This window comes from Oncorhynchus gorbuscha, linkage group LG18, assembly GCF_021184085.1.
Source record: "Oncorhynchus gorbuscha isolate QuinsamMale2020 ecotype Even-year linkage group LG18, OgorEven_v1.0, whole genome shotgun sequence".
Lineage (NCBI taxonomy): Eukaryota > Metazoa > Chordata > Actinopteri > Salmoniformes > Salmonidae > Oncorhynchus > Oncorhynchus gorbuscha.
Window position 1 is genome coordinate 39896301 of NC_060190.1, and position 288358 is coordinate 40184658.

Here is a 288358-nt window from a genome sequence, read left to right on the forward strand (position 1 = left end):
TGCCCTATAAGCTCATTATAAAGCTCACAGCGCTGGGTCTGAACTCCTCCGTATGCAACTAGGTCCTGGACATCCTGACGGGCCGCCCCCAGGTGGTGATAGTATGCAGCATTGCCTCCTTGACACTGATCCTCAATACAGGGCCCCCACAAGGGTGCGTCCTCAGTCCCCTCCTGTATTCTCTGTATACTCACGACTGCGTGGCCTCACACAGTTCCAACTCCATCATCAAGTTCGCTGACTACATGACAGTACTAGGCCTGATAACCAAAAATGACGAGACAGCCTACAGGGAGGAGATAGGCACTCCGACGGTGTGGTGCCAGGTCAACAACCTCTCCCTCAATGTTAGCAAAACAAAGGAGCTGATTGTGGACTTCAGGAGCAAACAGGTTGGACATGCCCCCATCCTCATCAACGGGGCCACCGTGGAGATGGTTAATAACTTCACATTCTGAAATGGTCTAACCACACGGACACCGTAGTGAAGAAGGCACGACAGTGACTCTTCAACCTCAGGATGCTGAAGAAAGCTGGCCTGTCCCCGAGGGCCCTCACAGTGTTCTACAGGAGCGGCATCGAGAGCATACGAACGCACCATTGGTTGCACACTGCCTGCCCTACAGGACACCTAGAATATCATATGTCACAGGAAGGCCAATAAGATAATCAGGGACACCAGCCACCCAAGCCATGCCCTGTTTTCCCTGCTTCAATCACTCAGACGCAGGAAGTACAGGACTGGCGAATAGTTTCAACCTCAACTCGCTTACCTTACCTGCTACTCCCCCTATGGACATTCTTTCTCCTGTTGCTCCCCCTTCTGCTCCCCCCTTCTACTCCCAACATTGACATTCTTCCTCCTGCTGCTCCCTCCTTCTACTCCCCCCATGGACATTCTTCATCCTGCTGCTCCCTCCTTCTACTCCCCCTATGGACATTCTTCCTCCTGCTGCTCCCTCCTACTCCCCCATGGACATTCTTCCTCCTGCTGCTCCCTCCTTCTACTCCCCCTATGGACATTATTTATCCTGCTGCTCCCCCCTTCTGCTCCCTCCTTCTACTCCCCCTATGGACATTCTTCCTCCTGCTGCTTCCTCCTTCTACTCCCCCTATGGACATTCTTTCTCCTTCTGCTCCCCCTTCTACTCCCCCCATGGACATTCTTCCTCCTGCTGCTCCCTCCTCCTACTCCCCCATGGACATTCTTCCTCCTGCTGCTCCCTCCTTCTACTCCCCCTATGGACATTCTTCCTCCTGCTGCTCCCCCCAAACTGCTCCCTCCTTCTACTCCCCCTATGGACATTCTTCCTCCTGCTGCTCCCTCCTTCTACTCCCCCTATGGACATTCTTCCTCCTGCTGCTCCCTCCTTCTACTCCCCCTATGGACATTCTTTCTCCTGCTGCTCCCCCTTCTGCTCCCTCCTTCTACTCACCCTATGGACATTCTTTCTCCTGCTGCTCCCCCCTTCTGCTCCCTCCTTCTACTCCCCCTATGGACATTCTTTCTCCTGCTGCTCCCTCCTTCTACTCCCCCTATGGACATTCTTTCTCCTGCTGCTCCCTCCTTCTACTCCCCCTATGGACATTCTTTCTCCTGCTGCTCCCTCCTTCTACTCCCCCTATGGACATTCTTCCTCCTGCTGCTCCCTCCTTCTACTCCCCCTATGGACATTCTTTCTCCTGCTGCTCCCTCCTTCTACTCCCCCTATGGACATTCTTTCTCCTGCTGCTCCCTCCTTCTACTCCCCCTATGGACATTCTTTCTCCTGCTTCTCCCTCCTTCTACTCCCCCTATGGACATTCTTTCTCCTGCTGCCCTCCCCCTTCTACTCCCTCTATGTGTATTCCACCCCCACACCCCCCACCACAATGACATGCATCACTGTAGAAGTTGTTAATATGTCTAGTATTACTTTCTTGTTTTTGTTTCATTCAATGATCATGCTGCTTCTCCCCTTATGTTCATCCCCCCCACCCCCTCAACAGTCTTTACATTGCCTCTACCCCAATCGGCATTTACTCATTCCTCACTGCCACAGTTACTATTATGTATATAGTGCTATATTTATATTGTTTTTATTACCATTTTCATTGTTTTATTTCACTGCATGTTGGAGCTCGAAGCCTAAGATTTTCACTGTCCCCTGCAATCACGCCTGCAACCCTGCAATCCTGTACAGGTGACTATTAAACAATCTGAATATGAATCTGAAATGGTGCGATTGTTCCTGGTTCTGAAATGTTCTGGTCATTATGGTTGTTGCTCCGTGATTTTACACACTGTATCAGCTGGTTATCAGATAATCACCGGTTATAAAACAAAAAGGCCACCAATGTAGAACCTGCTGAAAAGTCCTGTATAGATTGTATTTCCAGCCAGCGACAATCGTGGAATTACGACGATGATCACACGTCCACACTTTTAGTGTTAGTTTAATCAGCTAATGTACAAAAAGGATATAAAACACAGGAAAAACGGACTTGATTTAACTGCATAGTTCCTTTGATGTGGCTCATTGTTTTAAACAATCTGTTTTTGGATTCCAACTCTGTCCCCCACCATTGGATCCAAACAGGCTATTTACTGTATAGGCTACTCTGGAGACCACATGACAGATCTAAGACTCTACTCCCACACATAGGGATTAAATGACACACAGGGTTTATACGCTAGATAGATAGGAGATCCTGACACTTGACATGCGACACAGATGGCACTCCTTGTCTTCACACGTAGCTAAGATCATAGATTGTTCTCCGTGGAATCCTCAAAGATGGATTAGATCAGCTGTTGTGAACATTTTTATGTTGAGATAAAGGTAAACATTTGTAAACACATGTTTAAACATGTTAAAACACAAGTCAACTTGGGATTCTTTGCAACCGGTGATTACTCAGACAAACAGCACGATATTCCATTCAGAAACAGATCAAGATGTGTCACACTGTAAGAAGTGTTACACTTGTATTGACTATGATCCAAACACATCACATGAAACCCTGTGATTCTAGTGGAGAGAGACTGGAATATGATAAGACTTGCATGCTAAGACCAGTGAAAGATGATAGAGGTTTCCAAACTCACTATTGCCACACGTACTGTGCAGCTAGCTTGTCCTTTTCTGCAGTCAACAATGCACTCATCATTGTCCTGTAAAACAATACAACATATTGGTTAAAACAGACTGGCACCCAGGCTCCTGGGACAGAAGAGCGGACTGTATTAACAATAAGCAATGTCTTGCTTTTTGAGATCTTTTGGCCTACTTCACCTTGTCAGACAGGTTCTGTTTAAGTGATTTCTTGATTCAACAGGTCTGGCAGTAATCGGGCCTGGGTGTGGCTAATGAAATTGAACTCAGCTTTCCAAAAAATGTGATTAACCACAGTAAATTCATGATTTAACAAGGGGGGCCACATAGGGCCATGAAGGTTCGGAGAGATTTTTTCCCATAATAAATAAAATGATCACTTCAAAACTGCATTTTGTGTTCACTTGGGTTATCTTTGTGTAATATAAACATTTGTTTGATGATCTGAAACATTTAAGTGTGACAAATTTGCAAAAAAATAACAAATCAGGAAGGGGGCAAATACTTTTTCACAGCATAGTATTTCATCTCTCTCCCCCTCTCTCGCTCCCCCCTTTCTCTCTTTCTCTCACCCCACCTGCTCTCTAGCTCACAATCCTTTGGACCAACAAATATGTACTTCACATTGCAGGGAAGATCAGCTGTTTACGTTCACTGTCAAGTTGGAACAGAGCTATTAAAGTTTAAAAAAAATGTCTGACAGTTAATATTTTGCTGTCATTCTATTACAAAAACATTTTATTACAACTATATTTCAGTGAAAGAACTGTTGTTTTAGCATTGGTGTTTTACTTAGCATGTCAAACTGCTTAAACAGCTCCTGGAAGATATAGTTACTGTTCAAAAAACAAAATTACCAGGAGAAACAACAATTCACATATTCCCAAGCCTAAATGTGCAGCCATCACTGAGTTTGAGCCTAGGGTGTTCTACAGCTGGATAGAGAAAGGTACCTCACACTTACGTTACAGTGAGGCTCAATGTATTAGGCAATCCCAATCGTGGGGAAGCATGAAAGAGCAAGATGCTCGACTTCTCCTAATAAGAACATAAAGTGAAACTTTTATTATTGTGACTTTATGCTATGTGGGATGAGTGCACAATACTTTTTTCTACACATGATCCTATTTTGGAAAAAGCTAAAGTGCAACAGTATTATACATCTTAGCTTAAATTCCCATGAGTTAAGCAGTATCTAAGTGTGTGGAAAAAATTCAGGCCTTGGTAATTCAAATCAAATCAAATCAAATTTTATTTATATAGCCCTTCGTACATCAGCTGATATCTCAAAGTGCTGTACAGAAACCCAGCCTAAAACCCCAAACAGCAAGCAATGCAGGTGTAGAAGCACAGTGGCTAGGAAAAACTCCCTAGAAAGGCCAAAACCTAGGAAGAAACCTAGAGAGGAACCAGGCTATGTGGGGTGGCCAGTCCTCTTCTGGCTGTGCCGGGTGGAGATTATAACAGAACATGGCCAAGATGTTCAAATGTTCATAAATGACCAGCATGGTCAAATAATAATAAGGCAGAACAGTTGAGACTGGAGCAGCAGCACAGTCAGGTGAACAGCAAGGAGTCATCATGTCAGGTAGTCCTGGGGCACGGTCCTAGGGCTCAGGTCCTCCGAGAGAGAGAAAGAAAGAGAGAATTAGAGAGAGCATATGTGGGGTGGCCAGTCCTCTTCTGGCTGTGCCGGGTGGAGATTATAACAGAACATGGCCAAGATGTTTAAATGTTCATAAATGACCAGCATGGTTGAATAATAGTAAGACAGAACAGTTGAAACTGGAGCAGCAGCATGGCCAGGTGGACTGGGGACAGCAAGGAGTCATCATGTCAGGTAGTCCTGGGGCATTGTCCTAGGGCTCAGGTCAGTTGAAACTGGAGCAGCAGCATGGCCAGGTGGACTGGGGACAGCAAGGAGTCATCATGTTAGGTGTCCTGGGGCATGGTCCTAAGGCTCAGGTCCTCCGAGAGAGAGAAAGAAAGAAAGAAGGAGAGAATTAGAGACCGCACACTTAGATTCACACAGGACACCGAATAGGACAGGGGGAAAACATGGGGAAATAGATTGAGATAATATTGTGTCAATATTCCAGGTGCATTAGCTTGAGAGTGACATATCCCAGGAGGAGCAGGCCAACACTCTCCTGTCCAGGAACAGGAAGGTGCCACATGAGCTGCAAGAAGCTTGGGAGCATGCCGACATAGCTTTGTCTCAAGCCGAGGGTAAAGAGCCGTAATATTGGAAAGGAGAAGTGTTACGGTTCTGTATTTATTTTCTTAGTCAACCTTGTGTTCTGTTTCGTTGTGTTCTTGAATGTAGCCCTGTTTCTTTGTGTTCTTGAATGTAGCCCTGTTTTCATTTTTGTTCATTGATTTCACCTGTGTTAGTTACTCACCTGGTCTCCTCAGCTCCTTATTTAGTTCAGTTCATTCTGTTTGTGCCTTTGTGAGGTATTGTTCGTTTTGACTCTACTAAGCCTTTTCCTAGCTCCTTTGTTGAGAACCAGTTATAGCCTTCAGTCCTAGTAATTACTCGCCTGCCTGTTTGCCTACCTGCGTATGGGGCGGGCGTCAAAACATATTGCTATAACTGATTCACTCAATAGAACTAGAATGTAATTTATATTCTTTGATACATTTATATTCATATTTTATTCTAACAGATGAATCCCATTGATATGAATACTGTATTTATACCTTTAATTGAAATCATTATAGACAAATCACATGTTAGAAGCAAGCCAAAATGTATTAGTACATAGATGTGATATTTTATATTATTTTTTCAGGGCAAGGAAGCAGCTGAATGGGAGATGTGCCACAGATGAGATCCACTTCTAGGCAGTCATATAATATGATCTTCTTGTGAAATGTCAACATTGATCTCTTAAAGTCTGCTTTCAGAAAGTATTCAGACCCCTTGGCCTTTTCCACATTTTGTTACGTTACAGCCTTATTCTAAAATTGATTAAATTGTTTTTCCCCTCATCAGTCTACACACAATACCCCATAAAGACAAAGCAAAAATAGCTTTTCAGAATAAAAAACATTTTATTACAAATAAACTGAAATATCACATGTACATAAGTATTCAGACCGATTACTCAGTACTTTGTTGAAGCACCTCTGGCAGTGATTACAGCCTCGAGTCTTCTTGGGTATGACGCTACAAGCTTGGCACACCTGTATTTGGGGAGTTTCTCCCATTCTTCTCTGCAGATCCTCTCAAACTCTGTCAGGTTGCATGGGGAGCATCAAGGCACAGCTATTTTCAGGTCTCTCCAGTGTCATGATGTTGGCCTGGGAGGTAGGTTTATGACAGTCATAAATACCTCTTCCCCCCGTTTTCCTCTCTCTACCCTACTGAGGTTACATTTGCAAAACCCTTGGTTAACATAGAGATTCTGGGAACATCAGTAGGTGGGGGAAAATGAACTATATTCTGGAAATCCGAACAATTCAACATATGCGGTGGTACTTAATGAATATGATGTCAGTTCGGTTGTCATCTGAGACATTCTCATCAATGATAAGATGACATAAACTCTACAGTGGAAAGTCTACACATCAGAGTTATCGGATTCACATGGAATTGTTGTTCAATGTAAATGTTTGAATATGAAATTATTTGTGATGGGATGAAATGTGATTTTAGCTTCTAAAAATGTGAGATTTGAGTTTTCATAAGATAGGGCTGCTCAATCAGTGGCCCGCTCTGTGAACGGACATGGGCTATAAAGCTTTTCAAACACACCCTCCTCTCCCTTCCTATATAAGCCCTTGACGACAATAGAACTATCGTTCCGGGGATGTAGGAAGACAGTCCTATTTCAGAATGGTTCAGATAATAACTACAGAACGAAGCCAACATTAGCGTGAGCTTTGGTTGCGAATGGTATGAACTTTGAACTCTTATTCACTACAGAAGTGATACCTCCTAGCCGTTGAGTTAGCAACCGCAGCTGCAAACACAGGTTAGGAAGGAACAGACAGAGTATCCCGTCTACCACATAACGACGTTACTACAACGTATCCATATGACCACCAGAGACATTCTTCAAACGACTCGGTTGGGCAACACGGCCTTCCATCTACCACCAACCTACCAAAGCGCAGCTCGGAGTAAATATTTATTGCATTTTCCTTTTCCAAATAGGCAGTAATTTAGAATGCATAAGATACTGTATTTACGATAGCACAGCTTCTTCCCTTTGTTCCTCAGTCTTCCCGCTCTTTCACTCAAACCCAGCCCCTTCATTTTCCTTTATGACGTAATTTGTAATCAAGTTCTGATTAATTGTGTGTGTGTAATTATGTGTGATTAGTTAGGTATTTAGTAAATAAATAATTAAACCCAATTTTGTATTGCTGATTCAACTTGTTAGCCAGGGTTCGTGCAGATAAAATAATTTACAACTTTCAGATGAGACTGAATTAAGGTGACGATTGATATTGACTGCTATTGATGTAAAATATTACTAGGTCTTTAAGAGTTTATTCGGAAGATAACAGCTCTATAAATATTATTTTGTGGTGCCCGACTCTCTAGTTAATTACATTTACAAGATTAGCTCAATCAGGTGATATTTATTACAGAGAAATTATTTTATAGAATAGCATGTCATATCACGTAATCCGGCATAGCCAAAGACACGACACAGATATTTTCTATCTGGGCTCTAGCTGGGCCACTCAAGGACATTCAGAGACTTGTCCCGAAGCCACTCATGCGTTGGCTGTGTGTCTTGGCTGTGCACTTAAGGTCGTTGTCCTGTTGGAAGGTGAACCTTCGCCCCAGTCTGAGGTCCTGAGCACTCTGGAGCAGGTTTTCATCAAGGATCTCTCTGTACTTTACTCGGTTCATCTTTCCCACGATCCTGACTAGTCTCCCAGTCCCTGCTGCTGAAAAACATCCCCACAGCATGATGCTGTCACCACCATGCTTCACTGTAGGGATGGTGCCAGGTTTCCCCCAGACGTGGTGCTTGGGATTCAGGCCAAAGAGTTCAATCTTGGTTTCATTGGAGCAGAGAGTCTTGTTTCTCATGGTCTGAGAGTCTTTAGGTGCCTTTTTGCAAACTCCAAGTAGGCTGTCATGTGCCTTTTACTGAGGAGTGACTTCCGTCTGGTCACTCTACCATAAAGGTCTGATTGGTGGAGTGCTGCAGAGTTGGTTGTCCTTCTAGAAGTTTCTCCCACAGAGGAACTCTAGAGCTCTTTCAGAGTAACCATTGGGTTCTTGGTCACCTCCCTGACCAAGGCCCTTTCCCCCGATTGCTCAGTTTGGCCAGGCAGCCAGCTCTAGGAAGAGCCTTGGTGGTTCCAAACTTCTTCCATTTAAGAATGATGGAGGCCACTGTGTTCTTGGGGACCTTCAATGCTGCAAAAATGTTTTGGTACTCCTCTCCACGTCTGTGTCTCGACACAAACCTGTCTCAGAGCTCTACGGACAATTCCTTCGGCCTCATGGCTTTGTATTGGCTCTGACATGCACTTTCAACTGTAGGACCTTATATAGACAGGTGTGTGCTTTCCATATCATGTCCAATCAATTGAATTTACCACAGATGGACTCCAATTAAATTGTAGAAACATCTCAAGGATGATAAATCGAAACAGTATGCACCTGAGCTCAATTTCGAGTCTCATGGCAAAGGGTCTGAATACTTATGTAAATAAGGTATTTCTGTTTATTAATTTTAATACATTTACTAAATTGTCAAAAACAACTGTTTTCACTTTGTCATTATAAGGTATTATGTACAGATTGCTGAGGATTTGTATTTATTTATTACATCCATTATAGAATAAGGCTGTAACGTACAAAATGTGGAACAAGTCAAGGGGTCTGAATACTTTTTGAAAGCACTGTATCACAAGGTGTAAGGTGACAGGTTCTAGGTCTGGGTTGAGCAGGCAGAGTGAAGCAGAGGCAGACAACGAAGGGAATGTTTCTTACATTTATTTTAAGGCATCATTTTCCATTTCAAACACATTCCAGTTTCTAATTTCCATTCAATTGCTTTGTTTTACATATAGTAAATATAATTTATTTTACGTTTACTCTAAAACCATGCTAGTTAAAATCATCATACAAACCAAAACAAGGAAAACAAAGTGTCACGGGAACTGGTGCAGCCTGGAAGGTCCATTTTGTTAAGACTTCAATTTAATCTTAAATAACCTCCATTAGCCATGTACTCACCAAAACAAAGCCCTACAAGCCCTAGAAAAACCTGGGCTCCACCACACCTCCGGACTGCATTCACCTACCGTGAGCGGCCACCTAGAACACAAAAACAATTCAAATCACATGACTCAATTCTTCTTCTAGATTGCATGCAAACACGTGACAGCTGTGATAAGCCTTGGTCAGCATATTGTTACTATACTATATTGTTGACTTGAACAATATAACATTTTGAAAAGAGAGGTGTCTTGAATGACCAATGACCACTGAAGCAACACCTTAACTATTATGTTTTGTACATCTCACGCCACGAAACACTATAATTGCATATGAAGTATTTTAAATGGCTAAATAAAAATAGCACTCCTTGGGGCTCGCACGGATCTATGAAATCTTCTGAACATTAAGTCTTAATCATAATGCCACACCTAATATTACTCAGAAGACAAATTTAGCCCGCCATGAGTCCATGTGATTCCCTGTTGGCCACATATGAAATGATTACAAAGTAGCTAATGTGCAAAGAAAACATGGTTCACCACTTGCTCAAAATAGGTCTTTGACCTGCTAACAGTCCTTGATCTAAATCCACAGAAGTGTCTAAGGCTTATATTGCTGTAATAAACTATTCAAGTCGAATTTGTAAACCCCAATCGAGAATTTACAACGCCCCATGTTCACTCCTGAGAATCGTTTTATTTCATCTGGCTTGATATCTACACTGTTGACCAATATGGTTATGTTTGATTCATTCACTCACCAGGTCTTAATGTCTTCAGCACCAAAAACCTTTCTCCCCACATGTTAGCATTTACCTGCAGAAAGAAGAGCAAATAGCATAAACTACCCAACCTTGGAGTCTGTACCGTGCTTTCTCTCTCACTGCCACAACTCCCCCACACGCGCACACACACACACACACACACACACACACACACTGGCGACTGCAGCTGTGGGCTAAGGCTGCTTTGAGCTGACAGATTTCATAATGTAAGAAATATCAGCTGCTGGCTTTAGCTGCCATATGACCTCTGGCATGTTTGAATAGCTTTGTCATAAGGTCAATATAACAATGGACACACTGTAAACACAGTGTTAGCTAATACTTTTTCTTCTTATTCTGGACAGGTATGTGTTTGTAGTAGAAAATGCGAATACTATATTATGTTTGACATGTTAATAATACCTCATGTATTTGAATCATGTTAGGCCTGTATTAATAAGCTAATAAATAATCAATATGTTTTATTATCAAATAATTAAGACGTTACATTTTTATCATAATCATTGCTATGTATTAGCAGTATGTAAACTCTGCCCTTTAAAAACTCTTTTCAAAAGGCATGCACTTTGATTAATGTGCTTACAGTGCAAATAACATTCCAATGAAATATATAATAGATATGTGTTCTATAATCACAAATACAGGTTCATCTGCACACCGCTATGAACATAAATCAATCAATCAAAAACAATAATTGAAATAAGTGCCTCCTTCCAAGTGTCAAGGTAAATAAATGAATCATACAAAACATTAAGAACACCTGTTCTTTCCATGACAGAGACTGACCAGCTGAATCCAGGTGAAAGCAATTATACCTTATTGATGTCACCTGTTAAATCCACTTCAATCAGTGTAGATGAAGGGGAGGAGACAGGTTAAACAAGGCTTTTTAAGCCTTGAGACAATTGAGACATGGATTGTGTATGTGTGCCATTCAGAGGGTGAATGGGCAAGACAAAAGATTGAAGTGCCTTTGAACGGAGTATGGTAGTAGGTGTTCCTAATGTTTGGTATACTCAGTGTATATTCACATTTTACAAAAGTGAATTGTTTGAATGACAATATCTATAAAAACAAAAATGTATATTTTTCTGAACCTGAAGTGGCTACAGAGTAATCTGAGCGTATCAAATTCCATTTCATTTGTTACGTGCGCCGAATACAACAGGTGTAGGTAGACCTTACAGTGAAATGCTTACTTACAAGGCCTAACCAACAATGCAGTTTTTAAAAAAAATATTAAAAAATACCTAAAAAAATATATGAATAAGAAATAAAAGTAAAAAATAATTGAAGAGTGTGAGCCTACATTAGGGTTCTCTAGAGTTAAATTGTCAACAATCTCAAAAGTGTCTGCATGAATGAGCTAGAGGCTATATTTATTTTAAGTCCTAATAAGAACCTAAGGGGAAGCCAAAGATATTGTGTATCACATTTCTATTGCAACTTTATCGCATGTGGGACCACTAAAGAATACTTAAGACACTGTCCCCATTTGGACATAGCGTATCGTATGAGAGCATAACTGGCATCAGATGATCTCAGGAGACCTTTGGAACAATGTCTTCCGTAAAGGTCAGTGTGTGATGATCCTTTGGGCATTCCGTTTATACCCAGTGAAAACTACTACTTATTGGAGACGCGTATTTGATTCAAGGTACTTTATACACAATGAACTGGAAAAACAAATCAAGATTCTTATTTTGTTATCAGATATGCACAATCCCATCTTTTCAAATACCGTCAACTATTCAATTTAAGTGAACAAACCTCCGGCTGTTACGGCACTTAACTTGTGGCACCACTCTTACTGTCGGCGAGAGACAAAACAACCACAGCTGAGATGACAGACCTTTTGGCATCTCTCCTTCTCCTATCCACTGTGATGTTTCGTAAAACATTTTAACATGATTACAATTCAACACTGTCGTGTCACTAAAGACGAGGGTGAGACAAATGACAGTCTGCACCAATTTGACCAGTTTTGACACATGCAAAGACCTTCAGATATCCTCCACAACACCCTCTTAGCAAATCCCATTCATCATACCATGCATCGTTAGAGGACAGGCTTACAATTGTAACCAAAATGATTTATGAATATAATTAGCTTATGTTGCACAGGTTCTAGACAACGCTGTTAATACTATTAGTTCCCATATAAACAGTGACACAACAAGTAAGGATGCTGAAGTGAGAAGGGGCAGACGTACATGACCAAATAAAGAAAAAGTACACGTCCCAAAAGGGTGGGCTGCTTCTGCTCAGTGAACACAAATCTCTCTATAAAAGAAGCCATCTATGACCACCCTTGGACTGACTGAAGGCCACCCAGCAAAGGTGAGTAAGTGCCACAGCTTTCACAACGATTTACTAGTGACCAGAGAGATGCTTATTTGCTCCTTTAGAGATACATTCTTGTCTGGTTTACTTATGGAAAAAACTCTTGCAATCACAGATGACTCATTTTGTACTAGCTTCAGTTGTGTATATTTACATTTTACACGTTTGTCATTTAGCAGACGCTCTTTTGCAGAGTGACTTACAGTTAGTGCATTCATCTAAAGATAGCTAGGTGAGACAACAACACATCACAATCATATCAGGTACATTTTCCGTCCACAAAGTACTTATCAGCAAAGTCAGTGCTCGTAGGGAAAGACAAGTGCTTTAAATTACATATATAATAACGTTATGGAAACTGACAAAACTCTTTCTTTTCAAGTATCGACATCTTACCAACCTGGTCCCAGCAACATCCTACGAACTTGGGCAAAAAAAAGAGGTACATTGTGTTCACTGTATCTGGCATGTACAATGTTAGTATGGGGAAACACTGACTGGGGAGCACTTCAATTGTTTAATACAAAATATAGCCTTTACCAAGATAAGTCAAAGGAAGATGCTTAACTCGATATTATTGATACAATTGTATAAAGAGTTAATTACATTTAGTAAAGGTTTTCAGAGAAATAAGTGTAAGTAAGAACATGGGACATTATCACCAAGATCTAAAAAATCATTCAGATTCTTGTTTGTGGAAGATAATGATTAGCATTGGTATTTGTCATTGTAGATAAAGCAACTCTGTCTTTTCTTGGCAGAGGGTAATCATGAGCACGGACGCAGAGATGGCGGCATTTGGCCCGGCGGCCATCTACCTCCGAAAGCCGGAAAGAGAGAGGATTGCAGCCCAGGCCGCTCCCTTTGATGCCAAATCAGCTTTCTTTGTGGTTGAGCCCAAAGAGATGTACCTCAAAGGGGTTCTCCAGAGTAGAGAGGGTGGAAAAGCCACTGTCAAAACACTGTGTAACAAAGTAAGTAGACGTCAACAACAGTGAGAATTCTGTAGGACGGAAAATAGGACAGTGAAAAATATTTTATTGACATATTCTAATGCGGTGATGGCTATGCTGTTTTCGAAGCTCTAAACTGTGATATGAGTTCATTAAAACCATCATCTAATTGTTTGAGTAACCAGTCATTTACAAAATGTTATTCCTGTCATAGGTTCTCACTGTGAAGGAGGATGATATCCACCCCATGAACCCTCCAAAGTACGATAAAATTGAGGACATGGCCATGATGACCCACCTCAATGAGGCCACGGTGTTGTATAACCTCAAAGAGCGTTACGCAGCATGGATGATCTACGTGAGCTTAAATGAAAGATAATCTAGCGGTCAAGACATGAATCAATGGAGAGTTGAAATGCTAACAAACATTATTCCCTTCTATTACAGACCTACTCTGGGCTGTTCTGCGTCACTGTGAACCCCTACAAGTGGCTCCCAGTGTACGACTCTGTAGTTGTGAATGCTTACAGAGGCAAAAAGAGAATTGAAGCCCCACCCCACATCTTCTCCATCTCTGATAATGCCTATCAGTTCATGCTCACTGGTACACAAATACCCATGCTACTAAAATGACTTAATGTACAGAATTGCACAATATGTTTGTAACTTATTCACACATGCCTTTCCGTTTTCAGACCATGAGAACCAGTCAATTCTGATCACGTAAGTCCAAATCAATGAGAAAATGAGGGTAAGATTATGGTTAAAAAACACAATCAACTTGCTCACTGATGGATGTTCAGTAAGGAATATTGCGGTTTAGTAAAAAAAAAGAAAGTATGTGAGATTATTGAAAAGAAGAATGATAGGAGTTTAACTAATCTCTGTCTACCCACAGTGGAGAATCTGGTGCAGGAAAGACTGTGAACACCAAACGTGTCATCCAGTACTTTGCGACAATCGCATCGCAGTGGCTGGGGGAAAGAAGGAACAAACAGGGGCTGCTACTTCTGGGAAAATAAAGGTCAGAAACATTACTGTAGCCTAACATATCTAGTATAAAGGGGTTGTATGCATCAAAGATCCAGTATGTATGCATCATCAAAACATGACTAAATGTGATGACATCTCTAGGGGTCGCTAGAGGATCAAATCATTGCAGCCAACCCCCTACTGGAGGCTTATGGTAATGCCAAGACTGTGAGAAATGACAACTCCTCACGCTTTGTAAGTATAAAAGAAATGCATTTTTGAATTTGTGAGCTTTCTTGGTTTCGAAGGGTTGTATACTGATGGATATCTGATGAACCTTTTAGGGTAAGTTCATCAGAATCCATTTTGGAACAACTGGAAAGTTGGCCTCTGCTGATATTGAAACATGTAAGTGCTTCATGATCAGTGTATCTTTATCCAGTTGTGATTGACAAGTGTAAAAGACTCCTGCTCATACAAACACATATGCTACAGATCTGCTGGAGAAGTCTAGAGTGACATTCCAGCTGTCCGCTGAGAGAAGCTACCACATCTTCTATCAGCTCATGACTGGACACCAGCCACAATTGCTGGGTGAGAGACAAATACAGAAATATGACATGGAATAAATAAGGTCAACAGTAAATACATTATACATTCGTAATAGTAACTGTGCAAAATAGTTTTTTCTAATTATTGTATTCATTATTGTATTCCAGAGGCACTTCTGATCACCACCAACCCCTATGACTATCCCATAATCAGTCACGGTGAAATCGCTGTCAAGAGTATTGATGATACAGAAGAGTTCATCGCCACCGATGTAAGTTTTTTTTTAAACTACAAATGTAGGAAAAACATCATTGCATGATGTAACAGAATATTAGAAGCCAACGTTTCTCTAAAAAACATGAACATGTCTAAAAAGTAGATAAAAAGCAACTTGTATAATGACTGTATGCCTTCGAAAACACATGTTAACTGATATCGTAGCTTATATTTTAATAAAGCATGACAGTCAGTTACATTGCATTCCATCAAGATTCCCTAAAACTTTTCCAGAGAACATTTTAACAATCTGTATCATTGTGTTACTGAAAACATGAATCAAACATTTCTTAAAATCTCCATAGACGGCCATTGACATTTTAGGCTTCACTGCTGAGGAGAAGATTGGCATCTACAAGCTGACTGGTTCTGTGATGCATCATGGGGCAATGAAGTTCAAGCAGAAGCAGCGTGAGGAGCAGGCCGAGCCTGATGGCACTGAGGGTAAATATCAGAATAAAATTAGAAAATTCAATGGACAACTAACCTACCTTATCTCTTGCCATATCAACTGTACTCAACTGTTGGAAGCCTTTGAAATGGTCACGGTTCATTTTCTAGGTTCTTCCAGCCCAATTTAAATAGCCTAATTTACAGGTTTAAGCAATGTATCTAAAAAAGAATGTTTAAAGAGCATAACATTTTCTCTCCTAACCAGAGGCTGATAAAATCTCCTACCTCATGGGCCTGAACTCCGCTGACTTGCTCAAAGCTCTGTGCTACCCCAGAGTGAAGGTCGGGAATGAGATGGTGACCAAGGGGCAGACTGTACCACAGGTAGAATCTTTTAGACTCTTCTCAATTATTGTTCACAAGGGAGATTTGCAAAAAGTAAAAAGAACGTGAATTTTATGCAGGATAAAAACAAACATGTTTTTTTCTGTAGGTGAACAATTCAACTATGGCCCTCTGTAAATCAGTCTATGAGAAAATGTTCTTGTGGATGGTCGTCCGTATCAATGAGATGTTAGACACAAAGCAGGCCAGACAATTCTTCATTGGTGTGCTGGACATCGCTGGATTTGAAATCTTTGATGTGAGTATTTGTATACCGTAAATTCAGCATGTTGCTGTTCAGCTTATCCTGCTGCTTGAAAACAATTTAACCAAGAGTAGACATTATGCCTGTACAATATCTACTGATCAAAATATGAACTAGCAGTCATGTTGGGTAACTCTTGACTTTCAACGTTTCTGTATTTAAACATTAGTACAACAGCTTGGAGCAACTTTGCATCAACTTCACCAATGAGAAACTGCAACAGTTCTTCAACCACCACATGTTTGTACTGGAGCAAGAGGAGTACAAGAAAGAGGGAATTGAATGGGAGTTCATTGACTTTGGGATGGACTTGGCTGCCTGCATTGAGCTTATTGAGAAGGTAGGTGAAATCTTAAGAAAGCAGACAATACAATGAAAGGCATGTCTGCTTAACAGTTTAATATTTCACATCTTGTCACCCACAGCCAATGGGCATCTTCTCCATCCTTGAAGAGGAGTGCATGTTCCCCAAGGCTTCAGACACTACCTTCAAGAGCAAGCTGTATGACCAGCATATTGGTAAAACCAAAGCGTTTGAGAAGCCTAAACCTGGGAAGGGCAAGGCGGAGGCCCACTTTGCCCTGGTGCACTATGCCGGTACTGTGGACTACAATGTCACAGGTTGGCTGGACAAGAACAAGGACCCCCTGAATGACTCCGTTGTGCAACTGTACCAGAAGTCCTCAGTCAAACTGTTGGCTATGCTGTATGTAGGAGCAGCAGCTTCACAAGCAGACGGTACATCCCATATTATCTAGAATTGCTCATACTACAAGATGAGACTATATCTACCCCTTCCCTTGTTATATAGTTTATGATTATAAAAGCATTGCGGTTGAAGTGGTCATTTGAGTTAAACTGATGGCATTGGTATTACTGGAAATCTCAGTACACTGGATTTATTTATGATTATATATACAGTATTATTTAATGACCCACTGTATATAATGTACATTTGTGAGTCAATATTAGTGTTCAGTCAGTGAAATCATGTAAAAGTCTAATTGTAATATAACTGGCCTAACACATTTGTAAACAGATGCAGCACGAGGAGGAGGAGGCAAGAAGAAGAAGGGTGGTTCCTTCCAGACTGTGTCTGCTCTGTTCAGGGTATCTAAATGTATATTATCCTTTATTATGATGATGCACTACAGTGCAATACTTTGTCAAATGAACATTTTGGGGGCTAGTTGGTCATTATCATCTTGTATTTCATTTGTTTGGTTATGATAAGGTAAAACAGGTGTACTGTATAACATCTCTTTAAGTTGTTCATAGTTGATATTCTTTAAACTCCATAGGTATATTTCATTAATTGAAATGACTGGACATCTTACAGAATGTGGCTTGAAATGTAAAAGTGTCAAACACAACTTTGTTTATTATAGAATCTCACAACTCACACATTCTCCAATCCCACAGGAGAATTTGGGCAAGCTGATGACCAACTTGAGGAGTACCCATCCTCACTTTGTGCGCTGTTTGATTCCCAATGAATCAAAGACACCAGGTCTGGGCTCATTGTCAAGTATTTTAATACACATTTATAAAGATTCTGAGAAAATAAGGCTCCTTTGTTGTACTGGTTAACTTAGGACAGTCGTAGAACATGCTACTTTCTTGCCGTTAGGTCTGATGGAGAACTTCCTGGTCATCCACCAGCTGAGGTGTAATGGTGTACTGGAAGGCATCAGAATCTGCAGAAAGGGCTTCCCCAGCAGAATCCAATATGGTGACTTCAAGCAGAGGTAATTCATGTTCATTAAGGGAAAATGCCAACAAGATTTTCAAGTACTTCTTTCATAGACATGATCACATCAAATACACATTTATTTGGTGATGTATTTTTTTACATCTCCTTTAATCATCATTTCAGATACAAAGTATTGAATGCAAGTGTCATCCCTGATGGACAATTTATTGACAACAAGAAGGCTTCAGAGAAGCTCCTGGGATCAATAGATGTGGACAAGAGTCAGTACAAGTTTGGGCACACCAAGGTAGCGCAATAGACAGCACCATCACTTTTCCCACCAAAAAAAAAAAAAAAAAAAACGTTGAGCTCCATCAAAAAAAAACAACAACTAGTTCTTTATTTTCTATAAATATAATCAAGATACATATTCCTATAGGTGTTCTTCAAAGCTGGTCTGTTGGGTACTCTGGAGGAGATGCGAGATGAGAAACTGGTTACTCTGGTGACCATGACTCAGGCCCTGTGCAGAGGTTACGTCATGAGGAAAGAGTTTGTCAAGATGATGGCGAGACGGTAGCTACACTACACATTTTAAAGAGTACATGTTATTGAGCCAGTGAAGAGAATCCCCCCCCCCAAAAAAAACTATTTATTTTATGATTATTATTTACAGAGAAGCAATTTACTCCATCCAATACAACATCCGCTCATTTATGAACGTGAAACACTGGCCATGGATGAAGCTGTACTTCAAGATCAAGCCTCTTTTAAAATCAGCAGAAACTGAAAAAGAGATGGCTGCAATGAAGGAAAACTTTGAGAAAATGAAGGAGGATCTGGCCAAGGCGTTGGCCAAGATAAAAGGGCTTGAGGAGAAGATAGTTTCTCTGTTGCAGGAAAATAATGATCTGCAGCTACAGATAGCAGCGGTAAGTTAATAAATTGCCTGTTTAATACAATTCTTGTTCACATCATTTTATTGGCCTTTGACTTCCAGTGTTGTTGCCTCATTTATGTTGTGCCTGTTGTAGGAAGAAAATACTCTCTGTGATACTGAGGAAAGATGTGAGGGACTCATCAAGAGTAAGATCCAGATGGAAGCCAAACTCAAAGAGACATTTGAGCGGCTGGAGGATGAGGAGGAGCTCAATGCTGAACTGACTGCCAAGAAAAGGAAACTGGAGGACGAGTGCTCTGAACTAAAGAAAGACATTGATGACTTGGAGCTCACCTTGGCCAAAGTGGAAAAGGAGAAACATGCCACTGAAAATAAGGTTTACCATTTATTATAAGCCATGAATTTTTGCATTCATTTTAAATGTAAAAGACAGAGCATTGATGATTTGAGATTCAATGATTCAATTTAGGTTAAAAACCTGACAGAGGAGATGTCTTCTCAAGATGAGAGCCTTATCAAGTTGACGAAGGAGAAGAAAGCCCTCCAAGAGGCGCACCAGCAAGTCCTTGATGATCTCCAGGCTGAGGAAGACAAAGTCAACAATCTGACCAAAGCCAAGACCAAGCTTGAACAGCAAGTTGATGATGTAAGAGATGTGACAACCGTAAAACAGCTTAATATGACCATCACAGGAAATACAATAAATGAACAGTTAACCAAATATTGTGAAACTGTTCTTGTGTGGTCTAGTTGGAGGGTTCCCTTGAGCAAGAAAAGAAGGTCCGCATGGACCTTGAGAGAGCCAAGAGGAAGCTTGAAGGAGATCTGAAACTGGCCCTGGAGTCCTTGATGGACCTGGAGAATGACAAGCAGCAGTCTGATGAGAAGATCAAGAAGTACATTTAAAATATAAACAGTTGTTGAACCATTCTCTCAGAACTGATCACCTGAAACATCTTTTAATATATATGTTTTATTTCAAACAGGAAGGACTTTGAGACAAGCCAACTTCTCAGCACAATTGAAGATGAACAGGCATTGGGTGCTCAGCTTCAGAAGAAAATCAAAGAACTCCAGGTGAACTGTCGGTTCAACATACCACACTGAATAAGATTCATGGGATAGATTCACTATCTTCCGAATGGCATGTTTTAAGCAAATAAACATTTAAATACATTATATATTTCAGGCCCGTATTGAAGAGCTGGAAGAGGAGATTGAGGCTGAACGTGCTGCACGGGCCAAGGTTGAGAAGCAGAGGTCTGATCTCTCCAGGGAACTTGAGGAGATCAGTGAGAGGCTTGAAGAAGCTGGAGGTGCAACATCTGTCCAGATTGAGATGAGCAAGAAGCGTGAGGCTGAGTTCCAGAAGCTGCGTCGTGATCTTGAAGAGTCCACCCTGCAGCATGAGGCCACGGCTGCTGCACTCCGTAGGAAGCAGGCCGACACTGTGGCAGAACTGGGAGAACAAATAGACAACCTCCAGCGTGTCAAGCAGAAGCTGGAGAAGGAGAAGAGTGAATTCAAAATGGAGAGTGATGACCTCTCCAGCAACATGGAAGCTATCGCCAAGGCAAAGGTGGGAGATGATGTAGTTGCCAGAATATATATATAAAAAATACATAAATACACTTGTCAAAAAGCATGAAAAATTGCTCGATAACCTGTTGAACATTGTTTATAGGGTAATCTAGAGAAAATGTGCCGAAGCCTTGAGGATCAACTGAGTGAATTGAAGACAAAGAATGATGGGCATGTCCGCCAACTTAATGACATAAATGTTCAGAGAGCAAGGCTTCTGACTGAGAATGGTGAGTTTAAAATGAAAAGATTGTATTTCTGTTTGTTTTCCATAATACCAAAAAAGCTAACTTCCAACTTTCTCTGTCTCGATCAGGTGAACTTGGTCGTCAGATGGAGGAGAAAGAATCTCTTGTTTCCCAGTTGACCAGGGCCAAGCAGACTTTCACACAGCAGATTGAGGATGTCAAAAGGCAGATTGAAGAGGAAGTGAAGGTTCAATGCCATCTTCTACTATACTGCATTTTTGTGATTCATATAAATGTTATATTTGGCTTAAGTGCTCAATTTGACTCCCCCCCCCCCCCGTACTGTTGACCATTAGGCCAAAAATGCCCTAGCCCATGGTCTGCAGTCAGCCCGCCATGACTGTGATCTGCTTCGGGAGCAGTATGAGGAGGAGCAGGAGGCCAAGGCTGAACTGCAGCGGGCATTGTCCAAGGCCAACAGTGAGGTGGCTCAGTGGAGATCCAGATATGAAATTGATGCCATTCAGCGCACTGAGGAGCTTGAGGATGCCAAGTAATTGAAAAACATTCTACCACTCTTCATACTCACCAAAGTACCTACAATAGCTAAAATCTGAGTTTTTTTCTTTTGACAGGAAAAAGCTTACCCAGCGTCTGCAAGATGCACAGGAGGCTGTTGAAGCAACAAACGCCAAGTGTGCTTCTCTGGAGAAGACCAAGCAGAGACTCCTGGGTGAAGTGGAGGATCTCATGATTGATGTGGAGCGAGCTAATGCTTCAGCTGCCCAGCTTGACAAGAAGCAGAGGAACTTTGACAAGGTAATGTTTTGACAAAGATGTGAATGAAATACAGTAAAATCTATGCATTTAATCTTGTGTATTAATTTACTTAACTGTTTTCCCAGGTTCTGACCGAGTGGAAGCAGAAGTATGAGGAGGGCCAAGCAGAGCTAGAGGGGTCTCTGAAAGAGGCCCGCTCTCTCAGCACCGAGCTGTTCAAGATGAAGAACTCCTATGAAGAATGTTTGGACCACCTGGAGACACTGAAGAGGGAGAACAAGAACCTGCAACGTATGGGGAAATAAAAATAACGACAACAAAACATGTCAGTGCACCGTTCATGCTGTGTGGATACAAATCTACAATGTTGTTAATTTACCTCCCCTTTTCATTTCAATAGATGAGATCTCTGACCTGACGGAACTGGTCAGTGAGTCTGGAAAGAGCATCCATGAGCTGGATAAGGCAAAGAAGACAGTGGAGAATGAGAAGGCAGAAATCCAGGCTGCGCTAGAGGAAGCAGAGGTAGACCCCACAAGAGTTGTTATGTCAACAAAGTCATCATGATGATATACATGTCATACCTAGATCCCTACATTACTTTGGTCATTGTTCAATTCTATTATTTAGGGCACACTGGAACATGAAGAATCCAAGATTCTTCGTATACAGCTGGAGCTCAACCAGATCAAAGGTGAAGTTGACAGGAGGCTGGCAGAGAAGGATGAGGAGACAGAGCAAATCAAGAGGAACAGCCAGAGGATGATGGACTCCATGCAGAGCACTCTGGACTCTGAGATCAGAAGCAGGAATGATGCCATGAGAGTCAAGAAGAAGATGGAGGGAGACCTCAATGAGATGGAGATTCAGCTGAGCCATGCCAACCGCCAGGCTGCTGAAGCCCAGAAACAGCTGAGGAACGTCCAGGGAGCACTCAAGGTATATATACTTTATTTTTGTATGGAGTCCCAAATGAATTGTTCTTTCTCTTTTAGATTATGTTAGAATACATTTTCCTCTAAACCTCAGGATGCCCAACTGCAACTTGATGACGCCATCCGCGTCGCAGATGACATGAAGGAACAAGTAGCCATGGTGGAGCGCAGGAATAACCTGATGATGGCTGAGATTGAGGAACTGAGGGCTGCCCTGGAGCAGACAGAGAGAGGCCGCAAAGTGGCCGAACAGGAGCTGGTTGATGCCAGTGAGCGTGTTGGACTGCTGCACTCTCAGGTACATATAAAATATGAACTTTCTCTCAGTTACAAATCGGGAGAGGTACAATCAAGTTTTGGCATGTGATTAAATGCCCCCCATTCATTCAGAATACCAGCCTCATCAATACTAAGAAGAAGCTGGAGGTTGACCTTAATCAGGTCCAAGGTGAAATGGAAGACACTGTCCAGGAGGCAAGAAACGCAGAAGAGAAGGCCAAGAAGGCTATTACTGATGTGAGTTTCATTTTCTTCCTTCTGTATCTATTTTGTTCAGATCCATTAGAATTGTCTTGAGTAATAATTTCAATATCTCAGAATGAAATCAAAATGAGTTTGGACATTTAAATTTACATACACAATCAGCAAGTATTACATACTTGACCCTTTACAAGTACTGCAGAAGTGTTCATATAATCAATGTACACAACATGTTATTCCAGGCTGCCATGATGGCTGAGGAGCTGAAGAAGGAGCAGGACACCAGCTCTCACCTGGAGAGGATGAAGAAGAACCTGGAGGTCACAGTGAAGGACCTGCAGCACCGTCTGGATGAGGCTGAGAATCTGGCCATGAAGGGCGGAAAGAAGCAACTCCAGAAACTGGAGGCTAGGGTATGTACTATACATTACAGCATATACGGATCTAGAGCAAGTTACATTATATATGAAACCTTAACTGATAAAAAAATGGAACTCCTATATGTAAGGTCCGTGACCTGGAGAGTGAAGTTGATGCTGAACAGAAACGTGGAGCTGAAGCTATTAAAGGTGTTCGTAAATATGAGAGGAGAGTCAAGGAGCTCACCTACCAGGTACAACCATGAATCTTGATAATAAAAAAACAAGATATTGTATACTGCACTGGACCATTTGAAATCGAAATGTCAATCTCTTGTAAACTGTGCAGACCGAAGAGGACAATAAAAATGTGAGCAGGCTGCAAGATCTGGTGGACAGGCTTCAGTTAAAAATGAAGGCCTACAAGAGAGCGGCTGAGGATGCTGTGAGTATGATACTCAATGACAGATATTTAAAGTAAAGGTGACATAATAAAAAACAGAATTTTGCTACTTATTTCAAAATGTTCAAACAAATGAATAACTAACTATATGTTACGTACTTATACGTACTTGTTTCAAGGAATCCTTAATCAATCAAGTTTGGTATTAGGTAATAATAATGTAACAGAGGAAGTTGTTACTAATTAAAGCAGACTGTAGATAAAGTAAAGTAGTGATCCTGTGCGGCTCAGTCGGTAGACCATGTCACTCGCAATGCGAAGGGTCGTGGGTTTGAATCTTCTGGGGCCACATTTTACATATGGGTGGCCCCAGAAGATTCAAACCTACGACCCTTCGCGTTGCGAGCGACATGGTCTATTACCTAATAGCAAACTTAATTTATAGATTGACTGTTAATTGCTTTGGATTAAAGCATCTGCGCAAAGGCATATATTATAATATTATAAATAGGCCGAGTAAATAATGATGGAAAAAGAGATGGAGATGGAAAAGATCCAAAAGATGGAAATCTATTTTGTACATATAAAATCGTATCTAAGGTACAGCTTGCAGTAAAAACAGAAGCACAATATAAAATGGGATATGTAAAAGAATCAAGTTTACTGAGACCTTTTACCGTGTAGTTGGTTTCTGTTGTACTTTTGGTACGATCATTACTTCTTTATTTATAAGATTTTGATGATGATGATGATAAGGTAAACAATTCATAAGAAGTTTGAACTTTGCATGTTTTGCCAAATAAAATGCAGCATCATTGTTCAAATGTGTATTTGCGAATCCTACAGGAGGAGCAGTCCAACATTCACCTGTCCAGGTACAGGAAGGTGCAGCATGAGCTGGAGGAAGCTCAGGAGCGTGCCGACATCTCTGAGTCCCAGGTCAACAAGTTGAGAGCCAAGAGCCGTGAAATTGGTAGCAAGGTACGAATACATTTAACGACAGTTTGTTAACAAAGAATTTGTGGAGTGGTTGAAAAACGAGTTTTAATGACTCCAACCTAAGTGTATGTTACTTCCGACTTCAACTGTATACTGTAATACATTGCAATGCAGCAAATGGTTAATATATAAGCTATAGAAATCCCATTATGGTAAAGTATAAGCAAGATGTTTTTTAAAATTCTTTTCACATTCTTTTCCAGGGGAATGTGGCTGAAGAGTGAGGGACGAAGTCCAGATGAGACACATTATCAACAGGTCATACAATATGATTTTTGGGTCAAATGTTCTCATGAATCAAAAATAAATCTGCAAACCATATCCATACCGTGTCAATTGTTTTCATAATTTCTCATTGAAATGAATTGTGTCACACAAACACCTTCTTCCTCGGATATCACTGATTGAACCACTAATGCATGCCTGATGATGTCGTATTCCTCCTAAACATCGTCACACAGTTACATTAGTCAGTGCATTATCACCGCTCCTGCTGCTGTATTGACATTTGATGAATAAAACTGTAGCTATTATTGTTTTGACTTCTTGTAATTTAGCTCCACATGTATAAATTCAGCATTTGTCTTTTCATATACAGTATAACAGCCTGTGAACAACAGACCACCTGGTGTCCCTTTCAGCGTATAGCTGAGCTATGCCAATATGGGGTCCTTATCAGTGCTTTGACAAAACGGGTATTCCTTTGTTTTCCCACAAATATTCTGTCAAAATATCAGACATCTGTAGGTCTGGGGGGGGGGGGAGTCATTTCTCCTCTAAAACCTCAAGATAATTCGGATGTATTTTACTGCCCCCTTATTTTAACGGCACAACCTATCATTCAGGAAAATATGCTCACATGAGGTTGGTTGAAGTGGCTATTGCACCTATCTGATGGTGAAAACTACGAGGAGGTAAGACACTGAAGAAAGGCACTGGGAGATCCTCATCATACCACAACTTGCACTACAGTCTCATCGTCCACACCACATTCTTAGTGTTATACAGTATGCATGCCTGTGTGAGGCCAAGTGCAGATGCTGCAACAAATAACTGTTTCTGAAAGGAACTAACTTTGCCAACTTCATCCCATTGTTCTACTAAGTGTCATGTCAATTCCTTGGCCATGTTAAAAAAAATAGTTTGATAAGGTGTTTTACCAATTAATCATGCAGGCATTTTACCAAATGTTAGTCATACTGTACTCAGCGATCAAGGACATGCACTGTTTTTCTAATTTATCATGTAATTAATTAACTGGGAAGAAATGGTGCAACACATAAATCTATTTACTTACCACAAAGCATTGCAAAAATGTTTAGGCTACCTGCAAAACTTAAACAGATAGTTTTAATACGTATCTACTTGACACAAAATAAATCAAATCAAATCAAATCGAATTGTATTTGTCACATACACATGGTTAGCAGATGTTAATGCGAGTGTAGCGAAATGCTTGTGCTTCTAGTTCCGGCAATGCAGTGATAACCAACAAGTAATCTAACTAACAATTCCAAAACTACTGTCTTATACACAGTGTAAGGCGATAAGGAATATGTACATAAGGATATATGAATGAGTGATGGTACAGAGCAGCATACAGTAGATGGTATCGAGTACAGTATATACATATGAGATGAGTGTGTAGACAAAGTAAACAAAGTGGCATAGTTAAAGTGGCTAGTGATACATGTATTACATAAGGATGCAGTCGATGATGTAGAGTACAGTATATACATATGCATATGAGATGAATAATGTAGGGTAGGTAACATTATATAAGGTAGCATTGTTTAAAGTGGCTAGTGATATATTTACATCATTTCCCATCAATTCCCATTATTAAAGTGGCTGGAGTTGGGTCAGTGTCAATGACAGTGTGTTGGCAGCAGCCACTCAATGTTAGTGGTGGCTGTTTAACAGTCTGATGGCCTTGAGATAGAAGCTGTTTTTCAGTCTCTCGGTCCCAAATATACAAATGAAAGAGGTACAACATAAAAATGAACGTGTTTGCTCAAATTTGGACTCACAGTACCGTTGCCAAGGAGGGGCGAAATCACCACTGAAGAGAGTGAGCGAGACAGTTTTATACAAAAGGTTGTAGCGAAATAAGGCTTAAAACACTTGGTGACAAATATCTAGGCTGTGAGAGCATTGCTGAGCAGGCAGCTATGTTTGTATTCCATCCTAATCAGAACACAGTGGAGGGGAGGAGATCAATTATCACATTTTGATTGAATTTATTACCTATTTTATACTGTGCAAAGTCCTCAGAAGTGTTCCTCTTGACGCCATCTCTGAGTCTTTGCCTGTTTAATATCACCTTTCCACAAGGAAAGAATGACACCATATCATCTTATCCAACCCTTACTTCATATGGGGAACAAACACTTAAGGAAAGGTCAGCCGGCAAGGTTAGCCTTGTCCCCAGTTCATGTATCAGGTAAAAGTCGAGCAAAAGGGGGGTCATTAACTCCCTACAGTGCCTTCAGAAAGTATTCAGACCCCTTGACTTTGTCTACATTTCATTGTGTCACAGTCTGAATTGAAAATGGATTAAATTGAGATTGTTTGTCACTTGCCTACACACAATACCCCTTAATGTCAAACTGGAACGATGTTTTTGAAATGTTTACAAAACAAAACAAAAAAATATATATAGCTGAAATGTCAATTGAGTCAATAAGAGTCAATAAGTATTCAACCCCTTTATTAAGTTAATGAGTAAAATGTGTTTAACAAGTCACATGATAAGTTGCATGGACTCTCTGTATGCAATAATAGTGTTTAACATGATTGTTGAATGACTACCTCATCTTTATGCCACACGCATGCAATTATATGTAAGGTCCCTCAGTCGAGCAGTGAATTTACAGATTCAACTACAAAGACCAGGGAGGTTTTCCAATGCCTCACAAAGAAGGGCACCTATATGGGTAAAAAAAGAAGCAGATATTGAATATCCCTTTAAGGATGGTGAAGTTAATAATTACACTTTGGATGGTGTATCAATACACCCAGTCACTACAAAGACACAAGTGTCCTTCCTAATTCAGTTTCCAGAGAGGAAGGAAACCGCTCAGGGATGTCAGCATGAGGCCAATGGGGGCTTTAAAACAGTTACAAAGTTTAATGTCTGTGATAGGTGAAAACTGAGGATGGATCAACAACATTTGAGTTACTCCACAATACTAACCTAACTGTGTGAAAAGAAGAAAGCCTGTACAGAATAAAACTTTTCCAAAACATGTATCCTGTTTGCAACAATGTACTAAAGTAATACTGCAAAAATGTGGTAAAGCAATAAATATTTGTCCTGAGTACGAAGTGTTATGTTTGGGGCAAATTCAATACAATGCATTACTGAGTAACACTCAACATATTTTCAAGCATAGTGGTGCCTGCATCATGTTATGGGTATGCTTGTAATTGTTAAGTACTGGGGAGTTTTTCAGGATAAAAAAAGAAGCAGAATGGAGCCATGCACAGGTGAAATTATAGAGGAAAACCTGGTTCAGCAGTCCTGGTTCAGCAGACACTGGGAGATAAATTCACCTAACCTAAAACACAAGGCAAAATCTACACTGAGTTGATTACCAAGAAGACAGTAAATGTTCCTGAGTGGCCAAGTTACAGTTTTGACTTAACATTTTACTGCAGCTGGCTAAATCATTATCACACAGAGTGTTTCTTGGTAGTCTTAAACAAATCTACTTTGAAACAAAAATATACACCTCACACACATCTGCTTGAAAATTTATGGCAAGACCTGAAAATGACAGAGCTTGAATAAATTCTAAAAGAATAATGGGCAAATATTGCACAATTTAGGTTTGGAAATCTCTTAGAGACATACCCAGAAATACTCACAGCTGTAATTGCTGCCAAAGGTGATTCTAACATGTACTTATCTAATCAAGATATATTGGTGTTGTATTTTTCATAAATGTTTTACAAATGAACAAAAATCTTCCACTTTGATATTACAGCGTATTTTGTGTAGATTGTTGACAAAATATTACAATTAAATCAGTTTTAATCCCACTTTGTAACATGTGGAAAAAGTCAAGGGTTTGTAAAAACATTCTGAAGGCACTGTAAATATGTACTTCTTTTAATGCTGGTTTATTACCAGGAAACATCTTGCCAAGTATTATATAGATGGAGAACACAAGGCCAAATCTGTGGAGTGATTGATTGACTTACAGATGCATAAATCAGCTGCATTGTTATGCATTATCAGAGTTTTTTTTTTAAACAGTTACCTCAGAAAGTGTCACTCAAACATACAGTGTGTAGTAGTCTTTCATTCAGTCTGGCACACTGCCTACATACAGTCTTACAAAAAAGGTTTCCGAAAGGGTTGTCCAGCTGTCCCCATAGCATAACCCTTTTTTGTACCAGGCATAACCCTTTTGGGTTCCATGTAGAACCCTCTGTGGAAAGGGTTCTACATGGAACCAAAAAGTGTTCTACCTGGAACCAAAAGGGTTCTACCTAGTACCAAAAAGGGTTCTACAAAGGGTCCTCCTATGGGGACAGCCAAATAACCCTTTTAAGTTCTAGATAGCACCTTTTTCTCTAAGTGTATGAACACTGATCACCTTAATCCGTGTCACATTAACTGAAGTATGGGCCTTTCTCCATCCTAGATGGTTTTAGGAAGTTAATTGAGGATCCTCAAGTTCAAGTACATTTTTTTATTATAGTGGTATGTACCAGATACCCCGATGTACAATGTCCAACGAAATGCGTACTTGGAGGTCCCTTCTCGACAATGCAACAACAATGAGAAATGATAAGAAATGAATATGAACATTAAGTAAATGGCTCAGTAGAATAAAATAAACATGTTAGTATAATACAGGAAGGCACAATTTATATATGATTGTTTTGGGGATTTGGGGCAAGTGTTTAAATTGTGCAGCATTTAGCAATCATAATAAGAGTCTGGTAGCACAAGTGGTGATGTGTGTGTACCATGAATATATGTGTGTGTGTGTGTGTGTCCTAGCTGGTATTATCACTATTCAGAATGGTGCAAAAAATAATAAGAGACTGGTAGCAGAAGTTGTGATGTGTGTGTATCAGTTGTGTGTATGTATGTGTGTGTGTGTGTGCATACAGTGGGGAGAACAAGTATTTAATACACTGCCGATTTTCCTACTTACAAAGCATGTAGAGGTCTGTAAGTTTTATCATACGTACACTTCACCTGTGAGAGATGGAATCTAAAACAAAAATCCAGAAAATCACATTGTATGATTTTTATTAATTCATTTGCATTTTATTGCATGACATAAGTATTTGATACATCAGAAAAGCAGAACTTAATATTTGGTACAGAAACCTGTGTTTGCAATTACAGAGATCATACGTGTTTAAATTACGGGGGGCTGAGTCACTGGCTTGCTGGGGCTCTCTCGTGCCGTCCCTGGGGGGGGTGCGTCACCTGGGTGGGTTGATTCACTGTTGTGGTCGGCCTGTCTGGGTTTCCCCCCCCCCCCCCCCTTGGGTTGTACCGTGTCGGAGATCTTTGTGGGCTATACTCGGCCTTGTCTCAGGATGGTAAGTTGGTGGTTGAAGATTTCCCTCTAGTGGTGTGGGGGCTGTGCTTTGGCAAAGTGGGTGGGGTTATATCCTTCCTGTTTGGCCCTGTCCGGGGGTGTCCTCGGATGGGGCCACAGTGTCTCCTGACCCCTCCTGTCTCAGCCTCCAGTATTTATGCTGCAGTAGTTTATGTGTCGGGGGGCTAGGGTCAGTTTGTTTATCTGGAGTACTTCTCCTGTCCTATTCGGTGTCCTGTGTAAATCTAAGTGTGCGTTCTCTAATTCTCTCCTTCTCTCTTTCTTTCTCTCTCTCGGAGGACCTGAGCCCTAGGACCATGCCCCAGGACTACCTGACATGATGACTCCTTGCTGTCCCCAGTCCACCTGGACATGCTGCTGCTCCAGTTTCAACTGGCCTGGGCCCTAGGACCATGTCCCAGGACTACCTGACATGAGGACTCCTTGCTGTCCCCAGTCCACCTGGCCATGCTCCTGCTCCAGTTTCAACTGTTCTGCCTTACTATTATTCAACCATGCTGGTCATTTATGAACATTTGAACATCTTGGCCACGTTCTGTTATAATCTCCACCCGGCACAGCCAGAAGAGGACTGGCCACCCCACATATGCTCTCTCTAATTCTCTCTTTCTTTCTCTCTCTCGGAGGACCTGAGCCCTAGGACCGTGCCCCAGGACTACCTGACATGATGGCTCCTTGCTGTCCCCAGTCCACCTGACTGTGCTGCTGCTCCAGTTTCAACTGTTCTGCCTTATTATTATTTGACCATGCTGGTCATTTATGAACATTTGAACATCTTGGTCATGTTCTGTTATAATCTCTACCCGGCACAGCCAGAAGAGGACTGGCCACCCCACATAGCCCGGTTCCTCTCTAGGTTTCTTCCTAGGTTTTGGCCTTTCTAGGGAGTTTTTCCTAGCCACCGTGCTTTTACACCTGCATTGTTTGCTGTTTGGGGTTTTAGGCTGGGTTTCTGTACAGCACTTTGAGATATCAGCTGATGTACGAAGGGCTATATAAATAAATTTGATTTGATTTGATTTGATTTTATACGTTTCCTGTAGTTCTTGACCAGGTTCGCACACACTACAGCAGGGATTTTGGCCCACTCCTCCAAACAGACCTTCTCCAGATCCTTCAGGTTTCAGGGCTGTCGCTGGGCAATACGGACTTTCAGCTCCCTCCAAAGATTTTCTAGTGGGTTCAGGTCTGGAGACTGGCTAGGCCACTCCAGGACCTTGAGATGCTTCTTACGGAGCCACTCCTTAGTGGCCCTGGCTGTGTCTTTCGGGTCATTGTCATGCTGGAAGACCCAGATCTTCAATGCTCTTACTGAGGGAAGGAGGTTGTTGGCCAAGGTCTCGCAATACATGGCCCCATCTATCCTCCCCCCAATACGGTGCAGTCGTCCAGTCCCCTTTGCAGAAAAGCATCCCCAAAGAATGATGTTTCCACCTCCATGCTTCACGGGATGATGTTCTTGGGGTTGTACTCATCCTTCTTCCTCCAAACACGGCGAGTGGAGTTCAGACCAAAAAGCTCTATTTTTGTCTCATCAGACCACATGACCTTCTCTCATTCCTCCTCTGGATCATCCAGATGGTCATTGGCAAACTTCAGATGGGCCTGGACATGCGCTGGCTTGAGCAGGGGGACCTTGCGTGCGCTGCAGGATTTTAATCCATGACGGCATAGTGTGTTACTAATGGTTTTCTTTGAGACTGTGGTCCCAGCTCTCTTCAGGTCATTGACCAGGTCCTACCGTGTAGTTCTGGGCTGATCCCTCACCTTCCTCATGATCATTGATGCCCCACGAGGTGAGATCTTGCATGGAGCCTCAGACCGAGGGTGATTGACCGTCATCTTGAACTTCTTCCATTTTCTAATAATTGTGCCAACAGTTGTTGCCTTCTCACCAAGCTGCTTGCCTATTGTCCTGTAGCCCATCCCAGCCTTGTGCAGGTCTACAATTTTATCCTTGATGTCCTTACACCCTCTCTGGTCTTGGCCATTGTGGAGAGGTTGGAGTCTGTTTGATTGAGTGTGTGGACAGGTGTCTTTTATACAGGTAATGAGTTCAAACAGGTGCAGTTAATACAGGTAATGAGTGGAGAACAGAAGGGTTTCTTAAAGAAAAACTAACAGGTCTGTGAGAGCCGGAATTCTCACTGGTTGGAAGGTGATCAAATACTTATGTCATGCAATGAAATGCAAATTAATTACTTAAAAATCATACAATGTGATTTTCTGGATTTTTGTTTTAGATTCCGTCTCTCACAGTTGAAGTGTACCCATGATAAAAATGACAGACCTCTACATGCTTTGTAAGTAGGAAAACCAGCAAAATCGGCAGTGTATCAAATACTTGTTCTCCCCACTGTATATACCTTTGTGGCTGTTTCCTAGCTGGTACTTTCACTATTCAAAATGGTGTACAAATGCAAGAAGCTTTTACATTGACTGTGCAGTGTCATTCAATTTGCCTGCAGTAGCCTATAAATACATTAAAGGCAAAATACATTTTACATATGTTCAAGATATTTTGTGGAAATATGAAAAGAAACTCAACAATTAAAACACCACAATGTACCAATTATGTGTATCACTTGTGTTGGCAACTTTGAAAAGGGATGAAAGCCCAGAAGATAATCACAATAATGCAAGTTGGGGTGACACGTAGCCTAGTGGTTAGAGTGTTGGATTAGTAACTGAAAGGTTGCAAGATCAAATCCCTGAGCTGACAAGGTAAAAGTCTGTCGTTCTGCCCCTGAACAAGGCAGTTAACCAACTGTTCCTCGGCCGTCATTGAAATAAGAATTTGTTCATAACTGACTTGCCTAGTTAAATAAAGGTAGAATAAAACTTTCACAATGAAGATGAAAGCTTCTTAAGGAAAATACAAAGCTTCTATATTTATCATTAACCTAAATAAGAATAAAACTTTCTAACACGGCTTAGGAGAAGACCCAGATGCAGACAGTTTGAAGTAACACAAGTTTATTACAAAAACAGGGGGCAGGCAAACGACAGGTCAAGGGCAGGCAGAGGTCAGTAATCCAGAGCAGAGTCCGAAAGGTACAGAATGGCAGGCAGGCTCAGGGTCAGGGGAGGCAGAAAGGTCAAATCTGTGAGAACTAGAAAACAGGGACTAGAGAAAAAACAGGAGTACGTGACAAACGGTGGTAATGACACCTAGACTCCTATCTGAAAGTTTGGCATTTCTCTTGCAATTCAAAGATGATTTAACAAACAAAAAGAATATGCATGTTTTTCTTGTTTGTATTACCTTTTACCAGATCTAGTGTGTTATATTACTCTACATTAACTTCACATTTCCACAAACTTCTAAGTTTTCCCTTTCAAATGGTATTAGGAAAATGCATATCCTTGCTTCAGGGCCTGAGCTACAGTCAGTTAGATTTGGGTATGTCATTTTAGGTGAAAATGTTTTTTAAAAAGGTACAATCCTTAGGTCAAAGCTACATCACTTCCTATTAGGTTATATAATCTTGCCCCTGAAAAAAACACCTATTGATAAGAGGCTATTTAGAAGCAAACTTCAATTTGAGTTTTTGGTCAATTAAGTTTGGTTTCCCAACGAAATAATATTTCATTTCTTAGAATGATAGACATTTTACAAAGGAAAAGCTAGTTACAGAACATTAGATTTTAAACTAGAGTATGCTACACTATTTTGCTAAATACATGTATTACAAAGAGTACTGCCTGCACAAACTATAGCTTTAAACTATATACTGTATATACACTGTATATATCATATATACAAAACAATTATGCAGTCCTTTATATTTCCTTTTCAAGGAGATAAGCCGTTTTCCACTGTCATGAGTTATCATCCTTCTCAGAAGCCCAGCTTTGCTACTTTGTCACATCAAAGACTTGTCACATCAAAGGATTCAGGAACAGTATGCTAGTGACATTTGAGAGCTTCTCCACAGCTAAACTGCAGTGCCAAGGTGAATTAGGGGAGACTAGTGTCAACATAAGACCAAAACAATGTCTAAACTTCAGTAACTGATATCCTTCGCAGATCAACATTTACACAACGTTAAGAAATGGTCAATCACAAGTGACCCAATTCTATAAATACATAATGAAATTCAACCCACAATTTTGGGAGGCTTTAATATCCAATGTGACCAGGCCGCCATTCAATCTTCCAATACTGCATTCTGTTAGAGAACAGAGGTCTTCATCTAGAATGACATATTATTGTCAGGAATAACTTCATGGTTTACATAGTTACATTTATTCGATCATCCTTTTTATGTTCAACAACGCTCACAATAGCTTTACTAAATTTATAAGTATTAAAACAATGTAACTGATCTCTGTGAAACCACAGAAATACCAGTGGCATGTTGAGTATCGATACGTGTTAATAACGACAGACAAAAGATACCAGATCAGTGGTAAAAATACATAACCAAACAGTCCAAATAGAACGAGCCATTACTGACTGGACATGTATCGCTCTATATAAGATGCCTTGCAGAACTCCTCCAAGGGCTGATAGGGAACCAGTCAAGGTGAGTTCTCATAATATGGGAGTCATACTCATATAGCCTTGGAAGAGCCGACAGCTCAATCAGTGATGTTAGGTATTTGTATAGGTACCTTGTAGTGGCATTTTAATGTGTCTCTTTCTGCTTTTTCAGTGTCTCACGCTTATCATGCATGTTTGACCTGTTGCGTACTTAGAAATGTGCCTGTTGTAGACAGACAAGGTGTCTGAGGTTTGCTCTCACGAGGTCGGGTCATCAGGAGTGGAAATATTGTCTGAACGCCCAGACTGTGGTTGCCAGGTGTTCTCCTCCTCTGCAGCCGGTCTCTGGGTATCTTTCTGTAACCCGTAGCGATAGTAGAAATATGCTGAGGGGGAAATACCTCGTCAGAGATACTGACTAAACTCCACTTTAAATCCTGTTTATCTGTAATCTCCTCACTGGAGTGAATAAACATACATTCACTTAAGATTGACTTTGTGGTCCTTAGTGGTCATTTCCACAACAATCTGGCGTCACGACCAAGGATGTGTGATTCTGTCTGAGGAAGGCATCGGTGAGGGTCTGCGAAGGAGACACCGGTGACACTCTTCATGGGAAAGTGAAGGAAATTCCTGCCCGACCAAAGACGACTAGGACCCACCCTGACTAGACCACCACTGGAGACTACCTGGGGGGAAACACCACATTCACGAATCAGAACAGGACAACCCAATGAATTTCAGTAAGTCATTTAAATGAAGTAGTGAAAATAGCATCAGGATAAATGCCTATGTTTAAAAATACATTTTTTTATTTTTAACCTTTATTTAGCTTGTTGGGGATAGGGGGCAGTATTTTCACTTTGGATTAATTGCGTGCCCATAGTGAACTGCATCCTACTCTGTCCGAGATTGCTAACATATGCATATTATTATTACAATTGGATAGAAAACACTCTGAAGTTTCTAAAACTGTTTGAGTTATGTCTGTGAGTATAACAGAACTCATAGGGTAGGCAATCTTCCAAACAGGAAGTGAAATTCTAAATGTGGGTCAAATTTGACGTCATCGCCCCTTATCTTCCAAATAAGATATGGATATGTTAGCACTTGCTACTCATTCCACTAGATGTCCTCATTCAGTAGAACGTGGAATGGAGCCTCTGGTGTGAACTTTGACTGAATGGGAGGGGAAATAGTCACTGTCTTAGCAGAATGCAATTTCCCTGTTGATGTCACCGTCGTTCCATTTGGCTGCAGATGAAAACGTATGATCCGGTTGGAATGTTATTGGATATATATGAAAATAACATCCTGAAGATTGATTCTCTACTTATTTTGACCAGTTTATTCGACCTGGAATATATCTTTTTGAAATTTTCGTCCGAGTTCTCCTGGACCAGCGTCAGCTTTTCAGAGACAATCCCCTGACATTTTCTACAAAGAATCTACCTCAAGAAAAAAGCTTCGCCCAGGTGGGTGTGACACCTACTCCCATTTCCAGCTGCACTGCTGCTTTGATTCCACCCAAGGCGATCTGTTCACCGTCTGCTCTGGCCTGTCTTTCCCTGGTACAGGTACCCCCACCACACTCCCACCTCTCTCCCAAACTTTCACTTGACTCCAGCAAACAATCATTGTTTGTGCGTGACTCTGAACTTACAATGGCAAGCCCCGAGTCGTTATATTTTTTTCTTGTTCTTTATGCTATTTGCCTCATGACTCCTGCATGCTTTGTTGACTATGAACTTGCTTGTTGATCCAACCGTGGGACAGACTATGTTTGTTCCCACACTCGGGACTCTGACTCTCTTTTGGTTACAAGGACTCTTGGCCTCCCATCCTATTCCCACCACCTCTCGCCGACTTTGTATTCATGTTACCTAATGAAATTGCTGTACAATATGATCTTTTTACCATCTAATGCACATTCAAATGTCATAGATCAACACTGCAGAGCTCTCCCTGTCCTCTGCTGTGCCCTGATTGTGTTACTGCTGATAATATCTGGAAATGTGCATGTACACCCTGGCCCATCTACTGTTGCTAGCCCCAATTCTGACTTGTGCTCTGATATCTGCTTCACTGATTTCGCTCTCGTAAAAGCCTGGATTTTCTGCACGTTAACACTAGAAGCTCAATGGATCAATTGAAAGTGTGGGCTCACAGCTCCAATCCAGATGTGTTGGTCATTACTGAGACGTGGTTAAGGAAGAATGTTTTCAACACTGATGTTAACCTGTCTGGTTATAACCTTTTTTGGCAAGACAGATCCTCCAAAGGCGGTGGAGTGGCAATCTTTACCAAGGAACACCTTCAGCGCTCGGTTGTCTCCACCAAGTCTGTCCCCAAACAATTCGATTCGCTGGTTTTAACAAATAAACTTTCAAATAGCTCTTTGTTGACTGTTGCTGCGTGTATCGTCCTCCATCAGCACCGGCCTGTACCCTACCTGCCCTGAGCTCTCTCCTGGCTCCTTATGCTAAATCTGAAATTTTCCTGCTTGGTGACCCAAACTGGGACATGCTTAAACCACCTGACCAAGTCCTTAAGCAATGGGACTCCCTAAATCTTTCTCAGATTATTACCAATCCCACAAGGTATGACTACAATTAAAAAAATACAATAGTAAGTGCCTATTAAGTGCTGAATAAAGTGACAGGGTTGATCAGGGTTGATCGTAAAACGGTTGACAATTTTATCTTAAATCAGTGATAAATCCCCTTCTGCTTGTTGTGTGCAACAGGCAGTGGTGTAAAGTACTTACGTAAAAATACTTTAGAGTACTACTTAAGTAGTTTTTCATTTTATTTAGCATCTTGAGATGGGAAAACTTTTGTTTTTTTATGAAGATGAACATGTGCTCTTTATGACAGAATGTTAAAAGTTGGTGAAATCCAAAGTTTTTTTATGACCAAGTTACACATCTCACAAGGCACCGAATTGGTGAAACGACCCACCTAATTAGCACTCACCAATTTTGCTGTGGGTGATGAATTCTGATGATGATGGTGATGATGATGAGGTTGATGATGACGATGATGATGAGGGTGTCATGCAGGTGAAAGAGGACCCAAAAGCGACTTGGCGAAAACAGAGTCTTTAATCCAGTAAAGTAATTACAAACAAAAAAACACAACTTTCACTCGAAATGACGAGGACAAACTGGAGACTCGATCTTGAACAGCAGGTGAACAGCAGGTTGCCTCGGGAAGGCACTTGAACCAGACAGACTCAGACACCTGCTCACCACGCAGCATCTGAGGAAAACACGACACGACAGGGCGATACACAAACACAGCACGGTGAATTCTAGACAAGGAACCGACAGGACAGGAACGGAACACAAAGGAAGAAATAGGGACTCTAATCAGGGGAAAGGATCGGGAACAGGTGTGGGAAGACTAAATGATTGATTAGGGGAATAGGAACAGCTGGGAGCAGGAACGGAACGATAGAGAGAAGAGAGAGCGAGAGAGTGAGAGAGGGAGGGGGAGAGAGAGGGATAGAAAGAGGGAAAGAACCTAATAAGACCAGCAGAGGGAAACGAATAGAATGGGAAGCACAGGGACAAGACAAGATAATAAATGACAAAACATGACAGTACCCCCCACTCACCGAGCGCCTCCTGGCGCACTCGAGGAGGAATCCTGGCGGCAACGGAGGAAATCATCAATGAGTGAACGGTCCAGCACGTCCCGAGACGGAACCCAACTCCTCTCCTCAGGACCGTAACCCTCCCAATCCACTAAGTATTGGTGACCCCGTCCCCGAGAACGCATGTCCATGATCTTATGTACCTTGTAAATAGGTGCGCTCTCGACAAGGACGGGAGGGGGGAGGGAAGACGAACGGGGGTGCGAAGAAAGGGCTTGACACAGGAGACATGGAAGACAGGATGGACGCGACGAAGATGTCGCGGAAGAAGCAGTCGCACAGCGACAGGATTGACGACCTGGGAGACACGGAACGGACCAATGAACCGCGGAGTCAACTTACGAGAAGCTGTCGTAAGAGGAAGGTTGCGAGTGGAAAGCCACACTCTCTGGCCGCAACAATACCTTGGACTCTTAATCCTGCGTTTATTGGCGGCTCTCACAGTCTGTGCCCTGTAACGGCAAAGTGCAGACCTCACCCTCCTCCAGGTGCGCTCACAACGTTGGACAAACGCTTGAGCGGAGGGACCGCTGGACTCGGCAAGCTGGGATGAGAACAGAGGAGGCTGGTAACCCAGACTACTCTGAAACGGAGATAACCCGGTAGCAGACGAAGGAAGCGAATTGTGAGCGTATTCTGCCCAGGGAGCTGTTCTGCCCAAGACGCAGGGTTTCTGAAAGAAAGGCTGCGTAGTATGCGACCAATCGTCTGATTGGCCCTCTCTGCTTGACCGTTAGACTGGGGATGAAACCCGGAAGAGAGACTGACGGACGCACCAATCAAACGACAGAACTCCCTCCAAAACTGTGACGTGAATTGCGGACCTCTGTCTGAAACGGCGTCTAACGGGAGGCCATGAATTCTGAATACATTCTCGATAATGATTTGTGCCGTCTCCTTAGCGGAAGGAAGTTTAGCGAGGGGAATGAAATGTGCCGCCTTAGAGAACCTATCGACAACCGTAAGAATCACAGTCTTCCCCGCAGACAAAGGCAGACCGGTAATGAAGTCTAGGGCGATGTGAGACCATGGTCGAGAAGGAATGGGGAGCGGTCTGAGACGACCGGCAGGAGGAGAGTTACCCGACTTAGTCTGCGCGCAGTCCGAACAAGCAGCCACGAAACGGCGCGTGTCACGCTCCTGAGTCGGCCACCAAAAGCGCTGGCGAATAGACGCAAGAGTGCCTCGAACACCGGGATGACCAGCTAACTTGGCAGAGTGAGCCCACTGAAGAACAGCCAGACGAGTGGAAACAGGAACGAAAAGGAGGTTACTAGGACAAGCGCGCGGCGACGCAGTGTGCGTGAGTGCTTGCTTAACCTGTCTTTCAATTCCCCAGACTGTTAACCCGACAACACGCCCATAAGGAAGAATCCCCTCGGGATCAGTAGAAGCCACAGAAGAACTAAACAGACGGGATAAGGCATCAGGCTTGGTGTTCTTGCTACCCGGACGGTAAGAAATCACAAACTCGAAACGAGCGAAAAACAACGCCCAACGAGCTTGACGGGCATTAAGTCGTTTGGCAGAACGGATGTACTCAAGGTTCTTATGGTCTGTCCAAACGACAAAAGGAACGGTCGCCCCCTCCAACCACTGTCGCCATTCGCCTAGGGCTAAGCGGATGGCGAGCAGTTCACGGTTACCCACATCATAGTTGCGCTCAGATGGCGACAGGCGATGAGAAAAATAAGCGCAAGGATGAACCTTATCGTCAGACTGGAAGCGCTGGGATAGAATGGCTCCCACGCCTACCTCTGAAGCGTCAACCTCGACAATGAATTGTCTAGTGACGTCAGGAGTAACGAGGATAGGAGCGGACGTAAAACGTTCTTTTAGAAGATCAAAAGCTCCCTGGGCGGAACCGGACCACTTAAAACACGTCTTGACAGAAGTAAGAGCTGTGAGAGGGGCAGCAACTTGACCGAAATTACGAATGAAACGCCGATAGAAATTAGCGAAACCTAAAAAGCGCTGCAACTCGACACGTGACCTTGGAACGGGCCAATCACTGACAGCTTGGACCTTAGCGGAATCCATCTGAATGCCTTCAGCGGAAATAACGGAACCGAGAAAAGTAACGGAGGAGACATGAAAAGAGCACTTCTCAGCCTTTACGTAGAGACAATTCTCTAAAAGGCGCTGTAGAACACGTCGAACGTGCTGAACATGAATCTCGAGTGACGGAGAAAAAATCAGGATATCGTCAAGATAGACAAAAACAAAGATGTTCAGCATGTCTCTCAGAACATCATTAACTAATGCCTGAAAAACAGCTGGCGCATTGGCGAGACCCGAACGGCAGAACCCGGTACTCAAAATGCCCTAACGGAGTGTTAAACGCCGTTTTCCACTCGTCCCCCTCTCTGATGCGCACGAGATGGTAAGCGTTACGAAGGTCCAACTTAGTAAAGCACCTGGCTCCCTGCAGAATCTCGAAGGCTGATGACATAAGGGGAAGCGGATAACGATTCTTAACCGTTATGTCATTCAGCCCTCGATAATCCACGCAGGGCGCAGAGTACCGTCCTTCTTCTTAACAAAAAGAACCCCGCCCCGGCCGGAGAGGAAGAAGGCACTATGGTACCGGCGTCAAGAGACACAGACAAATAATCCTCGAGAGCCTTACGTTCGGGAGCCGACAGAGAGTATAGTCTACCCCGAGGAGGAGTGGTCCCCGGAAGGAGATCAATACTACAATCATACGACCGGTGAGGAGGAAGGGAGTTGGCTCGGGACCGACTGAAGACCGTGCGCAGATCATGATATTCCTCCGGCACTCCTGTCAAATCGCCAGGTTCCTCCTGAGAAGTAGGGACAGAAGAAACGGGAGGGATGGCAGACATTAAACACTTCACATGACAAGAAACGTTCCAGGATAGGATAGAATTACTAGACCAATTAATAGAAGGATTATGACATACTAGCCAGGGATGACCCAAAACAACAGGTGTAAACGGTGAACGGAAAATCAAAAAAGAAATAGTCTCACTGTGGTTACCAGATACTGTGAGGGTTAAAGGTAGTGTCTCAAATCTGATACTGGGAAGATGACTACCATCTAAGGCGAACATGGGCGTAGGCTTCTCTAACTCTCTGAAAGGAATGTCATGTTTCCGAACCCATGCTTCGTCCATGAAACAACCCTCAGCCCCAGAGTCTATCAAGGCACTACATGTAGCACCCGAACCGGTCCAGCGTAGATGGACCGACAAAGTAGTGCAGGATTTTGATGGAGAGACTTGAGTAGTTGCGCTCACCTGTAGCCCTCCGCTTACAGATGAGCTCTGGCTTTTACTGGACATGAATTAACAAAATGTCCAGCAACTCCGCAATAGAGACACAGGCGGTTGGTGATCCTCCGTTCCCTCTCTTTAGTCGAGATGCGAATCCCTCCCAGCTGCATGGGCTCAGTCTCTGAGCCAGAGGAGGGAGATGGTTGCGATGCGGAGCAGGGAAACACCGTTGATGCGAGCTCTCTTCCACGAGCCCGGTGACGAAGATCTACCCGTCGTTCTATGCGGATGGCGAGAGCAATCAAAGAGTCCACATCTGAAGGAACCTCCCGGGAGAGAATCTCATCCTTAACCACTGCGTGGAGTCCCTCCAGAAAACGAGCGAGCAGCGCCGGCTCGTTCCACTCACTAGAGGCAGCAAGAGTGCGAAACTCAATAGAATAATCCGTTATGGACCGTTCACCTTGGCATAAGGAAGCCAGGGCCCTAGAAGCCTCCCTACCAAAAACTGAACGGTCAAAAACCCGAATCATCTCCTCTTTAAAGTTCTGGAACTTGTTAGAGCAATCAGCCCTTGCCTCCCAGATAGCTGTGCCCCATTCTCGAGCCCGGCCAGTAAGGAGTGAAATGACGTAAGCAACCCGAGCTCTCTCTCTAGAGTATGTGTTGGGTTGGAGAGAGAACACAATCTCACACTGCGTGAGAAAGGAGCGGCACTCAGTGGGCTGCCCGGAGTAGCAAGGTGGGTTATTAACCCTAGGTTCTGGAGGCTCGGCAGGCCAGGAAGTAACAGGTGGCACGAGACGTAGACTCTGGAACTGTCCAGAGAGGTCGGAGACCTGAGCGGCCAGGTTCTCCACGGCATGGCGAGCAGCAGACAATTCCTGCTCGTGTCTGCCGAGCATGGCTCCTTGGATCTTGACGGCAGTGTAACGAGCGTCTGAAGTCGCTGGGTCCATTCCTTGGTCGGTTCCTTCTGTCATGCAGGTGAAAGAGGACCCAAAAGCGACTTGGCGAAAACAGAGTCTTTAATCCAGTAAAGTAATTACAAACAAAAAAACACAACTTTCACTCGAAATGACGAGGACAAACTGGAGACTCGATCTTGAACAGCAGGTGAACAGCAGGTTGCCTCGGGAAGGCACTTGAACCAGACAGACTCAGACACCTGCTCACCACGCAGCATCTGAGGAAAACACGACACGACAGGGCGATACACAAACACAGCACGGTGAATTCTAGACAAGGAACCGACAGGACAGGAACGGAACACAAAGGAAGAAATAGGGACTCTAATCAGGGGAAAGGATCGGGAACAGGTGTGGGAAGACTAAATGATTGATTAGGGGAATAGGAACAGCTGGGAGCAGGAACGGAACGATAGAGAGAAGAGAGAGCGAGAGAGTGAGAGAGGGAGGGGGAGAGAGAGGGATAGAAAGAGGGAAAGAACCTAATAAGACCAGCAGAGGGAAACGAATAGAATGGGAAGCACAGGGACAAGACAAGATAATAAATGACAAAACATGACAGAGGGTGATGAGGTTGATGATGACGATTATGATGGTGATGATTATGATGATCGTCATGATGATGATTATGATAATGATTGTCATAATGATGAGGGTGACGATGATCATGATAGTGATGATGATTGTGATGATTATGATGATGATGCGTGTCATGATAATGATTATGATAATGGCGATGATGATTGTCGTAATGATGATTATGATGATGGATGATGATGATTAGGATGGTGATGATGATGGTCATGATGATGATGGTGATGATGATTATGATGGTGATAATGATTATGATGATGATGATGCTTGTCGTGATAATGATTATGATGATGGTGATGATGATTGTCGTAATGATGATTGTGATGATGGATGATGATGATTAGGATGGTGATGATGATGATGGTGATGATGATGGTGATGATGAGAATTGTCATGATGATTATGATGGTGATAATGATTATGATGATGATGGTTGCTGCTGCCCCTCTGGTCAGACGTCTGACCTGGTCTCAAGCATCAATTTTGCCTGTTCATTTATGAAAAGGTTATATCTACACACACACTGTTGTCCTTGAAGATGGCATAACAGAATGAATAATAATGAATCAAGCTTTGTTCAATTTTATATTTGTGATGATACAATATAGAATGTACCACATAATAATAAGGTTGATTTACATTTATTTCCCCATCCCAGAGTAAGGTGCCATCATGACAACTGACACAGAGATTGTGGTCTTTAGCCCAACGACCATTTGCCACTGGAAGCCAGAAAGGGAAAGAGTTTTGGCCCAGGCTGCTCTCTTTGATGCCAAAATAGCTTTCTTTGTGGTTGAGCCCAAAGAAATGCACCTCAAAAGAGTTCACCAGGGTGAAGAGGGTGGCAAAGCCACTGTCAAAACTATTTGTGGGCAAGTAAGTATGGCCACCTTATGTGTTTTAATAACTAGCAAGCATTAATGTTGTAAAAATGAAGCACTGACTCTGTGATCATACTATAGAAAGAATACCTAATAAACTGTATACATGATAGTAACATAATAAATGTTCATTTTCTTTCTGTCACAGACCATCACTGTAAAGGAGCATGATATACACCCCATGAACCCTCCAATGCATGATATAAATGAGGACATGGCCATGATTACCCACCTCAGTGAGCCCACTGTGCTGTATAACCTCAAAGAGCGTTATGTTAAATGTGAGTTTAAGGCCAGGCACCACAGGCTAATAGGGATTTTTTTCTTTACTCTCATCAGACTGAAACTTTACCAGTGGAAAGTATAGATAAATACAAGATATTAATGTATTCCAACTTTTATTTATAAAAAATATATATATATGCAATGAGGCAAACCATCTTTAAATATGCGCTAATTTGCATATTACAAGAATCTGTTTTAACACATTGCTTCAAGGCAGAATGTTTTTGTTTTGTTTTATTGCAATACGACACTCAATGGACAGACTTTTACAGATCAGTTCATCAAAATATTGTCATGTCATGGAATTATTTAAAAAACACTATTCACATGTATGATGGATGCATATTTGCATATATTTACACATAAAATGACACTTCAAATCAAAACGACACAAGTTATAAAAAAAAACCTCTGTAAAAATCTGACTATAAGACCTAAGAACCCGTTTGTGGAATAATGGGAATGAACATCCTTTGAAGGCTGAGAAAAATGAATTGGCGCCCTGGGATCATGTCATTTTGAGAAAATGGCCGATAAAGATAGGCTAATGCAATGAAAATGTACTTTCCATAAATATGACCATTTATGTCACATTAAACTTCTATTCATATATCACTTCTAAACTGACAAATAAACATGAATTATATATAATTACAAATACATTAGCACGTTTAACACATTTGTTTCAAACAATAGAGCATATGCTTTGAATACTGGTCTGATAGGCAAATATGCAGTTTTGGGCAAATTCGCATATCACTTTGCTCAATTTGTTACATACAAGGATTTTCTATGGCTGTTGAAACGTGCAGAACAGCTATGCCTGTCCCATATGTAAGGCCCCTTTGAGTTGTTACTGTTGACGCTTCACTCTCTTGACTGTGTATTAGGACCTGCGCCTACGCTTGGCACACTCCATTGAAGCAGCATCAGCTCTCACAACTCCTCTCTGATTGCTCCAGTGTCACCAAAGTTCGGTCAAGCCACAATTTGTTCATCACATTCGTTATAGCAGTGGCTCCCTCATTGAACGTGGCTACTGCCATACTGGCTGCTCCGTCAATGCGGCTTTTGGGGCATCGCGACCATATTACCGAGTTCAGACATTCATTTGCATTCTGGGTTCCTCCGTGCTACATTCTTTTGAGGGCATTATAATTTGGCATCCTAGGATATACAGGTACCATTTTCTGTGCAGCCTCTCTATTAAAGAATGTATGGCCTCCAAGGTTTTTGTGACAGGGTGGATCTTCACCATTTTCTATGGCTCGCTGGTACCAGCACCAATAGACACACCTGTCCCGTAGTTGGAAGTGAATCCTCTCTTGTGCCAAGCACCATCAAAGGATACATGGATGTCTATGATGACATCCTCATCGTCCTTCAGCAACTCTGCTCTGTCTGGGTCTATATCTGCGTATGCTCTTCTAATTATCTTTGCAGCGCTTTCCATTGACTGTAGCCCTCTGAATCTCTGCAACTAAAGTGAAGTGTGTGGGGGGTACTTATTATGTCTGTCGACATTACTGTCACGCCTTGGTTAATATGTTTTGCGTTTTCGTTATATATTTTGGTCAGGCAAGGGTGTGACATGGGTTTATGTGTTGGGTTCGTATTGGGGTTTTATTAGCATTGGGATTGTGTATGATTAGTGGTGTGTCTAGTTAGGCTTGGCTGCCTGAGGCGGTTCTCAATTGGAGTCAGGTGATTCTCGTTGTCTCGGATTGGGAACCGTATTTAGGTAGCCTGAGTTCGCTTTGTATTTCGTGGGTGTTTGTTCCTGTCTCTGTGTTGTAGTCACCAGATAGGCTGTAATTAGTTTCACGTTCCGTTCTGTTGTTTTTTGTATTTAGTATTGAGTTATTTCATGTACCGCGATTCTTTCATTAAAGTCATGAGTAACCTACACGCTGCATTTCGGTCCGACTCTCTTCTTTCAACAGACGAACGCCGTTACAATTACAGACAAAACTGCAGGACTAAATATCAGCATGTTACACGATGTAAATATTAGCATATCAGCATTGTATTTACTTTATGTAAAGCTAATTTCTCGCTAATCACATTAGGCTACAGCCCTATGACACTGTAGGCCTATGTGACAGTCTCATGGTATAGTTATGGTTTCCTATCACTCTGTTTTGTTAACATTGAATACATTTCATGGAGCAAGGAAATACATATTATTTTACACAGCAAGTCACCTGACAATAATGGGCTACTCTCCATTTTTATTTACCGGTCATTCTCCTGTCATGTCTCTGATATGAGCTGAGAAGCAAGGCAGGAATCCCTAGGATTTTGCTTATTCTCTTTAGGGCTGCATAACCAAGTCCAAGTTTGTGGGCTAGAACTTGGACTTCAATGAGATGGAGATTCAGTTGAGTCATGCCAACCGCCAGGAAGCTGCACGCCAGAAACAGATGAAGAACTTTCAGTGAGCGTTCAAGGTATACTTTAGTTTATCATGGAGTAGGAATAACCTGATGATGGCTGAGATTGAAGAACTGAGGGCTGCACTGGAGCAGACAGAGAGAGGCCGCAAAGTGGCCGAACAGGAGCTGGTTGATGCCAGTGAGCGCGTGGGACTGCTGCACTCCAAGGTAAAGTCTACAAAATGCCCAATTAAAGATGTGCTTCCCATGTATTACTTTTAACATAAGCACGTTATCATAACTTGTTTCGAACATAAGCCTCATAAACACCAAAAAGAAGCTGGAGGTTGACCTTACTCAGGTCCAAGGTGAAATGGAAGACACTGTCCAGGAAGCAAGAAATGCAGAGGAGAAGGCCAAGAAGGCTATTACTGATGTGAGTCTACATACATTACATAACTATAAGTAGACTAGGATAGTCGTCTTGGCCATTAATGTCTCATTATTTGTCAGCACAATCAAGTTTCCCCAACAAGTGTGTGTAACAATGCCATCTTCGTTTGGAGCCAAACATTGCCAGTGCTATAATTATGTGCACATTAAGGACATTACTTTCATTTCGCAGTAATCGAGCCTGAAGAAGAAGGAGCAGGACACCAGCTCTCACCTGGAGAGGATGAAGAAGAACCTGGAGGTCACAGTGAAGGACCTGCAGCACCGTCTGGATGAGGCTGAGAATCTGGCCATGAAGGGCGGAAAGAAGCAACTCCAGAAACTGCAGGCTAGGGTAAACTCCTTAACTATGTATAGTTCATTAATTTGAAAGAAAGTCGACTCCATAATTGAAAAAGGCAACACTTTAGTTATAATTGAGTATTACCATCCCATCTGAGAACAAAACACACAAGTCTTCTATTTCAGGTTTGTGAGCTGGAAGGTGAAGTTGACGCTGAACAGAGACATGGATGCTATCACAGGGGTCTGCAAATATGAGGGAAGAGTCAAGGAGCTCACATACCAGGTTAAGATTTTTTTCTTAGTAATTAAAATAATAGTCTATTTATAAAGCTACACATGATACAATACCTACAGTATATTATTTTACAACCTACAGACTGAAGAGGACAAGAAAAATGTGAACTGGCTCCAGGATCTGGTTGACATGCTGAGGATGCCGTAAGTACACTACTTGGTTGACTTGACATCTTGCTTTATTGAGATTTATTTATGTAGTGTTACAAGGTGCAGAAACTTTGGCATTAGTGTATTAGTCTTTGTTTTAGCTGTATCGTATAAGGGACAATCACTATAAGTAGTTTCAATATATATCAGTGATGTTTCTGCAATTGAAATTATTGGGATTATTTGAATTATGTATTATTTCAAAATACAATCCTTGAGAACTAACAATCACCTAAATAAAAGCTAGGCAGTCAGAGAATATAGAAAATTCCTAAAATATTGAATTTAGCAGTATTGCTTTTGTTATTATGTTTGACCAAAGGAACACATCATTAGCCATGGCAAAATTCACAGATTTGAAGTAAATTAGCTTTAAACTGCAACATTCTCTCTGAGCTCCATAGCAAAATGTTTAGAATTACAGGAAATTGGATTAAAAATGCTAAAATCTCTCTTCACCACCGCTTAGGTGCTTTTAGCAATGCTAGTATGTACACACTAACATCGTGGGAATTAGCTTGCAAAAAAACGGAATTGTCCGCTGGAAGTTAAATAAAATTGCATTTCCACTTACTATTGATTGTCAATAGTAGGGGGGAATGTGAAGAAAAAAATAACATTAACAGAATGTACAATTAAACAGAATTTCTAAGGGTGGGTCTGTTGTCGACCTATGCAGTATACAACAGCGAGCTCAGTTCCTCTCTACCTCATGTCAAAATAAGTCCCCCACAAGTTATTGCTTTATTGTGCAGGCATGGAGCACGTGCAGGGCTTATTTTGACATGAGGTAAGCAGAGAGGAAGTGGTTCTACAACAGACCCAAGTTTGGAAAGTCTGTTTAATTTATGTTCTATTCAATGATTTTTCTCAATTGTTCTCAATTTCCCCCCTGCATAAGGACCAAGCCTACAGACAATCAACAGAGTAAGTTCAAATGTTATTTTATTTCTGTTTTTTTAGCAAGCTAATTCCCAGCACCACTAGTTTTTTAAATACGAGCGGTACTAAAAGCAGAATAGGGGCTGCTAAATTTTTTTTTTTTTAAATTCAGTCACACTAACCGGCTGACCGCGCCCATTGTCATGACCCCTGCCATGGCCTTTTATATTCCGGAAGAAAAAAAACCTGTATAAAATATAAACTCCTTCCTTTCATTGTAATGCATGCATGAGTCTCAATAAATAAATAACAAAATAGTGTAGTTATGGTACCAGATCTGTCAATCAATCACACACACTCATTACTTTGAGTCTATCATTCAGTTATTCTACATGACTTTAAATGTTTTATTTTAATTTTAATGTTATTTTATTTACATTATATGAATATTAAATAGTGTTTTGACACCCCTACAGGAAGAGCAGGCCAACACTCACCTGTCCAGGTACAGGAAGGTGCAGCATGAGCTGGAGGAAGCTCAGGAGCGTGCCGACAGTCACAGGTCAACAAAATGAGAGCAAAGAGTTGTGAAGTTGGCAAGGTATAATCAAATATTTTGTTCTCCGATTTCCTTAGATATGTCGACTTTAATGAACCCAGATTACAGATGAATGATGTGCAACTACATATAAAATAAACAAAAAATACATTATCCTTTTTCTTGTTAATCCATTTAGGGAAAAGAAGCTGAAAAATTAAGTGCAGCCCTGAAGAGAGACATCAACAAGGAGTCATACAATATGAGTTCCCGATGAAATGTTCTCGTATAAAATAGTCATTCAATAAAGTGAGCTGACAAAGCCTGTAAATCTCCTTGTTTTTGTGATTTCTTCTTATCATTATGCTGCAATAACTTATCGTATTGATAGTTCATGTTTTGTTTTAGCTAATGGGTTGTGTACTTGTATGCAATCTTCCCTTATACTTTCTATAATGTTTATAAGTTGTGAAAAAAAACATGGTTTTAAGGGTTTAAGGATAGGCAACACACCCCATAAAAATTCTCAGTGGGAGAATCTCAAATGGTTTTCCTCACCTCACCTCCTTCCTCTCTCTGGAAACAAATGCCTTTGCATGAAATGAGACTCCTCCTCTGCTCACGAGTCATCAGGTAAATTATGTTTACAGGGGTGGAATCCCAAAATAAATGTGTAAAGTGATAAAAACAAATGTAGCTAGTTGTGCAAGATATGTTATAGATAAAATGATAAGTAGAGAATAATTTTAAAAAATGTGGATTATAAAACCATTCCACGCTACCTGCCCCAAGGATTATTTTGTGCATTCATCTGTCAAAGAATTCATTCATTCTCCTCGATCCTCAGTTTCCAGGTCATGGAGGAGAGGAGAACGGAGGAGTCTGGGAGAGCACAGACATTTTACAATTGGGAATGTCCCATAATGTACGGAAATGCTTAGACTTTCCTTGGCTAATGACAAAACCAAAAATGGAGCACAATGCCTGAAAGACGGGTTTGCTCGATCAACTATTACATCAGACTTCTCAAAGCCATATGTGAGATGTTCTGGGCTCTATTTTGTAGATTTCGATTACACTGAAGTAATATAGAAAATTCCTATCAAATATATTGGCTTATAATTTGTTATATATTTCACTGCATTCAATACCAAATGACTATTGATACTCACACACAATTCAATAGTTAAAACTTATCCATTGATCTAGGCCTGAAGAGAACGTTTTGATTTAACCAACCGCTCCCAATGATGGATTCGATGTACATAACTTTATAGATAACGACAATGTCTATTACTAAAAGATAAACTTCACCTCTTTACTAAAGGTGAGAGACAAGCATGAAATTCTATGTGCTTTTTGTTTTACTTAAACTTGTCGCCTGCCTTCGCGCCTCGCCTTTGGGAAAACGACTCAGATAGTTTGGACGCAGATATGAGCATCAAGTCTCATCTACAGATGTCTGTTTACAGACACGCAATCACAAGGGTGTGGTACTGTTGATGTCAACGTCAGCGATCTTCAGGTCGGAAAGTCGGAGCTCTAGAAATAGTTGGAATACCGAGTTGGATAACCGTTCAAATAGATTTTTCCCAGTCGGAGCAGTTTTTACCCCCCGAGAACCCAGTTGTTTGGAACGCACTTGAGTCGGGAAGTAGGAGCTTTTTGATTACCCAGTTGTTCTGAACGCAACATCAGTCCACTTTCCTCTCACCCCCCAACAAGTGTGTTTTTCATCCTAACAAGAGCCAGTTTCTACGCAACTTGGCCATACTTGGCATCCTGGGAGTGGCGGTTATTTCAATATGGCGGCAGCAAAGGATGGAAATAACAACTCAGGATTTTGGGGGACTAATGACAGTATCCTTTTACATGGTGTCCAGAGAAGACATCCCCCCGTATAGGAAACGTTTTGAAGTCGAAATTGTCAGTATGCTTTCGATGACGGTAGGATACGTTTTTATTAACAAGTCTGTGGAGTTGGTATGAAGCTAACGTTAGCTAGCTGTTATGCATACACATCGCTAACTAGATGTAATTAGCTTGCTTACTAGTTGTGGAGCCTTTCTAGCTAACGTTAACTAGCTAGCTAGGGGTTCCTCACCTGGCTGGAAAACTATCATAGCTAGCTAGTTTGTTTGCTATGGCCGGGGATGTTAAATACCATGTTAGCAAGCTAACTGTAACTAGTTAACGGTAGCCGGATTCTCATGGGAAGTTAGCTATTCCTTAACGTACCATGTTCAAATCAAGCCTTACCAGCTAGCTGGCTATAAAGTTATCAACACACGCCAGGAATTTGATGAACCCACTTCAGTAGCTTGCAACATCAACATGGTGCTTTTTTTTATTGAAGTGAGGGTCTTGTTAGAGACCAAATATATTTTCATAATTAAATTCACACAGCATCAGATGAAGACCAACCTGTGGTGTTAATTCCGGGTGAGGACATTATTAGACTTTTCAAAGCCATATGTGAGATGTTCTGACCTTTTCCTATTGCTGACTGCTAACGCTACTTTATTTATCACCATGTCTCTCGCTCTCTCAGGAGTCAGCAGAGAGGGACACTTGCGGACAGCCTTTAAGTCAGAATCAGGCACCAGCAGCAGTGAGAGAAAGGTGAAGATGAGGGCCAATTATAGTAGTGAGATCCGAAGACAGGCTCCAATGAGCCGGGGCAATAAGAAGCAAGGCCAGCGTCTTTCCCTGTCCTCGATGGGTAGAGGGCAGCTCCAGGCCACCCCTGCACCTACAGTCCCACCCCCCAACCCAGCCACCCAGCAGCATCTCCTCACCACTCCACAGGTAGGTCTGCCAAGAAGGGCCACTCCATCAACACCAACTAGTTATTAGCTATTATAAACTGGGTGGTTCGAGCCATGAATGCTGATTGGCTGACAACCGTGGTATATCAAAACACATATTTTTACTGCTCTAATTAAATTAGTAAACTGTTTATAATAGAAATAAGGCACCCTAGGAATTTGTGATATATGGCCGGTATACCACGGCTAAGGTCTGTGTCCAGGCACTCTGCGTTGTGTGTAAGAACAGACCTTAGCTGTGGTATATTGCTTAAATAACCTCTCCAGTCTGACAGGGGCACATGCAAACACAAAGCCTGGGTACTACACAGCTATTTCTGATTGACTCCAGCCATTTATACATAATTGAAATGTACTTAGGCCTACTCCCAAGCCCACCCTCTTTTCTCAGATTTGCAATGTTTTTCTGATGCTGATCACAATCCTGATTCATTAGTGCTAACTAATTTGTGAAATAGGCTGACATAGACTGAAATACAACAGGCTAGTAACACATAGAATGTCAATATACCGTACTGTTGTGCAATGCTTGCCAAAAAAATGGTCTCTCTTTTGTTCTGATTTAAGGCTTTCTATTTTGTGATAAATTAAATATCCTACATTACATGGTCAAAAGTATGTGGACACCTGCTTGTCAAACATCACATTCCAAAATCATGGCCAATAATATGGAGTTGGTCCCCCCTTTGCTGCTGTAACAGCTTCCACTCTTCTGGGAAAGCTTTCCACTAGATGTTGAACTTTGCTGCAGGGATTTGCTTCCATTCAGCCACAAAAGCACATTAGTAAGGTCAGGCACTGATGTTGGGCGATTAGGCCTGGCTCACAGAAGGCATTCCAATTCATCCTAAAGGTGTTTGATGGGGTTGAGGTCAGGGCTCTGTGCAGGCCAGTAAAGTTCTTCCACACCGATCTTGTCAAACCATTTCTGTATGGACCTCGCTTTGTGCACAGGAGCATTGTCCTGCTGAAACAGGAAAGGGCCTTCCCCAAACTGTTGCCAAAAAGTTGAAAGCACAGAATTGTCTAAAACAGTGTTTCCCAACGCTGGTCCTTGATTACCCCCAACAGTACAGTTTCGTTATAGCGCTTGACAAACGCACCTCATTCAACTCATTGAGGGCTTGATGATTATTTGACCAATTGAATCAGGTGTGCTTGTCCAAGGTTACAATAAAACATCTGTACTGTTGGGAGTAATCGAGGACCAGGGTTGGGAACACTAGTCTAGAATGTCATTGTATGCTGTAGCGTTAAGATTTTCCTTCTCTGGAACTAAGGGGTCTAGCCTGAGCCATGAAAAACAGCCCAAGACCATTATTCCTCCTCCACCAAACTTTACAGTTGGCACTATGCATTCGGGAAGGTAGCATTCTCCTGGCATCATCCAAACCAAGATTTGTCTGTCGGACTGCCAGATGGTGAAGCATTAGTCATCACTTCAGAGAATGCATTTCCACTGCTCCAGAGTCCAATGAAGGCGAGCTTTACACCACTCCAGCCGGCGCTTCGCATCGCGCATGGTCATTTTAGGCTTGTGTGTGTGGCTGCTTGGTCATGGAAACTCATTTAAGAAGCTCCCGACGAACAGTTCTTGTGCTGATGTTGCTTCCAGAGGCAGTTTGGAACTTGCTAGTGTGTTGCAACCAAGGACAGACAGGAGACTCAGAAATCTTGGCGGTCACTTTCTATGAGCTTGTGAGGTCTACCACTTCGCTACTGAGCCGTTGTTGCTCCTAGATGTTTCCACTTCACAGTAACAGCACTTACAGTTAACCGGGGCAGCTCTAGCAGGGCAGAAATGGGACAAACTGACTGAATCCAATGACGGTGCCACGTTGAAAGTCACTGAGCTCTTCCGTATGTGCCATTCTACTGCCAATGTTCGTCTATGGAGATTGCATGGCTGTCTGATCGATTTTATACACCTGTCAGCAATGGGTGGGACTGAAATAGCTGAATCCACTAATTTGAATGTGTGTCCACATACTTCTGCATATTTTGTATTTTGTTCAGGCGATCTCTGAAGTGACCCAGGCTACGAACAGGACCTCTCTGAAGGACCTCTGTCCCCAGGATAAGCGGCGCATCGCCAACCTCATCCAGGAGCTGGCCAGGTAACTGCTCATCCAACATAAGTGTCTGTATTTGGCAGGGATTTGGGATTTTTAGGTGTGTGGATTTTCTCAAGAATTAAGTTAATGTACACAGTCTGCTATAATCCCTGACCCTCCATCTCTTCTTACCTAGAGTGAGTGAAGAGAAGGAGTCGTCGGTACAGAGGCTGAGGGACGAACAGGAGACCTTTGAGCGCAAAATCCTACAGCTTGAGCAGCAGAACCAGCTCATTGTACAGGAGAGAGAGAGTATCCTTTTCCCCATGGACGCACACGGATATACACACACACACACATCAAGGTCGTCTCTTAATGACATTGTCAGCCCTGTGGTGTCATTGTCTGTCTGAGGTATCCTCAACCCCCGTCCTTGAGGCCTGCCGTGCCTGCTGATGTTTTCTTGCTTTCCCGGACTTGTATCAGTCAATGATTTATAAGACAGCCATGAGTGGGCAGCAGGTAGGCTAGTGGTTAGAGAGTTGGACTAGTAACCGAAAGGTTGCAAGATCGAATCCCCGAGGTGACAAGGTAAAAATCTGTCGTTCTACCCATGAACAAGGCACTGTACCTCGGCCGTCATTGAAAATAATAATGTTCTTAACTGACTTGCCTAATTAAATAAAGGTAAAAAAAGAGGACCCTCAGACACTGCAGCCCTACTATGCCACTGAAGAATTTAAGGCTCTTCCTGTATTCTGGCAGCAGGGGGCAGCATTGCCTAGGGCTTGATATCACCACTGCCAACCTCAGTGTCTGCCAGATACTCCATGAGCGTTATAACATTCACACGTACCTTCATTCCCCCCTGCTTTTTCACGATTTTGCTTCTTGGCCACATCTTGACATTTAATATGACATTTGCACTCTGTCTGAGATCACTGTGGATTACGTTGTTTGAAACCATTACCGTCTATGACGTTTTACCTTGTGGGACTGTGGCATTTGCTCTTGTCTCATGTTTTAGTAATCATGCACTGAATTTTGTCATATCTTACCTTTTTCCTGACGTGTCAAAGGCTTTCAGATGCAACACTACCAGTTAATTCTAAACAAGCTAACTGTCGCTTGGCATGACCTGGCAGCATTCCTGTAATTCCAGCAGCATCCCAGAATTACTCTGTTTCCTCCCCTTTTGCATCCCACCCCTCCTGTCGTCCTCCTTAACGATTCCGCTCAGGTCAAACCGACGTGGGGAGAGCCGTCAATTTAGGGGGGGGAAACACAGCGAAATATGAAGAGTAATCGTTGGCTGGTAAATTGCACAATTGGCAGCGGAGCTGGGAAATTAGGAAAGCACAACTCAATTAAAGGCACTTAGGCTGCGAGACCTGGCATTTATACTAAACTTCCAAACTCCATTAAAACGGAATTTGAGCTGGAAAAACTCTGATTAAAGCACCTCGATGGGATAACCAGTCTTTTAAAGCGCACACACAGTTGTCAAGAGACTTCTGAGACGTAGGGTTCTGGACTGATATTTTTAAGGTTAAGGAGACACCAAAGGCAAACGGGCTAAAGGGAGACTTGTAAAGTCTAATTCCATTACACCCTCTGCCTCACCTTCAGTCTTATCTACCAAGAGCCAGGTTATCAAGGGGAGGATGTATATCTCTCTGTCTAAAGACTTGAGATGAGAGAAAAGCAATTCTTGTTGAAATGTTTTCTGTCAGGATGATTTTGAAGCTCAAGTGCTGAATGAAATCTAGGATTTGAATAAGGTTGTGTTTGGTTGTTTCCCCTTGGCATGTTGTTTTGGGGAGGTTAAAAGCTAAATGTCATTTCTGAGTCTGCTCCACATATCACATCATTTTTTTTCATCACCCTTGGAAGTTAATTCGGCGACTTTTATACCACTGCTGTGGTTGAAATATTAAGTGACACTACCCTCCTCCCTTAGGCAATGGATAAAGGGCTAAACTTTGAGTTTACTTTGTTCTTATTGTATTTATGTTAGACCTTTAATACCATCAAAAGACAGTCAACTTTGGGCTATAGCGCTTGATGCAGCTATTTATTTGGTTGGTTGCTTGTAAACCGATTTGTCCTCGCCAGGAACATAAAGTTATGCTAACTGTCCCCTTCCATCAATTCTTCATCACCAGGCCCTACACACACACACACACACACACACTGAAAGAGAGAGACTGCATACACACTCATTCACACACCCAGTCGATTTGGCACAGAGCTCATAAGGCAGGTTTTAAAATATTCCTTTCCTGTGCAAATTTGTTTCACCTTAAGGTGGATTTCATTATTTTATTTGTGCACGGCCTGACAGGGTGAGTGAATCATTTTGACAGGCATTGTCTGAAGCCTCGATTGCAAACTCTTGATTTTGTATATTTTTGGTTTAAGGAGCGTAGAAATTGAAGCTTTGATTGGCTCATGGCCAAGACTCAGAGAAGCGGTTTTACTGTTTTCGGTGTGTGAAGAGATCCTTATCAATTGCACTTCAGTCGCCCCTATAGATTACCAGGCATTGAGCGTCAGGGCTGCTTTGACCCATCAACCTTTTTAATGTAAGTGTGTTTAAGCTCCCACACTCTAGTTAGGTGGTTGTGATGACTTTTGGTTGGAGCATGATGCTTGCAATACTAGATTTGTGTGGGTTACTTCGACTCCTTTTGAATAAAAGGAATCTGATGATAACCCAGAGGATATTATACTACCAACATTAAAGGGATAGTTCACCCAAATTACGCTTTATTTTTTTTAGCAGTCTATGGACAAGGTATGACAGCAATCCATGCTTTGGTTTAGTTTCCAAATGCTAATGTTTTAGTATTTATGGCACGAATCCCGTTCAAGTCATGGGACCGATATTAGTATTTTTCGCGCTTCATGTTCAAATCGTCTATACGTGACTTGAGCTTCACGGGTAAACTTTCGAATGATTTGGACATGATGAAAATCTAATATCGGTCTCATGACTTGATTCGGATTTGTGCCACAAATGCTCAAACATTTGGAAACAGTGCCAGGGAAACTAAACTAAAACATTGATTACTGTCATACTTTTTCCATAGACTGCTTGCATGTTTAAGGAAACCAATATGGCATTTTTTATTTATTTTCTGATCTATCCCCATAATCCATTGACATGGAAATTGCCCCTGAAGTGTTTGGTCGATTCTGTCAAATTTTGTCATGACTGAATTCCGTCATCACATTATATTTGTCACATGCGCCTAATACAACAGGTGTAGATCTGAAATGCTTACTTACAAGCCCTTAACCAACAATGCAGTTTTATGAAAAATAAGAGTCAAGAATTTTAACTAAATAAACTAAAGTTAAAAATAAGAGCAACATCGGTACAGAGTCAATGTGCGGGGGTACCCGTTAGCCGTGCCCGAGCGAACAGTCAGACTATGGTGGCTGGAGTCTATGGCAATTTTAAGGGCCTTTGACACCACCTGGTATAGAGGTCCTGGATGGCTGGAAGCTTGACCCGAGTGATATACTGGGCCGTACACACTACCCTCTGTAGCGCCTTGCAGTCCGTAGAGTGTTTATGAAAGAAGCCTTTCTCTTCCCATGCTCTGTTTCATTTCCCAGGCTTGGTTGAACTCATCCGACACCAAAGTGTTTTCTCTTAGCGTATCTTCATTATGGCTTCACTTTGAAAACTTTTAATTTGCTCCCAAATCGAGGACTTTTAAAAGGTGATGTGTTGAGAAAGTCATCAGCCTGGGGCTATTGCCCATCCATAAAAGGATATGGCCTGCAGCAGGGAGGTTTATGGGTATTGGTTGGTAGGAGTGTGTTTGGGACTGTGTGTACCCATCTTGAGGAGTGACTAGAGGTGGTAATGTGTTATTGTTGGTGCAATGCAAATTATCTGTGGGTCTACCTACAGTGCATTCGGAAAGTATTCAGACCCCTTGACTTTTCCCACATTTTGTTACGTTACAGCCTTATTCTAAAATTGATTTTGTTATTTTTTTATCCTCATCAATCTACACACTACCCCATAATGACAAAGCAAAAACAGGTTTTCTGAAATGTTTGCACATTTATAACAGAATAGAAATACCTTTATTAACTTAAGTATTCAGACCCTTTGCTAAGAGATTTGAGTTTGAGCTCTGGCGCATCCTGTTTCCATGGATCATCCTTGATGTTTCTAGAACTTCATTGGAGTCCACCTTCTGCAAATTAAATTTTGAATGGACATGATTTCGAAAGGCACACACCTGTCTATATAAGTTCCCACAGTTGACAGTGCAAAAACCCAGCCATGAGGTAAAAGGAATTGTCCGTAGAGCTCCAAGACAGGATTGTGTCGGGGCACAGATCTGGGGAAGGGTACCCAAAAATGTCTGCAGCATTGAAGGTCCCCAAGAACACAGTGGCCTCCATCATTCTTAAATGGAAGAAGTTTGGTACCACGAAGACTCTTCCTAGAGCTGGCACCTGGCCAAACTAAGCAATCTGGGGAGAAGGGCCTTGGTCAGGGAGGTGACCAAGAACCCAATGGTCACTCTGATAGAGCTCCAGAGTTTGTCTGTGGGGATGTGAGAGAATTCCAGAAGGACAACCATCTCTGCAGCACTCCACCAATCAGGCCTTTATGGTAGAGTGGCCAGAAGGAAGCCACTCCTCGGTAAAATTCACATGACCGCCCGCTTGGCATTTGCCAAAAGGCACCTAAAGGACTCTGACCATGAGAAACAAGATTCTCTGGTCTGATGAGACCAAGATTGAACTCTTTGGCCTGAATGCCAAGTCTGGAGGAAACCTTGAACCATCCCTACTGTGAAGCATGGTGTTGGCAGCATCATGCAGTGGGGATGTTTTTCCGTAGCACGGACTGTGACACTAGTCAGGATAGATGAACTGAGCAATGTAAAGAGAGATCCTTGATGAAAACCTGCTCCAGAGTGCTCAGGACCTCAGACTGGGGTGAAGGTTCACCTTCCAACAGGACAACGACCCTCTGCACACAGCCGAGACAAGGCACGAGTGGCTTCGGCGCAAGTCTCTGAATGTGCTTGAATGGACCAGCAAAACATTTTCGACCTGGTTTTTGCTTTGTCATTATAGGGTATTGTGTGTAGATTGAGGGAAGAAAACGATTTAATCAATTGTGGAATAAGGTTGTAACGTATTTGAAAAGTCAAGGCGTCTGAATGCTTTCCAATGCACTGTGTATGTGATCTGATGCTTTGTTAATAAGGTAGGGGTTGCAATGGAAGTATGCATCTACCTCACTCAGAGGCCTGTTGTGTGTACGAGCGTTGCTGTCATTAGCAGGCCCCTCATGCTCAGCAGTGGTTTTGCTCCAGATGAGCTCTCTTGTCTGGCATTCAGCCTGGCACCCAGATCTGGCATCACTGCCCAGCTCTGCTCAGCCTGGCCCGACCCAGATGGAGAAATCTGGAAAGCTCTACCCGTCCAACATTTTTATCATGCTCTTTCTTTTCAGTTTTTCTTTTTCAACATCTTGAGTTGAAACTCACTGTTGTCTTTAACTTTGCTGGCTTAATGATGGGGTGGTGGGTGGGATGTTCATTTGGGCTTATGTTATGTGACATGTCTGCAAAATGTAAATAAAAACGTATTACAAGAAAGGAAGAAAAATGGAAACTAATATGACCCTTAACCCCAGCCTCCTGTGGCCCAGGCCTACAGCAGCAGTATCGGGAGTGTCAGGAGCTGCTTGGGCTCTACCAGCAGTACCTCTCTCAACAGCAGGAGAAACTCAACCAGTCCATTGCCCAGCTCAGCCACATCCGCAGCTCCCACTATAACTCCCAAAGCAAGGTACTCACTGTGTGTATGTGAACGCCTGCAACATGCGTAATAAAAGATTGTGATACAGATGCGCATCTGAGATATGGCGAAAGTGTGAATGTGTGTGAAAGAGCATATTTGTGTGTGTGTGTGCGCCCGTCATCTTCCCTAGTGAGCCATCTCCAAACAACAGCGCTGTTCACCATCAAACGCAATACCCCCAACTGGGAGAGATGCACATACACACTCACATTTTATTTTCGAGGGACCTGTCCTAAGACTTAGACAGCACATCAAATGTCATGACAGCTAAGGAAAAGTCCACTATGACCGCGTACAGTAGCACAAACCATTTCTCAAGGTAATCATTTAGACAACTTCGTCATCCTCCGTGGCCTACGGTGGGGCTGAGTAATGCGTGTTTGCGTGCTCTGTGACCGCACACTGGATTAGTCAGTCGCTCTCTTGTCTTGCTGAAGGTGGGCACTTTTCTCTTCTCTCCTCTAAGGGTTTCTTTTTCGCTTCAGAGACCTTGGTTTCCCTGTGCTCAGCACTTTTTTTTTTCCAGAATCTCTTGCCCAAACCAAATTGAAGTGAAATATTCCATACCTCTTACTTCTGCGTTGTCGAGTATATCTTGGCTTAACCATTGCTCTCTCACAGAAAAGTTAATACAGGTAAAGGAAGGAGTGACCCCTTACTCTTAAACACTTGTAGAGATTGGAGATGAATACATGACATGTTTCAGATTTTATTCATGCCTACTTACTGTAGCAGTTAATACAGGCTGAAATCCAGGTGCATAAGATTAAATGGTAACATTGAATAATATATTGACAATAGATACCAATAGAAAGGTATATTTGACTGGGTGGCTCTCTTGTCTCCACAGGCCCCCAGCAGTGAGGGAGCCTTCACCAAGCTTAGCAGGGGAGAGAGGACCACCGCCTTGGACGGCTCCTACCTAGACCTGCCCACTCTTGGAGGAACGGGGACAAACAGAGGAGGAAGAGAGCGAAATGGTGGAGGAAGAGGAGCGGGAGGAAGAGTCCCATCCCTGAGTCCTGCCTCTCTCTCGGACGACCTTCACTCAGACACCCCCCCTCCCTATTCCTCCAGCGACCAATCCCAGGGACCAATGAAACCACTGGGCTGCCGAGGAGGGGCCCATAGCGAGCTTCGTCTAGCGTCTCAGCGCAGCAGACAGGAAAGTCTGGTCAACGGGAGGTTCCCCCATAGGGGGGCCACAGAAGCCCCTCTACTGGGCAACACCAGCCCGCTGCTCCACAACGGCCCTGGTGAACTACTCAAAGACAGCAGAGGTCTACTTGGACCTGGAGGGTTACTACCCGGAGAAGATCCATCGGGGGAGCGAGTAGAGGCAGAGGGGGCCCTCACAGCACCCCTCCTGGGCCCGGAGGACTGGGAGGAGAGGAGGCACCAGCTGTTCCTGCAGAAGCTGCAGCTGGAGGTGGAGAGAGAGCGGCTGCAGGCACGGCTGGCCCAGCAGGAGGAGCGTCTGATCAGACAGAACCAGCATCTCCGACACACACGCCTAGACTACAGCAGGTATTAAATTGAATTACATTTTATATTGAACAAAAATATTAATTCAACATGCAACAATTTCAAAGATTTTACCAAGTTACAGTTCGTATAAGGAAATTCGTCAATTAAGGCCCTAATCAATGGATTTCACATGACTGGGAATACAGATATGTGTCTGCAACAATCTCAGAAAATAAAAAATAAGTAGGTGTGGATCAGAAAACCAGTCTGTATCTGGTGTGACCACCATTTGCCCCATGCAGTGCGACACATCTCCTTCGCATACAGTTGATCAGGCTGTTGATTGTGGAATGTTGTCCCACTCCTCTTTAATAGCTGTGCGAAATTGTTGGATATTAGTGGGAACTGGAGCACGCTGTCGTATGCGTCGATCCAGAGCATCCCAAACAATGCTCAATGGGTGACATGTCTGAGAATGCAGGCCATGGAAGAACTGGGACATTTTCAGCTTCCAGGAATTGTGTATGGGGCCATGCACTATCATGCTGAAACATGAGGTGATGGTGGTGGATGAATGGCACTACGATGGGCCTCAGGATCTCGTCACGGCATGTCTGTGCATTCAAATTGTCATCGATAAAATGCAATGGTGTTGGTTGTCCGTAGCTTATGCTTGCCCATACAATAACCTCACCGCCACCATGGGGCACTGTGTTCACAACGGCATCTACAAACTGCTCGACCCACACGACTTCATGCAGATGATTTGTGGTTGTGAGGCCGGTTTGACCTACTGCCAAATTTTCTAAAATGACGTTGGTAGAGAAATTAACATTTTATATTATCTTGGAACAGCTCTGGTGGACATTCCTGCAGTCACCGTGCCAATTACACGTTCCCACCCTTGTGTTGTGACAAAACTGCACATTTCCGAATGGTCTTTTATTGTCCCCAGCACAAGTCGCACCTGTGTAATGATAAATTCTACAGTATTTCAATAAAATATTTCCAGGACAAAATTACATGTATTCTTTTGTTCTAGTTGGGACAGTAACATTAGCGCTACCTATTGTCACCCGGAGTGTGTTTGTGTGTATATACAGTGCATTCAGACCCCTTGACATTTTCACATTTTGATAAATTACAACTTTATTCTAAAATGGATGAAATAAAAACAGGTTTTTAGAAATGTTTGCAAATGAAAAGATACCTTTATTTACATAAGTATTCAGACCCTTTGCTACGAGACTCGAAATTGAGCTCGGGTGCATCCTGTTTCCATTGATGCTTATGTAAATGTAATATTTCACTTTTAGTTTTATTAATTTGCAAAAAATGTCTCAACCTGTTTTTGCTTTGTCATTATGGGGTATTGTGTGTAGATTGGTGAGGGGGACAACTATTTAATCCATTGTAGAATAAGGCTGTAATTGAACAAAATGTGGAAAAAGTCAAGGGGTCTGAATACTTTTCCGAATGCACTGTAGATCATTGATATAGGACCTGCACGTACTGCACACAGCAGGGATCGACTTTCAGGTGAATTTGCCAGTGGCACACCGGGCCAGTGCCAACTCAAAGGTACTGGCCGGAATGGGAAGAAAAAATGTATTTACATGCATACTTGCACAAGATCTGACAGGAATTGAATGATGCATGCATAATTTCAGGTGATTTTTATCTTTCGTTTGCGGGCTGAGCAAGAAGCCTATACAGGGTTCATACAGACATTGGCAAGTCAAATAAAGGGCTTTTTCAAGCATTTATTTGTAATTATTAAGGCCCTACAATGTATATTTAATTGTTGTAATATCTATAGAACCCCCCCCCCACACTTCAAGAATGTTTTTTTAAAGTCCTACCAAATGGCATTATGCATTGACATTCACATTATTTTTACATTCTAAAATATGTCAGAATAACGTGGGCATTGCCTGACTAAATAGACATGCTCTCGACACAAACACACTAATGGAGTCTGTGCATTTTGTAAATAGTCAGTCTTGCCATTCAAGATGTTGAAGAGTTACTGAGAGGTTATTATATCATATTTTAAAACGATAAAGCGACCAAAAATCGGGTTCCCTTTGTAATGTAACGCTTTGAATGGAAAACCAAGTTGAAGCCAAACATTGGAAGTTGTTTTGCCAATAATAACCGGGACATGGTTATCAACATAATGAACAGCTTCGAGAATCCTTCCGTTTTTAAATTATATCAAATTAAAATAAAAAATCAGTTGTTGCCTAGCGTTATTAAAATCTTTTTGATGGTGGTGATCGACTGGGCCAGAAGATTTCCAAAACCTCCCCAGTATGCCGAGACAGACGGGGGCATTCCCGTGCTGTACTTGCCTCTTTAGAAAGTTGGTTTTGTTTTTGGTCAATTGCACATTATGTTAATAAATCATAATGACATTTAACATTATTAACAAAAAGCGAAATTGTGAACCGAAAACGAACGTGATCAGGTGAAAACGTTTCACTGCCACAAGTCAAACGGTGCAGTATTGAAGCCTGGTCAAACATGATGTGAACAATATTTGGGGCCTGTACTTAATGTTGTCTCTTACAGGTTCCAGCAAGCCACTTTAGACCAACTCAGCCACTCAATGTCCAGAAATGGGACCGATCCTTTACCCAACAGCCGTGCACTACTCCGGTAAAGCCTTGGAACCACCTCACTCATTCTCTCAAACAATCTTTCCTCACCATCTCTCGCTCTCTGAGTAACTGGCATTTTTGTATCTAGTAATCCAACCTTTAGCTTACAAAGCTTGACTCTGTGTCTCTGCAGTGAGATGTGTGACGATGCAGAGGACTTGGCAGCGGAGCAAGAAGTACCTCCACACAAAGACAATACTGCACACATCCCCCTGCAAAACTCCATACACTCCCCTGGTAGGTTGTGTGCATTTGTGTGTGACAGCTCTGTATCCATTGGCTGCCAGTTAGCCATCCCTGCTTCATAGTCTCCTTCATTAGGGTTCTGAAGTCCATTTTCTTATTTTTTTGTCCTCCATATGCAGAGCCCTGTCATAACAAGTCCAGGAGGGATATAGCCACCTCTCCTGTGATGCCCCAGAGCATTCTCAAAGCCACCCCAGCACCGGTGATGTCCCCCACTCTACCTAGGACCCCCCACACTAGGTAAGCCACAGAATTTGGTGTCCCAATCACAACCCTATCCCTTACACCATTGCTGTTTCCCAATTGACTGTACTGCACCGCAACACCGCATCTTAGCCTTGATCCAAGGATAGCTTAGCCTAGGTCATCATTATCAGCACTTTTTCAAGGTCAAAATAAAGTGTGTTGTCAATTTTCTTTGGGCTGTGATGACATGAATACGCTATTGTCCAACTTAGTGTACGCATGTCCAGGAAGTTGCAGGTGCTGGGTACACAAAGTAAACCAAAAATAGAGAATAGATCCCTGTCCACTGAGTGCTCCTGCTGGGTTGAAATGATGCACAAAAAACATCGGGAGCATTCATCAGTGTGTGGATATTTTTATTTTATTAATGATCCCCGTTATCTGTATCGATTTATTTCATATGGCTAAATTTAGTCTTAATTAAGCATTGAGCACTGAATAAACAAAGCGTTGTTAAAAGCTGTGCTGTATTTTCATCAAATAACATTTTGTGGGTGTGGCGAAATGCTTGTGGTGTGTTTTCTACCATATCTAGAAACATTTAGATTAGAAAAATACTATTTTCATGAACAGGTCAGGCAGGGTGGAAGTGCAATGCAACATGTCGTCGAACGGGTGTGGAAAGAAAATAAAAAGAGGGAGGAAAGAAGGGAATGGGGAGCATGAGGCTGAGGTGGGCCTGGTCGGCACTGGGACTTGGCTTGGCGTTTGATGGGCTAAATGAAGCTTTCTCCCGGGCTAGCGGCAAGGCTGACAGGAGTCAAGCTGTGTTCCATTAGTTGTCCTAGCAGGGACCCAGCAGCAGGTGTAATTGAACAGACTTCTGTGGGGATGCACAGTCTCTGTCTCTGAGAGGAGAGAGAGAGAGAGAGAGGGGGGGGGGGGTGAGAGAGGGAGGGGAGCCTTGAGAGAGAGAGAGGGGAGCCTTGAGAGAGAGAGAGGGGAGCCTTGAGAGAGAGAGAGGGGAGCCTTGAGAGAGAGAGAGGGGAGCCTTGAGAGAGAGAGAGGGGAGCCTTGAGAGAGAGAGAGGGGAGCCTTGAGAGAGAGAGAGGGGAGCCTTGAGAGAGAGAGAGGGGAGCCTTGAGAGGGAAAGAGGGCTAGAGAGAGGGAAAGAGGGCTAGAGAGAGGGAAAGAGGGCTAGAGAGAGGGAAAGAGGGCTAGAGAGAGGGAAAGAGGGCTAGAGAGAGGGAAAGAGGGCTAGAGAGAGGGAAAGAGGGCTAGAGAGAGGGAAAGAGGGCTAGAGAGGAATAAAGGGAGGGGGAGGCGATTAGGGGGAAGGAGGATATGGGGGAGAAATGGAGGAATAGCGAGAGTGAGTTAGAGAGGGAGAGACTGAGGAGGAGGGAGAGACTGAGGAGGAGGGAGAGACTGAGGAGGAGGGGGAGGGAGAGACTGAGGAGGAGGGGGAGACTGAGGAGGAGGGGAGACTGAGGAGGAGGGGGAGACTGAGGAGGAGGAGGGGGAGACTGAGGAGGAGGAGGGGAGACTGAGGAGGAGGAGGGGGAGACTGAGGAGGAGGAGGGGGAGACTGAGGAGGAGGAGGGGGAGACTGAGGAGGAGGAGGGGGAGACTGAGGAGGAGGAGGGGGAGACTGAGGAGGAGGAGGGGGAGACTGAGGAGGAGGAGGAGGGGGAGACTGAGGAGGAGGAGGAGGGGGAGACTGAGGAGGAGGAGGAGGGGGAGACTGAGGAGGAGGAGGAGGGGGAGACTGAGGAGGAGGAGGAGGGGGAGACTGAGGAGGAGGAGGAGGGGGAGACTGAGGAGGAGGAGGAGGGGGAGACTGAGGAGGAGGAGGAGGGGGAGACTGAGGAGGAGACTGAGGAGGAGGAGGAGGGGGAGACTGAGGAGGAGGAGGAGGGGGAGACTGAGGAGGAGGAGGAGGGGGAGACTGAGGAGGAGGAGGAGGGGAGACTGAGGAGGAGGAGGAGGGGGAGACTGAGGAGGAGGAGGAGGAGGGGGAGACTGAGGAGGAGGAGGAGGAGGGGGAGACTGAGGAGGAGGAGGAGGAGGGGGAGGGAGGGAGAAGGAAGGAAGGGGAAGGGGAGGGAGAAGGAAGGAGGGAGGGAAGGGGAAGGAGAGAGGGAAGGAGAGAGGGAAGGAGAGAAGGGAGGAGAGAAGGAAGGAGAGAAGGAAGGAGAGAAGGGAGGAGAGAAGGGAGGAGAGAAGGAAGGAGAGAAGGAAGGAGAGAAGGGAGGAGAGAAGGGAGGAGAGAAGGAAGGAGAGAAGGGAGGAGAGAAGGAAGGAGGGAGAAGGGAGAGAGAGGGAGGGAGGGAGAGAGGGAGGGAGGAAGAGGTTGGAATAGGGAGAGAGCATGGAATAGGTTGAGAGGGAGAGGAGTGAGGAAGAGGGAAAGGAGTAGGGGGAGAGACAGAATTCGTTACGAATGCCTCCCCATTGCTTGTGTGGAAAGGTAATTAATGTGACAGTGGTGTCTTCCCGTGTGTGTGTGTGTGTGTGTGTTGCTTAGCTTGTATGAAATAGTGTGATTTCATTTTTTTAAGGGAACACGTTTCCTCCTTTTTTTCCATTTTATTTCTGTTGTGTGTCTTTCTGTCTGTGCATATGAATATTACACATTTCTTCAAGTGTGAACTTAAAATGTCCTACTGGGAACATGGTCGTCCATAGCCTAGCAACATGAAGCATCAAGACAGCTTGTCTCTGACTCAGCCAGAAGGAAAACTCTTCACAATGTTCTGACAAATTGTTTGTACATCTTAAACAATGCAATATGGTCAAAGTAACCACCACCATGCCAATCGAACCAACTCTAGCAGATGGCCATTAAAACCACTAGGGAAATCATGGATACAGGTAATTAGTAATATGGAGTGGCTGCGGTTTTGGATTTTCTGGAATCAAACATGCTGTTGCTTAAATAAATAAAAAAACGTAGATTTCTGCTCATGCGGGGTCCACGAGCATCCCTCCTGCTTAGTGCTCACTTACTCGTGATGCTACCACTTGTACACAAACCAGCAGTCAATAGCGATGTAATGCTATTTTCCATCATTAACCATGTTTATGTGAGTAAATTCACAGCGTATTTAGAAAAAAAGATTAGCACAGCTGGGATGGAAACAGGTCGTTTCGGTACAATTTTATAAATGCAGACAGATCATTTGTGCTTTCGATATAGTGGGATCCTTTTGTGTCTGTAAAATGTATAAGGCGAGATGGGGTGTGTGTGTGTGTGTGTGTGTGTGTGTGGTCCTCCTACTATGACTCGGGAAACCATGCAGTTTATTAGGCTACAGGTGAAATACGTTATGATGAACTTCACAGGGTGTGGAAAGTGCACGGTGATCTTGATGCTCCTTTCCAATAAATATCGAGCCTCTTATTCTGATGACGTGATTGATGCTTGACATACTACAAATATTATGGATAAAACGTATCCATACTAATCTCAGCATGTAGACTAGCCTACCCGCACTGTATCTGCCAGCTGTTGGCTAAATTGCAGAGAGGCACATTTGCTATTTAACGCAACATTTTGTGACCGTGGAGATCGGTAGAGTTGAAAATGCGATGGAAACACATTGACCTTTAGATGCATTTATTTGACCTCCTTTTTCTCCCCAATTTTGTGTGATCCAATTACGATCTTGTCTCATCGTTGCAACCTCCCAATGGGCTCAAGAAAGGTGACGGTTGAGTCATGCGTCCTCTGAAACATGAACCCAGGTCTGTAGTAAAGCCTAAAGCAGGGCCTTAGACCACTGCTCCACTCAGGAGGACCCGAACTTTAGATTTATATTAGATACATTAAAACTTAGTGTATAAAATGTACTTTTATTGTTTTTTTTCATATTTGCATGAAAATCTGTCAATTGGATGAACCTACAGTGGCAAGAAAAAGTATGTGAACCCTTTGGAAATACCTTGATTTCTGCATAAATTGGTCATCAAATTTGATCTGATCTTTCACAACAATAGACGAACACAGTCTGCTTAAAACTAATAACACAAACAATTATACATTTTCATGTCTTTTTTGAACACACTGTAAACATTCACAGTTCAGGGTGGGGAAAGTATGTGAACCCTTGGATTTAATAACTGGTTGACCCTCCTTTGGCAGCAATAACCTCAACCAAATGTTTTCTGTAGTTGCGGATCAGACCTGCACAACGGTCAGGAGGAATTTTGGACCTTTCCTCTTTACAAAACTGTTTCATTTCAGCTATATTCTTGGGATATCTGGTGTGAACTGCTCTCTTGAGGTCATGCCACAGCATCTCAATCTGGTTGAGGTCAGGACTCTGACTGGGCCAGTCCAGAAGGTGTATTTTCTTCTGTTGAAGCCATTCTGTTGTTCAAATCAAATCAAATCAAATTTATTTATATAGCCCTTCGTACATCAGCTGATATCTCAAAGTGCTGTACAGAAACCCAGCCTAAAACCCCAAACAGCAAACAATGCAGGTGTAAAAGCACGGTGGCTAGGAAAAACTCCCTAGAAAGGCCAAAACCTAGGAAGAAACCTAGAGAGGAACCGGGCTATGTGGGGTGGCCAGTCCTCTTCTGGCTGTGCCGGGTAGAGATTATAACAGAAAATGACCAAGATGTTCAAATGTTCATAAATGACCAGCATGGTCAAATAATAATAAGGCAGAACAGTTGAAACTGGAGCAGCAGCACAGTCAGGTGGACTGGGGACAGCAAGGAGCCATCATGTCAGGTAGTCCTGGGGCACGGTCCTAGGGCTCAGGTCCTCCGAGAGAGAAAAGAAAGAGAGAATTAGAGAGAGCATATGTGGGGTGGCCAGTCCTCTTCTGGCTGTGCCGGGTGGAGATTATAACAGAACGTGGCCAAGATGTTCAAATGTTCATAAATGACCAGCATGGTTGAATAATAGTAAGGCAGAACAGTTGAAACTGGAGCAGGAGCATGGCCAGGTGGACTGGGGACAGCAAGGAGTCCTCATGTCAGGTAGTCCTGGGACATGGTCCTAGGGCCCAGGCCAGTTGAAACTGGAGCAGCAGCATGGCCAGGTGGACTGGGGACAGCAAGGAGTCATCATGTCAGGTAGTCCTGGGGCATGGTTCTAGGGCTCAGGTCCTCCGAGAGAGAGAAAGAAGGAGAGAAGGAGAGAATTAGAGAACGCACACTTAGATTTACACAGGACACCGAATAGGACAGGAGAAGTACTCCAGATAAACAAACTGACCCTAGCCCCCCCGACACATAAACTACTGCAGCATAAATACTGGAGGCTGAGACAGGAGGGGTCAGGAGACATTGTTGATTTTACTTCTGTGTTTTGGGTCGTTGTCCTGTTGCTTCACCCAATTTCTGTTGAGCTTTAATTGGCGGACAGATAGCCTTACATTCTCCTATAAAATGTCACGATAATCTTGGGAATTAATTTTTCCGTCTATGATAGCAAGCTGTCCAGGCCCTGAGGCAGCAAAGCAGCCCCAAACCATGATGCTCCTTCCACCATTCTTTACAGTTGGGATGAGGTTTTGATGTTGGTGTGCTGTGCCTTTTTTTTTCTCCACACATAGTGTTGTGTGTTCCTTATAAACAACTCAACTGTAGTTTCATCTGTCAACAGAATATTTTGCCAGTAGCGCTTTGCCAGTAGCGCTTCAGATGTGCAGAAATGTTTAGTTTTTTTGGACAGCAGTGGCTTCTTCCGTGGTGTTCTCCCATAAACACCATTCTTGTTTAGTGTTTTACGTATCGTAGACTCGTCAACCGAGATGTTAGTATGTTCCAGAGATTTCTGTAAGTCTTAAGTTGACACTCCAGGATTCTTCTTAACCTCATTGATCATTCTGCATTGTGCTCTTGCAGTCGTCTTTGCAGGATGGCCACTCCTAGGAAGAGTAGCAACAGTGCTGAACTTTCTCCATTTATAAACAATTTGTCTTACCGTGGACTGATAAACACAAGGCTTTTAGAGATAATTTTGTCGACTGAGATTTAGTTTATTCGAGTCATGGTTCACATCAGGCGAATGCTTCTTATGAATAGCAAACTCAACTCACATTTTTTTTTTATAGAGCAATGCAGCTCTAACCAACATCTCCGATCTTGTCTCACTGATTGGATTCCAGGTTAGCCTATGGGTTTACATACTTTTTCCAACCTAATGAGGTATTCAATATAGACAAGAAAAATAAAATTTGTATTAGTCATTTATATATTTGTCTATTGTTGAGACCTAGATGAAGATCAGATCAAATTTGATCAATTTATTCAGACATCCAGGTAATTCCAAAGGGTTCACATGCTTTTTCTTGCCACTGTCGCTACTGCAAACACTGGCTAAACAGGAGGCTGACAGCTGGCTGTATGGGGGCATAACTATAAAGATTACATCACACAAAACCCAAATTGTTTTTCCCCAATACAATGTGTAGTTTGTATCTTGCTTGTGCTACCGCAATATCTGTTACAACAGATGAGAAGGTTGTATCCTTCATATATATCTTTGGAACGTTTGCCAACACAAAGCTGCGACTTGAACGATGTAAATTATTGCAATAAAAATGCATGTTCGCTAACTGGACAGGCAAACTCGGCTAAGTACTAAACTGTAAACCGATGAAAACGTGTACTGTCTCTGCTGATCATTGTCTGCAATCACATTCTCCATATCTAAGTACTAAACGCAGCTGGTGACCGCTCAAAGCAAATGTATTTATATAGCCCTTCTGACATCAGCTCATATCTCAAAGTGCTGTACAGAAACTCTGCCTAAAACCCCAAACAGCAAGCAATGCAGGTGTAGAAGCTCGAGATCTCCATCCGACAAACTGCTTTCAGGTAAAGTTTTGCATTTATTTGTATTCAACTATTTATTTAGTTATAGAAACGTGATACCGTCGATGCAAGCTGTAAAATGACTCCCAACATAGAATGCAGCAACCTTAGCTAACTAGCAAGCTAGCTACATTACTAACTAGTTACAACAAGTAGATCTGTTTGCTAGCTAGCAGGAGCAGATGGCTTTAATCACTAGCTTGCATGTCATTCCTGGACCAGGAATTCAATGTATACTGAACAAAAATATAAATGCAACAATTTCAACGAGCTTAGTTCAAATAAGGAAATCGGTCAATTAAAAAAAAATAATAATAAGTCATTAGGACTGACTATGGATTTCACATGAATGGACAGGGGCACAGCCATGGGTGAACCTGGGAGGACATAGGCCCACCAACTTGGGAGCCAGGCCAATCAGAATACGTTTTTCCACACAAAAGGGCTTTCTTACAGTCAGAAATACTCCTCAGTTTCATAAGCTGTCTGGGTGGCTAGTCTCAGACAATCTAGCAGGTGGAGGTCCTGGGCTGGTGTGGTTACATGAGGTCTGCGGTTATGAGGCCTGTTGGATGTACTACCAAATTCTCTAAATTGGCGGTGGCTTGTGGTAGAGAAATTAACATACATTTCTCTGGCAACACCTCTGGTGGACATTCCTGCAGTTGGCCAATTGCACACTCCCTCAACTTGACAGATCTGTGCCATTGTGTTGTAACCAAACTGCACATTTTAGAGTGGCCTTTTGTCCCCAGCACAAGGTGCACCTGTCTAATGATCATGCTGTTTAATCAGCTTCTTGATATGCCACACCTGTGGGGAGAAATGCTCACAGCTGCATATGGAAAATATTTGTGTTTTATTTAATGTTTGCGTATGTATTTTTGTTCAGTATAGAATAAATTTAACAGGTGACAGATTATTATACTATTGGAACCAATAGCTTGGTTCTGTTCAGAACTATTATTTTTTTCATTCCGTTCCACTGTTCTGACCAGCAAAGTAAAGTTCTGAACCTTTTAAACCGCCCAAAAGTACCGCTTTATATCGTTCCTTTCTGTTCCTTTTTAAACCTCAAATCTTCTTTTTTTAAACATTAAATTACTTAACCAACCAGAAAGCTATGGAGTGGATAAGCAATTTAATCTGTATAGGAAAGTCATTAAGACCAAATTGTATTTTGCCTTAACTGCATGGTTTAATCATAATGAAAGACACACTGTGCTGCCAGTCACTATGGACAGACCAGTGTAGGAGCTTGAGATGCAACGGTCATTTTGCGGGTGTAGAGAGAGACAGAGTGTGACGGAAGCTTGCCTTGAAGCGCTGGATATCGTATGACATGGATCATCAAAATAAGGCCCACCGAATTATACAGTTAATTTGGAAAGTAATCAGACCCCTTGACTAAACACTTTGTTACGTTACAGCCTTAAAATGTATTAAATAAAATAATCCTCAAGCTACACACAATACCCCATAATGACACAGTGAAAACAGTTTTTTTTCTTTTCTTTTTTTGCACATTTTTATAAAGAATTCAACATTATTTTCATAAGTTTTCAGACCCTTTGCTATGAGACTTGAAATTGAGCTCCGGTGCATCCTGTTTCCATTGATCAACCTTGATGTTTGATCAACCTTGATTGGAGTCCTCCTGTGGCAATTCAATTAATTGGAAATTATTTGGAAAGGCACACCTGTCTATATAAGGTCCCACAGTTTACAGTGCATGTCAGAGCAAAAACCAAGCCATGAGGTTGAAGGAATTGCCCGTAGAGCTCTGAAACAGGATTGTGTTGGGGCACAGATCTGGGGAAGTGTACCAAAAAATGTCTGCAGCATTGAAGGTCCCCAAGAACGCAGTGGCCTCCATCATTCTTAAATGGAAGAAGTTTGAAACCACAAAGACTCTTCTTAGAGCTGGCACCCGGCCAAACTAATCAATCGGGGGAGAAGGGCATTGGTCAGGGAGGTGACCAAAAACCCGATGGTCACTCTGTCAGAGATCCTCTGTGGAGATGGTTGAGCCTTCCAGAAGGACAACCATCTCTGCAGCACCACCAATCAGGCCTTTATGGTAGAGTGGCCAGACGGAAGCCACTCTTCAGTAAAAGTCAGATGACAGGCACCTAAAGGACTCTGGTCTGATGAAACCAAGATTGAACTTTTGGCCTGAATGCCAATCGTCACGTCTGGAGAAAACCTGGCACCATCCCTACGGTGAAGCATGGTGGTGGCAGCATCATGGTATGGGGAAGTTTTTCAGGGACTGGGAGACTAGTCCGGCTTGAAGGAAAGATGAACGGAGCTAAGTGCAGAGAGATCCTTGATTGAAAACCTGCTCCAGAGTGCTCAGGACCTTCGACTGGGGAGAAGCACACAGCCAAGACAACGCAGGAGTGGCTTCGGGTCAAGTCTTTGAATGACCTTGTGTCCCAGCCAGAGGCCAGACTTGAACCCAATTGAACATCTCTGGAGAGACCTGAAAATAGCTGTGCAGTGACCCCCCCCCCCCCATCCAACCTGACAGAGCTTGAGAGGATCTGCAGAGAAGGATGTGAGAAACTCCCCAAATACAGGTGTGCCAAGCTTGTAGCGTCATACCTACCCAATAAGACTCGAGGCTGTATTCACTGCCAAAGGTGTTTAGAAAATTGCACTGAGTAAATGTTCTGAATACTTACATAAATGTAATATGTCCTTTTTTAAATTCAAATAATGTGCAAAAATGTCTTTTTTTTTTTGTCATGGGATAGTGTGTGGAGATTGAGGGGAAACAAAACATGTCATATTTAGATCAAGGCTGTAACGCAAAGTGAAGGGGTTTGAATACTTTCCAAATTAACTGTGTGTGTGATGGGATGTATAGACATTTTAACAGACAGTGTGGATAGAATAAATTAAATTAATAACATAGGCTCTGTCATGAGTGTCCTGTGAGGGTCACAATGGGTCAGATAAGCTTGGCAATGGCTGACAATAACCAGACCCTCTCCCGCCCGCAAAGGGGGAGGAGAGAACTGCCGGGTTGACGGCTCACACTCGGTTGTAAATTAAGCCGGAGAGGGCTCTCTCTTGCTTTTTAGTATCAATTTACAGACACTTTTGCCCGCCCAATACACTTTAACGTCCACAAGTGGATAATGGAACAGTAATTATAACATGGGGAATGTGGCTAATGGTCAGTGTTGAGATGTAGAAAACAAATGTCATATTGTTTTTCATTTTGTGATGCTATTAAAAAACTGTACCAAATACTTTGACTTGTAAAGGATACCCCCTTTTATCTGTTAAGTTTCCATCCAATACAAATTATATGGAAAATGATGGAAGTATCATATTCTTCGCACATTAACTTCTTACGGCTAGGGCACCCATCGACAAAATTCCGCTGAAAAGGCAGCGTGCGAAATTCTAAAATATTTTTCCCGAAATATGTAACTTTCACACATTAACAAGTGCAATACACCAAATGAAAAATTTCTTGTTAATCTACCCATCGTGTCCGATTTCAAAAAGGCTTTACAGCGAAAGCACAACATATGCTTATGTTAGGTCAGAGCCAAGTCACAAAAACACACACAGCCTTTTTTCCAGCCAAAGAGAGGAGTCACAAAAAGCAGAAATATAGATACAATTAATCACTAACCTTTGATCTTCATCAGATGACACTCATAGGACATCCCAGGAATCCCAGTTCCACAAAAAATCCAAATTCATGACGTACGAGCAGACAGTAAAAAAGTTCCGTTAGTCCATAGAAACATGTCAAACGAAGTATAGAACCAATCTTTAGGATGATTTGAATGTAAAACTTCAATAATGTTCCAACCGGAGAATTCCTTTGTCTTCAGAAATGCAATGGAACTCCAGCTAACTCTCACGTGAACGAGCGTCACAAGCTCGTGGCACTCTGCCAGACCACTGACTCCGAGCCCTTATGAGCCCCCACTTTACAGTAGAAACATCAAACAAGGTTCTAAAGACTGTTGACATCTAGTGGAAGCCTTAGAATGTGCAATTTGACCCCATAGACACTTATCGATAGGGCAAGAGTTGAAAAACTACACACCTCAGATTTCCCACTTCCTGGTTGGATTTTTCTCAGGTTTTCCCCTGCCATATGAGTTATTTTATACTCAGACATCATTCAAACAGTTTTTTTAGAAACTTCAGTGTTTTCTATCCAAATATACTAATAACATGCATATATTAGCAACTGGGACTGAGTAGCAGGCAGTTAACTCTGGGCATGCATTTCATCCAAATGTGAAAATGCTGCCCCCTATCCCAAACAGGTTAACCACACCCGAGGGAGGTCAGAGAGCTCCTTTTTACCAAGAGTGCATAAAGGCATGGAAGAGGAATCAACCTTTAGACCAGTAAATGTGAGGTGGAGCTACGTATTTTAAATTGTTGAAACTCTGAACCTCAACACGAGGTGAAGAAGTATTCATCCCCCTTGGCATTTTTCTTATTTTGTTGCCTTACAACCTGGAATTAAAATATTTTTTTTTTTTGGGGGGTTGTAATCATTTGATTTACACAACATGCCTAGCACTTTGAAAATTCTAAATATTTTTTATTGTGAAACAATCAAATAAGATAAATAGAACTTGAGTGCCCATAACTATTCACCTCACCCCCCAAAGTCAATACTTTGTCCATTCTTCAAGGCAGAACTGCTCCAGCTCCATCAAGTTTGTTAGGTTCCACTTGTGTACAGCAATCTCTATGTCATACCACAGATTCTCAATTGGCCCGTCAGAAAGTCCAGGACTGGGTCGAGACCCAGGGTCTCGAGCTTATTGACGAGTTTGGAGGGTACTATGATAAATGCTGAGCTGTAGCCAATGAACAGCATTCTTACATAGGTATTCCTCTTGTCCAGATGGGATTGTGTAGTGTGATGACGATTGTGTCATCTGTGGACCTATTGGGGCGGTAAGTAAATTGGAGTGGGTCTAGGGTAGTGTGGAGGTGATATGGTCCTTGACTAGTCTCTCAAAACACTTCATGATGACAGGGAGTGCTACGGGGCGATGGTGTTTTAGTTCAGTTACCTTAGCTTTCTTGGGAACAGCAACCGTGGCCCTCTTGAAGCATGTGGGCACAGCAGACTGGGATAAGGATTGATTATGTCCGTAAACACACCAGCCAGCTGGTCTGCGCATGCTCTGAGGACGCGGCTTGGGATGCCGTCTGAGCCGGCAGCCTTACGAGGGTTAACACGTTTAAATGTTTTACTCACGTTGGCAATGGTGAAGGAGAGCCCACAGTCTTGGATAGCGGTCCATGTCAGTGGCACTCCTCAAAGCAAGCAAAAAGTTGTTTTAATTGGTCTGGGAGAAAGACGTCGATGTCCGCGACGAGGCTGATTTTAAAACCTTTTTTAAAATTATTTTTTTATTTTATTTTTAAATCTGTGTTTTACTCTAGGCCCTGCCACATGCATCTTGTTTGAGCCGTTGAATTGCGACTCTAATTTTGTCTCTATTACTGACGTGTTAACCACCTGAGCCACGGCCTGTTCACCCCTGCTATCATCCAGAAGGCGAGGTCAGTACAGGTGCATCAAATCTCAAGGCTATCAGACTGAATTTCTGAATCACTCTTGTAATGTCGTCAGTAGGCTACAGTAACCTCTGCTTCAGAGGGGAGGGGCAGGTAGCCTACATGCATGCACACCCACCTGGCAAAGATTTCCAGCTGGCAGGCAGAAGCCGGAATACGTTTCTGTGTGACAGTGAGGGCTTTGCATAGGCGTTTTGTTGCAATTTGTTTTTTTTTGTGGGACTGGGAAAAAATGCCCAAAACGTAATTAACCGGTTCCCGTGCTTTTTAAAATAATGGTTCTGTTCTGGGACAGCATAGATCGCTTCAGTTTCTGATTCAGGTTATCGGTTGTTCGCTGAACCAGTTCCAACCCCTGATTGTAACATACAGTGGTGAGACTTCTATTGTCCCTGTCATGAGCCCAGGCTTTTGCCATAGAATGTACAGTTCTTGTATCTGGAGCTATAGACTACTCAAGCTATAGATTGCATTCTGCTAAGGCACTTAGCACATTGGTGACCGTTTCGATGCACCTATGGGGGGGGGCACACAAAATGCTCTTAGAGAGAAGGGGAAATACTGAAGCATGCATTGATAACAGTTCTAGTTTAGAGGCCCAAGCGTTTGTCGTAGATGGTACTGCTCTCTTTTCTGGACTGTAAGATTGTGCCCTCTATGGCACTTGATGTAGATTGATTGGTAGGCTACACTATATTTAGATACTTCCAATACGGCCTGAGACACTTGTAGAAAAATTTAGACTGCCTGAGAAACCTTTGCTATTTGTTGCCGTTCTCAAATTGTTAAACACTATTTGTGGTGATCTTGTTTAAATGTATTTGCAGGAAACATGCTTTATGGAAAATATGTCTCACACTCAGTGTGTAGAATAATGAATGGATTGGCAAGATTTTTCCACTGTCAACTTTTAGAAAGTTAGTAGGAAAGTTAATAATCTAAACCACCAAAATATACTCGCATTCACTGAACTTTTAGTGTTTAAAACTCAAACATTTATTTCCCAACTGCTTTTTCTATAATCTTACAGGCTCTTTATCATTCTCCATACTTTATATTCCAACACATCCAACATGATGCATATTAACCAACTCAGTGGCCCTGTGGTTAGTGTCCGCCCCCGAGATTGGAAGGTTGTGAGTTCCATCCCTGGCCAAGTCATACCAAAGACTGTAAAAATGAGACCTGGTGCGTCTCCGCTTGGCACTTAACATTGAGGAGCTAGATTGGGGGTAAGGCCCTCCGGTCTGTCCTGTCTCGGGGGTGTACTTGTACATCAAGCTGTCTCACGCTACAGAATCAGGAGTTTGGCTCCTGCTTATGAACTGTTCCGGCTCGCGCCAGGCTACTGACTTTCTGTACACCATGGTATTGGGCAGCTCCATATGGCAAACTCTGTACAACTGTTTTTAGAGAAGATTGTATTGCAAGGTTTGCCATATGTGTTGGCTAATATGTATATGCAGCTGTCATACACACCTGACACACATGACACACTACATGCTTTTATTTGGGTTTCTATGCAAATTTTATTATGATTGAATGTTTCTTTAAACCTGCTGCTAGTTACTTGAAATGAGAGATCCATGCCAAAACATGATTCAAAATTTAAATTTGAGAGAGTGCGAATGAAACACTAGCTTCTTGAGCAGTCACATTGATGTTTACATTATTAGCTGGTTATGCTAGTCAACTGTGACGTTGGCTAGCTTTCAATACATTGGCTAAATGGTCAGGCGATTTGCATCTTCATATGATAAAGACTATTCGTATTGCATTCTACATTTTAAGTGCACTCACAGATATTTATCTTATTTCAGTCTTTCAGAGCTAGCGTTAGTTCCTCTTAATAAACTGACAGCGGATCTGAGGCTGTGTTTACATCATAGAAGCATACAGCGTTGAAGAAAAAAATTTTCAGAAAAGATTTGCAAGAATTTAAGCTGCCACCAGATTTTACAATAATCTGAAGAATTTTTCATTGCCGTATACAGAAAATCAACTTCTCGACGTAGATCGATCAACTTGACTGTTTTCGGCGTCGGCCCACCACCTATGACTGAACTTTGAAAGCATTTCATTAGGGCCTTTCTGAGAGGTTTGCTCTTAACAGCGACAAACGTGATCATTGTGATAAAGTGTTGTCTTCACCGTTCAATTTGTCTTATTATTATGAGCTTCTAGCATGTTAAAGTTTCAGTCAGACGATGTAAAACGTTATACTGTCAACTTTAGATTTTTTATAAAAAATTTGAACTGTCAACTGACCTCAGTTTTGGCCTCCTAAACCACTCTCCAACCAGCATAGTAGCCAAGAGTTGATTTTGTAGTCAATATTCACTGGATTTAGGAGTCCCCTTTGTTCAGAAGCAGAAGGTCGTTTGGACAAGCTTAGTAGCCAATATTTACCTCAAAACCCTGGTCAGAACTTCTTCTTTAATGAGGAAATGTGGAGTAAAAACACCCTCTCCTCTCTTTTCCCTTCCAACAGACAGACCGTAATCAGCCCCTCTTGCCTGCTCTGCTCTCACCTGCCCTTTAATCCAGACAATGCCAAACCCCAGCGACGCAGGGCTGCTTAGGCTAACAAGCACCGGCGAATGCTAGCTTATGTATGGACAGAAATATTTTATCGTAGTCTGCTGTTCGAGATCAGCTTCCTGCATTATTCAGACACCCAATCTGATTTTGTGTGTGTGGAGGGAATCAAAGAAGCATGTCATTTTAAGGGTTTTTGTTTTGCTGGGAGGTTGGTGAGGGTCGTCCTGGCCCTTTGTAGACTTTTTGCAGATGTTATGAGAGTGAGGGGTAAGCCCTACCATACCCATGCATCCCCCCCTTAATGTATGCCTGCCACCAACCACGGCCACTCAGGAATTCCACACTAACATTGGATGAGTGCCACGGTATAGCAAAATCTGACACGCACTGTACTGTGGTCCTTACCCTAATGGTAAACCACCTCTTTTCATTCAGCAGCAAACCCCAACAACTAACATTTAACCAATTTAATCTTAGTTGAAAATTGCAAAATAGGGCCGGGTTAAACATGAAACGAGAAGTTAATCCCTGGCCTCCTGCGCTAGTTAGTAATGAGAGTTCCATTGCATCCTCCTGCCTCCCTCTTTCCCTCCCCCTCCTCACCTTGCCCGCCTGCTATTGATTGGCTGGGAATTGACATGTGCGATGTACACGCCTGCCATTTTATAGGATTTTTATCATGCTGTTTGGACTGCAAATGAAAGTGGGCGCTAGGGCGAGACGGACATCTTTAATGAGAGAAGAGCGGAACAACCTGAGGAAGTTGTGAGAAAAGGGGAGGGAGCAAAGAGTGGATAGACTAACTGCAGATCTTGGAGAGTAGAACCCAGGAATGTATAGGCTCGATATGTCTGTAGAATGTAGTGACGAGTCTGATATGGAGGGTAGCAACTTTGAGTAGCATGTTTTTCTAATGTGAAATGTATTAATTTATTTCTGTGTGACTTATCTGTGTGAACATGTAGTCAAGCAGATTCATAAAGAGCCCCCTTGAGTGATATTAATACCTGCAGGCCATTTGCAACTGAACCTTGCATAAAACAACGAAGGCCTTTGGTATACATGGCCCCTCCAAACCATTAGCATTCTCCCCACCCGGCCTGTTCTCTACCCATCTCCCTCTCTCACTTCCCCCTCACAACCTTTGAATTCCCCCTTTCTCAAACTGTACCCCCACCCCATCACCCCCTGTATCTTGTTATAGATTGTGACCGCCGGTAAGTGATGCATTATTCATTACGGAAATGTCGTCCGTTGATGGATGGCTGTTTGAGAGGCCTGTCCGTTAAATAAATCCACAAATGAAAATGCAAATTCTCACATTTCAAGAGGGAGCCCTGCCAAAGTTTCACCCTGACACTCCCTCCCTGCACTCTGTATTTCTCTCACTCACTCTCACACATTCTCTCAAACACTGTCACTCTTCTCCCCACTAACTGCTATTGACAGTCAAAAGGAGACCAAATGAAGAAGACGGATTTACTTAAGCTTCAATCTTGTTTCCCCCTCCCAGCGGGTGTTATCCCCTATAGGTGTCCCCTTTTTGTTTTCCTGCACACACACTTTTGTACAGATTAATTCAAAGTCCATAGATTTTAAGAAATGGATGGAAAACTACAATGATTGTTATTTCTTAAACAGCATCGCTTCCAAGGTTCTGAGAACCAATGGTTGGCTTACGGCGCTCGTTGGCATGTGCGTGGGTGGTCAGCGACGCTGGCTGCTTGATACCCATCTGAGTCTTTTTCTGTGTAACAAAATATTTATAGGGATACATTTTCTGTGTTTTAACTTTGTTGCTTTAAAACGAGCAGCGAATTATGTTAGCAACATCGATGGAGCGTGCTTTAAGAATTGATGTTTTGTATCTGGAATGCACTCGTCCAACTGTGTGTACACACTGAATAATTTATCAAGCAGCCAGACTGAAGGATTGAATCTCTATTAGCTTAATCTCTCGCTTTGGTTTATTTATTCCCTCATTCTTATTCTGGAAGAGAAGGCCCCTGTGCGCTCTCGATCTCTTTCTGTTGCACCTGTAACATCTCATGCCCTTCTGCTTGTCCACCCCAGGGCTTTATACATTTTACACTGGTTGTGTTACGCTTCAATGGACACTACAGAACAAAAACATTGAGTTAACAATTCATCCGTATATGGATATCCTTTCATATCTTCTGTTGAACAAATACGAGGTGCGCTACACATTTGCACTACAAGCTTTGTGCCACAGTCATGCTTTGGCCTCGTGCCTTGTCAAGTTCCTGTTAAGCAATAGGATGGCACGAGTGCTGGAGAGATTCAAGAAAGGACAATATTACATAGGTAATATTGTGATTTATGTTGGCAAGTAGACGTATCGTGCAGTAATCAAATGGGTTTTCATTCATTGACTCCTCTTCATCTGTGTTTTTGCTCTAGGCTGGACTCCTCATTGATTGAGTTGTTGGAGGTCTTCAGTCCCATCTCTCTGCCCGAGCGAAACGGCCCCTCCGCCTATCGAGGCAACCCTATCCGATGCCAGCCCCCCCTCAGTGTCCCCAAACCAGCCCGCCAAGCTCTCCTCTCCCACCCTGGCCCTTACCGGACCCCCCAACAGGACCTGGATGAGAGCCAGATACTTGAAGAGATTTTCTTCATCTGCTGATTCGGGGGTCCGGAGGTAGTTACCCTGAGTGGGGCAAAATTACAATTCTTAATAATTTACTTGATATTTACCATTGGCTCCTAAATTGAGTTCAGTGCCTTCTGATTGTTTTGGTTTGAAATGTCCAAATAGACAATCATGATTTGGGTAATTGTACGATTGTATTTTTATAATGCAATTGTTTTTATATTGATTGTTTTTTATATTAAATGTAAATAAATGTAAAGCATTTTGTGTAGTGGTCTCCACATTTTGTGACATGGTCACCGACAATGTAGCTAAATGCACTTTAATTCTTCTCATATGTGGATTTCTTATCACTTCAATGTAAATAGTACAATTCTTGTGAATCTTCTTAGTTTGTGACCACCTTGGTCACATTATCTCAGAACTGAAGGATTACAAGAACTGGGTCATATTCATTATTTTTAATAAGAAATGCAATACATTTTATAACGTTTGCTGCCTAATGAATACGACCCTGGTCGAGGCGCTGTTAGAATATGCAGTAAGTTTGAGTCACAACACGGGTGTATTCTAGACTGTGCTTTATTATTGGGCTAAGCTGAGACGCATCATTCATTAAAATTACAAAATAGTCCAGGGATCAGAGAATGGTGCAGTCTGGAGAGACGAGGGCGGGAGCCTAAAGCGCACTAACCAATGAGAAGCCTACCTCATCAGACAAGGTAAAGCGCTACACGCAACATTCAATTCCCCATCCCCTTCGTGTGCTGAAGTCTTCAGAATACTTTTGAATCCATTGAAGGAAATAGAATGTAGGAATAAACCCATGATAACAGCATTGAAGGTAGACCACATGATCGGAAATTGAGTAACTGAATATTTGATGAAATAGTGCAGTTTTTGATAGGTATTTTACCCTTGATAGAACTGAACACTTGTACAACATCAGAGCTCTATAGGATGTTACAAAATACAGATATGATAGAGACAAAATAAACAACATTTCTCTGATTAATACAGAACTCTTAACACTTCAGAATAAGGGACACTTCAGAATAAGGGACACATTGTATGTGGGATTTCTAAGCAGTAATTATCACTAATCAGCTAATTATGGTTTCAAGTCCTACATTAGCAGCAATGTTTAGCAAGAGAGGGAATTCCTCTCATGGATAGACATATTTTAGCAACCTTGTCCTAAGGAGAAGTGGTAAATATTAACCTAATGTTTATCCCATATTTCCAAGAGCTTAGATGGTCAACAACAGAGCAGTTATGAAACAGAATGACAAAACAGCGAAGGTGCATTCAAATTGTTGAACACAATCACAGCTAACAATTTTTTATTTTATTCTGGCAAGGTTTCATTTGTATTTTAATTTTGAAACATGAAATTACCATGTCATTGCAACCTTATACGCTGCCACATTTAGCTGAATTTGGAACTTGTATGTAAGAAGTTCACAAAAAATACTGCAATTTGAATGCACTTTGTAGCTTTAATCATCTAGGTAGATTGAACAGTTGAGGTGCATTGAAATATTAAGAGCGGGGAAGTGAAATGTAAAACAGTTCAGAAAACAGCAGCATAACGCTTTAAAAGAACAGTAGAGCTCTGATATTGAATAAAACCATCACAAATGGAAAAAAGAAAAGATAAACCTCTGAGAAAACGTAACAAAACAAACTTGGCAAATATGAGCATAATCTCCATTTCTCAAAGAACTGTTGCAAGTTGTGATCCTGTAGACAATAAGTGGTCAACAATGTACCACAATGTAGGCCTATACATGAATATAAAAAACTATTTGGTCACATACCAACTCATAGAAAAATAATGCCATGAAATCATGCATATCATTTGTAAACAGAATAAATAAATAAATACATAAATAAATTAAAGAAACGCAAAACACTTGTATAAAAAGGCCAATGCATGTCTATGCTCTAATTGAGTTCAATGCTCTCCCTGACTGTTTTCTGGTTAAATGCCTAGGTCAGGTCATACAGTTGTACCATATTCCTATGGACTTTTTTTTATTTATTTTTATTTTTTTAAACCTGGTTTCATTGATTATTATGATGTTTTCGTTCATCTTTTTGAAGTAATTAAAGTTTCGTTTTATTCAGTCCTTGTAGATAGAAGTAAAAGTCCTATAAAATATGCAAACCTATGTACAGAGGAAAACAGAGCAACAAAAACATTTACAGTATATTCATTGGTTTATGTATATATTTATATATATTTATATTCAAACTTCTGCTCTGTTTCTCATTGTTTTTGAACTACTATGTTTTTTTTCTTAATTTATATGTAAACAGTTGCAGCTGAAAGTTATAGCATGTGAAATAGATGCTCAATTCCAGTCATTCCTCTCCCTCTGCCTTCATTCACTCAATTGGAAAGCATTGGGAAAGGTGTAAGAAATGCACTATATAGCTCTATAGCCTATTTGAAAGGCTAAGGGAGTTTCCACCAAATTGCTGACACCAATCCAGTACTCTCAGGCCTTGGAATGCGGGTTAAAGTAGGCAGAGAGAGGGGCGCAAGCAGGGAAATAAACCTAAACACAGAACAAAATGGAGAGTGAGGGATGAATTTCATTGGGAAAGTGTGACTGAGAGCGTGAGCTGAGTGAAAGGTGGCATTCGCAGAAGTTAAGGGGACTTTGAGCAGTTCTGAACCAGTTCCAACCGCCATTTTTGTATACAGAGAGCCTTGTGGATGGCGCAACATCAAATGCTGTGCACTCCGTGAAAGCTCTGGTTGTCCCGCTTCACATACTGCTCTCTGCTCTCATTGAGATGCAGTATGTAAAATCTGACACCTGATTTGCATAGGGAGTGGCACGTCACATTTTCTGGCCTATCCAAACAAAGGGTTGATTTCCTCTGGCTGTGAAACTCTCAGCTCCACTTACAATATGGTATATGAAACAGGGGAGCCTCGCGATTTGCAGCAAAAGCATAATCATCTCGCTGTGGTATTCTCGGATTTAAGAGCTCTCTACATGAACAAATACAAAATTATTTTGTAGAATTGAAACAAGACCACTTTGTCTTGGGTCACAGCACGTTGTGCGTCTTTGTGCTTAAAGCTGAAGTTGTAACGAGTTAACAGGCATTTCAATGGAGTCTCTGAGTCGTTCAGAGGACACTGGGCAGAAAATTGTTGTAGTTATTTGAAATGGTGCCAGTTTTGTAGTCACTAAGTATGATCAGCTATAAGACAGGTGAATTATTATATTAAGTTGTTTATTATTTGATTGCTACCATATTTAGAAAGTATGGCATGCCCTATTCTCCCACTTTTATTGAATAGGACACATTCTGTATGATTTTTAAAAATATACCCGGAAAGGTTAAAAGAATAAGCATTACTATGTATTGTTCATGGCCCTCTCTTGATAAGTAATTACTTTTGGATATGTCTATTTAGGCAGAAATCTAGATTTTTACATTACATTTAACTGGTTTGGGGAGACACATTGACGTGACTTAGAAGCCGAATCCGAACTTACGCATAACTTTGCATTTCAAGTAAATCATAAATTGGTTGATGTCAATGGGAAATTTGTGCAACAAGAAACCGATCTCAAGATAGGGTGGACCTTTGATAAATAATGGGGAGAGTCATTTCAGAACTTTCCTTGACAAACCCAGGGAAATAAGGGGGTGTAAAGGAGTGCTAATGACATCTTTAGGCCTGTTTGCATTGCGGTAGACTGGGTGAGACACAGACCTTGTAGCAGGGATGCAATTGAGGCTAAATCCAGGTAAACACAGTTTTGATATGATGCATAGCACATAGAAATAGATTGAATAGAACGGTCTCGGAACCTCTAACCCTAGCAATTTGACTGGTAAACTCATGGGTACATTCACAATGGCTGGCTGGTATTGGGATGCAATCATTTCCATAGTAATGTAGAATGTTAATTCAAATGATGTTAACTGATGTGGCTCATGCAATGGAATGTAATTTCAGTTGAGTTAAATCAACAAATCACACATATTTTAACACATATTTGACTTCCGGCTTTGCTCCTACGTCTAAAATATACAGGTTAAGACCACGATGTCACATCTGGGACCAGCGCTGTTGCTAACTACCAGTGCCATTGCTAACTGGTATAGCTGATCCCATTGTTGCAAAGAGTTATGTTTTTTTTAGAATCCCATAGATGTTAACATTTGTCATCTTCAACCTGGCTTTGCACCTATGGGTATACTCGCCATAGCCGCCAGTCCACCCATTATGCAAACATTGACTTGAATGGGGATGTATGTTCTAGTCATTCTATTTCTATAGCATAGCAGTTATGCACCTAGTTCGCTAAATTAGCACTGTTAGCATTGCCGTTGGGAACAGCCTGGCGCTCTCGACCAGCGTTCAGTGTTTACCCACCTTTTATTTAAAGGTTGGACGCAGGCACTAGGGGAATGGTCTGGTGAGGAACAGTTAGAGAGAGCTCCATACAACAATAGCTGAATTGGCGCTGGCTGTATACATTACAAAACACTTCCTGGTTCCTTTGTGTTTAGTAGACAAACCACTTCCTAGGTCTGCAATGTGTTAACATGAAATTTCACCTATAAGTTATAACCATACAATACGCAATGTCAGACCAAACCCAGTGGAACCAAGCCTCAAGGGTTCTTATACTCGCACAGCATTTCCAAGTGCTCCCTTTAGTTCGTACCTGTATTAGCAGAATATATAATACCCACTTTGATTTAAAATGTAATGACAAATACACATCACAATGAGTCTGTGACTGTCAGAGTACTTGATGCTAATTTCCATGTGTGAGAGGACCACGGTGAATCATCTGAACGATTCGTTAGCTTTGACATGCTTTACTGCTAAAGCTCTATGGAGATGTGAAACGACATGATGGAATGCGACTGCAGTTTTGACATCATCGTAGCGCGTTGGCTGCTTGCAGTAATGTTTTGAAAGCACAGTGCTTGATGGCAGATTCTGCAGGTGACAAGGCACACCTTGTGTTGACAGCCCATACGCTACATGCACTTACTTACTGAATGCAATTAAGAGAGAGAAAAGGTCACGGTATTCATCCATTTTGGTTCAAATGTCAAAGAGAATGTTGTTTTTACTTGTTAAGTTTGTGTAGAGTGTACTTTGAAGCTGAAAAGTTATGTTTGGAATCAAGTCAAAGATCTTTGTCCTACCTCTAAAATTAATTTAGCCTGATTCTCTTTAAGCCTGCTACTGAGAAGTGGCTTTTTTTTGCATTTTTTAAATGGTATGTACACGTACATACAGTGTATGTGAATCTTCACACATATATTCAGGAATATGTGTGTATCAGCATATATAGTTTATTAGAGAGAGGAATGCCTGCAGTTCTGGGAGCTGCCAGATTTGCGCCTCTTCCCAAGCAGAGCAGTTTTTCAAACTCCAGCTAAAATCTACAAAAAAATGACAGCTCATCATAGTCGATAGCTGTTCTATATACAGACACACATAAAATATGTGCATATACTGTAAATACATATATTGGTTTGATTAATATCTATTTATCCATATATACTGTATATATGTATATATATGAATACATTAGCTTGAATGCGTGTTATACATATACATATATATGTACTGCAAATATAAACAAGTTCATGTATTTCAAACATTTTTGATCTTTTAACTATGAGGTTAGGATGTCAAGTTAGAAAAGGTAAGGCTGCAGTATGGAACAACCCTTCCCATGCACACTCCATCCCATCCCCAAGAGAAAATGAGAAGAGGGGAAAAAAAAATAAACATTTTGAATAGTTAATTGTAAACTAGCGAAGTGAGCGACCCCATTGGTCATCTGAAATAGTGTTGCCTGTATTCAAAAAGCATAACAGCAATATATATGTATATATACATATATTGTATATATATTCTAAATGTACACATCTTTTAAATGCAACTCTTTAATCGATTAACAAAGATTAAAAGAGATGCAGTGGTCCGAGTATATTAATAGAGCTACAAGTCCTCAGCAATAAAAATGTTTGGTCTTTTGGTCCCTAAAACAACTAAGGAATGACAGGTAAGACTCCCTGGAGACCGTTGCTATGGCTCTCCTTGGCAACGGTATCCCCTGGAAACCGACAGGCACTCCAAGCTAAAGATGGCCATCCCGAATCAAAGTGAGTTTGGGTCATGAAATATCGCATTCCCTACAAAGTTCTCTCCTCCTAGTCCTGTAAAAGTGTTCTTTAAAAAGTTATTTCCCCATACCCAACAACTTTACATAGATATCTCCTATGGCATTCCCCCATAAAGTATTTTTTAAAAGTTTGTTTAGTTCTTGGAACTCTTGGCATCCATACTTCCTCCATCTCTGTTCCGTGTTTTTTTTTTCTTCTTTTTTTTCTTCTTCTTTTATAATACTTCCCTTGTGGTCCTGTAAGGTAGCTGTCATTCAGGCAGGTTTAGGGAGAGAGAAAGAGAGGAGGGGAGGCGATAAAGAGAGTAAGCGTCCTGGAGCTACCCAGGCTTGCATGAGTTCTCTCTGAGGTCCAAAAGGTACATCCAACAGAGGTGTCCATTACTTGGTCATTTAATTTGTTCATGTTCAGCCCAGTATATGATCCAGTTTCATACCAGCCTCAAATAATTCCTGTGGTCTTTCAGTTCAATGACGTTGTTCATTTAATCAACATGTGTTCCAGCTCAATAAAAACCTGGAAAGTAAGAATATGGTCCTTCATCCATTGCTTACAATAAAATCACATTGATCTATTTGCCCTAGCAAAACATATTTTCACGTAGTCAAATACAATATATTCTTATGTATGTATGTATGTATGTATGTATGTATGTATGTATGTATGTATGTATGTATGTATGTATGTATGTATGTATGTATGTATGTATGTATGTATGTATGTATGTATGTATGTATGTATGTACACTGCTCAAAAAAATAAAGGGAACACTAAAATAACACATCCTAGATCTGAATGAATGAAATATTCTTATTAAATACTTTTTTCTTTACATAGTTGAATGTGCTGACAACAAAATCACACAAATTGTCAATGGAAATCAAATTTATCAACCCATGGAGGTCGGGATTTGGAGTCACACTATAAATTAAAGTGGAAAACCACACTAGGCTGATCCAAATTTGATGTAATGTCCTTAAAACAAGTCCAATTGAGGCTCAGTAGTGTGTGTGGCCTCCACGTGCCTGTATGACCTCCCTACAACACCTGGGCATGCTCCTGATGAGGTGGAGTATGGTCTCCTGAGGGATCTCCTCCCAGACCTGGACTAAAGCATCCGCCAACTCCTGCACAGTCTGTGGTGCAACATGGCGTTGGTGGATGGAGCGAGACATGATGTCCCAGATGTGCTCAATTGGATTCAGGTCTGGGGAACGGGCGGGCCAGTCCATAGCATCAATGCCTTCCTCTTGCAGGAACTGCTGACACACTCCAGCCACATGAGTTCTAGCATTGTCTTGCGCATGAGGAACCCAGGGCCAACCGCACCAGCATATGGTCTCACAAGGGTTCTGAGGATCTCATCTCGGTACCTAATGGCAGTAAGGCTATCTCTGGCGAGCACATGGAGGGCCATGACTGACGCACCGCCAAACCGGTCATGCTGGAGGATGTAGCAGGTAGCAGAACGTTCTCCACAGCGTCTCCAGACTGTCACGTGCTCAGTGTGAACCTGCTTTCATCTGTGAAGAGCACAGGGCGCCAGTGGCGAATTTGCCAATCTTGGTGTTCTCTGGCAAATGCCAAATGTTCTGCACGGTGTTGGGCTGTAAGTACAACCCCCACCTGTGGACATTGGGCCGTCATACCACCCTCATGGAGTCTGTTTCTGGCCGTTTGAGCAGACACATGCACATTTGTGGCCTGCTGGAGGTCATTTTGCAGGCAGTGCTCCTCCTTGCACAAAGGCGGAGGTAGCGGTCCTGCTGCTGGGTTGTTGCCCTCCTACGGCCTCCTCCACGTCTCCTGATGTACTGGCCTGTCTCCTGGTAGCGCCTCCATGCTCTGGACACTACGCTGACAGACACAGTAAATCTTCTTGCCACAGCTCGCATTGATGTCCCATCCTGGATGAGCTTCACTACCTGAGCCACTTGTGTGGGTTGTAGACTCCGTCTCATGCTACCACTAGAGTGAAAGCACCGCCACCATTCAAAAGAGACCAAAACATTAACCAGGAAGCATAGGAACTGAGAAGTGGTCTGTGGTCCCCACCTGCAGAACCACTCCTTTATTGGGATGTGTATTGCTAATTGCCTATCATTTCCACCTGTTGTCTATACCATTTGCACAACAGCATGTGAAATGTATTGTCAATCAGTGTTGCTTCCTAAGTGGACAGTTTGATTTCACAGAAGTGTGATTGACTTGGAGTTACATTGTGTTGTTTAAGTGTTCCCTTTATTTTTTTGAGCAGTGTATATTTATGCATACATCAACAAATATAAATATATACACAAATGTAAATAAATACATTAAACTATATATATACAGAATATAAATGTGTGTTAAACATATTTTCTATAATTTAGGGGTCTAATTGCAGGCGACTCCTCTCACCTGTGTTGCCCTGTGTGCAGTGACTGCCATATCCCTCAGGGCAGGGGTGGCTGATAGGGGGAGGGGCTAGTAGGGGCGGTTGGCATCCTTCGGCCTCTTGAGCTGCACCTTGAGTCTCTTCATGCCGATCTGAAAGCCGTTCATTGACTGGATGGCAGCATGGGCACTACCTGGGTTATCGAAGCTCACAAACCCTGGGGGATGGGCCGCACAAAGAGCGAGAGAGAAAGGGAGACGGAGAGAGAGAAAAATGGAAAGAGAGGAAGATCGAAATATCGTGGAAGAGAGAGAGAGAGGGGACGAGGTTAGGTAAGTGCAAGACCAAAGAGAGGACAGTATGAGTGATCGTTGAAGTTTTATGAAAGGAAAGAGTGAGATGGAAGGAAAACAAGATACAGGCAAGGGTAGGGATGAGGGGAGGGATATGAGAAAAGTTACTTCAGATTTCAAGTCGGTGACAGACAGTTCAACATGATTCTTACATTTTCCCACATTTGCAACACACAAAGAATACACTGACTTAAATTAATACTTAATCATACTGTTATCTCTAATGCACATTTTCTGCCATAGCCATTCAGTTTATAACGCTTTAAAAACACATGCCTTAACACTTCACTTCAATTGCAGTTCTCTTATAATATTATCGTGGTGGACATCTTAACATATAATGCATGTCAAAGTTGCTATACATTAGACACAGTTTGACACATCAAATGCCCACATCAATAACAAGCCTAACGACATGCAATAGAAACACAACACCAGGTCACTCAAATCGAGGGTAGAAACCATAGAATTAGAACAGACAGAACAGACACCACTCGTCAAAACGACACTTAAATATTTGTCGGACTCTCAATAACCCAGAATAACATCACCTAGAGGGTGCAAGAATAAATACCAATTGAATTCTGCCTCTGTTAAAAGGCCCATGAAAGTTATTCATGAATATTACTGTGTTATACCCACTTATACTATTTTGATTCCGGATATTGTAAATCTATGTTAAAGACTACTTCTCAATGAAAGATATGAACTAGTCCTATCATGATTATCACCATAGAGGGAGTGTTTATGGGTTAACACTTTACTAGTGCTCTGCATCATATATATGTCATACGCCTGTCATTAGCATATGACATCTGTTATAAGCAGTCATTATACGTCCTTTTATGCTGCAATACATTCCTGGTAGCTTTCAGTGGTATGCCAATTAACCATGGCAGTTACACTTCCTATGGATACCTTCTTCATAATGCATTATAAAGCATTTAGCATATCTCTTAAGGCTTTATATATATATTTACATTTACATTTAAGTCATTTAGCAGACGCTCTTATCCAGAGTGACTTACAAATTGGTGCATTCACCTTATGTATATATATATATATATATATATATATATATATATATATATATATATATATATATATATATATATATATATATATGCCTATAAAGCATTATGAAGAGGGTATTCATAGGAAGTGTTACGACCATGCTTATTTTTCAGCTAGCTGATGTACTAGTCTAAATTATTAGTGTCATGTATCATATTGTAGCAACCATTTGGCAACTTATTGTCAGATATCTTCGAAACTACCCACAAGCACTATTTCTCAACATCATATGGAGAATCTACTCTGCGTTAGCAAGCTCGAGGTGGCTAACGTTAGCTACTAGCTATGCAGACTGAGTGTTGGCAGTGGTGAGCTACAATCCACCAATCACGAAGAGGTGTGGTTTAAACAACCAATCAGATTCCCCACATGAGGGGGATGCCTGTTTTCTGTGAAATATGCTACTAGAGTTTTTCAACCTTGGTTTAGTACTAGTGTGCTACAATAGCTGACTGACTGCTGTTGTGATCATTTCAATCTGCCTGGAGCCTTCCTCAAATCTCCGTCTTAATCTTGACTCTTCCCTCGTCTCCTGTGCCCATTCCTGCCTCTGGATTATAGCCTCTGGAATCAATCTATTTTGGATTTACCTCAATATTCCCCATTGGATTAGCTGACTCTCCCTCGGCCGGTGAAACGGCCTCTCCTTCTGAACCTCCTCTCTCCTTGACTCTTCTTTGGTAGCTAACTCAGCCATCAATCTGTAAGTCTCCGCTCTCTCTACTTTATATCTGCTGTCTTTTTTGATGTTGTGTTCTGTGGGTTTCCTGCCTGTTCTCGACTAGTTGGTGTTGTTATCTGTCTTACTACTCAGCTTTGTCGACCGTGGAGGTTGGCTAGCCAGTTGTGTTAGCTGGCTAGACGAGCTGGCTAGCCAGGCTAGTTAGCTGGCTAGGCTAGCTAGCTGGCTAAAATAACAACCTTTATCTGGCTGGTTTGCTGGCTAAAATAACTGCATTTACCGGTAACATTATTTGATAACTGGTTAGATGGGGTTACAGTGCCTTGCGAAAGTATTCGGCCCCCTTGAACTTTGCAACCTTTTGCCACATTTCAGGCTTCAAACATAAAGATATAAAACTGTATTTTTTTGTGAAGAATCAACAACAAGTGGGACACAATCATGAAGTGGAACGACATTTATTGGATATTTCAAACTTTTTTAACAAATCAAAAACTGAAAAATTGGGCGTGCAAAATTATTCAGCCCCTTTACTTTCAGTGCAGCAAACTCTCTCCAGAAGTTCAGTGAGGATCTCTGAATGATCCAATGTTGACCTAAATGACTAATGATGATAAATACAATCCACCTGTGTGTAATCAAGTCTCTGTATAAATGCACCTGCACTGTGATAGTCTCAGATGTCCGTTAAAAGCGCAGAGAGCATCATGAAGAACAAGGAACACACCAGGCAGGTCCGAGATACTATTGTGAAGAAGTTTAAAGCCGGATTTGGATACAAAAAGATTTCCCAAGCTTTAAACATCCCAAGGAGCACTGTGCAAGTGATAATATTGAAATGGAAGGAGTATCAGACCACTGCAAATCTACCAAGACCTGGCCGTCCCTCTAAACTTTCAGCTCATACAAGGAGAAGACTGATCAGAGATGCAGCCAAGAGGCCCATGATCACTCTGGATGAACTGCAGAGATCTACAGCTGAGGTGGGAGACTCTGTCCATAGGACAACAATCAGTCGTATATTGCACAAATCTGGCCTTTATGGAAGAGTGGCAAGAAGAAAGCCATTTCTTAAAAATAACCATAAAAAGTGGCATTTAAAGTTTGCCACAAGCCACCTGGGAGACACACCAAACATGTGGAAGAAGGTGCTCTGGTCAGATGAAACCAAAATTGAACTTTTTGGCAATGCAAAACGTTATGTTTGGCATAAAAGCAACACAGCTCATCACCCTGAACACACCATCCCCACTGTCAAACATGGTGGTGGTGGCAGCATCATGGTTTGGGCCTGCTTTACTTCAGCAGGGACAGGGAAGATGGTTAGAATTGATGGGTAGATGGATGGAGCCAAATACAGGACCATTCTGGAAGAAAACCTGATGGAGTCTGCAAAAGACCTGAGACTGGGACAGAGATTTGTCTTCCAACAAGACAATGATACAAAACATAAAGCAAAATCTACAATGGAATGGTTCAAAAATAAACATATCCAGGTGTTAGAATGGCCAAGTCAAAGTCCAGACCTGAATCCAGTCGAGAATCTGTGGAAAGAACTGAAAACTGCTGTTCACAAATGCTCTCCATTCAACCTCACTGAGCTCGAGCTGTTTTGCAAGGAGGAATGGGAAAAAATTTCAGTCTCTCGATGTGCAAAACCGATAGAGACATACCCCAAGCGACTTACAGCTGTAATCGCAGCAAAAGGTGGCGCTACAAAGTATTAACTTAAGGGGGCTGAATAATTTTGCACGCCCAATTTTTCAGTTTTTGATTTGTTAAAAAAGTTTGAAATATCCAATAAATGTCGTTCCACTTCATGATTGTGTCCCACTTATTGTTGATTCTTCACAAAAAAATACAGTTTTATATCTTTATGTTTGAAGCCTGAAATGTGGCAAAAGGTCGCAAGGTTCAAGGGGGCCGAATACTTTCGCAAGGCACTGTATGTTGTCATAACCTGACATAAAACATAATGACAACTTATAACATTGGATCTGTCATACTATTGAGAGTGAGGACCTCTTCATGATGCAGTTACAGGTGTTACCCACCGCGACATGCATTACATTTATCTGTAACAGAAGACCCACAAGGCACATTCACCCCCCATCCCACCCGCCAGGGCCCCCAATTTTCAAGCAACTCCGGAATTTACAATTTCTCTTTTCAATGTTTTCAAAAAAGGTTGCGTCTGCGGTAAAGAAAGTAATTAGTGAAAGAAGAATAATAAGGATAATAATGAAGAATAAATCATCTTTACAGGTGTTTTATCATTTTTACCCACCAAAGCATTTACTTTGGTTTGTCGCCCGATCCACAAACACTTTGGAGGAGATGACATTACCGAAAGGCAGGAACATCTGCATCAGCTCGCCATCCCCAAACTCCTGAGGGAGGTGGTAGATGAACAGGTTACAGCCCTCCGGCCCTGCACAGAGAGAGAGGAGAGGGGGTGGAGAGAGGAGGGGAGGGGAAGGGTGGGATGGGGGAAGAGAAATGAGTGGGAGAGAGGGAGGGGTGGGAGGGTATGGGGAGAGATTGAGAGAGGGGTAGGAGGAGAGGGAAGGGGTAGAGAGGGAGAGAATGAGAGATGAAAGGGGTCGGAACGAGGTGGAAGAACGGGACAGGGTGGGACAGGGAGAGTGGGGGAGAGAGAGTGTGTGTGGTGTGAAAGCAAAGGAGTGAAAAAGTGGTGGTATAGAGGGGGAAGGCAAGAGAGAAACAAAAGGAAGGAAGAGTTTTCGGACCAACCAACATGATGAAGGAACTGAACTGATACACAACATCTGAGATCAGAAAGAATATGTAGAACAATTTCTGATCTCAGATGATGGCTGTGTCTCAAATGGCAACCCATTCCCTATACAGTGCACTACTTTTGACCAGGGCACTACTTTGTCCCATAGGGCTCTGGTCAAAAGTTGTGCACTGTGAAGGGAATAGTGTGACATTTGGGATGCATTTATAATGCCCATACATTTCATCTACACTCCACAGGGGGGAGCCAGAGTCCCAAGCCTGAGTCATCAAGCACACAGGTCAATGAGTTCTCCCTCCACGGGCTGATTCTAGCCAGTCTACCGGTGTGCTTCTCTGTCTCACTTGTTTTCTCTGGCTTTCTTCCAGGGCAAAAATGAACTGTTAAATGCAGTGGGTGGCTGTCCCATTGCCTCTGAATATAGAACACTGTCTATTTCCCAACGAATCTACATGTTGAATCACCACCAGCAGGTGATCTACTGCAGACGTCCGACATTCGAGTTATGGTATGTCCTTTCCTAGGTGATGACTGCTCTTCACATCAGTGTGGATGAAGGAAAGAACACAAGGAAAGGAAGCTATTGAGGTGCACACCTCATATAAAATTGAGGCAGATTGGCATGGAAATGCAGGTATGTCAGGCAATGCTTATTAACACACTATGAAAGACTGGTCATTTGCTAGCAATGTACGAGCCTGGAGACAAGCAAAACATACCATCCACTTTAACACAGAATTCTATACGATTGGTATAGGCCAGGGCTGGCGTATGTGTGTGTACGCCTCACCTTCTCTCTGTTGTTGTGGGATGATGGGAGGAGGCTGGGGAAAGGCCTGGCTGATCTGGCCATATGCAGCAGGGTAGGCTGCTAAGACACACACACAAGCAGATCAGATAACACTCAAAGGCTGGAGAGCGCGTGCACACACACCTACACCCACTCTCACTCTATGCACAGAAATATGTACACACACACACCAATTGATTAAATAACAGGCTCAGACACCTACATATCACATTATGTATGTACGCACGCACGCACACACACATACCATGTGAAACTGACAGACCTGCATACTGCTGGACTCCTGTGTAAGCCTGCTGTAAGTGGTCTGCTGCAGTGGGACTCTGAGCTGTTGAGTCAGAGAGAGAGAGAGGAAGAGAGAGAGAGGCGGTGAAGAAAGTGAGAAATAGAGAGAGAGGACGAGAAGAGCAGGAAAAAAACAGTAAGGATGGGAAGAGGCAATAAAAAAGGAGGGAAATAGACAGGGGGAGAGATATAAAGTGGTTAGAGAGAGACTAAGAATACTAGTAAAACGAGGAATTTGAACTCCTCCCGTCTCTCACCATGTCCCCTCGAACGACTGAGCAAAAAGGACGGCGTCTGAGACTGACTACATTTCTACACACACACACGCACGCACGCACGCACTCACACACACACACACACACACACACACACACACACACACACACACACACACACACACACACACACACACACACACACACACACACACACACACACACACACACACACACACACACACACACACACACACACACACACACACACACACACACACACACACACACCAGTTTGAATGGGCAGATTGAGCACTGAAGCACACCAAGGATAATGTAGATCCACCACCTCCACACAAAACTCCTGGCTTTCCTCTCCCAAAACCACAGGCATTACAGCACATCCCTGTGTGGTGCACATTTTTGGACCAAACAACATTACAGATACAGTACACAGAGACTTGGAAACATTACAGCTAAATAATAACCAACACCAATACCATGCTACTACACACACCACACACTCGTCACAACCAAGCTGTCACACACATGCATGGAAACACACACCCACATTTCCATCATGAAGCACCACACATATAAACACACACACACACACACAATCATTATACAGCACACATGCGCAAACACACTCTCACACACATACCACACTACCATCACCACCAAAACCATATGACCACACCGACCAATTAACACTAAGACTTAACAGGATCGTTCTGATTGAAAGAATTGGGGGAAGGGCAGGCAGAATGGGTACCATTCTGATAGAAAGAAAGGGGAGAGGACGGGGGTAATGGGTACCTTCAGAGAGAGAAGAGAGGAAGCAGCCACCCTGAACCCCAAAACAACTCCGATGAGCCAAGCTGTTTTTCTCAGAGTCCTCTCTAAAAACCACCTCCTGCAACACTGGAAAGAGATTGGAGAAAGAAGCATTTCCTCCCCTCTTCACAAACCCAAGGAAGTCGACACACGTACTGGCTAACATTGGAATATGACACAAGTGCATACTATACATAAGCAACCTTTTATAGTTTATAACCTTTTCTAAACACCTTTCTTACCATTCATAACACAGCTGTTTGTTTAATTGTCATTTTTCAAGACCCGTCGACTACACAGACAAGTTTTTCTACAGAGCCAGCCCTCCTGACAAGAATCCATCGTCAAGCCCATCTGAAAGGATGGGGAGTAATTGGAGCAAAATGGACCTCCTGCACAAATTACCCTCAGTCTCAGATTTGCTCCAAAGTCACATCTTCTTTACACGTTACAATGGCCTTTGGGGACTCAGGTCTATTAGAACTTACCTGGTGTTCTACCCAGACTCATATTTATCAATGTTACATTAAATGAGTAAAATTGGGGAATATATTATGAAACATATATGATATACTGTCGTCTCTGGATCTACCAGCATACTATCCTGCATCCTACTGCTGGCTTGCCTTTGAAGCTAAGCAGGGTTGGCCCCTGGATGGTAGACCAGATGCTGCTGGAAGTGGTGTTGGAGGGCCAATAGGAGGCACTCTTTCCTCTGATCTAAAATAATAATATAATATACAGTGGGGAGAACAAGTATTTGATACGCTGCTGATTTTTTGCAGGTTTTCCTACTTACAAAGCATGTAGAGGTCTGTAATTTTTTATCATAGGTACACTTCAACTGTGAGATACGGAATCTAAAACAAAAGTCCAGAAAATCACATTGTATGATTTTTAAGTAATTAATTTGCATTTTATTGCATGACATAAGTATTTGATCACCTACCAACCAGCAAGAATTTTGGTTCTCACAGACCTGTTAGTTTTTCTTTAAGAAGCCCTCCTGTTCTCCACTCATTACCTGTATTAGCTGCACCTGTTTGAACTTGTTACCTGTATAAAAGACACCTGTCCACACACTCAATCAAACGGACTCCAACCTCTCCACAATGGCCAAGCCCAGAGAGCTGTGTAAGGACATCAGGGATAAAATTGTAGATCTGCAGAAGGCTGGGATGGGCTACAGGACAATAGGCAAGCAGCTTGGTGAGAAGGCAACAACTGTTGGCACAATTATTAGAAAATTGAAGTTCAAGGTGATGGTCAATCACCCTCGGTCTGAGGCTCCATGCAAGATCTCACCTCGTGGGGCATCAATGATCATGAGGAAGGTGAGGGATCAGCCCAGAACTACACGGCAGGACCTGGTCAATGACCTGAAGAGAGCTGGGACCACAGTCTCAAAGAAAACCATTAGTAACACACTACGCCGTCATGGATTAAAATCCTGCAGGTCCCCCTGCTCAAGCCAGCGCATGTCCAGGCCCGTCTGAAGTTTGCCAATGACCATCTGGATGATCCAGAGGAGGAATGGGAGAAGGTCATGTGGTCTGATGAGACAAAAATAGAGCTTTTTGGTCAAAACTCCACTCGCAGTGTTTGGAGGAAGAAGAAGGATGAGTACAACCCCAAGAACACCATCCCAACCGTGAAGCATGGAGGTGGAAACATCATTCTTTGGGGATGCTTTTCTGCAAAGGGGACAGGATGACTGCACCGTATTGAGGGGAGGATGGATGGGGCCATGTATCGTGAGATCTTGGCCAACAACCTCCTTCCCTCAGTAAGATCATTGATGCATGACAACAACCTGAAACACACAGCTGGGGCAACTAAGGAGTGGCTCCGTAAGAAGCATCTCAAGGTCCTGGAGTGGCCTAGCCAGTCTCCAGACCTGAACCCAATAGAAAATCTTTGGAGGGAGTTGAAAGTGCGTATTGCCCAGCGACAGCCCTGAAACCTGAAGGATCTGGAGAAGGTCTGTTTGGAGGAGTGGGCCAAAATCCCTGCTGCAGTGTGTGCAAACCTGGTCAAGAAGTACAGGAAACGTATGATCTCTGTAATTGCAAACAAAGGTTTCTGTACCAAATATTAAGTTATGCTTTTCTGATGTATCAAATACTTATGTCATGCAATAAAATGCAAATGAATTACTTATCACATATAATGTGATTTTCTGGATTTTTGTTTTAGATTCCATCTCTCACAGTTGAAGTGTACCTATGATAACAATTACAGACCTCTATATGCTTTGTAAGTAGGAAAACTTGCAAAATCGGCAGTGTATCAAATACTTGTTCTCCCCACTGTATATCCCAATGCACCAGGGCAGTAAATTAGGGACATTGCCCTCTGTAGGGTGCCATCTTTCATCTGAGATGTTAAACTGGTGTCCTGACTCTCTGTGGTCACTAACGATTCCATGGCACTTATAGTAAGAGTAGGAGTGTTAACCCTGGTGTCCTGGCTAAATTCCCAATCTGGCCCTCATACCATCATGGCCACCTAATCATCCCTAGTTTTAGCTAATTCATCTCCTCTCCCCTGTAACTATTCCCCAGGTTGTTGCTATAAATGAGAATGTGTTGTCAGTCAGCTTAACTGGTAAAAAGGAACATGAAAACAATTCCATCCATCTACTGTATGTAGATCATTGGGTGTACTCTGTGTGCCTTATGGCGAGTGTGTTTCACGCAGGTAGTGAGTGTGTGTTATATTGTCTCTATATATCCTTAAGCAAGTGTATGTTGTGCTGAATCCAGAGCAGACTAGGTGAACAGTCTGCTGATGTACCCTTGTGCAAGGCACTTAACCCTAATTGCTCCTGTAAAGTTGCTTTGGATAAGAGCGTCTTCTAAATGACTAATATGTGTGGTTGTGGGAGGCTCACCAGGATAGGGGTGTATCCCGTTGGTGTACACAGCTTCGGCAGGGGGCTGCCCGTTAGCCTGAGGGGGTGGCATTCCATTGAAACCATTCACACTGATGGGCGAGGGGATACTGGTCACCGTGGGGCCGCTGATACCAGGGGGGGTACTGCCACCTGGCAGATAGCGATGTCGAAAGAGAGAGAGAGATGAGCAGGTGACATTGCTCGTTGTCAGGCCAGTTAACTGGCAGAGTTTGGTCTGACAACTGAGGGTGTTTTATACTGACAACTGAGGGAGATTTATCTTACAACTAAGTCCAGGACCCCACCCAAGCTGATAATGTCCTAACATGGTTGCCTTACATGTGGAGAAGTTGAACCCTTGAATGCTGCCCTCACCTGAGGTGGGGGTCATGTGCCCTCCTGGGAGTCCGTTGATGGTGGCCATGTGCTGCATCTGTGCGGCGGCGAAGGCTGCCATAGGGCTGAGGTAGCCCCCCTGCCCTACTGACGCCATCAACGCTGCCTGCTGCTGCTGCACCTGCATGGGGGGAGAGGGAGCCAGGGGAAAGGGGAGAGTGAGAAAGAGAGTGTAACTTTATTTTGTCAAGTTTTGTCTGCACTGTTTTTGTGCTTCAGCTCATACCCTACTTTGTATGTGTGTGTGTGTGTGTGTGTGTGTGTGTGTGTGTGTGTGTGTGTGTGTGTGTGTGTGTGTGTGTGTGTGTGTGTGTGTGTGTGTGTGTGTGTGTGTGTGTGTGTGTGTGTGTGTGTGTGTGTGTGTGTGTGTTCTACCTGTGCGTAGGCCCCGTAGGCCCCAAACTGCAGGGCCATGGGGTTGAAGATGCCCATCTGACCAGCCATCTGCTGCATGCGCCGGATGGTGCGCTCCTTATCCGTGTCGGCAAACTTCACCACCAGACTTGAGGACGCACCCTGCCACACACACACACACACACACACACACACACACACACACACACACACACACACACACACACACACACACACACACACACACACACACACACACACACACACACACACACACACACACACACACACACACACACACACACACACACACACACACACACACACACACACACACACACAGAGCGAGAGAGACGAGGAGTACATGTGTTAACACATACAAACATACACTACCAAGGACACACACTAGCTGATACACTCACCATATTGAATACTGAACTCACAGGCATTGTCTGGCTGCCGTGTAGCGCACTGATAGCTGCCTGAGCTTCAGCGTGAGAGGAATACTTTACGAACGCACAACCTGAGAGAGAGAGAGAAGCAGAGAGAGACAGGGCAGAGAGGGAGAGAGAAACACACAGAGAGAGATAAACAGAGGAAAACAGAGAGAGTGAGGAGAGAGAGAGAAAAGGCAATCAGTCAGACAGTCTGTCACTATCCACATAATTTAAACCCTCTTCCATAAGGAGTTGACTGATGAAGCCCAACGATAATTATTTCACTTACAGTACTATCGATAAAACTCAGTGATGAATCTGAATGATCAAGCTCAGTGATTATTGGGCGTCCCCATCGTTCCCATTCAACTCAGACAGAGTTCCCTGATGAGGCTTATTGATGAATGTGAATGATAAAGCGTACAGTATTCATTGGGCTTAGTTGCAATGAAGCATATTGATTAGTGTAAGACCGCTGATGAACAACATGAAGTAAAGCAATGAAGCGGCACTGACCAACCTAATGAGGTTTACCACTAAAGCCTGCCAATGAAGAGCACTGATGAAGGGTGTAAGGTGAAGTTACCCCTAGACGCTGATCTTGGTTCAGTTTAGTATTGGTGCATTGGTACCTTGGTGCATTGGTACCGCTTGCCGTGTGGTAACAGAGAGAACTGTCTATGACTTGGGTGGCTAGAGTCTTTGACATTTTTAGTGCCTTCATCTAACACCGCCTGGTATAGAGGTCCTGGATGGCAGGGACCTCGGCCCCAGTGATGTACTGGGCCATACGTAGTAACATCTGTAGCGTCTTGCGGTTGGATGCCAAGCATGTGCAATACCAGGTGGTGATGCAGCCAGTGAAAATGCTCTCAATGGTGCAGCTGTAAACCTATTTGAGGATTTGAGGGCCTATGCAAAAATCTTTTCAGCCTCCTGAGGGGGAAGAGGTGTTGTCGTGCCCTCTTCACGACTGCGTTGGCGTGTGTGGACCATGATATATCCTTAGTGTCACAAGTTACGGATTAAATTGAATATAAGAAACAACTGCAGCTATCACAAACAGTGTTGTTGACCAGAGTCTTAAAAACAGGCAAGGACACTAACTCCCCTAACTTTAATATCTTTTGAATGGGAAAAATATTGTTTCCCCATCTCAGTTCTAGCCTTAGGTACAGACAAGGACAGCAGCGACTGTGAACGAAGACTGTATTGAGTGACTGATCTGGTCAGTAAGGAACAGAGATACAAAAGGAGTTGTCCCATCAGTGCTTTGTACACAAAACGTGTACCAGTGCTTTAGCCTCCTGTTGGAGAGAGAAGTCCATTGCACAGTGATGTGTAAGTGATCTAGCATTTGTAATAAATCTTAAAACACCATGTTTCCGGAGTTTGTAAGGTATTTGCTGAGGCCTGCATAGACAATATCACCATAATCCAGCACTGATTAAAAAAACTCTGGTGATTTGAACAAGATCCTTTCTGACTTACATTGAAAAGTGAGATTTGTTCCAAAAATATAATCCCAATTTCAAATTCAGTTTCTGAGTAAAATTATTATTGTGCTGTTTAGAATTCAGCTTTTCATCTAACCAAATCACAAGATGTTGTAGGTGGTGACCCTATCAATTTGCTGGCCTTTTATAGTTCAAATCTGCAAGTGACTCCATCTGTTTACTTTCAGGGAAGAGAAAGCCATACATTTTGTTTTCCTTGCATTAAGCACAAGTTTCAATTCGAATAGCTGCCTTTTTTCGTGTTATCCAATTGTTAGTAGTTAATATATTGTCTCATCGCTACAACTCCTGCGATGCAGTGCCTTAGACCACTGCGCCTCCCGGAATGCTGAATAGCTGCCTTTTGAATAACATCAAAAGCCAACTGTATGTCTTGAAAAGTCTTCTCAATTTTACATTTACATTTACATTTAAGTCATTTAGCAGACGCTCTTAGATGCTCTAGAATAAATAATTTTGTCATCGGCATACAGATGGGGATTTGCAGGGTCAACAGACTTCCCTATGTCATGTATATACAGTGTAAAAAGGATCGCACCTAAAATTGAGCCCTGGGGAACTCCTTTTGTAAGCCTTCGAAACTCAGATTTCATACCCATCTGTGCTACATACTGTGTTCTGTTAGAAAGGTCGTTTTGGAACCAATCCACTGCATCAACACTTAAACCAACCTGTTCTGGCACCACACTGTCAGGTCTCTGATCTCCACCCTATAGGCTGTCTCATCATCATCTGCGATCAGTTCTGCCACCGTCATGTCGTCAGCAAACTTAATGATGCTTCTGCAGTCATGCGTGGCAATGCAGTCATGGGTGAACAGGGAGTACAGGAAGGGACTAAGCATGCACCCCTGAAGGGCCCCCGTGTTGAAGGTCAGTGTGGCAGATGTGTTGATGCCTCCCCTCACAAACTGGGGGCGGCCCGTCAGGAAGTCCAGGATCCATTTATAGAGGGAGGTGTTCAGTCTCAGGGTCCTTAGCTTAGTAATGAGCTTGGAGGACACAATGGTGTTGAACGCTGAGCTCCAGTCAATGAACACCATTCTCACATAGGTATTCATCTTGTCCAGCTGAGAGATGGCAGTGTGGAGTGCAATAGAGATGGCATCATCTGTGGATCTGTTGGGTCTGTATGCAAATTGGAGTGGGTCCAGGATGTCTGGGATGATGGTGTTGATGTGAGCCATGACCAGCCTTTCAAAGTATTTCCTGGCTACAGATGTGACTGCTACGGGTAATAGTTGTTTACACAGGTTACCTATGGTGGTCTGCTCGAAACATGTAGATATTGAACATTTCAGTGAAGACACTTGCCAGCTGGTCAGCATATGCTTTGAGTACGCGTCTGGCCCTGCAGCCTTGTGAATGTTAACCTGTTTAAAGGTCTTACTCACGGTTCAGTGTTACTTGCCTTGAAGCAAGCATAGAAGGCGTTTAGCTCATCTGGAAGGCTCGCGTCACTGGGCAGCTCATGGCTTTGTTTCCCTTTGTAATCTAAGATAGTTTGCAAATCCTGCCACGTCCGACGAGCGTCAGAGCCGGCTTAGTAGGTTTCGATCTCAATCCTGCATTGATGCTTTGCCTGTTTCATGGCTCATCAGAGGTCGTAGCGAGATTTCTTATAAGCGTCCAGATTGGCGCCTCACTCCTTGAAAGTGGCAACTCTGGTTGGGATATGTATGTACGGTCACTGTGGGGACGATGTCGTCAATGCACTTATAAATGAAGCCGGTGACTGATGTGGTAAACTGCTCAATGCAATGTGGTAAACTGCTCAATGCAATCGGATGAGTCCCAGAACATATTCCATTCCTTGCCAGCAAAACGGTCCTGTAGTTTAGCATCTGCTTCATCGGACCACTTCCGTATTGAGCGCGTCACTGGTACTTCCTGCTTGAGTTTTTGCTTGTAAGCATGAATCAGCAGGATAGAGTAATGATCAGATTTGCCAAAAGTAGGGCGAGGGAGAGCTTTGTATGCATTTCTGTGTGTGGGGTAAAGGTAATCTAGAGTTTTGTCTCCTCTAGTTGCACAGGTGATATGCTGGTAGAAATGGCGTAAGACGGATATCAGTTTCCCTGCATCAAAATCACTGGCAACACCTCTGGATGACCATTTTCTTGTTTGCTTATGACCCTATACAGCTCGATAAGTGCAGTCTTAGTGGCAACATTGGTTTGTGGTGGTAAATAGACAGCGACGCAAAATATAGATGAAAATGTCCTTGGTAAATAGTATGGTCTACATGAGGTATTCTAACTCAGGCGAGCAGAACCTCAAGATTTCCTTAATATTAGAGATTGGTCACCATCTGTTGTAAAAAAAAAATACAAATAAAAAAGAGACACACACATCTCCCTCCTTGAGCATACCCGAGGCTGTCGTTTGATTCTGCCCATGCATAGAAAAGCCAGCTGAGTGTACTAAACATTAGGAACACCTGCTATTTCCATGTCATAGACTGACCAGACAGATGAATCCAGGTGAAAGCTATGCTCTCTCATTAATGTCACCTGTTAAATCCACTTCAATCAGTGTAGATGAAGGGGAGGAGACAGGTTATATAAGGTTTTTTAAGCCTTGAGACAATTGAGACATGGATTGTGTATGTGTACCAGTCAGCCATTGAATGAGCAAGACAAAACATTTAAGTGCCTTTGAACAGGGTATGGTAGTACCGGTTTATGTGTGTCAAAAACTGCAATGCTGCAGGGTTTTTCACACTTAACAGTTTCCTGTGTGTATCAAGAATGTTCCACCACCAGAGGACATCCAGCCAACTTGACACAAACGTGGGAAGCATTGGAGTCAACATGGGCCAGCATCCCTGTGGAACGCTTTTGACACCTTGTAGAGTCCATGCCCTGACGAATTGAGGCTGTTCTGGGGGAAAAGGGGGGGTTTGTGCAACTCAATATTAGGAAGGTGTTCCTCATTTTTACCGACACTCAGTGCATATTATCCATGTCCTTGCTCAGCCATGACTCCAAGAAAAATAGGATATTACAGTTCTTCATGTCCTGTTGATAGGATCGTCTCGAACGGAGCTTGCGCAAGTTTGTTTTCCAGGAGGGTAGACACGGTTTATTTACTCGCCAACGCAGTTTCGTCAGGGTGCCTGAACGTCGGCCTCTCTTACGCCGTCTCTTCCTTTTCCGAATCTCTGGGATTAGGGCCTTGTCCGGGGTGAGCGGTATGTCCTGGGTTGCCGAATCACTAAGGTAGAAATCTTCATCCAAATCGAGGTTAGTGATTGCTGTTCTGATGTCCAGAAGCTCTCTTCGGTCATAGGAAACGATGACAGATCAGACCACTAAATAGCAGAATTGGTCAGCGCCATTCTTGAGGGAGGGGAATCTGATCCTAGATCTGTACCTAGGGGAAACTTCACCCCGGATCCCGATGAAGAGTATGGTGACGCTTCCTAAAAGGTCACTGTTAGCCAGGCATAGGCTAAATGCCAAATAACATAAATCCCGGAAATGAAAGCACGCTAAAGTGTGATGATAGAATACAATGCATCTGGCTATTGTTAGGTCAAGGTGACAATGATTTAATTGCTTAAATCCCAACTCAAATAAATACAAATAAATAAAGACATGTTTGAAATGTCCTTAATGCTATGGTGTGATGATGAACATTACATAGCTGTGGTGGTGGTGGAACCACACACACTGACCTTTGCTGTTTCCATCAGGACCTCTAAGGATGGTGCACTCTTCAATGCTGCCAAACGACTCAAAGAGACGTCGCACATCATCTTCGGACTGCTGCTTGTTGAGCATTCCCACAAATAGTTTTCTGTCTTCTGAAACAAAGAGGAACTGGTCATGAACAGGTATGTGTGCGCACACGTGGGTGTGCACTTGTGACGAGTGTTTGTGTGTGTGTGTGTGTGTCTGTGAATGTTTTCAAGTGTATCGAGTTTTCAGTGTGCAAGGCTGAGAGCGTGTGTGTTTGTGTGTGTGTTTAGGGTCTGCTTCACCCTCTGCCTTTGCCTGACAGGCTGTCCTTGTAGAGTCAACAAGACTAATCTCAGCTCTGGCCTTGCACAAGGGGGAATGTTTACAAGTGTGGCTCGGAGATCAGGGATGGAGGACACACACATTGACTGCCAAAGTCTTCACAGTTCCCATGGGATGGCACCAGTAATCGTTCCATCTCTCAGAGGGAAACAATGCTTAACACAACACACTAACATATTCATTTTGAGATGAAATCAATAGGAACCAATACATCTTTGACTCTCTAGGGCGGGGATGTTTGAAGTGATGCAATGTTTACAGACTATAGGACCATAAAGAGGTATTTGACTAGAGAATGTCCATCGAAGCAACTATATGGTGAGGCCGTTCTGGGGAGAGTTTCACTGTTTCCCTGACACTCCTGGATTAAAAACTATGCTCATTGGAGAATCTCCATTTAAATCCTGTTTTAGTCCAGGACTAGATTTCGGGCGATTTCACACCAAATTGGTTTGGAGCGGTTTTTCCCAACTTTGGCACGTTTTCTCTCTTTAGTTCGGTTAGTTTGGACTGGTGTGCACACTCTAAACAATGCACCGTGGTTCACTCAAAAAGGGTGGTCTCAGTCTGATTCCATTTGTGTGGTTGTGCGGTTCGCTGCAGATGAGAATGCAGTCCAGACCAAACACAGGAAAATAACAAGAGGTATTATTGGTTGTTTGACTATGAACATTTGATCCACACAGTACCATAACTTGATCTGTTTGAAAATTGTAAATCGCAGCGCATTTATGAGCGCATCCGATGGATGCAGTCTAGGGGAGACGGGCCACTGAAAGTAGCCCATTTAAGATGCAGTTAGAGAGGCGCTGTTTCCTCCCGCGTGTTGTTGGAAGACCCAGAAAAGGAAGTAACATGAAGTTTGGGACATACATTTTTATTTTTTGATAATCATAGATGGATTGAACGTGAAGATTTCTCTCCAATAAACAAATGACTTGCATTTAACATGTGGTTTTGTTCAGGCATTTTAGTTCGTTTGACATTTGGCAATGTGAAACCGGCCGGACCAAATGAAAAAAAAAAATACAAATGTAACAAATAATCAAACTCTGATTTGAACTATTGCTCAGGACTATGTGTGAAAACGCCCTTAACCTGTGTCCAGGAAACTAGTCACGATACCTCCATTTCAAATAAGCTAAAATGCCTGAATGTGTTTTCAGGGCAGAATCAGTCCCTGGTTTGAGGGGAAGAATGAAAACCAGCAGTGGTGCGAGGCCCGGATTTGAGGAAGAGGGATTTAGAGAAAGAGGGGATGATAGAGAAAGAGAAAAATAAGGTGGAGAAGAGAGAGGGAGAGAGAGACGTGGGAAATTGGGGATTGAGAGAGGTAAAGGAAGAGAGAGGGTGAGGGAGAAAAGTAAGAATCCTTCTCCAGCCCTCCCACCAATTGTTTCTCTCTTCACTCCACAGCTCCATCAATCACAGTTAGAGAGGACCGGAATAAACAGGGAGGAAGTCATGCAATCCCTCAGTAACTCTCTCTCTCTACCTCTTCTTCTCTCCTCTATTTCTGTCCTTCTTCCCCTCACATGCTCTCTACTTGTCTCTCTCTTTCTTTCTTTCCTGCTCCCTCTCCTGCCTCCTCCCCCATTCTCCACCTTTATCTCTCTCACACGATATGATTTTTTCCTCATTGCATGCTCTGCTTCTTTTCCTCCTCTCTCTCTCTCTCTCTCTCTCTCTCTCTGATGCTATTCAAAACTTGCTCATGCTTAATTCCCAACTAAATTGGTGTTGGACGGATAGCGTTTATTTGAAGAGAGTTGAGCAATACAAAGAGAGAGTGTGACCAATGTTTATGTAACACATTACAAATGTTTGAGAACCCTGTGGGGGCTGGCTGGGATTCTGTCAGTTCCCGTCGAGGTAGGGCCATTAAGCGTGACACGTTGGGAGTGTGTGTGTGTGTGTGTGTGTGTGTGTGTGTGTGTGTGTGTGTGTGTGTGTGTGTGTGTGTGTGTGTGTGTGTGTGTGTGTGTGTGTGTGTGTGTGTGTGTGTGTGTGTGTGTGTGTGTGTGTGTGTGTGTGTGTGTGTAAGAGAGGGGAGAGGGGTAATGGTGACACTGATGTGGGACGGCAGCCAAGTTTAAAGAAGTGGAGCACTACCTCCTCGACTCTCGCTGTCCGCAGGCTTCACCTGGATAGGCCTGTTCATCTGGAGAGAGAGAGAAGAGAGATAGGGAAAGATGTTAGGTTTGCTTGCTCCACATCAAGTAGTTACACACCATTTACTAAATGTTGATGACCGCTTTGGCAAATAAGTAACACGTCTTGTAAATGTGTTTTGTATAATGTAATTGCGTAGGGTGGGAGAGAAGGACTTGAGATTTGATAGTACAGGTGCAGTAATTTAGAGAGGGAGATGAAAAAGGATGGCGAGAAAAGGGAGAGGCTGCGTTCTTACATGTTTGGCAGTGTGATGTTGTTGTGCAGGCTCTGTTTAAGAACATTGCAGTTCACCAGCCCCTATATACTGTAGATACATCATTTTGAATTGGTCTGGCTATGTCCGTCTGTCCATATATCTGTCCGTCTGTCTGTTTAAATGCTCTAGACACCCAGTTTTTCTATAAGGCCTTGTCACCCTGCATGTGAGCCTTCTTTAGCTCTCGCTGGCCAGCCTAGACACTCCTCCTTCCATTCCCCCTCGTTCCTTTACACTCCTCCTTCCATTCTTCCACTGCCTTTCTGTCAACCCTGGCTGCTTTCCCAATGCTCTCAGTCTCAGTAATACACGCCGCAAAACGCTCGCTGCCAATCAATGTTTTAATATGGGAAGGGAGAGGGGGGTGAGCAGGAACGACGTGCCACAGAGGGGAAAGAGAGAGAGCGAAGGGTGTACGTGTGTGGATGCGCGCATGTTGGTGCGCTTGTTTGTGTCTGTGTGTGTGTTGTCGGGTAGTGTACGAAAGGGTGTATGCTTCATGGTTCTTACATTCTCCCAATTTGTTGCAATTACAATGCACAGACTAACCAAAACAAAAACACTGTTGATACACCGTAATGAATTACATTCATGGTTAGTAGACTGGCCAACACTCTGGATTAGATGGAGCTCAATAAAGCCATGTTTGGCTCTAACGTTAACGACCTGTAAACACAGTAAACAACAAGAGGTTGACAATATTAGGGGAACAATTTCGTATATTACTGTTTTTTTTACCATCTCTTCCTCAGTGTAAAAAGTCCAGGCCTGCTAAATCTCTCCGTGCACAATAACACTCCTTCGTCTAAGACCCAGTCACCCTTTCCCCTTCTCTCTCTCCTTTCCTCCCTCTTTCATCGCCTTGCTAATGTTTTTAATGTACTTTGATGCATTATTTATATCACCCTGGCTGTTGATATCGAAAGAGAGAGAGAGGGAAAGCGAGAAGGAGGTGCGGAGAGAACAATAGAGGGAAAGAGTGGTGGAGAGAGAGAGAGAGAGAGAGAGAGAGAGAGAGAGAGAGAGAGAGAGAGAGAGAGAGAGAGAGATAAAAAAAACATGGGACTAAAAGAAGACAGCTGGATGGAAGCATTGAGCAACATTAAACATCATTTAGAACAGCCTACAACTATCTAGCCCACATTCTCCATTATACACTTCCCTCAGAGAGAAAATACCATCTCCAGCTCAATTTCACAAAAAGGAGCACCATTAAAACGCACACACGCACACACTCGCATGCATGCACACACACACAGGCACACACACACACCCTTTGCACATCCACCCACGGTGTCTTAGTGAGAAACAGACGTTGTGCGGTTTGCATGTGAGTTGAGAATTCTCTGCTTCATTCACACACACACACACACACACACACACACACACACACACACACACACACACACACACACACACACACACACACACACACACACACACACACACACACACACACACACACACACACACACACACACACACACACACACACACACACACACACACACACACACACACACACACACACACACATCAAAAAACACCTTTCTGGGAGCATGCTTCTTCTCCTACTAGCAGAGGCATTCACACACACAGAGCTCAGCCCATTGTTGCTCCAGTGATGACAGTCTACTCCTGCAGCTCTTTTTGTGTGGCCTTTGAGAACATGATATACAGTCACCTTCAAAATTATTGGCACCCTTGATAAAGATGAGCAAAAAAAGACTGCATAAAATAAAGAATACAGATACTGAGCCATATTGTATGCAATTGAATGATTTTTTATATTTTTTTATATACAAATACAATTTCTCAAAGAAAGAGATGTTGTTTAAAGGTCCAATGCAGCTGTTTTTATCTCAATATCAAATATTTTCTGGATGGCAATTAAGTACCTTACTGTGATTGTTTTCAAATAAAATGGTCAAAAATAAACAAAAATAACTCCTTAGCAAAGAGCAATTTCTCAAGTGAATTTTTGCTAGGACTGTGTGGGAGTGGCCTGAGTGAGTTTACCACTGTTCCCGTGGTTTTAACCGTCTTAATTATTGCCCTAATAGTGGTAAGTGGAATAGATTATTATTAGTATTATATATTTTTTTACCCATTGTTGAATTTATGAAGGTCAACCACCATTCATCTTTTTTCGTTTGTGAGTTCTTTGCCTTTCGTCAAGGTGATGGATGTTTTGAATTGTGTGTTACCTCATTTGTTATATATCCCAGTGAAACAGGACACCTTGAATAGCCACAATACAGTTCCTTAGGCTGAATGAACATAAAAAAGTTGAATGTTAATGCAGATTTGACTTTGTTTGATTTTATTTATAAGAATCTTTAGGGGTGCCAATAATTTCGACATCTAACCTTTTGAGATTTTTTTTGTGACTCTTTCTTTGAATAATTGTATTAGTGTAACATAATGTCATGTTCAGTATTTGTATTAGTCATTTAATAAAAGATTAGTCTTTTTTGCTCATCTTTATTAAGGGTGCCAATCATTTTGGAGGTTAACTCCAAACACCTGAACACACAAGCAAACCGCATGCACACACACACACACGGCAGGTAGCCTGGCGCTAAGAGAATTGGGCTAGTAACCGAAAAGTCGCTGGTTAGAATAGCTGAGCTTACAAGGTTCAAATCTGTCCATTTTTTAAAATATATTTTTTTTAATGAACCTTTATTCAACCAGGCAGGCCAGTTGAGAACAAGTTCTCATTTACAACTGTGACCTGGCCAAGCAAAGCAGTGCGACACAAACAACGCAGAGTTACACATGGAATAAACAAACGTACAGTCGATAACACAATAGAAAAGTCTATATACAGTGTGTGCAAATAAAGTAAGAATAGGGAAGTAAGGCAATAAATTGGCCATAGTGGCAAAATAATTACAATTTAGGAATTAAACACTGGAGTGAAAGATGTGCAGAAGATTAATGTGCAAGAAGAGATACTGGGGTGCAAAGGAGCAAAATAAAAAATAAAAAAAACAATATGGGGATGAGGTAGTTGGGTGTGCTATTTACAGATTGGATGTGTACAGGTAAAGTAAGCTGCTCTGACAGCTGATGCTTAAAGGTAGTAAGGGAGATATGAGTCTCCAGCTTCAGTGATTTTTGCAATTCGTTCCAGTCATTGGCAGCAGAGAACTGGAAGAAAAGGCGACCAAATGAGGAGTTGGCTTTGGGGGTGACCAGTGAAATATACCCGCTGGAACGCGTGCTACAGGTGGGTGCTGCTATGGTGACCAGTGATCTGAGATAAGGCGGGGTTTTACCTAGCAAAGACTTATAGATGAACTGGAGCCAGTGGGTTTGACGACGAATATGAAGCGAGGGCCAGCCAACGAGAGCATACAGGTCGCAGTGTTGGGTAGTATATGGGGCTTTGGTGACAAAACGGATGGCGCTGTGATAGACTGCATCACATTTTTTGATAGAGTGTTGGAGGCTATTTTGTAAATGACATTGCCCGAAGTCAAGGATAGGTAGGATAGTCAGTTTTACGAGGGTATGTTTGGCAGCATGAGTGAAGGATGCTTTTTTTGCGAAATAGGAAGCCAATTCTAGATTTAATTTTGGATTGGAGATACGTAATGTGAGTCTGGAAGGAGAGTTTACAGTCTAACCAGGATACCCGGGCCAGGTCGATTAGAAAGGCCTGCTCAAGTGTTTTAGGGAGCGTTTGACCGCAGACCCATTACGCACGCAGGCATTGAGGCAGTGATCACTGAGATCCTGTTTGAAGACAGCAGTTTGAAGACAGCAGAGGTGTATTTAGAGGGCATGTTGATCAGGATGATATCTATGAGGGTGCCCGTGTTTACGGATTTGGGGTTGTACCTGGTAGGTTCCATGATAATTTGTGTGAGATCGAGGGCATCTAGCTTAGATTGTAGGAAGGCTGGGGTGTTAAGCATATCCCAGTTTAGGTCACCTAACAGTACAAACCGAAGATAAATGGGGGGCAATTAATTCACATATGGTGTCCAGGGCACAGATGGGGGCTGATGGGGGTCTATAACAAGCAGCAACAGTGAGGGACTTATTTCCGGAAAGGTGAATTTTTAAAAGTAGAAGCTGTTTAGGCACAGATCTTGATAGCATGACAGAACTCTGCAGGCTGTCTCTGCAGTAGATTGCAACTCCACCCCCATTGGCAGTTCTATCTTGGCGGAAAATGTTGTAGTTGGGAATGGAAATGTCAGACTTTTTGGTGGCCTTTGGTGGCCTAAGCCAGGATTCAGACACGGCTATGACATGGGGATTGGCAGAGTGTGCTAAAGCAGTGAAAAAAACTAACTTAGAGAGGAGGCTTCTGATGTTAACATATATGAAACCAAGGCATTTACGGTTTCAGAAGTCAAGAAATGATAGCGCCTGGGGAATAGGAGTGGAACTGGGGGTTACAGGGCCTGGGTTAACCTCTACATCACCAGATGAACAGACAAGGAGTAGGATAAGGGTACGGCTAAAGGCTATTAGAACTGGTTGTATAGTGTGTTGGGGACAAAGAATAAAAGGAGCAGATTTCTGGGCGTGGTAGAATAGATTCAAGGCATAATGTACAGACAAAGATATGGTAGGATGTGAGTACAGTGGAGGTAAACCTATGCGTTGAGCGTTGATGGGAGAGGTTTAGTCTCTGGAGGCATCAGTTAACCTAGGACAAAAGAGCTATCTAAGGCATTTTGAGTGGGACTGAGGGCTCTACAGTGAAAGAAAACAATACAAACTAGCTAAGACAGCATAAAGCAATCACGGGTGTTGATCAGGAGAGCTAAGACAACAACGGGTAAATGGTGATGAATGGGCAGAGTGGGTCAGTTAGGTACATACAGGACCTGAGTTCGAGGCTGGGGCCGACAGGTTGACAAAACGAGGTACCGTGTTATTGAAACAGTCCAGGGGGCATCAGCTGTGTAGCCGAGTGATCATAGGGTCAAAAGAGCAGCAATAGGTGAGTCAGGGTGCTATTTGGTATTCATTACTACGCTAGGCGGGCAGGGGACACAGCGTTCAGAAAATCTAGCGGGCCGGGGCTAGTAGATGGTTCTTCGGCAATATCGTAACAGAATAGCCTGTTGAGACCACATCGGGCGATCACATCGGCAGTCCAGTCGTGATGGATCGGCGGGGCTCCGTGTCGATAATAAAGGGTCCAGGCCTGTTTGGCGAAGGAGGTATTGTAGCCCTAGAATTAGCTGGTTTATGGGCCTAGCTTGAGGCTAGCTCAAGGCTAGCTGGTGCTTGCTTCGAGGCAGAGGTGCTAGCTAACAGTAGCCACTCGTTTGCAGCTAGCTGTCTGTGATGATCCAGAGTAATGATCCGGTGTAATGATCCAGAGCGGCAGGAATTCGGTGATATGGTGGAGAGAAGCAGTCCGATATGCTCTTGGTTGATATCACGCTGTGCAGACTGGCAGGTGATTGTCCGAGCTAAGGCTGGCTGATGCCGGGGGGGGGGGGAAAGGACGAGGACTGCTAGCTGTGGCTAACAAAGACTAGTAGCTAGTTAGTTGGCTAGCTCCTGATGGAAGTTCCAGTTATAAGAAATAAAAATAGCAGATCCATACCACATTGGGTGAGGCGGGTTGCAGGAAAGTATATTTACTTTGTAGATAGAAAGTGAGATTAAGATATATACGAAAAATACCTGCTATTTACAAGTCCTACTGCGTTGCCATCTTGGTTAAGATGTGCCATTGAGCAAGGTACGTAACCGAAATGTGCTCCATACTACTATGGCTGACCCTGTAAAACAACACATTTCCCTGCACCTATCCGGTGTATTTGACAATAAAACATTTAAACATACAGTGCCCTGCAAAAGTATTTATCCCCCTTGGCGTTTCTCCTATTTTTTTGCATTACAACCTGTCATTTTGTTGCATTACAACCTGATTTTTATTTGGATTTCATGTAATGGGCATGCAGGGTTGAAATATGGTTTCTCTCTTTGTTTACGGAGGCTGCTATCCTCAGAAAATAGCATTGTTTGCTTTCGCCGAAAAGCCTTTTTGAAATCTGACATGTTGGCTGGATTCACAACACGTATAGCTTTAATTTGCTGTTTTACATGTGTGATTTAATGCAAGTTTGATTTTTATAGTAATTGTTTTGAATATGGCGCTCTGCATTTCCCCTGGCTTTTGGCCAGGTGGGACGCTAGCGAGGTTAATCAGAGAGGCAACAAAGAGACCAAAGATAACCCTGAAGGAGCTGCAAAGCTCCACAGCGGAGATTAGAGTATCTGTCCATCGGACCACTTTAAGCCATACACTCTACAGAGTCGGGGTTTACGGAAGAGTGGCCAGAAAAAAGCCATTGCTTAAATAAGCACTGACATTTGGTATTTGCCAAAAGGCATGTGGGAGACTCGCCAAACATATGTACGAAGATACGCTTGTCAGATGAGACTAAAATTGAGCTTTTTGGCCATCAAGGAAAAAGCTATGTCTGGTGCAAACCCAACACCTATCATCACCCTGAGAACACCATCCCCACAGTGAAGCATGGTGGCGGCAGCATCAAGCTGTGGGGATGTTTTTCATCGGCAGGGACTGAAAACTGTTCAGAATTGAAGTAATGATGTTGGATGGCACTAAATACAGGGAAATTCTTGAGGGAAACCTATTTCAGTCTTCCAGAGATTTGAGACTGGGATGGAGGTTCACCTCCTAGCTGGACAATGACCCTAAGCATACTGCTAAAGCAACACTCGAGTGGTTTAAGGGGACACATTTCAATTTCTTGGAATGGCCTAGTCAAAGCCCAGACCTCAATCCAATTGAGAATCTGTGGTATGATTTAAAGATTGCTGTACACAAGTGGAACCCAACAAAGTTGATGGAGCTTGATGCACGCTCAAGTTTTCAGATGTTTTTCTTATTTCTTGTTTGTTTCACAATAAATAATAGTTTGCATCTTCAAAGTGGTAGGCATGTTGTGTAAATCAAATGATTACAGCCCCCCCCCCAAAAAAGATATTTTTATTCCAGGTTGTAAGGCAACAAAATAGTAAAAATGCCAAGGGGGCTGAATACTGTATATATAAAACACACACATACACACACTGTCTGCTGCTGCCCTCCATTATGTAATCCAATTACACCACTCTGCCTTATTCACTGCTGCCATAGATTCACTGCTAAATAGAAACGCAGGGGTTAGTCATTTCTACATTGACTTGGATTTTTATGGGAACACACACACACACACACACACACACACACACACACACACACACACACACACACACACACACACACACACACACACACACACACACACACACACACACACACACACACACACACACACACACACACACACACACACACACACACACACACCTACTTTTTCATCATAGCAGTAAGAAAAAAGTGAATCACATTTATGAGAAAGTCTGACACCGGAGGGGAGGTCATTTCATTATTAAAACGCGAGAGCACTGCTGGAAATTCTTACAGTGAGAAAGAGACTTACTTACTTTCATAGTCCTTCTTCAGATTGTAGCAGTAGTCTTTTGCTACCGTATTCAATTTGCCTGGTGTTTACGTAGACATTGCATAATGTTATGACATTACTATTACTAATAGCTTACTTTTGGTTTCTTCTGTATTCATTGAAAGAAGTATCACTAAGTACCTTTTGATGCTTTAACATAACATACAATTGTATTGGCCATCAAACGAAACATGTATTTTTGTTGTCTGTTGTTTAATCCCCACAGATACCACACACACTGTGGTGGCAATAGTTAATTTGATTTATCCATTTTAAAACTCTACCAGAAAGTATTAATTATTACTGTTGTTTTCTAACTACCATCTGTGATGGGACTGTAAAGTAAATTGTTACCAATCCTTGCTTCCTCTCCCACCCCTCCTCACGGTGGTCAGACAGGGCCAGTCATATTCTTTCACATCTTGTAAATATGGGGGAGGAGAGACAAATTCTCCAAGAATGTAATGGCTTGGCCTACTTGTTTGGCCATGGATTGTGTAGCGAGCCAGTCATGGGGGAGGAAGCAAAACAAATACTACATAAAAAAAAAACATCTTGATAAATGATGAATTTGCACAGTCAGTCTATGCTTCTCTGGTCGTTTCCTTGCAGCCAGCCAACTACTCAAACTCTGATATGGTCGTACACTGCTTCACTAATGAGGAGTCATGCATTTCAGGTTACCTGTCCACACACACACACACACACACACACACACACACACACACACACACACACACACACACACACACACACACACACACACACACACACACACACACACACACACACACACACACACACACACACACACACACACACACACACACACCTACCTACCTACCTACCTACCTACCTACCTACCTACCTACCTACCTACCTACCTACCTACCTACCTACCTACCTACCTACCTACCTACCTACCTACCTACCTACCTACCTACCTACCTACCTACCTACCTACCTACCTACCTACCTACCTACCTACCTACCTACCTACCTACCTACCTACCTACCTACCTACCTACCTACCATACCTACCTACATACATACCTACCTACCTACCTACATACATACCTACATACATACATACATACCTACCTACCATACATACAATGGAGCAAAAAAGTATTTAGTCAGCCACCAACAGTGCAAGTTCTCCCAATTAAAAAGATGAGGCCTGTAATTTTCATCATAGGTACACTTCAACTATGACAGACAAAATGAGAGAAAAAAAATCCAGAAAATCACATTGTAGGATTTTTAATGAATTAATTTGCAAATTATGGTTGAAAATAAGTATTTGGTCCATAACAAAAGTTTATCTCAATACTTTGTTATATACCCTTTGTTGGCAATGACAGAGGTCAAATGTTTTCTGTAAGTCTTCACAAGGTTTTCACACACTGTTGCTGGTATTTCGGCCCATTCCTCCATGCAGATCTCCTCTAGAGCAGTGATGTTTTGGGGCTGTTGCTGGGCAACACAGACTTTCAACTCCCCCCAAAGCTTTTCTATGGGGTTGAGATCTGGAGACTGGCTAGGCCACTCCAGGACCTTGAAATGCTCCTTACTAAGCCACTCCTTCGTTGCCCGGGTGGTGTGTTTGGGATCATTGTCGTGCTGAAAGACCCAGCCACGTTTCATCTACAATGCCCTTGCTGATGGAAGGAGGTTTTCACTAAAAATCTCACGATACATAGCCCCATTCATTCTTTCCTTTACACCGATCAGTCGTGCTTGTCCCTTTGCAGAAAAACAGCCCCAAAGTATGATTTCCACCCCCATGCTTCACAGTAGGTATGGTGTTCTTTGGATGCAACTCGACGAGTTGAGTTTTTACCAAAAAGTTATATTTTGGTTTCATCTGACCATATGACATTCTCCCAATCTTCTTCTGGATCATCCAAATGATCTTGCATGGAGCCCCAGATCGAGGGAGATTATCAGTGGTCTTGTATGTCTTCCATTTCCTAATAATTGCTCCCACAGTTGATTTCTTCAAACCAAGCTGCTTACCTATTGCAGATTCAGTCTTCCCAGCCTGGTGCAGGTCTACAATTTTGTTTCTGGTGTCCTTTGACACCTCTTTGGTCTTGGCCATAGTGGAGTTTGGAGTGTGACTGTTTGAGGTTGTGGACAGGTGTCTTTTATACTGATAACAAGTTCAAACAGATGCCATTAATTACAGGTAACGCGTGGAGGACAGAGGAGCCTCTGAAAGAAGAAGTTACAGGTCTGTGAGAGCCAGAAATCTTGCTTGTTTGTAGGTGACCAAATACTTATTTTCCACCATATCTCTCATCCTGTTAATATGTCTGCTCCCTTTCTCTTCAAGTTGCAGTTTGTTGAAAGTTTAAGCATCTATAAACAATTTACAGGGGACTATTCAAATAACGTGTGGCTGAACAAAAACATGCAGTCAACAGTTTGGACACACCTAGTCATTCCAGGGTTTTTCAACATTTTTACTATTTTATATATTGAAGAATAATAGTGAAGATAACAAAACTGAAATAACACAGATGGAATAATGTAGCAACGAAAAAAGTGTTACATATATTTTAGTTTCTTCAAAGTAGCCACCCTTTGCCTTGATGACAGCTTAGCAAACTCTTGGCATTCTCTCAACCAGCTTCGTGAGAAATGCTTTTCCAACAGTTTTGAAGGAGTTCCCACATATACTGAGTACTTGTTGACTGCTTTTCCTTCATTCTGCGGTCCAACTACCCCATGAGGCTGGTTGAGAAAATGCCAAGAGTGTGCAAAGCTGTCATCAAGGCAAAGGGTGGCTACGTTGAAAAATCTCAAATCTCAAATATATTTAGATTTGTTTAACACTTTGTTTTGGTTGCTACATGATTCCACGCATGTTATTTCATAGTACTGATGTCTTCACTATTATTCTACAATCTATATAATAAAAATTAAAATGAAGAAAAACCCTTGAATGAGTAGGCGTGTCCAAACTTTTGACTGGTACTGTATATATATATTAAAAATATATACATTTGCCTTATTTTAGTCTGTCTGCAAATATTCCATCAGCGATTGTGACAATGAAACTTCATTTAGCCTTCAAACACATTTGAAATGCAACCAGCATCATATTACAGCTAGATAATAATAGAATGTGTAGATGTGTCGTTTGGATGAGAATAACTCTACAACGCACACACATACACACAGGCGCGCGCACACTCACGCACACCCCCCCCCCCCCCCATGCACACACACAGATTGCTATAAAATTAGACATACAGTATGCCGGCAATCAACAGCCTCTGTAACATTTTCATGGGGATTCTAATAATATATGCTATTTAGCTGACGCTTTTATCCAAAGTGACTTACAGTCATCCTTGCAGACGGATGTTTTGTAATGTTACAAGGTAAAACGATTATTTTTGTAATTGTAATTTTTTTATCAACGATCTACACAAAATACAATGTAATGTCAAAGTGTAATAGAACTATTAACATTTGTCAAACATTGATGAAAAATGAAACACTAATATATCTTGATTGCATATGTATTCAACCCCCTGAGTCAATGTGTGTTAGAATCAACCTTGGTAGAGATTACAGCTGTGAGGTTTTCTGGGTAAGTCTCAAAGAGCTTTGCATACCTGGTTTGTACAATGTTTGCACATTATAAAAAAACAAATTATTCTTCAAGCTCTGTCAAGTTGGTTGTTGATCATTGCTAGATTTTCAAGCCAATTTACACTACCATTCAAAAGTTTGGGGTCACTTAGAAATGTCATTGTTTTTGAAAGAAAAGCTCATTTTTTAAACATTAAAATAACATCAAAAGTGTCTAGTTTGAGAAACAGACGCCGCACAAGTCCTCAACTGGCAGCTTCATTAAATAGTACTTGCAAAACACCAGTCTCAACATCAACAGTGATGAGGCGACTCCGGGATACTGGCCTTCTAGAAAGAGTTCCTCTGTCCATCTTAATCTTTTTCTTTTTTGGCCAGTTCGAGATATGGCTTTTTCTTTGCAACTCTGCCTAGAAGGCCAACTCTGCCTCTCGTTTTAACAGTACAAACAGATGCTTGCTCCCTTCGGTCTCAATGTAGACCTCTCCTAGGCAATCAGTAATTACTACAATTACTACAGGGAGGTGTGCTTTTCCTCCACCCTTTGACCCCACCCTTTCCCAATCCCCTCCAACTCACAAGCAGGTAATACGCTTGACCTCATCTTTACTAGAGGCTGCTCACCTACTAATCTCACTGCAACCCCCTCTAGGTCTCTGATCACTACATTGTTTCCTTTTCCTCCAACCCTAACAACTCAGCCCCTACCCAGATGGTCATGCGCCGTTGCAATCTTCTCTCTCTCTCTCTCTCTCTCTCTCTCTCTCTCTCTCTCTCTCTCTCTCTCTCTCTCTCTCTCTCTCTCTCTCTCTCTCTCTCTCTCTACTCTCTCCTCTTCTATCCTATCCTGCCTTCTCTTCCTCAGTATCCTGCCTTCTCTTCCTCAGTATCCGCTGCTAAAGCCATTTTCTACCACTAAATTTCAAGCTTCAGCCTCTAACCCTAGGACATTTTTCACCTTCTCCTCCCTCCTTAATCCTCCCTCCACCCACTCTGTGGACGACTTTGTCAACCACTTTAAAAAAAGGTTGCTGACATCCGCTACTCATTCACTCAGCCTATTGGTTCCACTGGTCTCACTCACATAGAACTACCATATGACCTTGACCTCTTTCTCCCCTCTCTCTTCTGATGACATCCTGCGACTAGTGAGTTCTGGCCGCCGATAACCTGCCCGCTCGACCCCATCCCGTCCTCCCTTCTCCAGAACATCTCTGGAGACCTACTCCTATTTTATCAGCATATCGATTGCGCAACCAGGGGTGGTAAAACCTTGGATCATTGTTACTCTAACTTCCGCGACGCATATAAGGCCCTGCCCCGCCCCCCTTTCGGGAAAGCTGACCACGACTCCATTTTGCTGATCCCTGCCTACAGGCAGAAATTAAAACAAGAGGCTCCCACGCTGAGGTCTGTCCAACGCTGGTCAGACCAAGCTGACTCTACACTCCAAGACTGCTTCCATCACGTGGACTGGGACATGTTTCGTATTGCGTCAGATGGGAATATTGACGAATACGCTGATTCGGTGTGCGAGTTCATTAGAACGTGCGTCGAATATGTCGTTCCCATAGCAACGATAAAAACATTCCCTAACCAGAAACCGTGGATTGATGGCAGCATTCGCGTGAAACTGAAAGCGCGAACCACTGCTTTTAATCAGTGCAAGGTGTCTGGCAACATGACTGAATACAAACAGTGCAGCTATTCCCTCCGTAAGGCTATCAAACAAGCTAAGCGTCAGTACAGAGACAAAGTGGAATCTCAATTCAATGGTTCAGACACAAGAGGCATGTGGCAGGGTCTACAGTCAATCACGGACTACAAGATGAAATCCAGCCCAGTCACGGACCAGGATGTCTTGCTCCCAGGCAGACTAAATAACTTTTTTGCCCGCTTTGAGGACAATACAGTGTCACTGACACGGCCTGCAACGGAAACATGCGGTCTCTCCTTCACTGCAGCCGAGGTGAGTAAGACATTTAAACGTGTTAACCCTCGCAAGGCTGCAGGCCCAGACGGCATCCCCAGCCGCGCCCTCAGAGCATGCGCAGACCAGCTGGCCGGTGTGTTTACGGACATATTCAATCAATCCCTATACCAGTCTGCTGTTCCCACATGCTTCAAGAGGGCCACCATTGTTCCTGTTCCCAAGAAAGCTAAGGTAACTGAGCTAAACGACTACCGCCCGTAGCACTCACTTCCGTCATCATGAAGTGCTTTGAGAGACTAGTCAAGGACCATATCACCTCCACCCTACCTGACACCCTAGACCCACTCCAATTTGCTTACCGCCCAAATAGGTCCACAGACGATGCAATCTCAACCACACTGCACACTGCCCTAACCCACCTGGACAAGAGGAATACCTATGTGAGAATGCTGTTCATCGACTACAGCTCGGCATTCAACACCATAGTACCCTCCAAGCTCGTCATCAAGCTCGAGACCCTGGGTCTCGACCCCGCCCTGTGCAACTGGGTACTGGACTTCCTGACGGGCCGCCCCCAGGTGGTGAGGGTAGGCAACAACATCTCCTCCCCGCTGATCCTCAACACGGGGGCCCCACAAGGGTGCGTTCTGAGCCCTCTCCTGTACTCCCTGTTCACCCACGACTGCGTGGCCACGCACGCCTCCAACTCAATCATCAAGTTTGCGGACGACACAACAGTGGTAGGCTTGATTACCAACAACGACGAGACGGCCTACAGGGAGGAGGTGAGGGCCCTCGGAGTGTGGTGTCAGGAAAATAACCTCACACTCAACGTCAACAAAACTAAGGAGATGATTGTGGACTTCAGGAAACAGCAGAGGGAACACCCCCTATCCACATCGATGGAACAGTAGTGGAGAGGGTAGCTAGTTTTAAGTTCCTCGGCATACACATCACAGACAAACTGAATTGGTCCACTCACACTGACAGCGTCGTGAAGAAGGCGCAGCAGCGCCTATTCAACCTCAGGAGGCTGAAGAAATTCGGCTTGTCACCAAAAGCACTCACAAACTTCTACAGATGCACAATCGAGAGCATCCTGGCGGGCTGTATCACCGCCTGGTACGGCAACTGCTCCGCCCTCAACCGTAAGGCTCTCCAGAGGGTAGTGAGGACTGCACAACGCATCACCGGGGGCAAACTACCTGCCCTCCAGGACACCTACACCACCCGTTGTTACAGGAAGGCCATAAAGATCATCAAGGACATCAACCACCCGAACCACTGCCTGTTCACCCCGCTATCATCCAGAAGGCGAGGTCAGTACAGGTGCATCAAAGCTGGGACCGAGAGACTGAAAAACAGCTTCTATCTCAAGGCCATCAGACTGTTAAACAGCCACCACTAACACTGAGTGGCTGCTGCCAACACACTGTCATTGACACTGACCTAACTCCAGCCATTTTAATAATGGGAATTGATGGGAAATGATGTAAATATATCACTAGCCACTTTAAACAATGCTACCTTATATAATGTTACTTACCCTACATTATTAATCTCATATGCATATGTATATACTGTACTCTACATCATCGACTGCATCCTTATGTAACACATGTATCACTAGCCACTTTAACTATGCCACTTTGTTTACTTTGACTACACACTCATCTCATATGTATATACTGTACTCGATACCATCTACTGTATGCTGCTCTGTACCATCACTCATTCATATATCCTTATGTACATGTTCCTTATCCCCTTACACTGTGTATAAGACAGTAGTTTTGGAATTGTTAGTTAGATTACTTGTTGGTTATCACTGCATTGTCGGAACTAGAAGCACAAGCATTTCGCTACACTCGCATTAACATCTGCTAACCATGTGTATGTGACAAATACAATTTGATTTGATTTGATTTATTCCTTACTTCCCTCATCAACTCATCCCTGACCACTGGCTGTGCCCCCTCGACTTCAAAATGGCCCGAGTTGCTCCCTTCCTCAAGAAACCAACACTCGACTCATCTGACGTCAAAACCTATAGTCCTGTATCCCTTCTTTATTTTCTTTCCAAAAGACTTGAGCGTGCTGTCTCTGATCAACTTTCTTGTTGTCTCTCAGAACGATTTTCTTGACCCTAATCATTCAGACTTCAAAACAGGTCACTCAGCCAAGACTGCTCTTCTCTGTGTCATGGAGGATCTCCGCACTGCCAAAGCTGACTTTCTCTCCTCTGTTCTCATCCTGCTAGATCTATCTGCTGCCTTTGACACCGAAAACCATCAGATCCTCCTCTCCACCCTCTCAGGGCCGGGCGTCTCAGGCTCTGCACACTCTTGGATTACATCCTACCTGACAGGCTGCTCCTACCAGGTGACGTGGAGAGGATCTGTGTCTCCTACCAGGTGACGTGGAGAGGATCTGTGTCTCCTACCAGGTGACGTGGAGAGGATCTGTGTCTCCTACCAGGTGACGTGGAGAGGATCTGTGTCTCCTACCAGGTGACGTGGAGAGGATCTGTGTCTCCTACCAGGTGACGTGGAGAGGATCTGTGTCTCCTACCAGGTGACGTGGAGAGGATCTGTGTCTCCTACCAGGTGACGTGGAGAGGATCTGTGTCTCCTACCAGGTGACGTGGAGAGGATCTGTGTCTCCTACCAGGTAACGTGGAGAGGATCTTGTTCCACATTTTGTTACGTTACAGCCTTTTTTCCCGTCATCAATCTACACACAATACCCCATAATAACAAACCAAAAACAGGTTTTTAGAAATGTTTGCTAATTTATGAAAAAAGTATATTAAAAAAAATATTCAAACTCTTTAGTCAGTACTTTGTTGAAGCAACTTTGGCATCGATTACAGCATTGTTTCTTCTTGGGTATGATGCTACAAGCTTGGAACACTTGTATTTGGGGAGTTTCTCCCATTCCTCTCTGCAAATCCTCTCAAGCTCTGTCAGGTTGGGTGGGGAAGCATGGGCTCTGGCTGGGCCACTCAAGGACATTCAGACTTGTTCCAAAACCACTCCTGCATTATCTTGGCTATGTGCTTAGGGTCGTTGTCCTGTTGGAAGGTGAACCTTCGCCCCCCCCCATTCTAAGGTCCTGGGCGCTCTGGAGCAGGTTTTCATCAAGAATCTCTCTGAGAGTCTTAGAGTCTTTAGGTGCCTTTTGGCAAACTTCAAGCAGGCTGTCATGTGGCTTTTACTGAAGAGTGGTATCCATATGGCCAATCGACCATAAAGGCCTGATTGGTGGAGTGCTGCAGAGATGGTTGTCCTTCTAGAAGGTTCTCCCATCTCCAAAGAGGAACTCTAGAGCGCTGTCAGAGTGGTCATCGGGTTCTTGGTCACCTCCTTGGTCACCTCCCTTCTCCCCCAATTGCTCAGTTTGGCCGGGTGGCCAGCTCTAGTTAAAGTCTTGTTGGTTCCAAAATTCTTTCATTTAAGAATGATGGAGGCCACTGTGTTCTTGGGAACCTTCAATGCTGCACAAATGTTTTTGTACCCTCTCCCAGATCTGTGCCTCGACACAATCCTGTCTCCGTCCTCTACGGACAATTCCTTTCGACCTCATGGCTTGGTTTCTGCTCTGACGTGCACTGTCAACTGTGGGACCTTATATAGACAGGTGTGCCTTTCCAAATAATGTCCAATCAATTGAATTTACCACAGGTGGTCTCCAATCAAGTTGTAGAAACATCTCAAGGATGATCAATGGAAACAGGATGCACCTGAGCTCAACTTCCAGTCTCATAGCAAAGGGTCTGAATACTTATGTAAATAACGTATTGCTGAGGGGGGAAAAATATTTAATCCATTTTTTAATAAGGCTGTAATGTAACAAAATGTGGAAAAAGTCAAGGGGTCTGAATACCTTCCGAAGGCACTGTAGGCCTTCTTTTATTCTCGCTACACACCAAGTTACCTGGCTCTGTCATATACTCACATGGTCTCACCTATCATTGCTATGTGGATGACACTCTAGTACTTTTCTCCTTCACCCTTCTGACACCCAGGTTGCGACACGCATCTCTGTATGCCTGGCAGATATCTCAACTTCGATGTCGGCCCACCACTTCAAGCTCAACCTCGACAAGATGGAACCGCTCTTCCTCCTGGGGAAGGCATGCCCGCTCAAAGACCTCTCCATCATGGTTGACAACTCTACAGTGTCACCCTCCCAGAGTGCAAAGAACCTTGGCGTGACCCTGGACACCACCCTGTCATTCTCTGCAAACATCAAAGCAGTGACTCACTCCTGCAGGTTCATGCTCTACAACATCTGCAGGTCCTAATCCAGGCACTCCTATCCCATCTGGACTACTGCAACTCACTGTTGGCTGGGCTCCCCGCTTGTGTCATCAAACCCCTGCAACTTATCCAGAACGCAGCAACCCGCTTGGTTTTCAACCTTCCCAAGTTGTCTCATGTCACACAGCTCCTCCGCACACTCCACTGGCTTCCAGTTGAAGCTCACAGTCACTACAAGACCATGGTGCTTACCTACACCATAGCAAGAGGAACTGCCCCTCCCTGTTTTCAAGCTATACTCAAACCCTACACCCCAACCCGAGCACTCCTTTCTGCCACCTCAGGTCTCTTGGCCCTCCCACCCCTATTCTTTGTCCTGGGACCAGAGTCCCTGCCCATCTTCTGAAAACATGTCTCCATTATAAGGTGCACCTGTGTAATGATCATCCTGTTTAATCAGCTTCTTGATATGCCACACCTGTCAGGTGGATGGATTATCTTGGCAAAGGACAAAATGCTCACGAACAGGGATGAAACATGGGACCAACACTTAACATGTTGCATTTATATTTCTGTTCAAGATATACATAAGCTTTGTATAAGAAAGGCAGAAGGTGTTGGAGATGGAAGTTGAGCATGAGAGGAGGGAGAGAGAAGAGAAGGAGAGAGCAGAAAGAGAATATGACCGTGTTAGAAAGTAAATTGGTGTGAGAAAAGTGTAGATAAGGCCAAAGAGAGGTGTTTATTGAGATGTGTGTGTGTGTGTGTGTGTGTGTGTGTGTGTGTGTGTGTGTGTGTGTGTGTGTGTGTGTGTGTGTGTGTGTGTGTGTGTGTGTGTGTGTGTGTGTGTGTGTGTGTGTGTGTGTGTGTGTGTGTGTGTGTGTGTGTGTGTGAGAGAGAGAGAGCAAGAGAGGGTGTTGAGTATTTGCAGGGCCTCTTTCTAAACCCATTGACACAGAATGCATAGGCTTTGCAGTGTCGATTGGATGGCAAGAGAAAGCTATAAATTATATTTTCTCTCCCCAGAAGTGGACATAAATCAAACAGTGTGTCATCACTTGATTTTACTTATCTAATGAAAAAAAAGCATTCCAATTTGGAACTGGGAAAAGTCTTTCTCTTCCTCCCTCCCTCTCTTTGTCCCTTGACTAGCCATCACTGAGGTAGAGAGAGTGGGAGGAGTGGTCTTTTGGTAATTGCTCCAAGGGTATTTATTTAGAGTTTTGTGTCATAATCCAGGGCATCCCCTGCATACATGCGCAGGTCACCGGTGATACAAGTCAGTATTTGATGTTGATCCATGTCTGAGGAAGTCAGGAGAAGACTTGGAAACCAGCCACTAGGGGCAACAGTGAGCACTGTTACCTTCATGTAGGTTTCAGTTTCACTTATTTAACTAGGCAAGTCAGTTAACTTTTTAGGGATAGGGGGCAGCATTTTCACTTTGGATGAATTGCGTGCCCATAGTGAACTGCCTCCTACTCTGTCCCAGATGCTAATATATGCATATTATTATTACTATTGGATAGAAAACACTCTGAAGTTTCTAAAACTTTTTGAATTATGTATGTGAGTATAACATAACTCATATGGCAGGCAAGCTTCCAAACAGGAAGTGGAAATTCTGGGGCTGGTTGATTTTCAACTTTATCGCCTATTCACATCCCAGTAAGATATGGATCTGTTCGCACTTCCTACGCATTCCACTAGATGTCAATAGTCAGTAGAACGTGGAATGAAGCCTCTAGTGTGATGTGGGACCGGATGGCAGCTATCTGAGTCAGTGGTCTGGCAGAATGCCAGTTCCTGGTCAGGCACATTTGTCATGATATTGCCATGCGTTCCATTACTCTGTAGACAAAAATGAATGCTCCGGTTGGAACGTTATTGGATATATATGATAATAACATCCTAAAGATTGATTCTCTACTTAGTTTGACCAGTTTATTCGACCTGGAATATAACATTTTGAAGATTTCGTCCGAGTTCACCTGGACCGGTGCCAGCTTTTGGACATGTGAACTAAACGTGCTAGCAAAAGTAGCTAATTGGAGACTAGTAATAGACACTATCGAACAAAACAATGATTTATTGCTGTACTAGGATTCCTGGCACTGCATTCTGATGAAAGATCATCAAAGGTAAGGGAATATTTAGGATGTCGTATTTCTGTTGACTCCAACATGGCGGAGAAATGTTGTGTATTTCTGAGCGCATCTCAGATTATTGCATGGTATGCTTTTTTCGTAAAGTTTAAAAAAAATCTGACACAGCGGTTGCAATAAGAACATTTGTATCTTTAATTATATGTAAAACGTGTATAATTATATGTAAAACATGTATCTTTCATCAAAGTTTATGATGAGTATTTCTGTTATATGACGTGGCTCTCTGTAATTACTCCGGATATTTTGGAGGCATTTCTGATCATGGCGCCAATGTAAACCGAGATTTGTGGATATAAATATGCATATTATCGAACAAAACATAAATGTATTGTGTGACATGATGTCCTATGAGTGTCATCTGATGAAGATTATCAAAGGTTAGTGATTCATTTTATCTCTATTTCTGCTTTTGTGACTCTATCTTTGGCTGGGGAAATGGCTGTGTATTTTTTTTGGACTTCGTGGGGATCTAACATAAATATATGTTGTGTTTTCGCTGTAAAACATTTAAAAAATCGGACACGATGGGTAGATTAACAAGATGTGTATCGTTCATTTGCTGTATTGGACTTGTTAACGAGTGAAAGTGAAATATTTCCCAAAATGTCCCGCGCTGCCTTTTCAACGGAATGTTGGGGGGGGGGGGGGGGGGGGGTCCGATAGCGAACCTGTGTCCTAGACAGGTTAAGAACACATTCTTATTTATAATGGCAGCCTACTGGGGAACAGTGGGTTAAGTGCCTTGTTCAGGGGCAGAACAACAGATTTTTACATTGTCAGCTCAGGGATTTGTCCCAGCAACATTTCAGTTACTGGCCCAACGCTCTAACCACTAGGCTACCTGCCACGTAGTAGTTAGCCTAGTTGTCTGTTGTGGACGGGGATGCAAGTTCAAATCCAGCGTTAGAAAGTTGTTTTTGAGATTTTTGTTAATCTGCCTCTGATTCCAAAGGTTACAAATTCGAATCCAGCGATGGAAAGTTGTTTTTGACATTTTTGTTTTAATCCTTATCTTAACCATTCGGAGTTAAATGCCTAACCTTAAGATTTTGGATTTAATGCCTAAACTTAACCTGAAACACTTAGAAATTTGACATTTGCAACAATTTAGAAATTTGACATTTGAGACACATGGATGAATGTCTAATTCTGATGTAAGACTGAGAGCTACTTTCTGTCTTGGGATGTTAGAGTGAGTAAGGGAAGGGTGTGGTAATGACCTGTCAGTCAGTCACCATGCCCTTGTACTGCTCCTCACACTACCACAAAGAGGAGAAAGACAGAGGGAAGAGAGAGGAGAGCGAGAGAGTGAGGGATAACTACCAGTGAGGTGCAATTCATGTCATTAATGGCCGAGTAATGCCCACTGGAGTTATGTAATGTTCAACCTCCATCTTTCTCCAAACTCCCTGCCCCAAGTCGCTCAGCACCTCAAGAGAGTGGGGGGATGAATAGTCCAATACTGTAGATTGACAGCTCTCTTTTCCTCCCCATTTTTCTCTTTCTCCAAATCTCTCTCTCTCCCCTCTCCTCTCCCTCCAGTCCTGGAGACAGAATGCTCAAGTGTCACTTTCAGAAAGGGAGGGCAGATCTGAGGCCTATGACCGTAGTGACAATTTACTGCTGTAAGTAATTACTATAGCAGGGAACTGCCTACTCTCTGGCTGGAGTACACACACACACACTCACACTCACACTCACACTCACACTCACACTCACACATATGCTCATACACTTCTCAAACTTCTCACTAAAACCGAACATCCTGAGACATTCGACAAACACAGACAGCCCAGAAACACCCTCTTCCCTCCTGACCTCATCTCATCCTCCTCTCCGATCACATAATCACCCTTCCCTCTCTCCCTGGCTGATTAAATATAGAACATGGAAGAGAGGAGGGGGAAAAGGGAGGGGAAAGGGAGGGGAAGAGAGGAGGAGGGGTTGTGATACTGCCAAATCTGTTTTTGGCTAAGAAACAACATTGATGCTTTCAGTAAGCCATCTCCATCTGCCCAAATTTTTGATGAGAAATATAGGTGAGAAATCTCCCTCTCCGTCTCCCACACATCAAACACTTTCATCATCATAATGCCTTTGCAAAATGATCACTGATCACTGTAACTTAGTCTGTGTGGAAAGCAACTCACAGACACACTTCTTAAAAGAGTGTACACATTTTCAGGGAACCTTTTTGTTTCCATAAAAAATGCACTCTCTCTCTCTCTCTCTCTCTCTCTCTCTCTCTCTCTCTCTCTCTCTCTCTCTCTCTCTCTCTCTCTCTCTCTCTCTCTCTCTCTTCTTCCAGGAACAATTCTCCACCCTTGCAAAGTGTCAAGGACAGGCAAGTGCATCTGTCAATCATACTCCTCTATCCCTCCTCTTTTTCTACGTTTCCACGTTCTTGCCTTTATTCCGTTCTACCGCTTCAGCTATTTACCCCTCTAACAACAGGGCCCCTTAATGAGCAGCTCGCCACCATCTTCTCAGTCCCACAAAAGAATGAATAGAATCATTTAAAAACTTCCATCATTCCAAATGCAATTCCCGAGACAGAGAACGAGAAAGAAAGGAGACAGATGAGGGCGGTTGCGCCGCTGAAATTAAACCGGTGGCTCCTAATTTGCTCTTTGAACAAAGCTGAAATATGTCCGTCCCCCCTGAGGTGGGATGTAACATTAGCAAGCCCACCACCGCTTTCCTCCCTGCACCTTCATTTACTCAATTTACTAGGGCTTCATTTGTGGACACCTTGGAGGACGTGGTGAGGGCAGCCTAACAAAAAGAAAGGAAAGCAAAGCTGCAGCAATAACCCTCCATCTTAGAGCGTGAATCATCTTCAGTATTAATGGAGAGAAAATGATCTGAGGGTGTGTCCCAAATAACACCCTATTCCCTATACTTTTTTATTTTATCAAGGACCCATAGTACCCTTTAATTGCTCCCGGAAATATCTCTCCCATGTCTAGCATGGATACAGAGGGAAGGAACTTTATCAGAAATCAAAGCTCCAGGGTGACGACTTTTTTTATACTAACAGATTCCTAGAAAATGTAGATAATAGACATAATTTTCAACTACAGGTGATAATAATGTAAGAATTTATGAGGAAAGATTACACAACCATCTCCTCCATTGTTTGGTGCCCCGTGTGAGGATTATGTCCATAGTTGGTGCCCCGTGCGAGGAATGTCTATCTAAAGGTGCTTTAGGAGGACATAGTATAACTTGTCCTTCAGTAACAATCTCATTGTCTGCATCCCAAATGGCACACCTTTCCCTATTTAGTGCACTACTTTGTCAAAAGGATGCCATTTGGGACACAGTCATAATCCTTATGTGGCATTACCATGTATAAAATGATAGTTTTGCTGAGCTACTGTTAATATGTTATACGTTGAATAAGTTACATAAGTTACAAAGGGAGTAGGGTTTATTTTCATCCACCATTATTAGCTATTGTAATATTTTATGACTAACAGTAGGTAAGAAGTCAGGTTCTTTAAATTGAGTGCATCCATCTTTGTTGCTATATACGGTATCTAACATAAACATGTAACTGTGTTACGGCCAGCTTAACATTTTGTATGGGTTTCTATCTCTACCAGACCAAGGCTGTGTCCCAAATGGCCCATAGGGCTCTGGTCATAAGTAGTTCACTACATAAGGAATAGGGTGCCATTGGGGACACATCCCCAGTCTCTTCCTCCTGGTAGAGAAGAGGCCTTTGTTGGCCTATGGGACTGGCCTGTCAGACTCAGAGAATGTCCTGCTGGGGCTCCTTCTCTGCTGGGTTTTTACAGCTCTCTCCTTGGGGTCTCGCGCACCACTTACCCGGTGAAGCAAAAATCAATAGCTTAATGATCCAAAACGGGTAATAGAATGAAAAAAATAAACCCTAAAACAACAAAATGTATTTTGGCATGGGCCACACTTTTCCGGGCCACAGTGTGTGGGTGGTGGGTGAGTGGGACTGTGTTAGGTGTGTTTATGTGTGTGAGAGTGAGAGGGAGAGAGAGTGAGCGAGAGAGGCTTAGTGGCGTAAAACATATTGATTTATTGATTGCCTGTTTCACCCACTCGCCTCCTCTCTTTCTCTGTCTATCTCTTTTCTCGCTCTCTCTTCATGCCCACTGTGGTGGCTCATGGGACTTGAAAGCAGAGGGGTCTGGGAAGGCAAGGCAAGGGAAGGGAAGGGAGGGGGGAACGAAATGGTCCATTCTTACAGGTGATCCACAATCCTTTTAACCAAGGCTCCTACATCATCGAAATTTATGAACTTGGGTCATGACCACATCAAAAACTTGACCTATCTGCAAGGCAGGATTTATAAGCACCTTGTAGGAGTTTGCACACGGTGCCTTGGCAGGGGATAGCTTTCATATTATAAGCCCTTGCTCCCCTGCAGAGAGCCTCCCGTACTGACATGGATAAGGGGTGGGGGCAGCAGTAATTTGTGATTAGCAGACAGGTTGTAGTTTATGATACACTCCCATGCGGCTCCCAGTGCAAGATCAAAACAGTATCATCATATCCTTCAATACAAATCATTGTCTTGTAAGAGTACTGCAGTGCAAAAAAACTCAGTGCAAACACAAAGGGGAGGCAGCTTTTTAGGATCCAATTAAAAAAAAAAAAAACTAGGCAAGTCAGTTAAGAACAAATTCTTATTTACAATGACGGCCTAGGAACAGTGGGTTAACTGCCTTGTTCAGGGGCAAAACGACAGATTTTTACCTTGTCAGCCTGGGGACTTGATATTGAGCATTCTTTCGGTTACTGGCCCAAAGATCTAACCACTAGGCTACCTGCCGCCTCAACATAGAAGTTTAGTAACACAAGGAAGTGCTGACTAGTCCCTGGAACATTACGACAAATTGTAAATGATCCCCAACAACCCGAGACATGTTCATCTGCGACCCTTAAGATACTGTGACAACAACAAACCCACAATGAGGATCTGCTCTTGACGCAGCCAAAACATATTGTCACCATCGATTTGTCTCCTAGATTGCTTATAATTCATACTAGTGCATCCCATGTTACCACATTGTCCTATCCTCAGCCCAGTGCCTCCATAAATTATAAAGGAAGTGAAATACGAGCCCCATTTCAAAGCACTTCATCTCGACCTCCCCTGGCGACTCAACACATGTAACATTTGGTTCAGCTTTGTCCCTTTTAGAGGGGGAGGTGCACATGCACAACAAACAAAACAAAATTGCAGGACAGAAACTGCAAAGTCAGTGAGAGGCGGAGTGACCCTTCCATGCAACCCCGGTTGTCATGACGACTTGTTATCCTGAGTGCTCTCCCTGAGGCAGCTGGGAAATCAGGAGGGGAGGGTGGCGAGGACCGAAGGCTATTCTTAAACACACAGCAATTGGCAAATGCAATTACAGACCCAGGGAGACCCAGGCCTAATCAAATAAAGCAGGGGGCCTGTCGGAAGCCTGTCACTCGCCTGAAACAGCACACCTAGGAACAGAGCTCTGTTCAACCCTCATGGGGCACTGAACGACCCCTAACCCTGGGGAAGGGGGTCAAGGGAGGTGGGAAAACGCTAACAATTGTAATGAAAATGTTTATAATTGTCTATTTCACATCAGTCATAGCATTTATAGTCACGTGTCACGTGTAAACGGCGATAATCTGTCAAGACTCACAAATAATTATGAGTACATTTGTAGCTAGCTACGGTGAAATCAACTCAGACTGATGGTGGATTTATAACATTTTCTCAACTTCCTCAATCAGATGGATAGCAAACAAATATATTTGTTTTCCCTCAGATCTAAAGCACCCTAATACAGATGGAGAGTTGATAGTAAAGTAGGATGAATGATACAGCTAGCTTAGCTGCAACGGCAATGCCAATGGCTAGCCAGGAGTTCATCTGAAATGTAGACTTAACGGTGAACAACGGTGTGCTCTTAGTCCACTGCCAGTCCTATCAACTGCTTGCTGAACACAGTTGCTTGAAAGACATTTCTCCACACATCTCTAGATGTATTAACCTTTTGCCATAGCCAGCAAGTATGTTAAAATGTCTCCTTTGCCAATCAACAGTTTTAAGCACAACTGTTCCAGTGGCTTAAACAACAGAATGGAATGGTCACTGCTAAGATTCGAAATAGCTGCATTGAAAACATAATCACTCACTCCTTCCGTGTTTGCTGCTTCACGCATGTTCACATGGATCATAAACATGGGTGAAATTAGCAGAAGCGAGGGATTTGGCTGAGAGTTTCATTTTGCGAGGAAGAAGACTTTGCTTCCTCCTTCAAACAAAGGAAATCGCAATTGTCAATGGCATTCCTCCCAGAAGTTCAACGGGAAGTGACAACTTTCGCAAGGATTTGAATTCTGCGTAACTGAGATTACATTTATATAAACATACAAATGCAGTTCTACAATGAGGAGGGGGGTATCCAGTCATGAAAAGCAGTGGTGTAAAGTACTTAATTAAACATACTTTAAAGTTGTATTTTGGGGTATCTGTCCTTTACTTTACTGTTCATGATTTTGATTACTTTTACTTCACTACATTCCTAAAGCAAATGATGTACTTTTACTCCATAACTTTTCCCTGACACCCAAAAGTACTCTTTACAATTTGAATGCTTAGCAGGACAGGAAAATGGTCTAATTCACGTACTTATCAAGAGAACGTCCCTGGTCAACTCTCTTGCCTCTGATCTGGCGGACTCAAAGCACACATGCTTTGTTTGTCAATTATGGCTGAGTGTTGGTGTGCCACTGGCTATCTGTAAATAAATAATAAACAAGAAAATGGTGCTGTCTGGTTTGCTTAATATAAGGAATTTGAAATGATTTATACTTTTACTTTTGATACTTAAGTATATTTAAAATCAAATACTTTTTGACTCTATTCAAGTAGAACTTTGCTGGGTGACTTTCACTTTTACTTGAGTCATTTTCTTTTAAGGTATCTTTACTTTTACTCAAGTATGACGATTGGTTACTTTTTCCACCAGTGGTGAAAAGTAAGCCAGTCTAAGCGACTGATTTGAGACTTGAGTTGACTTGAGTGCACTATATTATGGTGCCTTTTGTGACGTGTCCAGTGTAGTGGAGGTGTTCCAGTGTAATGGAGGTGTTCGGCTTGCTTAGCGACTAACTGCAAATCAGTTTGTTCACAGTGTAGTGGATGTATTCCAGCTATGCGACTGACTTCAATTAATTCTCTTCATCTCCTCTGGGGGTTAAGGAGGCTGTCTGATTGGTCTGGTTGTGTCTTGGCATGGTGCATCACTAATGCCAGCCAACTCTCTTACAAATTAGAGGACCTCTGATTATGTTGACAACTGCCAATTTTCACTAATTAAAATCACAATGCTCTAAAATGCTGCGACACTAGCATGGTTCCACCCGAGGACATCCTCTTCAAATCCCCCCAAAAGCAAAGACTGTAAAAATTACTGTAGCTAATGCAACAGTATTACTATAGCACAACTATACAAACTATACAATTTACAACTTAACATAACTTAAAAGTATGCTATGTAAAAACAATGGTAACTTGCTTAAACCCTCACTCATGATGTAAGATATCTTATTGACTGTGATGATATCTGAGGTTAAACGCTATAGCCTAACCCTATCATGTTGCATGCAAGCAGAATGCAGGCTAGTCCTGTCTAGCTTGTTAGCCAGCTATACTGCTGCATCTGTCATGACTGTCAGATAAGCTGACATAGTGAGATATCCTTTAAAATGACTGCTTATGACAACTTGCGCTAGGTCGTGTCAACCTCAAAACAGCTTCATGACAAAGGGTTCAAGTGAACTGTAGCTTATGAGAGAACACGTTTTAAGCCAGCTAGCACAAGGTACACTTTTTTTCTTGTTAGCTTGTGAGAAAATCAAAGGTCTAGCTAGATAATGGAAGAACACAGTGAACTGCACTCTGTGTTGCCTCTTTAGAGAGTTAGTTTCCTGATCTGAGTAAGGAAGGAAGGGGGTTTAATTATATTATTTAACCTGGCATTCTGAGGCTCATTTCATGGAGGAACTGTAATCAAGACTCGTGTGGAATGGCACCATATTCCCTTTAAAGTGCACTAATTTTGACCAGGGCTGATAGGATGGGCCTGGTCAAAAGTAGTGTGCTACATGTATAAAAGGAATAGGGTGCAATTTAGGAGGCACCAAATTATTACAAAGGGTTGTGGGCTTATAGAGATGAAGAGAAGAGCACAGCAGAGCAAAACTCAGAGGAGAGATAGCAAAACTCAGAGGAGAGATAGCAAAACTCAGAGGAGAGATAGCAAAAAGGAGAGGAGAGAGAGCAAAATGGAGAGGAGAGATAGCAAAAAGCAGAGGAGAGATAGCAAAATGGAGAGGAGAGATAGCGAAAAGCAGAGGAGAGATAGCAAAAAGGAGAGGAGAGATAGCAAAAAGGAGAGGAGAGATAGCAAAAAGGAGAGGAGAGATAGCAAAAAGGAGAGGAGAGATAGCAAAAAGGAGAGGAGAGATAGCAAAAAGGAGAGGAGAGATAGCAAAAAGCAGAGGAGAGATAGCAAAAAGCAGAGGGAACAGAGACCGCAGTTCACACCGAAGTAAGGATGACACCAGATTATATATGCATCTTAATAATGGAGAGAGAGAACAAATGGAGAGAGTGAAGAACGGTCTTCATTTTATTTAATTTCTGAGATAATAGAGAAACACTGTCACAAGCTTTAAAAATGGGTAACAATGAACTGACTTGAATACTATTTCACATGGTTTGATAAGCAGCCCATATGACAGAGTGATAAAGTTTGATTTTTATGGCTCTGTTGCAGGTAACAGCGGGTACTGTACTTCCTGTGAGCTACTTACTCCTCATTGTTCAATAGTTCATTAAAAATCCCCAGTGTTGATTGACGCATCCGTGTGTCAATCTAATTAACACAATACAAAAATCTCCGTCATATCCATCTGTTAAAGCTAGAGATATTTTCTGCATGGGCTACATCTCAATCCACCGCATCCGCCTATGTCGGCCTTCCGCATCTGCGGTGGAAGGTGGCAGAGCTACAACGCTGTTTGTCAGACCAGGAGACATACCGAAAACCTGAATTCTCACGAAAACATCTGTGGCGTCCGAACTGTTTGGCCTACAAACTAATATGACCGCACTATGGAAAGGGGAGACTCTAATTAACATAATGGTTCTCCGTTTTGTTCTACAACCACCACAAGTGTCACGGAACTCGTCTGAAGGTAACTCGGTACTGGTTAAAAAAATGAATGGAAATAGTTTTGTGCCCCCCAAACAAGGGATTAAATATGCACAGACGCTATTATTTTTTGACTATGTTTTGCCATTTATGAATGTGTTATTCAATGCTTTTTTATGGGCTATAGCAGTAAAGGCCAAATTTAGTATTTTATCAAATACTTTTAAATATTTTGTTATATACCTAGAGGTCCTAAAATAAAACATCTAATAGCTAAATCATATGACCCCCCCTCCATTTTATGAATGGAAATGCTTCATTTTGCAGTCCTAATCAGCTTAATAGAAGCCTATAATAACGCATACAAGTGTTTTATATCAGGCATGGGATGCTTATATTCTTGCAACAGCCTCAAATGTTGTCTGCATCCTAAATGACACCCTATACCCTATATAGGGCAATACTTTTAACCAGGGTCAAAAGTAGTGCCCTATATAGATTAGGGAGCAATTTGGGATGCAGATATTGTTGACTGGATGTGAAGAGAAAAGCCAATGGCTACAATGGAAGCCAAGCTGCCAAAGAGCTCTCATAACATTTCAGCCAGACGAGATGAGCAGGTTCACTTGGAAACCTGCCTGGACAGATCGAGTGTAAGCATGTAAGGTTTGTCAGCCAACCAATAAAGAGACCAGAGAGACTGAACTCCTGTCCTTGATGATGACCATTATGTATACAGGAGTACATGCAGTAAGCTAAGCTCTGTGGTCTCTCCCCTCTCTAAAAGTCCGTTTCTGGGGCCCTGGCCCTGTGTGGCTCCCCCTCTCCTCCCTCTTTGTAAATATTGTCAAAGCAACAATGAGAGAGAGAGAAGTCAGAGATAGCGTTATAGAATAAGAGACAGAGAGAGGGAGTGGTATAGGATTACTATAGTACCATGTATGAAAATAAAAGCAATGTAGTACCCACGAGACTGCATAGTTTCCATACTGAGAAACCCCCAAAATAGTGGGCAGCAATATGGAAGTGGGCAGCAATATCTCCTTGCTCGCTACACAACATTATGTGATCCAAAATGTCTATTGATATTCACGCACTTAGCTACCGGCCACCCTGAAAACACCTGTAAACTGTGACCCATGACTCATTGTCTATAGTAAATGTTGATTAAAATATTAAAATAAAACCCACCTTGTCTCCCCTTACCGAAGTTATTGTTGTTGTATATTGACACAACCGATTACAACGGGTGCTTAAATATAATGTGCATGAGATATCCAGCCAAAAAAGCTCAATAGAAGGTGCTTCTTTATCACCAGACAGACACAAATAGACACATTTTCAGCATTACAACATTCCGAGAGCTTTGCCCCAACATGTAAATAAAGAGCTTAGTTGGAGCCGCATTACAATTGACAAAGAACAGAAATCTTGTAACATTGGCCTGGGGTGGTCTAGCGCAGGGGTTTCTTGGCCAGGGCCCCCCGCCCTGGCAAACCGGCAACCCAGGGACTCCAACCATATGTCATACAAAAAAAATATGTATATATATTGTCTTATCTTCAGGTGAAAAATAATGGCAAGTAGAAGTAATCGACAATTTAAAAATGAATAGATTTTGTAGACAGTTTCATTATTTTGACCTCCCCACAGTTCATTAGAAGAGGAAGTGTAAACTCTAAATAGTCTATTAGCTTGAAAGGTAACTTGACCACGTAGCGAAAATGTTATTGTTGTAAAATCTAATTTTCTGCAAGTCTACACATTTTTCCATTGAGCTGTTTTTTTTTGTTTTGTTGTTGTTGCAGTTTTAAGCTAATTTACAGAAATTATATGCCTCTTGACATTGCTAATGCTGTGTTCCTCAAACATTATAAGATTATCTATGGGCATGTGACCTGAATGCCCGTTTTTCGATTCTCCCTGACTGTCTAGCTTTTATTTGATTGTTAGTTCTCAAAGATTGTGTTATTTTAAAATATATATAGTTCAATATATTTTCTGCATGCTTTCTATTTGGTTTTGGTAATTTAATTTCGCACTGAAACAGTTTTTCCGTCCTGAAAATGCGCATTTAGACGATCCACCTAAGAATTTTCTATACATACAAAACCTTGTAATTAGCTCCAATTACTGTAATTTTCTCTATATTAAAGGGATAGTTCTGTATTATCACAATAAAGCCATTCATCTACTTCCCCAGAATAGGATGAACAAGGAACAGCTAGCATGCTAACTGTTCCTGTAGACTTCCAGTCATTGCACTAATGCTAGTTAGCATTGGCTCAAGAAACTACCTCTATCTTCTCTCATACTAGCCCCTGCAGTACCTCACAGCATTGGCCTCGAACCACAGTTTGAAAACTCCTGGTCTAACCATTAGGGCCACTGCCGTGTTGGCATGGGTTCAAATCTGAACCATGCCCATCTAACATAAACCGTCTTCCGACTTTCCTGTCTCTCTCACAGTATATCCAATGAAGTAAAGCCTTGCGTAACTTACCATGATGAGTATGACTGAACACTGCCACCAACATACAGCAGCCCAATGGAGAAGAGCTAGCTACGGAGGTCTAATTAGCAGGATTTAGTGTTGTGCATAATAAAGCTAAGCTAATAACTACACAATTATGAATCTGTAATAGCATTATGGAGACTTGAAGACTGTGGTAATGACATGCAATTAGAGCATAACAGTTATCACCAGGATCATAGCATCAATAATTCAGCATGGCCACATCTCAGCCCAGTTGCAGAGTGAGGATGACATCTAGCCAGTAATAAGAGAGACTAGAGGAGATGGCTGGCTCTATCCGGAGCCCACATGGTAAAGGCTGATGCCATATAGTTGAGCTCCCCGGCAAATATATGATTCAATATATTATTCAGGGTGCTAAGGATGTTCCAAGAACAAATGCAAAAATTCCAGCCAAATATTTTTTATAGAAATGAATTGGTTCTCGTTTCCAAACAGTTGTTCGTTCTGCTTTTGAAATCCCATGCCATTTTTTCATTTCCATAACAGACCATGAGCCATGAGTTCTGAGATGCTGTTGTTTCGTACTGGTGTGATTACAGTTTTGCCTTCTAAAATTTTTTTTCAAACAAAGTTTCAGAAACAGTCATGTCACGTAACAAAAATGGTAAGGAAATGTGTCGTCTAGTAAAAGGTATAAGCTGATGCACACCCCACAATTCTTTGTAGGGGTGCTGACTAACGGAGAGTAAACTATAAAAAGAAAGAAAGTTGTACACTCATTATGCTCCCAAACATTTCATGGGTCTAGCAACCAACATTTTTTTGCATGCAGTGCCTGGTGGCAGCATAGCCAGCGACTCCCTCAAAGAGATTTGTTTATCCACATTTTTTTTTTTACCTCACTCCCAGGGCAATGTTATGTAAGTCTAACAACCAAAGGCTACTGGAGTCGACGTGACAGCTTTAGTCATTTGAAGATAAAAATATGACTGTTGGTTAAAATTGTGTTATTGTGCAAAAAAATAAACTAAACAGCCAAACTGAATACACTGACCCATAAAAACTGTTTAAATATCAATCGACTTAGTGAAAGATGAAAACAACTTTTCCAAAGTTTCATTAAGGCATTGGAACATCTTCATAGAAGTCAACTGCGATTCTCAACATCTGGGCTCCTTTGAAACCCCCGACAGCTTGCCTGCTGATCAGAGAGCTGCCAGATAGCTCAATGGTCCGCCCTGTTGGTGGGAGACAGGCAGAACAAATAAATGAAAAACATACTTCCAGGACCTAAGCATGGTAGAGAGAGAAAAGGGAGAGAGAAAATGAAATAGAGAGAGCGAGAAAGAGATTGGAAGATTGAGAGAGGTGAAGAGAGAGAAACTGAGAGAGACAGGGAGAGAGAGAGAGAGATATGCTGTGGCCAACTGTGTTTTTACTGTGGGCACAGCACTCAATAACCACATGTGCACACACGGACACAAATGCATGCATGGATGCAACTGGCCGATGTTTGACACTCTCATGCCAACTATTACTGGTGTAGCAACAAAACTGTCCCTGGACCAGCACTTAAGGGCCTAATGCACTGACACCACTAACTCCCAGCTGTTGATGACCTCTGATGGATGTTGGGTATGTAAAGTTAAATACAATGTGTCTAAGAAAAACTTAGTCCCTAGCTCAATCACTTCTGTTTGCCTTATAGCTTAGCAGGCACCTTCAACCAGGGCCACATGAAGCTCATATGTTTGGGGATGATCTATCTGCTCTATCTAATCCCCTGCATAGTTTATAAGGAAGGTTAAGCACATCCTTTCCCAGGAGTGTGTTAACAGGACCTCACTGTTTTGTGCTAGCTACACAATAGTGATGAATGAGATGAGATACCCTCATGGAATGTAAAGAACTTGACACAGTGAAATTAGCTTCATACCGTAAATGCAATCAATCCACTTTGGTGTAAAACACCCCAACTGTCCTTTTACTGATTTGCGTGATATCTGGAACAGTAGCAACACAGTAAACAGTGCCCACATTGCTGAGTCTACCTTTAACAATAAATACTGAAAACTAACTCTAACTTGCCTTCCTCCAATGTCTTTAATTCAAAATGAGCCTTGAACAACTACAGCTAACACATACTAACATAGCCACTGTTCAAAAACTGTAATATTCTATTATGCAGCCGGTGCAAATTCATTTGTCGGTCTAATTTTGCAGGTGCCCTTAACGCGTCGATCAACAACAGGCGGCTCGCCGTGAACAAGCGGCGCCATCTGTGTGTTCTGGAGCGCCCGTCACCATGGAGTCATCCCTCTATGCCACGGCAACACTAAGGCTGTGTCCCAAATATCATCCTAATCGCTAAATATTGTAGTGCACTACTTTCAACCAGGGCCCACAGTGCTCTGGTCAAAAGTAGTGCACTACGTAGGGAACAGGGTGCCATCTGGGGCGTAGCCTGAGACTCCATTAAGAACCGCGGGTCCATGCATCTTCGGCCATCATTTATTAGGCAAAAGGCAATTAGGAAGCCCCCAAAGACACCATGTGTGGTAAGGACCAAGTCTCCCCTCTTAATCACTTGTAGTAATTAGTTTCTCAGAGATGTATCATTAGGTATCAGAGCCTTTGCAATCTTCCCAGCCAACACGTCAGAGATGACAAAAGGAAGGAAGAAGAAGAATAAAAGGTGGAATCGTCACAATAACTGAGGTTCTGGGAGAGTTGGGGGAATGTCCAAAAACGTTACAAGGTTGTCCTACAAGGAGTGTAATCCATCAAAGTGATTTTTCTTTCCCCCCCCCTCCTGTTCCAACGGCCTGTCTCCTTTGCAACGTAATAATTTTCCTCTCACAGTGTGACATTCATAAAGGATGCTGTGGCTGGGCTGGTACTGCGTCTCGCCAAACTTCGGGAAGCTAATAAATGCGTCTCTGACGTGTGCCTACTGCTGAGGCCAGGGGTGTCTTCCCTTCGCTCCCCATGAGAGCCTGTTCCAAAACTCTCATGATGCTGCCTTCCTCCATTCTCTTCCTCAAGAAGGCTTTTATCTATACAGTCTTCTCAGATCAAAGCTCTATTCATTGACTATAGGAAGGAAGAAGCTGTTTGAAGAACGTGGTGAGAACATGCCAATGTGTGAGTCAAAGGTTAGTTCAAAAGTCAGGGTGATTTGAACCCTGGGAAACCCCTTCCTGAACTGAATATACACAGGGGGATCTGATCCTCTGGCGGTGGATATGACAGCCTAACATACCTGATCAGTCAATCTAGCTCAATTCTAGACAGCGTAATTTGCTCTTTGCTAACGTGAAGGAAAAGCTATCTCTGAATGGTTTCACACCCCATGCTTCAGCAAGACTCAGGCAAACCTATAGGACAGTGTCTTTACTCTATGGCAACTTAACCAACAAATTCACTTTTTTCATCTTTATTTTGGACTCGAGTGATACTTCTCCGTGTCGCCGCATGCACACATGGAAAAGTATCGTGGGCTACATTGTCGCAAAAAAATGGAATATTTACGTTGCGGATAAAGCTTGGAATGACACCATTTCATAAAAGCCCTGCATCACTATACTGAGAACGTTGCCATTTCTAAAAGGATGTATTTGGGTGTTTTTGGATCCTTTGTTCATGTTTTTCCTCTGCCTCTGTAATGCAGAATGAGCATTAACCCACTGTTCCTAGGCCATCATTGAAAATAAGAATTTTTTTCTTAACCTGTTGAATCTAGGGGGCACTCTTTTCATTTTTGGAAAAATAACGTTTCCAAAGTAAACGGGCTATTTTGTCAGGACAAGATGCTAGAATATGCATACAATTGACAGCTTAGGATAGAAAACACTCTAGAGTTTCCAAAACTGTAAAAATATTGTCTGTGAGTATAACAGAACTGATATTGCAGGCGAAAGCCTGAGAAAGCTCTGCGTTCCTATTCGTCCCTATTGAGCAGTGAATGAGATATCAACCAGATTCCCTTTTCTATGGCTTCCCTAATGTGTCTAGTGTAACAATAAAAGTTTCAGGCTTTGATTTTGAAAAATGAGCCTGAACGTCAACATTGCGTCAGTGGTCAGCTGGAGTCTCTCAGAGTGTTTTGTGCGTAAGAGACAAATGCGGACATTGTTTCTCTCTTTCCTACTAAGAAGCCACCTGTCTCTGTTGATATATTATCGAATAGATATTTGAAAAACACCTTGAGGATTGATTATAAACAACGTTTGCAATGTTTCTGTAGATATTATGGAGCTAATTTGGAATATTTTTTCGGCGTTGTCGTGACCGCAATTTCCGGTCGAATTCTCAGCCAAACGTGAAGAAGAGTTATTTTGGCTGCAAAAATAATATTTTTGGAAAAAAGGAACATTTGCTATCTAACTGGGAGTCTTGTGAGTGAAAACATTCGAAGCTCATCAAAGATAAATTATTTAAGTTGATTGCTTTTCTGATTTTCGTGACCAGGTTGCCTGCTGCTAGCTAGGCATAATGCTATGCTAGGCTATCGATAAACTTACACAAATGCTTGTCTTGCTTTGGCTGTAAAGCATGTTTTCAAAATCTGAGATGACAGGGTGATTAACAAAAGGCTAAGCTGTGTTTCAATATATTTCACTTGTGATTTCATGAATATTAATATTTTCTAGTAATATTTATGTCCGTTACGTTATGCTAATTCATGTCAGTTGATGACAACGCTCCCGGATCCATGATGGGTAGGTGAAAATAATATATCAACCGGGACAGTTGGTTTTTCAGTAGGGCCGGGAGGAAGAATGGCTACTTCTCTCTTTTACGCAAGAATCACTCTGAGAGCCATCAGCTGGCCACTTACGCAATGTGTTCGTTTACGCTCATTCTTCAACATAAAGGCGTGAAACTATGTCTAAAGGCTTTAGACACCTTAGGGAAGACGTAGAAAAAGGAATCTGGTTGATATCCCTTTCAATGGGCAATAGGGATGCATAGAAAGACAGGGGTTTCAAAATAAGGGTCACTTCCTGATTGGATTTTTCTCAGGATTTCACCTGCAATATCAGTTCTGTTATACTCACAGACAATATTTTTACAGTTTCTGAAACTTTAGAGTGTTTTCTATCCTACGCTGTCAATCATATGCATATTCTAGCATCTGGTCCTGAGAAATAGGCAGTTTACTTTGGGAATGTTATTTTTCCAAAAATAGTGCCCCCTAGCATCAAGAGGTTAATAGGGCGTTGGGCATGTATTTTAGAAGTGTCTGGAACTCTATCGGAGGGATGCGACACCATTCATTAGAAATTCCATCATTTTGTGTTTTGTTGATGGTGATGGAAAATTATGTTTCAGGCACCGCTCCAGATTTTCCCATTAAGTGTTTAATTGGGTTGAGATCTGGTGAATAAGACAGCCATGGCATATGATTTACATAGAATGTTATGCTCATCAAACCATTCACTGACCGCTCCTGCCCTGTGCATGGGGTCATTGTCATCTTATGTAGGCATTGCCATGGTAGCCAAAATAATGACCTGCCCAGCATTTTGACCCTAAGCATGATGGGATGTTAATCTCTTCATTAACTCAAGAACCACAGTTGTGTGGAAGCACCTGCTTTTAATACACTTTATATACCTCATTTACTCATCTGTTTCCATTATTTTGGCAATAACCTGTATGTCGTTCCAAAAGCTCAAGCCTTCTCTTAAAGAAATCTTAGAATTACACATTTGCTTAATAATTAACTACTTACTTCTCAGAATCCTAACATTGTTTGCTTAAAATGCCTCCCAAAGCTAATTCCTGTGTCTCTCTCTTTTCCCAATACTGTCTTGACTACCTACGACTGTATCTCAGATTCTGCTGATGCGCTCACCCAGTACATGTCAAAGCACTTTACCAAACATGTACACTGAGGAAAAACACAGAATAAAGAGAGAGAGAGAGGGATGGGATGGGGAGGGAACAAAAATCTAACAGTTTGTGGTGAATTTGGCTCGGACAGCAAGATTCTCTTTGAATCTGAGAGTGTGTCGGAGAAGAGAGGAGAAGCGAGGATAGAAAAGAGCGATTGTTCTTCCATGTAGAAAGGTGGCACAAAGAAGCGTGAGCGGGCCTTCCAGTGGGAGGGGTGTGAGAGAAAGAGAGAAAAAAAGACATAGTAAATAAATAAAAGGTAAAAAGATTATTGATGGTAAGGAAGCTAGCTAAAAAGAATATAGTAGAGTAAATAATGTTACAGCACTAATAAACACAATTGTTTTCACCAAAAAGTATCGAAATATTTATGCAATTTGCAGACATATAATACACAAGCTTGCAGACTCTCTCTCTCTCTCTCTCTCTCTCTCTCTCTCTCTCTCTCTCTCTCTCTCTCTCTCTCTCTTCTCTCTCTCTCTCTCTCTCTCTCTCTCTCCAATTCAATTCAATTCATGGGGTTTTATTGGCATGGGAAACATATGTTAACATTGCCAAAGCAAGTGAAGTAGATAATATACAATGGTTCCTCCTTTAAAAGTTGCATCATTCTCCTTGCGGGCTGCTGCAGCATTCTGTGGCACGTTATCTATTTGTCAGCCATTTTTTCTGTTAATGCAAGTTATTGCTATTTTGAACACCAAAGGGCATCTTTGAGAAGCATTTGATAGTATTCCGTATTTGCATTACCAGAGAATTTAAAACATTTTTTATAATAACATGGTATATGGGATTGATTTTAAGAAATTTGGCTTAATTAATTTCATTAATATTATGGTGTTTCTATACAGAGAAAAATGAAAAATGAAACCCTTTGAGTTTCCTTTAGGATGGAATGGAAAATATGGCGCTGTACAGCGTGATGGCCGGGAGAAGGATACAGGATTGGAGGATTCTAAATTGTTTGCATTAGACAACTTTGTTCCAATTAAATCAGTGATATTTATTCCCATAGTAATTCGTTATGGATCCATAACTAAATCAACATCCTCCTTTTAAAAGAGTATTTTTATTTTATTAATTAAATGTGTTTATTTGTTTATTAGGCTACTGAGCAGTCTACAATACATACTGTAGTAAACATGGGAAAGTGACTAATTCCTTACATAAGGGAGAGCAGGCCAAGATTTTTAATGAATTTATTTGCAAATTATGGTGGAAAATAAGTATTTGGTCACCTACAAACAAGCAAGATTTCTGGCTCTCACAGACCTGTATCCCGGGTTCGGGAGCGTAATCATCAACTGACACTAATTAGCATAATGCAACGGACATAAATATTACTCGAAAATATTCCTATTCATGAAATCCCAAGTGAAATATATTGAAACACAGCTTAGCCTTTTGTTAATCACCCTATCATCTCAGATTTTACAGCCAAAGCAAGACAAACATTTGTGTAAGTTTATCGATAGCCTAACATAGCATTATGACTAGCTAGCAGCAGGCAACCTGGTCACGAAAATCAGAATATAATCCAATTAAATCGTTTAACTTTGATGAGCTTTGGATGTTTTCACTCAAGAGACTCCCAGTTAGATAGCAAATGGGACAGTGGACTCGATGGGACAGTGTGGAGAAGAGGAAGATCAGCTGGAAGTATCTGTGGGCCATGGAAGCGAGGCGGTTGAGCTTTTCCATCAGAGCAACATATGACGTCCTTCCAACACCAGTTAATCTTCACCAATGGTATGGTGAAGATCCGGACTGTGCCCTCTGTTCCATGCCAGCCAACCTCAGGCACATTCACACAGGGTGTAAAACAAGCCTCCCCCAAGGATGCTACACCTGGCGTCACAACCAAGTCCTTAAAAACCTTGCGTCCGCCCTGGAGGACAAGCGAGCTGCCACCAACTCCCTACCACTCACAGCAGCTGCACACTCCTTACGGACAAACTTTGTCCGCCAAGGAGCTAAACCACCGAAGAGCGGCTCTACACCATTAGAGCGAGACCAGCTCACTTGGCCCACGACTGAAAAATGCTACCTGACATTGGCCGGCAACTTGTGTTTCCTCGGGAGAGCGCAACCAACACCCTAAGACCTGACATGGTGCTCTGGTCCCGTTCGCTCAATAAGGTCTTCATCATTGAGCTCACAGTACCCTGGGAGGACTCAGTAGATGAGGCTTATGAGCGAAAACATCTGCACTATGCTGATCTAGCTGCCGAAGCACGGCATCTTGGCTGGAACACAGAAGTCCGACCAGTGGAGGTGTGCTGCAGAGGTTTTGTGGCAACATCTACAACCAGACTGCTTAGAGACTTGGGAATTAAGGGTTTTGGGGGGGGGTTCACACCTAGCTCGGCAATTATAAAATTCTTTAGTAATGGTTGAATAGTCTATTGTTCAGCTAATAGCCCATCCTGCTACGCTTGTGAAAACCTAATAATACTACTTTCCACATGTTAAAGATTCCAATTGATAAAGTGTTTTTAGTGCTGGCAGGATGTACAGTTTTTTTATTCTCTATATATGAATTACACATCAGCCTTTACTTAAATCATGTTTCTAGTCTATTGCATCGTTACAATGTGTAATCATTAATGTCCCAGGAGCAGGAGTGGTAAACACGTGTATAATTGTAACACATACATGCAGACACAGCATCATTCAAATAATGTAGTTTGATACACCTGGTATTGGATATGACTGAAAAAAAACTTGCTAACTAGCTGTTTTCGTAAATGAACTTTATGACAAAAGAATATGCACGGTCATTTGTCTCTACATTAACTAACATATTCCTCTCAATTGTAAATGTTTTGCTTGACTCCTTATGACGTTATAATTACTTAAATGTTTTTCAGCCATCTTTACTGAAGAAAGTCACCGGGGTCGGGTGTCTCGCATCATATTCGTCATTGGAACCACTTGACATATGATTGGTGAAATAAAAACCTTCGAACCCAAATGCATAATGAGTGCTCTACCTCCCCCTTGTGGTGGTCTGGAGCAATGAATCCGTGACACTGGGTACCTCTAGGTCCCGCGGTGTAAGCTCGCAACTTATAAAGGAGGAACCACTGTACAAAAGTGAAATAAACAATAAAAAGGAACAGTATACATTACACTCACAGAAGTTCCAAAATAATAAAGACATTACAAATGTCATCTTACGTATATATACAGTGTTGTAACAATGTGCAAATGGCTAAAATAGAAAAGGGAAAATAAATAAACATAAATATGGGTTGTATTTACAATGGTGTTTGTTCTTCACGGGTTCTCTCTCTCTCTCTCTCTCTCTCTCTCTCTCTCTCTCTCTCTCTCTCTCTCTCTCTCTCTCTCTCTCTCTCTCTCTCTCTCTCTCTCTCTCTCTCTCTCTCACACACTGCTCACAGCAGTGGAATACAGTATCAGGGCATAGTATACCAAAGGCTCATTGAACGCAGTCTGGCAGTCTGCAAAAGCACACACAGAACCGCCAGCCAGGTTATAGGAAAGGACAGAACGTTCTGGGTGTTACAGCAGAGTGAAGAAAGACACTCTCCACAGCGGCATAGAGTCCATAAACAGTGATGGATGGCCCATCATAATTTACCTCTTTGGTGACTTTTCAACAGCGTCACACCCCAGGAATCACATGCAAGAGGTGAGCAAGCAGACAGTACAGACAGAGCAAAAGTCAGAGCACAATAGAAAGGCAATGCAGAGAAAATGAGGCCCAAGTGAGAAAGGGAAAGACAGAGATATATGTAGAAAGAGATAAAGAAAGAGAGATGAGAGGTGAGGAAATGTCTTTGACATCAGCTTGACTAAACATTCCCACACATACAAGCAAGTGAACACGCAGGCACACATGCACGCGCACACACACACACACACAAAAATGCTCAATTGGACCCTCTGCCCCCCTCCTGTCCTTGCTTCCCTCGATGACTCCATCCCACACACACTGTATCTAGAGCATGAAAAATCCACTGTCTCCTCTACTCACCTCTCCTCCCCTGCCAACGCAGAGAGAGAGAGAGAGAGAGAGAGAGAGAGAGAGAGAGACAGATGCAGCAGGAAGGAAAGAGAACAAGGATGACACAGCGATAGTGTGTGACAAAGAGAGGGAGGGCAAAAGGGATATTGTAGCGAGAGAGACAGAAAAAGAGAGAGCGAGGGGGAGCAAGAGAGAGGGCGGAATTCATCGCTTTCTCTAAGGCAACGGAAAAGAGAGTCCGAAAAAAAAGCAATTGCCACATGTACAGTATGACACAGAAGAGCCAAAGAGAGAGAGAGAAGGAAGTAAGTGCACCTAGAGAAAGTAAAACATTTACTTACTCTTTTCACCAGGGAGAGGGCAAAGTAAACTACATATGACAGTTTCCTTTCACCCATGGGAGATGTGAAATTGGGACACTCAAGAGATGGCAAAATGAGAGCCTGAGTTACCTTGTTATTCCCATGACATAATAGGTCTTGAGAGTATCACAGCAACACATCGTGTGATCGGTAGTATAGCAAACGCAGTGTACCAAGTAAAAGATAATCATCGAATGATCAGTTGTGTTTTGGTTAAACAACGACAACATGTAATGGAATGACCAGTTCTGTTGAAATTGTTTGTGTCTGTTAGGTAGGCAAGTCAGAGGACGCCTGAACATGCTTAAGGCTAACTGGGAGGCTGATAAGGCAGCGCCAAACAGCATCGCTGCCTACATCGTGCAGATGTGAGACAAGCTGGACAGTCTGAAGGAGATGCATCTTTAACAGTCACAACAAAAGAGAGTTTGTGTGTATGCATTGGTATGTAGGCTACGTGTGCCTTTTTAAAAATGTATGTAGTTCTGTCCTTGAGCTGTTCTTGTCTATTGATGTTCTGCATTATGTCATGTTTCATGTTTTGTGTGGACCCCGTGAAGAGTAGCTGCTGCTTTTGCAACAGCTAATGGGGATCCTAATAAAATACCAAATACCAAAACGTAGAAGGTTTGGTATGAGAACGGTCCATGGAGGGTGAATGACCCATCACTGCCTCAGCAGTGCAGTAGATGATAACTGAGGGCTGTCAATTAAATCACAGGTTAATGTACATTGATGAACAAGCCCACATTCCTCCTGAAGAAACAGGAAACTGTTCTACTTTAGAATAGTGATTATAACCCACTATGAAATGTATGAATTGAAAAATACCATGTGTCATATTGTGCTAGCAGCTGAATATTACATACAGTACATATAAAAACAACATTATTAGATTTTTTTTTAAAAGGTCTGCCTGCCTGCATACAGTAGAGAGAGAGTCTGGACAGCCCCTATTGATCGCCACCCGGCACGCATCACCGCAACTTTCACAAATTGCTATTGAGAAGTGACCTGTAATGCAATTACTGCCCAATCCGGGGCCTAGGCCACCATCAATTATTAAAAGCTGCCGAGCCACGGCCTGGCTGATACTGTTCCGCCTCCGCTCCCTGTGTTGTCATTATCACGTCTGTCCACAACTGGCCAGCTGTTGCACCACGTACCACACAGGCACCGGAAATAAGCTTTAGGACCAATGCTTCCCCTGGATAAAACTAAGTATTACGGCTATGGGCTGTATGGATACCTATCCTTGACCCAGGTGGTTGCTACTCATTGGTGATGGTGGATGAGGTGAGTTTCTCCCCTTAACAAGGTTATGAAAGCTCTTTTGGACCTAGTGGAAAACGTTTTTATCAATGCAATACGTTACTATTCAAATTTAAGTTCTGTCAAGTGAGAAGATGAGGACAGGAAGCTTAAACGCAGGTTGATATTTATTGAGTCTTGTCCTGGAGGCAGAACTGAGCGATATCTCCTTAGATAGGCCAGCTGCAAAGTCAAAATCGGCTCTATTGTAAAAATGTATGAAAACAAAAAGGAGCTTTTTTATGTCTTAATTTAAGGTTAGGGTTAGCCATTAGGGTTAGCAGTGTGGTTAGGGTTAAGGTTATGGTTCAGTTTAAAATCAGATTTAAGGACTTTGTGATTGTGCTTGCTAGTGACCACTCTGCAGAACTGCCCCCAGAACACGATACATGATGAAAAACGCTAACGCACAGCTTCAACAGTTGAGACATGGGCTCCTTCACCAAATGGCACCCTATTCCGCATAAAGTGCACTACTTTTGACGAGAGCCCTATGCACTTCATAGGGAATAAATAGATGGGGCTCTGGTCAAAAGTAGTGCACCAAATAGGGAATAGGGCGCCATTTAGGATGCATACATGGCTCAGACGTGCACTCCACCTTTGTCCCACCTTCTCTCCTCCCAGCCACACTCATAAAACCCCAACCTCACCCAGAGAGCCAGGCAGTTATTGACCAATGAGGCGGCTTATTGAGAAAAGCTGCCATGAAAGTGGGTCATGTAGCCAATCAATGCCATGGATTTTTGGACCCAGTCATTATCTCTCCTCGAGAAAAAAAGAAACAGACACAAATCAGTGGTATGGAGACACCTTGCCTACACCTCCTCTCTCACCCTCTCTCACCCCCTCTCTCTCTCTCTCTCTCTCTCTCTCTCTCTCTCTCTCTCTCTCTCTCTCTCTCTCTCTCTCTCTCTCTCTCTCTCTCTCTCCCTCTCTCTCTCTCTCTCTCTCTCTCTCTCTCTCTCTCTCTCTCTCTCTCTCTCTCTCTCTCTCTCTCTCTCTCTCTCTCTCTCTCTCTCTCTCTCTCTCTCTCTCTCTCTCTCTCTCTCTCTCTCTCTCTCTCTCTCTCTCTCTCTCTCTCTCTCTCTCTCTCTCTCTCTCTCTCTCTCTCTCTCTCTCTCTCTCCCTCTCTCTCTCTCTCTCTCTCCCCTCTCTCCTCTCTCTCTCTCTCTCTCTCTCTCTCTCTCTCTCTCTCTCTCTCTCTCTCTCTCTCTCTCTCTCTCTCTCTCTCTCTCTCTCTCTCCCTCTCTCTCTCTCTCTCTCTCTCTCTCTCTCTCTCTCTCTCTCTCTCTCTCTCTCTCTCTCTCTCTCTCTCTCTCTCTCTCTCTCTCTCTCTATCCATCCCTCTCTATTCCTCCCTCTATCACCCAGCTCCCTTTCCACCTTTCCTTTTCATCTGTTTTCTTGTCCCCATGTTGCAACGGGTGTCAGGGAGGGAAAGAGTGAGGGAGGGAGGGAAGGAAGGCAGGGAGGGAGGGAGGAAAAGAGGGATGGCAGAACGGTGCTGGGCTGTGTGTGTATTTGAACACGCTCTGAAATGACTCATTGATTCACAAGCTTCTATGTTTTCTCATCTGACTTTGCGCTATTACAGTGTGAGTCGGTCGGCACTACATTTCTGTGTGTGTGTGTTACGCTGCTTATTCAGTGTGGAGGAGAATGCGTTTGTAAGAGTGTGCAGATGTGATGGTGGGTGTGAGAGTGACAGAAAGACATGCATATGTATGAAGTGTGTTTTATGTGGGTATGAGAAAGATCTATGTCTATTTGTCTCTCACTTTTAATTTGATTTGATTCTTCTTCTTTTGGACTAATCCTCCAAGTCCTTAAACATGAAAATACAATTTATAATACTGTGTCTTTGTGTCTCTGTGTGTGTCTCTGTGTGTGTGTGTGTGTGTGTGTGTGTGTGTGTGTGTGTGTGTGTGTGTGTGTGTGTGTGTGTGTGTGTGTGTGTGTGTGTGTGTGTGTGTGTGTGTGTGTGTGTGTGTGTGTGTGTGTGTGTGTGTGTGTGTGTGTGTGTGTGTGTGTGTGTGTGTGTGTCTGGGTGTGTGTGTCTGTATATGTATGTGTGTGTCTGTGTCTGTGTGTCTCTGTGTGTGTGTGTAGTCTGTGTGTCTGTATGTGTGTTTAATGCTCACGGCTTTACACAAGTGTAATAGTATGTCTTGTGTGAGAATGTGTGTTAATGAGTTTGAGCGAGTATTTGCGCGTAGGTGTGTACACACACTGTGCCGGCTAGTCGTGTCCCCTCTCCTCCTTCTCCCTCACCCCCTGCTAGGGAGGCCTTGTGCCAAAATCAATAGATGCTTTCTGATGCATCATGCTGTTGTATGAGTCTGAAACACGAGAGGATCATAAATATGGCATCCAAAGGCACACATTTGAGACAGGTCCCATTTTATACCTGTCTTAAACCTCCCCGGTGAATCATGTTATAGACGCACACTTTGAATAAACTAATGCAACATTTGTTATGTTTAGTTTTTGTCTGGCATTGGTTTGACCTCTGGTTAAGTTCTTCTCTGTAAAAGGAACTTTAATGGATTTCTGTTAAATATAACTATAATGGAAGAGCAACCTAATAATGTGCCAGCACCTGTGAAATCCTGAAGTAGTACACTATCTATACAAAAGTATGTGGACACAATGAGTGGATCCGGCTATTTCAGCCACAACTGTTGCTGACAGGTGTATAAAATCGAGCACACAGCCATGCAATCTCCAAAGACAAACATTGGCAGTAGAATGGCCTTACTGAAGAGCTCAGTGACTTTCAACGTGGTACCGTCATAGGGTGCTCCTGAGTGGCGCAGCGGTCTAAGGGACCTGCATCTCAGGGCTAGAGGTGTCAATACAGACACTCTGGTTTTGATTCAAGGCTGTATCGCAACCGGCTGTGACTGGGAGTCCCATAGGGCGTCACACAATTGGCCCAGCATCGTCCAAGTTTGGCAGGTGTAGGCCGTCATTGTAAATACGAATGTGTTCTTAACCGACTTGTCTTAGTTAAATAAATAAAATATATTATAATAATACGTTAATTCCAACAGGTCAGTTCCTCAAATTTCTGCCCTGCTAGAGGTGCCCCAGTCAACTGTAAGTTCTGTTATTGTGAAGTGGAAACGTCTAGGAGCAACAACGGCTCAGCCGCGAAGTGGTAGGCCACACAAGCTCACAGAACAGGACCGGCGAGTGCTGTAGAGCGTAAAAATCGAGGGTAAAAATCGCCTGTCCTCAGGTGCGACACTCACTGCCGAGTTCCAAACTGCCTCTGGAAGCAAGGTCAGCACAATCATTTTTCGTTCAGCTTCATGAAATGGGTTTCCATGGCCGAGCAGCTGCACAAAAGCCTAAGATGACCGTGCGCAATGCCAAGCGTCGGCTGGAGTGCTGTAAAGCTTGCCGCCATTGGTCACTTCACCATCTGGAAGTCTGATGGAAGAATCTGGGTTTGGCGGTTGCCAGGAGAATGCTACCTGCCCCAAAGCAAACTGTAAAGTTTGGTGGATGAGGAATAACGGTAATAATAACACTTTTGAGATTAATTAGACCGCCGACTGCGAGCCAGGCCTAATCGTCCAACGTCACTGCCTGGCTTCACTAATGCTCTTATGACTGAATGGAAGCAAGTCCCCTCAGCAATGTTCCAACATCTGGTAGAAATTCTTCCCAGAAGAGCGGAGGCTGTTATAGCAGCAAAGGGGGGACCAAACTCCATATTAATGACGATGATTTTGGAATGAGATGTTCGACGAGCAGGTGTCCACATACCTTTGGTCATGTAGTGTACACAAGTACACAGTCTACTCTAATCAATGTCAATCACTAGTGACTATGATACATAAAAACAAACAATTATCATATCCTACTAAAATACAAATTAGTAGTTTACTATATACCATAGTTGATTCCACACAAAGGCCTGGTCCATTTCCAATAGCATTGCTACGTCGTCCAACAATTCCAGCCATGAGATTCTGAATGTTGCTAGATAACCAGCTAAACATTTTGAAATGCTTTGGAGAAAATGTCAACACGCTAGTGAAGTCGAAAATCATTTGAAAATAAAATACATCTTCTAAAAGGGGAACTATCACTTTAAGATATCCCAGTAGGTCAGGGATACATCCCATCTGGAGCTCAATCTCAGTTACACTTCTGATTTTCATGTTTACTTGATAGTTAAGTGCACTCGCAGGGTCCCCCGGCTCAAATTCAGTCCCCAAGTAAACGCCAAGAAGGAACATCAGCAGTGGAATTGGGCTCAAGCTCCCGATTTAAGTATCCCTGCAACAGGTATATCAATAAGTCATTTCAAGGTGCTTGTATCATGTCAATTCCTAGTGCCTTTAGGAGCACCTTCAGGGTATGTTCACTATGGAATCCAAAATCCTCTCAGTTTAGGCGTCACCTGGGCATCGGCTGAGCTAGGCACAACACTGCTTTTCAATACTTTCCAACACGAGGGAACAACTTTGAGAAGAAAGATGCCAAGTGAAGTGAAAATGGTGGTGGGGGGAGGGGCGATAGTAGGTTGAAAAGAGAAGAGAAGAAAAGAAGCAAAGTGCGGATAAAAACGTCCTACTGCCTTTTACTCATCTCTCCGCCAAGTCCCTGCTCTTTCCCTAATCAACTCATTTGTTGTGTTTCTCTGTCTTCACCTCTGTAATGCTTCAAAGACCGCGTCTCCCAGACTCCTCTGCTTCTTTAAGGTTGGCTGCTCATACCAGAACTGTCCTGGAGAATTATACTTGTTTACTTAGCATTCACAATGAGTCGACAAACCTAAGCAATCACCGGCGGCCCGATCTGGGATTGGCTAATTAGCATTTCTTATTAAACGACGGTGATGGGTAGTGACTTCAATTAAATTAATTTGCTGTGGGTTCCTCAAGATTACCACGATGACGCCACTGCCGCCGCCACTGCCGCCTCCTCGCAACATTTACACAGGCTACAGGGACTGCTCTAGTCACCATAAAGCTTTCAAAAAGTATGGATCGCTAGATTAATAAAGGGCCCTTTACTGATAACATAGATGTCGTACCACGTACTGTACATACAACAACGCTCAATAAGGCAAAATCTTCATTGTGGACAGAAAATCACATTTTTGTTTTGGCCAAATATTAAATGTATCTTCTTTTTTTGGTGTGTGACTGCGCCATTCCTGCTCGGGGGGATGAAAGCAGAGAGAGAGAGAAGGATCCACAGCGGCAGAGGCAGCGCACGACTCCTCTCTTCCGCACTGCACATCTATGATGTCATAATCACTCACATCAAAGGCTTTCTGCTCAACATGGCGACTGTCAACCTCCCTGGAGGCGTCATTAAAAAACGAACAGGCCCAACCAAGCGAGCCCTGACAGAGACGCATCAAAACTCAACGCACACACACACACACACACACACACAGACACACACATATGGCACAGATACACAATGTTAAAGCCCTGCAACATAGTGCTGGGTTAAAAAATAAAATAATATATTAAAGTATACATTGGATCCAGATAGTGTAGGAGTTGTTGCTTGCAATCATATTGTACATACAGTATGGTATACAGGTAACTGCCAAAATAAAGGAAACACCAACTTAAAGTATTCAATAATTTGGTGTTTGTCCATAGTGGTAAAAAACGCTGTCTCAGGCGCCGCTCCAGAATCTCTCATAAGTGTTCAATTGGGTTGTAATCTGGTGACTGACACACACACACACACACACACACACACACACACACACACACACACACACACACACACACACACACACACACACACACACACACACACACACACACACACACACACACACACACACACACACACACACACACACACACACACACACACACACACTTTAAACCCCCATTTGCTCCTTTGAGACCACTGTTTCAAAGTCATTGGAACAGAGTTTTTCACATTTTGCATTGGAGGCAAATGAGGGGGGAATGAACAAATGGAACTCTGGGAAAGGCCTTGTTTGGAAGATCAAAACACTGGTCAGCTCAGATGTCTGATCCTTTGCAATATCGTAGACCATGAATATACAACACGACTTGACCATAGAGCAGACATCTGGGCTGGTCGTAGGTGTAACAAGTGACTTAAAATGTATGTACTGCGGTATAGATTTAGTTTTTTTTACTGGCAAATAAAAGCAATCAATCAATTGCATTTAATACTGTTTAGTACTGTGCAAGGTAATGTTACATCTGACCCTTTCATTTGGATCTGTTTTGCTATTTTAATCGCAAGCAGGTCTCAGTCAGATCAGTGCTCAGTGGCAAACTCTGTCCAGAATGTACTAATGGAGGATTCTCACAGTCGGGCCAATATCAATCTATACCAGCCTCTGCTCTTTGCCAGGGAGGATTGGGTCCACTACTATTACTTAGCCGGTGCTGACACACACACACACACACACACACACACACACACACACACACACACACACACACACACACACACACACACACACACACACACACACACACACACACACACACACACACACACACACACACACACACACACACACACACACACTTTAAACCCCCATTTGCTCCTTTGAGACCACTGTTTCAAAGTCACTGAGGTCTCTTTTTCTAACCATGGTCGCCAAAATAATGGGCAACGGGGTATTTTTATACATGACCCTAAGCATGATGGGATGTTCCACCTGTGTGGAAGCACCTGCTTTAAATGCACCTTGTATTCCTCATGTACTCAAGTGCTTCCTTTCTTCTGTATGTACGAACATAATGTTGTTAGACACGTTAGATATACTGTATGTATATTTACAGTATATTGTTGGCCCTACCACAGAACACACACATACACACACACTGCAACTATAAATAGGCCTGCTCTGATGTGATGCTATGTGGTTTCTCCCCGTGGGTTTGTGTGACTGTCAGAGGGAGAATGAAAAGGCGAGGGAGGGGGAGAAAGAGGGAGAACAAATGGGAAAAGAGGGTGGTGTGTTGTTGTGTGTACAGTATGTCAACAGTAAAGACATTGTGTGGCACCTTTGAATGCAAACACATTTGTGTGGCAAGGTGTGTGCGTTGCGTGTGTATGCCTAGCTGTGTGTGATCTTTATGGGTGCCGGAGTCATTTATTTGTCTGGGTGCATTTTAAGGTGCTTGAGGGGCCATAAAGTACAGTATGACAGTGTGGTGGTAAACTTACCCCTGGCAGGGTCTTCTGCTCATGAAGAGCATTCTGAGCTTTCAGGGCCGACTCTCTGGCACAGTAGGTAAGGAAGGCACAGCCTGAGAGAGAGAGAGACCGAAAGAGAGAGAGACATAGAGAGGGGGTAGGGAGAGGGAGAGAAAGGATAATGACGTTAGCATACTGGGGCAGACACTGAGAGACAGCGAAGGAGGAGACCACTCAAACTCGTTAGAGACAAAAATCCAAGAACACAAACTAACACAAACAGAGCCGTCCCTGGGAGAGAGAGAGAGAGAGAGAGAGAGAGAGAGAGAGATCAAAGAGAGAGAAAGAGAACGAAAGAAAGAAAGAAAGTGAGAGAGGGAGGGAGCGAAAGAAAGAAAGAAAGAGAAAGATGGAGAGAAACGATGGAGAGAGAAAAGAATGAAAGAGTGAGAGAGAGAAAGACTGAAAGAGTGAGAGAGTGAGTGAAAGAAAGAGAGAGATGGTAAGCCTGCAGCTAAAGAGTACTATCTCCGAAGCGCTGGCCTACTATAAACTGAGTATGCCAAACATTAGGAACACCATCCTAATATCGAGTTTACTTTATAAGGTGTCAAACGTGTTCCACACGGATGCCGGCCCATGTTGACTCCAATTCCTCCCAGAGTTGTGTCAAGTTGGCTGGCGGTGGACCATTCTTGATACACACGGGAAACTGTTGAGCGTGAAAAAAACACCAGCGTTGCAGTTCTTGACACAAACCAGTGTGCCTGGCACCTACTACCATACCCCGTTCAAAGGCACTGAAATCTTTTGTCTTGCCCATTCTCCCTCTGAATGGTACACACACACACCCAATCCATGTCTCAATTGTCTCAAGGCTTAAAAAGCTTTAAGTTATCTCCTCCCCTTCATCTACACCGATTGAAGTGGATTTAACAAGTGACATCAATAAGGGATCACAGCTTTCACCAGATAAGTGTATGTCATGGAAAGGGCAGGTGTTCATGCTGTTTTGTATACTCAGTGTATGTATGCTAAACACTTTACTATACACTTTCCCTTTCCATGTTATCACTTCTCGTGTGGCAGAGATTAATAAACGTGTGCAAGCTAATCTAGCTATACTAGCTACTTTCTTCCAAAACATGTCAAATCGTATGTGGCTCTCCTCTCTCTCTCTCTCTCTCGCTCTCTCTCTCTCTCTCTCTCTCTCTCTCTCTCTCTCTCTCTCTCTCTCTCTCTCTCTCTCCCTGCAAGTCTGCAGTTATCCAGTCGACCATCAGTGTGCGTCGGGTCCTCACTTTGCTGTGACAAGGCAGACATTTCCCTGACAGTCTTTCTTTCTGCTCCATATGTTCCCACAATCCCCTGTTTCCCTAGCACCTGGGCTGACATGAGGGGGCTGCCAGGGAGATGCCGGAGACTCAGGCAAACTAAGAGAAACCACAGGAACATGTCACTCACAGGCCCCCTTGACAGGAAGCCTATGTAGCGCTGTCATAAGACTGACATAGTGTTAGCTAAGGAGAATCTTATTTAGAAGTGTCCAACTTTTGACTGTGAATGTTATTATGGAGACCCTCCATGAACAGGAACACGTAGCACAGAAACCCTGGAACCGTGTTCAGAGGACATTTGAAGACGTTATGCCAACATTCCAGGACCCCAATAGATAATCGTCTGTAGGGCCTGTTTACGCTTCAACATCACATTCTCCCCACAGTCAATTTGTAACATGTGTCGTTACCATGAAAGCATGAAGTGAAAATGAAATGAAAGGATGACAATATGTCAATGTATGAACAAAAATATGCCAATGTATGAACAAAAATATGTCAATGTATGAACAAAAATATGTCAATGTATGAACAAAAATATGTCAATGTATGAACAAAAATATGTCAATGTATGAACAAAAATATGTCAATGTATGAACAAAAATATGCCAATGTATGAACAAAAATATGTCAATGTATGAACAAAAATATGCCAATGTATGAACAAAAATATGCCAATGTATGAACAAAAATATGTCAATGTATGAACAAAAATATGTCAATGTATGAACAAAAATATGTCAATGTATGAACAAAAATATGTCAATGTATGAACAAAAATATGTCAATGTATGAACAAAAATATGTCAATGTATGAACAAAAATATGCCAATGTATGAACAAAAATATGTCAATGTATGAACAAAAATATGCCAATGTATGAACAAAAATATGCCAATGTATGAACAAAAATATGTCAATGTATGAACAAAAATATGTCAATGTATGAACAAAAATATGTCAATGTATGAACAAAAATATGTCAATGTATGAACAAAAATATGTCAATGTATGAACAAAAATATGCCAATGTATGAACAAAAATATGTCAAAAATATGTATGAAACAAAAATATGTCAATGTATGAACAAAAATATGTCAATGTATGAACAAAAATATGTCAATGAATGAACAAAAATATGCCAATGTATGAACAAAAATATGTCAATGTATGAACAAAAATATGTCAATGAATGAACAAAAATATGCCAATGTATGAACAAAAATATGTCAATGTATGAACAAAAATATGCCAATGTATGAACAAAAATATGTCAATGTATGAACAAAAATATGTCAATGTATGAACAAAAATATGTCAATGTATGAACAAAAATATGTCAATGTATGAACAAAAATATGTCAATGTATGAACAAAAATATGTCAATGTATGAACAAAAATATGTCAATGTATGAACAAAAATATGCCAATGTATGAACAAAAATATGTCAATGTATGAACAAAAATATGTTTACACAATGTACTGGTGATGCTTATTAGGCAGTTCGCCATCAAGGCATAAGTAGTTGATTGGTGTGACATTTTTTGTTGTCTTTTTTTGTTTTTCTATTTAGACTTGGACTTTTCTTTCAAAGACTCAAAGACTCAAAGATGTAAGTTCTCCAATCTTTTATTTCTGTCAAGTTTACAGTTTGTGTCTGTTTATTACGAATTCAAACCCCAGCATGTTTTCGGGCACTGTAAAAACACCAGGTTGACTCCCCTCACAGGACTGTCATAAAGACAGTTCACACTGTCCTAGAGACTGTACATATACACAGTTTTAAAATATAATGAACAAACTAAAAGCCGTCTGCGAGCTGTGAGTAGCATTTTGCAATCAAAAAGACGCTGGTTTAATACAGCGGGCAGAAGTCAACAACCGAACTAAACAAGGATGCCTGAAGAGTAGATCTCGTATCATTCTAGCTCTATGCCTCACGCTCTCATTCTTTTGTTCACATTCAACTTGTCAACATCCTTTTTTAATGTAAAGTTATGTCATTAACATCTGTGGTACCTGGCTATTTACATATTGACATGTTATGGGCAGAGAGAGTGGGGGCCAGACGAGCTGCAGCATGTATGAAGAGACGGGCTAACTAGTGTGCCTGGGGAGCTGGTCTCAGTCGCTGTGTGTGCTTGGCTCTGTGTCTTTAACCCTGGGCTGGTCTGATGGCGGGCCGCTGGAGAGCTCACTCCGCCTGTTGCTGTTTTTAATTAATGCCATGCTCATTAGCCCGAGTGGGAGCTCACTGCTGACAGCCTGCTACCTCCTACCTACCTCCTCCCTGTCATGTTACGCTACATGCCAGCTGCCTCTCCCAAAGGAGGAACACGCGTGTATGTGTATGTGTGTGTGTGTGTGTGTGTGTGTGTGTGTGTGTGTGTGTGTGTGTGTGTGTGTGTGTGTGTGTGTGTGTGTGTGTGTGTGTGTGTGTGTGTGTGTGTGTGTGTGTGTGTGTGTGTGTGTGTGTGTGTGTGTGTGTGTGTGTGTGCAAGCCTGGGCTTCACACACATCGCTCATACAGGGGTACACAACACACACACCCGTTGGTTTTACTATCCAAGCTGGGACCAGAAAATGGATTCCTATTCAAAATCCTATTTTCCCTCACCCTAAACATAAACCTCAACATAACCCTAACCCCAACCTTAACCCCAAATCACTAACCCTAAAACCAAACCTAACTCCTAACTCTAATCCTATCCTGAAAGCCTAACCCCAATTGTAACCCTAACCCTAATCCTATCCTTAAACCCTAAGCCTAAAATAGATTTTTTCCTTATAGGGACTGCCGAAATGGCCGCATTTGTCAAAGTTTCCTTGATTTACTATCGTTGATTTACTATCTCACACACACACACACACACACACACACACACACACACACACACACACACACACACACACACACACACACACACACACACACACACACACACACACACACACACACACACACACACACACACACACACACACACACACACACACACACACACACACACACACACACACACACACACACACACACACACACACACACACACACACACGTTTGAGTAGGCAACACTCAACAAACACCCCAGTCATAGTCAGGCTCAGCTCGGATCTTGCTGTGTCTGGCTCTAGCTAGTATCTGGCTAAAACACACACTGGTAGGAGCAGTGGATAGACATTCATCTTTTGTTGTCTTGCATTGTTTCACAATGCTACAAATTCAAATCAACAACAGTGCAGAGAAGAGAAAGAAGAAGAAAAGAGGCAGCGAATGAGAGAGAAATGGAGAGAGAGAGAGAGAGAGAGAGAGAGGGGAAGATAAGGGAAAGAGCAAATGAACAGTAGAAAGCAGGGGTGGAGAAGGGAGAAGAAAGCGGTGCAGAGAAAGAGGTTAAGCGAGAGAGAGAGAGAGAGAGAGAGAGAGAGAGAGAGAGAGAGAGAGAGAGAGAGAGAGAGAGAGAGAGAGAGAGAGAGAGAGAGAGAGAGAGAGAGAGAGGAAGTAGAGATAGAGAGGGGGGGCAAGATAGAAGAGTAAAGGGAGGTAGAGAGAGAAAGGTAGAGAGAAGAATTAGTGAGAGAAAGGTAGAGAGAAGAGGGTAGAGAGGTAGAGGTAGAGAGCGAAGATAAGATCACCTTGCTGTGAACACCATCCCCCTGTGTCCTACACTCGCCTCTTATCTCAACCACTGCAGACACCCTAAAGTGACACACATCCACCGACCTAAAGGGACACACACCCACCGAGAGAGAAAGAAAGAGGGAAAGACAGAAGGGAGTAAAAGAGAGAGAGATAGAGGGAGAGAGAGAGAGAGAGAGAGAGAGAGAGAGAGAGAGAGAGAGAGAGAGAGAGAGAGAGAGAGAGAGAGAGAGAGAGAGAGAGAGAGAGAGAGAGAGAGAGAGAGAGAGAGAGAGAGAGAGAGAGAGAGAGAGAGAGAGAGAGAAAGGAGAGAGACAATGTCTAAAAAGTAGGAAAGATAGGTTGGAAAGACACCACTACTTTCTTCTAGTGGTTAGAGCGTTGGGCCAGTAACCGCAAGGTTGCTAGATCGAATCCCCGTCCTTACAAGGTCAAATTCGGTTGAACAACCCCTGAACAAGGCAGTTAATCCACTCTTCCTAGCCCGTCATTGTAAATAAGAATTTGTTCTTAACTGACTTGCCTAAATGAATCTTACCAGTGATTTGAGAAGAAGCTGTCGGTGACAGCCAAGTGGCCAAACTCTCTTATCTTCTGTTACAAGAGATTCCAATTGCAAGATGTCTAACTGAAGATTTGCTGGCATCAATTAAGCCCGTGCCTCTCATGAAGTCCAATTATGACTTAACAAATGTGAGATCATGGGACTTGGTATTATCATTGCATTGTAATCATGGATGCCAAGAGAAGCCAGTCTTCCCAAATAAATTTACCAAGGAAAAGGGAAAAAACATATAAATCCTTTATCTTTCATCTCTCTGTGTTTTTGTCATATTCCGTCAATTCGCAAGAGGCTGAATGTATCTTACCAGAGAAAGCATCCAAGCGAGCAAACAGCGCCCCTCTGTCTCTGTATGTGTAGGCCATCTATCTGATACTGTCTGGTCAAAAAGAGTATGACATTGTTGCTGCCCGTAGCCTTGAATGCAAGGGAAGCCAGTGAGCATTTGGCCTCCCGTGATAAAAAAGTATAAAATAATAGCCTTTGTGTTGAGCTAAACTGAGTGAGCTGAACTGTGAATGGTCCTGGCGCACCAATAAATAAAGTGTCAAGAAGCCAGTTTGAATTTGGCTTCACATTTATCACATCTCCTCAAGAGAAATATGTCTTTGACAGAAACAACTTGAATTGTTGCATATTGTTGTGTTGTTGTACTCCGGTGGCTAGCTAAAATTGTCCCTTTCCTAAATTAACCATGGATGGAGATAGGGATTTGGACTTGTGGTTTTACTGAATTCTCAGTACTGGCAAATGACTATAACCGCAATTCTGATCAACCATTAATTCATACCTTGTTGTGCCCCTGGCCTGAGAGGATGGAAGTTAAATATGTAGCTAGATGTAAGAAGGATAATTTTAACTAACTAACGTTACCCAAGAAAGGAAGTTAGGTTGCGAGCAAGCGTTTGAGCCAGGTAGCTGAGGACAACAAAAAACTAAAAGCGTGTACTGTATGACAGAGTGATAGACTGTTTCGTCAACATGAAAGAGAGGAGAATGGCATTGGCATTTCTCTACAAGTAGGTTGAGTCAACATGTTTTTTCTACTTGCACGAACGCACGCACGCACACACATACACACAAACATCAGAACCATTGACAGCTACATTATATTTATCTTACATTGATTGGACTAAATTATTTTTGGTATTTTTTAGTTGTAACTCTATTAGAGAAAGCATAGGCAAATTTATTATGTTGAAATGTTGAAGTTGAAATGGTGCTAGAATAGTGGAGGTGTCACGCCCTGATCTGTTTCACCTGTTCCTGTGAATGTCTCCACCCCCTCCAGGTGTCGCTTATTTTCCCCAGTGTATTTATCCCTGTGTTTCCTGTCTCTCTGTGCCAGTTCGTCTGGTATGTTAGTCAAGTTTACCAGCGTGTTTTTCCTGTTTTCCTTTTGCTGTTTTCCTTTTGCTGTTTTCCTTTTGCTGTTTTCCTTTTGCTGTTTTCCTTTTGCTGTTTTCCTTTTGCTGTTTTCCTTTTGCTGTTTTCCTTTTGCTGTTCTCCTTTTGCTGTTCTCCTTTTGCTGTTTTCCTTTTGCTGTTTTCCTTTTGCTGTTTTCCTTTTGCTGTTTTCCTTTTGCTGTTTTCCTTTTGCTGTTCTCCTTTTGCTGTTCTCCTTTTGCTGTTCTCCTTTTGCTGTTCTCCTTTTGCTGTTCTCCTTTTGCTGTTCTCCTTTTGCTGTTTTCCTTTTGCTGTTTTCCTTTTGCTGTTTTCCTTTTGCTGTTTTCCTTTTGCTGTTCTCCTTTTGCTGTTCTCCTTTTGCTGTTCTCCTTTTGCTGTTCTCCTTTTGCTGTTTTCCTTTTGCTGTTTTCCTTTTGCTGTTTTCCTTTTGCTGTTTTCCTTTTGCTGTTTTCCTTTTGCTGTTTTCCTTTTGCTGTTCTCTTTTTGCTGTTCTCTTTTTGCCAGTCTTCCTGGTTTTGACCCCTGCCTGACTCTGGACTACTTTCCCGCCTGCCTGATCATCCTGCCTGCCCTGACCTTGATTCTGCCTGCCCTTCAGTACCTTTTGGATTCTGAACTGGTTTTGACCATTTTGCCTGTCCACAACTATTCTCTTGCCTTACAATATATATTATTCCAATAGGGTAAGACTCCAACCATCTGCCTCCTGTGTCTGCATGTGGGTCTCGCCTTGTGTCATGATAGGAGGCAGCTCCAGTTTTCTTTGCAACTTGCGGAAACTCTCAGTGGTTCTAAATAAATATTTGTTTAGTAGTCGGAAAATGTCAGAAACATGAACTTGGTTGATCATGCTGTAGGTCACGTTACTGTTTGTTCCATGCACCATGTTTTGTGGACTTCGCCGGACAGAGGTTGCTCTCCTGTTTTGTGATGAAACAAAGGTGTGGTTCAATTTATTCTGCCACTGTGTCTTCTTATTGTCTCGGCCTTAGGTCTATATATCACGGTGTCAAGGAACATGAACTAACAGGTTATAGAGCAAACAACACAATTATCACAACACATACAGTTGAAGTTGGAAGTTTACATACATTTAGGTTGGAGTCATTAAAACTTGTTTTTCAACCACACCACAAATTTCTTGTTAAGAGACTATACATTTGGCAAGTCGGTTAGGACATCTATTTTTCTTGCAATTGTTTACAGACAGATTATTTCACTTGTAATTCACTGTATCACAATTCCAGTGGTTCAGAAGTTTACATACAGTAAGTTGACTGTGCCTTCAAACAGCTTGGAAAATTCCAGAAAATGATGTCATGGCTTTAGAAGCTTCTGATAGGCTAATTGACATCATTTGAATCAATTGGAGGTGTACCTGTGGATGTATTTCAAGCCCTACCTTCAAACTCTTTGCTTGACATCATGGGAAAATCAAAAGAAATCAGCCAAGACCTCAGAACAACAATTGGAGACCTCCGCAAGACTGGTTCATCCTTGGGAGCAATTTCCAAATGCCTGAACGTACCACGTTCATCTGTACAAACAATAGTATGCAAGTATAAACACCATGGGACCACGCAGCCGCCATACCGCTCAGGAAGGACACCCGTTCTGTCTCCTAGAGATGAACGTACTTTGGTGTGAAAAGTGCAAATCAGTCAACAGCAATGGACCTTGTGAAGATGCTGGAGGAAACAGGTACAAAAGTACCTATATCCACAGTAAAACGAGTCCTATATCGACATAACCTGAAAGGCCGCTCAGCAAGGAAGAAGCCACTGCTCCAAAACTACCATAAAAAAGGCAGACTATGGTTTGCAACTGCACATGGGGACAAAGATCGTACTTTTTGGAGAAATGTCCTTTGGTCTGATGAAACAAAAATAGAACTGTTTGGCTATAATGACCTTTGTTATGTTTGGAGGAAAAAGACGGAGGCTTGCAAGCTGAAGAACACCATCCCAACCGTGAAGCACGGGGGTGGCAGCATCATGTTGTGGGGGTGCTTTGCTGCAGGAGGGACTGGTGCACTTCACAAAATAGATGGCAACATAAGGTAGGAAAATCATGTGGATATATGGAAGCAACATCTCAAGACATCAGTCGGGAAGTTTTATCTTGGTCGCAAATGGGTCTTCCAAATGGACAATGACCCCCAAGCATACTTCCAAAGTTGTGGCGAAATGGCTTAAGGACAACAAAGTCAAGTTATTGGAGTGGCCATCACAAATCCCTGACCTCAATCCCATAGAACATTTCTGGGCAGAACTGAAAACGTGTGTGTGAGCAAGGAGGCCTACAAACCTGACTCAGTTACACCAGCTCTGTCAGGAGGAATGGGCCAAAATTCACCCAACTTATTGTGGGAAGCTTGTGGAAGGCTACCCAAAATGTTTGACTCAAGTTAAACAATTTAAAGGCAATGCTACCAAATAATAATTGAGTGTATGTAAACTTCTGACCCATTGGGAATGTGATGAAAGAAATAAAAGCTGAAATAAATTATTCTCTCTACTATTATTCTGACATTTCACATTCTTAAAATAAAGTGGTGATCCTAACTGACCTAAGACAAGGCATTTTTACTAGGATTAAATGTCAGGAATTGTGGAAAAACTGAGTTTAAATGTATTTGGCTAAGATGTATGTAAACTTCTGTCTCCGAGTGTAGGTTGTAATATGGATTTTTTTGTTCTGTCTTGGCTTTACCGATCATTTTACCCACGCACTGCTACTGGCTATTATCATTCATTGCTCCCTCTACTAAAAAGTGTTATTTTATTCCCCAAAATATGTCAGAACATTTCAGCTATAGTCTTCAAAGAGTCCATTGCATGAAAGGGCTCTATAGCCTTGCACATTAGCAACTCTGAAAGAAAATCCTCACCTTTAAAATGTTATTCAGTCAGTCAATGAAAATCTCCAGATCTCTCACCTCTGTTTTGTTAGCACTTATCTGGACCTGAAAGGTAGGACCAAGTACAGCCTTTACTCCATAAACAAAATATGTTTTCACTTCAGTTTAGAGATTGATTTTAAGAGATGAAAAACGTGACTAGATTACTTTGCAAGGTCTCAGCGCTCTGTGAGCTTTACTAAAGAGGAATTCCAGCCACATTTGTTATAACAAGGTGCTATGAACCCTTTACAACTAGGGATGTGCGTCTCTCCTTTCATGAACGATTTGATAAGCATTTAGATACATTACATGGGTTGTCACTCAACTAATAAAGGCTATGGTTTGACATTGCGAAAGCCATTTTACAAGCATCTGAATGCTGAAGGTTCCGTGCAGATGGACGAATAGCCTATTAGAACCACATAGGCCAACCACGTGCGCCCTGTTAATATCTGACAGTCATATGCAGTTACATGCATAAAAGTTCAATAGGCTACTGAACTGAAGGAGAGGACGCATCAATTCATTCAAAACAGGTAAGAGGTATTTTCGTAATAAAACAAGATTGAATCTTTTTTAAATTTTTATCTGACCGATGCATGCTTAATTTGGATCGATGCACTAGTATCTTTAACATTGGAACAGGGACCGATGCACATTGGTGGATCGTTACATCCCCGTTTCTAACTCCTGTGTAACTCTGGCATGAGACTTAATGACACACTAATGCACCATAAACTATTCTGTATGCAATAGCAGCACAGTCACTTGTTGGAAGGGTAACAAACCAACCTAATCAAACCATGTCTGACAGACTTTGGAGGGAACTATTCCTGTAACGTTAATGAGGAAGCCCTTGGCTGTGTCCATATATTCTTCTAAAAGTCCTTACCACCTTTCCTTCAAGACCACTGGCAGGTGAATGGACTGGATAGGTTTCCACCATATCACATTCACCCGTCATGTGCGTTCAGATCTGTGCTCATGGAGGGAATGAGATGAGGAAAGGGGGCTATCTTAGAGTATGGGGACACAGAGTCAAGGTCTCCGGAAACATTTCCATGCAGGTTCTACCCCCATATCATTTAAAAATATGTAATTGAATGCAGTAAACCCTTGATTAAATAAGAAGGCACTTTCAAGACCGCAATATGAGTTGGGAGAATAGTACGCAAAAAGAAAATCTTCAATTACTGTGCAGAGACCACGTCAGGGCTTTTTTGTTCCGTAAAATAGGCCTTAAAAATTCAGGAGCTGTTTCATGGACTAATGAATTCTCGTCTTGAGTGTGATATTATTCTAGCCGAGTGAAATAGAACTGAGTGCCAACATACATAAAAGGGACGGTATGCATTCATAATGGCGTGTATTACCCCAGACCTCCTTTACCATACCAATCCCACAGTGCTAACACAAGGTAGAGACAGAGAGAAAGAGAACGAGAAAGAGAGAATGTAAACACACACCTGTGCAATCTCTAACTACTTGACATGTATTTGAGTCGCTGAAGAATTAGACAGTAACATTCCCACCCACATGAAAGAATACTACAGTACTTGGAATTATATAGTAAACTGTAGTATACTGTACTATTCTACACACTGTAGTATCCCTCGATCATGTGTAGTACTTACTATAGAATGTTGTAGAACACTATAGTGAATACTACAGTATTATCTGCAAAAAAGCACTGTAGTAAATACTACAGTAATGTCCTCAAAAACACTACAGTTTTTAAACTATAGTAAATACTGCAATACTATTCAATTTGCATACTCCCTGCCCATTCCCCTCCCCATATCACAATTTGTGATAAAAATACATGCCAAGTATAGAACATATATTGTGTTCCCTAAATCAAATCAAATGTTATGGGTCACATACACATATTAGCAGATGTCAGACCCCAGTCCTACCTACCTACAGGTTATGGGAAATTCAGACCCCAGTCCTACCTACCTACAGGTTATGGGAAATGTGCTCTTTTAGTATTTCTCCAGTAAATTCCTGAAAGAAAAGGCCTCCACTTCTATGTCAAAGATAATACAATGAAAACACTATAGTAAATACTACAGTACACTACAGTCTGCATAAACACTACTGTAAATACTACAGCATACTAGAGTCAGCAAAAACACTACAGTAAATACTACAGTACACTACAGTCTGCATAAACACTATTGTAAATACTACAGCATACTAGAGTCAGCAAAAACATTAAATACTACAGTCTGCATAAACACTACTGTAAATACTACAGTCTGCATAAAAAACACTACAGTAAATACTACAGTATAATACAGTCTGCAAAAACACTAAACTAATTAATATAGTACATACTACAGTTTTCTTTTACTACATTATTTATACTAGAGTTGACTGTAAATACTACAGTAAATACTACATTATTTTATGTAGTGTTTTTGTGAACTTTAGTCTGCAAGTAAAGTCTGCAAAAACACTGCAGTGAATACTATAATATTTATACTAAATATACGGTAGTATTTTGTCATTATGAGCACAAATCCATCACAATACACTTACAGGTGCTTGGCGAAAAAAACTAAAGCAAACCTAAAAAAAACAACATAGTCTCTTACATTTTCTTTATAGTAATAGTGACAACCTTTCAATCCCAAATGGATCTTGGTTGGGACAAAAGCTTTAAAGGTATAAAGTATAACAAAAAGGATCATTAAAACATCACGACACTGTGTGTGCATTGTGGAAGTCAGCGAATGCACCACTTTCCACTGTAAGCCTGTGTCTCAAATCTCACCCTATTCCCTATACAGTGCACTGCTTTTGACCAGAGCCCTATGAGACCTGGTCAAAAGTAGGACCCTCTACAGGGAACAGGGTGCCATTTGGGAGGCAGCCTGAACTCTCGCTAATCGATTGGCAGATGAGGAAAAAGGGCCGGCTTTAATGTGTTGCATGTGAAGGATTTACTGGAGAGCAGAGCCACTGAATCAATGGAGTAGAAAATGCATCATTAGGACAGTGTTGTTGTCGTCGTCCACCTCTCTTCGCGCTCCCCAGAGAGATGGGGACCGTACACCCACACGCTTGCGTGCACACGTTTGAGCACACACGCAGGCCCGCACGCAGTTGAGAATTCCCTGCTACATTCACACTTGTAAAGGCACACACACACTTTATTTGTATTATCCTTCAACAATACTAAACAGCAGTTTGCATTTACAGTATACCACTCAGACCGATTCCACACTGTCATTATGTTCTGTAAATTCTCTTATTACTATTAATAATGAAGATTTAACCTGGTCCCTTTGATTGGTCCCTTGTTTACAACAGTTGTGGGTTGTTGCTCCCTAGGTAACAGATTTGGTGCAAACAAATATTTCAGTAACACTTCAACCTAATGTTGTAGTGTAATCCTTTCTATCTCAAAGGCCTTTCACAAAAGAGGAGAAAACCAACCCCCCCCCCCCCCCAAAAAAGAGTCAATTGTCGTGTCAAAATCACCTTGGGGTGGTTGACAAAAACAGGAGCAAGGGTCTGACACTGAGACACGGGGTTTAGTCTCCCCTCCCATTACAACACTTTCAGCCCTAAACACCATCATTAATATTCCTCTCCTCTCATTCCCCCTTTCCTGTCCTATTATCCCGCCTCGGCGGAGGGATGGCGGCTGAGAGACGCGGTGTCCTGTCCTATCCCGTCCTCCACAGGGGAGACGAGATGAGGGGACATTACAAACAAGGGGGGAAACATGAATCATTACAGTTCCTGTTGCGTCCCAGGGAAGGGAAGAAAAGGACGTTCCTCTTGGGCCGATTGATTCCAGAGAGTTAATTGGCTTTATTAGCCAAGACGTTGGGCCCGCGAGGGGCTTCTGTTCTATGCCCAGAGCCCCCCCCCTTCCAATCCAATTCCTGCGAAGGAGAAACCCTGCGTAATTGTTTTCCCTCCATCTTCCGTGTCATTGTCAGATGGGTCCTGCGGGATTATTAGCAACCCCAGGTCCCTCAATAATTCATCCTAAACTATTTATACACAGATGGAGAGTCCTCTAAAGTCTCCCCCAGTGAGCTTATCTGCCTTTCAGACAGAGTGACTGGGGGAAGAGGAGAGAGAAAGAGATTTGGAAAAACAAGAGGGGGAGAAATTTAAAGAGTGAAAGAAAGGGAGACAAGGGGCAGACTGAGCCGGAGAGAGGGATGGGTAGTGGCAGTAAGAGACAGAGGCACAGAGGAGGGAGATGGTGCGTGTGATTCTGTGCAAGAGAGCGAGAGAGAGGGAGAAAAGTGTGCTCCTGTTTTTGGTAGAGGGAGGCACAATGACCCTGTTTCATGGTGTGCTTTCAGCTTCAAGGTGAAGCCGCTCTTTCTCCCCCGCTTTGCCAAAGTGAACAAAAGCACCATCCGGGGAATAGCAGCCTCCCCACACAACCCTCATTAATGACGTTTAATCTGTCCCTTTTTTCCCCTCCATTTAACGCAATTAAGATGTTTGCAAAGCTAGCGTAGAGCGCCAATCGCTGAAGGAAGGGCGCATGAAAGATGCACTGGGATCTCCATATTTTCCCATCGACTCCATGCAAACACAAGTGGCAATGGATAGGATCAACAAACACACCACTGACTCATTCCACCATTCCTTCATAAACACGTAATCATATGATAACATAAGATATTAGCATATTAGCATTAGCGCATAAGAGGCTTTTTTTATCCTAAATATGGAGCATTGCAGTTTGAGAAAAAGGCTGTATAACTTGTTTTTAATTGCCTAGTCGCAGATACCTGGGTTTTCCTCCCGCCCCGCCTCGGTGGGGAGACATTTTGTTGTCGTCCAACTAATGAGGCTTTTGGCGAAGGCAGTTGATTTTCAAAGTCCTTTTTATCAGCTCTGGAGCTACAGATCATTTTAAATATTTAGCCATTTGGCAGACGCTTTTATCCGGCTCACTTAGAAAGCTGCAACTCCCTCTTGAACAAATTGGGACATTGAAATGCAGATTGGAACAGAGTTTTTCACATTTTGCATTGGAGGCAAATGAGGGGGGAATGAACAAATGGAACTCTGGGAAAGGCCTTGTTTGGAAGATCAAAACACTGGTCAGCTCAGATGTCTGATCCTTTGCAATATCGTAGACCATGAATATACAACACGACTTGACCATAGAGCAGACATCTGGGCTGGTCGTAGGTGTAACAAGTGACTTAAAATGTATGTACTGCGGTATAGATTTAGTTTTTTTTACCTGGCAAATAAAAGCAATCAATCAATTGCATTTAATACTGTTTAGTACTGTGCAAGGTAATGTTACATCTGACCCTTTCATTTGGATCTGTTTTGCTATTTTAATCGCAAGCAGGTCTCAGTCAGATCAACAGCTCAGTGGCAAACTCTGTCCAGAATGTACTAATGGAGGATTCTCACAGTCGGGCCAATATCAATCTATACCAGCCTCTGCTCTTTGCCAGGGAGGATTGGGTCCACTACTATTACTTAGCCGGTGCTGACACACACACACACACACACACACACACACACACACACACACACACACACACACACACACACACACACACACACACACACACACACACACACACACACACACACACACACACACACACACACACACACACACACACACACACACACACACACACACACACACACACACACACAATTTCTCTCTCTTTCCTCTGTCTTTTTCTCTCTCCAGAAACCCTATGGAAGAACACCAAAACCGAAACCGGCCACTAGGGACAACAGTGAGCCCTGTTACCTTCAAGTAGGTTGGTAAAATCTAAGCATCTTCCTCTGATTCCAAAGGTTGCAAGTTCGCATCCAGCAATATAATGTTTTATTTGTATTTATTTTTGTTGCCTATCCCAAATCTTTACCTTTCTTAGGGATAGCCCCCTTTAAAAAAATGTTTCAGACAGATAACGTGAAGTATGAGCAAACCACATGACATCTAGTGTGAAGTCACCCAGGTATATTTGGGAAGATCGTGGAGACATTTGCATTCATGTTACATTTTTCTGCAGGAATGTCGTCAAATCTGTATACTTGGACTTTGATTTAGCTTTTCCAGTATTAGTAGCCATATTATAAGAAAAAATTTGCAAAACAACCAGATTTCAAAACTTCATAACTGAATATTCTTATAATTTTTGTTCAAAAGGAAAAGGCATGCTGTTGCACAACGTTAGCAGCTACATTTTGCGACAGATACAGGGTTTCCGGATACTCCAGTGAAGCCCATCTCATTGGCTATCTAGCTAGCTTTGTTTTACCCTGATTGGTGCTTATTTGACAAAGTTAGAGTTGATCAAGTGAAGACTGCCCGCGTCATCGGCGTGCCATGAATGCGTCGCTCTTTGACCACATTTGGTGTCCTATAGGATATACTACACCCCTAATGATATAGTGAAGTCTGGTTACATTCTAGGATCTCTGAGGAATACATACAAACGTCATTTGACTGGTTGAAACAACATTTAGGGGTAGATTTTCACAGATTCCTTTCTTGGCAAATTGAATGACTGGAAATACAAAATCGATTGTGCATGCTATACGGAACTTTTTAGGATATGAAAAATGATTTTATCTAACAAAACGACACTTCATCTTCGGCACTTCACTTCATCTCTGGGACCCATTGGATGATAAATCAGAGCAAGATTTCAGAATGGAAGTACACCTTTCACCTTCAGTGTTGAATTTATCAGACATATCTCGATGAAAAAAGTGTTTTGTTGTTAGGAGCTCTCCTCAAACAATAGCATGGCATTTTCCTCAGTAATAGCTACTGTAAGTTGGACAGTGCAGTTATATTAACAAGAATTTAAGCTTTCAGCCGATATAAGACACTTATATGTACCGAAATTAGTTGTTTCTCTAAAATCGTGACCGTGATTTACAACTGTCCTGTTGACGGGATGCCTATCCCTAACTTAACCAATTGGAATGAATGCCTAACCTTGAGAATTTGGAGATAATGCCTGAACTTAACTCTAACCTTAACCATTTGGAGTTAATGCCTAAACTTAACCTTAAACACTGAGAAACATGGATGAATGTCTAATTCTGCTGTGAGACTGTGAGAGCTTGTAGGACTGTGTCAGGGGACCGGGATGGGTTTGGATAAGATTCCCATCCTCTGTAGTAATAAAACAAAATCTAGGCTCTGATTCGTAGGGAACCTATACGTAGGCCTAGGGAGAGACCTTAGAAGTCATTCAATTGCAAATCTGTAATCATTTGCTGAAGGATTTCTGTCCAAATAATTTCCAGACTGATTTGTTCATGGGGTTATGCTCTGAATGGCCAAGCAGAGAGCCAGCTGAGCTCACGAGCCACTGAGCCAAGTATTTGATTGCAATAGACACACACTCGCACAAATGCTAGACACACACAAATTCACACACACATGCACAAATGCACACACACACACACACACACACACACACACACACACACACACACACACACACACACACACACACACACACACACACACACACACACACACACACACACACACACACACACACACACACACACACACACACACACACACACACACACACACACACAAAGCCATATGCTTACAGACAGATCTACACTAAGGCAGAGGCCACAAATCGTAATATTGATGTATCATGTGACATTTGTGGTATTGATGTGTTAATTCATGTACACATATCATGTATATATTTTGAACTACACTATACACAAAGTATACAAAACATCATGAGCACCTGCTCTGACATAGACTGACCAGCTGAATCCAGCTGAAAGCTATGATCCCTTACTGATGTCACTTGTTGAAACCACCTCCATCAGTGTAGATAAGGGTAGGAGACAGGTTAAAGAAGGATTTTTAAGCCTTGAGACATTTGAGACATGGATTGTGTATGTGTGCCATTCAGAGGGAGAATGGGCAAGACAAAATAATTAAGTGCCTTTGAATGGGGTATGGTAGTAGCTGCCATACCCTGTTCAAAGAACTGCAACGTTGCTGGGTTTTTCACGCTCAACATCTTTATGCGTGTATTTTTATTTATTTTTTGTACCTTTATTATCCAGATTAGTCTCATTGAGAAAAATTATTTTTCAACAGGGGATGCAATTCAATATTAGGAAGGTGTTCCTAGTGTTTCATACACATCCCATTGCCTCGACAACTGAAATCCACATTTTTACATTTACATTTAAGTCATTTAGCAGACGCTCTTATCCAGAGCGACTTACAAATTGGTGCATTCACCTTATGACATCCAGTGGAACAGCCACTTTACAATAGTGCATCTACATATTTTAAGGGGGGTGAGAAGGATTACTTTATCCTATCCTAGGTATTCCTTAAAGAGGTGGTTTCAGGTGTCTCCGGAAGGTGGTGATTGATTCCGCTGTCCTGGCGTCGTGAGGGAGTTTGTTCCACCATTGGGGAGCCAGAGCAGCGAACAGTTTTGACTGGGCTGAGCGGGAACTGTACTTCCTCAGTGGTAGGGAGGCGAGCAGGCCAGAGGTGGATGAACGCAGTGCCCTTATTTGGGTGTAGGGCCTGATCAGAGCCTGGAGGTACTGAGGTGCCGTTCCCCTCACAGCTCCGTAGGCAAGCACCATGGTCTTGTAGCGGATGCAGCTTCAACTGGAAGCCAGTGGAGAGAGTGGAGGAGCGGGGTGACGTGAGAGAACTTGGGAAGGTTGAACACCAGACGGGCTGCGGCGTTCTGGATGAGTTGTAGGGGTTTAATGGCACAGGCAGGGAGCCCAGCCAACAGCGAGTTGCAGTAATCCAGACGGGAGATGACAAGTGCCTGGATTAGGACCTGTGCCGCTTCCTGTGTGAGGCAGGGTCGTACTCTGCGGATGTTGTAGAGCATGAACCTACAGGAACGGGCCACCGCCTTGATTTAGTTGAGAACGACAGGGTGTTGTCCAGGATCACGCCAAGGTTCTTAGCGCTCTGGGAGGAGGACACAATGGAGTTGTCAACCGTGATGGCGAGATCATGGAACGGGCAGTCCTTCCCAAAGGAAGAGCAGCTCCGTCTTGCCGAAGGTGGTGATCCGTCATCCACACTGATATGTCTGCCAGACATGCAGAGATGCGATTACAAACCTGGTCATCAGAAGGGGGAAAGGAGAAGATTAATTGTGTGTCGTCTGCATAGCAATGATAGGAGAGACCATGTGAGGTTATGACAGAGCCAAGTGACTTGGTGTATAGCGAGAATAGGAGAGGGCCTAGAACAGAGCCCTGGGGGACACCAGTGGTGAGAGCGCATGGTGAGGAGACAGATTCTCGCCACGCCACCTGGTAGGAGCGACCTGTCAGGTAGGACGCAATCCAAGCGTGGGCCACGCCGGAGATGCCCAACTCGGAGAGGGTGGAAGGAGGATCTGATGGTTCACAGTATCGAAGGCAGCCGATAGGTCTAGAAGGATGAGAGCAGAGGAGAGAGAGTTAGCTTTAGCGGTGCGGAGCGCCTCCGTGATACAGAGAAGAGCAGTCTCAGTTGAATGACTAGTCTTGAAACCTGACTGATTTGGATCAAGAAGGTCATTCTGAGAGATAGCTAGAGCTGACCAAGGACGGCACGTTCAAGAGTTTTGGAGAGAAAAGAAAGAAGGGATACTGGTCTGTAGTTGTTGACATCGGAGGGATCGAGTGTAGGTTTTTTCAGAAGGGGTGCAACTCTCGCTCTCTTGAAGACGGAAGGGACGTAAGCGGTCAGGGATAAGTTGATGAGCGAGGTGAGGTAAGGAGAAGGTCTCCGGAAATGGTCTGGAGAAGAGAGGAGGGGATAGGGTCAAGCGGGCAGGTTGTTGGGCGGCCGGCCGTCACAAGACGCCTCTGAGATTTCATCTGGAGAGAGAGGGAGAAAGAGGTCAGAGCACAGGGTAGGGCACTGTGAGCAGAACCATTGTCGTTTGACTTAGCAAACGAGGATCGGATGTCGTCGACCTTCTTTTCAAAATGGTTGACGAAGTCATCTGCAGAGAGGGAGGAGGGGGGGGGAGGGAGGAGGATTCAGGAGGGTGGAGAAGGTGGCAAAGAGCTTCCTAGGGTTAGAGGCAGATGCTTGGAATTTAGAGTGGTAGAAAGTGGCTTTAGCAGCAGAGACAGAGGAGGAAAATGTAGAGAGGAGGGAGTGAAAGGATGCCAGGTCCGCAGGGAGGCGACACACACCTCCATTTCCGCTCGGCTGCCCGGACCCTGTTCTGTGAGCTCGCAATGAGTCAGACAAGCCACGGAGCGGGAGGGGAGGACCGAGCATTTGGCCTGGAAGATAGGGGACATAGAGAGTCAAAGGATGCAGAAAGGGAGGAGAGGAGGGTTGAGGAGGCAGAATCAGGAGATAGGTTGGAGAAGGTTTGAGCAGAGGGAAGAGATGATAGGATGGAAGAGGAGAGAGTAAGGGGGAGAGAGAGTTAAAGAAGGTTGGGACGGCGCGATACCATCCGAGTAGGGGCAGTGTGGGAAGTGTTGGATGAGAGCGAGAGGGAAAAGGATACAAGGTAGTGGTCGGAGACTTGGAGGGGAGTTGCAATGAGGTTAGTGGAAAAAACAGCATCTAGTAAAGATGAGGTCGATTTATTGCCTGCCTTGTGAGTAGGGGGAAGGTGAGAGGGTGAGGTCAAAAGAGGAGAGGAGTGGAAAGAAGGAGGCAGAGAGGAATGAGTCAAAGGTAGACGTGGGGAGGTTAAAGTCGCCCAGAACTGTGAGAGGTGAGCCATCCTCAGGAAAGGAGCTTATCAAGGCATCAAGCTCATTGATGAACTCTCCGAGGGGACCTGGAGGGCGATAAATGATAAGGATTTTTTAAAAGGAAGTGAACCTGCAGAAAATATATCGTGGTCGACGGCAGTATGCAAACCCAATGTTCCATTTTATGCCTTTCCCATTCCCTAACCCTTAAGTTAACCTCTCTGAAACTATACATTACCTTAACCTCAACCCACTCTGTGTTCCTAAACCTAACCTTAACCCTAACCTTAATTTATTTACACCACTGTGTCTAAACTAAAAAAATATATGCCAGTCAAATATCCACTTCCTTCTTTAAAACGCAGACAATATTAATAACTGATAAGAGTTCACATAAAGTGTACCAGTGAAAAAAAGCAGTCACTTATATAGACACAACAACGACAACATTAACACGTTGTCAAAAATGTCTGCCTACATCTGAAAGCGCTCACTTATTCACCCCTGGGGGTGGCTTTTAAGCGGCGAGGCCTAATTCTGCTGCTATTGCAGGAAGGTCATTTTCTTTCCAGGGCCATGATGGCCACAGACTAGTGCTTAAATCTCACAAAACGCAACCTATAAATTACAACAAAGGACAGAGGGGTCAGAGCCTAGCATGGAATGGAGCCAGGAGCCATCAATCTGCAGGGAGTGGGACATCTGTCTCTGGGAGTCCCTCGTTCTCTATCTGCCCCACTCTCACTTTCTCAATCTCTGTCTCTCTGCCTCTCTCTCTCACTCTCTCCCTCTCTCTCTGACTCTCTGCCTCTCTCTCAGCCCCTCTCTCTCTGATTTACTCTCTCTCTCTCTCTCTCTATCTCTGCCTCTCTGCCTTACTCTCTCTGTCTCTCTATCTCTGCCTCTGCCCGTGTCTTCCCCTCTATCTGCCTCACTCTATCTCTGCCTCTGTCTCTCTGACTCTGTCTCTGCTTCTCTCTCTTCCCCTCTCTCTGCCTTACTCTCTCTCTGCCTCACTCGATCTCTGCCTCACTCGATCTCTGCCTTTGACTCTCTGCCTCTCTCTCTCTCTGCCTTACCCTACTTCATCTTATCACTTTCTTCACGCACTCTCTTTATTTCAGTCTTTATGTTTTTCTCCCCCTGCCCTTTACAAATGCACATCACAAGTTAGCATTTGGTTCATCGTAAGTTTGGTTGAGACTTAATCTTAGTAGTAACATCTTGTACACCCCCCCCCCCCCTCAAAACTGCCCCCGAACACTCGGAAACTTCCCCATGACTTATTCATAGTCCTTTTTCCATTCTCTGAATCAGACTTTGTCTTGAATAATTAAGGAGATATTTCCAAAAGCCTTAACCCTCCTCCCAACTCCCTTTTACAGGTATTACAAGTTCATCCAGAGAGCTAAATGCATATCTGACCTCACATAATGACACGTTTTACCTCTTTAGACTTTTGGAACAACAGCATATAGGGAGTTGACCAGTAACCAAAAGGTCACTGGTTCGAATATGTGCGAAGGTGAAACATCTGTTCATGTGCCCTTGAGCAAGGCACTTAAACAGATTTGCTCCAGGGGCGCCGTACTACTATAGCTGACAGTGTAAAATAGCACATTTCACTACACCTTTCCGGTGTATGTGAGAATAAAACATGTAAAAAAACATACAAAATTGTTATAGAATCAACAATGGAAAGTAACACTGGCTATAGTTCCAGAATCAACAGCATAGAGGTACACTGTAGCTAGCTCTAGGACCAACAACATAGTTACACTGTAGTTAGCTCTAGGACCAACAACATAGTTACACTGTAGCTAGCTCTAGGACCAACAACATAGTTACACTGTAGCCAACCAACAACATAGTTACACTGTAGCTAGCTCTAGGACCAACAACATAGTTACACTGTAGCTAGCTCTAGGACCAACAACATAGTTACACTGTAGCTAGCTCTAGGACCAACAACATAGTTACACTGTAGCTAGCTCTAGGACCAACAACATAGTTACACTGTAGCTAGTTTTAGAATCAACTGCAGTGAGTTACATAGTTCTGTAGCTAATAGTTCTAGGATCAACAGCAGATCAACAGCAGTTCTAGGATCAATAGCAGATAAACAGCAGTTCAAGAATCAACAGCAGATCAACAGCAGTTCAAGGATCAACAGCAGATCAACAGCAGTTCAAGGATCAACAGCAAATCAACAGCAGTTCTAGGATCAACAGCAGACCAACAGCAGTTCTACAATCAACAGCAAATCAACAGCAGTTCTAGAATCAACAACAAATCAACAGCAGATCTAGGATCAACAGCAGATCAACAGCAGTTCTGGGATCAACAGTAGCTACTCCTATGGGCCTTGTTTAAATATTGATCTTAACCAGATCTTTTTCATATCCACTAAAAGCTTTTGATCTATTTTGATGTATACCTGTGCAACTGTTTCTTGTCACCCATGCTTATAAGATCCTTGGCTTGCTCACTATTCACGATATGGAACTAATGTATCCTCATTTAATGGCTGCTTTTATTAATGTTCATTTGATGGATTTTCTGTTGTCCTAATATTGCTTTTATTGGATATGGTGTGATGAATCCCACAGGTTCCCGTGAAAACATCTCACGAGGGATGTAATCCTGATTTATGAAGAAGAAAAAAGAAAAACAAATCTCCACCATTTCATGTTCCCAGGAATCTTTGAAGTGCTATGATATCTGTTATTCCAAACAATAAATATACTATGATAAAAAAAAAAAATGTAGAAATATATATGAAATTACAAAAGCATAAGACAGTGAACAATTGTGATATTAGGCTTAATGCCGTCATGTCTTTGTCTGACTAGAGTACATGTTTCAAGCCCTCTTGGCTCTCTTCTGGATGCGAGTAACCTGATTTACTATTCCCATTCCTGCCATGTGATTCCATTCGGCCACCTAAACCTCAAGACAGCATGGAGGCAAATCTCACACACACACACACACACACACACACACACACACACACACACACACACACACACACACACACACACACACACACACACACACACACACACACACACACACACACACACACACACACACACACACACACACACACACACACACACACACACACACACACACACACACACACACACACACACGCACCCGCACACACACACTACAGCATTAGAAATAAAGGCCTAATGGCTGAACACACACACAGTCTGCTAATAACCACTTTATTGTTATTAGCAACAAGCACTATAGTACAGGGCTATATAATCGCTGGACCTATAGACAAAGGAACGTGTACCTTGCTCTATAATTATATAGCATGGATGTGTACCCTGTAATTACACCTACACAGTATAGATGTGCGGTATGGCAATGAATGGCAGAGAGATTGCCTGCATTATGAACAAACAATAGAGAGGATTGTAATTCACTATCATTATGGTACAAAGCATGCAGCACCACAATATGGAGATAATTCTCATTCAGGAGACCTTTTGAGTCCTGTGTTGAATTCGCTCCTGTTCTCAGCCTGACCTACATGTTCCATTGATCTCTAAGAAGTTGAACTTCAAAATGTCAGTAGATGTGTGCATCAGACCTACAATGGAATATAAACCCGAGCCAGAATGTTGCAAGGCTTTATCCTCACTAACCCTCTAACTGGTCCTGTAGGATAAAGTTGGGGATGGGGGAGAATTGTGGTTGTTTTCGCTGGCTCAGTTGGTTGGAGAACGGTGCTTACCTCACCGGAGTTTATGGTTTGATTCCTGAATGGAAACCACACAAACAAATGCACGCACGCACACTGTTCACGGGGAGCAATAGCAGAATGTGAGGATTAGCATTTTCTGAGGGCAATATCGCTGTAAAATCTAATAAAGAGGGGTGACTACACAACAACCCCAAAAAATGAAATGTATTAATAAAAGCTGTATAAACAACAGGAAGTTTCCCATATTTTGAAAGTATTGCATTCTCTCACTCCGGAACAGAGGCTTTATCTGAAACCTCAGGGGAACAAGCAGATGGATCGAACAGAACCAAAGCGTCAGCCTCTTTAAACATTGAACATGGACCACAATAACACTTCCATGATGCAATTGCCTTGAAAACAGTAACTATTTAACCCTCTAAGGAGCCCTTGTCAAAACAGTACTAGAGTATGCTTTCAGGCACTTAAAATCGCCATAGCAATAACATGGCAATAGCAAAAAAAACATAAAAACAACATCTTAATATGAGGAAGGAGGATGTTGTACTTCTGGCATTTTATTTATTAAGCCTCTTTTAGGGTAAACAACAGGTTAAGCTGATGAAAGTTTAAAGGCTGACCAAGTTAAGCATAGCTTTGTGCCTCACATTTAGGATTGTGTATACAGTTAACATAAATCTTTCAGGGAAATATTATATATATACATCTTTTAAAATTAGTTTGACCCTGCATTTTTAAACCGTATTGTGCTGACGATTTCTTATTGAGCAAAAGGCCTTTAAGGCTGCAGGTATGGGTGTGTATAGAGGCGTGTCCAACCCACATGTGCCATCTTCAATTGGTAGTCAATGGGGTGATGTCACCCGAAGCATCCCCCTTAGCATTTACCATCTTGAACTAGGCTGAAGGCCCGTGGTTTGAAGGGAGCCTAGCGTTGTTCGCTACAATAGTATCTTTGTCTGAAGGAAAAGATCCCCATGCTATGTCTCGGCAATGTAAGTACATTGTGAATTTCCTGTCGTCTCAACGTTGTGCCTATGTAAATCTGATGCATGTGTGCTATCTGGTTAAGAGTAGTTGTTTGTTGGCTAAAAATAGTCATAGAAAGTATAGTTGTTCCAAAAAAGGTGTAGTCCAGTACTGTCAGAAGGGTTGGAGGTGCTGGTCTTTCTTGACTGGCTGCTTGGGTCAGGCTAGGCTGTACAGGGCGAAAACGCATGCTTGCATTGCACCACTATAAAACCTCAGGGGCCTCATTTATCGATCATGTGTAGGCACAAATCTGTGCCTAAACCTTGCGTGGGATCATGTCCATGCAATGTGTGAGATTTATCAATATGAACGTTTACTTGAGAATGTGCGTAGATTGACGCACAGCCATGACCATGCGTACGCACAGTGCCAAGTGGTGGAATAAGGGAACTGCTTGTCAAGCATGGCGGAGTGAATGGTGAAAATATACATTGACCATTTGTAAAATGATGAGAGTAATAATTCAATCATTTTTTCAATTTCGTTGTAATTCCATTGTGAATTCATGCAACATATTGTCACGCCTTGGTCATTGTATTTTGTGTTTTTGTTATATGTTTGGGTAGGCCAGGGTGTGACATGGGTTTATATGTTGTTTTTCGTATTGGGGTTTGTAGTATTTGGGATCGCGGCTGATTAGGTGTGTTGTATAGGCTTGGCTGCCTGAGGCGATTCTCAATCAGTCAGGTGATTCTCGTTGTCTCTGATTGGGAACCGTATTTAGGTAGCCTGAGTTTCGCTTTGTATTTTGTGGGTGATTGTTCCTGTCTCTGTGTAGTGTTCACCAGATAGGCTGTAATAGGTTTCTCGTTCCGTTTGTTGTTTTTGTATTTCAGTTATTTCATGTACCGTGATTCTTTCATTAAAGTCATGAGTAACCAACACGCTGCATTTCGGTCCGACTCTCTTCTTTCAACAGACGAACGCCGTTACACATATCTTGACATGCTATATTATATAATTTGACCACTTCAGAGCATTTTTTTACAACAAAAATCCATATAAAGTGCAGTAATTTGTTAAATTAGAGGCATATGTGAACATTAAACCATTGTTCAAATACTATAAAACTGAGATAATGGGAAATTGAATGAGAGATGGCTAATCCTGATCGGTTGGAAGATTTGGCACAAGCTGCATTTCGCAGAGAGTGTGTTTTTAGAGACAGGTGTGACTTTTTTTGCAGAAAGTACAGATTGGCTCATCAGATAGATTTTGTGAAACTGTCATCTAGGATTTTTGCTAGGATTTAAGACCTACTTTAGAAAGGCAAACACATGCCATTCCGGTGCATTTCCAAGTGCTCTCCAGCCTCAGGTTTTCGGGCAACGGGCTCTTTTCAGAGGGAGCTTACAGATCAAAATCTCATAGACCTCGATGAACCCATGGTTTGGATGCAATCATCACCAAAACGAACGGTTGCATACATTTTCCATACACCATCGCACAACAGGTTGAAGTCAAGAGGGGTTTCTTTTCCATCATGGTTCTCAAATACGATCAGAGCAATAGATAGGCCCTACACCCAAATAAGGGCACTGCGTTCATCCACCTCTGGCCTGCTCGCCTCCCTACCACTGAGGAAGTACAGTTCCCGCTCAGCCCAGTCAAAACTGTTCGCTGCTCTGGCTCCCCAATGGTGGAACAAACTCCCTCACGACGCCAGGACAGCGGAGTCAATCACCACCTTCCGGAGACACCTGAAACCCCACCTCTTTAAGGAATACCTAGGATAGGATAAAGTAATCCTTCTCACCCCCCCCCTTAAAATATTTAGATGCACTATTGTAAAGTGGCTGTTCCACTGGATGTCATAAGGTGAATGCACCAATTTGTAAGTCGCTCTGGATAAGAGCGTCTGCTAAATGACTTAAATGTAATGTAAATGTAATAGATGACACCCACATCGCCGTAAAAGCACCATCCCAAAACAAGTTCGACTACGTGAACAGAGAAGGCTTCCACCCACTTCATTTACGTGGAGGTGATAGGTCATGTGGTGCAAAAGACGCTGCTGAATGTGGTGGCCAAGGTGGAACGCACGAATCGTTCACTCTGCAGAACAGCAATGTTGGCCTATGCAAACAAGAGACGGGAGCTGTTGAGGGTGGATGGCTTATTGGGGAGTGTTGTCTACTCGTTTGAAGTATATTTGCCGTTGCTAAATAAACTTGATACGTCCTAATGGTCCTCTCTATAGAAGCTTTGATTTTATTTTGACTGGTCAAGGCATAACTGAGCGAGACATATAACACTTTTTGTTATATTCAATCTCTGACACGAGCAACTCTATTTCAGTCTTTGAATTGTGTCATTTGTTTGTTTGTTTAGCTCTTCTTGGGTACGCCACTGTATTTCATGGTACGGCATTGTATTTTACCCACAGGCTTTATTAAAGGGACGATTTTGAAATGCAAATACCCATGGTTGTGCACAAGCCCTGAGGCTGAGAACAATTTATATTTATCAATGGTGATCTCCTAGCAGTGTGCGTATGATGATCGTAGGATTGTTTGATAAATCCCACTATGAATACAAAACATTCTAAATTACGTTCCTAAGTAGTATTTTAGAATAGTTTCGACGCAATATTGACAAATGCGGCCCCCCATGTCCTTTTGAGATTACTCAACAAAGCCTGTAAGCAAATAGTACAAGAGGTATTTTATGTAGTTGTGTGTACGACCCAAGTGATTTCAGATAGAAATGTGCGTTATAGATCTGCCATTCTCATTGAAGTCTGACAAACAGTATCCCCGTTCCATGTGCAATCCTTCTTATGCTTCCCCTCTGTACATTTAGCTCCCCTAAGATTGATGAGGTCAGCAGCTCCTCTGACCTAAGGGATGAGTCCCTTCCCTCCAGGTCAGCGTAGCAATAATCCCCTGGGCCTTACTGTGTGGATAAATTAACGACATCCTAATACGAGCATATATGCGCGGAGTAGACCACATTTTGTCACATTAATGTCATATTGAAAATTCAGTTGTCAATCAAGCACCCTTAACATTAGAAGACTTAACATTTGCAGTGACAGATTAACACTAACAAAACGCAAGATGTTATTACTCGGTTACAACATGTTATGACTCGTTTACAACGTGTTATGACTCGGTTACAACGTGTTATGACTCGGTTACAACATGTTATGACTTGGTTACAACGTGTTATGACTCGGTTACAACGTGTTATGACTCGGTTACAACGTGTTATGACTCGGTTACAACATGTTATGACTCGGTTACAACTTGTTATGACTCGGTTACAACATGTTATGACTCGGTTACATGTTACAACTCCGTTACAACGTGTTATGACTCGGTTACAACATGTTATGACTCGGTTACAACGTGTTATGACTCCGTTACAACGTGTTATGACTCGGTTACAACGTGTTATGACTCGGTTACAACATGTTATGACTCGGTTACAACGTGTTATGACTCGTTACAACGTGTTACAACGTGTTATGATCCGGTTACAACGTGTTATGACTCGGTTACAACGTGTTATGACTCGGTTACAACGTGTTATGACTCAGTTACAACGTGTTATGACTCGGTTACAACGTGTTATGACTCGGTTACATGTTACAACTCCGTTACAACGTGTTATGACTCGGTTACAACATGTTATGACTCGGTTACATGTTATGACTCGGTTACAACGTGTTATGACTCCGTTACAACATGTTATGACTCGGTTACAACGTGTTATGACTCGGTTACAACATGTTATGACTCGGTTACAACGTGTTATGACTCGTTACAACGTGTTATGACTCGGTTACAACGTGTTATGATCCGGTTACAACGTGTTATGACTCGGTTACAACGTGTTATGACTCGGTTACAACGTGTTATGACTCAGTTACAACATGTTATGACTCGGTTACAATGTGTTATGACTCGGTTACAACATGTTATGACTCCGTTACATGTTATGACTCCGTTACAACGTGTTATGACTCGGTTACAATGTGTTATGACTCGGTTACAACATGTTATGACTCGGTTACAACGTGTTATGACTCGTTACAACGTGTTATGACTCGGTTACAACGTGTTATGACCCGGTTACAACGTGTTATGACTCGGTTACAACGTGTTATGATTCCGTTACAACGTGTTATGACTCGGTTACAACGTGTTATGACTCGGTTACAACACGTTATGACTCGGGTAAAACACGTTATGACTCGGTTACAACACGTTAAGACTCGGGTAAAACACGTTATGACTCGGTTACAACACGTTATGACTCGGGTAAAACACGTTATGACTCGGTTACAACACGTTATGACTCGGGTAAAACACGTTATGACTCTGTTACAACACGTTATGACTCGGGTAAAACATGTTATGACTCGGTTACAACACGTTATGACTCGGGTAAAACACGTTATGACTCGGTTACAACATGTTATGACTCGGTTACTACACATTATGACTCGGGTACAACATGTTATGACTCGGTTACAACATGTTATGACTCGGTTACATGTTATGACTCCGTTACAACGTGTTATGACTCGGTTACAACGTGTTATGACTCGGTTACAACATGTTATGACTCGGTTACAACATGTTATGACTCGGTTACAACGTGTTATGACTCCGTTACAATGTGTTATGACTCGGTTACAACGTGTTATGACTCGGTTACAACATGTTATGACTCGGTTACAACGTGTTATGACTCGTTACAACGTGTTATGACTTGGTTACAACGTGTTATGATCCGGTTACAACGTGTTATGACTCGGTTACAACGTGTTATGACTCGGTTACAACGTGTTATGACTCGGTTACAACGTGTTATGACTCAGTTACAACATGTTATGACTCGGTTACAATGTGTTATGACTCGGTTACAACATGTTATGACTCCGTTACATGTTATGACTCCGTTACAACGTGTTATGACTCGGTTACAATGTGTTATGACTCGGTTACAACATGTTATGATTCGGTTACAACGTGTTATGACTCGTTACAACGTGTTATGACTCGGTTACAATGTGTTATGACCCGGTTACAACGTGTTATGACTCGGTTACAACGTGTTATGACTCGGTTACAACGTGTTATGATTCCGTTACAACGTGTTATGACTCGGTTACAACGTGTTATGACTCGGTTACAACACGTTATGACTCGGGTAAAACACGTTATGACTCGGTTACAACACGTTAAGACTCGGGTAAAACACGTTATGACTCGGTTACAACACGTTATGACTCGGGTAAAACACGTTATGACTCGGTTACAACACGTTATGACTCGGGTAAAACACGTTATGACTCGGTTACAACACGTTATGACTCGGGTAAAACACGTTATGACTCGGTTACAACACGTTATGACTCGGGTAAAACACGTTATGACTCGGTTACAACATGTTATGACTCGGTTACTACACGTTATGACTCGGGTACAACATGTTATGACTCGGTTACAACATGTTATGACCCGGTTACAACATTTGTTACGGTGTTGTTACGGTGTTAAATCATGTTCTGACAATGGTTCCACCAAAAGTAATTTAACAGGAATGAGGATACATGTAAAAGCAAGAGACATCCTGTATGATGAGAATCTGTTCTTACTGCACCATCAGTCAAACAATTTCTCTTTTGCTTTCACATTTCCCCCCATGTTATTAGCTATGTGGTGTGTGTGTGACGTGTGTGCGCAAAGTGCCACTTCCTGTGTTTTACTGACACTTCCATATACCTGTACAGTGTCTGTCTATCTCCTAAACTAATATGAGACTGCGTCCTCTACCAGAACGTCCCCATTCCTTCATGATGATAAAGGTCACAGGCTTTAATGAGTCCAATGAGGAGGTCACAATAGCAAGAGGTCTCTTCCCCCTGACAGCAATCATAACTCCCGACCTGCAGTTAGCATGCTAATCATCTAGTCTTTGATCCCCTCACCATTTCCCTTCTCCCTCCTCCATTCCTCTCCTCCCTACATGACCATAGCTCACTGTAAGTAACTAGCTCTCTGGGCTAATGATCCCGGACAATCATAATGGACAACAGCATCCGAGGCACCTTGACAACTGTCCCCACTGACAGATTAGGCAAATTAGGCACGTCTCACGTTCTCCTCCCTATTTTTCGTCTTGAGGCTCGGATGTTTTTAGACACCAAGAGGTGTGCGTGGGGCGGTTGAGCTGGTGGGAGGATTTTGGCGACACGCGGCCTCGTCGGTGACACATGTTGCCCCTTTTCCCCAACAAAACACTCAACATCGATCGCTGCACGTCGTCATAGAAACAGGGCACGATGTGGTGCCTGAGTGTGCATTCCGAACGGAGCTGAGTGGAGAATTCTGGGCAGGGAATGAGAGAGGGAAGGAGGGGTACACACACAACCCAAACCAACGACGTGAGGAGAAAAAACAGCCCACAGAGGGGATGATGCAACAAGAGTGAAATCCTGCGGCCAAAACGCTTGGTGCATTAACGCAGCCCGGTAGAAAAACACCCCCCGGCCCCCCGCCTCTGTCTTGCTCTCTCTCTCTCTCTCTCTCTCTCTCTCTCTCTCTCTCTCTCTCTCTCTCTCTCTCTCTCTCTCTCTCTCTCTCTCTCTCTCTCTCTCTCTCTCTCTCTCTGTCTCTCTCTCTCTTTCTATCTCTCTGTCTGTCTCTCTCTCTGTCTGTCTCTCTGTCTCTCTTTCCTTTTCCTTGTTGAAAGGCTACATTGGTTTCAGCGCCTCGATGCCTGTCAGGAGGAACTTCCAATGCGGCAACCTGTAACACCTTCCCCGAGTACCACAGGGTATTACATTTACGATACTGCAGTGCCTTCAGACATTATGTCCATTGACGATGTTCCCAGTTTCAGCTAGTTTTCAAAGCAGTCAGTATCCAGATTTGATGAATTCTTAATGAAAGAAGAGATTTTTTAAATATTTCATGAGGATTTCCATTGCTTCTCTAAGAAGAAGGGTCCCTATGTGGACCAACAGGTCTAGAACTACGCTACCAGGGGCTGTTTCCCAGACCCAGATCAAACTGCCAATCAACACTCTGTACAGTGTACCACTCGCTCCATCCACAATTAAGTTACAGCAGGTTAACTGTCCTCTCTTAACCCCCTAAAGTCAACGCTGCTCCTAAATTGAATTAGCATAATGAAACAATCCCCTTAATCTGTCTGTTTAAACTAGATATATCTGTTGTTTTTGCTTGGGCTGTTTCACAATCCACCGCATCTGCCCGATGTTGTCCTTCCGTGTCTGTGGTGGAAGGTGGCAGAGCTACAGTGGTGTTTGTCAGATCAGGCGATCAGGAGACATCCCGAAAATCCCAGTCTTCTCGCGAAAACCGTCCTAATAGTTTGATCTGGAAACGAACATGGAAAGCGGAGACTCGACACGAACACGATGGAAGTGAATGAATGGAAGTGAATAAAGGCATTTTTGTTGCCTTCTTAGATCTCTCATAGACTTCAAAACATACTTCATTTCGATTTGGTTTTTGGCTGTATGTTTTAGTAATGTTTACATGTTGATGTTTGTGACATGTCTACTTTTATGGGTGACATTTGGGGATCATAGGGGATCTTGAAAGGCATATTTTTTTTAGATAGGATTAATCACCCGTGATAATTTATCTACACCACCTGCCAGCCAGCCTGCCCAGTATCTAGGACAAAATAAGGTGAGTGCAGAAGCCCAACGGGAGCATCTCTGTCCGCCTTTCAATTGAATTGGTCAAAAAAACACCCGCAGATATCAATGTACCTATTCCTGGTGTTTCTCTCACTTTCAAAGGACTCCTAGGAAAACCCCAAAGCAGAGCTTCCGAGGGCAACTCTGACAAGAGAGGACATTTTTGTTGATCTTTAACAATACATGCAATTACTCTGTTACTACATATGCATTACACTGTTATTACACCAAAACATCTGATGATAAAGCACACATGCATTGTTGACACTTGACAGTCATATGCATGCTAGGAGCGTCTCATTGACCCAAGGTGAATTACGAGGGCGACTGTCTCTGGCAGTCACCTGGTTGGTAGTGTACTTCCATATCTCCACCCTCCCTCCCATGCTGCATTGCAAAAAAAGAGAGAAAGTGGCCCGTCTTTGTGCCGGCGTCCCTCTCAGCATGCACGGCGGCAGCTGGTGACTGTTATAAATGGCCTCTATTAGTACGGCCCAGTCGCAGAGGGGAGAGAAATAAAATCATTGGGAGAATATAGGCCTAGTGTTGTCACCTCTGTGTCCGTTCCCTTCCTTCCTCAGTCTCCTCTATCCACCCCCCCACCCCATTCAAGGGGCCGGCAATTTAAACACTAGATTGCTAGTGATACATGGGGTCATTATTGGGATGGTTATGGCAATTTTATTTATTTATTTGTTTATTTGTCAGGGAGCATGTACAACATGCCATTGCACCAGATTTAGCTCATTTTCATCTGTAGTCGCTGGGCAGAAAACAAACAACATGAATACATCAATACAATACTACAATATAACAGACTATTAAAATCTCTCTCTATCTATACTGAACAAAAAATATAAATGCAACATGCATTCAATTGGGCCTAATCTGTGGATTTCACATGACTAGGAATACAAATATGCCTCGGTTGGTCACAGATATATATATATATGTATATATATATATATATATATATATATATATATATATATATATATATATATATATATATATGACATGACTGGTTTGCCTTTAGCCACTTTTTCAGGTTATGCCTTGAAACTAGCAAAGGTACTGCACTCTCTCACAATGATTGGCAGGGTGTTCATAATCCAGACGCTCTGACTGAAAAAGACGTCTGGTCAAATTTGGTGGACCTAAACTGAGTTGAGCAGACTCCTCTGGTTGAAGCTCTTGTTGTCCTGGTATTGTCCTTGCAATAGGTAACAAACTGCTTAAGAGGTGGTGGGGCAATGTCATGAGTGATCTTAAACAGCAGAGTGGTGTTGGCATAAGAAGCTCTTAAAGCTCAGTAGGTTGTATTTCTTAATGATATTGTAGTGGGGACAGCTGTTAGATTTTTTTGTCCAGCACTTTCAGAGTTTCTTTATAGAGCTTTTAAAGTGGTTTCGTTGCTGTGATACTAGCTTGTGACCAGGTTGTGACACAGTATGAGAGAATGGACAAAATCATTGAGTGCATGTACGACTTAGCAGCATCTGCTGACATTTGGCTCCTAAAAAATTAGACATTTACCAGGTTGCGTTCGACTGTTACATTTACTTCTTTTTTTCCCCGTTTTTTTTTTAAGGACAGGTTAGAGTCACAATGGTATAGTAGAGTTGTCACGCCCTGGTCATTATATTTTGTGTTTTTGGTATATGTTTGGGTAAGCCAGGGTGTGACATGTTATGTTGTGTTTTCGTATTGGGGTTTGTAGTAATTGGGATTGTGTATGATTAGGGGTGTGTCTAGTTAGGTTTGGCTGCCTGAGGCGATTCTCAATTGGAGTCAGCTGCTTATCGTTGTCTCTGATTGGGAACCGTATTTAGGCAGCCTGAGTTCGCGTTGTATTTTGTGGGTGTTTGTACCTGTCTCTGTGTTAGTCACCAGATAGGCTGTAATTAGTTCACGTTCCGTTTGTTGTTTTCTTATATCAGTTATTTCATGTACCGCGATATATTTCATTAAAGTCATGAGTAACATACACGCTGCATTTCGGTCTGACTCTCTTCATTCAACAGACGAACGATGTTACAAGAGTAGTATCCAAGGAATGTGAGACAATGGGCAATGTAGGAGGTTGTCTATCAAACTATTATAACATGTCACTATAACATTAGTAATAGCATATTAATAGCATCTCTAGGTGGTGTTAGTTGTTATCACAGAGCTTTATTGGACAATCACACAAAATCACACTAATCTTTGTTAAAAGTATTTTCATATGTCCAAACCAGCCAAAATCATTTAATTTGAGAGTTTTTTCAATAACAATGGTTTGTCCATCAGGTCAAATAAAGGGCAGTGTTGTGAAACAGGGGAGAAACCCTTCACAGCAGGAAAATAAAGAGGAATAGAGCATATGGAAGGAGAAGTAGTAAAGGTGTGGATACTCAACTTTTGACTACTTTATTTATAAGAATCTTTAGGGGAGTTAATCATTTTAATCCCTTTGGGGGGGGGGGGGTAATTGACTTGTTAAAACCCCCCTAAGGTCGATGTCTGCGCCCCGTGGAGATCTAATTTGCATAATTATAAAATCCCCATGAAAATGTGTCAGTTTAAGATAGAGATATCTGTTTTTATTTTGCATTGGATGCGTCCGCCTATGTAACACTGAAAGGTGACAGAGCTACAGTAGAGCTGTGTTAATCAGAGCATAAGACAACCTGAAAATCGGTCTTCACACAAAATCGCCTGTAGCATCTGAATGGTTTGACCTACAAACTATTATGACCCCTCTATGGAAATATGAGACTCTCACGAACACGATGGTGTTCTCCGACCGCCGCAAGCATTTTGGGATTCGTCTGAATTCGGTACAGCCAATCTGCCAACTTCTGTGTGTAGTATCCGAACAGTTTGGGCTATACACTAATATACACGTACCTGTCGGCTGTTTTGCTCTAGGATGCCCACAGGCCTCACAAGACTCGTCTGAAGGTCGCCCGTTGACAGTCTAAAAAAATGTATGGAGTATATATGAACTTTTTAGAGACAAAAACAAGCGGTTAAATACATGTAAAAAAAATAAAAAATAAAAAAACTATCAAATGTGTCCCGATCTTCCATATTATTATTATTAAAAGGATGGACATTTCAGAACAAACTTCCCTTTTTTTATGGACTATTTGTTGTTCAATGTGTTTGTATGGGCTAATAGCAGTAAGGACTGTCTGTTGTTCAATGTGTTTGTATGGGCTAATAGCAGTAAGGACTGTCTGTTGTTCAATGTGTTTGTATGGGCTAATAGCAGTAAGGACTGTCTGTTGTTCAATGTGTTTGTATGGGCTTATAGCAGTAAGGACTGTCTGTTATTCAATGTGTTTGTATGGGCTAATAGCAGTAAGGACTGTCTGTTGTTCAATGTGTTTGTATGGGCTAATAGCAGTAAGGACTGTCTGTTGTTCAATGTGTTTGTATGGGCTAATAGCAGTAAGGACTGTCTGTTGTTCAATGTGTTTGTATGGGCTAATAGCAGTAAGGACTGTCTGTTGTTCAATGTGTTTGTATGGGCTAATAGCAGTAAGAACTGTCTGTTGTTCAATGTGTTTGTATGGGCTAATAGCAGTAAGAACTGTCTGTTGTTCAATGTGTTTGTATGGGCTAATAGCAGTAAGGACTGTCTGTTGTTCAATGTGTTTGAATGGGCTAATAGCAGTAAGGATAAATAGTTTATTTCATAAAATAATGTTTTTCTTTTCTTTTGTTACTTCAAGGAGTCTTAGAATTAAAATTAAACTAGCAAAATTATCCTTGGTATGGCCTTCTTAAAATAATTATATATAACTTAGTAGATCACTCCCCCCCTCCTCTGGTGGCTTAGACAGGGCTTAGACTGTTTAGTGCCTGCTTAGAGTAAATACATGTAATATATATATATATATATATATATGTGTGTTTCCTGATCTTTGTTATCTCTCAGACATAGAACAAACACTTCAGAAAAAACTTACTTTTGTTTTTTTGGGGGCACTATCTGTTGTTCCATGTAGTGAATCTGTTATTGGGCTAATAAGGACACAAATATTTTTTCATCAATTTTTTTTTTTTATATCAAACAATTCCATATAGCTTAGTAGTACAAACTCAAAACCCCAACAAAGCAATAATCAATAACAATGTATTACTAGAAAAAAGCACACGAGAAATAAGAATATGAAATACTTTATTGTATAAATAAGTAAGCATACTATACACAGGAAATGTAAAAAAGTCCGTTCCAATACCATATTCACATGTGCAAGGATACTGGAGCGATGGAGGTAGATATGTATAGGGGTAAGGGGAGACTAGGCAACAGTGGTGTAAAGTACTTAAGTAAAATACTTTAAAGTAGTACTTAAGTAGTTATTTTGGGTATCTGTACTTTACTTTACCATTTATATTTTTGACAACTTTTACTTCACTACATTCCTGAAGAAAATAATTTACTCCTTACATTTTCCCTGACACCCAAAAGTACTCGTTACATTTTGAATCCTTAGCAGGACAGGACAATGGTACAATTCACCTACTTATCAATGGAACATCCCTGGTCATCCCTACTGCCTCTGATCTGGAAGACTCACTAAACACAAATGCTTTGTTTGTAAAGGATGTCTCAGAGTGTGCCCCTGGCTATCCATAAGTACATTAAAAAACAGGAAAAGGGTGCTGTCTGGTTTGCTTAATATAAGAATTCTTACTGGGAGACTTTCACTTTTAGTTGAGTCATTTTCTTTGAAGGTATCTTTACTTTTACTCAAGTGTGACAATTGGGTACTTTGTCCACCACTGCTAGGCAACAGGATATAAGATAAACAAAATAGCAGCAGCTTGCATGTGAGTGTGGGTGTGTAGGGTCCGTATAAACATATGTGGATATTATGTGTGAGTGTTTGTCTGTGTTGGAGTGACAGTGTGTGTGAATGTGTAGGGCCCTGTGAGTGTGCATAGGGACAATGTAAAATACTGTGCATAGAGACAATGTAAAATACTGTGCATAGAGACAATGTAAAATACTGAAATAAAAGATCAATAAAGATACAAGAGAAACTCTGTCCATGTAGGTATTTTCTTAGCTATTTATCAGTCGTATTGCTTGGGGATAGAAGCTGTTCAAGAGCCTGTTGGTGTCAGACTTGATGAACCGGTACCTCTTGCCATGCGGCAGCATAGAAAATAGTCTATGGTTTGGGTGGTTGGGGTATTTGACGATTTTCCAGGCCTTCTTTTGACACCGCCTGATATAGAGGTCCTGCATAGCAGGGAGCTCGGCCCCAGTGATGTACTGGGCTGTCTGCACAACTCTCTGTAACGCCATGCGATTGAGGGCGGTGCTATTGCCATACGAAGCAGTGATGCTTCAATGGTGCAGCTGTAGGATCATTTCAGGATTTGAGGGCCCATGCCAAACTTTTTCAACCTCCTGAAGGTGAAGAGGCACTGTCGCACCTTCTTCACGACTGTGCGTGTGTGTCTGGACCATTTGAAGTCTTTAGTGAACTTGAAGCTTTATACCTGCCCCACTGCCGCCCCATCGATGTGGATGGGGGCGTGCTCACCTCCCCATTTCCTGTAGTCCACGATCAGCTCCTTGGTCTTGCTGACGTCGAGGGAGAGGTTGCTGCTCCAGCACCACACTGCCAAGTCACTGAACTCCTCCCTGTAGGCTGACTCATCGTCGCCGGTGATCAGGCCTACCATCGTCGTGTCATCAGCGAACTTGATAGACACTCACTTAGTGAAGACTACAGGTCTGAATTCCAGCAAATTCAACAACCATGTTTCTGTCACTATAGAATACACTAATGGGTGGTAACTACAAAACAATCAAAGGGCAAGGCACACTGGGAAATACACAAGTTGAATTATATTCAATCAACGTCAAATTAAAAGTTGAGCGAACATAGAATTCAACTTAAGAATGTATGTTGGTTCAGTTAATATGCTCAAAACATGGGCACACTATAAATCGTATTGAAGCTGGATGTCTTGATATTTTAAGTTTAATCAACTTCAATGCTATTTTGTTGAGCAAACTAGAAATTGTATTTGCAGCTGGTTGCCTTGATTTTTTTTAGTTGAGTCAACACATTTCTTTCTTACAGTGTGGCAAAAGGCTACACATATTCTCAGACCCTAGTGTTGTTCACTTTTCTTGCAGTTTTAATACCAATAAAAAGCCAAGAACATTCTTCAACCCTAAAGTTGTTTATAGATCAACATTGTCCTTGTTTGATATACATCTATTGGACTACATTTTGTACCACAATTGGAAAACGTTGCCATTCACACGTTTTGCCAGCTTGTAGATGTATCCAAAATAGGATGAAAACAATGACATGTTGTTAACCATGCTATGACACCGACTGTATAGGGGGTAGGCAAAATGCAAACCGCTACCTCTGTCAAGACAATGGTTACTTGACATGAGATCATGACTGGACATGACACCTTACGGCAGGTTTTATAACACCTTCATATCTATGACACTGTCAAATATTATAAGCAGGCTAATAACATATTATAAAGGCTTATAACAAGTAACAAACATTATACCTGTTAGCTGTAAGTAAAAGGTTACCAAAATATTCTTTACTTAAGTTAACACATTCAGACATAACCTGACAGCAACTTCAAAGTAACAAACCCCCAACATTCGACAAACATCCTGTTTGCGGGGAGGTGTGGGGATATTGGTCTGGCCGGGAGAAGGAGTGTGTATATATAACTTCCTGGCCAACCAGCTAGACAGTGAGAGGGCTAGCACCTCCAGCTAGTTAAAATATGAGAGCGGTGCTGAGGAGGTGGGCTCACTAATGAAGGGGGGGGGCTGCCTGTGAGGCCAGGCCATATATCGCTGTGAGGAGACAGTTCCTAGAATCACCCGGCGTGGCCGCCCATAGTTCACGGGCCACGCATGATTAACCGTTAGACAGGGAATCGCTACTACAGCTGGGCTATTAATAAAATATATACCCTCCTCCCTTCCTCTCTCTCCTCCTTCTCCTCTTCACCCTTCACACGCTTCTCTTTGGTTCACCCTTCCCCGGCAATCTCCTCCTCCCTCCTTCCTGCTTTATTTGTATTTCATCATCATGCAAAATGCCACGTTGTTAACAGAGGATCGGGGGTGGTCGGGGATTGGGGGATACTACCAGGATTGGAAAGCTGAAACACTAGCTCTGTTTGTATTTTAACATCCCCATGTGAAGTGAGCCTATGGAGTCTGAAAATGCCCTCCAGGTGTTGCAGATCAATTGAACCCTTCAATCGAAGAACTATACGTGTGCTTTTTTCATTTTCAGATGATTACTGATTACTGATTTTGTTCACTGTAATGTCCCGTAATGTCCAGAATTGTCAACCCACATGGGATGTATTGTTCATGTTATCTATTGATAGTTGTTTTGTAATATCAATACTCTGGATCAACAACTTGATCATTACCATAATACCAAAGGGTTGACAAGCTCTCAAAGGGTATAACATATCAATAGGTAGGATACGATCTCACACTTGCACACGCGAGCGAGCGCGCGCACGCGTGACTAACACACGCACAGTCCTTCAGTCCTCTCTCTATGTACAAGCTGGTGGTTCAAACACCTGTCTCCAGAAACACAAAACATCTCCATGCATGATGCCAGGCACTAGACTCGAGCATAACATCAATGACATATGGTAGGTAGGCGGGTGGACCACATATAATTGATTTAGGTAGGGAATACTGTAGAACGCATTACGTAAAATCTCAAATATTGGTCACATTTGCTCAGAAAATCTTACAGAAGCCCGCGCGCACACGCACGAGCTCGCACGCGCGCGCACACACACATACAATTCCCCTCCCTCCCTCCCTCTTTCCTGTTGCAGGAAACTTGCCATCACGCGCAACAGAGTGCAAGGTGCCGTGGGCAATAAGCCACGGGCTCCACGGGTATATTCGAGAAATCTTTGAACATCGAAGCAGGGTGATTCTGCACTTGTGAATGAATGCACAATGACTATATGTGTGACTCGTTACTCTTAACAAGTAGCATACACTTCGAAAGATACAAGAGAACAGCACTTTCTCTTAATATTGTTACATAATATTAGCTGTCGTGATTCGTGCCAGCGCTGTATGCCTGGCTGGATAACTCAGAACATTAATACATGGATATGTTAGTTGAAATGTCTCAATATTCATGACGGAATCCAGACTATAGCAATGGACTATTCCTTTCCGATAACATGAAACCTGTCGAGAGTATACTACAATAGTAAATTACACAAAAAGACTACTATAAAAATACCAACGATTACTATGCAACAACCACACGTGTCCAATACATGTCAGTCCTGTCTCCCGAACCAGGGGGAACAAGACTGCAAGCCACGGACAGACATTCGTGAAAGGCAACGGCGACGGGAGCCGAGGAGAAAAGAGAATGAAGATGGGAATCCCGCTCTCTCTTTGACCGAGTAGTAGGCTCAACCCACCTTTGTGCATGCCCGTAAAGCGGTCCTTGAGCACGGTGAGCTCGTAGATCTTGCCGAACTCCTCAAAGAGCGGTCGGAGGTCCTTCTCGTCCAGGTTGCGTGGTATCTGCCCGATGAACAGTTTGATAGCGTCGTGGTCCTTCATAGGGATGGTGCCCCCGCAGCCCGCTGGACTGTGGCTTAATCCGTTCACCAGCCCGTTTGTGCCATCCACCTGTCCGTTCGTTAAAGTTGCCATCTTCGGACCGGCAATGAGTTGTGGTAACAGCGGCGGCAGCAGCAGCGCAATCTTGGTGGCCTTGTGGAGAAGCTTCCGAAGTATTGTCAAAAATGTTATTCAAAAAAGCCTTGCTGGTCCTACTTCTAGTCCTACCAAGGCAAATATGTACATGGATAAGTATACATATGTATCATTGGGCTAAAACGAATATCAAAGACTTGGAGCTGTCTGCTGGTCCCGGCGGAGGCGTGATTCCTTGTATTTATGTCCTAGTTAATAATTCATTCATTCATTTAGTAAAATAGATGAGAGGAATAGAGAGAGAGAGAGAGAGAGAGACCAAGAGCTTTCGCTTTCTATTTACACCTTTCGTTCCCCTAGTCCCTGCTTCTGGGTTCCCTTTTATTTTTTGCATTGAGAAGTCGGTATGGGTGTTCTCGGTTTAAACGAACGGGGCCAGCTCAAGAGCTGCAAGGACTGCGGGGAGGTATGGAACAAGGGGAACCACTATAACTCGATGTTTTTGTTACACAGCCTTTTCTCTACCCCTTCCCGTTGGTACGTTCCACCAAGAGAAAGGGGGTTTATAAATAAAGAAAAGAGTGAATTTGTACGGTTCTTTGTGCAATAGTCAACCAAGTGTAAATCACGTCACGTTTGCAGGGAAATAATAGGCATAATAATAATAATAATAATAGGGAAATAATAGGCATAATAATAATAATAATAATAGTATGCTATTATATATATATATATATATATATATATATATATATATATATATATATATATATATATATATATATATATATATATATATATATATATATACATCTAGTAAAAAGCATGAGCTGACGCACACCCCAATTCTTTTGAAGAGGTGTTGACTAACGAGTCGTACACTCTCTCGCTCTCTCTCTCTCTCATATATATATACATTATCTACCATATGTTCCTTTCAAAATATACCCCAATAGGCAACCAACACTGTTGATTGAAAACCATTTTGATTTGGAATGAAAGGCCATTAAAGTGTTGTAGAACCATTCGAATAATTATTACCGATAACAGGCACTTGAACGCTTGAATAGCGGGTAGGTGGACAGTGCCTGGTGCTGAAATCTTCGAGCCGAGATAAAAGGCATCATCGGTGGCTAAAATATGTTTCAGGGAATGTTAGGATGTGTCAGTCGAAGAAATGTCGCACAGTATATCCTATAGCTCGAGGAGGAATCTATTCTGTTCAGATTCTGATGTAGATCTATTTGAACAGAAGGAAGTCTGGGAGCACCGCCGAGCAGGATCGACGGGCACATCGGAAGGGGCAGCAAAGAGAGAGGGAAGGCTACAACATTTGAAACAGCTCCAGGATCCACTTACATGTGCCAATCTGATGCCATCGACTATGTTCAATGCTGGGATATATCCTGACAAACAAACACACACACACACACACATACACACACACACACACACACACACATATACAGTGCATTCGAAAAGTATTCAGACCCCTTGACCTTTTCTACATTTTGTTACATTAAAGCCATATTCTAAAATTGATTAAATAGTCCCCCCATCAATCTACTCACAATACTCCACAACGAAAAAGCAATAACAGGTTTTTTACAATAATTATTTGCAAATTTATACATATATAAAAAAATACGTATTTACGTAAGGTTTCAGACCCTTTAATCAGTACTTTGTTGAAGCCCCTTTGACAGCGATTAGAGCCTCGATTCTTCTTGGGTGTGACGCTGTAAGCTTGGCACAACTGTTTCTCCCATTCATCTCTGCAGATAATCTCAAGCTTGTCTGGTAGGATGGGGAGCATCGCCACACAGCTATTTACTGGTCTTTCCAGAGATGTTCGATCGAGTTAAAATCCGGGCACTAGCTGGACCACTCAAGGACATTCAGAGACTTGTCCCAAAGCCACTCCTGCATTGTCGTGGCTGTGTGCTTAGGATCGTGGTCCTATTTAAAGGCGAACCTTCACCCCCGTCTAAGGTCCTGAGTGCTCTGGAGCAGGTTTTCATCAAGGGGCTCTCTGTACTTTGCTCCGTTCATCTTTCCCTCGATCCTGACTCGTCTCCCAGTCCCTGCCACTGAAAAACATCCCACAGCATGATGCTGCCACCACTATGCTTCATCACAGGAATGGTGCCAGATTTCCTCCAGATGTGACACTTGGCATTCAGGCCAAATAGTTCAATCTTGGTTTCATCAGACCAGAGAATCTATTTTCTCATGGTCTGAGAGTCCTTTAGGTGCCTCTTGGGAAACTCCAAGCGGACGGTCATGTGCCTTTTTACTGAGAAGTGGCTTCCGTCTAGCCACTCTACCATAAAGGCCTGATTGGTGGAGTGCTGCAGAGATGGTTAACCTTCTGGAAGGTTCTCGAATCTCCACAGAGGAACCCTGGAGCTCTGTCGGAGATATCATTGGGTTCTTGGTCCTTTCTGACCAAGTCCCTTCTCCCCCGATTTCTCAGTTTGGCTGGTCTGCCAGCTCTAGGAAGACACTTGGTGGTTCCAAACTTCTTTCATATAAGAATGATGTAGGACACTGTGTTCTTGGGGACCTTGAATGCTGCAGACATTTTTTGGTACCCATCCCCAGATCTGTGCCTCTACATATCCTGTCTTGGAGCTCTATGGACAATTCCTTTTCTTAATATGTATTATTTTCTACATTGCAGAATAACAGTAAGACATCAAAACTATGATATCCCACACATGCTGAGCACTTGTTGGCTGCTTTTCCTTCACTCTGCGGTCCAACTCATCCCAAACCATCTCAATTTGTTTGAGGTCGGGTGATTGTGGAGGTCAGGTAGTGCAGCACTCCATCTCTGATGCAGCACTCCATCACTCTCCTTCTTGGTCAAATAGCTCTTACACAGCCTGAAGGTGTGTTGGTCATTGTCCTGTTAAAAAACAAATGATAGTCCCACTAAGCCCAACCAGATGTGATGGCGTATCACTGCAGAATGCTGTGGTAGCCATGCTGGTAAAGGGTGCCTTGAATTCGAACTAAATCACAGACAGTGTCACCAGCAAAGACCGCCCACACCTCCCCCACATGCTTCATGGTGGGAACCACACATGCAGAGATCCTCTGTTCACCTACTCTGCATCTCACAAAGACACGGCGGTTGGAACCAAAAATCTCAAGTTTGGACTCATCAGACCAAAGGACAGATTTCCACAGGTCTAATGTCCATTGCTCATGTTTCTTGGTCCAAGCAAGTCTTTTCTTTTTATTGGTGTCCTTTAGTAGTGGATCTTTGTAGAAATTTGACCATGAAGGCCTGATTCACACAGTCTCCTCTGAACAGTTGATGTTGAGATGTGTCTGATTCTTGAACTCTGTGAAGCATTTATTTGGGCTGCAATTTGAGGTACAGTTAACTCCAATTTTATCCTCTGCAGCAGAGGTGACTCTGGCTCTTCCTTTCCTGTGGCGATCCTCAAGAGAGCCAGTTTCATAATAGCGCTTGATGGTTTTTACGACTGCACTTGAAGAAACGTTCAAAGTTCTTGAACCGTTCCGGATTGACTGACCTTGATGTCTTAAGGTAATGATGGACTGTCAATTCTCTTTGCTTATTTGAGCTGTTTTTGCCATAATATGGACTTGGTCTTACCTTGTCACAACACAAATGATTGGCTCAAATGCAATAAGAACGAAATAAATTCCACAAATGAACTTTTTAACAAGGTACATCTGTTAATTGAATTGCATTCCAGGTGATTACCTGCTATCTGGTTGAGAGAATTCCAAGAGTGTGCGAAGCTATCATCAAGGCAAAGGGTGGCTACTTTGAAGAATCTCAAATATAAAATATATTTTGATTTGCTTAACACTTTTTTTGGTTACTACATGATTCTATATGTGTTATTCCATAGATGTGATGTCTTCACTATTATTCTACAATGTAGAAAACAGTAAAAATAAAGAAGAACTCTGGAATGAGTAGATGTGGCCAAACTTTGATTGGTACTGTATGTAAATAAGGTATTTCTGTTTTAATTTTTTATTTTTTTGATTCATCTGCAAACATTTCTAAAAACCTGTTTTTGCTTTGTTATTATGGGGTATTGTGTGTAGATTGATGAAGAACCTTTTTAACGTAACAAAACGTGGAGAAAGGGAAGGGGTCTGAATCATTTCCGAATGGACCCCCCTAAAATGAACCCCCCCTAAATGTAATGATAACTGTGTCCGTTGTATACTTTTAGTAATCAAGCAATTGACTGAGGAATTGATGGATTTGAAGTAGGCTATATGATGTGCACCTACATTTCGTGTTCAGATCTCGGGTAGAGTTAGTCAGTTAATTGATGGTGATGATGACGGCTGTGGCTGGACTTATAGTCTGACCTCGCTTTTTTAAATCTGCAGTCAAAGACATGTTAGCATGTTGTTAATTAAACTCTGAAGTAATTAGGCCTAATTCAAGATCAACCACCCACTTCATTCTTTCCCCAATATACCCTGAAAAACATCCAAATGAGAACAGAACTAAGCAAAGCCCAAGTGCATTTCACGCTGACAGTGCAACTGTTGCACGTGAGCAGCCAGCCCACGCACAAACACATCATGCACACACACTGCTGCATTTTCATGTGACACACAGTTGTCAAACTGCAAACACCTGCTTATGAAGACTGTGGGAGCTTCCTCCCACACATCTCTATTGTGCGTTTGATCAGTGAGGTGAGAAGAGAAAACTAATGTTGTTAAATGGCAACACAGGACCACATATAGGCTGAAACAGCAACACTAACAAACAGAAAACCATCAGGTGGACATACTGTAGGCATATCTGTTTATGGTTGCCTCTATGGGCTTTGGTCAAAAGTAGTGCCATTAGGGACGCACTCTGTATGATATGTGAATAGACATCCTTCCTCTCCTTCATGTATTCACTGATCTACATGTGGCTTTTATAATAAATGGGGTTTTCAGCCTGATGCTTTCACCGTTTAAGCCCGGTCAGAGGAACTTAGTAAGAGCTTTTGAGAATTGCTCATGCAGATGTGCAGCTGTCTGTGAGAGAGTCACACCATTCTTTAGACTCCAAGTTCCAGTCCCCATCTTAGTTACAAAAGATTGTGCTCTCCTACTCACTGTAAACTAGCGTTACGTAGCTGCTGTCCATAGTGCTGAACGCAGACTCAGCTAGGCCCATACCCCCAGTGCGGTGTCGCTGTCGATCGCACCGAAACAGGTGGCAAAGCCCATTGTGTCCGTTGTAGGAGTCGGCTGGATGTCCTTGGTACAAAAATAGTTAAGTCTTTCAGGACTAAACACGGTCATGTGCTACACAGTAGACAACGTTAGTACAATAAACGGTGAGTGTTCCCACCTCTCTTTGTGGTTCAATGTCCTCAAATGAAAAAGCCGACATAGTTCAGTGACCTGGCCTAATAGGTCTATGTGTATACATGCAGTAGGTCTACGTCTGTGGCATCCAATGGGTTTGTGTCGCCCCATTTGTTTTCATTATGTGGCTATCATGCATGGACCCTCCACCTAAACGTTAGCCAACCATTAAATAACAAAGGCGACACAGGCAGTTCCTCTCGTACTTCCCGCGCTTTCGCCCCTGCTCTAATGGCCCATTAATATAATCTCACACTCACGGCAGGCATGGCTGGGGCCCGGCGGAGGCAGGGAGGGAGGGAGCGAGTTGGCTTTCTTTGGCGTGACACCACGGTCTGTTCTCCAAGCGTCCCCCCGGGACGACACTCCATTCACGGCGAGCGGCCCTCCCTGCCTCGCGCTCATACACGCCTGACTTGCCTTCAGCAATATTTTTTAAATACAAGGGGCGAATTGGGAGAGCACAAATCATTGTAATTATGTTCAGTGGGGTAGTATCGCGATGATTATAGAAGGTATGGTGCCATTATCGTCCCTCGACGGTCTTCCTCTCCTCACACACCTAGGCCTACTTGCACGGCTGCTCTGACATTTCTTCAATGCACCGCGTGTCGTCCTGAGTGAAACGCTTCCACTGAGCGAACCCATCGGACTGATAATAATAACACTCAATTAACCAGCAATTTATGGAACAATGTGTCTTTGCCCTCACATGGTTGTAGTTATTTCAATCCGTTAGGGGACAGTCAAATATGACAATATGGCCCTGACAATTCCACTGATGGTCAATTCAAAATGCAAACGACTTGCTGAGAAAATCTCAATCCACCACAGGCGCTTTCAAATGGGTTAAGTTAGACTGATTTGCCATTGCTCCCACACAGGCCTTGAAACAAATAAACCCACAAAACAGACATTCCTGCGTGCCTATATTGCCTGTCTTAAGTATATTGTATAAGCTTACATAACTGCATGAAGTGGATTTAGTCTACTGTAGCATATAGCCAAATAGTAGGCTACATAAACCTGAGGACTTTGATAATCAACACATTTGTTTTACAGCTGTTAGTGATTCACATGACATTCTTTACATTTCAAGTTCCATATCCTCTCCTTTCTTTCATTTACAAAGGATTGTGCAGTTCCACTTAATTCAAGCTAGAGTAGTGCAGCTGCTGTCCATGGAGCTGAAGGCAGACTCATTTAGGCCTATGTTTGCAGTGAGGTCGCTGTCCGTGGTACTGAAAGACTGCAACGACCACTGTGTCCATTTTATGAGTCGCTGGCCTTGGTTAAGACTAGTATAGAGACCCATAATGTGACAAATCAGCAACTAGTTACAATACATATTGAACTCAATCCACAATGTCCGCCATATGTCGACATGAACCATTTATTGACAAGAGAATGTATCCTTTTTCAAGATGCACTATCTCTGTGTATCAAAACCTCATTCAATCATCCAACCGCTGGTCTTTTAACGCTCTAATCAAGTTGCAGGAGAAGATTGACTTTTTTACCCTTGGAAGATTGCTTCCTGTCTGCAATGGGGCTTCCAATTCCGTCCCAGCACTGAAACGGGTTGAGGAAAGGCAAATAAACTAAAGGTAAATGAAATCCTTTCCATGCAATTTACAACACAAATAGATTGATAATCTGCATGGGTTAGTCATAAAGAGGATCTGCGTTTAGATATTACCTATTCTGCATAGTAATGTCTTTTCTCACCTCACCTTCGTCCGGGACAAAGCTCTAAATCTTCCAGAGCCTTGAGTCAGTCAGGCTGTATATCACTTCTCTGTAATTTAGGGGGACGAGTGGAGAGGAAAAAGGAAAGGGTGCAGGCATGACTAAACACTCTCAAAGTTTGAAGGGATGAGGTAGGAATGTCCTCTTGAACTTTTAGGCTATTGCAAAATATTTTGGGGGTAAGAGGGGGAATGTGCTGTTAAATAACACAATAAACATAAGGAGACAAAGAAACTTCTGCAAATAAAACAAATATTAATGTAATAATTGGAGGTCTTTGTTTCCTAAGGGGGTCTCTTTGTTTTGGGGAGTAGAGTGAAAAACACACACAGATATTGGGAAAGGGTTGTATAGCCAATGCTGAGGCAACAGTTGGCCGACATCTTCATCCTCAGCGCAAAACATAAACAGAGCTTTAGACCAAGGTTTTCCCAACAGCGGGCCAAATGTAGTTATACTGCCACCCCAAGTTTTCAGAGCCAAATGTATTATTTATTTATATTTATTTTTTATTGTTGGACATAAAGTACTGTAAAAACACCAGGAAATGAGCTCCAAGTGATTTTAATTTAGGAATGTTCCCAAGTATTCCCATGCATAATAGAGAGATGCGTGATCGTACACGAATGTAAACAAGGTTTGAAATGATTAAACAGTCAAACATCATATCTGTTCGGGCTTCTTGCAGTCAATTTGCAGTCTACAAATGATTTGTAATTATAAACTGGGTGTTTCAAGCCCTGAATACTGATTGGCTGACAGCCGTGGTATATCAGAACGTATACAACAGGTATGACACCTTTATTTTTACTCCTCTAATTACTGTACTTTGATAACCAGTTTATAATACTAATAAGGCACCTTGTGGCTTTGCGTTATATGGCCAGTATCCAAGAACTCCACTTTGCGTCGTGTATGAGAACATCCCTTAGCCATGGTATAACGGCCATATAACACACCCCCTCCGGCCTTATTGCTTAATCATGTTCTGTGGCCCCCCAAGTATCCGGCTGAATCTAGTTGATGATCCCTGCTTTAGACCTTCACTGGGTTGCCCAATTTGACAGTAACTTACAGGCAGCAAAGAAATTACTGTATTTCATATTGCAGTACACCTACTGTAATGTTAATACACTATCAGAGAAAGTAGAATTGGCTGTAGTGATGCCTCTCACACTGAGATGCAGTGCGTTAGACCGCTGAGCCACTCGGGATAGTGAATGAATGAAATTAATTGAGGGGAGAGGGTGTTTGTATTTCACAGTAGTTTACAGTAAATACATGGGAATGGTGCAAACAGGTTGGCTGTTAGGTAATGTGTTTACACATTTCAGCATATCAACAAATATTTTGTATTTTGCATCACATGCAGTTCTGGAGGTCCTAAAGGGGCAATCCACAGTTAAAACAATAACAAAGCAGGCACCCAGCCTTTGTTTTGGTAAAATAAAAAGCTGAGGGATGGGCCTGGAGAAATGTAACCACTCTCAAATTGATGGTCAGAGCTATGGATGCAAGGATTGACCAACCAAGGTATAATAATGTATGTTTTTAGCATTTTTTAGGCTATACAGCATTTGTTTACATTTACAATGTTTACAAATATTGGAGTTAAACAAGCTTATATTTTGGGTTCTGATGGGGTACACAGTTGAACTAAGCTCATGAGGCATCAATGTGAAAATATGATTAATTTATGAATTAAAAAAAATTGCATAGCAACTGCAGATTGGCCCTTTTAACAAAGGCTTCCAAACTGGCAACGACTACAGGGCAAAACAGACCGAAAGTACATGGAATAACATATAGGTTTAATGACTTGCTGCCACTCCAATCTGTCCCCAATACATTTTAAATTAATGGGGAACTATTACCACATACAGTACCTTGAATTGGTACACCACTGTCACTAACACGTGCAACAAATGTAGACTCTTACAAGGCAAGCCTCAAAATATGTTAATGAGCAAGAAACAACAATACCATGCACCCACAAGTTATCAAAAGGGTTTTAGCGCACCAAAAATACGGTACGGTCCTGTATTCTGTAGGATGGAATTACAGTACCATTTAAAATATAGCAATTCATACCCTGCACACAAAATGTTCCCACAATCCACCATAATTTATAGTATGATGCAGTAAAACTTTTCACGGTATTTTACTGTTAATAATGCCCTAAATTACTCTATAAATTACAGTTTTCTGTTACCATCATAGTATAAAAGTATATATTTATGACAGTGTTTAGGTACTGCTGCAACGCATGCTTGATTGAACCATTTATTTGTGCCATAAGTTTGTGCATTGTTTTTGTTTCCTGGAAATAATGCGACGGTTACCTGGAGAAATCAGTGCTCTGACACTTGACACAGGTGGGTGTCTCTTTTCATGCCGAGTCCCACCAGAGAACCATCCAGACAGGTTCCCTACATGACGGATGAGCTTCCCTGAAAACACAGCCATCCAACGAACAACACACACACACACACACACACACACACACACACACACACACACACACACACACACACACACACACACACACACACACACACACACACACACACACACACACACACACACACACACACACACACACACACACACACACACACACACACACACACACACACACACACACACACACACACACACAGCAGGAAACACAGAAAGAGGGGGAGGCAGACCCGACCCAGACAAACTCGCTCTTTTCTTATTGTGGCTCTGTTTTAATTTGCATTTCACCTGTCTTGAAACAAGGTTCAAAACGTCTCCTCGCGGGGCTCCTTGTCAGTCAAAACAGACATCTTTAAAGCAGAGGGAGGGAAAGTATCTCACTGACTGGTCACGTCCCAAGTGGTACCCTTTTCCCGACATAGTGCACTACTTATGTGGATCCTGGTCAAAAGTAGTGCACTATATATCAAATAGGGTGCCTTTTGGGAAAAACACATTTTCTTTAAAGTGGTGTTAGGAAGGTAGAGCTATCTATCTACAGTGCATTCAGAAAGTTTTCAGACCCCTTGACTTTTTCCACATTTTGTTATGTTACAGGCTCATTCTAAAATGTATAAATCTTTTTTTTCTCTCATCAATCTACACACGATACCCAATAATGACAAAACACATTTAAAAAATGTAAAATGTAAATATGACATTTAAATAAGTATTCAGATCCTTTACTCAGTACTTACAGCCTCGGGTTTTCTTAGGTATGACGCTACAAGCTTGGCACACCTTTATTTGGGGATATTCTCCCAATCTTCTCTGCAGATCCTGTCTTGTTCTGTCAGGTTGAATGGGGAGCGTTGCTGCACAGCTATTTACTGGTCTTTCAAGAGATGTTCGATCGGGTTCAAGTCCGGGCTCTGGCAGTTGTCTTGGCTGTGTGCTTAGGGTCGTTGTTCTATTGGAAGGTGACTCTTCGACCCAGTCTGAGGTCCTGAGTGCTCTGAAACAGGTTTTCATCAAGGATCTCTCTGTACCTAGCTCTGTTCAGCTTACCCTCGATCCTGACTAGTCTCCCATTCCTTGTCACTGAAAAACATCCCCATAGCATGATGCTGCCACCACCATGCTTCACTGTAGGGATGGTGCCAGGTTTCCTCCAGATGTGACACTTGTCATTCAGGCCAAAGAGTTCAATCTTGGTTTCATCAGACCAGAGAATCTCTTTTCTCATGGTCTGAGAGTCCTTTAGGTGCCTTTTGGCAAACTCCAAGCAGGATGCCATGTGCCTTTTACTGAGGAGTGTCTTCGGTCTGGCCACTGTCCCATGAAGGCCTGATTTGGTAGAGTGCTGCAAAGATGGTTGTCCTTCTGGAAGGTTCTCCCATCTCCACAGAGGAACTCTGGAGGTCTGTCAGAGTGACCATCGGGTTCTTGGTCACCTCCCTGACCAAGGCTTTCTTTCCCCAAATGCTGAGTTAGGAAGAGTCTTGGTGGAAGAGTCTTGGTGGTTCCAAACTTCTTCCATTTAAGAATAATGGAGGCCACTGTGTTCTTGGGGACCTTCAATGCTACATACCTTTTTTGGTACCCTTCCGCAGATCTGTGCCTCAACAAAATCCTGTCTCGGAGCTCTACGGACAATTCCTTTGACCTCCGTTGTCAACTGTGGGACCTCATATAGATAGTTCTGTGCCTTTCCAAAACATGTCCAATCAATAGAATTTACTACTAATTTACGACTAAATCAACTTGTAGAAACATTTCAAGAATGATCAATGGAATCAGGATCCACCTGAGCTCAATTTAGAGTCTCATGGCAAAGGGTCTGAATATTTATTTAAATAAGGTATTTCTGTTTTTATTTTGAATAAATGTCCAAACATTTCTCTAAACCTGCTTTCGCGACATCATTTTTGGTATTTTTTATTTTTTGGTAGGAGACATTTATCTATCTACCTCTCTACCTATCTACCTACCTGGCCATTCCAAATCCCATTTCACCACAACAGATCAATTCCAGGGATAGGTCACAGACTATCACAACCTCTGACACTGCGGCTGTCTCCGAGTGGCTGTGACCTGGGTGTCAGGCGGCTGCACCGCCCCAGGCTTGATGGCAGCCATGTTGGTGTCTTGGGGTCCCTGACCCCACACGGCATCTAATTGCTTTGGGAGGGAGAAGAAGGTGATTTGGAGAGAGTGTGAGGATGCACCGCCACCTGATTCTATTTTTGATTGTTGTCCCAAGGTGGAGGATGAGTGTGAAAGGTGTTGGGTATTTTGTGAGCGTGTGTTTTGGGGGGGGGGGGGTTGTGTGGATGTGTGCACTTTGTTATTTGTTTTGATTGTTTGCGTGCTGATTCCTGGAGGTGCTTCAACATACACACACGCACGCACACGCACGCACGCACATGCACACGCACTGAACATGGTTTGTGTGTGTGAGTAACTCCAAAAAATCGACAAATCGTCTCTAAAACATTAGTGGAGGCCCCTGAAGGACAAATAGCATGTTTTTCAAGAGAAAACCCTACATTTACATAAAGATTAACAAGACATGTTTATGTGCAAGTGGAATATAGGGCCAAGAGGACTAGCAGAGGTGGAAGTAGGGTGACCACATTTAAAATACCCAAAATGCGGGTGTACGGGATGATTTGCGGGACAGTGTAGCCTACATTAATATGTTTTTGAGACCACTTGTGTGGCTCTTAATACATATCTAGGCATATTTGGCCCTAGGAAACATTTCTGGTTGGTTAATTTGGGTGGCAGGTAGCCTAGTGGTTATAGCTTTGGGCCAGTAATCGGAATGTTGCTCGATCAAATCCCTGAGCTGACAAGGTAAAAATCTGTCGTTCTGCCCCTGAACAAGGCTGTCGTCATTGTAAATAAGAAGTTGTTCTTAACTGACTTGCCTAGTTAAATAAAACAATTGTCCTCTCCAACTTTAGATGGAACTTAGCCCAAAAGAATTTGCCAAATGTGATTGGTTGACAATATGTCATTGGCCTCTGTCTTGTCACGCTGTATAGAATATCAGACCTCTTCAACGATTGGACAAGTGTTATCACCAGTACTACATCCTTATGATATACAGTACATCCTGCCATAAGCGCAATGTGACTGCAAAAGAGATAGGAATGTCAAATCTCATCAAATGAATGGGAAGTCCAGATGAAATAAGGGACAAATGAACCTTTTTTTGTAAATTGATAAAGTTGATCAAATGCGGGACATGATTGTTTGCTGGTGGGACGCGGGAAAAAGGCCCAACATGCCCGATTGTCCCGCACAATCCGGTACATGTGGTTACCCTAGGCGGAAGCTTCTTTGCATGCAGAGCCCCGACAGAACGACATTGAATGTCATCCATCACTGTAGTATTAGTATTTATAGTGTTTGTCTCTATAGCATTGAAATGCTATCAGCTCTTCTGACTCTCCCTCCCTATTCTCTCTATCTGAATAGCTAATTCCGCTGGCTTTAGTGTGGCTTCTCAAAGCATGCGTCCTTGGGGGAATTGTCGAGGGCAATTGTTGCATTACTGTACATCTCAACCCCTTGGGCCACGGTGGACACAAGCCCTGGTCACAGAGTACAGCGTGATTACAAAATAGACTATGTAGAACCAGAATAGAGCCAACATAGATTGATAGTAGATTGGTATATTGATGGGCAGAGAAACAGACAGAAGAACAGTCAGAAGGACAGATGTATGTAGATAAACAGACAAACAGAGAGATAGATTATAATATTCAGATGTTAGAATTTGATTGTGTGAGTGCCTTTCAGAGTGAATGTCACTTGTCAGTGTAATGTATAATACAGTACTGCATGTGTGTCTGAATAGTAGAGTTTGAGTGAGTGCATATGTACCACACACACACACACACACGCACGCACGCACGCACGCACGCACGCACGCAGGCACGCACGCACGCACACACACACACACACACACACACACACACACACACACACACACACACACACACACACACACACACACACACACACACACACACACACACACACACACACACACACACACACACACACTGGGCAAAAACTGGTTGAATCAATGTCGTTTCCAAGTCATTTCAACCCCAGAAGTTAATGTGATCACTAAAAAGTAATTGGATTTTCAAAACGTCATCAACGTAAGGGCATTAGGTATTTTTTTAACCAAACTTTTAACCTAAATCAGGTGACATTGGGATTTTTTTTGTTGAATTCACATTAGTTGACAACTCAACCAAATGTAAATCAAAACGAGACGTTGAGCTGACGTCTGTGCCCATTGGGAGTCCTCCATCCGCTTGGTTGATCTTTAAGAACATTAGCATCAGAATGGGTGTGATGAGATAGCTGGCACTAAATGCCAGGCGACTGGGAGACCAGGCTTCCTCACATTGCCTGTCTGACTATCTGAACGTATCCCAAATGGCACCGTATTTCCTATATAATGCGCTATTTCTGAACAGAACGCTGTGAAAGCTGTTCAAAATAGTGCACTATATAGGGAATAGGGTGTCATTTGGGAGGCAACCTTTTTCTGTGCCACACACGCCTGGCTCTGCTTAAGGATTCAATGGGATTCAGTTGGAGCGCATTTGAAGAGGCAAAGCCAGACAGAACAGGCAGTGTAAGTTCCCACAGAGACAGTTTCCATCATCATTCTTAAAGAAAAGAAAAGTCTGCTGTTGGGTCTGAACTGGGTCTATTGAAAGTTCGTCAACTCAGTTCCCCATAATGCCCTTTGATGACTCTTGAACTGTAAATTGAAAGTACCCTTAATATTCATCTGCACATAGTAACTGCAGATAAGATCCATAAAACAATACTGAATTGGAATGTAAGGGCCGAATAGGGAACATTCTGTTTTTTTAAATGAATTGTTGTATATTGTGTTAGAAATTGAAATTGCATATGAGGTGCCTTTGCAAAACAACGTGCCTTATGGCCTTACAGTCAGTCGAGGATCTTCTGATGGGCACAAACACTCTGGCCTGTTTCCTGTTTGATGACAGCTCTGCGCATCTATGAAAGGTCATTAATAATGAATACTAAATCAGCATTTGAGAAAGGTTACCGTCTCCAGAGCACATGTCTCTTCTTCGTACATCTCCTTTTAACCACGTACAATACCCTTTTCAGTTCCAGCACACTGTCACCTCTTTTGTCAGGAGAACTGTAAAGCGATGGCTTCTGTCTTCTCACCGCAGAGCAGGGAGGAAGTGTGTGCGGGGGCAAAATGTACCATGAGCCATTCGAACTTGGATGTAGTCTGACGGCTGAATGCATGAGTGGCATGGGGGGATTCGGGCTTCTGGCTGTGATGCTGTGGCTGGGCTTTGTCATAAACATCTCATTCAGGTGGTGATGTATGTAATTACCGGTCTCCCCTCTGAGGTACAGGGCTGTAGGGGTGCTACACACACGCGCACACGCACGCATGCACACCAGAGGAGGATGGTGGGAGGAGTTACAGGCGGACGGGCTCATTGTAATGGCCGAAACAGAACACATTGAACGGTATCAAACTCGTCAAGCATATGGAAACCACATGTTTGACTCCGTTCCATGTTTTCCTTTCCAACCATTACACACACAGACACACACACATGCACACCTGCAATTCTGCACATTTTGACATGGGGCAAAGAATACATGTTGCGGTTTTAAAGCAAGTTTGCTGCAATTCTTCACATTTTGCATGGGGCGGAGAGATGATTTTGCTTTTTTATTCGTAATTTCATTCAATTCTACTAATTTCTCCATGGGGTGGAGGGAAACATTTGCAGTTTAACACCTTGTGTATTCTATTATTTTCACTCTCAACAGTAAGTTGAGACCCTGAGAGAGTAAAAAAATATATATATACAATAATAATAATAACTATATACAGTGGGGAGAACAAGTATTTGATACACTGCCGACTTTGCAGGTTTTCCTACTTACAAAGCATGTAAAGGTCTGTAATTTTTTATCATAGGTACACTTCAACTGTGAGAGACGGAATCTAAAACAAAAATCCATAAAATCACATTGTATGATTTTGAAGTAATTAATTTGCCTTTTATTGCATGACATACGTATTTGATACATCATAAAAGCAGAACTTAATATTTGGTACAGACACCTTTGTTTGCAATTACAAAGATCATACGTTTCCTGTAGTTCTTGACCAGGTTTGCACACACTGCAGCAGGGACTCCTCCATACAGACCTTCTCCAGATCCTTCAGGTTCCGGGGCTGTCGCTGGGCAATACGGACTTTCAGCTCCCTCCAAAGATGTTCTATTGGGTTCAGGCCTGGAGACTGGTTAGGCCACTCCAGGACCTTGAGATGCTTCTTACGGAGCCACTCCTTAGTTGCCCTGACTGTGTGTTTCGGGTCGTTGAGATGCTGGAAGATCCAGCCACAACCTATCTTCAATGTTCGTACTGAGGGAAGGAGGTTGTTGGCCAAATTCTCGCAATACATGGCCCCATCCATCCTCCCCTCAATACGGTGCAGACGTTCTGTCCCCTTTGCAGAAAAGCATCCCCAAAGAATGATGTTTCCTCCTCCATGCTTCACGGTTGGGATGGTGTTCTTGGGGTTGTACTCATCCTTCTTCTTCCTCCAAACACGGCGAGTGGAGTTTCGACCAAAAAGCTCTATTTTAGTCTCATCAGACCACATGACCTTCTCTCATTCCTCCTCTGGATCATCCAGATGGTCCTTGGCAAACTTCAGATGGGCCTGGACATGCGCTGGCTTGAGCAGGGGGATCTTGCGTGCGCTGCAGGATTTTAATCCATGACGGCATAGTGTGTTACTAATGGTTTTCTTTGAGACTGTGGTCCCAGCTGTCTTCGGGTCATTGACCAGGTCCTGCCATGTAGTTCTGGGCTGATCCCTCACCTTCCTCATGATCATTGATGCCCCACGAGGTGAGATATTGCATGGAGCCCCAGACCGAGGGTGATTGACCGTCATCTTGAACTTCTTCTATTTTCTAATAATTGCGCCAACAGTTGTTGCCTATTGCCTATTATCCTGTAGCCCATCCCAGCCTTGTGCAGGTCTACAATTTTATCCCTGATGTCCGTACACAGCTCTCTGGTCTTGGCCATTGTGGAGAGGTTGGAGTCTGTTTGATTGAGTGTGTGGACAGGTGTATTTTATACAGGTAACGAATTCAAACAGGTGCAGTTAATACAGGCAATGAGTAATAAAATAATAATAAAATAAAATAATAAAATCACTTCAGTTAGTCAGTGTGCAACAGATGAAAAAGACATTCAGGGGTAACAAAACATACCAGAATTCTCAGCAAGACAAGTAAACTGTATTTGGAGGGCTTCTTAAAGAAAGCTGTGAGAGCCGGAATTCTTACTGGTTGGTAGGTGATCAAATACTTATGTCATGCAATAAAATGCAAATTAATTACTTAAAAATCATACAATGTGATTTTATGGATTTTTGTTTTAGATTCCGTCTCTCACAGTTGAAGTGTACCTATGATAAAAATTACAGACCTCTACATGCTTTGTAAGTCGGAAACCTGCAAAATCGGCAGTGTATCACATACTTGTTCTCCCCACTGTATATGGGGGGAGATATAGGTCAACTCCATATATATATATATATATATATATATACATACATACAGACATACATACATACATACATACATACATACATACATACATACATACATACATACATACATACATACATACATACATACATACATACATACATACATACATACATACATACATACATACATACATACATACATACATACATATATATATATATATATATATATATATATATATATATATATATATATAAAACATACATACAGTTGAAGTAGGAAGTTTACATACACTTAGGTTGTAGTCAATTGGAGGTGTACCTGTGGATGTATTTCAAGGCCTACCTTCAAACTCAGTGGTTCTTTGCTTGACATCATGGGGGAAATCAAAGGAAATCAGCGAAGACTTCAGAAAAAAGTCTGGTTCATCCTTGGGTGCACTTTCCAAACGCCTGAAGGTGCCACGTTCATCTGTACAAACAATAGTACGCGAGTATAAACACCATGGGACCACACAGCCACAGATCATAATGCTCAGGAAGGAGACTCGTTCGGTCTCCTAGAGATGAACGTACTTTGGTACGAAAAGTGCAAATCAATCCCAAAATAACAGCAATGGACCTTGTGAAGATGCTGGGAAAAACACGTACAAAAGTATTTATATCCACAGTAAAACGAGTCCTATGTCGACATAACCTGAAAGGCCGCTTAGCAAGGAAGATGCCACTGCTACAAAACCAAGTGGTCGATAAATTGTACACATTTTCGATAGGATTGAGGTCAGGACATTGTGATGGCCACTCCATTACCTTGACTTTGTTGTCCTTTAGCCATTTTGCCACAACTTTGGAAGTATGCTTGGAGTAATTGTCCATTTGGAAGACCCTTTTGCAACCAAGCTTCAACTTCCTGACTGATGTCTTGATGTTGCTTCAATATATCCACATCATTTTCCTGCCTCATGATGAGTTGGACCACAAAGAGAAGGAAAAGCAGCCAACATCTGCTCAGCACATGTGGGAACTCCTGTTGGAAAAGCATTTCAGGTGAAGCTGGTTGAGAGAATGCCAAGAGTGTGCAAAGCTGTCATCAAGGCAAAGGGTGGCTAATTTGAAGAATCAAAAAAATTTGTTTAACAGTTTTTTGGCTACTACCTGATTCAATATGTGTTACTCTACACTGTAGAACATAGTAAAAATAAAGAAAAACCCCTAGAATGATTCGCTGTGTCCAAACGTTTGACTGGTACTGTATATAATGTTTGTTTTTTTCCCAAAAAATAAAAAATGGTTTCGCCTGCCTACAAAAGGGAGGGCCTCCAGTTTCCCATCCTTGCTGTAGACAGTCCATTCTGCTTATTCAATCAAAAGGGAGAAAATGTGTATTAAGAAAGACCAAATAAGGGACAAAGCAGAGGGCAGAAAGAAAGAGAAAGAGGGAGAAAAGAGGAGAGATTGTAAAGCAGCCCTCAACAATCCTCCTGCAGAGTAGTTGAAGGCTAATTACTGTGTAGATGGTGTTCTCTCTAAGAAATGACAGAGTTACAACTGCAGTCCATTTCAAACCTTTTCAAACTCCTACGCATTGAAGGAGACCGACAGTTCGCCATGACATTGACCCGTTGCCTTTGTAATACAGCTTTGGCATGAGCTGATTTCAAATCCCTGCATATTTTTTGTATACTGCTTTCATTTCGTACACATTTCAAGGACTGTGATGCGCATACAGGTTGTCTGAATCACTGCTGTAATTCAAACAATGTTATGTGTCTGCACATTATACTCTGTGCTAAACTGAGCCAATGGCAATGGCTTTCATGTTGATATCACCTTAGGTTTGATTCACTTTTTTTGGTATAAAGCTTGGTCGCCCTCCACTTTTCCAGCGTCGTGTTGTTGTTTGGTTGAGCTTCCATCATAAGATGTATTTCCTTACAATGTTGATATGATGTGGCTGTTACAGTTTCCTTATTTGAATGTACTTTACCGCGAGTTACTCAGCTGAAGTTGACAGTATTATTTTGCTGCCTTGGGAAAGAACCGTACCAACTTAGGGCCCTGTTCAATTAAAACTGCTAGGCGAATCGTTCATGGTTCATTTCATGCAGTATGCAAAACGTTTGAATAACTGCAACACCCATTTGTTGGTTTTTGTTTCACATAACAAACACTGTATTTGTACTAAAAGGAATGTTACCCTGGAAAACATCTGAAGACAGATTTTTGGTTGAAAACAAGATGTTCTCCTGAAGAACAATTGTTATCATACAGTTTGGTTGATCTTCCACCGTGCAACAACCCACCAGGTGATATCCCTTCACCTCCTACCCTTCTGTGGGAAATGGGCGTTGCGGTGTTGTGATTTGAATGGCTTTCTAACAGGAGGTGGGGATTAGTTTGCTGAAGCGCCTGCTGTCTGTTTCTGTACCCTAGGAAACCATTCACAGATAAGGCCATTTTCACAGAGGGAGGTCCAGATATTATGTTAATTCCCATTTTATTAGAGGGATAACGTTAGTCTGCCTCTCTCTCGGCCTGTGACGAGGCAGTTGGAGAATGGGTTTTGCCACTGGTTAGAAGCTTTGAAAGGCTACTCATTCCTTTTTGTGTGTGTTTATTTTTCTGTTAGGGGCCAATGGTGAAGCCATCTATCCTCTCCTTTTACCTTAAATACAAGAACCCTGAAGTCCAGCTTGTTTTGATATTTAGAGGAAGGAATGGAAGGACCCCGTAGCACTGACTGAATGTAATGCCGCAGCCGAGAGGCCTGCCTGCCTGCATGCTGTGTGTGTGTGTGTGTGTGTATCGCCCCTGTAGCGTGTGGAAGGCAGAGAATGCTTTCGTATTACATCTCACAATTAAAACTTTAAGTAACGCTCCATTACAATGGCATTAAACCATAAGAACATATTTATTATTCACACACACACACACACACACACACACACACACACACACACACACACACACACACACACACACACACACACACACACACACACACACACACACACACACACACACACACACACACACACACACACACACACACACACACACACACACGCACACGCACACGCACACGCACACGCACACGCACGTGCACACGCACACGCACGCGCACACACACCTGATCTCTGCCAAGGAAAGTGTGGTTATCATAGAGGGTACTTCCATGAAGTTACCATGACAACATCTCAGAAATGCATTGCCCTAAACTAATTCCTAATGAACTATGGGATACCTGCCAGTAACATTTGGGAGGTCATTAAAAATTACATGGGAATGAATAGAATAAAGGAAGCTGAAACAAATACATTATATCGGCATCATAGAAAAAACATTTATCTGTTACGAGGAGAGTTCAAATGATCTGCCACACAAGGAACGGCACTATAAAGCAGTAATATAAACACAGTGAAAATGCAAAAGCTGTAGGTGGACAGTCCCTCGACCTGACTTCCTCCCAGCTGAACTTGGTTGCTTTGTATGCAGTGCAAGCCGCCTCCATAGCAGCCTAGGGGTCTCTCTCTGTGAGCTAGCTCATTGTGTTGAGTGACCAGAGCCCCATGTTCAGCGCCCTGGTAGAGCTAGGGCCTGTGGCTGGACGTGAGATAAGATTCCTGGGTGGGTTGGCTGTGGGCGCCAGGCCGGCCACTGGGGCACAAGCCTGTGGGCATGGAGAAAAGAGGATGGGAGGAGAGAAGAAGCGGACAGCGTTATCAGGGCATTGCAGGGCTAGGCAGAGTGGCAGGTTGGGAATTCCATGACTGCCCTGCTCCCCATCCCCCTCTTCCTCAGAGAGAGAGAGAGAGAGAGAGAGAGAGAGAGAGAGAGAGAGAGAGAGAGAGAGAGAGAGAGAGAGAGAGAGAGAGAGAGAGAGAGAGAGAGAGAGAGAGAGAGAGAGAGAGAGAGATACGATTTGACATGTTTTGGGAGAAAGTAGCTAGTATTCACACAGTGCATTCGGAAAGTATTCAGACCCCTTCACTTTTTCCACATTTTGTTACGTTACAGCCTTATTCTAAAATGTATTTAAAAAATTTCCCCCTCAACAATCCCACGATGACAAAGCAAAAACAGTTAAAAAAAAAAAAAATGTTAGGAAATGTATTAGAAATTAAAAGCTGAAAAATCATAATTACATACAGTACCAGTCAAAAGTTTGGACACACCTAGACATTCAAGGGTTTTAATTTAGTTGTACTATGTTCTACATTGTAGAATAATAGTGAAGACATTAAAACTATGAAATAACACATATGGAGTCTCATAGTAACCAAAAAAGTGTTAAACAAGTCAAAATATATTTTATTTTTGAGATTCTGCAATCTTGATTACAGCTTTGGACACTCTTGCCATTCTCTCAACCAGATCAAAACTCCAAACCTACTACCTAATTTCGACCAAAATTAACCGTAGAGATTACTGCTTCCAAGGTTTTTTCCCCCAAGCTATATGGAGGGTGCTCTAGCAAACAAACAGCAGAGACCTGAGGACACCATCCAACAGAATTGGAATTGAGTGAGTGGTGTTTGGTCTGATGCTATTTTGAAAGCCAATAAAAAAAAATATAAAAAAATAAAGTACATTACAATGATATATTTGATGTTATGGGGACTGAAGACTGTGTTAAGGCTCCCAGGCTTGCAAGGACAGACCAGATACAAATTCAATTAGCACTAAGGTGGGAAGTAAAAGGTGCTGAGGCCTTTGGGCCCAACAAGTAGCAGGAGTCTTTGAATCGCCCTCTCCTGCTGTTCAAAGACCATTCACTGGCATTTTCTGCAAGAAATCTGCCTCCAGAAATAAAAGCTTCTCCCAAGTGGGTGTGACACCTACTCCCGTTGCCTGCTGCGCTGCTGCTTGAATTCTACCTGACGATCTGTTCACCGTCTTCCCGGGCCGTCTCCGCCTGTCTGGTACAGGTACCCCTACCACACTCACCCCTCTCTTCCGAGCTTTCGCTCGCCTCCAGCAGTCACGCACTGCTGGGTCGAGTGACTATGAACTTACAATGGCTAGCTCCAAGTCATTAAATATTTAAAAAAATTATTGTGCATTAAGCTATTTTGCAATTCGCCTCATGACTCCTGCATACTTTGCTGACTACAAACTTTCTTTACCCAACAGTGGGACAGACTATGTCTGTTCCCACACTCGGGACTCTGACTCTCTTTTGGTTACACAGACTTTTGGCCTCCCATCCTATTCTTACCACCTCTCGACGGCTTTGTATTCATGTTACCTGATGAAATTGCGGTACAATATGATCTTGTTGCCATCTGATGCACATTCAGATTTTTAAATCAGCACTGCAGAGCTCTCCCTGTCCTTTGCCTTGCCCTGATTGTATTACTGTTGATGATATCTGGAAAAGTGCATGTACACCCTGGCCCATCTACTGTTGCTCGCCCTAATTCTGACGAGCTCTGATATCGGCTTCACTGATTTTTGCTCTCGTAAAAGCCTGGGTTATCTGCACGATAACACCAGAAGCTTAATACCTAAAATGGATCAATTGATAGTGTGGGTTCACAGCTCCAATCCAGATGTGTTGGTCATTACTGAGATGTGGTTAAGGAAGAGTGTTTTGAATACTGATGTTAACCTGTCTGGTTATAACCTTTATCGGCAAGACAGATCTTCCAAAGGTGGGGGGGGTGGTGATTTTGACCAAGGATCACCTTCAGTGCTCGGTTGTCTCCATCATGTCTGTCCCCAAACAATTTGATTTGCAGGTTTTAAGCATTAAACTTTCAAATACCTCTTTGTTGACTGTTACTGGGTGCTATCGTCCTCCATCAGCACGAGCCTGTACCCTACATGGCCTAAGCTCTCTCCTGGCCCTTTACACTAAGTCTGAATTTGTCCTGCTTTGGTGAACCAAACTGGGACATGCTTAAACCACCTGACCAAGTCTTAAAGCAATGGGACTCCCTAAATCTTTCTCAGATTATTACCAATCCCACAAGGTATGACTCCAAACACCCAGAAAAGGCTACTCTCCTCGATGTTATTCTCACAAATAATCCTGATAGGTATCAGTCTGGTGTTTTCTGTAATGACCTTAGTGATCATTGTTTTACAGCCTGTGTTCGTAATGGCTGCTCAGTGAAACAACCTGTCCTGATTTGTCATAGATGCTTGCTAAAAAACTTTAACGAGCAACCCTTCCTTCATGAACTGTCCTCTGTAAAATGATATAGAATCAGCTGGATCCCCTCTGTCGAAGATGCTTGGACCTTCTTTTTTAATATTTTCATTGTATTTGTTAACAAACGTGCCCCCATAAAGAAAATGAGAATTAAAAACAGGTTCAGCCCCTGGTTCGACCGTGATCTTGCAGAGTTACAATAATTGCATTTGCGAAAGGCTCGGCACACTCATACAAAGGCTGACTGGCTATTGTTCAGGCAAATGAGTTGTAAGTGCACTCAGGCTATCCGGAAGGCCAATGTCAGTTACTTTAAGGAACAGTTCTCTCTCTGTGGGTCTAACCTCAAGAAGTTCTGGAAAACGGTTAAAGACCTGGAGAATAAACCCTCCTCCTCTCAGCTGCCCATGTCCCTTAATGTTGATGATGTGGTTGATACTGACAAGGAGCACATGGCTGAGCTCTTTCATCACCACTTCATTAAGTCAGGATTCCTATTTGACTGAGCCATGCCTCCTTGCCCGTCCAAAATTTCCTCATCTCCCACCCCATCTAATGCGACTAGCCTCGATGCTTCTCCCTATTTTTCCCCTGCCCCGCTCCAAAGTTTCTGCCTGCAGGCAGTCGCTGAGTCTGAGGTGCTAAAGGAGCTGCTTAAACTTGACCCCCCCCCCCAAAAAACCTTTCTTTTTTAAGGTTGCTGCCCCTATCATCACCAAACCTATTTCCAACCTTTTTAACCTGTCTCTCCATTCTGGGGAGGTTCCAATTGCTTGGAAGGCAGCCACGGTTCGTCCTCTTGAAACTAGGGGGCACTATTTTTATTTTTGGAAAAATAACGTTTCCAAAGTAAACCACCTATTTCTCAGGACCAGATGCTAGAATATGCATATACTTGACAGCTTAGGTAAAAGACAGAGGTAGTCATTTTTCCTCTCACTCCTACTGAAAAGCCAATTGTCCCGGTTGATATATTATCGAATAGATATTTGAAAAACACCTTGAGGATTGATTATAAAAAACGTTTGCCATGTTTCTGTCGATATTATGGATATAATTTGGAATGTTTTTCGGCGTTGTCGTGACCGCTATTTCCGGTGGCTTTCTCAACATAACGTGACCAACAAACGGAGGTATTTTGGGTATAAAAATAATCCTTATGGAACAAAAGGAACATTTGTTGTCTAACTGGGAGTCTCGTGAGTGAAAACATCCGAAGATCATCAAAGGTAAACGATTAATTTGATTGCTTTTCTGATTTTCGTGACCAAGCTTCCTGCTGCTAGCTGGACATCCCGGATCCGGGATGGGTAGTTCCAAGAGGAGAGATCAGGCTGATCCTAACTGTTATAGGTCTATTTCTATTTTTTCAAAATTCTTGATGTCTATAGTATTCTCTCTGGTATGCAATCTGGTTTCCGCTCAGGTTATGGATGTGTCACTGCAACCGTAAAGGTCCTCAATGATGTCACCATTGCCCTTGATTTTAACAGCCTCCACTATTATGAGAAGGCTTTCCACTACGTGTTGGAACATTGTTGTGGGGACTTGCTTCCATTCAGCCACAAGAGCATTAGTGAGGTCGGGCACTGATATTGGGTGATTAGGCCTGGCTCGCAATCAGCGATCCAATATCCCAAAGGTGTTTGATGGGGTTGAGGTCAGGGCTCTGTGCAGGCCAGTCAAATTGTTCCTCACCGATCTCAACAAACCGATTCTGGATGGACCTCGCTTTGTTGCATTGTGCGTTGTCATGCTTCTCCAATCTCCACCAGACTTATTATGCTGCTATTTTTGTGCTGCTATTTTTATTGACTTGGCCAAAGCTTTTGATATGGTAGAACATTCCATTCTTGTTGGCGGGCGAAGGAGTATTGGTGTATCTGAGGGGTCTTTGGCTGGTTTGCTAACTACCTCTCTCAAGAGTGCAGTGTATAAAGTCAGAAAATCTGCTATCTCAGCAACTGCCTGTCACCAATTAGATTACCCCAAGGCTCGATCCTAGGCCCCACGCTCTTCTCAATTTACATCAACAACATAGCTAAAGCAGTAGGAATCGCTCTCATTCATTTATATGCAAATTATACATTATTATACTCAGCTGGCCCCTCCCTGGATTTTGTGTTAAATGTTCCACAACAAAGCTTTCTTATTGTCCAACAAACTTTCCCTACCTTTAACCTTGTTCGGAACACCTCCAAAACAAAGGTCATGTGGTTTGGTAAGTAGAATTCCCATCCTCCCACAGGTGTTATTACTACCTCTGAGGGTTTAAAGCTTGAGGTAGTCACCTCATTATTTTATTATACCTTTTATTTCAACAAGGAACACAGACTGAGACCAAGGTCTCTTTTACAGCTGGACCCTGCGTATACATGTTTACACGTACAGTTTAGGTACAATGATTAAAATACTAAACAAGACAAACAAAAGGATCACAGATAACACAAATAAAATACAGCAAAATATTGAATTTACACATAGGTTATTCTACTAACAGCACAATAACTTGCATTACCCGAAACAGTTACAAGCAAAACAAAAATAAAAATGCTCCAATAAATATTTAAAATGAGCAAGGGGGACAAGAGTCTCAAGTTTAAGTTTAGTCTGCAGGATATTCCATAGGCAAGGAGCGTAATTTGCAAATAAATTTAATTTGCAAATAAATTCATAAAACATCCTACAATGTGATTTTCTGGATTTCCTTTCTCATTTTCTCTGTCATAGAAGTGTACCTATGATGACAATTACAGGCCACTCTCATCTTTTTAAGTGGGAGAACTTGCACAATTGGTGGCTGACTAAATACGTTTTTGCCCCACTGTATATGCAGTGACCTGATTAATTCGAAAACCATCTAAACTCGTAAGTGCAAGTGTATTTTCAACCAACTTTTTGAACCTATTAAAAATCATACATTTGTTTTCTTTGCATTTAAAACAAGTTTCAGCTGTATAAAAGACCCTTGTAATATCTTCAAATCTGTCTTCAATAGTGATAATGCTTGGTCAGCCATTGAAGCCATAGAGTACATGACAGTGTCATCAGCATATAAATGAATTTGACACTTTCTTATCTCATCACCGATATTGTTTATCTAGAGAGTGAACAGTAATGGACCAAGTATAGAACCTTGTGGGGCCCCCTTAACCAACTCCAATGACTCTGACTGGATGCCGTCAACTCTAACAGCCTGACTTCTATACTTTAGATTGTCATGAAACCAACGACAGGCATCCAATCCCAGTCCTATTGATGACAGTATAACCAAAAGTATCGCATGGTCTACAGTGTCAAAAGCTTAATATAAATCTATGAACAAGGCGGCACAGTAATTTTTATTATCTAGGGCATTAGTAATATAATTTACAACACGTACAGTGGCCGTAATAGTACTGTGTATAGGTCTAAAGCCAGATTGAGTACCAGAAAGAGTATTGTTAACAGTTAAAAAGATTATAGTTGCCGATTCACCAGTGACTCTAGAACTTTAGCCAAACAGGAGAGCTTAGAGATGGGCCGATAATTATCCAATTCACTACCATCACCTCCCTTGAGGAGTGGTAAAACAAAAGCTGTTTTCCAAGATATAGGAATCTTTCCTACGACAAATGTTTGATTAAAAATGTGTCACTACACCAGCAATAATAGGTGCCGTACACTTGAGTAAATATGGATCCAGATTGTCAGCGCCTAATGATTTCTTAGAATCTATAGCAGATAGTGCAGATAGGCCTCATCTTCTGTGACTTTTTGAAAATGAAAAACCGGCTTACTGTTTTCCACATCAGCTGAAAGCCGAGGGTCTGAAACAATAGACCGGTCAGGATCATGTTGGCCATTTATTATTTCAAAAAGAAAACCAGCAGAAATAAAATGCTTATACAAGTACTTGGGAATATGGCTCGACGGTGCACTGTCCTTCTCTCAGCACATATCAAATCTGCAGGCTAAAGTTAAATCTAGGCTTGGTTTCCTCTGTCGTAATCGCTCCTCTTTCACCACCGCTGCCAAACTAACCCTGATTCAGATGACCATCCTATCCATGCTAGATTACGGAGACATTATTTATAGATCGGCAGGTAAGGGTACTCTCGAGCGGCTAGATGTTCTTTACCATTCGGCCATCAGATTTGCCACCAAATGCTCCTTATAGTACACATCACTGTACTCTATACCCCTCTGTAAACTGGTCATCTCTATATACCCGTCGCAAGACCTATGGTTGATGCATATTTGTAAAACCCTCTCAGGCCTCACTCCCCCCTATCTAAGATATCTACTGCAGCCCTCATCCTCCATATACAACACCCATTCTGCCAGTCACATTCTGTTAAAGGTCCCCAAAGCACACATCCCTGGGTCGATCGGCTTTTCAGTTCGCAGCACCTAGAGACTGGAACGAGCTGCAACAAACACTCAAGCTGGACAATTTTATCTCAATCTCTTCATTAAAAGACTCAATCATGGACACTCTTACTGACAGTTGTGGCTGCTTTGCGTGATGTATTGTTGTCTCTATCTTCTTGCTCGGTTTGCTGTTATCTGTTCCCATTAATGTTTGTACCATGTTTTGTGCTACTACAATGTTGTTGTTTTGTTGTGTTGCCACCATGTTGTGTTGTCATGTGTTGCTGCCTTGCTATGTTGTTGTCTTAGGTCTCTCTTTATGTAGTGTTGTCTCTCTTGTTGTGATGTGTGTTTTGTCCTATATTTATATTTTATTTTTTATTTTATTTTTATCCCATGCCCCCATCCCCACAAGAGGCCTTTTGCCTTTTGATAGGCCATCATTGTAAATAAAAATTTGTTCTTAACTTACTTGTCAAGTTAAATAAAGGTTAAATAAAAACATATATATTAAAAAACAGCTTCATGAGGTAGTTATCTGGAATGCATTTCAATTTCTTCCCTTCCCAATGCGTTTGAGGCAATCAGTTGTGTTGTGACAAGATAGAGTTGGTATACAGAAGATAGACATATTTGGTAAACAACCAAGTCCATATTATAGCAAGAGAAATGACAGTCCATCATTAATTTAAGATATGAAGGCCAGTCAATTTGGAACATTTCAAGAACTTTGAAAGTTTCTTCAAGTGCAGTGCTGAAAACAATTAAGTGCAATGATGAAACTGGGTCTCATGAGGACCGCCACAGGAAAGAAAGACCCAGAGTCACCTTTGCTGCAGATGATACGTTCATTACAGTTTTCAGCCGGAAATTGCAGCCCAAATAAATGCTTCACAGAGTTCAAGTAACAGACACATCTCAACATCAACTGTTCAGAGGAGACTGTGTGAATCAGGCCTTCATGGTTGAATTGCTGCAAAGAACCACTACTAAAGGACACTAAAGACTTGCTTTGGCCAAGAAACATGAGCAATGGACACTAGACCGGGGAACATCTATCTTTTGGTCAGATGAGTCCAAATTTGAGATTTTTGGTCCCAACCATGTGTCTTTGTGAGACGCAGAGCAGGTGAACGGAAGAGATCTCCTCATGTGTGATTCCCACCGTGAAGCATGGAGGAGGAGGAGCTGTGATGGTGTGGGGGTGCTTTGCTGGTGACAATGTCTGTGATTTATTTAGAATTCAAGGCACACTTAACCAGCATGGCTACCACATCATTCTCCAGCGATATGCCATCCCATTTGGTTTGCGCTTAGTGGGACTATCATTTGTTTTTCAACAAGACAATGACCCAACACACCTCCAAGATCTGTAAGGGCTATTTGACCAAGAAGGAGAGTGATGGAGTGCTCAAACCAGTTGAGATTGTTTGGGATGAGTTGGACTGCAGAGTAAAGGAAATGCAGCCAAAAAGTTCTCAGCATATGTAGGAACTCCTTCAAGACTGTTGGGAAAGCATTCAAGGTGAAGCTGGTTGAGATTGTGCAAAGCTGTGTCTACTTTGAAGAATCTCAAATATATTTTATATTTAGATTTGTATAACACTTTTTTGGTTGCTACATGATTCCATATGTGTTATTTCATAGTTTTGATGTATTCACTAATATTATACATTGTAGGAAATAGTACAAAATAAAGAAAAACCTTGGAATGAGTAGGTGTGTCCAAACGTTTGACTGGTACTGTAAGCATTCAGACCCCTAGAGTCTTGAGTTTACGCTACATTCTTGGCACACCTGATACTTTGTCCCAGTCTGAGGTCCTGAGTGCTCTGGAGTAGGTTTTCATCAAGAATCTGTCCATACTTTGCTCCGTTCACCCATTTTCTGGACTAGTCTCCCTGTCCCTGCCGCTAAAAAACCTCCCCACAGCATGATGTTGCCACCACCATGCTTCACCATAGGGATGGTGGCAGGTTTTCTCCAGACGTGACACTTGACATTCAGGCCAAACATTACAATCTTGGGTTTATCTGACCAGAGATTCTTGTCTCTCATGGTCTGAGTCCTTTAGGTGCTTTTTTGACAAACTCCAAGCGGGCTGTCATGTGCCTTTTACTGAGGAGTGTCTTCCGTCTGGCCACTCTACCATAAAGACCTGATTGGTGGAGTGCTGCAGAGATGGTTGATGACCATTGGTTCTTGGTCACCTCCCTGACCAAGGTCCTTCTCCCCCGACTGCTCAGTTTGGCCAAACGGCCAGCTCTAGGAAGAGTCTTGGTGGTTCCAAACTTCTTCCATTTAAGAATGATGGAGGTCACTGTGTTCTTGGTGACCTTCAATACTGCATAACTGTTTTGGTACCCTTCCCCAGATCTGGGCCTTGACACAATCCTGTCTTGGAGCTCTACGGACAATTCCTTTGACCTCATGGCTTGGATTTTGCTCTGACATGCACTGTCAACTGTGGGTACTTATATAAACAAGTGTGCTTACCAAATTATGTCCAATCAATTGAATTTACCACAGGTGGACTCCAATCAAGTCGGAGAAACATCTCAAGGATGATCAATAGAAACAGGATGCACATGAGCTCAATTTCGAGTCTCATAGCAAAGAGTCGACATACTTATGTAAATAAGGTTTTTCTGTTTTTTATTTTTGTCTACAAACCTGTTCTCGCTTTGTCATTATTGGGTATTGTGTGTAGATTGATGAAGAATTCATTTTGATTTCATTGATTTTAGAATAAGGTTGTAACGTAACAAAATGTGGACAAAGTCAAGGGGTCTGAATACTTTCCGAATGCACTTTACATGCGCATATACTTTAGCTTTTCACAGCATGCAGATACATACATTATATGTATGTATGTATCCATATATTCTCAGCAGGGGTTGATCTACTAACAATATCCAATACTCCCAACCTACAAAATGCCATTTCACTACAATATATCTCCACACGCATGATATGATGCAAACAACTCACTATAATTTTGCAATATGTCTCTCATTCAGTCGGGAGTGAAAATATCTCTCCCTCTTCTTCTCTCTTCTTTTTTTCTCTATTTTTCTCACACATTTCCTCCATCTCTCTCTTCTCTCGGAATGGGGAACAGCTGAGAAAATAAACACCCAGCTATACATGTCTTGGATCGTTCTGTTTTGTTTTAGTTATCTGCATTTTTGTTTCTTATGTTTGTTTGTAAATGAAAATACGTAAATAATTGATTCCTACATACGGTGCATGTACTGCAAACCTGCGTTAGTAAGTCCCTTTGGATCAAAGCATTTTTCCAATGTTCAAACATGTCGTATGTGTGAACGTCTTAACACAAAGCTATGGAACTATCTGCATTAGTAGTGACAGATTCCAACTGGATTCTTCCCCTCCCTTATCACTCACTTCCGTGTCCCAATCTCTCAATGATAAAGGCTCTTCTCCATTCAGACACACGGCCAATTACAAATGAGCTAGTTTATCCCGCAAAAAAAAAAAAAAACGAAATCAGGCTTCAAGAGGTGAAGGCCCTTGAAGATTAATTGGAAATAGGTCCCCGGTAAATGTCAATGGCAATTGAGGGTCTGTAGACTCTGATTGACTCTATCCACAGACCACTCTATCCTGGATAAACTTTCTCCAACCGTGACATTGCTGGCATGGCTCCCCACCCCTTTCTCTCTCGCCCTCTTTGAAAGAGGAGTGGACAAAGGAGACGAGGTTGCGAGGAGAAATGGAGTTGTGAGAAGCCAATGGAATTGGAAAGAGAGACAAGACAGGCCAACGTTTAACATTTTCAACCTCTGGTATGTTCTTGTGGGGGGCTTTAGTTATGATTTGAAAGGGTGCACTGCGGAATTGCGAACACCAAAGGAAGTAATTTCCCCTGGAGAAACAGTGTGTGAGTGAAATCCAGTGTGAAGGCCATATTCCAACCCCACAACCCCTTTACCTACATTCTTTGTGTAAAGGCTAGACCAGGGGCTAGCTTCATTCTCCGTGTCTGTAGTCAGTGATTCAGTCAAATCTTTCATATTTGCAGTTTTTTCATTTGTTTCTGGTTTGTTACGGTTATTGAGTGTCTCTGGACATTATTTCAGGTATACATATTTTCTGCAGTAGAGATTTGATCCAATGTCGCACCTAGTTTTCTCCTTTGTGATGTCTGGCTGCTGTTCCTGTATGTCTCCTGTCTGGGTGGGTGTAATGCCTGGAAAAGTACTTGTCTGCATTCCAAATGGAACACTATTCCCTTTATAGTGCGCTACTTTTGATCAGAGACTATGTACAGTGCCTCCAGAAGTATTCATACTGTAAGCCTTGACTTATTCCACATTTTGTTGTGATACTGCATGAATTGAATATGGATTAAATATATATTTATTCTCACCCATCTACACACAAGACCCCATAATGATGAAGTAAAAACATGTTTTTAGAAATGTTAGCAAATGTATTGAAAACAGAAATATCTCATTTACCCAAGTATTCATACGTCTGAGTCAATACAGTGTTCGAATCAGCTTTGACAGCGATTACAGCTGTGAGTCTTTCTGGGTAAGTCTCTAAGAGTTTTGCCCAACTGGATCGTACAATATATGAACATTATTATAAAATACATTCTACACGCTCGGTCAAGTTAGTTTTTGATCAGTGCTAGACAGCCCTTTTACTTTCATTTGACTTTATTGAGTACATTTTTTTACAGGGACAGTACACATTAAACAATGTTTCAGTAAAAGTGCTGGTTTTAGTCAGCCGGAAAATGTTCAACCCGCAGTTCCAGGGCAAGTTAATATAAACAATTACAATAACAATACAGACAAACAATGAGCAATGAGCACATGCAGAGCAACATAGGACAAGCAACACGTAGCACGCAGACAGACAGAGCAATAGCACAAAAAGCAACAAAACAAAATAGATAGAAGTGACAGTGCTTACACACCTCACAAGCTACAGACAACAGATAACATGGAAAGTGGCAAATACACAGCAGGGGATTATGTTCACAAGTCTGATTTTCCTTAAGCCGTGTCTTTATATTTTCTTGTGAAGATGCAATAGGTGGGGCAGTTACACGTGTGTCTGATGGCAGTGTGTTCCAGACATTGGAAACTCTCACAGAGAATGTAGTTTGACTAAATGTGCTTCTCCTTCAGGGAACTATACAGTCACCTCTCATGGCAGACCTTGTAGATCTGCTGCCATGGGTTTGGGTTTTCTGTTTAACAAAAGTACTAAGTGGATGGGGTCAAGCAGTATGCTATGTGGGGGAGTATCATATCACCGTTTTTCTGCCTGTGTAGTCAAACAATTTCATATGTATCAGAAATGTGGTTATTTTAGTTACATTTTTCACCTGCTTTTTGAAAGAGGTTGGAATCAAGTATGATACTAAGGTACATAAAATCGGATACAACCTGGAGCCTCTCCACTTAACCCTTGTGTTGTCTTAAGTGTCTGAAATGACCCGCCACTGTGTTAAACAGCAGAGAACATCCCCTAAATGAAATTAGATGATTTTTCCTAGAGTGACCCCAACATTAGAAAAAGTTGCCTTTGTTCATATTCCCATGAAAGCTGTAGACCACCAGGGTTCAAAGATTGTCTTAGGGTCCTTTTTGACCCCGCAGTTATAAAATTATTTACACACCACAAAAACCACAAAGAAATTGAGATTGTGTGTGCTACTGATTGAACTCAGACAAAACAAAAACGTTCTTGTGCAAGTGCAGCATCTCCTCTCCACGACCCCACACATGACTCAAGTTCAAAGACAAAATGTTTAAAAAATCTGACAAAATAAACTACATTTCAGACAAAATAAACTTATCTTGAAAGCATTGTTTACATTTACATTTACATTTAAGTCATTTAGCCGACGCTCTTATCCAGAGCGACTTACAAATTTACTAATGGGGAATGCAGTCAGAGCCTATAAAGGTGCTGCATATGAAAGTCACCCCAATTCTCTCTTCGCTGAAGCCATGAGTGCACGTTTCAGTGCCCAACAGGCCGTAGATCTTATTTTTTCAGATGTCCAGGAGGAACAAGAGAACAATGATTTAGAAGAGGAGGAAGTATCTGAAGAAGAAGATGGGAAAGAATATAACCCAAAGTATGATGCATCATCTTCAGATGAAGAAGACATCCCCCAAGCTGAAAGAGAGACATTTTTGTCAAAGAACAGAAAATTAACATGGTCTTTGTCACCATATGACAACTATGGCAGGATGGTAGCAGAAAATGTCCTAAGGATGACCCCAGGGCCCACAAGACATGCAGTTGACCATGCCCAGGACATCGCCTCAACATTATACATGTTCATCACACCAGCTATCGAAAAAATAATCCTGGAGATGACAAATTTGGAGGGTTTCCGTAAAAATGGAGACAACTGGAAGAGGATGGATGAGATTGACCTGCGGGCCTACATAAGGCTGCTAATCTTATCGGGTGCGTATAGGTCCCGAGGCGAGGCTACATGTAGTCTCTGGGATGCAGAGACAGGAATGGAGATTTTCCGTGCCACAATGCCACTGCAAGTCTTTCACGATTTCTCAAGAATGCTATGATTTGATAACCATGAGTCAAGATCTGCAAGACATGTGAGAGACAAACTGGCGGCCATAATCGAAGTCTGGGAGAAGTGGGTGGAGCGTCTGCCATACCTCTGCAACCCTGGGCCTGAAGTAACAGTGGATGAGCAACTGGTTCCATTCGGAGGTACATTTTTATTTTCATATCTGTAATGTAAGTGATTTTCACTGTTCATTTGATCATGTATTGCTGTAATATCATTGATTTATGTGATTGTTTTCTGTGACACTGATACTAATTACTGATAGTAATATCTTTTGTCAAAATGCTGCTGTCCTTTCTGGCAGTATATGCCCAGCAAGTCAGCAAAGTATGGCATCAAGATATGAGTGGCCTGTGACGCACAATCCAGCTATGCTTGGAAGATGCAAGTCTACACAGGGAAGCCGGCCAGTGGAGGCCCGGAGAAGAACCAGGGGATGCGGGTTGTGCTTGATGTGACAGATGGACTGAAGGGGGCACAATGTCACGTATGACAATTTCTTCACCTCAATGAACTCAGCCAGCAGCTCCTGAAGAGGAAGATCACCAAGGTTGGCATCGTTAGAAAGAACAAGCCTGAGCTCCCCCCTGCAATCCTCCCAACAATGGGGAGAGATGCCTTCTCATGAAAGTTAGCCTTCACCCCCACCTCCATTCTAGTTTCTTACCTCCCAAAGAGGAACAAGAATGTGGTCCTCCTGAGCACACTGCACAAAACGGCTGTCATCCTGGACTACAACCACAACAAAGGAGGCGTGGACAACCTGGACAAGGTATGGCAGATGCTTTGGGGTGGCAAGTAGTCTTTGACTAATAATCTTTTATTTTACCTTTATTTTACTAGGCAAGTCAGTTAAGAACAAATTCTTATTTTCAATGACAGCCTAGGAACAGTGGGTTAACTGCCTGTTCAGGGGCAGAACGACAGATTTGTACCTTGTCAGCTCGGGGGTTTGAACTTGCAACGTTTCGGTTACTAGTCCAACACTCTAACCACTAGGTTGCAAGATCAAATCCCTGAGCTGACAAGGTAAAAATATGTCGTTCTGCCTCTGAGCAAGGCAGTTAACCCACTGGTTCTTAACTGACTTGCTTAGTTAAATAAATGTCATTTTAAAAAATGTGATTGGAACTTACAGCTGCAGGGGGATGACTGCCCACTTGCCCCTGGTCATCTTGACATCATTGATGTTTCCTCATACAATGCCTTTGTGATATGGAACAAGATCAACTCAACCTGGATTCCTGATAAGTGGAACAAGAGGAGGATGTTCCGAGAGCAGCTGGGAAAGGCACTTGTAACCCCACACATTCAAAGAAGGGAGTGCCTCCCCCACACAGCAGCCTCTGCAGTGCTTGTGAAAGCTGTTCAGGGGGCTGAATCTTGTCCTGATCCACCTGAGGCTCCAGCTGGGGCAGTCAAGAGGAAGAGATGCCAATTCTGCCCCCCAAAGAAGGCCTGTAAAATAAATAGTATGTGCTGCGCATGTGAGAAATACATCTGCAAAGTCCATGCACACACACTTGCATACTGTCCTACATGTGCAAATTAGTGTTGATTGATTTATGTACTTCGCATTTTTGTTTTGTGTCTATTATTTTCTTCTTATTTATTTTATTTTTTATACACCTTGTGGATGGGGACAATGATTTAAAAAATGGGAGAAGACTACTATTTTGTAGTTGAATTCCTCATTGTACAGTATATAAGAATGGATCACTATGTTTCTAAAAAGGCTGTTATTGTTTCCCTTCAATAAAATGCATTCAAAACTAGCTTCTGCACATTTCTGCTACATTCCTAGGCTATACAAGTGCTATCTCTTGCTAAACAAATCATGTTTACACCTATGCAGTACCTTTAGCAATAATAATAATAATAGTAAACCTCTACTTTTGCAAAGAAAACAATTATTACAGGTGTGTTGTAATATAAAGGAATGGTGTCCATTGACTAAATGCAGTCTTTCTGCATTGTGAAGAGGGAAAACCAGATATTCACAAAGATTGTGATGAATGACAGGTTGTTTCTTCATCCAAAATAGATTTGGGATTTAAAAGTCAATTACGTTGCTTTATTTGAGGGGTTTAGTGGAGGTGGGTCATTTTTTCTACCCCTAGGACAAGGGGAGTATACAGAATGTTAAGACTACACAAGGGTTAAGTGATAATGCACAAGAAGTCGATATTGGCACGGGTGTTGTTAGGCCGTGCCAATATATCCCCCCTTCTCGGGCATTATCACTTTTATACAACGGGTTACCAACATATTCAAATACTGATTTAATTATTTTAATTAAAAACATAATTTGAATGAAATTATTCATACTATTTCAACCTTCCACGAGATATAGTCCTGCCACAAATCTAGGGTTGCTATCCAAGCCAAGCCAGCTGGTCGTTCGTTCTATCGGTTCGGTTGCCAGAGACGAGACCCAGTCATTAAGAATTTTTGTTCTATATCTATGGACATGACCCAGTCGTTCGATCTAAATGTTCCGCTGCCGTGATGGCTGGCAACGTTCTTATAACTTGCTTGCTAGCTAGCCAACTTGGGCTAACAGTCATGTCAAACAACAGTGCATTTGTTTAAGCTGTTTTCTAGTGATTTTGTTTTGTATACACCATTAATAATGAGCTAATGATGTGCAATTTCCCCTGGGATAGAACATTTGCTCTCTTGTCAGGCCACTGTTCAGAAGAAATAGCCAACTGCACAGCTAACACAGTCACTTCAAACTGCAGCTGGAATGACAGAAAACTAGCTGCATTTCTTGTTTTTCTATTGACGTTTTTTTGTATATATCCACAAAAATTATGCTGATTCATGATTTCGACTGGCTGAGAAAATCTGCCAGCCTGTCTGTCTCGTCCCGACTCCCGACACGTTCATTACCATATGACAGCTGGAGATTGAATTTCAGCACTGAAACAATGTTGCATATGTCGAAGAGACAGACAGCGAGGTTATTACAAATCTCTGCTGTTTAAAACCAAATGCTAGTCTGGCTGAGCTGATGAGACAGTGGATTGCGAAGTCAGATGGAACAGAGTAAATAAGCATTTCAACATCATAGATTTGGCCAGTGCTAACTTGTGGAATAGACGCAGGCTGGAATGTGGTTTTAACCAATCAGCATCCAGGATTAGACCCACCCATTCTATAATGACACATATAAATCTGGCTCAGTAGCATTAGTTACCCTCTTTGCAAAGAACATGAAGACAGTTTTTACCACATTGAGATGCAAAAATGAGTCACTGAGACACGTTGTAACATGGACTATAGCAGTAGTGGTTCTTGTTTACATTTACATTTAAGTCATTTAGCAGACGCTCTTATCCAGAGCGACTTACAAATTGGTGCATTCACCTTATGACATCCAGTAGAACAGTCACTTTACAATAGTGCATCTAAATCTTAAAGGGGGGGTGAGAAGGATTACTTATCCTATCCTAGGTATTCCTTAAAGAGGTGGGGTTTCAGGTGTCTCCGGAAGGTGGTGATTGACTCCGCTGTCCTGGCGTCGTGAGGGAGTTTGTTCCACCATTGGGGGGCCAGAGCAGCGAACAGTTTTGACTGGGCTGAGCGGGAACTGTACTTCCTCAGTGGTAGGGAGGCGAGCAGGCCAGAGGTGGATGAACGCAGTGCCCTTGTTTGGGTGTAGGGCCTGATCAGAGCCTGGAGGTACTGAGGTGCCGTTCCCCTCACAGCTCCGTAGGCAAGCACCATGGTCTTGTAGCGGATGCGAGCTTCAACTGGAAGCCAGTGGAGCGGGGTGACGTGAGAGAACTTGGGAAGGTTGAACACCAGACGGGCTGCGGCGTTCTGGATGAGTTGTAGGGGTTTGATGGCACAGGCAGGAAGCCCAGCCAACAGCGAGTTGCAGTAATCCAGACGGGAGATGACAAGTGCCTGGATTAGGACCTGCGCCGCTTCCTGTGTGAGGCAGGGTTGTACTCTGCGGATGTTGTAGAGCATGAACCTACAGGAACGGGCCACCGCCTTGATGTTAGTTGAGAACGACAGGGTGTTGTCCAGGATCACACCAAGGTTCTTAGCGCTCTGGGAGGAGGACACAATGGAGTTGTCAACCGTGATGGCGAGATCATGGAACGGGAAGTCCTTCCCCGGGAGGAAGAGCAGCTCCGTCTTGCCGAGGTTCAGCTTGAGGTGGTGATCCGTCATCCACACTGATATGTCTGCCAGACATGCAGAGATGCGTGAAGGGGGAAAGGAGAAGATTAATTGTGTGTCGTCTGCATAGCAATGATAGGAGAGACCATGTGAGGTTATGACAGAGCCAAGTGACTTGGTGTATAGCGAGAATAGGAGAGGGCCTAGAACAGAGCCCTGGGGGACACCAGTGGTGAGAGCGCGTGGTGAGGAGACAGATTCTCGCCACGCCACCTGGTAGGAGCGACCTGTCAGGTAGGACGCAATCCAAGCGTGGGCCGCGCCGGAGATGCCCAACTCGGAGAGGGTGGAGAGGAGGATCTGATGGTTCACAGTATCGAAGGCAACCGATAGGTCTAGAAGGATGAGAGCAGAGGAGAGAGAGTTAGCTTTAGCAGTGCGGAGCGCCTCCGTGATACAGAGAAGAGCAGTCTCAGTTGAATGACTAGTCTTGAAACCTGACTGATTTGGATCAAGAAGGTCATTCAGAGAGAGATAGCGGGAGAGCTGGCCAAGGACGGCACGTTCAAGAGTTTTGGAGAGAAAAGAAAGAAGGGATACTGGTCTGTAGTTGTTGACATCGGAGGGATCGAGTGTAGGTTTTTTCAGAAGGGGTGCAACTCTCGCTCTCTTGAAGACGGAAGGGACGTAGCCAGCGGTCAGGGATGAGTTGATGAGCGAGGTGAGGTAAGGGAGAAGGTCTCCGGAAATGGTCTGGAGAAGAGAGGAGGGGATAGGGTCAAGCGGGCAGGTTGTTGGGCGGCCGGCCGTCACAAGACGCGAGATTTCATCTGGAGAGAGAGGGGAGAAAGAGGTCAGAGCACAGGGTAGGGCAGTGTGAGCAGAACCAGCGGTGCCGTTTGACTTAGCAAACTTGCAGCTTGCTGTTTGCTCTTTGCATGCACATAAATCAAATCAAATCTAATCTAATTTTATTGGTCACATACACATGGTTAGCAGATGTTAATGCGAGTGTAGCGAAATGCTTGTGCTTCTAGTTCCGACCATGCAGTAATATCTAACAAGTAAACTAACAATTTCACAACAACTACCTCATACATACACAAGTGTAAAGGAATGACTAATAATATGTACATATAAATATATGGATGAGCAATGCAGTAGATGATATAGAGCACAGTATATACATCTGAGTAATGTAGGGTATGTAAAAATTATATAAAGTGGCATTGTTTATTAAAGTGACTAGTGATACATTTAGTACATCCACATTTTTATTATTAAAGTGGGTAGAGATTTGAGTCAGTATGTTGGCAGCGCCACTTCATGTTAGTCATGCATGTTTAACAGTCTGATGGCCTTGAGATAGAAGATGTTTTTCAGTCTCTCGGTCCCAGCTTTGATGCACCTGTACTGACCTCGCCTTCTGGATGATAGTGGGGTGAACAGGCAGTGGCTCGGGTGGTTGTTGTCCTTGATTATCTTTTTGGCCTTCCTGTGACATCGGGTGGTGTAGGTGTCTTGGAGGGCGCTGTTGCGCCTTCTTCACCACACTGTCCATGTGGGTGGACCATTTCAGTTTGTCTGTGATGTGTACGCCGAGGAACTTAAAACTTTCCACCTACTCTTCTGTCGATGTAGTGGGTGCTCCCTCTGCTGTTTCCTGAATTCCACAATCATCTCCTTTGTTTTGTTGATGTTGAGTGTGAGGTTGTTTTCCTGACACCACACTCCGAGGGCCCTCACCTCCTCCCTGTAGGCCGGCTCGTCGTTGTTGGTAATCAAGCCTACCACTGTAGTGTCTTCTTTTGAGTTGGAGGCGTGCATGGCCACGCAGTCATAAATCACTGTATCATCTGCATACATTTGCACTTCACACCCAGTACAAGTTTTCAAGTCTTGCCATATATTTCCGAGGCGATTTTAACTCAAAACCAGTGTATGTTAGAAAGCAGACTAAACCAGGTTTTCTTCTAGCATTTTGAGTGTGCTTAGCTCTATTCGTTTATTTTTATATTAATAAAACTCCCTAGTCCTTGCCGATGACAAGTATACCCATAACATGATGCAGCCACCACCATGCTTGAAAATATGAAGAGTGGTACTGTTTTGGATTTGCCCCATACGTAACGCTTTGTATTCAGGACATATATTTATTTCTTTGCCACATTTTTTTGCAGTTTTACTTTAGTGCCTTGTTTTTTTTGCATATTTTTTATTCTGTACAGACTTCTTTCTTTTCACTCTGTCAGTTAGGTTAGTATTGTGGAGTAACTACAATGTCGTTGATTCATCCTCAGTTTTCACCTATCCTAACCATTAACCTCTGTACTGTTTTAAAGTCACCATTAGCCTCATGGTGAAATTAGTTTCCTTCCTCTCCAGCAACTGAGTTAGGAAGGACACCTGTATCTCTGTAGTGATTGGTTGTATTGATACACCATCCAAAGTGTAATTAAAAACTTTACCATGCAAAGAGGGATATTCAATGTCTATTCATCTACCAATAGGTGTCCTTCTTTGCGAGGTATTGGAAAACCTCCCTGGTCATGTGGTCTGGTCTGTGTTTGAAATTCATTGCTCGACTGATGGACCCTACAAGATAATTGTATGTGGGGTACAGAGAAAAAAATCATGTTAAACACTATTATTGCACACAGAGTCCATGCAACTTATTATGTGACTTGTTAAGTACATTTTTACTCCTGAACTTATTTAGGCTTGCCATAAAAACGGTTTGAGTACTTATTGACTCAAGACATTTCTTGTCAATGCAGGGGAGGAATCCTCCACTCTGTCAAAGCCTCCTGGCCAGAATGCTGTGCGATTTTCCCCGGCTACTGAGGCACCGCGGCAGGGAATCGAAGCGACAGGTATCCTCCTTGGCTTGGTGCTGCTCAGTAATACGAAGCAAAGCTCCACCGAGTAAGAAACGCTGTCAATATATCGACTGGGATGTCAGGAAATTGGTTACAGGCTTTTCACACAGCCAGGCCTTGCCTGTCAGCCCCCCCCCCACCACCATACACACAAACACACAACCCACCTTTCCTCCTCCTGAAAAGCCTAATGCTGAAACAGAAAACACCTGCCCCGTTTGATGAGGTGGTTCCGCTGAGAGGAAGAGAGAAACCAACAGGGCACAAAAGAAGTAATGAGGAGGGAATGAAAGAGGATGAGACGGTTGAGAGGAATGGAAAGGGAAATGAGGGGGAGGGGTGGAGTATGTCAATTATTGCACCAATAACAGTTGTTAATTAACCCAATAAACAATAGTTGTTCCCGAGCAACCATTCAGCAACAGTCAAATAGTTAGCAGTGTGAGAAGCCCTCGAATGGCAGTTAATTAATCCAACTGCTTGGGTTGCAGCAGCATGAGAGTGCTTTTAAAATAAAAGGATAATCTGGTATCAGGACTAAACTCACACATTTGCACCATTGAAAAATTGGTTTTCGAAATTGTATTTAAAATATGTTGCCATGGTTACACCATGTCCTTGTGACATGCACAGTTCAATCGCGTTTAAAAAAAACAAGATAAACAAGATCACCTCTTCTACCACCAAATGCTGGAAAGACAGGGGACAGGTGTTCCAGGTCCTGAGTGAATTTGTGCCCAGAAATGTTAAGGATTGTGGACCCCTGCTGTCATACAACGTATTGTCTTCCTTCCTGTTCTTATATTAGACTGCCATAAAAGGGCTTACAGGACCAAAAAACTATGTGATAGCAATGGCACTCCTGAGAACAGAACAGCGTATCTCATCCCTTGATTAGTGCGAGACCTGTTCCAAAAGCAGATGGTAAACAAATATTTTGAAGAGTTGTTTGCTCTGATATTGCTGGATGTGTCTCAGGCAACGTAGGATCTGTAAAGTAGTGCCAGCGACAAGTGTGTTTCAGAACTGCTGCCAGATATATTACCAGGAGGAAGTGGAGCAGAACAGCTCTGGTGATGCTCCACGGACATTATGCAAATACCATAAAAGAACATATTAGCTAGTCTGTCGCTTTTCGTTCTCAGATGCCCTACCCCAAATTGTCTCAGACGTCGAGAGCAGGCTCCCACTGAGCTGAAAAGAGCGCAAATTTAAATCAGGGAGCCACAGCAGCCTCTGACATAGTAGAGATAACAGGTCTGCTATACAACAACTAAATGTGGAGAGGTACATTATACTGTATATACAAAAGTATGTGGACACCCCTTCAAATTCGTCGATTCGACTACTTCAGCCACACCCGTTGCTGACAAGTGTATAATGTTGAGCACACAGCCATGCTATCTCCATCGACAAAACATTGGCAGTAGAATGGCCCTTTCTGAAGAGCTCAGTGACTTTCAATGTGGCACACTTTTCCAACAAGTCAGTTGATCAAATTTCTGCCCTGCTAGAGCTGCCCTGGTCAACTATAAGTGCTGTTGTTGTGAAGTGGAATGGTCTAGGAGCAAGAAAGGTTCAAGTGAGCGAAGTGGTAGGCCACACAAGCTCACAGAACGGGACAGCCGAGTGCTGAAGCGCATAGTGTGTGAAAATTGTCTGTCTTTGGTTGCAACACTCAATACCGAGTTCCAAACTGCCTCTGGAAGCAACGTCAGTAAAACAACTGTTTGTCAAGGGCTTCAAGAAATGGACAAGCCTAAGATCACCATGCACAATGCCAAGCGTCGGCTGGCGTGGTGTAAAGCTCGCCGCCATTGGACTTTGGAGCAGTGTAAATGCGTTCTCTGGCATGATTAATCAAGCTTCACCATCTGGCAGTCCAAAGAACTAATCTGGATATGTCGGATGCCAGGAGAATGCTACCTGCCCGAATGCTTAGTACCAACTGTTAAATTTGTTGGAGGAGTAATAATCGTCTGTGGCTGTTTTTCATGGTTGAGCTAGGGCCCTTAGTTCCAGGGAAGGGAAATCTTAACGCTATAGCATACAATAACATTCTAGACAATACTGTGCTTCCAACTTTGTGGCAAAAGTTTGGAGAAGGCCCTTTGCTGTTTTTCAGCATGACAATGCTCCCGTGCACAAAGTGAGGTCCATACAGAAAGGGTTTGTCAAGATCGGTGTGGAAGAACTTGACTGGCCTGCACAGAGCACAGAGCCTCAACCCATCGAACACCTTTGGGATGAATTGGAACGCCGACTGTGAGACAGGCCTAATTGCCCAACATTAGTGCCTGAACTCACTAATACTCTTGTGGCTGAATGGAAGCAAGTCACAGCAACAGAAATGTTCCAACATCTTGTGCAAAGCCTTCCCAGAAGAGTGGATGCTGTTAACCTCTTCAACCTATGGGGGCGCTATGTCATTATTGGATAAAAAAACGTGCCCGTTTTAAGCGCAATATTTTGTCACAAAAAGATGCTCGACAATGCATATAATTGGCAGCTTTGGAAAGAAAACACTCTGACGTTTCCAAAACTGCAAAGATATTATCTGTGAGTGCCCCAGAACTGATGCTACAGGCTAAACCATGATGAAACTTCAAACAGGAAATGAGCAGGATTTTTGACACTCTGTTTTTCATTGTCTCCTTATATGGCTGTGAAAGCGCCACGAATTAGCCTGCCCTTTCTATCGTTTCTCCAAGTTGTCTGCAGCATTGTGACGTATTTGTAGGCATATCATTGGAAGATTGGCCATAAGAGACTACATTTACCAGGGGTCCGCCCGGTGTCCTTTGTTGAACTTGTTGCGTAATCTCCAAGCTGCTCGCATTCATCCATGTGATTGAGACAGAGAGGAGACTTCCAGGAATGATATATCATGAAGAGATATGTGAAAAACACCTTGAGGATTGATTCTAAACAACGTTTACCATGTTTCAGTCGATATTATGGAGTTAATGTGGAAGAAAGTTTGGCGTTTGGATGAATGAATTTTCGTTTTTTTTTGGTAGCCAAACATGACGCAGAAAACGGAGCGATTTCTCCTGCACAAATAATCTTTCAGGAAAAACTGAACATTTGCTATCTAACTGAGTCTCCTCATTGAAAACATCCGAAGTTCTTCAAAGATAAATTATTTTATTTGAATGGTTTTCTGGTTTTTGTGAAAATGTTGCCTGCTGAATGCTAACGCTAAATGCTAACGCTAAATGCTAACGCTAAATGCTAACGCTAAATGCTAACGCTAAATGCTAACGCTAAATGCTAACGCTAGCTATCAATACTGTTAAACAAATGCTTGTTTTGCTATGGTTGAAAAGCATATTTTTGAAAATCTGAGATGACTGTTGTTAACAAAAGGCTAAGCTTGAGAGCTAGCATATTGATTTCATTTCATTTGCGATTTTCATGAATAGTTAACGTTGTGTTATGCTAATGAGCTTGCTGATAGATTTACACAATCCTGGATACATTTTTTTTTCTTAGCTAAACGTGACACACAAAATGGAGCGATTGCTCCTAAACAAATAATCTTTTTAAAAAAACTGAACATTTGCTATCTAACTGAGAGTCTCATCATTGAAAACATCAGAAGTTCCTCAAAGGTAAATTATTTATTTGAATGGTTTTCTGGTTTTTGTGAAAATGTTGCCTGCTGAATGCTAACGCTAAATGCTATGCTAACGCTAAATGCTGTTACACAAATGCTTTTTGCTATGGTTGAGAAGCATATTTTTGAAAATCTGAGATGACAGTGTTGTTAACAAAAGGCTAGGCTTGAGAGCTAGCATATTTATTTAATTTAATTTGCGATTTTCATGAATAGTTAACGTTGCGTTATGGTAATGAGCTTGAGGCTGTATTCACGATCCCGGATCCGGGATGGCTCGACGCAAGAAGTTAAAGCAGCAAAGGGGAGACCAACTCCATATTAATGTCCATGATTTTGGAATGAGATATTTGAAGTGTAGGTAGGTATGTAGTGTAGGTTATCAGGTACATGAAGACACATTGTGATGATGTGCCCGTCCTCCCTCCCGCAATCATCATTGCAGAATGTCAATTGAGTTATCATTGTGTGTTAGTTTACTGTCAATGTTAGTTGTTAGTTTAGTGTTAATTTACCCATGATTTTCATATTCACTGTTTCAGTTAACATGCAGCTAATTCTACACTACAGAAGCTTAATTTACCAAAATGTGCCTGTCATCCCGTATTCACATAGGTGAGTGCACCATTCAATACTATACTTTCAAAACTCCTGTACATTTTCCACATAATTTACTCTGTCATTTGTTTCTTTTCTGTAATGGGCTCATTACACATGTAAACATTCATTATTTCAAGTTGTTTGAATTGTCTTATTGTCTCACCTTGAGCTCACATGTTTTTCCTGCTTCTCTAAGAGAGTGCGCTCTGGTTTCAATGTGCATACAGTTGAAGTCGGAAGTTTACATAGACCTAAGCCAAATACATTTAAACTCAGTTTTTCACCATTCCTGACATTTAATCCTAGTAAAAATTCCCTGTCTTAGGTCAGTTTGGAAGACCAATTTATTTTAAGAATGTGAAATGTCAGAATAATAGTAGAGAGAATTTCCTTTTTCAGCTTTTATTTATTTCATCACATTCCCAGTGGGTCAGAAGTTCACATACACTCAATTAGTATTTGGTAGCATTGCCTTTAAATTGTTTAACTTGGATCAAACGTTTCTGGTAGCCTTCCTCAAGCTTCCCACAATAAGTTGGGTGAATTTTGGCCCATTCCTCCTGACAGAGCTGGTGTAACTGAGTCAGGTTTGTAGGCCTCCTTGCTCGCACACACTTTTTCAGTTCTGCCCACAAATCTTCTATAGGATTGAAGTCAGGGCTTTGTGATGGCCACTCCAATACCTTGACTTTGTTGTCCTTATGCCATTTTGCCACAACTTTTGAAGTATGTTTCCTCACTGATGTCTTGAGATGTTGCTTCAATATATCCACATAATTTTCCTCCCTCATGATGGCACCTCCTGCAGCAAAGCACCCCCACAATACGATGCAAGCCTGCCCCTTTTTCCTTCACGCATAATGATGGTCATTATGGCCAAACAGTTATATTTCTGTTTCATCAGACGAGGGGACATTTCTCCAAAAAGTATGATCTTTGTCCCTATGTGCAGTTGTAATCCGTAGTCTGCCTTTTATTTTGGCTTGGCCTTTCAGTTTATGTCGATATAGGACTAGTTTTACTGTGGATATAGGTACTTTTGTACATGTTTCCTCCAGCATCTTCACAAGGTCCTTTGCTGTTTTTCTGGAATTGATTTGCACATCTGGGATTGATTTGCACAATGTATGTTCATCTCTAGGAGACAGAAAGCGTCTCCTTCCGTATGACGGTTACGTGGTCCCATGGTGTTTATACTTGTGTACTATGGTTTTTACAGATGAACATGGTACCTTCATGCATTTGGAAATTGCTACCAAGGATGAACCCGACTTGTGGAGGTCTACAATTAATTTTTGAGGTCTTGGCTGATTTATTTTCATTTTCCCATGATGTCAAGCAAAGAGGCACTGAGTTTGAAGGTAGGACTTGAAATACATCGACAGGTACATCTCCAATTGACTCAAATTATGTCAATTAGCCTATCAGAAGCTTCTAAAGCCATGACATAATTTTCTGGAATTCTCCAAGCTGTTTAAAGGCACAGTCAACTTAGTGTATGCAAATATCTGACCCACTGAAATTATGATACAGTTAATAAGTGAAAAAAATCTGTCTGTAAACAATTGTTGGAAAAATGTCTTGTGTCATGCACAACGTAGATGTCCTAACCGACTTGCCAATACTATAGTTTGTTTACAAGAAATGTGTGGAGTGGTTGAAAAACGAGTTTTAATGACTACAACCTAAGTGTATGTAAACTTCCAACTTCAACTGTATATCCTATGGGTGCATCCAATGTTCACAGGTTTTCCACTAGTGTTACAAAATGTGGTAGTATTACCACCTCTAACAAACTTGGTATACAATTGTTGTTTTGTTTAAGTATTTTTCTTACCTTTGTAAGTTGAAGGTGATGCATGAAGTGATGTTTATTGCGTACTAAAATTGAATATGAATTTACCCTCCAACATTTATGTTGTCTTTGTTGGCATAGCCCAGGTTTGTGGAGTGAAACTTTTCTACTTAAGCAGGCTGGTCTCAGTGTCGGAACGGGCGGTGAATGGAACAGGCTGTCTGTTTGCCAGGGCTGTCTGTTTGCCATGTCCTCCTAGTTGTTTTGGAGTCGATTTGAGCATTTAATGGGTTTGTCTGTGTGGGATTCAATTTGAGCATTTAACGTGTTTGGCCTAAATTTGGCTGCATTTTTTATGATCTAAGGTGTGATAAAGTTAATTCATTTATATTAAATGTTTTGTCCACTGTAAATATGAGCACATGTACTTGAAGTCCTGCTTTCATGCGTATGTGTGCCCTACCATCTCATTTGCACGCCAGGTCCCGGTATATTCTTGAACACACATTATAAACTCATAACATTGTAAATGTCCCACTGCATTATATTATTTTTATTTTATTTTATTTAACCTCTATTTAACTAGGCAAGTCAGTTAAGAACAGATTCTTACTTACAATGACGACCTACCCCGGCCAAACCCGGACGACGCTGGGCCAATTGTGCACCACCCTGTGGAACTCCCAATCATGTCCGGATGTGATACAGCCTGGATTCAAACCAGGGACTGTAAAGTCGTGGCCAATAGTTTTGAGAATTACACAAATATTCGTTTCCACAAAGTTTGCTGCTTCAGTGACTTCGGATATTTTTGTCAGATGTTACTATGGAATACTGAAGTATAATTACAAGCATTTCATAAGTGTCAAAGGCTTTTATTGACAATTACATGAAGTTGATGCAAAGAGTCAATATTTGCAGTGTTGACCCTTCTTTTTCAAGATCTCTGCAATCTGCCCTGGCATGCTGTCAAATAACTTCTGGGCCACATCCTGACTGATTGCAGCCCATTCTTGCGTAATCAATGCTTGGAGTTTGTCAGAATTTGTGGGGTTTTGTTTGTCTTCCCGCCTCTTGAGGATTGACCACAAGTTTTCAATGGGATTAAAGTCTGTGGAGTTTCCTGGCCATGGACCCAAAATGTCGATGTTTTGTTCCCCGAGCCACTTAGTTATCACTTTTGCCTTATGGCAAGGTGCTCCATCATGTTGGAAAAGGCATTGTTCGTCACCAAACTGTCCCTGGACCATTCTTTATTCATGGATGTGTTCTTAGGCAAAATTGTGAGTGAGCCCACATTGAAAGTCAATATATATAAAAAATGTAATTTAAAAATATTTTTTTTACCCTCGCGGGTGTCGTCTCCTTCAGACATGAGCTCGTCGTCAGAGCAGATGTTGAGCACGTTAACCAGCATCTCTGTCACTTTCTTGCCTACAAAGGGCAGCGCAACCCCACACATGAATGGTCTCAGGATACTTTACTGTTGGCATGATACAGGGCTGATGATAGCGCTCACCTTGTCTTCTCCAGACAAACTTTTTTCTGGATGCCCGAAACAATCGGAAAGGGGATTCATCAGAGAAAATTACTTTACCCCAGTCCTCAGCATTCCAATCCCTGTACCCTTCGAAGAATATCAGTCTGTCCCTCATGTCTTTCCTGGAGAGAAGTGGCATCTTTGCTGCCCTTCTTGACACCAGACCATCCTCCAAAAGTCTTTGCCTCACTGTGCGTGCAGATGCACTCACACCTGCCTGCTGCCATTCCTGAGCAAGCTCTGTACTGGTGGTGCCCTGATCCCACAGCTGAATCAACTTTAGGAGACGGTCCTGGTGCTTGCTGGACTTTCTTGGGCACCCTGAAGCCTTCTTCACAACAATCTAACCACTCTCCTTGAAGTCCTTGATGATCTGATAAATGGATGATTTAGGTGCAATCTTACTGGCAGCAATATCCTTGCCTGTGAAGCCCTCTTTGTGCAGAGCAATGATGACGGAACGTGTTTCCTTGCAGGTAACTGTGGTTGACAGAGGAAGAACAATGATTCCAAGCACTATCCACCTTTTGAAGCTTCCAGTATGTTATTCGAACTCAATCAGCATGCCAGAGTGATCCCCAGCCTTGTCCTCATCAACACTCACAGCTGTGTTAATGAGAGAATCACTGACATGATGTCAGCTGGTCCTTTTGTGGCAGGGCTGAAATGCAGTGGACATTTTTGGGGGATTCAGTTCACTTGCATGGCAAAGAGGGACTTTGCAATTAATTGCAATTCATCTGATCACTCTTCATAACATTCTGGAGTATATGACAATTGCCATCATACAAACTGAAGCTGCAGACTTTTGGAAAATTAATTTTTGTGTCATTCACAAAACTTTTGGCCACGACTGTAGTGATGCCTCTTGCCCTGAGATGCAGTGCCGTACACCGCTGCACCACTTGGGAGCATTTACAGAAGACAGTTGTCCAAAAACATGAATAAAACACACCCAACCATACACCTGAATCCCTCTTAAACCTCAGAAAGGATATATTGACTTGCATGATACTAGAAGATGCAATCCTCTGTAATCATCACTGTTTGTTTATACAAGTAGTCTGAGTAACACATGCCGTTACAGGGCTAATGATGTACAATTGTCATTGCACACACTGTAGACTTGAATGTGCCACTAAGATTGTGACTAATGACTTGACGAGGAAATTATTGACACACGGATCTGGGCCGACGTGCTACAGGTAGCTGAATAAATAAATAAGCAACCCCCCCCCCCCCCCCCGTTGGAAGGGTCATCAATCTTGCCAAGTGCCTTTAGAGTGTCCCAGTCAGTTAACATTTGAAAAAATGGCTGCCCTATTAATAATAAAGCTGCATTAACATAAGTCAATTCCTCCTCAGTGTAGGATTCGCCAGAGCAGTTATTAAAGTCTAATTTGGCCCCATTAATAATCCATATGCCTTTGACTTTCTAATATCAAGATTATGTGGAATTACGGGGGGCATCAATTATTTATTAACAACATTCAATCGTGGACCTTGATGAGCTCTGCCTGGTGATGGGGGGTGCTATTAAGCTCTCCCTGATGAGAATTGTCAGTCAAGCACCCCCCCATTTTGAAATACTTTATTTGAATCCATAAAACACATTACAGTTGAGAAGGATTCCAACACTTCAAAGGACAGAGATATCTGGACACTTATGGATACAGAATAACTTTATTCTCCAAACAGCTAAGCTGCCCAAGACAGCTGGCAAAATACCTCCGCTAGCTGCTTTGCTTTTGCCCTATGCAGGCCATCAATCTGAAGGACACATATTGTCAGCCCTGGTACAGTACACGGCCGAGACTCACAAATATCAGCACTAGTTTGCATTGATAACAAAAGCTGTTCAAGCATGACAAAAGGCGCTTGTAATTCAGCAAATTGTCAGCAAAAGTCAGCACGTCCTTTTGAATCAAATTGCGTTTTTTGGCAACAAATGCCTTCTGGAACATGTGAACTTCATGTGCCTTACTAAAAAATGTGTATTCCATCTGCAGATATGACTAAAATTGTTAAATAACAAGCCTAGTTGGTTTAGCCACAGAAAAAGACAGGATCCTTCTCACTAGCCATGATTGGCTGAGATATTTATTTTATTTTTTATTTCACCTTTATTGAACCAGGTAGGCTATTTGAGAACAAGTTATTTACAACTGCACCTGGTTGAGATAATGGCCGGGCTGGACATGCCGGGAGATGAGTTTGGATTGGTCTGCCATGTAGCATGATTCGGTCTTTAACATGAGCTGCTCAGTATGTGTTGATTATCCTTTCTACCACTGCTTTTTTGGAAGATATAACAGTAGCCATCGAGAACTGCAACAATTTTGCAACTTTTCTCAAAAACATTGATGCCCTGAATATATCAAGGGCTATCAACAGTTGGAAATTGTTGTCAGGTGCAATTTTCTGCCTACGCCACGGTCAGTGTGAACCGGAGTGACTTGACACAAGCTGGACAAAAAAGATGTACATTACCGTTCAAAAGTTTGGGGTCACTTAGAGATGTCCTTGTTTTTGAAAGAAAAGCACATTTTTTTGCCCATTAAAATAACATCAGAATGATCAGAAATACAGTGTAGACATTGTTAATGTTGGAAATGACTACTGTAGCTGGAATTGGCAGACTTTATATGAAATATCTACATAGGCGTACAGAGGCCCATTATTAGCAACCATCACTCCTGTGTTCCAATGGCACATTGTGTTAGCTAATCCAAGTTGATCATTTTAAAAGGCTAATTGATCATTAGAAAACCCTTTTGAAGTTATGTTAGCACAGCTGAAAACTGTTGTACTGATTAAAGAAGCAATAAAACTGGCCTTCTTTAGAGGAGTTGAGTATCTGGACCATCAGCATTTGTGGGTTCAATTACAGGCTCAAAAAGGCCAGAAACAAAGACCTTTCTTCTGAAACTCGTACGTTTATTATTGTTCTGAGAAATGATGGCTATTCCATGCAAGAAATTGCCAAGACACTGAAGATCTCGTACAACACTGTGTAATACTCCCTTCACAGAACAGCGCAAACTGGCCTCTAACCAGAAGAGAAAGAGGAATGGGAGGCCCCGGTGCACAACTGAGCAAGAGGGAAAGTACATAAGAGTGTCTAGTTTGAGAAACAAATGCTTCACAAGTCCTTAACTGGCAGCTTCATTAAATAGTACCCACAAAATACTTGTCTCAACGTCAACAGTGAAGAGGCGACTCCGAGATGCTGGCCTTCTAGGCAGAGTTGCAAAGCCAAATATCAGACTGGCCAATAAAAAGAAATGATTAAGATGGGCAAAAAAAGCGCAGACACTGGACAGTGGAACTCTGCCTAAAAGGACAGCATCCCATCCCATTGCCTCTTCACTGTTGACGTTGAGACTGGTGTTTTGTGGGTACTATTAAACAATGTCTACACTGTATTTCTGATCAATTTGATGTTATTTTAATGGACAAAAAATGTGCTCTTCTTTCAAAAACAAGGACATTTCTAAGCGATCCCAAACTTTTGAATGGTAGTATAGCTACAAACAAAACAGTCTGCCGTGAAGCGTTCATCCATGCATACGGCTAAGAGTCTAGCTACATTTTCAGAAATCTTTGGTTGTTTACTACACTACTCACTCTGTTTAGCACATGGCCTCAAGAGACGGGTGGGGCTAAGGCTTAAGAGGGCATGAACAATGTTGGATGAGTGGAGACAAAGAAGAGCTCGAGCTGTACCAAAACATTCAAAAGCGGGGTTAAAAATGTATCAACTTTCAAAGCATAACTTCTTTCCCATTGTTCCTCAACTGCAGTGTACACTATACAGATTTCTAGCTCTGAGTATCTACTTTTATCCAAAGTATTAAACATAATTTCAAATGTTGATACATAGCACCGAATCCAGGTGGTGAGTCACATTTTTGAGTGTCCTTTTATTGTCTCCAGCACAAGGTGCACCTGTGTAATGATCATGCTTTTTAATCACTTTCTTTATATGCCACATCTGTCAGGTGGATGGATTATCTTGGCAAAGGACAAATGCTCACTAACAGGGATGTAAACAAATTTGTGCTCAACATTTGAGAGAAATAAACTTTTTGGACAGTTTTTATTTCAGCTCTTGAAACACGGGACCAACCTGGCAAAGCAGGGCACCTATTGGTAGATGTGTAAATAAAAGCAGACATTGAATATCCCTTTGAACATGGTAAAGTCATTAATTACACATTGGATGGTGTATCAATACACCCAGTCACTACAAAGAGACAGGCGTCCTTCCTAACTATGTTGCTGGGAAAGAAGGAAATGGCTCAGAGATGTCACCATGAGGCTAATGGCGACTTTAAAACTTCTCTAGGATAGGGGGCAGCATTTGGAATTTTGGATGAAAAGCATGCCCAATTTCAACTGTGTGCTACTAAATCCCAGAAAATAAGATATGCATATCATTAGTAGATTTGGATAGAAAACACTCTGACGTTTCTAAAACTGTTTGAATCATGTCTGTGAGTATAGCAGAATTTATGTAGCAGGGAAAACCCAGAGGACAAACCATTCAGATTCTTTTTTTTTTGAGGTCACCCTCTTTTCAATGAGGTTTCATTGGGATTCCAGATTTCTAAGGGACTTGCTTGCAGTTCCTACCGCTTCCACTGGATGTCACCAGTCTTTACAAATTGGTTGAGGTTATTCCTTTGTGTAATGAAGAAGTACGGCCATCTTGAACAAGTGTCACGTCATGTGTACTGTTTGATAGAGGCGCAAGACCAGAAAGCATGCTTGAGTATGTTTTCTTACTGTATTGAACACAGATCATCCCGTCTTAAATTTGATCAATTATTTACTTTAAAAAATACCTAAAGTTGTATTACAAAAGTAGTTTGAAATGTTTTGTCAAAGTTTACAGGTAACTTTTTGAGATATTTTGTTGTCACGTTGCGCAAGTTGGAACCGCTGTTCTTCTTGATTAAATACTCCAAATAAATGGACATTTTGGATAAAAATGGATGGAATTAATCGAACAAAAGGACCATTTGTGATGTTTATGGAACATATTGGAGTGCCAACAGAAGAAGCTCATCAAAGATAAGGCATGATTTATATTTATATTTCTGCGTTTTGTGTCGCGCCTGCAGGGTTGAAATGTTTTCTCTCTTTTGTTTACTATAGTGCTATGCTCAGATAATAGCATCAATTGCTTTCGCCGAAAAGCCTGTTTGAAATCTGACATGTTGGCTGGATTCACAATAGCTTTAACAGTTTTAAGTTGGTATCTTACATATGTGATTTCATGAAAGTTAGATTTTTATAGGAATTTATTTGAATTTGGCGCTCTGCATTTTCTCTGGCTTTTGGCCAAGTGGGACGCTACCGTCCCACATATCCCAGAGAGGTTAAAACAGTTAAAACAGTTAAAACAGAGTTTTAAAAACCTCTAAAGGAGCCGACCCTTTTTTTCAATTTTCACCTAAAATGACATACCCAAATATGGTCCTGAGCCTGTAGCTCAGGACCTGAAGCAAGGATTTGCATATTCTTGATACCATTTGATTTGAAAGGAAACACTCTGAAGTTTGTGGAAATGTGAAATTAATGTAGGAGAAAATAACACGTTAGATTTGGCAAAAGATAAAACAAATAAAAAAACGTTCGTTTTTTTGTACCATCAGCTTTGAAATGCAAGAGAAAGGCCATAATGTATTATTCCAGCCTAAGCCATTTTAGATTTTGGCCACTAGATGGCAACAGTGTATGTGCAAAGTGTTAGAATGATCCAATGAACCATTTTAAATTAGTTCAAAATGTTGCATCACATCAAATCAAATGTTATTGGTCATATACACATGGTTTAGCAGATGTTATTGCGAGTGTAGTGAAATGCTTATGCTTCTAGTGCAGCAGCATCTAACAGGTAATATCTAACAATTACACAACAGAAACTAATATCTAACAAATTACACAACATCTAATACACACAATCTAGTAAAGGAATGGGATGATAATATATAAGTATAAAATAGATGGATGAGCAGTGACAGAGTGGCTAAAATGCAATAGATAGAAAAGAATAGATAGTGAATATACATATGAGATGAGTAATGCGATATATGTTAACATTTTAAAGTGGCATTATTAAAGCGACTAGTGTTCCAAGTGGCCAGTGGTATCAAGTCTGTAGGTAGGCAGTGCTAGTGGTGGCTGTTTAACAATCTGATGGCCTTGAGATAGTAGCTGCTTTTCAATCTCTCTGTCCCATCTTTGATGCACCTGTACTAACCTTGCCTTCTGGATGGAAGTGGGGGGAACAGGTCGTGTCTCGGGTGGTTATTGTCCTTGATTATCTTTTTTGCCTTCCTGTGACATTGGGTGTGGTAGGTGTCCTGGAGGGCAGGTAGTTTTCCCCCAGTGATGCGTTGTGCAGACCACACCACCCTCTGGAGAGCCCTGTGGTTGTGGGCAGTGCAGTTGCCCTACCAGGCGGTGATGCAGCTTGACAGGATGCTCTCAATTGTGTACCTGTAAAAGTTAGTGAGGGTTTTCGGTGACAAGACACATTTTTTCAGCCTCCTGAAGTGAAGAGGCTCTGTTGAGCCTTCACCACGTTGTCTGTGTGGGTCGACCATTTCAGGTTGTCAGTGATATGTACACCGAGGAACTTAAAACCTTCCACCTTCTCCACTGCTGTCCCGTCGATGTGGATAGGGTGATGCTCCCTTTGCTGTTTCCTGAAGTCCATGATCATCTCCTTTGTTTTGCTGACATTGAGTGAGAGGTTATTCTCCTGATACCACACTCCAAGGGCCCTCACCTCCTCTCTGTAGGCCGTCTCGTGTTTGTTGGTAATAAAGCCTACCACTGTAGTGTCGTCTGCAAACTTGATGATTGAGTTGGAGGTGTGCATGGCCACACAGTTGTGGGTGAACAAAGAATACAGGAGAGGGCTGAGAATGCACTGTTGTGGGGCCCCAGTGTTGAGGATCAGCGGAGTGGAAATGTTGTTTCCTACCTTCACCACCTGGGGCGACCCGTCAGGAAGTCCAGGGCGGAGTTGCACAGGGTTGGGTTTAGACCCAGGGTCTCAAGCTTAATGATGAGTTTGGAGGGTACTATGGTGTTGAATACTGAGCTGTAGTCAATGAACAGCATTCTTACAAAGGTAATCCTCTTGTCCAGATGGGATAGGGAAGTGTGCAGTGTTATGGCGATTGCATCATCTGTGGACCTATTGGGGCGGTAAGAAAATTGGAGTTGGTCTAGGGTGACAGGTAGGGTGGAGGTGATATGATCCTTGACTAGTCTATCAAAGCAAATCAAGACTTCCCAAATGTTCATAATTGGTTTATTAATACATTTTGAAGTTCACTCTCCTCAAACAATATCATGGCATTCTTTCACTGACATAGCTACTGTAAATTTGACAGTGCAGTTAAATTAGCAAGAATTTAACATTTTTCTCATATCAGATATGTATATGTCTTGGGATGTTTTGTTTGTTACTTACAACACCATGCTAATCACATTAGCCTACATTAGCTCAACCGTCTCACGGGGGGGACACTGGTTCCGTGGAGGTTAATGGCTGTGATAGGAGAAAATTGAGAATGGATCAGCAACATTTTAGTTACTCCACAAATCTAACTTAAAAGACAGAGTGAAAAGAAGGAAGCCTGAATAAAAATATTCTAAAACATGCATCCTGTTTGTAATAAGGAACTAAAGTAAAATTGCAAAACAATATGACAAAGAAATACACTTTAGGAACAGATATGTTTGGGGCATTTCCAACACAACATACAGGTATCACAGAGTACCACTCGTAATATTTTCAACCATGGCTGCATCAAGTTATGGGTATGCTTGTCAATGGCACAGACTAGGGAGTTATCTAGAATTAAATAAATGAAATAGAGCTAAGCACATGCAAAATCCTAGTCTGCTTTCCAACATACACTGATAGACAAATTCACTTTTCAGCAGAAATATAACCTAAAAGACAAGGCCAAATATACAGTGGAAGTTCTTACCAAGACGACACTGAATGTTCCTGAGTGGACTAGATACAGTTTAGACTTAAAATTTGCTTGAAAATCTATGGCAAGACTTAAAAATGCCTGTCTAGCAATAATCAACTACCAACTTGACAAAGCTTGAAGAGTAAAAAAACAAAAAAAAAAAACATGTTTTCACTTTTTCATTATAGGTTATTTTGTGTCGATAAGTGAAAATCCATTTTGAATTCAGGCTGTAATACAACGAAATGTGGAACAAGTCAAGGGACATGAATACTTTCGGATTGGCTATCAGGTCATCGAGGCGGTCATGTCTTGCTACGTCCTTGTATGAATAGCAAATATTAAAATGTGCATCAGACTCCATTACATTGTTTTCAAAGGCACAAGCAGAGCAGTACACCTGTCTAGAAAATACATTGTCTCCTATTGTATGTACATGGCAATGCATTGCAGCTAATAAAACCCACACCTCAAAAGCCATGATTCTGCTTATTTCATTAATCATCTAGAATCTAGTGTATATAAGAGCAAAAGACTACAGTGAAACATTGTGGCTTGCATAGCCTGCCCTTTAGACATTTCACAGAATTCCAGCACCAGTCTGTTATGAAGACCTAACAACAGTAACATTGCATAGACCGGGGGAAAAGGGGTGAGGGAGAACGACTGCTGTCTGAGAATGAACTCTGCTCTCCTGAGTACCTGCAGGAGATCAAATGAAACAAAATAATGAAATAAAGGAAAAGAAGGGAAAGAAAGGAAATACGTAGACATAGAGATAGAGTATCATGGGATTTAGAGATCTACTTAGTAACCTGGAATGAGACTGGGCTTATCCTGCTTCTTATTAGCAGGGCTCCATTCAAGTCAACGCCCCCCAGAACCCAGAGAGGAACGGATTAGCGCACACACAGACACAGACTCTCTCTCTCTCGCACGCACGCATGCACGCACGCAGGCAAACACACACACACACACACACACACACACACACACACACACACACACACACACACACACACACACACACACACACACACACACACACACACACACACACACACACACACACACACACACACACACACACACACACACACACACACACACACACACACACACACACACACACACACACATTCATTTCTGACATTATTTGCGGTGAACTCAAGTTGAGTATAGTCAACCATGCTCCAACCAATAAAGTCCTCCTTTGTCCTCTGCTCAAGTCCATCTTCTTGAGATCCAATGTGAGTCTGGGCAGCAAATGAGGCCAATTAGGTTTATAAGGCAATTGGCACCCACAGGGGTGGACCAATCATGGTGAAAGAATAGCATTATTCCCATCATGCTAAAGTTAATTTGGTATCTGGGGAATGAGTTCACAATGTTAATCATTAGGCTATATTATTTTAGCAAGATTAAAGCAGAACATTAGTAGAACTTTACTTCAAAATGCCAACACGTTTCTAAAATCTGGAGAAGGGAGTACTCTATAGGCAAGTGAAAAATAAAATATGCTTGCTTATAAGATACTGTACTTCTATTCTTCCTGATGTCTTTTATGGGTCCAAAACAAAAATATGTTGGATCCACAACATATCATGCTTGTTTTGAATGAACATGCTGTGAGAATGTTTTCGACAAGGACTCATTGAATGTAAAAAAATAAATAATAATAATAAAAACACGCATTCGCTAATATTCTGTCTGTCCCTATCCATCACTTTAAATGTTACCTAAGCACCAATTGGATGCCATCCGTTATAATTGGCTATTCTTTTCTAGCTCTAGCAATACAGAGAAGTCATTTCCTCCCATTCAAATCTCTGAGTTTCACAAAGCCGGCATGTCAACTTTCCACTTCATTACAGGATGGGCAATAGACTCATTTCTCGCAGGCGCGACGCTTCAATAATTGTTTTCTACCCCTCCACCCAGATTGCTAATTTACATGCATTACTTCTTCGCCATGCAGGTATAGGAGGGAGAAGAAAAATATGAAAATACTCCCGCTTTTCACATTTACTCATTGTCTATTAACGACATGACACATGGAAGCCAGGAAATAATATGTATCGTGTCGCCTTTCATATCATTTGCTTGGTGACATGTGATATGTCTGACTGAGTTAGAAATTGAACAGAAACGTGTGGATGCCAAGTAGACCCACTATAGAAACAAAGGAGGAATGAAAGAGCAGAAAATGTCCCAATTTAAATGAAAAATTGATGGTTAAATTGGCCCTTTCTCACCATTTGTGGTTGGTTATTTTAGGTCTGTGTGCAGCTTGGCACCCCAAGCACAGCACCTGCTAACACGTGTTACCACATGACACAGGTATATCTCTATTCTCAACACACACAAAAACGAGGGCTCCTCAAGGTTTCTTTGGGAAGGGTGATGGTTCTATGTGGAACCATACTGACCCAATTAACCCATTGAGCACTTCAATGGTTCTTTGCAGTTCAAAAAAGGTATCTTTCCTCTTTTAGTGGTAATTAAAATGTAGGGGCAGCGGCTCATCAAATATTTTGGGGCATGGTTTGCTCACAGCTCTTTCTGTGCACCCACGAGCGACAGTGTCATTCCAGTTGTTCTAATCTGTTGTGTTATGCTATTACATGATACGTACAACTATGGCTGGTGACAGTGTCTTGTGAAAGACACATACTGTATGGCCATGTGTCCATTGAGAATCGTTGAGTAAGTCAGCCGTTTTCAATTCTCTTCTCAAGGGACCCCCAGCTGTTCCAGAGCTAGTACACCTGATTTAATGTGTTAATACACACAATAATAAAAACTATGGAATTTTTGCAATATAATATGGCCATTAAACCAGAATATAGAACTGTTATCCATAAAGGTTCTATACAGAACCATAAAAAAGTGTACCATTGAAAAGGGGTTCTAAAAAAGAGACGTCCTTTCACTGTCAACTATTTTCAGCAAACTTAACATGTGTAAATATTTGTATGAACCTAACAAGATTCAACAACTGAGACATAAACTGAACAAGTTCTACAGACATGTGACTAACAGAAATTGAATGATGTGTCCCTGAACAAAGGGGAGGTCAAAATCAAAGTAACAGTCACTATCTGGTGTGGCCACCAGCTGCATTAAGTACTGCAGTGCATCTCCTCCTCGTGGACTGCACCAGATTTGCCAGTTCTTGCTGTGAGATGTTACCCGACTCTTCCACCAAGGCACCTGCAAGTTCCCTGACATTTCTGGGGTAAATGGCCCTAGCCCTCAACCTCCGATCCAACAGGTCCCAGACATGTTCAATGGGATTGAGATCCGGGAACTTTGCTGGCCATCGCAGAACACCGACATTCCTGTCTTGCAGGAAAACACGCACAGAACGCGCAGTATGGCTGGAGGCACTGTCATGCTAGAGGGTCATGTCAGGATGAGTCTGCAGGAAGGGTACCACACGAGGGAGGAGAATGTCTTCCCTGTAACGCACAAGGCTGAGATCGCCTGCAATGACAACAAGCTCAGTCCGATGATGCTGTGTCACACCGCCCCAGACCATGACGGACCCTCCACCTCCAAATCGATCCAGCTCCAGAGTACAGGCCTCGGTGTAGCGTTCATTCCTTCGACGATAAACGTGAATCCGACCATCACCCCAGGTGAGACAAAACCGCGACTCATCAGTGAATATCACTTTTTGCCAGTCCTGTCTGGTCCAGCGACGGTGGGTTTGTACCCATAGGTGACGTTGTTGCCGGTGATGTCTGTTGAGGACCTACCTTACAACAAGCCTACAAGCCATCAGTCCAGCCTCTCTCAGCCTATTGCGGACAGTCTGAGCACTGATGGAGGGTTTGTGCATTCCTGGTGTAACTCAGGCAGTTGTTGCTGCCATCCCGTACCTGTCCAGCAGGTGTGATGTTTGGATGTACCGATCCTGTGCAGGTGTTGTTACACGTGGTCTGCCACTGCGAGGATGATCAGTTGTCCGCCCTGTCTCCCTGGAGCGCTGTCTTAGGTGTCTCACAGTACGGACATTGCAATTTATTGCCCTGGCCATATCTGCAGTCCTCATGCCTCCTTGCAGCATGCCTATGGCACATTCACGCAGATGAGCAGGGACTCTGGGCATCTTTCATTTGGTGTTTTTCAGTGTCAGTAGAAAGGCCTCTTTAGTGTCCTAAGTTTTCATAACTTTGACCTTGCCTACTGTCTGTAAGCTGTTAGGGTCTTAACGACCGTTCCACAGGTGCATATTCATTAATTGTTTATGGTTCATTGAACAAGCATGGGAAACAATGTTTAAACCCTTTACAATGAAGATCTGTGAAGTTATTTGGATTTTTACGAATTATCTTTGAAGGACAGGGTCCTGAAAAAGGGACGATTGCTGAGTTTATATAGCCACCAAAAGGGTTGTCACCATAGCGGAATCTTTTTTTGGTGCTATATAGAATATGTTTTTAAGGTTCTTCATAGAACCTTAGGAAAGAGTTCTTTATATCACCATACAGGTTCCATTTAGAACCTTATGAGCATGGTACCAAAAAAAACAAATGGCACTATTTAGAACCATTTGTTTTAACTTTTTGTTGTTGTTGTTGTTGTTTTGTTTACACTAAATTCTTATATAGCATCCTTTATCTCTTTGTTCTCTTTCCCCATCTCTCCTCACTGGTTCTGTGAATCCTCTTTCCTCTGAAGTAATAGTTCCCCTATAATCGTGTCCTTCTGCTGCATAATTCTCTCTCATCCTCTTTACATCCCACACTCCTCATCTGTCTCAGAACCTCATCTGCTGCGCCAATTGGCACGCAAAGCGAAGACATGTCTCTGTTATGTCACCCTATGTACACGACAACAATGTTATGATGGTTAGACATATGATCAGACAACCTTCTCCCATGCTTGGTGCAATTATATAGAACTCTGGAAAGAAAATAGTCAAGCAATCTTACAAGTAGCTCTAACCAAAAGGGGCGTTAGAGACGCTCTAACCAAAAGCTTGCACTACTAATTCTACACTTTTAGTAAAAAGGGTTAATTGTGCCTTTTGGACCTTTGGTCAATATGTAAGAAACTTTTTCTGAAAAGGTGAAAAAGGTGGAGGAAGAACTTATTCCAAACCTGGAGGAATAACTTATTATGTTCTATAATTTAAAAAATCCTAACACCAACCTCCATTTATCCAGCATGATGACTTAAGATGGTACCAATAGCGTAATTGTTAAGGTAAGCAAAGTACATTTTTTATTCAAATTAATGAAGCCTTAATCATGTGATAAACCATAGGCTAGATATATAAAGTTGTTTCAGTGTTTGAGCATTATAGGCTTCCGTTTGTTAGCTAGCTAGCTAAGCCTAGGAAAAATACACTTTAAATTAGTTAGCCACATTACAAGCTAGCTAACTGTTACAAATAAACATACATTTTACTTATTGAACGTGCCAAATAGAGCTACAGACCCAGCCTTACATTGGCAATTAGATAATTGTTACTTTTACTTCAGTATTTTAGCATGGAGTCAGATGGGGTGACTAGTCATGTTGCTGCTGAAGCCAACTATCCGGCAGAAAAAGTATCCATTTTTCGGCTGCTGCTGATATCAAACTACTGCATAATAGTAATAATATGTCTGCATAGAATATTGTATTCATTCTTGCGGTATACTATTGACTCATGTTCATGCTCATTTCTTCTTCTTTTCAGGAACCAGCCAGGCAATAATGCTACTGTTCCATAAAGAAGGCATAAACTCTCTGAAGGCATCCAGAGTTACTAAGATTGACGTGAGCATAGAACCTACCTGACCACCAGTGCATATTTCCAAACAATGTTTGTATTACCTAAACTGTTTGTGTTTGAGTGTGACTATAATGACAATAAAATCTCAAAACTATGTTGGTATTCTTTTGTGCATTGTTTCATTATGAATTATATGATGTATTTCTTTAATGAGTCAGGCGGGAAGGATATATTCCAAACACCCGAACAGTCCCACATCCCCGTCATTCGCTGGAGAAAGAAACTGAGATTTCGAGGAGAGATCAGGGTGCCTTGTGAGGATCAGGCGAAGAGTGGCTAATCTGCCTTTGCCATCCGTACTGTTAGCTAACGTGGAAAATAAATGGGAAGAACTGAAAGCACGCATTATCCTACCAGCGGGACATTAAAAACTGTAATATCTTATATTTCACTGAGTCGTGGCTGAACGACGACATTAATAACATACAGCTGTTGTGTTATGCACTCTATCGGCAGGATAGAACAGCAGCCTTTGGTAAGACACAGGGTGGGAACCTATGTATATTAGTAAACAACAGCTGGTGCATGATATCTAAGTAAGTCTTAAGGTTTTGCTTACCTAAGGTAGAGTGTCTCATGATAAGCTGTGGACCACACTGTCTACCTAGAGAGTTTTCATTGTATTTTTAGTAGCTGTCTACATACCACCACAGACAGATTCTGGTACTAAAACCCCACTCAATGAGCTGTATACATCCATAAGAAAACAGGAAAACGCTCATCCAGAGTTGGCGCTCCTAGTGGCCAGGGACTTAATTGCAGGGAAACTTAAATCAGTTTACCTAATTTCTATCAGCATGTTAAAAGTGCAACCAGAGGGAAAAAAACTCTACACCACCTTTACTCCACACACAGAGACGGGTATAAAGCTCTCCCTCACACTCCATTTGGCAAATCTGACCATAATTCTATCCTCCTGATTCCTGCTTATAAGCAAAACTTAAAGCAGGAAGCTTTAAGTGACTCGGTCTATAAAAAAACTGGTCAGATGAAGCAGATGCTAAACTACAGGACTGTTTTGCTAGCACAGATTGGAATATGTGTGTACACCATATCAGTCACTAGCTTCATCAATAAGCGCATCGACGACGTTGTCCCCACAGTGACTGTACATCACAGGCAACATTCGCACTGAGCTAAAGGGTAGAGCTGCCACTTTCAAGGAGCGGACTCTAACCTGGAAGCTAATAAGAAATTCTGCTATGCCCGCCGACGAACCATCAAACAGGCAAAGCATCAATACAGGATATAGATCGAATTGTACTACACCTGCTCTAACGCTCGTCGGATGTGGAAGGGCTTGCAAACTATTAATTACTACAAAGGGAAGCACAGCCAAAAGATGCTCAGTGACACAAGCCTACCATTAGCCTACATACAGTAACTTCTATGCTCACTTCGAGGCAAGTAACACTGAAACATGCATGAGAGCATCAGCTATTCCAGACGACTGTGTGACCACACTCTCCGCAGCCGACAGGATTACCAGGATGTGTCCTCTGAGCATGCGCTGACCAACTGGCAAGTGTCTTCACTGACATTTTCAACATCTCCCTGTCTGAGTCTGTATGTGCCCAAGAACACAAAGGTAACCTGCCTAAATGACTACTGACCCGTAGCACTCACGTCTGTAGCCATAAAATGCTTTGAAAGGCTGGTCATGGCTCACTTCGACACCATTATCTCAGAAACCCTAGACCCACTCCAATTTGCATACCGCCTAACAGATCCACAGATGATGCCCTACAAATTGTCAAAGACTCCAGCCACCCTAGTCATAGACTGTTCTCTCTGCTACAGCACAGCAAGTGTTACCGGAGCGAAAAGTCTAGGTCCAAGAGGCTTCGAAACAGCTTCTACCCCCAAGCCGTAAGACTCCTGAACAACTAATCAAAAGGCTACCCGGACTGAATGTATTGCCCCCACCACCCTTCTACGCAGCTGCTGCACTCTGTTATTATCTATGCATAGTCACTTTAATAACTCTACCTACATGTACATATTTCCTCAATTACCCCACACATTGACTCTGTACCGGAACCCCCCTGTACAGTATATAGCCCCGCTGTTGTTATTTACTCCTACTCTTTAATTATTTGTTGTTCTTATCTCTTACTTTTCTTTAGGTATTTTCTTAAAAATGCATTGTTGGTTAATTAAGGGCTTGTAAGTCAGCATTTCACTGTACGGTCTACATCTGTTGTATTCAGTGCACGTGACAAATAAAGTGTGATTTGATTCTGGACCTCCAAATGACATTTTAGTCATATAGCAGACACTCTAATCCACAGTGATTTACAAGAGCAATGAGGGTTACGTGCCTTGCTCAAGACAGATTTTTCACCTAGTCGGCTAGGGGATTCAAACCAGCAACCTTTCAGTTACTGGCCCAATGTTCTTAACTGCTAGGCTACCTGCTGCCCATGAGCTATTGCTTGCTAGTGGTTACCCTCAACAGGAACCTGTGCACCTGGAACAGGCTAATACTAATGTCAACACTTGCTACGGTGGTCTGTATCAGTAAGCCAGGCCTGGAGTGCCACCCCAGGCCTGGCAGGGTTAAACAACAATACATGTACTATCCAATTTCTTCAAGAAGTGCACCCACACAACTCTGATGTCCTGACCATATCCACTTATCCTCACTTATGACACCAACCTATCGAAAGTGAAGGGTGGGTTTGATCCCTCGACTTTGCCAACCCACCAATGAACCCATTCTTCCCAAAAGAACATGAGCCCATCTTTGCCGCATCCCAGAGCATTGGGATATAGGTGCCGCAGTCACAACACTATCCTCCAGAAGTCACAGCTATTCTGGTCCACGACTAGACAGTTGTTTTTCTGGACCTACTGAAAACCAGAGCAGAAAAACGTTCACAAGACCAGGGTTTTAATTGCTTCTTGGCAGGGGGTTTCGTCTCATCTCTGCATCGTAGCCTTTCTTCTCCAGGACAAAAATGGATCTTTAATTTGTTCACTACAGGAGCCCCTGACTGAACTTTTCTGACAAATGGTAAAAGAACTCAGTTGGCCCCTGTCATGTCTTTTTTGGTTGATCTGTCTTCAGGAAACTAGATGAACATGATTGGTTGCTTATCCTAAAAAATGTATCTTGGTGTGTTTCCCGAGTATTTCCTCCATCTTCCATATGGTGCATGTGCTTGTCTTTGACCCCTGGGAATGACCCTGAAAAGATTCCGACTTCAACTAGGTTCAAATAGGACTAGTGAAGGAAGGAATCCACCCACACTTGTGTGCGTCCCAAATAGCACCCTTATTCCCTGTATAGTACAGTAACTTTTGACCAGAGCCCTATGGGCTATAAAGTGCAATACATAGGGGAATAGGGTGCTATTTTGGACACAGTCACTGATTTACACTCCCCCAAAAAGTGAGAAAATGCCATCAGCAGACCCTGCGTCCCTCGAACTACAGGGCTACAGTGGAGCTAAGGGGATTCTGCGTTCGGTATAACATAGGGACCCATATGTCCCCATATGGCCCATATATCTGTTAGTCTCTCCACGTGGCTCTGTTCCTGCGGTGGCGGCATATAACCTGGCGTGTGAAATAGACACTCTTAGGGCTGTAAGGAAAATATATTTTTAAGAGCGCTCCATTTGTATCTGAATAGAGACTGGAAGAGAAGGAAAGGGGGAGAAAGATGGCATGTCAGTTTCAAGACTATACGGTAGTTGAAGGACTGGAAAAAAAAACAAGCTGTACTTGAGTGGGTAAATAAATGGAGAACACAGATATATAATCACATGAATACACATGACATATTTTTTCTTGATGACTACTTCATGGCCCTCAAGGTTCTTAAAAGCAAGTCACCATTCAGCTGAGTATGGCACCGTGTCACCCGTGATAATCCCATGGCTCATGCGATTCACCATAAGGGCGGGGTGATCTTGTTTTGACAGGAATATAGCTACAAAGTGTGTGCGAGTGTGCATATGCATGTGTACTACTGCGTGGGTGTGCACATTAGCATACTTTCGCATTTGTTAGCATGCACATCTAAGACCCAGGTTTAAGGGGGTGTTAGCTTTCGCCTCCTAGTTTTTATATCCCAGTAAAGATGACTGATCTCCCTCTCTCTCTCTCTTCCATTTTTTGCTCTTTAAAGGGAAGTCAGTCTTTTATGAGAGGAGAATCCGGGTAAGAGGGGGTTGATGAGCCCAGCAGGAAGGGTAGCGCCGTGGGGCACCGAGGGCCTCCATAACCCTTAGTGGATCCTGGAGGATCCGGTATCCCTCTCATCCACCTCCTGGAGCTAAACCTGGGTGCCCTCTCACCTAAAGTCCCTCTTGTACTGCGCTGGAAGCTGGGATGATCCCAAGGAAGCCCGGCTCTGGGGTGTATTTAAGGAAGTTGCTATTTGAAATGATAAGGAAACCCCTTTGAGAGGGCTTTTGTAGGCTAACTCATACGTGGATCTGCTTCTTTGTAGAAACTCCAATTATATTTATAATATTGTAATAGACAACTGCATAGGTAAGCTAAGATGTACATTTTCTTGATTGCCAAGAACATATATGGGGGTCATATCTATTAGCAATGTAACATGAATATTGGCATGCATGGCTGGTGGTATATCAGATGGACAATTTGTAGTACAGCCAAGGCAAATGGAGACAAATGACAGTTGCCTGTTGATTTTAGGGAACTGTTTTGAAATGGGCTCGAGTGCTGCTTGTTCCATCATCTGAAGTGATGAGAATTGATGTCAGACATTATGCTTGATCAGCTACGACCACTATATTTGCCCACGGGAAATGTTGACGAACACTCAAATCATGCGCTTTGACTGAGTCTGCATCTCTGCGCTGCTTTCAGCTGTCGAAATGTATTTCTCCCATTCCGCACTGCTCTCTCCTCACTTTTAATGTTTTCTCTTGGCTTTCTCACTTTCACCTCAGGAGAATATGATTTGTCATGGGGGAGATAGAAAAAATGTTTACTCCAGGAAAAACGTCTCTAACGCCCCTTAATGTATTATTTTAAAAGAATTGACGCAGTGGCACGGAAAAATATTAATTTATCACGCCATCAAGCACAGGAACAGCTGCAGAGAGGAATGGGTGTAAATTTGCGAGACGCTGACAATGCCTGCGTTACAGATGGATTTCTCTGTCTGCATTTCATATTGAGACGCGGGGAGGAAAAAAAAAAAGCAATTTCGTCAGCTCTCGTCAAAACTTTCTGACTGGGGTAATTTTTATCCATTAGCTTTCTGCCGCTCGCCTCTGCCAATTTTCTATCCTTCACTTTCCATGTAGAAGAAGAGCTGCCCCGGGGAGAGATCTCTCTGGCTGTAATAGTATCTGTTTTCAACGTTTTTCTCCTATACACACTCTCATCTGAGTGTTGTTGAATTATATGCAGGGATAAGAATTGATATCAAACAAGCATGTGAATTACCTCAAAGGACAATTTCAAATTGTCTCTACAATTGATGAAATTGGGAGTGATTCTGCTGTGATGGAGAATGGAAGATTGCCTTGTCTGAAAATCAACAGCTTAGCTCTGGCTTAATTTTTTGATATTACATGGTTGGATGGGTGTAAGTAAAACTCCACCTAACCCTCTATTTGGCAAGGTGGGTTTTGCACCAGATCTCTCACTGTACAACTGTCTGAGAATATGAGAGGAGTGAACAAGGCTTGATTTCAGACTGTGTAGAAAAAAAAGAATAACTTCATATTACAAACGTTTTCACAGCAGAAGAATAATAGTGTTATATTTAAAACCCGGATAAACAATACCTTTTGATTGAATTGGGTCCTCGGCTACTCTCCTGGCCAAATAATCAACGATCACTCCAACACATCCCCATCAGTGGCCCTTCGCGCCCTTATGGACTGCTCTAGGATCAGCTTTCCCAACCCCACTCCTAACAAGAAGGCAGATCTGATTAAACCTATAAAACTGACCCTGGATCAGCGCTCGGGGGTAACTTCCTACTTCTTTTTACTCTGCAGGAGCCAGACTGACAATCCGACTGGCCATTATCAGTGCGACAAAGTTGCCAAAATGGATTACTATGTATCAGCAGAGTCGACAGCTCTCCCCCAGCCTGACCGTCCAACCGGAGAACCACAACACTCTAACGCATGGACACTCAACACCTTTTGGCACAGATTAGAAAAGCCAATGATGGCTTATCAAGAGAGAGGGTCAATAAGATATTGAGGCTACAGTGGTCACTCCAATTAAAGCTAGGGGTGCTGGACAGAGATTATGGCATAGTTCACATCCAGTTTTGGTCACGAGAGGAGCCCTGTTCAACTATGGATTGTGTGGAGGCCCCTGGGAATGTGAGGACCAGATAGGGAGCTAATCTGAGAATACTGAGGGCTGAGGGGGAGAAGGACAAGAGTTGACAGGGGAGGGATTGGAAATCGGTACAGGAGAGGAAGAGAGGAGGAGAGGGAAAATAGAGGAGAGGATGGTATAGGCGAGGACGAGAGGAGAGGAAAGGTTGTGTGTACGTTGGTGTATTTGTGTCCACATCCTCTGCTTCAAACATGTATCAAAAATAAAAATGATATTCCTCTGCCAGTGGTACATTTCGAGACAAATCCTGCTGGCAGCAAAAGAAATGAGTATACTCAGTTTCAGATCACTAATTCTCAATTTCATCTATAATGCAGAAAATGAATTTTTACACTGCGCTCATTTAACATAAATAATCTTATAATGAGAAAGGAAATAGCTGTGCAAGGAGTGTCAGAAATGAAATTGCATGGAGATTTCTTTTCAGGTGACAGCGGGAGAGAAGAGGTAAAAAGCTCAGAAAAGACTGAGTTAATAAAGAAAACATGTTGTCAGTTTGCAATCTCTCCCACTTCAAGCATAATTCAATTTCCCCTATGAAAGGAGATACAGTTTCTAATTAAATTTGTTTTAGTTTTCTTACAAGGTGCAATAGGTGAGAGACCTCAATTATAACGTTCTAATTAAAAAAATAACACAAAAAAAATAAATAAATAAATGTACCCCGACAAAAAAAAAAAATGTGGAGGAAACCTGAGAAGCTTATGAAGTTCCTGCTATCGCATCAGTCCCATTAAAAGGGAGAGGAATGGCTAAAATTGAAATCGACGGTAGCGTCTTTAGGAGGCACCATTTGATTTCAAAATTATCATATTTTCAGAGTCAATAATAAAATGCCTATGATAGCGCTAGCTATGCTGACGGGCTTTAATAAGATAGGGCCAGTGGAGCGCAGCGGACGGAGCGGAATGCAGCGACAAGTCTGTGTGTGTGAGAGAGAGTGTATTTGTGTGTACACGAGTGGTGTGTATGTGAGTGTGTGTCAATGCTAGTGTGTGTGTGTGTGTGTGTGTGAGTGTGTGTGAGTGTGAGTGTGTGAGTGTGTATGTGTGTGTGAGTGAGTGAGAGTGTCTCTGTGAGAGAGCATGAAGTGTGAGGTGTGTGAGTCTGAACAAGGGTGCGAGGCACTGTTATAAGACTGCTCTTCTAAAGAAAACTACTAGTCAGGTGAGGCTTGCAAAGGTTTTTAAAGTCCCTGTGCAGTCAAAATTCAGTTTTTCATGCATTTTATATCATATTGTACAATAGCTGATGAAACTAACACTGTAAAAGTAGAGTTGATCAGGCTACTGCTTGTGGCCTGTGGAATGTTGTCCGACTCCTCTTCAATGGCTGTGCGAAGTTGCTGGATATTGGCGGGAACTGGAACACGCTGTCGTACACATCAATCCAGATCATCCCAAACATGCTCATTGGGTGACATGTCTGGGGATTATGCAGGCCATGGAAGAACTGGGACATTGTCAGCTTCCAGGAATTGTGTACAGTCCTTGCAACATCGAGACTTTTATTATCATGTTGAAACATGAGGTGATATCAGCGGATTAATGGCACGACTATGAGCCTCAGGATCTTGGTACAGTATCTCTGTGCATTTAAATTGCCATCCATAAAATGCAATTTTGTTCATTGTCCGTCACTTATGCCTGCCCATACAATAAACCCCCCGCCACCACAGGGCACTCTGTTCACAACGTTGACATCAGAAAAATGCTCACCCACACGATGCCATACACGCTGTCTGCCATCTGCCCGGTATAGTTGAAGATGGGATTAATCAGTGGACAACGAACTACAGTCAGGTCAAGATCATGATGAGGACGACGAGCATGCAGATGAGTTTCTCTGAGACAGATTCTGACATTTTGTGCAAACCCACAGTTTCATCAGTTATCCGGGGGGCTGGTCTCAGACAATCCCGCAGGTGAAGAAGGCGGATGTAGAGGGCTGACATGGTTACGCATGGTCTGCGGTTGTGAGGCCGTTTGGACGGAGTGCTAAATACTCTAAAACAACGTTGGCTTATTGTAGAGAAATTAACATTAAATTCTCTGGCAACAGCTTTGGTGGACATTCCTGCAGTCAGCATGTCAATTGCGCGCTCCCTTAAAACTTTAGACATCTGTGGTGTTGTGTGACAAACCTGCACATTTTAGAGTGGCCTTTTATTGTCCGCAGCACAAGGTGCACGTGTGTAATGATCCATGCTGTTTAATCAGCTTCTTGATATGCCACACCTGTTCGGTGGATGGATTATCTTGGTGTAACGGATGTGAAACGGCTAGCTTAGTTAGCGGTGTGCGTAATAACAGGGATGTAAATACATTTGTTCACCTCATGAAACATTGGACCAACATGTTGCGTTTATATTTTTGTCCAGTGTACATCATCTCACAAGGTACTTGCCGGGCATTCATCATGGTACCTGCAATGATATTGCTGTTGTAGTGTCTGTGACTAGCATTAAATGTGAAGACTATTATTTTATCAAATCAATTCTCTATGTTTAATCATTATTAGGTGATTAAACTAATCATGTAAACTTTAATTAACTAGGAAGTCGGGGCACCACGGGAAAATATTTATAGAGTCTCTATTTCATGAATCGACTCAACAGATATTTTTTATATCTTCTCAAAACAGTCGCTTATTAAATAATAATTATTTTCTCATCAGTTCTCATTACTGAACGTCGCAAACCCTTGGATATCTGCATGAACCCTAGCCTAAATTATGAATCAGCGATATACAAATTGGCTAACTAACTAAACTAACTAACTAAATAATAACAGAAATACATAACAAACAAACAAACAGTAGATATTTGTGTTACTACATGATACAAAGAAATAGTCCCTAGTGGACGAAGCTGATATAATGGCTTGGTAGACAAAGGAAAGGGGTGGGGACTGAGAAATAGCGGGAAAGACAAAATGGACTGCCTACACACAGTTGATAATTATATTGTCACAATTATGAGTGAAGAGGTGTGGAGTCAGGGGCAGAGAGCAAAGATGTGGGAAAAACAACACGCTTTAATGTCCCGAAACACAACATGTACAAAGTGAAAACACAAATGAACAGAAATATAACCGGACAGCGTGTAACCCAAAATACAACAAAATACACTCAATCAACAAAACAGACGAACAAGCCCGCACGAAACAGAAGTGGGCTAAACAGACTATATATACCCTATCCTAACAACCAAACTAGAAACAGGTGCTACCAATTAGACAAAACTAAACGAACACAGAACAACGGATCGGCGATAGCTAGTAGACCGGCGACGACGACCGCCGAGCGCCACCCGAACAAGAAGGGGACTCACCTTCGGTAATATTCGTGACAGTACCCCCCTCCTGACGCGCAGCTCCCGCAGCGCACCGACGTCGGCCTCGGGGACGACCCGGAGGCCGAGGCGTTGGGCGATCCGGGCGGAGGCGATGAAATTCACTCAACATGGATGGGTCTAGAATATCCCTCGCCGGAACCCAGCACCTCTCCTCCGGACCGTACCCCTCCCAGTCGATGAGGTACTGCAAGCCTCTCACCCGGCGTCTCGAGTCCAGAATAGCTCGCATCTTGTATGCCGGGGACCCCTCGATGTCCAGAGGGGGTGGAGGAACCTCCGGTACCTCATTCTCCTGCATGGGACCAGCTACCACCGGCCTGAGAAGAGACACATGAAATGAGGGGTTAATACGATAATACGAAGGAAGTGATAATCGATAACAAACCTCATTTATTCTCCTCAGGACTTTAAATGGCCCTATACACTGCGGACCCAGCTTCCGGCAGGGCAAGTGGAGAGGCAGGTTACGGGTCGAGAGCCAGACCCTGTCCCCAGGTGCAAACACGGGGGCCTCACTGCGGTGACGGTCAGCGCTCTTCTTCTGCCTTATACTAGCTTGGCGTAATGACTTATACCACGGTGCCAAATGGTACCCCAACACGCACTCAAATGGTGACATGTTGGTAGAAGAGTAGCTTGGCGTAATGACTCCTGGACTGCCCTCCAGGTCTCCTTAGAGCGCTGTACCCACTCCTCCACCGCAGGAGCCTCAGTCTGGCTCTGATGCCACGGTGCCAAGACGAACAGGAGGAAACATAGAATCGCACATCCCCCCTCAAAGTGGGCCACCAGTACTTCCTCTCAAGACCTCTCACGGTCCTATAAACACCTGGGTGACCCGACGAGGGTAGACAATGAGCCCATCGAATCAATTGATCACGAACAGCCAGCGGCACGTACCTACGTCCCTCCGGACACTGTGGAGGCGTAGGTTCCCCCCTTAGTGCCCGCTCGATGTCCGCGTCCACATCCCATACTACCGGTGCCACCAGCTTAGCTGCCGGAATGATGGGAGTAGGATTGATGGACCTGTCCTCAGTGTCATAGAGTCTTGACAGCGCGTCAGCCTTAGTGTTGAGGGAACCTGGTCTATATGAGACAGTGAAACGAAATCTGGTGAAAAACATGGCCCACCTTGCCTGACGAGGATTCATTCTCCTAGCTGATCGGATATACTCCAGGTTACGATGGTCAGTCCAGATAAGGAAAGGGTGCTTAGCCCCTTCAAGCCAGTGTCTCCACACCTTCAGGGCCTTAAACATAGCCAACAACTCCCTATCCCCCACATCATAATTCCGCTCCGCTGGCCCGAGTTTCTTCGAAAAAAAGGCACAGGGGCGGAGCTTCGGTGGCACACCCGAACGCTGTGAGAGCACAGCTCCAACCCCAGCCTCGGATGCGTCCACCTCTACTATAAACGCCAAAGAAGGGTCCGGATGTGCCAACACCGGCGCCTTAGTAAACATCGCCTTCAACTTATGAAAAGCTCCGTTCGCCTCGGCTGACCACTGTAAACGCACCGGTCCCCCCTTCAGCAGTGAGGTAATAGGGGCAGCTATCTGACCAAAACCCCGGATAAACCTCCGGTAGTAATGGGCAAATCCCAAGAACCGCTGCACCTCCTTTACCGTGGTCGGAGTCGGCCAATTACGCACGGCCTTAACGTGATCACCCTCCATTACCAAACCAGAGCTGGAAATACGATAACCCAGGAAGGAAACTGATTGTTTGAAAAACTCACATTTCTCCGCCTTCACATACAGGTCATGCTCCAGCAGTCGTCTAAGAACTTTACGCACAAGAGATACATGCGCAGTGCGTGTAGTGGAGTAGATCAAAATATCGTCAATATAAACCACTACACCCTGTCCGTGCAGGTCTCTGAGTATTTCATCCACGAAGGATTGAAATATAGCTGGAGCATTCTTTAAACCGTATGGCATGACGCGATACTCATAATGGCCCGACGTAGTGCTAAATGCAGTTTTCCACTCATCTCCCTTCCGAATACGCAACAAATTATAAGCACTCCTGAGATCCAGTTTAGTGAAGAACTGCGCTCCGTGAAATGATTCCACTACCGTAGCAATGAGAGGTAGTGGGTAACTAAAACCCACTGTGATGGAATTTAGACCTCTATAATCAATACATGGACGCAAACCACCATCTTTTTTCTTCACAAAAAAGAAACTCGAAGAGACAGGTGACATGGAGGGCTGAATGTACCCCTGTCCCAGAGCCTCGGTGATATAATTTTCCATAGCCACCTTCTCCTCCTGAGACAAAGGATACACATGACTCCTGGGAAGTGCAGCGTTAACCTGGAGATTTATCACGCAATCCCCCTGCCTATGGGGTGGTAATTGGGTCGCTTTCTTTTTACTGAAAACGATAGCCAAATCATCATACTCAGCTGGAATGCGCACGGTGGAAACCTGGTCTGGACTCTCCACCGTTGTAGCACCGATGGAAACCCCTACACACCTGCCTGAACACTCATCAGACCACCCCTGTAGAGTTCCCTGTTTCCACGAAATCGTAGGATTATGAGGATCAATACAGGACAATACAGTGGACAATACAGTGCAGAGTGCAATACAATACAATACAGAGGACAATACAGTGCCACTGACACGGCCTGCAACGGAAACATGCAGTCTCTCCTTCACTGCAGCCGAGGTGAGTAAGACATTTAAACGTGTTAACCCTCGCAAGGCTGCAGGCCCAGACGGCATCCCCAGCCGCACCCTCCGAGCATGCGCAGACCAGCTGGCCGGTGTGTTTACGGACATATTCAATCAATCCCTATACCAGTCTGCTGTTCCCACATGCTTCAAGAGGGCCACCATTGTTCCTGTTCCCAAGAAAGCTAAGGTAACTGAGCTAAACGACTACCGCCCCGTAGCACTCACTTCCGTCATCATGAAGTGCTTTGAGAGACTAGTCAAGGACCATATCCCCTCCACCCTACCTGACACCCTAGACCCACTGCAATTTGCTTACCGCCCAAATAGGTCCACAGACGATGCAATCTCAACCACACTGCACACTGCCCTAACCCACCTGGACAAGAGGAATACCTATGTGAGAATGCTGTTCATCGACTACAGCTCGGCATTCAACACCATAGTACCCTCCAAGCTCGTCATCAAGCTCGAGACCCTGGGTCTCGACCCCGCCCTGTGCAACTGGGTACTGGACTTCCTGACGGGCCGCCCCCAGGTGGTGAGGGTAGGCAACAACATCTCCTCCCCGCTGATCCTCAACACGGGGCCCCACAAGGGTGCGTTCTGAGCCCTCTCCTGTACTCCCTGTTCACCCACGACTGCGTGGCCACGCACGCCTCCAACTCAATCATCAAGTTTGCGGACGACACAACAGTGGTAGGCTTGATTACCAACAACGACGAGACGGCCTACAGGGAGGAGGTGAGGGCCCTTGGAGTGTGGTGTCAGGAAAATAACCTCACACTCAACGTCAACAAAACTAAGGAGATGATTGTGGACTTCAGGAAACAGCAGAGGGAACACCCCCCTATCCACATCGATGGAACAGTAGTGGAGAGGGTAGCTAGTTTTAAGTTCCTCGGCATACACATCACAGACAAACTGAATTGGTCCACTCACACTGACAGCGTCGTGAAGAAGGCGCAGCAGCGCCTATTCAACCTCAGGAGGCTGAAGAAATTCGGCTTGTCACCAAAAGCACTCACAAACTTCTACAGATGCACAATCGAGAGCATCCTGGCAGGCTGTATCGCCGCCTGGTACGGCAACTGCTCCGCCCTCAACCGTAAGGCTCTCCAGAGGGTAGTGAGGACTGCACAACGCATCACCGGGGGCAAACTACCTGCCCTCCAGGACACCTACACCACCCGTTGTTACAGGAAGGCCATAAAGATCATCAAGGACATCAACCACCCGAACCACTGCCTGTTCACCCCGCTATCATCCAGAAGGCGAGGTCAGTACAGGTGCATCAAAGCTGGGACCGAGAGACTGAAAAACAGCTTCTATCTCAAGGCCATCAGACTGTTAAATAGCCACCACTAACATTGAGTGGCTGCTGCCAACACACTGTCATTGACACTGACCCAACTCCAGCCATTTTAATAATGGGAATTGATGGGAAATGATGTAAATATATCACTAGCCACTTTAAACAATGCTACCTTATATAATGTTACTTACCCTACATTATTCATCTCATATGCATATGTATATACTGTACTCTACAACATCGACTGCATCCTTATGTAACACATGTATCACTAGCCACTTTAACTATGCCACTTTGTTTACTTTGTCTACACACTCATCTCATATGTATATACTGTACTCGATACCATCTACTGTATGCTGCTCTGTACCATCACTCATTCATATATCCTTATGTACATGTTCCTTATCCCCTTACACTGTGTATAAGACAGTAGTTTTGGAATTGTTAGTTAGATTACTTGTTGGTTATCACTGCATTGTCGGAACTAGAAGCACAAGCATTTCGCTACACTCGCATTAACATCTGCTAACCATGTGTATGTGACAAATAAAATTTGATTTGATTTGATGAATAGCCAACCAGGGAATCCCCAGAACAACTGGAAACGCAGGTGAATCGATAAGGAACAAACTAATTCGCTACTTGTGATTCCCCTGCGTAATCATCTCCAACGAAATTGTGGCTTTCTTCACCAGCCCTGACCCTAATGGTCGACTATCTAAAGAGTGCACAGGAAAAGGGGGGTTTACTTTAACTAACGGAATGCTCAACCTCTGAGCGAGTCCGCGATCTATAAAGTTTCCAGCTGCGCCTGAATCTACCAGTGCCTTATGCTGGAGAGAAGGAGAATAATTTAGGAAACAAATTAATAGAAACATGTGACCAACAGGAAACTCTGGGAGAGTGTGGTGCTTACTCACCTGGGGTGACCGATGAGTATTCTGCCTGCCCTCATGATTCCCAGATGAATTCCTCCAGCACCGACCAGACGTGTGCCCTCTCCGGCCACAACTGGTACAGGAGGAGCTTCCTCCTCCGATCTCCCTTGATGCGGTACCTCCTAACTCCATCGGAATAGGGGCAGGAGGATCAGGACGTAGAACTGACAAGACCCTTTCAGAACGTCCACGAGCAGCTAGCAGATGGTCCAACCGGATCGACAGGTCTATCAGTCCATCTAGGCCAAGTGTAGTATCCCGACAGGCCAGCTCCCTACGGACGTCCTCTCTCAGGCTACACCTGTAATGGTCTATCAGGGCCCTGTCGTTCCACCCTGCTCCCGCAGCCAAGGTCCGGAACTCCAGCGCGAAGTCCTGCGCGCTCCTCTTCCCCTGTCTCAGATGGAACAATCTCTCACCTGCCGCACGACCCTCTGGAGGGTGATCGAACACGGCCCTGAAACGGCGGATGAACTCTGAGTAGTTGTCTCTTGCCGAGTCGGGCCCGTTCCAGACCGCATTAGCCCACTCCAGGGCTCTACCAGACAGGCAGGTGATGAGGACCCCTACTCTCTCCTCCTCTGAGGGGGCCGGTCGAACGGTGGACAGGTAGAGGTCTAATTGCAGCAGGAATCCCTGGCACCCTGTCGCTGTTCCATCGTATTTCCTCGGAGGCGTCATGAGCAGAGCGCTGGAAACGGATCCAGATGGGGCAGATGGTAGAGTTGCTGGTGGGAGGGTCGGTGGAGTAGTAGGGAAACCATTCCTCTCCCAACGATCCATCCTCTCCATCATCCGTTCCATCGCTGATCCTAGGCGATGGAGGATGGATGTGTGATGTTGGACTCTCTCCTCCATAGTGGGAAGAGGAGTGGTCGCTGCTCCTGCTGAATCCATATCTTGGTGCGGGCTTCTGTCACAATTATGAGTGAAGAGGTGTGGAGTCAGGCGCAGAGAGCAAAGATGTGGGAAAAACAACACGCTTTAATGTCCCGAAACACAACATGTACAAAGTGAAAACACAAATGAACAGAAATATAACCGGACAGCGTGTAACCCAAAATACAACAAAATACACTCAATCAACAAAACAGACGAACAAGCCCGCACGAAACAGAAGCGGGCTAAACAGACTATATATATCCTATCCTAACAACCAAACTAGAAACAAGTGCTACCAATTAGACAAAACTAAACGAACACAGAACAACGGATCGGCGATAGCTAGTAGACCGGCGACGACGACCGCCGAGCGCCACCCGAACAAGAAGGGGAGTCACCTTCGGTAATATTCGTGACATATATTAATTGAAATGCTAATCCTTTGCACATGAACGGCCGCTCATTAGAGAATAATTGCAATGTATATATTTACGCCCGTATCTCATTGTTGTCTTCTATTTTGGAATTGCCGATCTGTCTGCTGGAATGTCAGTTCATCAGAGAGTCTCTTGCTAACTTCCCCAGAAGTCACAATGTCCTTCGTGGTTGTAGCTTTCTCTGCTGCTCTGGATAGTGTCTGTTGTAATGGATACGTCAGGCCTACAAATGGTCATTGCATAGAATAGATGCTAACGCTGTTGTTGGTATTCTCGTACTAGACTCAAGTAATTTCCAGCTGCAGACTAGTAATTATACATATGGGATTTGCTCTTATTTTTTAATGATCGATAGTCTCAGAGTTTAACCATTTCCAGTCGTGTAGCCAAAACTACAGCTGTATATCTCAATGTGTATTCGGTAGGCCAAGCTTTGAAAAACTACAAACCTCAGATGTCTCACTTCCTGGTTGGATTTCTCTCAGGTTTTCGCCTGCCATATGAGTTCTGTTATACTCACAGACATCATTCAAACAGTTTTAGAAACTTCAGAGTGTTTTCTATCCAATACTACTGATAATATGCATATATTAGCATCTGGGACAGAGTAGGAGGCAGTTCACTCTGGGCACACTATTCATTCAAAAGTGAAAATGCTGCCCCCTATCACAAAAAGGTTAAGTGTCAGCGGACCACTCCCACATTCTCAAATATAGAAATATTGTTTAATTATTCAAATTTTTCATGTCCAAGTGTCTCTCTGTGTTCCACAATTTACATTCCAATCTCGAAAACTAAAGAGCATAGGTGCAGCGTATTTTATGACCGAGAATAAAACTGCCGACTTCCCACTCTCCCCCTCTATGAGAGAGAGCACGCTGTAGAGAGGACCCACTGTAACCTGATCCTTCAGATCGTCACAGGAGAGTTATGACACGGCTTAATTTGACCACACATCTGGTTAAATGATACCTTGTTAATACTGTGGGTGGTTTCAAATATAACTTTTGTGTCAGCTGATACCATTCAGTGGTGTAGTGGAAAGTCAACACAGTATGCACACCTTTTTTTTCCTTGCCCAACAGTCTACCCACCTTTTGCAGAATATATTTTTTTTTTACATTTCAACGCGACCGGTAAACAGAGCTTACCCACCTATTTTTTTTAACCACTACGTCACTGTTACCATGAATGGGCAAGCAGAGAAACATCTGGGGATAAGCTTGATAGCCCATGAGTTAAGCCTAATCTTCTCACCGCCCAAATGTTATCCAACCACTACTCTTTAACTCTCCAGGAAGGCATCAATGGGCTTTATCATATGATCACAAGTGATTCTGAAAATATATAGGCAAATGGACATGCAGTGTTGATAAATTAGTGGAAGGGCAGCTTAAATAGTGTTAACAAAGAAACCTGACATCCTTGACAATGCTTCACAAAAGGGCCATGCATAAAGAATATACTGTACATCTTACTGTACTCTATGTAACATAATATACAACGCCATAATCCGCAAAGATCATTTAAACATTTTTAAGATACACATCTATGCAGAATCGCATTAGTGGAAACTTAGGCTGTTCTCAGGGAAGACCTGGTTGCAGCTAGATACACTACATGACCAAAAGAATGTGGACACCTGCTTGGTGAACATCTCATTCCATGATAATGGGCATTAATATGGAGTTGGTCCCCCCTTTGCTGCTATAACAGCCTCCACTATTCTGGGAAGGCTTTCCACTACATGTTGGAACATTGTTGTGGGGACTAGCTTCCATTCAGCCACAAGAGCATTGGTGAGGTCGGGCACTAATGTTGGGTGATTAGGCCTGGCTCGCAATCGGCGTTCCAACTCATCCCAAAGGTGTTTGATGGGGTTGAAGTCAGGGCTCTGTGCAGGCCAGTCAAATTGTTCCACACCGATCTCAACAAACCAATTCTGTATGGACCTCGCTTTGTTGCATTGTGTGTTGTCATGCTGAAACAGGAAAGGGCCTTCTCCAAATTTTTGCCAAAACGTTGGAAGCACAGAATCATATACAATGTCAGACCATGATTCCTCCTCCACCAGACTTTACAGTTGGCACTACGCATTGGGGCAGGTAGTGCTCTCCTGGAATCCGCCAAGCACAGATTGGTCCGTAGGACTGCCAGATGGGGAAGCGTGGTTCATCACTCCAGAAAACGTGTTTCCACTGCTCCAGAGTCCAATGGCAGTGAGCTTTACACCACTCCAGCTGACGATTGGCATTGCACATGGTGAACTTAAGCTTGTGTGCTACTGCTCGGCCATGGAAACCAACTTCATGAAGCTCCTGATGAACAGTTCCTGTGCTGATGTTGCTTTCAGAGGCAGTTTGGAACTACATCAGGTAGTGAGTGTTGCAATCGAGGAAAGACGATTGAAAAATTTCTGTGAGCTTGTGTGGCCTGCCACTTCAAAGCTCAGCTGTTTTTTCTCCTAGATGTTTCCAATTCACAATAACATTGATGTGGCCATGTTGAAAGTCACTGAGCTCTTCAGTAAGACCATTCCACTGCCAATGTTTTCATATGGAGATTGCATGGCTGTGTGCTCGATTTTATACACCTGTCAGCAACAGGTGTGGCTAAAATAGCCAAATCCACGAATTTGAAGGGGTGTCCACATACTTTTGTACATATAGTGTATGTTCAAGTCGCATTTTAGGTACCTAACCCTTTTCCTAACCTTAACTGAATTCTCCTAACCTGCCATGTTAATTCTCCTAACCTGTTGTGAAAGTAAGTATTCTTGTCAAAACTGGCAGGCCTGCCATGAGAACAGCTTCAGTTTCCACTAATTCTATACACCCACATCTACAAGTAGTCACACAGCACCTATGCACACATGGAGAATTGCATAGGAACGTTATATGTACTTCATATACACATATTAGTTACTGAGATTTTCAGACAGACCTTGCGCAAGCCGAGAGGCCCCATCTGTCTTCCACAGACAGGTGCACAGTAGGCCCTCCCCTCCCCTTGAATCTCTGAGTCAATATATTACCCACCGGCACCATACACATTTACAACATGGCATGCATGATATATCATACATCTCCGCGACGACCTCATTGATATCATATTAGGAAAAAGATAAACTAACAGCCCATTGGGCACCAAGTGTAGATGTTTTCATTAGAACACCCCTCATTGATTCCCCTGTTGGTCTCTGTCTTAAATGGCACCCTATTCCCTCTTTAGTCCACTTCTTTTGACCAAGGCCCATCGGGCTCTGGTCAAAAGTAGTGTCCTGTATAGGGAATAGGGTGTCATTTGGGACTTAGCCTTGGTAATCTCCACTGATGAAGTGAGTGGGTAAAATATGCATATCTCAGTGATTACTATGGGCCCATCCCAACCACAGTCATTAGGCCTGCCAAGAGGACGACCTGGGACTGGCTGGAAACATGGATAATTGTCTCTGGGTACGTCAGGGGAAACGGCTGGGGTCCTGGAGGGCAAAGAACGAGGGGGGGGGGGGGAGAAGGAGAGAGGGAGAGAGAGGGAGGGGAGAGGGAGAGGGAGAGGGAGAGGGAGGGAGTATGAGTTGCTAGGGGGACATGAGCTGTGCTCTGAATGCCTGATGAGGTGCACCCCTGCCTCCCAGGCCTCTAGGGGAAGGGCCTAGCACACAGCTGGGTTGCAAGTTCAAGAGCAGCATTCTAATATGCGCTTGACTACCAAAGAGATCCATGTCATTCTCAAGCCTCCTCATTTCCTGTGTACCGGGACAGTGTTAACTGTTATTGACAAAATGACGGCACATGTAGAAGGCGTTTTTTTCAAATGTATTTCATTTTAGCTTCTGAAATAACATGTTCCAATTTAAATGAAACTCAATCTACGTCACCTTGAATTCCACGCTGTTCCACAGGTTCTGGATGACTAGATCGATGACTGGCATCCCGCTAGGTAGCTAGGAAGTCTTTAAGATGCCATAAGCCTGACAAAGACATCCAATAACGTCCACGAGGCTTTGTCCATTAATTATTACATAAATATTATTGACACTGCCACGGGAGATGATTTATGGTTGAGAAGGTCTATTATACACGCAAGTGAGAGCATCATTAGAATCTCCACTGCCACTCACGGGCAGGCAGTGCCGCTTTTATGAAAAGCAGGCAATGCCCTGTCCTTTCAAATAACCTTTCCCTGGAGAACAGGAAGAGACAGACAAAAGAAGTGAAGAAGAAAAGAGAGAGAGAGAAATGAGGAGGAGAAAAAGACAGATGGTGGTAGAGAATACCTCAACATTTTAACAACAGTAGAACAAGTTCTCTTTTCTTTTGTTGGGAGGGGGAGGGGTGGAGGGTGGCATTATTGCACACATAGGGCTGTCAGGGCCACGTCTGAACCCTTCATTAGATATGCGAGCGCATTAGCGGCAACGGCTGTCTTGGTAAAGGTCAGGGTTGCAGGAGGATGCTGGGACGAGCACTCGGTAGAGAGGGGAGCGGTGAGCTGAAACCTTCAGGCTTGTGTCTCAAATGGCACCCTTTTCCCTATAGTGCACTACCTATGACCCAGGCTCTGGTCAAAAGTAGTGCACTTTATAGGGAATAGAATTTCATTTGGGACCCAGGCCTTCAGGCTCACCTCTTTGAACTTCAATCATTTTGGCCCGGGCTTAATAGGTCCCCCGGGAGGATCAGAGGAGAGAAAAGGCGAGGGGGAAACAGCCTTAATGGGACATCACGCCACCTTGACATTTTAATTAAGAAGATTCCATATTAGCATGTGCCACAAAGTTGGGCACGTACATAGAGCACTACAGAACATGTACATGTTAAAAAATGTGTTGGAAATACAATAACTAACACTAACCAATTTCTTTGTACCACAGATAGACAAAGTTGGGCACGGACAGACAGAACCCTACCAAGCATGATGAAAATAGTGAATGTTAAGGATTGCATATGCACTGATATTACAAATAGTATTCTCTCTGTTTATGTCTCAAACACATGGAGGGCTACATAGCAACACACACACATGCACGCGCGCGCGCGCGCTCACACCCACACACACACTTCTTCCTATTGTCTTCTATCTTCCTTGAAATTGCACAGTCAGTGCAGTGAACTGAATGGACTTCACTCCAGTTCCTATTTTGATAAATCCCATCTTGAGCTATGAAGAAAGAAGCAGTTATCGATCGAGAGGCCACCTAATTTATCACACTGCCTGAAATTCCTAAAAAAATATTTGACCAGGGGGGTTATTCAATACAATTTTCTTCCTCTGCCCTCATAATTAAACTGGTCTTCTTTTCTAGCCAAGAAGTGAGTGATGACAGCTGTCAGAGGGAGGAGATTTGTGACATAAACTCTCTCTTTGGCGCTTTTTCCTCACTGCAGGCTTCATTTACACTATGAATTGTCTCTGTGCTCACAAATCACCGATTTAAACACTTGCAACTGTTCTGAGAAAAATGCCTAGTTGCCCTTTACTTTAGGCCTTATATTGAAAAGTAATAATCTGTGTTATTACAATGTAACATGCTAGTAAATACATATGCAGTTATTGCTATCTCTGTTTAAGCATTTAGTAATGTGAGTTGTTGTACTGGCTATGTTTGAACACATGAGATACAACATTTTCCAATAAGGAAACACATGTAATGGCACTGGACTCATCTGTTGCACAGAGAAATGTCAATCTTCAGATAGAGAGATAGATCAATAGATAGACCTTATTGACTAAAGTGCATTGATAACCACCGTTGACATTACTCTTCCCAAAATGAACATGCATCTGCTCCCTTTACAGTGAACCGGGTAGATCAGAATGGTTCCAGGGGAGCTAGGCTACCTCAAGAGCATCAATACAAATGTGTGCACATGGTAGAACCAGGGACGGCATTCATCAGCATAACCTTGCAATGATGGGATGGGGAAAAAGGGAAAAGAGATAGAAGCTCTCCACCTCTCTTCCAGTAGATATATCGCAGATGAGAAGGAGGAACACTAGGGAAGAGCAGAGAGAGTGAGTGAGTGAGGAAAAAGGGAGGGGAGTTGTGAGTGTGTGTCTCTCCACCTGGGAGTTATCTCTTGTGTCCCAGGTCTAGATTCGTTACCAAATGTCGCCATAACTCTGGGCGTCGAGGCTGTTTGCAGTGGCTTCTGTCGCGGGTTCATCATTACGCTGATAGCTTAACGTTCACAGGGAAACAAAGTAGATTCCCACCAGTGTAGATCACTCCCAGCCCTGCCCAGGAACCATAGGGAGAAACTGACCGACACCAATACAAAACCATTCAACATGGCCAGAGGAAAATAACCAACACATTGTTGTACATCAACCGAATTTAATTTGTCTATGGGTCGTTAGCTGCTCTATGAAAACATTTCACATTAATGTGAAATCTGAACTTTTTTGAATTTAACTTCCCCTTGTTGATGTGTGTATATGTGTCACGACTCCTAGCGAAGGTTGCTCCTCTTCCTGTTCGGGCGGCTCTCGGAGGTTGTCGTAACCAGTCTTCTAGCTGCCACCGATCCCTTTTCCCTTTTCTGTTGGTTTTGTCTTTCTCTTATTTAGGTTTTGAGTTGGGCTATTTAAGCCGGTAAGGCCCGCCTGCTCTTTGTGCGGGCTTATTTTTCCACTGTGTTTATGTGTGGTAGTGTGTTTCCTTTTGGGTTTTCCTCCGGACTAGTTTAGGTCCTGTTTTTGGGCCAATCATGGATGTGCGCCCGGTATTTGGCATGTATGATTTTACCTGTGCCGAAATAAAGCACTATTCTGTACCTTCTGCCTCCTGCGCCTGACTCCGCACCCACTATGCCTGAGTGCGTCACAATATGTAGGGCAGCCCAGCATGAGAAGTTATTTTTCTTGTCAACTGTATGGGGCGGCAGGGTAGCCTAGTGGTTAGAGCGTTGGACTAGTAACCGAAAGGTTGCAAGTTTGAATCCCCGAGCTGACAAGGTACAAATCTGTCGTTCTGCCCCTGAACAGGCAGTTAACCCACTGTTCCTAGGCCGTCATTGAAAATAAGAATTTGTTCTTAACTGACTTGCCTAGTAAAATAAAATAAATATGCAAGACTGTGCTGTGTGTTGTTTTAGGAATTCAATATTCTCTGTGTTGGTCTTGCCAAACACCATTGTCACACCTCTGAGAAGCATCATGTAGTTCTGTAATTTAATTGGAGGTTAACTTCACAGTAATATGGTTGGTCAACAACACAGGTTTTGAATCCAAACAATTCAGATGCTTATAAAATGATCTAAGATTCATTGTTCTCTCTCATATCTGTTCCTGATTTTTTTTCTTTGTTTTCTTTCTCTCTCCACCCCATTTATGTTTGGGGCATGGCCATTCAGTCTCTCTCTCTCTCTCTCTCTCTCTCTCTCTCTCTCTCTCTCTCCTTAGAATAATGCCTTGTAATGCATGTTAATGCTTTGTATATGAATCCATTTTATAAAGCAATTAAATAACCTTGTTTTTAGAATCCATCCATTTCTTCATTGTCTATTACTGTAACTCAACCATATTCTCTTGCATATTGCTAATTATCTTTATGGTGTCAGATACACATTTAAATAGGCTAATTGCTTAGTCTCATTATGAGTACAGCATTTGAAATATCATACATGATGAATATTACTGTCCACTACATTTGTTTTTGTGTATGTATTTCAAGGTTATTAAAATAAAATAAAACCGAAACTAAAACTAATCATGAAAAAAATATTTTGTAGGGAAAAATCTAATGGGGCTTTCAGGTTTTCTCAATCTGGGGGGTCACATTGAGATTGACTTCCTAATTGAAAAGTAGCGCACCACAGATATTGAGACGAGCATGATGCAAGACTTTGATCTCACGCAGTCACACAGAGTATCTGCAAATGTCCACAAGCTGGCCATACTAAACATAGTTAATGTACAGTGGGGCAAAACAGTATTTAGTCAGCCACCAATTGTGCAAGTTCTCCCACTTAAAAAGATGAGAGGCCTGTAATTTCACCATAGGTGCACTTCAACTATGACAGACAAAATGAGAAGAAAATAAATCCAGAAAATCACATTGTAGGATTTTTAACTAATTTATTTGCAAATTGTGGTGGAAAATAAGTATTTGGTCAATAACAAAAGTTTATCTCAATACTTTGATATATACCCTTTGTTGGCAAAGACAGAGGTCAAACGTTTTCTGTAAGTCTTCACAGGTTTTCACACACTGTTGCTGGTATTTTGGCCCATTCCTCCATGCATATCTCCTCTAGAGCAGTGATGTTTTGGGGCTGTTGCTGGGCATGGGGTTGAGATCTGGAGACTGGCTAGGCCACTCCAGGAACTTGAAATGCTTCTTACGAAGCCACTCCTTCGTTGCCCGGGCGGTGTGTTTGGGATCATTGTCATGCTGAAAGACCCAGCCACGTTTCATCTTCAATGCCCTTGCTGATGGAAGGAGGTTTTCACTCAAAATCTCACAATACATGGCCCCAATCATT

At 42.7% G+C, this 288358-nt stretch overlaps 2 protein-coding genes and 2 pseudogenes across 16 annotated transcripts; 3 read left to right on the forward strand and 1 right to left on the reverse strand.

The window, feature by feature from the left end:
* Window positions 1-11935: 11935 nt before the first annotated feature.
* On the forward strand, window positions 11936-24849 carry LOC124003074 (annotated as a pseudogene).
* Window positions 24850-46596: 21747 nt separating this feature from the next.
* LOC124004155 lies at window positions 46597-47782 on the forward strand (annotated as a pseudogene).
* A 2435-nt stretch (window positions 47783-50217) lies between these two features.
* Window positions 50218-82328, forward strand: kiaa1328 (KIAA1328 ortholog). Of its 5 annotated transcripts, none has more exons than XM_046313100.1 (11): window positions 50218-51064; window positions 51611-51646; window positions 51756-52012; window positions 54049-54149; window positions 54283-54398; window positions 59779-59918; window positions 60781-61457; window positions 63972-64058; window positions 64194-64297; window positions 64426-64546; window positions 81869-82328. In XM_046313100.1, the coding sequence occupies exons 1-11, from the start codon at window positions 51010-51012 to the stop codon at window positions 82092-82094; spliced, it is 1920 nt and encodes a 639-aa protein (XP_046169056.1). In that variant the 5' UTR covers window positions 50218-51009; the 3' UTR covers window positions 82095-82328. The 5 variants fall into 5 exon arrangements, with proteins under 5 accessions (XP_046169056.1, XP_046169057.1, XP_046169060.1 ...); XM_046313101.1 differs by having other exon boundaries at window positions 51617-51646; XM_046313104.1 differs by having other exon boundaries at window positions 50220-51151.
* A 297-nt stretch (window positions 82329-82625) lies between these two features.
* LOC124004301 (CUGBP Elav-like family member 4) lies at window positions 82626-201659 on the reverse strand. 11 transcript variants are annotated; one of them, XM_046313112.1, is made up of 14 exons: window positions 201040-201659; window positions 159610-159692; window positions 109376-109424; window positions 106918-107043; window positions 101729-101808; window positions 101307-101447; window positions 100911-101052; window positions 100533-100685; window positions 97622-97726; window positions 96550-96630; window positions 96285-96362; window positions 95021-95164; window positions 90648-90841; window positions 82626-88763 (listed from the first exon to the last, which is right to left on the reverse strand). In XM_046313112.1, exons 1-13 carry the CDS (start codon window positions 201275-201277, stop codon window positions 90714-90716), a joined length of 1548 nt encoding a protein of 515 aa, XP_046169068.1. In that variant the 5' UTR covers window positions 201278-201659; the 3' UTR covers window positions 82626-88763; window positions 90648-90713. The 11 variants fall into 11 exon arrangements, with proteins under 11 accessions (XP_046169068.1, XP_046169063.1, XP_046169069.1 ...); XM_046313107.1 differs by having other exon boundaries at window positions 101708-101808; XM_046313113.1 differs by having other exon boundaries at window positions 96568-96630; window positions 106918-107046.
* Window positions 201660-288358: the final 86699 nt, after the last annotated feature.

Excerpts from the sequence above, each read along its gene's own strand:
- LOC124004301 (XM_046313105.1), bottom strand. The coding sequence starts at position 201,277 with ATGGCAACTTTAACGAACGGACAGGTGGATGGCACAAACGGGCTGGTG. Across the intron at positions 159,693-201,039 it reads CTTTACGGGCATGCACAAAG|GCTGTGCCTTCCTTACCTAC; the intron begins GTGGGTTGAGCC and ends TCTCTCTCTCAG. Across the intron at positions 95,165-96,284 it reads CCCACAACAACAGAGAGAAG|GGCCGGAGGGCTGTAACCTG; the intron begins GTGAGGCGTACA and ends CTCTCTGTGCAG.
- kiaa1328 (XM_046313100.1), top strand. The coding sequence starts at position 51,010 with ATGGCGGCAGCAAAGGATGGAAATAACAACTCAGGATTTTGGGGGACT. Across the intron at positions 51,647-51,755 it reads ACCTGTGGTGTTAATTCCGG|GAGTCAGCAGAGAGGGACAC; the intron begins GTGAGGACATTA and ends TCGCTCTCTCAG. Across the intron at positions 52,013-54,048 it reads ATCTCCTCACCACTCCACAG|GCGATCTCTGAAGTGACCCA; the intron begins GTAGGTCTGCCA and ends TATTTTGTTCAG.